The sequence below is a fragment of the Barbus barbus genome (genome assembly GCF_936440315.1).
Source record: "Barbus barbus genome assembly, chromosome: 32".
Classification (NCBI taxonomy): domain Eukaryota; kingdom Metazoa; phylum Chordata; class Actinopteri; order Cypriniformes; family Cyprinidae; genus Barbus; species Barbus barbus.
Window position 1 is genome coordinate 4,571,063 of NC_136760.1, and position 288,358 is coordinate 4,859,420.

At 37.0% G+C, this 288,358-nt stretch overlaps 15 protein-coding genes across 25 annotated transcripts in view; 6 read left to right on the forward strand and 9 right to left on the reverse strand.

The window, feature by feature from the left end:
* LOC306852791 (uncharacterized protein) overlaps positions 1 to 5,942 on the forward strand; it is a 6,359-nt gene extending 417 nt beyond the window's left edge. Inside the window, exons 2-5 of the mRNA XM_079389872.1 lie at positions 1,426 to 1,593; positions 3,433 to 3,627; positions 4,458 to 4,531; positions 4,624 to 5,942. Of these exons, the coding sequence (XP_079245998.1) occupies positions 1,426 to 1,593; positions 3,433 to 3,627; positions 4,458 to 4,531; positions 4,624 to 5,398 (1,212 nt within the window). The 3' untranslated portion in view covers positions 5,399 to 5,942. The remainder of the gene's footprint in view (positions 1 to 1,425; positions 1,594 to 3,432; positions 3,628 to 4,457; positions 4,532 to 4,623) is intronic.
* Positions 5,943 to 6,547: 605 nt separating this feature from the next.
* LOC306852147 (poly [ADP-ribose] polymerase tankyrase-2-like) lies at positions 6,548 to 39,074 on the forward strand. The gene is made up of 26 exons (XM_079388810.1): positions 6,548 to 6,961; positions 7,997 to 8,221; positions 8,359 to 8,454; positions 9,142 to 9,178; positions 9,304 to 9,379; positions 9,587 to 9,681; positions 12,437 to 12,503; positions 12,611 to 12,797; positions 12,880 to 13,001; positions 15,632 to 15,723; positions 15,819 to 15,897; positions 18,225 to 18,396; positions 18,805 to 18,884; positions 19,011 to 19,156; positions 20,037 to 20,202; positions 20,604 to 20,823; positions 21,093 to 21,202; positions 25,784 to 26,030; positions 26,119 to 26,201; positions 30,630 to 30,750; positions 32,063 to 32,160; positions 32,429 to 32,503; positions 35,536 to 35,641; positions 36,837 to 37,023; positions 37,203 to 37,359; positions 38,194 to 39,074. The coding sequence occupies exons 1-26, from the start codon at positions 6,784 to 6,786 to the stop codon at positions 38,251 to 38,253; spliced, it is 3,282 nt and encodes a 1,093-aa protein (XP_079244936.1). The 5' UTR covers positions 6,548 to 6,783; the 3' UTR covers positions 38,254 to 39,074.
* Positions 39,075 to 57,014: 17,940 nt separating this feature from the next.
* LOC306852036 (D(5)-like dopamine receptor) lies at positions 57,015 to 58,322 on the reverse strand (the record flags this gene model as incomplete). Its single annotated transcript, XM_079388629.1, has 1 exon — positions 57,015 to 58,322. One exon carries the CDS (start codon positions 58,320 to 58,322, stop codon positions 57,015 to 57,017), a length of 1,308 nt encoding a protein of 435 aa, XP_079244755.1.
* Positions 58,323 to 60,059: 1,737 nt separating this feature from the next.
* On the forward strand, positions 60,060 to 81,105 carry tbc1d12b (TBC1 domain family, member 12b). Of its 3 annotated transcripts, none has more exons than XM_079388639.1 (15): positions 60,060 to 60,299; positions 62,761 to 63,616; positions 64,961 to 65,072; positions 68,603 to 68,659; positions 70,868 to 70,989; positions 72,580 to 72,662; positions 73,721 to 73,838; positions 74,040 to 74,146; positions 74,524 to 74,604; positions 75,711 to 75,796; positions 75,885 to 75,956; positions 76,777 to 76,905; positions 77,727 to 77,836; positions 78,057 to 78,315; positions 80,411 to 81,105. In XM_079388639.1, the coding sequence occupies exons 1-15, from the start codon at positions 60,296 to 60,298 to the stop codon at positions 80,477 to 80,479; spliced, it is 2,265 nt and encodes a 754-aa protein (XP_079244765.1). In that variant the 5' UTR covers positions 60,060 to 60,295; the 3' UTR covers positions 80,480 to 81,105. The 3 variants fall into 3 exon arrangements, with proteins under 3 accessions (XP_079244765.1, XP_079244766.1, XP_079244767.1); XM_079388640.1 differs by having other exon boundaries at positions 75,714 to 75,796; XM_079388641.1 differs by lacking the exon at positions 68,603 to 68,659.
* Positions 81,106 to 82,097: 992 nt separating this feature from the next.
* On the forward strand, positions 82,098 to 92,871 carry LOC306852124 (nucleolar complex protein 3 homolog). Its single transcript, XM_079388779.1, has 21 exons — positions 82,098 to 82,252; positions 82,974 to 83,184; positions 83,263 to 83,395; positions 83,480 to 83,637; positions 83,711 to 83,767; positions 84,868 to 84,998; positions 85,072 to 85,233; positions 86,467 to 86,560; positions 86,642 to 86,817; positions 86,898 to 87,026; positions 87,844 to 87,975; positions 88,764 to 88,844; positions 88,941 to 89,041; positions 89,160 to 89,232; positions 89,309 to 89,372; positions 89,448 to 89,519; positions 90,233 to 90,414; positions 90,523 to 90,651; positions 91,854 to 91,951; positions 92,024 to 92,108; positions 92,196 to 92,871. The coding sequence occupies exons 1-21, from the start codon at positions 82,244 to 82,246 to the stop codon at positions 92,319 to 92,321; spliced, it is 2,403 nt and encodes an 800-aa protein (XP_079244905.1). The 5' UTR covers positions 82,098 to 82,243; the 3' UTR covers positions 92,322 to 92,871.
* LOC306852123 (1-phosphatidylinositol 4,5-bisphosphate phosphodiesterase epsilon-1-like) lies at positions 92,435 to 164,131 on the reverse strand. The gene is made up of 34 exons (XM_079388778.1): positions 163,927 to 164,131; positions 157,950 to 159,268; positions 134,504 to 134,750; positions 121,611 to 121,927; positions 119,023 to 119,168; positions 118,166 to 118,424; positions 117,613 to 117,821; positions 114,711 to 115,380; positions 113,521 to 113,706; positions 113,321 to 113,438; positions 112,947 to 113,127; positions 112,115 to 112,237; positions 111,370 to 111,506; positions 111,049 to 111,287; positions 110,144 to 110,205; positions 109,821 to 109,986; positions 109,498 to 109,605; positions 109,299 to 109,415; positions 108,673 to 108,831; positions 107,907 to 108,036; positions 107,659 to 107,700; positions 105,676 to 105,785; positions 105,466 to 105,583; positions 104,302 to 104,433; positions 102,471 to 102,764; positions 101,753 to 101,916; positions 101,403 to 101,664; positions 100,536 to 100,654; positions 99,545 to 99,673; positions 99,005 to 99,196; positions 98,217 to 98,378; positions 97,918 to 98,130; positions 96,509 to 96,741; positions 92,435 to 94,126 (listed from the first exon to the last, which is right to left on the reverse strand). Exons 2-33 carry the CDS (start codon positions 159,051 to 159,053, stop codon positions 96,556 to 96,558), a joined length of 6,801 nt encoding a protein of 2,266 aa, XP_079244904.1. The 5' UTR covers positions 159,054 to 159,268; positions 163,927 to 164,131; the 3' UTR covers positions 92,435 to 94,126; positions 96,509 to 96,555.
* Positions 164,132 to 168,404: 4,273 nt separating this feature from the next.
* LOC306851970 (solute carrier family 35 member G1-like) lies at positions 168,405 to 174,649 on the reverse strand. The gene is made up of 3 exons (XM_079388518.1): positions 174,222 to 174,649; positions 171,807 to 171,981; positions 168,405 to 170,620 (listed from the first exon to the last, which is right to left on the reverse strand). The coding sequence occupies exons 1-3, from the start codon at positions 174,517 to 174,519 to the stop codon at positions 169,873 to 169,875; spliced, it is 1,221 nt and encodes a 406-aa protein (XP_079244644.1). The 5' UTR covers positions 174,520 to 174,649; the 3' UTR covers positions 168,405 to 169,872.
* A 327-nt stretch (positions 174,650 to 174,976) lies between these two features.
* Positions 174,977 to 181,297, reverse strand: LOC306852768 (leucine-rich glioma-inactivated protein 1-like). 2 transcript variants are annotated; one of them, XM_079389834.1, is made up of 10 exons: positions 181,184 to 181,297; positions 180,271 to 180,451; positions 179,813 to 180,128; positions 179,643 to 179,714; positions 178,212 to 178,283; positions 178,049 to 178,120; positions 177,678 to 177,749; positions 177,423 to 177,592; positions 176,473 to 176,637; positions 174,977 to 176,324 (listed from the first exon to the last, which is right to left on the reverse strand). In XM_079389834.1, the coding sequence occupies exons 3-10, from the start codon at positions 180,001 to 180,003 to the stop codon at positions 175,507 to 175,509; spliced, it is 1,632 nt and encodes a 543-aa protein (XP_079245960.1). In that variant the 5' UTR covers positions 180,004 to 180,128; positions 180,271 to 180,451; positions 181,184 to 181,297; the 3' UTR covers positions 174,977 to 175,506. The 2 variants fall into 2 exon arrangements, with proteins under 2 accessions (XP_079245960.1, XP_079245961.1); XM_079389835.1 differs by lacking the exon at positions 181,184 to 181,297 and having other exon boundaries at positions 179,813 to 180,359.
* Positions 181,298 to 181,314: 17 nt separating this feature from the next.
* Positions 181,315 to 193,865, forward strand: fra10ac1 (FRA10A associated CGG repeat 1). Its single transcript, XM_079389836.1, has 14 exons — positions 181,315 to 181,393; positions 183,338 to 183,417; positions 184,491 to 184,583; positions 184,676 to 184,721; positions 184,911 to 184,987; positions 185,151 to 185,234; positions 185,334 to 185,418; positions 185,678 to 185,723; positions 191,576 to 191,689; positions 192,608 to 192,650; positions 192,743 to 192,867; positions 193,119 to 193,163; positions 193,420 to 193,507; positions 193,651 to 193,865. The coding sequence occupies exons 1-14, from the start codon at positions 181,364 to 181,366 to the stop codon at positions 193,691 to 193,693; spliced, it is 999 nt and encodes a 332-aa protein (XP_079245962.1). The 5' UTR covers positions 181,315 to 181,363; the 3' UTR covers positions 193,694 to 193,865.
* A 2,112-nt stretch (positions 193,866 to 195,977) lies between these two features.
* On the reverse strand, positions 195,978 to 207,915 carry pde6c (phosphodiesterase 6C, cGMP-specific, cone, alpha prime). 2 transcript variants are annotated; one of them, XM_079388537.1, is made up of 22 exons: positions 207,310 to 207,915; positions 205,431 to 205,583; positions 204,890 to 204,979; positions 204,673 to 204,813; positions 204,515 to 204,589; positions 204,371 to 204,435; positions 202,999 to 203,065; positions 202,698 to 202,745; positions 201,316 to 201,465; positions 201,092 to 201,235; positions 200,950 to 201,015; positions 200,695 to 200,841; positions 199,999 to 200,106; positions 199,810 to 199,919; positions 199,638 to 199,725; positions 199,453 to 199,553; positions 199,255 to 199,362; positions 199,121 to 199,184; positions 198,957 to 199,031; positions 198,776 to 198,859; positions 198,425 to 198,578; positions 195,978 to 198,145 (listed from the first exon to the last, which is right to left on the reverse strand). In XM_079388537.1, exons 1-22 carry the CDS (start codon positions 207,775 to 207,777, stop codon positions 198,090 to 198,092), a joined length of 2,562 nt encoding a protein of 853 aa, XP_079244663.1. In that variant the 5' UTR covers positions 207,778 to 207,915; the 3' UTR covers positions 195,978 to 198,089. The 2 variants fall into 2 exon arrangements, with proteins under 2 accessions (XP_079244663.1, XP_079244662.1); XM_079388536.1 differs by having other exon boundaries at positions 195,978 to 198,148.
* A 3,938-nt stretch (positions 207,916 to 211,853) lies between these two features.
* LOC306852787 (retinol-binding protein 4-A-like) lies at positions 211,854 to 214,000 on the forward strand. The gene is made up of 6 exons (XM_079389866.1): positions 211,854 to 211,978; positions 212,070 to 212,189; positions 212,270 to 212,406; positions 212,503 to 212,609; positions 213,455 to 213,667; positions 213,759 to 214,000. Exons 2-6 carry the CDS (start codon positions 212,088 to 212,090, stop codon positions 213,776 to 213,778), a joined length of 579 nt encoding a protein of 192 aa, XP_079245992.1. The 5' UTR covers positions 211,854 to 211,978; positions 212,070 to 212,087; the 3' UTR covers positions 213,779 to 214,000.
* A 496-nt stretch (positions 214,001 to 214,496) lies between these two features.
* Positions 214,497 to 220,185, reverse strand: LOC306852232 (centrosomal protein of 55 kDa-like). 4 transcript variants are annotated; one of them, XM_079388939.1, is made up of 9 exons: positions 220,080 to 220,175; positions 219,712 to 219,920; positions 219,280 to 219,540; positions 217,721 to 217,765; positions 217,480 to 217,630; positions 217,142 to 217,404; positions 215,961 to 216,032; positions 215,487 to 215,612; positions 214,805 to 215,379 (listed from the first exon to the last, which is right to left on the reverse strand). In XM_079388939.1, the coding sequence occupies exons 2-9, from the start codon at positions 219,916 to 219,918 to the stop codon at positions 215,176 to 215,178; spliced, it is 1,329 nt and encodes a 442-aa protein (XP_079245065.1). In that variant the 5' UTR covers positions 219,919 to 219,920; positions 220,080 to 220,175; the 3' UTR covers positions 214,805 to 215,175. The 4 variants fall into 4 exon arrangements, with proteins under 4 accessions (XP_079245064.1, XP_079245065.1, XP_079245067.1 ...); XM_079388941.1 differs by having other exon boundaries at positions 215,000 to 215,376; XM_079388938.1 differs by having other exon boundaries at positions 214,497 to 215,379; positions 219,712 to 220,185.
* Positions 220,186 to 222,863: 2,678 nt separating this feature from the next.
* On the reverse strand, positions 222,864 to 231,674 carry prrt2 (proline-rich transmembrane protein 2). The gene is made up of 5 exons (XM_079388971.1): positions 231,421 to 231,674; positions 230,139 to 230,431; positions 227,362 to 227,672; positions 225,912 to 226,041; positions 222,864 to 224,687 (listed from the first exon to the last, which is right to left on the reverse strand). Exons 2-5 carry the CDS (start codon positions 230,365 to 230,367, stop codon positions 224,671 to 224,673), a joined length of 687 nt encoding a protein of 228 aa, XP_079245097.1. The 5' UTR covers positions 230,368 to 230,431; positions 231,421 to 231,674; the 3' UTR covers positions 222,864 to 224,670.
* Positions 231,675 to 232,050: 376 nt separating this feature from the next.
* kif22 (kinesin family member 22) lies at positions 232,051 to 245,253 on the reverse strand. 3 transcript variants are annotated; one of them, XM_079388900.1, is made up of 14 exons: positions 245,090 to 245,236; positions 244,770 to 244,950; positions 244,036 to 244,163; positions 243,426 to 243,603; positions 242,871 to 243,025; positions 242,300 to 242,509; positions 240,884 to 241,277; positions 240,666 to 240,786; positions 237,628 to 237,748; positions 236,888 to 237,071; positions 234,850 to 234,938; positions 234,249 to 234,470; positions 234,095 to 234,154; positions 232,051 to 233,972 (listed from the first exon to the last, which is right to left on the reverse strand). In XM_079388900.1, exons 4-14 carry the CDS (start codon positions 243,436 to 243,438, stop codon positions 233,943 to 233,945), a joined length of 1,599 nt encoding a protein of 532 aa, XP_079245026.1. In that variant the 5' UTR covers positions 243,439 to 243,603; positions 244,036 to 244,163; positions 244,770 to 244,950; positions 245,090 to 245,236; the 3' UTR covers positions 232,051 to 233,942. The 3 variants fall into 3 exon arrangements, with proteins under 3 accessions (XP_079245026.1, XP_079245024.1, XP_079245025.1); XM_079388898.1 differs by lacking the exon at positions 243,426 to 243,603 and having other exon boundaries at positions 245,090 to 245,253; XM_079388899.1 differs by lacking the exons at positions 243,426 to 243,603; positions 245,090 to 245,236 and having other exon boundaries at positions 244,770 to 245,039.
* Positions 245,254 to 248,690: 3,437 nt separating this feature from the next.
* Positions 248,691 to 288,358, reverse strand: part of arhgap27 (Rho GTPase activating protein 27) — a 48,803-nt gene continuing 9,135 nt past the window's right edge. For both annotated transcript variants that reach the window (XM_079388901.1, XM_079388902.1), the window contains exons 3-18: positions 267,466 to 267,930; positions 259,170 to 259,379; positions 258,925 to 259,005; positions 257,477 to 257,584; positions 256,650 to 256,721; positions 255,208 to 255,275; positions 254,473 to 254,557; positions 254,290 to 254,391; positions 254,112 to 254,210; positions 253,920 to 254,022; positions 252,450 to 252,575; positions 252,253 to 252,351; positions 251,729 to 251,806; positions 251,191 to 251,319; positions 249,878 to 249,983; positions 248,691 to 249,805 (exon numbers count right to left, since the gene is read on the reverse strand). In XM_079388901.1, coding sequence (XP_079245027.1) covers positions 249,631 to 249,805; positions 249,878 to 249,983; positions 251,191 to 251,319; positions 251,729 to 251,806; positions 252,253 to 252,351; positions 252,450 to 252,575; positions 253,920 to 254,022; positions 254,112 to 254,210; positions 254,290 to 254,391; positions 254,473 to 254,557; positions 255,208 to 255,275; positions 256,650 to 256,721; positions 257,477 to 257,584; positions 258,925 to 259,005; positions 259,170 to 259,379; positions 267,466 to 267,930 — 2,106 coding nt within the window. In that variant the 3' untranslated portion in view covers positions 248,691 to 249,630. The remainder of the gene's footprint in view (positions 249,806 to 249,877; positions 249,984 to 251,190; positions 251,320 to 251,728; positions 251,807 to 252,252; positions 252,352 to 252,449; positions 252,576 to 253,919; positions 254,023 to 254,111; positions 254,211 to 254,289; positions 254,392 to 254,472; positions 254,558 to 255,207; positions 255,276 to 256,649; positions 256,722 to 257,476; positions 257,585 to 258,924; positions 259,006 to 259,169; positions 259,380 to 267,465; positions 267,931 to 288,358) is intronic.

Genomic DNA, 288,358 nt, shown 5'->3' on the forward strand with positions numbered 1-288,358 from the left:
TTATATTATTCACGTGGATTGTTGAAACACCTTTCTTTAGGCTGTACTCTTTTCCAGTCTTTTCAGTCAGCTTTGTGCTGTCTGTACTGACGGCTTACATGCCTAAACAAGGCTGTGGTATGTGTTCCTAGTACTCCATGAAAACCTTTCTTAACATGTTTATCCAGGAATCCATCTCTCTATCCTGGAGATCTGTTATACTGAATGCAGCATGTTAGTTTGTATACCCATATAATATCATCAGTAGGTCTTTATCATTAATGATAATAATCAATAGTATATTTAGCATTATATTTATACACTATCATTTAAAAGTTTGGGGTTAGTCTTTTTTTAAGACAGTAATACTCAGCAACTCACTGTCATAAGTGACAGTAAAGACAAAACAATTCTATTCTACACACAAAAGCTGTTCTTTTGAACTTTCTGTTTATCACAGTATCCTAAAACTCTTTCCTCAAACATATTAAAGAGCACAACTGTTTTAAATAATAATAACAATAAAATGTTTATTGAGCACAATTTATCATATTAGAATGATTTCTGAAGGATCAAATGACACTGAATACTGGAGTTATGATGCTGAAAAAAGCTTTGATCACAGGTACATTTTAAAATACATTTCAGTAGAAAACAGCTATTTTAAAGGGATAGTTCACCCAAAAAAGAAAATTCTGCCATTGATTACTCAACCTCATGTCGTTCTAAACCCGTAAGACCTTCGTTCATCTTCAAAACACAAATTAAGATATTTTTGATGAAATCCGAGAGCTCTCAGGCCCTGCAGCACGGGTCAGCAAGGGTCCTAACACAATCAAGATCCAGAAACGTGGCAAGGACATTGGTAAAATAGTCCATGGGATATCAGTGGTTCAAAAGTGATATTCAACAATTCTTCTCCTCCTCATCCCTTATGCTGTGGCGCACCGCCATTGTGGAGAGAGTATCATGTAAAAAACGCATGTGCGTGGTAACGTAACCAGCAGCACCATGCACATGCATTGTTAAAGTATTTTCGTAGCTTCATAAAATTACGGTTGACATGAGGGTGAGTAACTAATAACAGAATGTTCATTTTTGGGTAAACTAACCCTTTAAATTGTAATAACATTTCACAATATTGCTGTTTTTACCATATTTTTGATCAAATAAATGCAGCCTTGGTGAGCACAAGAGACTTCCTTCAACAGATATTTATATTTTGACATGCCTTGGTACTTTATATCTCCATATGCTGTCTGCAAAGATAGCATTTTTCACACATAACACACTTGTCTGTAATATTCAAACTGCTGACTTGATTAAATGGTTCAGATGTGCTCATTCACTGGCCAGGACTGAGTCCAGAGTTCTTTCAGTCTAAAAACATTTATAGAAGAGTTTGAATATTGAAAATGATTTTTTTTTTTTTTTTTTTACCTTTAGGTGGAGGACACAAGAAGTGTCACTGAAGAGTCCAAAGCTCTCACCATGCAGGCCCTGGCCAGTGTCGCATACCAGATAAACAATCTGGCCACATCTATGCTGAAAATCTTAGATACTCAAACGGTTCAGCTAAAACAGATGGAGTCCTCCGTCAACTTGCTGACTCTGGTGAGCTCCGCTTATCACTAAACGGAAAGCACCAGAATCTCTTGAAATGCAATGCTAGTCATTACTAATGGCAAGTCAGGAAATATTAAACAATAGTTGTTGCTTCTGAATAAAAGAGTAGATCACCCGAAAATGAAAATTTGCTGAACATTTACTCACCCTCATGCCATTCAAGATGTAGATGAGTTTGTTTTTTTCATCAGAACAGATTTGAGAAATGTAACATTACATCACTTGCTCAGCAATGGATCATCTGCAGTGAATGGGTGCCGTCAGAATGAGAGTCCAAACAGCTGATAATAACGTCACAATAATCCACAAGTAATCCAGACCACTCCAGTCCATCAGTTAACATCTTGTGAAGCGGAAAGCTGCGTGTCTTCAAGAAACAAATAAATCATTAAAAAGATCTTTTAAAGATCATTATTTTGTGTATTTGGTGTAACAGAATATGCTAACATGCTTTAAAGTTCAAAAACATTCTTTTTCAAATACTGTACATTATTGTAGTTCCTCTATGCCCCGCCTCTCTCAAACGTGTCGTTTTCTACAAAGCCCCTCCTTCCGACAAGCACAGTCTGCTCTGATTGGCCAACTGACCCAGTGCATTGTGATTGGCTGAACACCACAAGCACATGTTGGAAATGTAACGCTCCTTAACATAATCAGGAGCTTCAGCTTTCAAGTTAGTTTTATAGTCACGTGACAGACACAGTGATGATGCTCGTATGTATTTGCAGTACACAAGCCGCGGTGAAGATGATTTCTGACGGGCTGTAAACTCCACTGTGACCCTGTTCCCCTCACACACGACGCGTTACGCTCAAAACTCCACATTTGAACAGTCAATAGCAAATACTTAAACTAATAACAAAACTTACTTTCAGTTGCTGATTCAGAAGCGCCAAATTTTCATAGCAAAGTCAAAATTTAGAAATAGAAAATAGAAATAGCCTTTGTTCACAGCCAGCCTTGTACTCTCCTAGGTTCACGAAACTGTAGTCCATAAAATGCATTGCACAAATTTGAACATTTGGGTTGTGCTGTTCTGTTGTAAACAAATCTTAACCAACGATTCCTAATGCATCTACTTTCAGAAGGCCAAATAAAGTGCTTTTGCTTTCGCCTAGAAACACAGCGTCTCCCTGACATGGCTGCATCAACACTACTGCGGTTACTGAAACCACGCCATCATTACACAGATATTTCTACATTTCATACATTCTCTTTTAGATAGAATAAATCCTTTCGTGGGAGACTCTGCAGATCGTATACATGCACAAACAGCTGCATAACACACTAAAGAAAAGGAAAACAAGAAATCGCATCATATGACCCCTTTAAGCTGTTTTACCTTCAAACCATTGCTTTCATCTAAAATATGAGTCCTCTATCCATAATATTGCTTTCTCCAGTGAAAAAGTCTTGTCTGAATCAGGAGAGAAATATGCGCAGATCAAGCACCATTTGCAAGCAAAAACAGTGCTAAAGACAGATGGCATATTTTGACCAGAAGCAACACTTTAGTCTTAATGATCTGAAAATCTTGATGATGGATTTGTTTCCTACAAACACGCAGCTTAAGACATTAATTGATGGACCGAAGTATTTATGGATTATTGTGATGTTTTAATCAGCTGTTTGGACTCTCATTCTGACGGCACCCATTCATTGCAGAGGATCCCTTGGTGAGCAAGTGATGGAATGTTCCATTTGTTACATTTTCAGCAAATTTTAATTTTTGGTGAACTATTCCTTTAATAGGCATACTGTATATGAGCATTTTCTCAAAGTTGTAAATGGCCAAAATAACCTCCTAATGTCAGTATTCACGTTCAGACAGTTGGCATGTACAAGGAGAAAATAGCCCGGAAAGAGATCGGAGTGCTGACCAAACAGTCTAAAGTTCCCCGGACTCAGAAGGTGGTTCCCCCAGCGAGTGGCCTGGAGCCGTTTCGAGCGTACAGACGAGTTCCCATATCCTACACCCGCTTGGACAAACTGGGCCACAGCCACTGGGAAGGCAGCAAAACTGTGAGCAAATATATCTGCAAATATATAACACTTTTGACTTATACTGCTGTTTTTTTCACTTGTTGTGGTTAAATGAAAAGTAAATTAGATATATTTTATAAATAATATTAAATAATATTTGATCTAATGTTTGCATTAGCCCTAAAAAATACATAGCATTCTGTATTTTATATCATATTGTATTATATATTATATACAACCATTCAAACATTTGAGATCGGTAAGTTTTGTTTTATGTATTTATTTATTTATTGCAAGAAATTAGCACATTTATTCAGCAAGGATAAAATAAATTGAACAAAAGAGACAATAAAGAATTTTACATGGTTACAAAAATGATCTAAACTAAATACTGTTCTTTTGGACTTTCTATTCATCAAAGAGTCGTGAAAAAATGTTACATGGGTTCCACAAAAATATTAAGCAGCTGTTTTCAAATTTTATGTGTTTTAAATTGTTAGGAAATATTACAGAAAACATACCGATCCCAAACATATGGTATAAAAAGTGTTTATGAATACATATAATTTAAAAAGTATGTTAAGTAAAATATATATCTCACACTAAAAAATTTATTTTTATAACGTGAATTATGTACTTGCATGTACTTATTCCATTTTAAAGAATCATAAATGTATCACAAGCAAAATAAGTTAAAACAAATCTATCTGCCAATGTACTTTTTACTGTTTTTCATCAGTAGCTATTACTCATATTTATAAGATAATGAGTTTAACTTACTTATTTAAATGATTTGCACTATATTTTCGGCATAAAACCCCTACTGATTTCATATATTTATTTGAATTTATTATGTTGTGACACTGAAGGAAGAGCCAAAATCAGACAATGAGGACTCTGTGTCTGTACAGCTTGGCACACAGGAGACCAGCGCCTTCAACTGGTTTGTAATAAAAAGGCTTTTGCTGTTTATATTCAGACAGATTTCTTTGAAAATGTTTTTGATTAACTTGCTTGTTGATGCTGTGGTTTCAGGTCTTTTTTGGGTATCGCAGTTCCTCCTCCATCAGTGCCTGACTTGGTGGGTTCTAGCGCCACTGCTCCACCTGATCTCTCTCCAGCCTCACCGCCTCCTTCACTCATGTCTGACCGTTCCCCATCTCTGCCTGCCTATCCCGACCTGCCCATGCTGCCTCCTCCACCTCTCCCAGATGATGAGATGGGAGACACTCCACCCCCACCTCCTCCTCCCTCTTCTCCTCCACCTAGTTCTGTGTTTGGAGGTTCTTTGGTTCCCCCTCCACCACCTCCACCTGGCCAAAATACGTCATTAACTTCAGCAAACCCTCCACTCCCACCTCCTCCTCCTCCTCCACCTCCTCCAGGCAATGTCTCTGTCCCACCTCCTCCACCTCACATTCAGGTCAAGACGGCTGCTTCTCCTCCACCTCCTCCTCCTCCTCCTCCAGGTAACATGGCCATTCCACCTCCTCCAGGCAATGTCTCTGTCCCACCTCCTCCACCTCACATTCAGGTCAAGACGGCTGCTCCTCCTCCACCTCCTCCTCCTCCTCCTCCAGGTAACATGGCCATTCCACCTCCTCCAGGCAATGTCTCTGTACCACCTCCTCCACCTCACATTCAGGTCAAGACGGCTGCTCCTCCTCCACCTCCTCCTCCTCCTGGCTCTTACAGTGGATCTTCACTACCTCCACCTCCACAAAATGCCTCCATGGTGCCACCGCCACCTCCTCCTCCTCCTCCTCCTCCTAATACTGGAGGAAAATGTATTCCACCTCCCCCATTTTGAATGTTGATTTTCAAATGTTATTTTTATGGAAAAGACTATATGACATTTGATGAGATAAGATTTTTAATGCTTTTTATTAAATAATATGAAAATTTTCTTATAAATGTTTATGGTATGAAACATTAAATAATGTTTTGTATAAAGCGTATTATAATACGTAATATCAGACATGTTTTATTCTTTTTATGCTGTACTCACATAAATTGAAGGAAAATATTTAAATGCTTTATTGTGTGGTTAAATTTTTTTATTATTCTTTAACTTTTCTTATATTTTGTCAGTGTTTTTGAAACTGAAGTGAATTCGGTGTTCAGTGCAGGACCAGGTAGGGCATTAAATTCGTGTCGATAGCATTAATAATGGTGGAAATTATGAACGTATATCATATATTTTAGTATAGTTTTTCCTCGTTCTATATTTGTGCGAGGAGTTCACTGATATCTATAGCATAGTTCTATTATTGCTTAACTAGTGTATTCATTCCTCTAGGGGGCGCGTGGCGGCCCAGACAACCAAAAACACTAATAAATTGTATTAAAATTTCTGAACGTTGTTACAACATATGTTTATGCGCTTAAATACATAATTGATTAAATATATGTTTAAATGCATTAATGACTTGATAGAAATTGACATTCGTTTATATAATCTTAATTTTAGAAAATATTTAATCAAACGCTTAAGCGACAGACAGTACAAAGTCTTGACCAACGCTGAGAAAAGTAACACTTGCCATGTGACAACGCCGTTTCCTTCAGCTACAATATGCACAATCATTTTATATCAGTAATAACTCTGACATTGCTCAAACGCTATATACACAAATACACTGTTAAACTAGCAGAATATAGTGCAACAGTCAGGTTCGAATGTTAAAATTGCATTGGTTTCGCCATATGGTAATTAATTTTATTTCAGTTATTCAATATTTATTTTTAAATAATCGTGTTTATGAGCGAAAACTACATTATCTTAATCTCCAAAAAATCTCCACCAATCAAAGAATGGAAACCAGCCGTTTTTCCCGATTTTTTGCTTCTAATCAAAGTTTGTGATTCACATCGTAGTTGGTGGTTGGTTTATTTTATGGCTTATAATTATTTAATAAAAATCCTTATGTTTAAAAATAATTCTGAAAAAGCTCCGCCCATTCCTCGTTCAGGAGAAATCGACATTCTATGCGTTGTTTTAATTTCTGTGGTTTTGAGGCACCGCTGGACTGACAGCTCTGTATAGGAACAGCCAAATACACTCGAGCCGAATCATTTCTTCTCTTCAGTGGCTGTTATTGAAATGCTTTAACTGTGGAGATCTTCCGGCCTTCATGTCAAGCCTTCGGGATAGTGTGCATTCCGCATTTCCCACTGTCCTCCCATAGCTTGTCCATGCCGGTCCGGCGCTTCTCGGGGGTCATGGAGAGCTCCGGGTCCGCCGAGCCCAGGGAGCTGTTCGAGGCCTGCAGGAGCGGAGATCTGGGGCGGGTGAAGAGGCTCCTGTGTCCGGTGAATGTGAACAGCAGGGACACCGCAGGGAGGAAATCCACCCCACTGCACTTCGCTGCGGGTGAGCGCCACTCTCCTTCCTATTCCGTTCTATTCGTTTTGTTTTCTAAACCAAGATTCTAATTTATTCAAACATGTTCTATATGTCTATTATTTTCTTTTCTGTTCTTTCAATAGATGTTATCTGTATCAACATCAGTATCACTGGCATTGTATAATTTATCCCAAACACAGTTGTATTTGCATATCATTAATAATTAATCAGTTACACAAGACAAAAGCTTTTGTGATCATATATAGGGTTTTTGAGATAAATTAATTGCTAGTGTAATTTCATTATTACTGTAAATATATAATTAAGTAGGCTGCTGGGAACACCATGTGCTTCTATGCGTATATGTATCTTTCTGATACACTTGAAATCACATGTTGTTGTAATTGCTATTAATATATTTATATGTGAAATGCAGCATAGACACCTAGTTATGTTTTTTTATACTAAACTACAAATACTAATATGGTTTATATGTAGTTTACATACAACTTTTATTGTTTAAGTATAGTGAAAACTTGCAAAGGCTAAAATTAATGCATAGTTAAATTACTAATTGTGCAGATTAATGAATAAAATACAAATACAATTATTAATTTTAAAATAATGATTAAAATCAAAATTATAATCAAATTAAGTAATGCAATTATTATTTTAAAAATAAAATCATAAATTGGATTATGGTTTTCTATTATAAAAAAGGTTGTACATGTTATGTTTTCAGTAAAATGATTGATTGTAAAGAAAAAATGTTGAGACACCTGTCATGAAAATAAGTCTTACATCCCATAATGATAATAATTGTAATAGTAATTAGTATTACTCCGTTTGACATATAATAAACACAACTATGTTGTTTTCACTGACACTATTTAAAAAAAAAATTATTAGTGTTTATTAGTGTTTTATTGATTTTTTTGCATGATATTGACGAAATTCCCTAAAAATCTCAGTATCACACAGTGTAATGTTGAAGTTGTGCCTAATGGAAGCGGTCCATCTATTAAGCCCACGGCTGTGTGACGGCCCACTCTTCTGTGGCAGGTTTTGGCCGTAGAGATGTGGTGGACTACCTCCTTCAGCACGGAGCAAATGTGCACGCCCGCGATGATGGTGGCCTCATCTCGCTCCACAACGCCTGCTCGTTTGGTCACGCTGAAGTCGTCAACCTGCTCCTGCGACACGGGGCCGATGCCAACTCCAGAGACAACTGGAATTACACCCCGCTGCACGAGGCTGCCATCAAGGGCAAGACCGACGTCTGCATCGGTAAAGCCTCTTAGTGATAAAGTTTACAGGATGCTTTCAACTTGTTTTGATGAAAAAAGTACATTAAACCTGGATTAAGCCTCGTTTGCATGTTGAATGTATAATGCAGCTGTTTAAATCATATTTGTCATTTGTAGTTTTGCTGCAACATGGTGCTGAGCCAACGATCCGAAACACTGATGGAAGGACAGCGCTTGACCTGGCTGAACCCTCCACCAAAGCTGTACTGACCGGTGAGTGAGCTCTCAAACCTCAGACTTGGGATCAGGATCCAGTTTTATCCAAAACTAGTCTGCAGTCCAATTGAAAATAATGAAAATGAAGACTGTTGTGAAATGATAGAAGGACAGTAAATGAACAAAAACATGCTTCATTTTCATCATGAGTTGCCCACACATGCAGTGTGGTGCGATTCATAAAGAAATGATTCCTTTGAATGGATGTTTTTTTTTTATAAATAGGTCCAAAAGACTTACCAAACCTATTTGTAAGTCTTTTGGAACAACTCATTATATACACTTGACAAGTATCATGTAAAAGTCATCATGTCAAAAAATATCCACCAGTTACATCACATTACAGTAGTGATTTTTTTCACACATTTCCATGTACAAAATGCATCAGAAATATGGTGGAGATCACAAAGTGAGCTATGTGACCCAAGTTGTCCTTAACATGAGAATGTGTCATATTAAGTGCTTCAAACTGAATAGCATATAGTTTAATGCAGCTTGCCCTGTTGGGTGCATTGACAGATGCTATTTCAAGCGATTGAGAGGTTAATTTTGATTCCCATAATTTCCTATGCACTATTTGTTTATAAGGCTAGTAATTGGCAATTTGCTGGTGACTTTCCTTTCATTTAGGCTCAAATGAGATTTCCATTTATGTTAATATACTTCATTCTTTCTTAAATCTAGGTGACTATAGAAAGGATGAACTCCTCGAGAGCGCACGGTAATAACAATTTAAGCTCAAAATTGTTCAGGAGGCCTGAGGAGAGATGAATATTGCTGAGCTAAATTGCTGTCGTGACTAGCATTGTTCCTTTAATTGACTTGGTGCTCAATGCTTTTATACAGAAGTGGAAATGAAGAAAAACTGATGAGCCTCCTCACACCATTAAATGTGAACTGTTCCGCTAGTGATGGAAGGAAGGTGAGTTTTATATATATAGGCTAAATTTATCTCCGTATCTGTTTGACAGTGTGATTGTTAATGTATAACCATATTCAAATGTTCTTAACATTGTTGAGCCACTCACATAAGACACATAATGTAGCCAGGCATTGCATGTGTAATCTCTCCAGGTTTGAATAAATCATTTGCATATGTGTTTGTGAATGGATTGTTTGTTGGTTTCAGTCCACGCCTCTGCATTTGGCTGCGGGTTATAATCGCGTGAAGACAGTGCAGCTGTTGTTGCAGCATGGAGCTGACGTGCACGCAAAAGACAAAGGGTACGATGTCTATCTCCAGTGTGACTTGAAGTGCAGTACAAGTTAAGCTCTATTCTTTCACTTAGCACAGAAATGCAGTTTGTAAAAAATCAAATAAAACTTGTGAAGCACTCACAATGGAAGTCAAGATGCTCCGTAGGCATAACTCCAGTCTTTTTTTAATGCTTGTGCGTGTATTGTGCAATGTTGTGGGCTTTACTACCTTACTACAGATGCACAGTACTATCAGTACCATATTGCTTTATCGGCTGATAAGATCATTAAAAAAAAAAATTATCAGTATTGGTGGATATTGGATTAAAACGGAGTAATTTGTAATTAAAATGAACATTTTTTTGAGTAATAATTTTGAATCCAATTAAATGATTAATCAAATAAATATAAAGACAGATTCATTGATTATCAAAATAATCATTGTCAGTGGTTCCCAAAAAGTGGTTATCAAAAAGCTGCATCCTATTTTCATTTTTCATACAGTACATTATAATGTTAATACTGGCCATGTTGGCCAGAATTTTAAGTCAAGTCAAGTCACCTTTATTTATATAGCGCTTTTAAGAATACAGATTGTGTCAAAGCACTTAACAGTATCAGATTGGAGGATAGAGTGTCAGTAATGTATAAAAATAAGATTAAACACTCAATTTTCAGTTATAGGCATTTCATTATTGAATTCAGTGATGTCATTGTCTAGCTCAGATTAGTTTAAATAGTATCTGTGCAATCAAATTGACGATAATCACTAGAAATCAAGTGTCCCCAACTGAGCAAGCCAGATGCAACAGTGGCAAGGAACCAAAACTCCCTCTGTGACAGAATGGAGAAAAAAACCTTGGGAGAAACCAGGCTCAGTCGGGGGGCCAGTTCTCCTCTGGCCAGGATATTATTGTTTATTTGTTTAAATATTGATTTAATTACAATTTTAAATGTATAAATGTATTATATTTCTATTTTTATATTGTTGCAATTTCTAACAATAATAGTATTATGTAGTTAGGTATTTTATTATATTTTTAGTTATTTTGTTTTATTTTTAGTTTTATTGTATTTTTAGTCAAGGTCTTCACTGGGGATATGTCCCCGGGGCTAATCCAGGTGTCCGGCCTCCGCGGATGATCAAGGCTGCAGACATCATCTCCCGGTGCCGATCCACCATCTGATCCGGACACGGACTGAGAAACAGAATAAGAAAGAAACAGACAAATATTAGCGGAGATGCCATTCTTCTTACGATGTAACGAGTACATCATGTGTTATGAGGAGTGTTCCCAGTTCCGGTTGATCTAATTAATGCAGCCTAACAATCCTTTAACGGATTTGAATAATAGAAGTATAGTAGTGTGTTATGTGTAAGCCAGGTTAAAGAAATGTTTCTTTAATCTAGATTTAAACTGACAGAGTGTGTCTGCCTCCCGAACAGTGTTAGATAGATTGTTCCAGAGTTTGGGTGCTAAATAGGAAAAGGATCTGCCGCCCGCAGTCGATTTTGATATTCTAGGTATTATCAAACGGCCCGAGTTTTGAGAACGCAGCGAACATGGAGGACTATAATGTGATAAGAGCTCGCTCAAGTACTGAGGAGCTAAGCCATTCAGGGCTTTATAAGTAATTAACAAGATTTTAAAATCTATACGATGTTTGATAGGGAGCCAGTGCAGTATTGACAGAACCGGGCTAATATGGTCATACTTCCTTGTTCTAGTAAGGACTCTAGCTGCTGCATTTTGGACCAACTGTAGTTTGTTGATCAAGCGTGCAGAATAACCACCCAGTAAAGCATCTAACCTTGAGGTCATAAACGCATGAATTAGTATTTCTGCATTTGACGTTGAGAGCATAGGTCGCAATTTAGATATGTTTTTGAGATGGAAAAACGCAGTTTTAAAAGAGTATTTCACCCAAAAAATTTAAATTTATTGAAAACGTATTCACCCTCGGGCCAGCCAAGACATAGATGAGTTAGTTTCTTCATCTGATCAGATTTGGAGAAATGTAGCATTACATCACTTGCTAATAAATGGATCCTCTGCAGTGAATGGGTGCCGTCAGAATTAGCTGATAAATGCATCACCATAATCCACAAGCAATCTACACAAATCTAGTCCATCAATTAACGTTTTGTAAAGTGAAAAACTGTGTGTTTGTAAGAAACAAATCCAACATTAAAATATTTTTATCTTCATGTGTATTTTATCCGGAAGCCACAGTTTTTTATTTCATACAAACAAACAAACAGTTTTTCACTTCACAAGATGTTAACTAATGGACTGGAGTTGTGTGGATTTCTTGTAAATTATTGTGATGTTTTATCAACTGTTTGGACTCTCATTCTGACGGCACCCATTCACTGCAGGGGATCCATTTATGAGCAAGTGATGTAATGCCAAATTTCTCCAAATCTGTTCCCATGAGAAAACAAACTCACCTACATCTTGAAAGGCCTGAGTGTGAGTACATTTTCAGCAAATTGTAATTTTTCGAGGAACTATTCCTTTAATAACAGTGCATAAATATTAAATTGATGTAGCTTTGTACAGATGAGGTTAGTATTTAATTTGATTATACTAGTCTCACGTTAACATGTATAATTATGGCAATACTTTCAAAACTATGTGTATTATCCCCTTGACTCAAAATAGTTTACTTAACTTTGAACCCAATCATTCATATAAAGGCAGTGTAGCCAAAAGTCAAAAATCTTTCTTCATTATTGTACTCACAAAATCTTGTGTATTCAATTTGGTCTTGTTTACAGTGATCTTGTGCCTCTTCATAACGCCTGTTCATACGGTCACTATGAGGTAGCTGAGTTGCTTGTGAAGGTAGGTTTATGCTATTCACACTTTTCTTTCTTGTCTGCTATCTTGTTCTGAATTTGTTGGTTTTAGCCAAAGTAATAACAGCACTCCATCTGTTCATTTTTACTCAGCATGGTGCTTGTGTCAATGCTATGGACCTGTGGCAGTTCACACCTTTACATGAGGCAGCCTCAAAAAACAGAGTGGAGGTCTGTTCGCTCCTGCTCAGCTACAGCGCCGACCCCACCTTCCTCAACTGCCACAACAAGAGCGCCATCGATCTGGCCCCGACCGCCTTTCTGAAAGAGCGCCTGGCGTGTAAGCGTGTGACTGCTACAAAGACCAACTCTCATTTTTTCTGGATCGTCATTGACTGACGGGGTGCTGCTCTTTGTTGCAGATGAGTTCAGAGGTCATTCTTTGCTGCAGGCGGCACGTGAGGCGGACATGGCACGCTTTAAAAAACACCTCTCCCTTGAGACCATCAACTTCAAACACCCTCTAACGCAAGAAACAGCTCTAGTAAGGTTATATTTGTATTATTTAACAAATAATATAATTATTTAATAAATACGCTACACATAATGAATAATTATTAGAAATCTCTTATGTTCACTAAATCTGCATTTATTCTATTAAAAATGTAGTAAAACAGTAATGTTGTGAAATATTATTACAATTTAAAATAAGTGTTTTCTGTTTTAATATATTTTAAAATGTAATTTATTCCTGTAATCAAAGATACATTTTCAGCATCATTACTCCAGTCTTCAGTGTCACATGATCCTTCAGAAATCATTCTAATATGCTCATTTGCTGCTCAAAAAACATTTCTTCATATTATTATTAATGCTGGGAACAGTCGTGCTGCTTAATATTTTTGTAGAAACCGTGATACCTTTTAAAAGAACAGCATTTGTTTAAAATTTGTTTTTATTATTATTATAAAAGTGTTTACTCTCAATTTTGAATAACTTAATGCCTTTCTTTCTGAATAAAAGTCTGAGTAAAAATCACACTGAACCTAAACTTTTGACTGGTACATTTTTTCTGGAAATTCGACAAAAAATATTTTCTTATTTAAATCATTATATTTAAAACAGTAGTTCCCAACCAGAGGACCTCTATTTTAATAATCAAAATTTTTAACAACCCCCATTAAAAATGAGCTGTTATGTTTTAATGCAACAACACAAACATTCAAATAATGACATTAACAATGATGGCCGGATTTTAAATGAACAAAAAATGTTGGTTGGTTTACTACAATAAACCATGCTGTTCTGTTAATAATTATCCGATTTTTAAAATGCACACATTAGCCTATTTTTCATCAATAGGTAAAAATTTACAACGGTGCATTTGCATCGTTTTGAACCAAAATGGTAAAAGGCTGAATGAAATTGTAAATCCACTGACTGACAGCAGGTGGCGCTTATGGAAGAGGAGAAATAGAGCTGTTTCCCCGGTAACCGCTGTAAACAAAGCAGTGCTGCAATTATACAGAGAAAAGATGAAAAGAAAATGCCATCAACACTTTTCTCAAGACAGTCAGTTACCTTCAGAGAGACATTCATATAATTCATTCATATTTTATTTCATATAATTTGCTTCCTTAAAACCTTTCACTGCCTTCCACCATATTTTCACACAAAACAAAACGAACGCTGAATGGTGCCCTTGCTTAATGTTCAAGAGTATTTACATGAGTTTTTCAAATTTAGCTAATCAAATACGGTTTTAATGATAATTCAGAATATTAAAATGCAGTACTAACCATCTGAACTTTCATCTTGGTTTATTGTCGTACTGTAATTGTTTCATCCCTATTTGTGTTTGCGAGCTTGGAGACCCCTTTAGCAACAAGCGGGGTTGGAAACCACTGATTTAAAGGGGTCATATGATGTTGCTAAAAAGAACAATATTTTGTGTATTTGGTGTAATGCAATGTGTTTACGTGGTTCGAGGTTCAAAAAACACATTATTTTCCACATACTGTACATTATTGTTGCTCCTCTATGCGCCGCCTTTCTGAAACGCGTCGATTTTTACAAAGCTCATCGCTCTGAGAAGCGAGGTGTGCTCTGATTGGACAGGTATCCAGTGCATTGTGATTGGCCGAATACCTCAAGCGTGAGACGGAAATGTTACGCCCCTTACCATGTTGTGATGCCATGTCCTGGCGCGACGCGACTAAAACAATAAAACCCACTATAAACGAAGTAATTTGTTGCATTAGTGAGGATTGCGCCGCATAAACATAACATCATGTCTGCGTTTGTGATCGGAGAAACACCAAACAAGCACTACTCTACACTGCTCAAAACTCGCTTTGATTAGTCAGTAGCAAATTCTTCAAATATCGAAACGTACTTACAGGCTGTGAGTCAGATGCACCAGACTGTCCTTACAACGTTGGAATTGCCCCACAGCCATTCATAGTGTTCACATTGTAGGCTACACTCTCCAAGGTTCAGGAAACGGTCCTCTGTAAAATGCGCTGCACACACTCTACTATTTGCGTTGCACTGTTCTGGAACAGTGTTGTAAATATAACTTAACCACTGATTTTTAGTTGTGTACTCATTTGGAAGGCCAAACAAAGTACTTTCGCTTTCACGACGAAACACACAGTGTCTCTACGACATGGCGGCGGCAGCAACAATACTACAGTGTGAATGAAAGTTATGCCTTCTTTCATTGCGTATACGTTTGGGCGGTGTTATGCAAATCTTCCCACACCATGGGAACGTAGACGTGGGGGCATGTTTGAACGAGCCGTTTTAGGAAGGCGTGGCAGAGTCTTAACTTTTATTAAGGATAGGTCTATCTCTTTGGGTTTGAGACTTTAATCTTTGCAGCTTTACAGATCTTATATATGCACAAACAGCTTGTAATACTCCAAAAACAAAGGAAAGCATTAAATTGCATCATATGACCCCTTTAAAGGCTCAAAACATTAACTGTAAAAAGCATATTTCCGGCTCTAAAATCCTATTTGATGAGCCACATTTCAAGGCGTTAAAGAATATTTGATATCCGCACACCTGTGAATACTACAATAGAACACAGAGCATCCAAAGAACATTTTTGATTATGGTTTTATAGGAGTTGAAGTGAATAAAAGAGATTTCTGTGATTGTCTTTGATAGCATTGTGTCTCCACGTCGCCCTATCCCAAGAGGAAACAGATCTGTGAATTGCTGCTCAGGAAAGGCTCCAACGTCAATGAAAAGAACAAAGAGTGAGTCAGTCAGTAACGATGTTCAAAGGATTTATTTAACACATGAATTTGTATCATGTGCAGTAATAACTTCTGGATCTCTGTCTTTCACACAGCTTCCTCACACCTCTGCATCTTGCCGCTGAGAAGTCCCACAATGACATCATCGAGGTGTTGGTGAAACACGAGGCGAAGGTAAGTGAGATTTTTCACAGCTGCAGTAAAGAGTACTCAATTATACATAGGCATGATGTTGTCACATTCATTTTGTCTGCCTCTAGTTAGGTCATCAGGAATGAAAATACATAAATCTGGGATTGAACATGCAATTAAAATTGGACCATTTCATTTTTCATATTCCTTTAGTACATAATCCAGTGACTTCCCAAGTCCCATGCTTTATGTTTTGTCTTGTTGAATATCCATTGAATACATTTATTTCATACTAAGTATAGTTCAAAATCTATTAACGCATTTACTGACATATCGCTTGAGACTTACTTACATAAAAATGATAATTAAACTTTATTTGGAGTACTATTTGTGCACAACACACATTTCTAAAATGTGTTTTAATGTCACTATTGATGAGGATTGTATGATTTTTGAATAATATCAGTCTTTAAATGCAAGAAATTTAAAGTGTACCTGAAGTATACTTGCAATAGTTGCATTTTAGCACAATCAAATACACTTCAGTATATATTTATTTGGACTTCAGCACTACTTCCACACAATTAAAGTGCATTAAGTACAAAATAAGTTGTTCCAATTTAGCAGACTTTAAGTATACCAGTTTAGTATACCTATACGAAAGTGTAATTGCAGGGTATTTGTAGTAAGTACATAAATACAGCATGTAAATGTATTTGGCAAATGAATTTGTATTATGAATTAATGAATGAATGATGCATTTATATAGCGCTTTTATTGTGTATTGCCGTACACCCAAAGTGCTTTACAATCATGTGGGGGTCTCTCCTCAACCACCACCAGTGGATGATGCAACGGCAGCCACAGTACAACAGCGCCAGTGCGCTCACCACACACCAGCTACAGGTGGAGAGGAGAGAGTGATAGAGCCAATCAAGTGGATGGGGATTACTAGGAGGCCATGATTGATAAGGGCCAGTGGAGGGAATTTGGCCAGGACACCGGGGTTAAACCCCTACTCTTTATGAGAAGTGCCAGGGGATTTTTAGTGACCACAAAGAGTCAGAACCTTGGGTTAACGTCTCATCTGAAAGACGGTGCTTTTGACAGTATAGTGTCCCCGTCACTATACTGGGGCGTTAGGACCCACACAGACCGCAGGGTGAGCACCCCCTGCTGGCCTCACTAACACCTCTTCCAACAGCAACCTAGTTTTCCCAGGAGGTCTCCCATCCAGGTACTGACCAGGCTCAACCCTGCCTAGCTTCAGTGGGCAACCAGTCTTGGGCTGCAGGGTGATATGGCTGTGCCATTATGTGCATGAAATAAATGTATTTCAAATACATTTTAGTATATTTATTTTTCACTAGGGCAGTGTCTCTCGGAAATACATAAAAAAATATTTTGACTTGTCCCTGAGTTTATAGAAACAAACAAAAATTATGTTGATTGTAATGCACTGGTACTTTGCAAAAAAAAATTTAATAAATTTGTAATTTTAAAAGTAAAAAGCTGTAAAAATGCTACAGTAAAAACCTGTTAATCGATTAACAGTAAGTTCCCTCTATAAGTAATGTCATGTAATGTACAGTAAAATACTGCTAAATGTATGAGTTTTTAAAAGTGAAAAAAAAATAGTAAATTGACATTCCCAGAATTTCCTATGTGACACTACACAGTTGATGTTTTTTCCATTTAAATAACTATGTTTCTTAGTTTTTTTTTCCTTATCAGTTATGTACATTAGGCATTATGTTACATCTTATGTTGATAAATTAATGATTATTGCATGTGGCTTTCTCATTGCTACCTATGTTTTTATGGTGGGTCTCAGCATAAAGGTACAAAACTGATTTTAGTACTTCAGTTGGTTGGTATATTAACATTATCAGTTAATAAAATATACACTGTTTTACAAACAATTAATAGCGATCATTCGCATCCACAATAAAAGTTTTTGTTTACATAAAATATGTTGTGTGTATTGCGTATATTTATTATGTATATATAAATACACACACATGCATGTATACATTTCAGAAAATATGTTATGCTCATATATTAAGTATATTTATATATTAATATAAATATAGACATGTAACTATATACTGTATGTGTGTGTATTTATATATGCATAATAAATATACACAGAACACACACATATATTATGTAAACAAAAACTTTTATTTTGGATGCGATTAATCACAATTAATCGTTTTGACAGCACTACCATAAATGCAAGTTAAATCTATAAAACTATAAATGTTGCTGCTGTATTTTTTGCTGTAAATTTCTGGGAAGCACAGCTGCTGATTTATACTGCAAATATGTTCAGTTATTTTCTGTCAGCGTGTTGTTGTTTTGTGCAGGTGAATGCAGTAGATAACCTGGGTCAGACGGCGCTGCACCGCGCGGCTCGCTGCGGCCATCTGCAGACCTGTCGTATGCTCCTGAGTGCTGGATGTGACCCGCTCATCACCTCTCTACAGGGCTTCTCACCCTTCCAGCTCGCCAATGAAAGCATTCAGGAGATACTGCATGGTGACGTTTACTTCAGATTCACCATTTCCTCACCCTCATGTCCTTCAAAACCTGTATGACTTTCTTCTTAGAAATTTTGAAAAAAGGTGCAATAAAAATGTATCTATAAATAACTTAATTCTATATATATATATATATCTATCTATAATTAATTTCTTAATAAAGGGACACAAGGAGACATTTACAAGAAAAATATTTTATATATATATATATATATATTTTGAATATTCGTTCGGTGGATTGGCATTCGATTTTCAACATAATTCATCAACAGTCGATCATAAGCAATTGTGCCGTTTTAATTTAATTTCAACATGCAGTTTGCACACTATATCTAGTCAAAAATGTGAGTGAAACACTGTAAAGTGCTAATGTTTGCAGTTATAGAAAATATTTTTTGATTCCTAGAGGGAGCATGCACAGGCAACCCAGATACGGACAGGCAGCTGTTAGAGGCCTCAAAATCAGGAGATCTGGAAGTCGTAAAGGTAAGAACTAAAAATACACCAAAAAGTGAGATGTTTTTTCTCCCATATAGTTGTGGAATCATTATGAATTTGATTATACCAGATTCCCATGTTAGAGCGGACATTGTTCTTCACCTTTCCATGTAGAAGCTCTGTACTCTTCAGAACGTGAACTGTAGAGACGTTGAGGGAAGGCAGTCCACACCTCTGCACTTCGCTGCGGGATACAACCGTGTGGCTGTGGTGGAGTATCTGCTGCAGCACGGAGCTGATGTACATGCTAAAGACAAGGGGTGAGATGTCACAAGACCAGAGATCCAAATGTAGAGTCAAAAAGAAAGAGAATTTGTGCACCTCTGCAAAGCCACAGCACATTAAAATTATATTTTTCCAGAATTAGCTAGAGCCTACAGTCTAAACTGAATGAGATACGTGTTTATCCCAAAATAATACAAAAACAATAAATAGATAGCATCTGACTATTTCACTGGCTGCATTGTCATGAACGCATGACTCTTGTATGGAGACCCAAACTTGCAAAAATTGAAAATAAATAAAAGAATGTAATAATAGGAACATAAATAATGGAATATATGCTTTGAGAAAACAAATGCAATATATTTTTAATTCAATTTAGTCCTGAATTTATTTTTGTATGGTTTTCTTTTTTTTGCATTTCTTTTTTTCTTTATTTTATCAAGTCATTTAATCCGTTATTTATTTTCCTGTTATAAAATTTATTCATTAATTTGTTCATTTCTAATGGATTTTGGGCCTTCATACAATGGTGCTACATTAAAATAATAAAAAAAGTACATCATACATAAACAGACATGACTTTTATTGAAATAGACATGTACATGTTCTCTCTCATTAAACAGAGGTTATTCAATGAAATGTAATATATATTTTCATTTTTAGAACATTCTTTTTTTAATAAAACAGTTAATACACAGTTAAATTAAGTATTAAAATAATCTGTAAAATGTATTTTTTAAGTAAAACATAAAATAAAACATAAAATATGTTCCAAAAATAGCATATCCTTATTTAGTTGCTTCTGCAAACTGTATAAGAACTTCTTGAATTCTTTAAGAAACACTGGTGCAACAAATGGCAAAAAGACACACGTTTCCATATTGGTTTTGTGTGTCATGTTTTTGTGTGACATAGTGGTCTGGTTCCCTTGCACAATGCCTGCTCTTATGGGCATTATGAGGTTGCGGAGCTCCTTGTCCTTCATGGTGCTGTGGTTAACGTGGCCGACCTGTGGAAGTTCACCCCACTGCATGAGGCGGCCGCCAAGGGCAAATATGAGATCTGCAAACTGCTGCTTCAGGTATCCAAGAACTCCACTCTTCAGTTTTTAAATTTAATCATTTACATTATCAATGACAGTGATTTTTCTTTAGCGCTATGTTCACTACACTATAACGAAGTACTTCCATGATACAGCATGCAGAGTTGAAGCCCTGATCCCATCGTGATACTGAGAAAATGCCCTTCTTACTTGGAGAAGATGATAACACAGCTGCAATAGCTGCTAAATATGTATTAACCATTCACAATGTCAGATGTTATACATGATTAACTTGAAACTGACTTACTTTATCTTTTCATTTATTTAGATGGATTTTATATATTATTATTTATGTTGTTGTTGTTATATATATGTTAATGCTTTGGCAACATTGTGTTACACAGTCATGGTAATAAAGCTGAATTGAATTGAATTTATAGCATGGTGCTGACCCGACCAAAAAGAACCGTGATGGAAACACCCCTCTGGACTTGGTGAAGGACAGAGATACGGATATTCAGGATCTGCTCAGGGGTGATGCAGCACTGCTGGACGCCGCCAAGAAAGGCTGCTTAGCTCGCGTTAAAAAGCTCTGCACTCCAGACAATGTGAACTGCCGAGACATGCAGGGGCGGCACTCCACACCGCTGCACCTGGCAGGTAGGTGTGGATCAGAGTATGATCCTTTCATTTTCCACTGCCCTGTTGAAAAAACAGCATATGCTGGTTAGGTATTGATGCATGGCTGCTGGTTTGAGCTGGCTTAAGCTGGTCTTTAGCTGGTCATGTGCTGGTCCTAAACTGGTTCTAAGCGACTAGCGACTAGCTCCTGCTAGTCCAGTTTAAACCAGCTCATGAGTAAAATATGAAATATTTCATAAAACTGGATATTTTCATGTTGGTGGTGTTTGTTTTGTGTGTATGCTTAGCTGGCTATAATAATCTGGAGGTGGCTGAATATCTGCTGCAACACGGGGCAGAGGTGAACTCTCAGGATAAAGGTGGTCTCATTCCCCTCCACAATGCTGCATCTTATGGGGTGAGTGATGCTCCAGTACATGGCCATTAACATGCTTGATAAAAGTTACATATGTACATGACTAAAAAAAACTCTTACTCAAAAAACCTTGTAAGGGGAAAAAATGAATTGTTTTCTAAAACAGAGGTGTTTATTTTAAAGTATTCTTTATTTTTGGTTGTGTTTGGTTTGGTTTAATGTCATGACCAAAATGTCAAATGTGATGCAAATGTTGCTTTATATTGGTTTGTGGTGAATTTAATTGTGTCACTTTTCTTTAAAAAAAAAGGGCATAATCTGCATTTTATACAACACTTAGTTCTGGTCTGTTAATTTGATTGGTCAAGCTACATTCCAGTAGTTTAAAATTATACATTAACACGCGCATATACACACACACAGAGTAATTGACAAAATGGTGGTAATGCGGCCACTACACAAAACAAGTTACACTTCTGTAAGGACTTTTGAAATAACTGAAATAATTTGGAGAAAACATAAAGCTGTGGTCGACAGGCCTGGAAATAATTTCACATTTTGTGAAATGTCAAACAATCCTAATCAAGCCTTATGGTATAATGTTGTGTAATGCTTACTACAAACATGCATTTATTATGGATTTATATTGTTATTTTAGTGCTGTCAAAATAAGCATTAACGCAGGTGATACATTTTTTTCAGTTTAACACGTTAAAAATATTTAACGCGGGGGCGGGGCTAGGGTTGGCCACCCCACTCACAACTGCTGCTTCTGTCTGATTTTTCTTGACAAGAACATTCGTTTATTTAAACGCAGAACTTTATGACCACATCAAACGGGATATGTTTTAGATGCACACTCCAACTTCATCTCAGCGCCAAGCGCGAGTCAAACGAGTGCAGAAACGGTACTGTGCTCGTAGCGCATGTTCTTCTATTGCACACACGAAGGCACCGGTGCCACTGTAGCTTGTATCATTTCATATCAAAGCGCAAAAGAAACTACTAGCGGCTAATGTCGTAGTTATGTCGTCAGTTAAGTCATGAAGTTACCAAAATGGCGATATATGTTAATTCACTCAAAAATTTTAATTCTGTCATTAATTACTCACCCTCGTGTCGTTCCAAACCTTAATCGCGATTAATTTCAGGAACAAAAAACTAATTTTTTTTAATTAATTGACAGCACTAGTTATATTATATGATATATTGTATTATAATAATAAAATACAGCTTAATTATTGTTAGGTCATATGTTTTGAGAATTTTATGTGGGCCAATTCTCATGTGTTATTTACTCAGAAATGTAGTCTTATTGCAAGCTTTTGGTCTTTACTGATATGAAGAAAAACTTTTCATTGTTTTGTTCAGTTCGGAAAGCAGATTTGTATGCATGTTATTCCTTTCTCTAAATCACAGAAGTCTGATGGTCTACATCTGTAAAAGTCAACTAAGTCAACATTTTGTTTCTGTAAAAATCAGTTTTCCTTTCTCAACATTTTCCCTTTTCTCTGATATCTGAAATAATCTGAAAAAAAATTATATATATATATATATATATATATATATATATATATATATATGTATGTATGGGGAAAAAATTATTTAGAAAATGAACATAATGTAATTATTTTTTACCTTCATGTCTTTTTAAACCTGCATGACTTTCTTCCATAGAACACAAAAGGAGAAGGGGTCATCGGATGCAAAATTCACTTTACAAGTTGTTTGAACATAAATGTGTGTTGGAAGTGTGTGTACACATACATCCTATAATGATAAAAATCCACCCAGTGTTTTTTTTTAAATTCTCAAATCAGGCTGTTCTGAGAACACTGTCAGAATGACGTAGTTCTGCACAGACCGCTCCCACGATAGTTGATTGACAAGGCTGTCTTATCTTAGACCCGCCCTGAGTGAGCTGAGAGCTGTCCGCCTCCGGTACAGGGGAAGACAAGATGTCTCTGATTAAGCAAATGAAGTGTTTAGTTGTTGGATGTAATAATGAATATAACAGTCGTCATTTACTCCTGACATCTGAGTCGCTGAAGACGCAGAGGATTAACATTACTAGGGAATGCACCGAGCCCCGCTCTACATAAATGCATCTACGTTCACCCGAATCATTCGTTATCCAGCTTTATCTACAGAAGAAGTGAATATAAGGGGTTTTATGAATCTTTGCAAATCGCCTTTTCTAATAATGTGCTAGTTAACTAGTTTTGCGGCTGAAGTTTAGTATGCTCCATAGGTATATATACCTAGATGCCTCATTATGGACTGTTTCTATGGGCCGCGATACGTAAGCCATCCGCCATTTTTGGAACGGTCTGCGAATCTTTGAGCGCATTGACTGTGTGCATCTACAACTGCAAGTTGTAAGTTTGTATATCTTTGAATATTCATTGATTATTATGGTGAATGCGAGATTGCTGATGCGTCAATGTATCTGGAGCGTTCGAAAAGGGGATCTACACATATCTATGGTCAGCTCGTCACTCCATGGAAGAGAGGGGCAGAGTCAGAGAGCTCACTAGGATTTAAAGCAACATGAACTAGAACAGCGTGCTGAAAACAAGAGCTGATTTTGACAGGGTAAAGAATGTGTTTTTTACACTACCATTGAGAAATTTTTACCACAGTATGTTACAGACCTTTCATTAAGACCCTAAAGAATCATATCAACATCCGATGACCCCTTTAAAATAATGTTCACAGTCTTGTTTGGGGTTTTTATCCATACAGTTAACCTGAACAAATGCTGTCCAACACCAAATCTGACAAATAAGCACCATACAATTCATAAGATATGTGCACTGTTATTACAAGTCCTACAAAAGCTACATGTGAGGAACAGGCAGAAATTTAACAGTCTTCACAGCTCTCATTTGTGCTTCAAACATGGCATCACCAAACACTACTGTGAAAGAAGGACATTCTATTCAAAATTGACATTTTATTCAAAATTGTGCAGGTGTCATACCTCATTATATTTCATAATAACCCGCTGGGAAAGGGAAAAGGTCCAGTGCCATTTGGCAGCGACATTCTCCAGAAATTGAAAGAGACACCAACCCAAGAGCACGACCGCTCCATGTGTTTCATTGCAGCATGTGGATGTGGCCGCTTTGCTCATCAAGTACAACGCATGCGTCAATGCCACAGATAAGTGGGCGTTCACTCCTTTGCACGAGGCGGCGCAGAAAGGCAGGACCCAGTTGTGTGCGCTGCTTCTAGCTCACGGGGCTGACCCCACGATCCGCAACCAGGAAGGCCAGTCGCCGCTGGACCTCGTGACGGTATTCACTCTCTGTGTGCTTACTGGACAAGTCACCTCGGGGGAAGAAGATCTTTCTCCTTCTTGTCTTCCGCTTATCTACTGATGCAGTTAAGCCTTCTCAATGCAAACCCCTGTTAATATACCGGGAGAATTATCTCTTACTGTATTATTTCATAAATCTTTATTTGGTTGCTGCTCTTCTTTTCATTTGTTCAGTGCTTGAGGAGGCTTACTGATCATTCCATGCATCATTGCCTGAAAATACTGCACATTTGCACAAGCAGTGGATGTCTGCAGTGGAAACATATGCCTGTTCGATGCCTGGAGAAAGATAAAGGGATAGATCAACCAAAAATGAAAGTCATCATTTATGCACCTTATGGCAATCCAAACCTTTCTTCTCTAGAACATAAAAGGTAAAAAATAACAGTAAAATGCCAAGAATTAAAAGATGCACATGACCATGAGTCAACAATGGCTAGTGATGATTATACTGGGAAATACACTATTTATTTATTCGCTTACTGCAAATATATCCAATTAATTCAAGGAAAAATATTTCTCCCAACTAAAGCTGTTAACTACATTTTGTACTCATTTGGCATTTAGGTTAAAATTAACAACAAAGCCTAAACTATTAAGTTCAATTTCTATACCTAAGATATAATAAAAACTGAGTTGTATACAGAAATTTGCATTGCACATAAGGTCATTTTCATTAAGACGTAATTTAATTAGTAAATAGGATCATTCAAATTAAGACTTTTTTTGTGATGTTTAAAGAATTCATGTGTGACGTGTTACAAGATATATTGAAATATCACAAATATCTCTGTACTAATTGTGTTATACATATTCCAAGGGCTTGTGATAATGGATTGATTTTAGTACTTTAGAAATGTTTATAATTTATATTAAATTTATGTACAGTAAATGTTAAACATTTACATAGAAATAATGTAATAAATATTTAATTTTAGAGCATTATCATATTGCATTATTTTAACAAGTTAGCACATTTCACTTTTTTTCTTATATTGTGCCGCCAAAGCAGAAAGAGTTGGGTCAGTTTTGGAAGATGACAGACTCTTTATTTTTGGTGAACTATCCCTTTAACCGTGGATGCATGCCAACAGCTTGATTGTTTGAAATGTGTTCTCACTGGTTTTGTGTACGAATGTTTTCTTGTTTGCGTTGTTGTTCCTGAACTCATGTTCTATGTGCTTGAGATGTGACTGACACTCACATAAGTGTGTGACTAAATGTGGGCTTGTCTGTCTCAAGAAGATGTTGGTCATCACTTACATCATGACTTTCTGACGTTGCGCTGCCTGTCTCTCCAGGCGGACGATGTCCGAGCTCTCCTCACGGCAGCCATGCCCCCCTCAGCGCTGCCGGCGTGCTATAAACCCCAGGTTATCAGCGTCTCGGCATCTGTGACGGTGGTGCCGTCGACTCTCAACTCGAGTTCAACACCGCTCTCTTCAAACTCTAGTATGGACGGCCAGTCCGGGACCTTCCCTGAGCTGAGCACTCTACTACCGCCTTCTGGAGCTGAAGGAGCCGTAGGCATAGGGATGAAAGAGGAGGGTGGGTTTATTCAAGATTACTGTAGTTTTGCTAGTAGCAAACATTTGATGACTGCTGAAAGTTTTCTTTAACCTGATGCTTTTTTCAGGTCTAGCTCTAGAGTTGAGTATCGGCCAGTTCCTTCACAACCTGGGATTGGAGCATCTGCTGGAGCTCTTTGACAGAGAACAGGTACTTTCTTCTGTTTCAGTGCTTATGACAGTTGAGACCAGCTTGTTTTTAGTCCGAGCCCAGGCTGAGACCCGAGTATGCTGAGTCCGAGACGGAGTTCACGGCAAGATAGAGACCATGAATGTAGGGCCCTATGAAATCAGTTTGATTTTTTTTCCAAATTCCATTTTTCTGGTTGAATTTTTTATCAAATCAAATTTATCAAAAAGCATGTCTACTTAAAATACACAATTTAACATCAGTTTATTAACATTTTGACAAAAAAAAATATTTTAAAGCTCTTTAAAATACTTTTTTTTTTTTTTTTTTATCAAATTCTGTGTTTTCCATTAATCTTCTGGATTCAGTTTGATTGGTTTCATTAAATTTTAATAAACAAAAGTATCTCTAATTAATTAATTATTATTTTATTTATTTATTTTTGTTTATTTACTAATTTTCTGGATAAAACATTCCTTAAAAAATGTTTAAATAATAATTTTATTAGTAGTAGTACTATCAAGTCAAGTCACCTTTATTTATATAGCGCTTTTAACAATACAGATTGTGTCAAAGCACTTAACCGTATCAAATTGGAGGATAGAGTGTCAGTAATGTATAATAATAAGAATAAATACTAAATTTTCAGTTTAAGGCATTTCATTATTGAATTCAGTGATGTCATTGTCTAGCTCAGATTAGTTTAAATAGTATCTGTGCAATCAAATAATCAATAATCGCTAGAAATTAAGTGTCCCCAACTGAGCAAGCCAGACATTACATTAGTAAAGTAAAGTATTTATTTTGACAGGTTGCTGGGAAGACCTTTATGACGATAGTTTTTCTCAAAATAAATGGTCAAATGCTCAAGTGCTATGGTGTTGGACTCAAGCTCAAGACTACAACACTCACACTGGTGTGTTATCCTAAAAACAGATTTGGGAAAGCTGCTTTGAAATTTTTATCTCACAAAGCTGAAAGCGACTCATAGTATAGTAGTACAACTACAGTAATGATACTGATTTGATAAAATGCAGTACAAAAAGTAGCTAACTACATTGAAGTTACATTGGGGGCAATGTGTTTTTATTGTATATATGGAAGAAGAAGATGAAACATTCAGTTATATCGTTTATAATTTAATCAGAGACATATTTTTGCTGGCACAAAACAAAAGAAGAGTTTTGAATTAATAAACAATATCACAGTGTCAAACCTGAACAGGTACATTGCAAGTTGTCAGTATTGGAAAAATTATTTTAATTTGAAGTACTATCTAGGATGGATAGTGAATTGGGATGCAGCAACTCTTCATGATTATGGAGAAAATAATTTTATGGGGGTTGTGTACACACACTTCGAACACATAATTATGTTCAAAAACAATGTAAAAGTGAATTTTGCATAATAGGTCCCATGAAAACTGACAGCAGCCTAGTAAACCTGCTGTTGTCTGTCATTAAAGTCAATCAAACAACAAAGAAAAGGAGAAAATCACTGCTTTTGACTGAATAATTTCAGTAGCTTTAATAAAAAATATTTAATTCACACAATGAAGACTAGTATGCACCATTCAGCAATACTACAAACCTTGAGATATCATTTTAAATGTTTTCATTTTGTTTATTTTATCTGGCCATTTTTTGTCTTGTCTTCTCCGAGACATCCATCAGGCGGTTGATACCATTTTACTTATGTATTTTATTTCTTGTGCACTGAAATACAATTTCTCATATATATATATTTTTTTTATTATTTATTTATTTATTTATTTATTTTTCTATCAACATGTCCCCTTAAGGGCTCCAAAGTCATACGTCAGCATCTTACTGTAATCTTGCTGTAATCACTAAATATGATATTGTACTCTAAATAGCTTCTACATTGCGATAGTCTCATCCATCTCATTTTAGAAGACTTTATGTGTCTTCACACATGCTAATAGTGGGGTACTAATGTACATGTGGGAAAACTCAGAGCTGAGGGAATCAATTAAAGTTTCAAATTGGTGCTCTGATCTGCTTCTTCTGTCACCGCCCTGTTTCTCAATCTGATCGCCTGCACTTGGGTCTGAACTGGATGCCTCTCCATGTGTGGTGCTGGAGGGTGAAAATCATGCTCTAATTTGATCTTTTTCCATTCACTGCTCACAGTCCTGCCATAATTCTCTCTTTTTCTTTTAACACCCTGATCCAGCTTAACTGGGCCAGGCTGTTCACCATCTATGATGCACCCTTTCATTGGTGATCGTCCAGGTCTGACCTCAGTATTGTTGAGTGAGACAGTCCTGGCTGTTCTTCATCATTTCTGGAGCCTTTCACAGGTGATTCTCCAGATGTGACCTCAGTGTCATTGAGGTGAGACAGTCCAGACTGTTCTTCTTCTTTGCTGGACCCTTTCATAGGTGTCTCCCCACATGCTGCTGGTGGGGTACTAATGCACAAGCAGGAAAACGCAGAGGTGAGGGAATCAATCAAAGAATCAGACTGGAGGTCCAGTCTTCTCCTTTTCCGCTCTACACGCTCTGATCTGCCAGATTTCTCATTTCTTCTTTTAACACCCCGTCTCCTCTCAACCTGACTGCCTGAGCTTAGGTCAGAACTGGATGTGTCTCCAAATAGTGCTAGTGAAGAAAAGCCTGAGCTGAGGGAATCCACGGAGTAATCAGAAGCAGGACGATGGCCTGATCTTATCATTTTTCGTTCTCTGCTCTCTGATCTGCCAGAAATTCCTCTTTTTCTTTTAACACTGCATTTCATCTCAATCTGATGACCTGTGTTTCCGTCAGAATTGGACGCGTCTCCAAGTGACACTGGAGAAGAAAAGCCGGAGCTGATTCTGTTCTGAGCAAATCTACTGGTACTGGTAATCTACTGATTAACCGCAAACTGGTAGTTCATCAGAGGAAGTCTATTCTGTCACTACTGCTGCTATAAGCAACTAACCAGGATGCTCTAAAGATTCCGGAATGCTGATTGTGATGTCATAGGTGTGATCGTTTGAATAATCCCAGTTTAAAAAACAACAACACCTCGACAGCTGTGCATGTTCTAATGCTCTTCTGTGAAGGTGTGTGTGTGTATAAGAGTTATAGACAAAATTATCACATTTCCATTCTTTTCATGGAGATTGTGATTTTTATTTGCAATTTTGGTAATTGTTTTCTCTTGTTCACGTTACATTCAAATTTGCATTTCAGTGTGCAAGACCACATTTCAGAATAAAATAAAATAGAATGCTTGATAAGTAAAACTGTAATGTCATGTCTCCAGAACAGACGAGATGATACAGAAAAATACTAAATTCCAAAATAAAGACAAAATAAACTAAATTCCAATAATAAAATATAAAAGTGTCTGTAAAAGTTTGTAGTATTGCTGAAGAATCACATGTAAAAATAAAATGGTACATAGTCTTTATTGTATGAATTAACATACACTCATTTTTATTAAAGCTACTGAAGTTATTAAGTCAAAAACAGTGAGTGATTTTCTCCCTTTCTTTGCTTGTTTGATGAACATTAGGCACACAGACAGCAGCAGCAGATTGATTAGGCTTCTGTCAAGACGTAATCCAACATCTTTACACACATCTGATTTTATCCCAAATGTTTACATTAATTAAAAGCATAATTGAATATGTTTTACTTGAATACTGTCTATGACGGGTATGTTTGATATATTTTGTGTGTATTTGGCCAAGCTTAATTCAGCTCTGACACACAACAGATGGCGTTATGGTCTGTTTATGTTAAATCTTGCTTTACATGTGCTGTAGTTTTTCATGGGCTTTTTTGAAAAATAAACATACCTGTAACATTTTTAGTCTTGGACATCTTCCAAAATTATCAGAGTCCACATGAAACTGAATTTATTTAAAAAAATAATAATAATAAAACATCAACTTTATATTGGTATATTTTGATTGATATAATATCCAGGCCATTTAAATTTTTGATAAATTTAGCATTTTTCAAATTCAAATTTCAAATTCATTAAATTCAGCAATTTAAAAAAGCATTTCACACAACAGGGCAAAAAAAAGAATCATAGCCCATTTTAGGATGAACTGATTCACAAGAATGAATCAGACTTTCCAATGCTACATATCTGAGAAAGAGAACTGTTTATGATGAGCCAATTCACGAGAAGGAAATAGACAGTGCCACGTATGTTAGAGAGAACCATTTGGCATAAACCAGTTCACCAGAATTAATCAGACCTTTCTGTACAACCAGTAGCTATTTAAATATTACAAATGATTACAAATATGAATTAATTTCCCCCAAATATGTCAACTTTACCTCCAGGACAGGGTTTAGCAGGCTGACTGAAATGATGAGATGTGCTGGAGGAACACGCTGTAGAGTAATCACTCATTTGATCAGTGGGAGTAAAACATTAGTCACATGCCTAGAGGTGTGATATTAATACGAGTCTGTGTCATTAGATAACTCTGGATGTCCTGGTGGAAATGGGCCACAAAGAGCTGAAGGAGATCGGCATCAATGCTTACGGTCACAGACACAAGATCATCAAAGGAGCGGAAAGACTTATTAGTGGACCTCAGAGTAAGAGCTGCTTCTCCTTTCATCCATTTGAGAGAATCCTTAATTAGAGACAGGGTTTAAGGATCACTTTGATCTTGTTTCCTCTAAGATCTCTGCGTAACGTTGAATGTTTTTCTCAGTACAAGCTGCTTTTATGGTCATATTATACATTTTTACGTTCATTTATTTATCTCGAGGTCTACTTAGCATGTAAGCCTGTTTCTGCCACTGAATAAAAAATAAAAAAGGTGATTATGACTTTTTATCTCACAATTCTGACTGTTTTCTAAGAATTGCTAGAAATAGACAAAATTGTGACAAATTCATGTTTCAGACTTTTTCTAAGAATTGCGTGATACAAACTCGCATATAAAGTTATGAATAGTTATAGAGTTATAAAGTCAGTTTATAGCTTGCAATTCTGAGTTATAAAGTCCAATTCTGTGGACAATTGCGAGTTCTGACTTTCTACCTTGCAATTGCATGTTATAAAGACAGAATTGTGAGAAATTATGAGAAAAAATTCCGAATTGCTTGTTCATATCTCACAATTTTGACTTTCTTAGTACTGAGAATTTATATCTCACAGTTCTCATATTCTCACAATTCTGAGAAGAAAAGTCAGTATTGCAAAATATATACTTGCAATTGCGAGGGGAAAAAAGTCAGAATTGTGAGATTAAAAAGTTGCAATTACCTTTTTTATTTTTTATTCATTGGTGGAAATGGACTTCCATAACTTATGTAAATAATGTTAAAAAGTTTTTAACACCAAAATTCATTTAATTTAACTTTCCACCCTCTCTCTGAGCATTCAAATTAAATGTGTTTTTTTATTAAAGTTTCTTACTCTACATTCATTTTTCAGCTAATATTAATGTATGTGATTTAATTGCAGTTAGTTCAGTTCATTAATTCACTGCAATAATGGCTTATCTTAGTATTTTTGACTTGTTTCTAGTTAAAAATCTAAAAATTCTTAAATCAAGATACTTTTACTATAAGTTTTACTACATGACTAAAGATTTTTAGTCTTGGTTTCAGGGGAAAAAAACTAAATGAAGTGCATTTTGCTTAAAACAAGTAAAATGATCTGGCAGTGGGGTAAGTAAAATACTCGTTTTAAGAATATTTTACTTACCCCACTGGCAGATAATTGAACTTTTTGCAGCGTTGGCATAATATGTGAATTGATTGACAGCTCTAATACCAACTTACTGTACAATACAGTTTCTTGCTTTTGATTTCTCCTAATATGACCTCTTTAACGATCAAGCTGAAGCTTTTGTTTTGCAGATTAGTTTGCACTTAAATGTTTACATCTCATTCACAGGTTTAAACCCTTACTTGACCCTGAACACGACCAACAGTGGAACAATACTGATAGATCTCTCTCCAGACGACAAGGAGTTTCAGTCAGTTGAGGAGGAGGTAGAGATTATCGTTTTATGAAATGTTGTGCTAATTTTTTCATGTTTATCAATTTCTCCTTGTGCGTCATCTGTCTAAGCCCCTAGAGATTTTGTTTAAAATAATCACAGTCTTGTTATCTATGAGTGTACCAGGAGAATGGATGTACATGTTCAAGTAGCTTATGAAGCCACACAGACTAGTACCACGTACCTAATTATTGGAACACCAAGGATGTACTTTGTTTACTAGGGTTCTCTTGGGTCTTTTGTTTCGTGCCTCTGAACAGATGCAGAGTACGATAAGGGAACACTGGGATGGCGGTCATGCGGGTGGGGTTTTCAACAGATACAACATTGTGAAGGTAAAAGGTTTCATTTTTTCTTTTTTCCCATTAAGCTATTTTTACAATTTAGTAGCTCTGTTTCCACACTGCTCCCCTGCCCCTGCAGGTCTCTTTTCCCATTGAATTACTTCTAGGGTTTCCAACAGATTGAATTTATTAGTAGAGAATGTCACTAGCAATGCCAAGGTCACGGGTTCCGTTCTCAGAGAATTTATGAACTGATGAAAAATGTATGCATTGAATGCAATGCAATTCATGCTAGGCAACCACCAAATCAGCTGTCCTGTCAGACTAATCAAAGGATTATAGCGCGAGCGCTCTAAAATATTGGGTTTTTGCTGTTAAGTAAATTGTCATATTAGCAGAAACCTTAAAAAATACAGCTCCGGGTAACCCGCAACAGACACCAAAAGTTTCTCCTCCATCATTGCAGTCTCCGGACTTTCTAAGCAACGGAAGGCCAGCCTCTCCGTTCATTTGATTGGACATTGTAAAAAAATACGAATGACTTTGGGCGCTTTTCCGCTCAGAGTTGCTTTTTTTTTCAACTTCGGGCGCTCAGAGCGCTCCTCCAAAAGCGCAAGGCGGCTAAAACACGAATGCGCCTGGGCAAAACGCTCACTACCAACAGAAAACAATTCAAAAAAGGCACCTCTCACTGCAAAAAACTGCATTCTACCTGATCGGGGCCTAATTTTGTAGTGAATATAATTGTTTTTAGTCATAAGCTGTTGTAAAATATTGCCTATTATTCTTTTTTTAGTAAAACTATTAATGTTTTAATTTGTGAGCAAATCATACTTTTTTCAATAATTTTACTGAATCCCGTTACTAGCAGTTAACTTCAGGAAACAAAATCAATACCTTTACAGTGTTTCTGCTACATTCATTGAATGAATGAATGAATGAATGAATGATGCATTTATATAGCGCTTTATTGTGTATTGCTGTACACCCAAAGCGCTTTACAATCATGTGGGGGGGGTCTCTCCTCAACCACCACCAGTGTGCAGCATCCACTTGGATGATGCGACGGCAGCCACAGGACAACGGCGCCAGTGCGCTCACCACACACCAGCTAGGTGGAGAGGAGAGAGAGTGATAGAGCCAATCAAGTGTATGGGGATTATTAGGAGGCCATGATAGAGGCCAGTGGAGGGAATTTGGCCAGGACACCGGGGTTACACCCCTACTCTTTACGAGAAGTGCCATGGGATTTTTAATGACCACAGAGAGTCAAGACCTCGGTTTAACGTCTCATCCGAAAGACGGTGCTTTTTGACAGTATAGTGTCCCCGTCACTATACCGGGGCATTAGGACCCACACAGACCACAGGGTGAGCACCCCCTGCTGGCCTCACTAACACCTCTTCCAACAGCAACCTTGTTTTCACCGGAGGTCTCCCATCCAGGTACTGACCAGGCTCAACCCTGCTTAGCTTCAGTGGGCAACCAGTCTTGGGCTGCAGGGTGATATGGCTGTGGCTCTGTGTCATTCTGCCATGCCGGCCACCCACAGCTGCAGCTGGCACGATGCAACATGACGCGTAAAAAAAGACAGTAATTATGTCCCCACTGGATGCAACAAATGTCTCATTTATAATGGATTTTATTGTTTTTGCGTCGTCGCGCCGGGACACGGCATCACAATACGGTAAGGGGCGTAACATTTCCATCACACGCTTGAGGTATTCGGCCAATCACAGCGCACTGGATAGCTGGCCAATCAGAGCACACCTCGCTTCTCAGGACAATGAACTTTGTAAAAATCGACGCGTTTCAGAAAGGCGGGGCATAGAGGAGCAACAATAATGTACAGTATGTGGAAAATAATGTGTTTTTTGAACTTTAAACAAATTGCACCTAAACACCAAATGCACAAAATAATGTTCTTCTTAGCAACGTCATATGACCCCTTTAAACATTCAAGCGACTTTAAGCCATTCAAGAGCAAAAAGCATGAAAGAGCACTTAATACAGTATTCGGTTGCTCTCTCATAGACCGTTTTCTGTGCACACACACCCAAATTGTTTTGCTTATTGTGCATAAACAGCCAAATACATACAGTATTATGTCAAAATGTCCATCTTGGCGAGTATTCACTTAAGCACAGTCGGTTTATATTTAACATAGACTGTATATAGGCTATTAAGTGAATGTAAACCATTGAGAAGCAAAACACAAGTGTGACAGTATATTAGATCCATGCATGAGGTCTTAAAGAGACAGCACCCTAAATAAACATGCTGTCTGTCATCATTACGTCATTATTAGTTCCTGTAGTAATTCTGTAACTTTATTACTGTCAGATACACCTGGAAAACATTAAGTACTGTTAATTTCAGTTGTATCTTTTTATTTGTTTTGTTTGTGTTACTGCTTGTCATTTATTTATCTGTTCTTATTTTATTACTTACTGTTTACTTGTCTTTTTTAGTTCAAATAAATTCAATTGAGTTTAAGTGCTTGGGATTCTTTGGTTTAACCACCTGACAGCACAGCTGGAATAAATCCAGGGGGAAACACTACCTTTATATCCAACTTAAACGAATGATGGCATCAAACAGATTTGGTTCCACTTCCACACCAAAAACTAGTGTTCTTTGAAGATACACATCTTTAGAGAGTTTAGAGAATCAGTGTAGAGAGTAAGGATGCAGTCACATTGGTGAAATTTTATGGACAAAAAAGGTCCATATTGTCAATATTGTAGCAATGCATTGTTCACACAGAAATAACTTTCAACTATTCAGAGCAGCTTTCTTTGGGTTGACATGGTAAATCAGTGAAAAACGTGAAATGGCTGGATTTTGCCCGCAAAGATTCATTGAATAACTGTAAATGTGACCACATCTGAAGACTTGCACAAGAAAATCTTTATTTTATTTATTTTATTATTAGTTAATGCATTGGACATCAGTGACTAACAATGAACAATACTTTTACAGCCTTAATCTAAATTCATGTCAATTTTACTACATATACAAGTTACATAAATTAGCATTAATTGATGTTAAATTTAAAAGTGGTATATTTTCTTTTTGGTCAGATCCAGAAGGTGTGCAACAAGAAGCTGTGGGAGAGATACACCCATCGCAGAAAGGAGGTTTCTGAGGAGAACCATAACCATTCCAATGAACGCATGCTCTTCCACGGTGTGTGGACCAAGGCCTGGTTTCAAACCACTCATTCATTCACTGCTATTCTGATTAGGGCTGCAAAAACGAATAGATCAAATCAGTAATATATTATTTGACAACAAATTTGTTAATTGATGAAATCTTCCCACATTGCACAGAAATCTTCACCCAGTCATGTCACTCTACAGTAGTAAATAACTCATTCAAGTGTACAAAATGCATCTGCAAATGCAGTAAAAGATGCAGAGTGAACTGCTCCAGGAAAAGTGCACAATCCACGTGATCCTAAACGTCATATTAAGCGATTCACACAAGCATATAGTTTAACGCTGCATGCCTTGTTTTTAATGTGCATTGACAAATGCTGTTTAATCCATTTTGCATAAATTACATTTTACAGTTGTATGCATCCTTGTATATAAACATTAGAAAATCACAGTTGTTTCTATTATGCATAAAGGCTGACATATCGAGTCTGACTTCACTGCAATAGACTGAACGCAATAGAATATACAGTGCATGTTCTTGTTAGACATTAATTGTAAGTTAATTCTTCATGTAAGAAATAAATATTTGTATTTTTTATCATTGATAATCAGTTTTTTTTTTTTTTTTTACTTCTACTTTCAAATAGTAAGCATTTGGTTTCAATCTGTACACCTTTTTTGCATAATATTTAACTGCACACAGCCTACATAGATACAGTGATGGCCAAAATGATTAGAACACTAGTATTTTCAGCAGCTAAAAAATGGTTTCAAGTCAGCTATTTCTATCTTTTGCTGTAGTGTGTCAGTAGGAAATATCAGTTTACATTTCCAAACATTGATTTTGCCATTAATGGTAATAATCCAGTGAGATTTTTGTTTTAATTTTGGTTCAAGCTTTAGTAATTATGACGTGTTCTTGTCATTTTTATTAGCTTTTTTTATAAACAAGTCTATATAGTTTTTATTTTGTTAAAACCATTTTTTGCTGGTGAAAATACTAGTGTTGAAATAATTTTGGCCACCACTGTACATTCACTATTTGTTTTCATTGCCGTCAAACTGCACATTGTTTGGGCAGGATGTGAAAAAAATGTAAATAATGCATTGAAATCTATTTTTTTTTAATTAAATGTGTTATTTTGTAATCATTTTTGGATTTTTCATCAAATTAATTGGGGAAAAATATCATTAGATTAATGCTTTGATTCTGCTTCCCCCAGGGTCACCGTTCGTAAACGCCATCATTCACAAGGGCTTCGACGAGAGGCATGCATACATAGGGGGAATGTTTGGGGCTGGGATCTACTTCGCGGAAAACTCTTCCAAAAGCAACCAGTACGTTTATGGAATAGGAGGAGGAACGGGGTGCCCTCTTCACAAGGACAGGTCATGCTACACGTGTCAGAGGTGAGATGAGATCGGAGCAGGCCTCTCATTTAAGTGGCTTCACGTTTCCCAGCACAATGTGTTTTGTCAGCAGAGTGTTGCTTTGTGGTGTTATTTTCCAAAACCTTGAAGAGAAATTGATTTCCTATTTCCTTTCTAAAGCGTTCATGCTCTCTCTTCGCTCTTTCTGCCCCTCCCAGGCATCTTCTGTTCTGTCGTGTGACGTTGGGGAAGTCTTTCCTGCAGTTCAGTGCAATGAAGATGGCCCACTCGCCACCAGGACACCACTCAGTTACTGGCCGGCCCAGTGTGAACGGTCTCGCTCTGGCTGAGTACGTCATCTACAGAGGAGAGCAGGTAGTGCAGCCACAGGGTCTAGGTTTTTCCATTCATAGCCAACATGCATTGATAGAATGGCTGAGATAGAGTGTGTGTGTGTGTGTGTGTCACATGCATGTCTCATTTTAATGTAGTTTAAATTAATATACTAATTTAACTAAAACTGAAATCAAGATAAAAACTATATAGACTTATTTATAAAAAAAAAAAGCTAATAAAAATGACAAAAACACGTCATAATTACTAAAGCGTTAACTAAAATTAAAATGAAAACAAAATATAAAAATAAAAGCTAATTCAACTATTAAAGAAAACTATAATAGCATCTCAATGATACGGAAATAACTCTGTTTGTACACTGTAGTATTGTGAACAATGTTGCAGATATTTATAAAAAATATATATTTATATATATTTTTTTTTTACTTTTTAAAAGAAGATACCTACCAAGGCAACATTTATTTGTTCAAAAAAAAAAAAAACAGTGGAAGAAATTATACTGTGTGATATTATTACAAGAAAAACATATTATTTAAGAGCTGTTTTCTATTTGAATACATATTAAAATGTAATTTATTCCTATGATGCAAAGCTGAATTTTAGCATCATTATTCAAGTCTTCAGTGTCACATCATCCCTCAGAAATCATTCTAATATGCTGATTTGCTTTGCAAGAAACTTCTTATCAATGTTAAAAATAGTTCTGCTGCTTCACATTTTTTTCAGAATTCATTGAGCAGAAAGTAGAGCATTCTTGATTAATAAAAGTGTTAATTTCTTTCAAAAAAAGAAATGCATACATATATATTGTCAAGTGAAACTAACACTGCTTTTGTCATTTTTCCTCCCAAGGCTTATCCTGAATATTTGATCACGTACCAGATCATCAAACCGGACAATTCTTCAGATTAACACACGGGAGCAGAAACACGATGCTCTTTCCATCTCAGAGGACAGAAACTGCTTGTTTATTGCATGCTTTATTTATACAGTGTATAATTCTTTTCTCTTCCTACAGCTGCCTGCTTTTGTCTAATTTAAAGCAACTTGTTAATCAAATTTCAGACGCAACAAGTCTCACGGGTTCAGTCATTTACACTGGTTGCAAAACTTCCATTTCCTTTGCTTTACTCTCACAAAGTTGAACTTATTTATTTTACAAAGACAATTGTATATATATTTTGTACTAATTGATTTATTGATGTTTGTATCATAATAGTTTTATGCCTGAGTTGTAAATGTTTGCCACTATGCTGCAGTTTTCAATGTGAATACAGGGTCTTTTAAAGGTTATTTGGTAGCATCAGACCAGTTGAAAAGCATCCAGTATTCAGGATAAAGAATATTTGGCAGAACAGGATGAGACTTAATCCAAGTATCAAATTATCTTACAATGTCCTCTTGTCTGTTGTTGCCCTCCAAAATAGTAAGGCTTTAACTCGTGCAACGATGATGCAAAACTGGTGTGTGTTACACCGCTGATCGAGAAGACAAACTTAATCTTCGTTTTATTCTCAGTCTGCAATGTATTGGTGCTTGACTGAATAGTTTCTGGGGTTTGATATGAAAATGCTGTTTTTTGTCACAATAGTTCAGGAGTACCTGTACCCTGTTGTGCATGAACATGTCAGGTTTTCCTCTTGTAATGTCATGTCTAACATGTGTTTACTTTGTCGTCAAAACAACAGCGTCGATAACATTATGATCAATTAAAGAGATGCTTTTTATCATTCTCCGTTGTTTCTGTCGTTATCACACAAAGTTAGCCTGTTCCAGCATCTCAATGCGAGCAATTGTGAAACTAACAAATGTCTCACTGCAGAGGATCCCTTGGTGAGCAAGTGATGGTGTCATGCTAAATTTCTTCTAATCCATTGCCAAACTCATCTCCATCTTGAATGGCCTAAGGGTGAGTAAATTTTCAGCAGATTTTCATTTTTGCTTGAACTATTCCTTTTTTCTTTTTTGTATAATTTTACGATCTGACTTGTCCAAAAGTGTAGGCATGCAACTTTGTACATTGCAAGCCCACTCCCTAAATTTTGCAACTAATTCACCAACACTGAGCTTTGAAAAACACACATGAAACCCTGTGAATAAACTCTCTTTGTGATGCTTGTCTGACCTTCTACAGGCAATACCTATGTGACAAAATACACAAAGTTTTTACTTTTGTGCTATAGACATTTTCATAAAAGTAGAATGGCTTTTAAAAGAAGCAGTCTGTCAAAGCGACCACAGAAGCGTCCCGAAGAAGCTTTGTCTGCACTTGAGTCTAAATCACTCGGTGAACTAACGCTATGGCGCAATGGCTGTAGTGCATTTCAGTGAGCCTCTATTCACTGCTCACCCAAACTTCAGGTCACATCTGCAACATTTCTGATAAAAACACAAAGGCTAAGCCACAAATCAAGTGTAGAAATGGTCCAGATGATGTTACTTAATATTATTTCTTATGAAATGGGAAAAGTCATGTGGTAACAGGGTAGGGCAGGTAAATATTTTGGCAAATTGCAATTATTATTATATGTGATATTATCACCTAATAATGTGCCATTTATTGCATTGACCTTTTTATAAAGCTGTTTGTCACATATTATTATGGACTGTAATAACTGGATGTGTGTGCATTGTGTGTAATGGCATGTGTCAGGCTGTTGAAAATATTCTGTCCAAAAGTATTCAGACACTGTCTGACTATGTCCCAATTTATCACGCTGCTCGTGTTAGAGACATAACAGTATAACAGAGCTGCCAAGCTGTCCATCTAACTGTCAGGACGGTCAATAAGCCCGAAATGTGACTGCCACTAAAAAACACATTCTTTGTTGCTCCTAGAAAACTGACATATTTATAGACTAGCAGTCAAAGGTTTTTTATTATTATTATTATTTTTTAAAGTCTCTCAAAGGCGGCATTTATTTTATTAAAAATACAATAAAAAGAGTGATATTGTGAAATATTATTACAATTTAAAATAAGTGTTTTCTATTTGAACATGTCTTAAAATGCAGTTTATTTTTTAAAGTCTTCAGTGTCACATGATCCTTGATCAAATGTTACAAACTTTCTATTCATCAAACATTGCACAGTTTCTACAAAAATATCAAGTAGCAAAAACCGTTCTCAGCATGGATAATAATTATAAATGTTTCTTGAGCAGCAAATCATGTAACTGAAGACTGGAGTAATGTTTCTGAAAATGCAGCTTTGCATCACAGGAATAAATTACATTTGTATAATATATTCAAATAGAAAACAGCTCATTTAAACTGTAATAATATTTCACAAAATGGCTGTTTTTACTGTATTTTTATCAAATAAATGCAGCCTTGTTAAGCATAAAAAACAAAAAAAACAAAAATCTTTATATTCAGCTATGGAATGACAATTTTGTCAAAATGTCAGATAAGACCTCTGTTTTCCAAAGCTGCTAATTTGGATAAATGACTGGTTCTATTGAATGTCTTTCACACAACCAAAATGAACTTTTCTTTTATAAACAGCATGAGAGTCTATTGATTTGCTCGGAAAAAAAGATGAACATGGCACTGAAGATAATGCAATTCTTTTGCTGTCCTTTCCCATCATGCACCACTGAAAGTGATTCGACTGAATGGCAAACCATGAAGCAGAACGTTGCCATTTCATAAGTGACCTCCAGGTGTGTGTTTCTCTCTCTTTCTCTCTCTCTCTCTCTCTGTCTTTGTCATTCCGGTCGAATGCCCTGACAACACACCAGATTCAGACTGTTGATGGATGGATTTGTCCCTACTAATGGAAACTTTCATTCAGTTCACTGAAATAAATGTAATATTGCAAGCTTGATTTATTTCTTTATAGGCATAATCAGCGTATAACTGCACATGCATATGCTAGTCAGACAGTCAGCCCGTGCTTTTGATGTATAGCTATTAGAGTGGAAGTTACACAGACAAATGACATCCTAGTGTCCTCACCTCTTCAGATAGCAATATGAATACAAAGAAGGCTATTGAAGTCACGTCTCTCTCTGTCTCTGTATTTATCTTCTTCTCTCAGTCCAACTTTCTCTTTTGTGTGGTGATCAAAAGACTGCAAGCTTCAATCAAGTTCATTGTTCCTTGCAATTGACTTTTCTTTTTTTTTTTTCTTCATCACAGAATTTACTGTCATCTAGGATTTTGTGTGTGTTTTTTGGATTGGAAACCATTGGTAAAACAAATTAAACGACTTTCTTTGAGTTATATGTTTGTTTATTGGAACAGATTTGGAGAAATTGAGCATTACAAAACTTGCTCTCTAATGGATCCTCTGCAGTGAATGGGTGCCGTCAGAATCAGAGTCCAAAAAGCTGATAAAAACATCATAATAATCTACAAGTAATACACACCACTCCAGTCCATCAGTTAATGTCTAGTGAAAGCATGTTTGTAAAAAAACAAAGTCTCTATCCTCTATGCATAATTTTGCTTTCTACAGTGAAGAAGTTGTCTCATCTGAATAAATATGCACAGATTAAACATAGTTTACAAGCAAAAACAGTTCTAAACAAATATGTTGGTGGATTTTGATGTGAGAGGACAATAGGAGATGGACGTCTTTACTGGAGAAAGCATTAGTATGGATTATGAATGTGTATTTTGGCCAGAAACAATGTTTTATCAGCTGTTTGGACACTCATTCTGACGGCACCCATTCACATAATTTCAGATGATATAGAAAGTAGTCCTGGCTATCACAATGCTAAATAGTATACACAGTGCATCTCAGCAATGATCAAGAGAAATGGGAGGCACCTGAGCTAAATTGTGTCATGTGTTTTAAAAATTGTCAATAAAAGTGTTGTTGCAAAGGGTCTGAATACTTATGTAAATGTGATATTTCAGTTTTTTCTTTTTAATAAATTTACAGACATTTCTAAAATTCTGTTTTCACTTTGTCATTATGAGATAAGGAGTGTAGACTGATGAGAAATAAAAAGAATTTAAACAACTAGTATCAGACTGCAACATAACAAAACTGAAAAACGTGAAGGGGGTCTGAATACTTTCTGAACGCATTGTGTGTGTGTGTGTGTGTGTGTGTGTGTGTGTGTGTGTAGATAGATAGATAGATAGATAGATAGATAGATAGATAGATAGATAGATAGATAGATAGATAGATAGATAGATTACTATTTTGCAGTAGTATGCAATGGCAGAACTAGGTAATTTGCATAGGAGTGGCCTGGCATCAATCAGTCAGGGGTCTGGGCAGAAATTCATTATTCATACCTAAAAATTTTATTTGACTCTAAAGTACTAGTGCTTATAACACAACTGTCTACACAAAAATGATTGCACTGTATTGGAATAGAAGAAGTGATGGCATAGATCAGTGAATTTGACCATCTTTGTCTTCTTCAACCCCCAAACATTAATAGAAATTAAGATCACAGTACAGCAGCTCAAGCTCAATTTGCTCAGCTCAGCTAACGGTTCTCAGCAGATCCATATGTTTGTTCTCCATCAGTTCATCCATAGGGATAGAGAGACAGGCAGATAACTGCATTGTTCAAAGATTAGTCAATCTTCATTGAATTATATAATCATTGAGCTCTTCAAGAAGAACTCTGGGTAACTGGATTAGACGGTAAGGTCTGTTTCAAAAAATAAGCAACTAACAATGAAACATTTTATTTCTGTGCCATTAAAAGTCTTTGCAAGCAAAACTTTAATGCTTCAAAATGTTCACAAAGACATTGTAAAGGTAACATGTATGAATTAATCCAAGTTGATTTCATGCATAGCCTAAACATTGATCAACACATATAAACAGATGAGCCAAAACATACGAGATACTCTGATCCATTTGCCCTGCCATAACAATTTGGCCATTGTTAAATTCGCTCACAAACTCTTTCACATTCTCCTGCATCCAATACGTTGATTACGAGAACAGATTATTTGCTTACCATCTAATCTTCCCAGACATTAATACGTTCCTTGTTAGGAGATGATCAACAATATTCGCTTCACCTGTGACTGGTCATGATATTTTGGCTCATCAGTGTATATAGCACATCAAATATGGTAAACAGAAGCTTAAACATGCTCGCTTGACATGCACTGCAAATGATTCAATGTGTGAGTGAACCGTTCAAATGAATCAAAATGAACTGAATCGCAATCAATTTCAGACATGTTTGACAGATTAGATAAAAAGAGTGATTCAGTCAAGATCTGGCATCGCTAGTTCTGATTCTAAACAGCAGATAAAAAACATGCGGAAATATTATCAGGGAAACTGATTCTCAGGTCTCAGATCTCCATTGTCAGACAAGGATTTAAGTATGGTTTAAGTCAAGTCATTTTATGTAGTGCTTAATACAATATAGATTCTTTTAGAATCTTCACACTAAAAAACAGTAAAGTAACAGAATCAGTGATACCAACTTCATCAAATATAAGACAAATTCAAGTTTAAAGGGGTCATCGGATGCCCATTTTCCACAAGTTGATTTGAATCTTTAGGGTTTTAATGAAAAGTCTATAACGTACTTTGGTGAAAATTTCTCAGTGGTATAGTGTGAAAAACCCTTTTTACCTTGTCAAAATCAGCTCTCTTCACAGCAACCCGTTTTGTTGCATTTCCCTTTAAATGCTAATGAGCTCTGCTCACTCTCTTCTGTGGGGGGGGGGGGGGGGGGGGGTTGGGGGGTACTGTTTACATTAGCTACTGAACTTGCTAACTACCACGTTATTAGGAAAGGCAATTTGCAAAGATTCATTAAAAAAAACCTTATACTCACTTCTCCTGAAGGTGAGGCTGGATCACGAATGAACACCTCAATCGCTTAGGAGACATTATTACTCCTGATCCGGCATCGAAACAATATGGCAGACTGTTGACAGCTCACTCAGGGTGGGTCTAAGGTAAGAGGACAGTGTCAATTAATCGTGGGAGGGGCCTGGGTCTGTGTGACGTCACACAGACAAGAATCTGAGAACAGCTTGATTTGAGAAAGGGGATATTATTTATAGGGATTAAAAAAAATACCACTGGGTGGATTTTTATCATTATAGGGTGGATGTGTACACACACTGCCAACACACATTTATGTTCAAACAACATGTAAAATTTAATTTTGCATCCAATGAACACTTTAAGAAAACTAAGTTATTGGTGAAGTTCTGCATACAGTATGTCACCAGAGATGTGTGATATTTTTCATTTTATGCTGTCTGACTCCGTGGTATAATGAGCAGCCTGGAAAATGGAGCGCAGATGGAGGAAAACAAAACTAGAGGTGTTTGGTATAGCTTGGCGGGAAAGTACCCTATCCTACAGAAAAGCATTAAAAACATCTCTTTTAGAAGAAAACAAACAAAACCCCCGTTATTTAATCAATATAGTCACTAAATTAACGAAAAATAAAGTATCAACTGTTGTTGGCATTTCCCAAGAGCACAGCAGTAATGATTTTATGAATTACTTTACTTCCAAGATCGATACTATCGGAGATAAAAATTGTAGCCTTGCAGCCGTCAGCTACAGTATCGCATCAGATGCACTATAGATTCCCTGAGGAACAATTCCACTCATTCTCTACTATAGGAGAGGAAGATTTGTATAAACTTGTTAAATCATCTAAACCAACAACATGTATGTTAGACCCTATTCCATCTAAACTACTAAAAGAGCTACTTCCAGAAGTCATAGATCCTCTTTTGGCTATTATTAATTCATCATTGTCATTAAACCTTCAAATTGGCTGTTATTAAGCCTCTCAGTAAAAAAACACAACTTGACCCCAAGGATCTAGTTAATTACAGACAGATCTCAAATCTCCCTTTTCTGTCAAATATACTAGAAAAGGTAGTATCCTCACAATTATATTCCTTCTTAGAGAAAAATTGTATCTGTGAGGAATTCCAGTCAGGATTTAGACCGTATCATAGTAGTGAGACTGCTCTCATTAGAGTTACAAATGACCTGCTTCTATCATCTGATCGTGGTTGTATCTCTTTATTAGTTCTACTGGATCTTAGCACTGCGTTCAACACTATTGACCACAACATTCTTTTAAATAGACTAGAACACTTTGTTGGCATTAGTGGAAGTGCCTTATCATGGTTCAAATCAAACTTATCTGACCGCCATCAGTTCGTAGCAGTGAATGAAGAGGTATCATATCGATCACAAGTGCAGTATGGAGTACCTCAAGGTTCAGTACTAGGGCCGTTACTTTTCACGCTTTACATGTTACCCTTGGGAGATATTATCAGGAGACATGGTGTTAGCTTTCACTGTTATGCTGATGATACTCAGCTCTATATTTCTTCACAGCCTGGTGAAACACACCAAATTGGGAAATTAATGGAATGCATAGTCAATATAAAAAACTGGATGACGAGTAACTTCTTACTGCTAAATTCTGAAAAAACAGAGGTGTTAATTATCGGACCTAAAAACCCCACATGTAATAACCTAGAACACTGTCTAACACTTGACGGCTGCTCTGTCAATTCTTCTTCATCAGTTAGGAACCTAGGTGTGCTGTCTGATAGCAATCTTTCATTTGAAAGCCACGTTTCTAGCATCTGTAAAACTGCGTTTTTCCATCTCAAAAACATATCTAAATTGCGACCTATGCTCTCAACGTCAAATGCAGAAATTATAATTCATGCATTTATGACCTCAAGGTTAGCCTATTGTAATGCTTTACTGGGTGGTTGTTCTGCACGCTTGATCAACAAACTACAGTTGGTCCAAAATGCAGCAGCTAGAGTCCTTACTAGAACGAAGAAGTATGACCATATTAGCCCGGTTCTGTCAATACTGCACTGGCTCCCTATCAAACATCGTATAGATTTTAAAATCTTGTTAATTACTTATAAAGCCCTGAATGGCTTAGCTCCTCAGTACTTGAGCGAGCTCTTATCACATTATAGTCCTCCATGTTCGCTGCGTTCTCAAAACTCGGGCCGTTTGATAATACCTAGAATATCAAAATCGACTGCGGGCGGCAGATCCTTTTCCTATTAAGCACCCAAACTCTGGAACAATCTACCTAACACTGTTCGGGAGGCAGACACACTCTGTCAGTTTAAATCTAGATTAAAGAAACATTTCTTTAACCTGGCTTACACATAACACACTACTATACTTCTATTATTCAAATCCGTTAAAGGATTGTTAGGCTGCATTAATTAGATCAACCGGAACTGGGAACACTCCTCATAACACATGATGTACTCGTTACATCGTAAGAAGAATGGCATCTCCGCTAATATTTGTCTGTTTCTTTCTTATTCTGTTTCTCAGTCCGTGTCCGGATCAGATGGTGGATCGGCACCGGGAGATGATTTCTGCAGCCTTGATCATCCGCGGAGGCCAGACACCTGGATTAGCCCCGGGGACATATCCCCAGTGAAGACCTTGACTAAAAATACAATAAAAATAAAACAAAATAACAAAAAATATAATAAAATACCTAACTACATAATACTATTATTGTTAGAAAATGCAACAATATAAAAATAGAAATATAATACATATATACATTTAAAATTTAAATTAAATCAATAATTAAACAATAAATAAACAATAATATCCTGGCCAGAGGAGAACTGGCCCCCCGACTGAGCCTGGTTTCTCCCAAGGTTTTTTCTCCATTCTGTCACAGAGGGAGTTTTGGTTCCTTGCCACTGTTGCCTCTGGCTTGCTCAGTTGGGGACACTTGATTTCTAGCAATTTGATTTCACAGATACTATTTAAACTAAACTGAGCTAGATAATGACATCTCTGAATTCAATTTCCTTTAACTGAAAATGGAGTGTTTAATCTTATTATTATACATTACTGACACTCTATCTTCCAATCTGATACTGTTAAGTGCTTTGACACAATCTGTATTGTTAAAAGCGCTATATACGTAAATAAAGGTAACTTGACTTGACTTGATTGTCTTAAAAATGAGGTACTGAAAACAGTCAAACCACATCCGTCTAATTGCCACTTGTTTTCATTAAAAAAGTGCAAATGGGTGCAAAAACACATTAATTAGCTTTAATTCTAATGCATGTGCAGATGGATCTTTTGGGTGGATGTTTAGCAGTGCTAACATATAAATCACAGACATTTAAGTAAAAGCTCATTTTGATGACTTTTAGAGGACTTTTAATATTGTGAAGTGGATTTCAAAACACTTCTGCTCCAGTTCAGCAACAGGCTAGTTTCCTGTTGATAAGGCAAAAACTGAACATTCCAATACAAAATTGCTCAAAGAGAATGAGATCCTGACATGGCATCACTGAATTTTGCACAAATTTGTCATGCACACAGTAATTTTTGTGCATGTGGACGATGCATGCTGCGAGACATCATCCCATTTCCCAAATCTCCAGCACAGGTCCTGTCAGCTTTTTCAGCTGTGAAATTCCTCCCTTCCACCTCTTGTTTGGTTTTGGTGTTCTGTGCTCTTATATAATCAGAATTATTTCAGAGGATTTTGGATAGGAGAGTGTATCTAATTGGGATGTGGGTTGCCGTGTAGCAAGCATCTGTGAGTGTTGTTTCATTACTGTTATCAGTCTTTCCCAACGGATCCCAAGTCCTCTTCCTGTAAACTGCTTCTTGGTGAGTCCCGTTGACATGCCAATTTAAGAGCGGAATAGAGTTATGAATTCTTTGACTGTTGCTGATGAGGCGAGGGAATGCCGCTGTCCCTTTTGTTATATGCAAGATTCTATCAGGCTAGAGGTTACAAACCACATCTCAACAGTATAGGAATAGAAAATGTTATAATATTATTATTCGCTTGTCCTCATGTTCTTTTTCTCAAAGGGGAATTTTCGAGCAATCTTCATGCAGCTCTTTTCAATGACAGTTCGTAGTGGCTGTCAAGCTCCAAAAAACCTATAAAAGTATGCCATATGACTATGTTCCCTGTCTTCTGAAGCTTCATTGAAACTCTTTTTCTCATAGTAATTTTATCATGTGGAATGAATAAGAGACATTTAAAGAAACAGTTCACCCAGAAATGAAAAATGCTGAAATGCCTACAAACATGTAGCTTTTCTCTTCACATGATATTAATTGATGGTCTGGAGTGGTGTGGATTACTTGTAGATTATTGTGATGTTTTTATCAGGTGTTTCAATTCTGACGGAACCCATTCACTGCAGAGGATGATGTAATGCTACATTTCTCCAATCCCTCATCAATATCTCAGATGGCCATAGGGTGAGTACATTTTCATTTATGGGTGAACTATTCCTTTAAGATTCTGCACCATTTACTATTCAAATTCATGAGTTGGTATTGACTTTAATAACAATAAATTGCTCAAATGCACAAGAACTTATATATTTCAGAAAAACCAATTCACTGCAGCTGTAAGATTAATGTCTGTAGAAAACAATAGATAATTCTACACAGGAATTCATCACAGGATGATGTGATGAAGTCATACTGTGACATTCCCAGCTGCTCCAAGTCTGAAAGAAACTTTTGATATAAACTCCAATAATAAACTAGAATCAAACATTGATTAGAATTCAGGTAGCAACACCTGAGGTTAATTTGCATGAGAATAAATGCAGTGTGTTCGGGAAAAAGAAAGACAGACAGGGTAGAATATAATCCTGCCCTGAACGAAATATGAATAATAATTATTAAATAAAAAGCGATAAAACAAATACTACCATTATGTACAAATGCTTTTTGTTCTATTATTTATATTTGTTGTATTTTTTTCTATATTCTTTATTTATTTATTTGTTTTCTTTTAAATATGTCTTGGACATGTTCTTGAGATTCACCCTGTTTTTCATTATGACAGCTGTGCGTTTTGCACTGTGCATACAGCTCCAGTTCTTCTTGACCTTTGAGAGGAAGAAGTGACATGTTTTTTTTTTTAACAAGAAGCCTTCTGTACAGTGTGGGAATGAATTTTAAGCATATTCTCAATGCTCAGTTTGCTGCATTCATTTCCACTGACTGCTGTAAACATTTGTTCCTTTCTTCAGTGTTAAAATCTTCCATATACAATACACATCATCCATTGACCTGACCTATGGTTTACGCTTTCATTTGCATAACTTGTGACATTTATTCAGGGAGGTGTCATGTTTTGGGTAAATAATTCACATGGCTCACAAAATACATGCACAGGTTTTTAAAACTTTAAAACTACAGCTTACTCTCACAAAACAGTTACAAGAAAAAATAAGCTTTTTTTTCATTATATATCAGTTTAATTATATTTCAAAGCTGGTCATATTTTTATGAAAGGACATATGGAATAAGTACATTGCCCCAATAAATGATTAGGTCTCAAGCGTGGAAACTTTGCATTGCATATTTTACAGTTCATTGGAGAGCGTCTCTATATTCTAGCTGCTAGCTAACAATTTTATTTTGCACATATTTTTAGCATATAACTTGAACAAATTGACCCAGAAACAAAACTGTTTTTAAGTTAATGTATTGTATAATGCCACCTGTTGTTAGTTTTGTAGGTCATTGTTTTATGAGTGACACAATCTGTTGGTTGACAAGCTTTGCTATTGTTAAAGACTTGATTTGAGTCGTGCATGAGGTGTTTTTGTAGTTTTAGTGCATTTTGGATGATACATTTATTGATGCCAAGCTGAGAGTTGGTAAGGAGTTTTGAGAAATGGGTCTGAGCAATTGTAAAAACCTGTACAGTTTTTCTAATCATGCTTTTTACAACGATAGCATGGATTCGATTTTCTCTCTCTTACGCTCTCTTACTTATTCTACTAAAAACATACTTTTTTAAACACTTCCTCCACTTTTTGACAAAATTTCACTAGATCATCTTGAACCATACAAGTTATTAAAAACTTTTGTATACTGAATTATTCTTATGTAATACAGTGGGGAGGGGAATTATTTGATCCCCTGCTGATTTTGTACGTTTGCCCACTGACAAAGAAATTATGAGTTTATAATTTTAATTGTAGGTTTATTTGAACAGTGAGAGACAGAATAACAACAACAACAAAATCCAGAAAAAAATAATTTCAAAAAAGTTATAAATTGATTTGCATTTCAATGAGTGAGAAAGTCAATCAGCAAGATTTCTGGCTCCCAGGTGTCTTTTATACAGGTAAGGAGCTGAGATTAGGAGCACTCTCTTAAAGGGAGAGTTACCTGTATAAAAGACAACCTGTCCACAGAAGCAATCAATCAATCAGATTCCAAAAGACCAAAGAGCTGTCCAAGGATGTCAGGGACAAGATTGTAGACCTACACAAGGCTGGAATGGGCTACAAGACCTTCGCCTTTGATTATTCGCAAATGGAAGAAACACAAAATAACTGTCAAGTGTTGTGGTCAGATGAGACCAAAATCGAGCTCTTTGGCATCAACTCAACTCGCCATGTTTGGAGGAGGAGGAATGCTGCCTATGACCCCAAGAACACCATCCCCACCGTCAAACATGGAGGTGGAAGCATTATGCTTTGGGGGTGTTTTTCTGCTAAGGGGACAGGACAACTGCATCGCATCAAAGGGACGATGGATGGAGCCATGTAGCATCAGGGCCAGGGCATTGAAGCATTGAAGGGTCGTGGATGGGTAGTCCAGCACGACAATGAACCAAAACACACTGCCAAGGCAACAAAGGAGTGTCTCAAGAAGAAGCACATTAAGGTCCTGGAGTGGCCTAGCCAGTCTCCAGACCTTAATCCCATAGAAAATCTGTGGAGAGAGCTGAAGGTTCGAGTTGCTAAATGTCAGCCTCAAAACCTTAATGACTTGGAGAGGATCTGCAAAGAGGAGTGGGACAAAATCCCTCCTGAGATGTGTGCAAACCTGGTGGCCAACTACAAGAAACGTCTGACCTCTGTGATTGCCAACAAGGGTTTTGCCACCAAGTACTAAGTCGTGTTTTGCAAAGGGGTCAAATACATATATCACTCATTAATATGCAAATCAATTTATGCCTTTTTAAATGCTGGACTTTTTTTGTTGTTATTGTCCCACTGTTCAAATAAACCTACCATTCAAATTATAGACTGATCATTTCTTTGTCAATGGGCAAATGTACAAAATCATCAAAGGGTCAAATATTTTTTTTCGCCACTGTACATAAAAAATAGATAACTTTTTGCATCAACTCTTTGCGCTTTGATTTAAATTATCGTCTTAATCAAAATTGTCTCAGGTCACTTATAGACCAAGCCACATAAAAGTACATAAAAGCAGAATGGATTGTTGATGTTTGACACCATTCTCCAGAAAAAAACCTTGACAAACTGTCATTACTGAACTATTTTCATTGCCACATTGTCCTGAGAATGTCACATACATACTGGGAGAAAAAAAAACTACATTTCCTAAATTCACCGCTGGAGATGATGAAACAAATCGACTCAGCTGCTACATTCTGAGCAATTTTTCTCTAAACTGATGTTTCCTTTCGTGTGATTCGTGTCATGTGGTGTTTGAGTCTGGATGGAATAATATGAGTGTGTCTGCTGCTGAGATTCCCTGAGCATTTCTTCATTTGGCGAAGAGCTTCAGTGTTATGAGAGTTTAATAACCTTTTATATTCTGATATATATTGTGTTTACACCATTCATAAGAATAATAACCTTGAGGGTGCTGGGTAAATATTAAGTGCCAGTAGACGGCAGATGCATCAGTTCTCACAAAGGATTTTCACTTCCAATTTTCCCCCTATATTGGGGATCATGATCCACTTCTAAATCCGTTACAGTATAGTGCTGTCTGAAAGATGCTCTCTACACATTCACCTGCCTAAAATTCTGACACAAACAGTGCACTGTATTTAAATGCAGTTTATTGCTTAAAAGAACCTGTTTGTGCATTTTCCAGTAATTCAACCATAAATTCAAACATAAATGATATTGTTGTTATAATGTGAATACTGTAGTCGTTGTACAACAAGGCTAATGCATAAACATTGATTTCAAGGTACTGTAATTGATAGTTGATCTAACATATTTGTAAGATATTAATATAATATTACAATAAGGTGCTATTATAATATTTACCAGATTTTAATTTAAACTAGGCTTGTTTTTTTTATTTTTCCACACAAATTTTTAAAGACTGAAAAGTAAGTCTTTTTTTTTTCAATTACTCTTTTTGCCGTTCACACCATTTAAGCTCAGCAATTTTAGTCAAGCACAGATGCTTTCAAGCAATTGCTTTTCCAGCCCCAAAGAAGCCAACTTCTGCCATATGGACAAATAATAGCTTTCAAAGCTGTGTGTGCTGACACAAAATAAGTTTTGTAGCAGGTTTGCCTTACAGAACATCACTCAAGACAGCTTGAAGTGCACTTCAAAACAGATTTTATATATTGGAGGGTTTTGTGCATGGGTATAATTTTGACAAATTCTTTAAATCTACCATCTGTCATGTTTCTGTTGTGTTTTGCCATGTCTTCCTTTTGACCTAGTTTTCCTTAGTTGCCCTGATTAGTTAATTAGCTCCTCATCTGTTTCTGTTTCCCCATGATTACGTTTAGTATTTAAAGCCTGTGTTCTCCCCTGGTCCTTTGTTTTGATCGATGTGTTTTGCTACCCCTCGCTCCTGGATTATCGCTGGTCCTTGTTTGACTTTTCATTAAAAGACCCTATTTTTGATTATTCTCCTTCGTCGTGCGCTTAACTAGCACTACACGTAACACCATCCTTCAAACCACATGCATGTATTAGTCCTTTAGAAATCATTAACGACTACTTTCTGGGTGTTACATAAATAATGTGGCTTAAAGGAATTATTCATCCAAAATTTGCTAAAAACGTACTCACCCTCAGACCATCCAAGAGGTAGATGAGATTCTTCATTGGAACAGATTTGGAGAAATTAACCATTACATCACTTGCTCACCAACGGATCCTCTGCAGTGAATGGGTGCCGTCAGAATGAGAGTCCAAACAGCTGAATCTAAGTAATCTAAGTAATCAACACCACTCCAGTCCATCAAGTTATGCCTTCTGAAGCAAAAAGTTAAATTTTTGTAAGAAATAAAATTAATCATTAAGGTGTTTTAAAGAAAGAAAAGTTTGTGATCCAGTGAAAAGGTCCACCCCGTTATCCTCTCACATCAAAATCCACCCTCATATTTCTTTAGAACTGTTTTGGACTGTTTTTGCTTGTAACTGTGCTTTATTTCTCTCCCAATTCAGACTAGATGACTTTTTCACTGGAGAAAGCAATATTATTGTTGGAGGTCTTGTATTTTGACTAGAAGCAACAGTTTGAAGTTAAAAACATCTTAATATTGAATTTGTTTCTTACAAATGCACAAATTTTAACTTAACAAGATGTTAACTGATGGACTGGAGTGGTGTGGATTACTTGTGGATTATTGTGATGTTTTAATCAGCTGTTTGGACTCTCATTCTGACGGCACCCATTCACTGTAGAGGAGCCATTGGTGAGCAAGTGATGCAATGCTACATTTCTCCAAATCTGCTCTGATGAGCAAACAAGCTCATCTACTTCATGGAGGGTAAATTTTCAGCAAATTTTCATTTTTGGGTAAACTATTCCTTTCATTTGGAGTGATCACTCCCAGTATATTTTGGGGATTACGGTAATCTGAAGCGCACTCTCAGCAAATAGACAGTTCACTTATACTGTGTGAAGAAACATTTAGCATCGAATTACTTTTGTTCCAGGTCTTTATTTCTCCTTGTTATTGTTCCTAAACCCTTTCTCGTCACAAGCAGTCATTACCTTGAACAAAAAAATGGAACTGCAACATGAATAATTTGTCGAATTAATAGCTTTTCGTCTAAATTCAAGAGTTTACACAGGACACTGCCCTCAAAGTTTCCACGAATATTACTTGGTGTGTGTGTGTGTGTGTGAGTGAGTGAGTGCATGCGTGCACAGGTTTCATTGATTAGGACTCGAAATTTCCTTTATCTTCTTTTTTGCTCCCAAGTGGCACCTATTACAGCATACTTCATCTCTTAATAACTTTGGTAATTAAGTGAGCAATTATCTCTAACAAGCCGCTTCAGATTTGCATCTAAACACAACAAAGACCCACTCCTAGCTTTTTTCCTATTTTGTTTTATCAAGTCTTTTAATATGGCAGAAATATATTTTCTGATAAGAGTTTTATAATGGTATTTATAGCAGTTGTGTGCAGCACACAGCATTATGATGATACAGTATTGGATGTGATCTGCTACAAAAACATGAAAAACAATCATGTGAAAAATTACTTTTAATATCATCTTGTGGTGTTTTGTCTCAAAAATGCACAGACTGACATTTGTTGTTGACAAACAAGGTTAGCATGTAATGATACGGTTCTTGTGTATTTGGGGAAGAACATTTCTTATTATACTTCTAAAGCATATTCCAAATAAACTGTGACACTAGCTGTACAATAATCTCACATCATAACCAGCAGTGTCTTGAAATATAAAGCAACATGTTTATGTCGTCTTCAGTTGGGCTCCAAAATTCTGAGACCACATTAAAAATCTGGCATTCAAAATATAATATAAACCTTAAAAATAAACATATATATATATAAAATTAAGTACATTTATTAAATACAACATTCGATAAGATATACTGTATGATTCAATATACTGAAACATTGGTTATGCTCTATTTCTAGGTCACAAATCAATTAAGCCAATCAAATTTGTGACACTGATCATGTGACTTCGTACAGAAGGCGAGATGTTCTTGCTTCCATTGATGCATGAAATGTTTTTGGATCATTCTCAAACCATGAACCCGTTGAACATGATCATCAGGTTTTCACATTCATTCTTCCATTCAACTTTCATTCAAATTGTTATGATGATAATATTATTTCTTATTAAATTTCACATTTCTTTACAGGTTCTTTACACTTTTTGACACCAGCTTTCAATTTCTTCAGATTTTGAAAATTAGATTACTTTAACAAAATAAAACCTATGTTTCATACTAAATGAAATTTTGGCAGATTTAGGATTATTGATATTGATGAGTAAATACATTTAGGCCAAAATTTAAACCAACTGTATGAAATTTACCATAAAATATCAATTTTAATAATATTGAAATTGTTCTTGTTTTTTTTTTTCCCCCTCAAGCGTCTGTTCTTGGAGTATTTAAATGAAATACAGCGAAAAGGGCAGATTGCTTTTTAGATTAGATTAGATTAGATTCAACTTTATTGTCATTTATGCAGAGTACAAGTACAGAGCTAATGAAATGCAGTTAGCATCTAACCAGAAGTGCAAGAATATAGTGTTTTATATACATATAAGTGCAGAGTAAATGAAGATAAGATTTACAGAATGTACAGTGGAATTGCTATATACAGTATTGAGCAGAGTATATACAGAATATAAAATAGGAATGCAATGTAGGGATTGTATGTACATATGAACAGAGCAATGTAGATTATATAGATTACAGATTATATATACACATTATGAACAGCAGAAACGTGAGAACAGTGGTAATAAATAAATTTTAAATACATGTGTAGAGCTATCCACTTATGGCAGTGATGTTTACGACAGCGAATTCCACGCACTTGTGGGGAGCTCCAAAGTCGCATAAATACACTAAATTAAACTACATACAGTTGCTTTAGGATTTATGTCCTTGAAATGCATCTAATATTTACATTTACATCCATTTAGATTTTACAGTTTTTATGTAAACAAACTAATAATCGTAATGAGATTTTGATGATTAACTGAATCATCAGTATACATAAATACACTGTAAAAAAATGAATGGTAAAAACCTGTTAAATGGTTAACGGTAAGTTCCCCTGGTGAGAAACTGTATTGGACATTACGTGTAATTTTATGGTAAAATACCGTTTTTAGAAGTGGAAAAAGAATGTAATTTACAGTGAATTGACATTCCCTGAATTCCCTGCGTTGCAGTTCAAATGTGATGGGGTTTTTGTAGTTGTTGTTGTTGTTGAAATAACTATGTTTCTTCTTAGTTTTCTTCTTATCAGTTGTGTACATTAGGGTTGTGTGTTACATCTAATGTTGTTAAATGAAAGTTTATTGCATTATTTCAGTTTCATGTTTGTTACCATGATGGTATTTAGTGTTTGTGTGAATGACGTTGTGCACCTTCTAGGCTATATATATTTAAAAGCTGCTTGTGATGGGCTTTGGTTCATTATGTGACTTTCTCATCACAACCTGCTTTTGGTGGTTATCAGTGTTTTACAGAGGTACAAAATAGATTTCAGTACTTCAATAGGTTGGTGTATTAACATTTGATCAGTTAATGAAATTATGGTATTTAAGGTATTTAAAACCTTAAAAACCTAAAATGTTGCTACTGTATTTTTACGGTAAAATTCTGGCAACCGCAGCTGCCCGTTTTTTACCATAAATTTTACGGAATTTTTTTATAGTAGCTATATATAGGCTATATATACTATAAAAAAAATGAATGACTTAATAGGATGCTTCTGAATCAAATGCTATTGATTCAGAAGATATTTCAATACATTAAAATATTCATATGAATATGAATATTTGAATATGAATATGAATATTTAAATGTAATCCAAATGGCTGCAAATTTTATATGCCATTCAAATACATCAATTTTACATTTAGGCCTAAGTATTTTTGGAACGGTATACGAAAATCAAATGAGGTATGCATATTAATTCCGGTGCTATTAATAGGTTCGTATGGAATAAAATGAGGTCAGCACTCCACAATTTGACCTGGAATTCCACAGCAGTCGCTCAGTGTTGCTGAGGTGAAGGGCATCATGTCCAGGGAAATCTCCATCTCTCCCTCCTGCTGCTCTAGGGCGGGCAGCAGCGCGTTCCTCTGGATACGAGACGAATCGGATACGACCGAGACCTTGTAGAAAGGTAAGTCCACGTGTTCCTCGTGATTACCGGGGACCAGAACCAGGCACTGCGGGCTGGAAACGCCCTGCGCGTCCGTGTGGGGCAGAGTGGTGTCGTGATGATAGGACACCAGTTCGTTGGTGAAGTTCACTGTCTCCACCGCAGAAGACGTGCAGAGCCGGTTGCAGCCCAGAATAGTGCTGAAGGCTTTGCGGAAATCCGCGTTGAACGCGTAGATGACGGGGTTGAGCGATGAATTGGCCCATCCGAACCACACGAAGATGTTAAAAGTTGTGCTGCTCACGCACAGAGAGTCTCCAAGAGTGTCCAGGCCACAGAACGGCACGATGCAGTTGAGGACGAAAAAGGGCAGCCAGCAGAACACAAACACCCCCATGATGATGGAAAGCGTTTTTAACACCTTGGTCTCTTTCTTAAACGTGGTTTTCAGCGACTGTTCGCTCGCGCAGTCGTGCATGTGTCCAGCCGCCCTCTCCAAAGTGGAGATCCTGCGGATCTGCGTTTGCGCGATCCGGTAGATCCGCGTATATGTTCCTATCATAATTATAACAGGGATGTAAAAGCTTATTAGTGAAGATGCAATAGCATAAGTCCTGTTTAAAGTCGCCGTGCAGTCCTCCGAGCTGACAGTGAGGTTGAAGGGCGCGCTGTGGTCCTCAGCCCTGTGCCAGTTCAGTCTGACCGGAATGAAAGAGATCAGGACAGAAAGTGTCCACGCCATCCCGATCATTATAAACGCCATCCTTTGGGTCATTTTACGCTCGTAACGGAAGGGGCTTGAGATGGCCCAGTATCTGTCTAAACTGATGATGCACAGGTTGAGGATGGACGCCGTTGAGCACATGATATCAAAAGCTATCCAAATGTCACAAAAGCTCCCGAAGAGCCAGCAGCCGGCCACCTCAGAGACTGCTTTCCACGGCATGACCAGAACAGCCACGAAAAGATCGGAAACTGCGAGGGATATGACGAAGAAATTGGTGACTTTGGATCGGAGGTGTTTGAATTTGATGACGGCGGCGCACACGAGCGTGTTGCCCAGCAGCGTGGAGAGGATGAGTGCGCAGAGAGCGCAACCCGTCAGCGCGCGGACACCCACTCCGGAGCTGGCCCTTTCTGCACCATCGCTCTCCATGGGGCTTCCTCTGGACCCAGAGCAGATAGATCATATTCAAGTGGCTCCTCACGTCACCAGTTCCTCTGTTTTCCAGGGAAGCTCTTTTCCGAAAGGTCTCTTCTTACAAAGTGGCATCGTGCTCCTGCTGAATAAGAGGGAACGGGGCAGAGAGAGAGAGAGAGAGAGAGAGAGAGAGAGATCGGTTCACTAGGGTTCGACTTGAGTGTGAATGCGCTCACTGAAGCGGGATATAAAGCGTTGAGATATTCTTTGAAACGACAGGGCGCGACGAGGAGTAGTTTTCCTCTAAAACCATCGGGAATCACCGGTGAGAAGTCATTTACCGGTACAAGACTTCTCGCGTGATGAATTAGTTGAATTAATAATTTCTTTATGAACTGATTAAAATACTCTTAAGCTTTTGGGTTTATTTCGCATCAAACACAAGACAACTTTAAGCAAATAGCGTCTACATTACTTCTAATTCTATTTTTATACAATAAAAATAAAACGTACTTGAATTAAAAAACCTTGGTCAACCTATGCAAAACAAAAAAAACTAAGGATTGTTTTCCGTCAAAGCGTCAAAAAGCACCTGATGAACTTCACATTAAACTGCTTCTGTTTCACACAGACGTGCATGTTCGGCTAGAATCGCCCAGGACTCGTGCATCTTCGGAAAGTTACAAAAACAGTTTAGAAAACAATGAAACTACACTGATTCTGGAATTGCTCTTACACAACATCATATTGGTGTGACATTCTTGACTTTATTAAATGTTGTGTGAATCCTAATGTTGAGTTTACTTATAGCAATGTCATTTTTGGCTTTCATGGATGTGAAAAAAAGATGATGCTTATTTCATAAACCTTATTTTCTTGATAGCTAAATATCATATTCATAAATGTAAATTTTCTAAATGCACACCTCTTTTTGTAAGATTCACATTTGAATTTAAAATGTATTTTAAATCTATTGAATTATCTACGAACTTGAAAGCAATGAGCAGTGGCTTTGTTGAAGGACTTTGCGCTTCCTCTGAATAACCCTGGACTGTTGTTGTGATTTGACGATGACTATTGTCATTGTTTTTTTTTGTTTGTTTGTTTTTCATGCATTCAAAAAAAAAAAAAATATATATATATATATATATATATATATATAAATATATATTTATATGAGTTACAGAAAACAGAAAAGAAACAGAAATCAAACTAAAATCAGTCATTATATTTTTGCAGTTGTGTGAAATCACATTGGGATACAGTCAGTGAAGGTAGATTTTATAGATGTCTTCTTAAGCAAATTGTCACATTATGTATAGCTCATAATAGTTAATTTATGTATTTTAGCTTTTACAGTTTTGCTTTTTCATGAGTTCTTTTATGTGTACAATAATGCATGTTACAGAGTATTGCATTATCTTCCTGAAATGTTTATTTATTATTTTTGTTCTACTTTCAGCCTGCCGTTAACAGTTAAGTTGTGAAGCACAATTTAACAAATAATTGTGTATCTGTGCAATCATCCTGTGTATGTACAGTACAGTATTTCTCTGTGTGTTGAATATGTCCAGCAGGGCGCGCGTGGTCTCTCCTAGCACAGCGTCGAATGACGTCACTGGAATTTCAAGATGGCGTCGGATCAGGATACGGTCATGTACCGGTCTGAGGCAGGAAAGCTTTGATGTTTTAGCTGGTATGTCTATTAACTCACGGTTTTTGGGCACTATTAGTATTTATCCTGTTAATATGGTGGAGGACAGTGTGAATAGGCGTCATGGTGAAAGAAGAGCGGAGCACAACACTTGAACTTGTGTCAATCCACAAGAGGATTTTGAGTGAGATGGAAAAGACCGAGGATGAACCTGTACAGATATATTTCCTTTATATGAGAGCGAACTGAGATACAAGCATTCCTCACTGGATGGTTTAAAAGAGGAGTACAGTAGAGGTCATTTGTGCTGCTATCAGGAATTGGGCTGCGGCCGATGGGTATGTAGTACAGTCGTTTGCTCTTATATTAGTAGCTTTTTGACAGGATTGGCTGTGTCTCAAACCTTATTCAGCCGTCTACTTAGACAGCATTTATAGGTTGTTACATGCTTTCAGAACGTTCTGAATCAACATTTAATCAGGACTCGCCTGTTATGCCACATAATGCTGAATCGAGCGTTCTGAACTTGATTATGATGCTCATCTTATCGAATGTTCGATTCAAACGCTACAAATGTGCTTTTATTATTATTATTATTAAAGAAAAATATCAATTACGATTATAAACAGAGAGACAAAGCAAAAAAAAAGCAAGAATATTCACAGAAACAGACATAATGCCAGTGTAACAAAAACAACAACAGCATAATAAAATGGCATCTTATTAAATTATAAAGATGCAGTTTTCATTGCTTTTGGATTCATAGATCTTTGGATAATTCCAAATATTTGTCAAGGTCAATTCTGAATAAAGAAAATAAAGGTTTAGAGCCAGTAAACTTTTTTGTTTATTATATACATCCCATATTTTCTTTTGAATGGTCAAACAGCCCAAAGAAAACCTCTTTTTAAAACAAAAGGAGAAGTCACTTTGAATAAACACCAAAAAGTCTGACCAAAATCTCCCTGTGTAAGCACATTGCCAAAACAAATGAATAACGTCTTCCTCAGAACATTGACAACAACTGCAATTCACTTCCGTGCCAGACTTATATCTCTTAAGAAAGGCTTCAGTCGGATAATATTTTTGAATTAATTTAAACGTTATATCCTTTATTTTATTGGTAAGCAGATGCTTATTAGGCAAGGACCACTTTCTCCCATGGAACATTATTCTCTCTCTCTGGAAGAGAGCTCTGATTTTACCGTTGTTTTTCTGTTGGTCTGCAGAAAAGCATACACTTCCGATCATTTTCTCAGTTAAAGTGCATAGCCATGAAAATGTAGCACCTTGTATCAGAAAAGACACCAGAGGGAATGAAAACAATTACATATTCATCAGCAGATACAGGGATATTATATTTCTGTAAAGTAGTTATAAAGTCTGCCTTGTGAGTTACAAAGCTGACCAACTAAAAGAAGGTTGTTTTCGAACCAATTATCAGTAATTGGCTTAAGAATTTTCTTGAAAATCCCTCTTCACTTTGGAATATTATGCCTAATTAGATCTTTTCTAAAGCTGGTGGCCTGATTCTCTAATTTCCCTAAGCAGATGCTCTTGGCCTGGTCACTTTTCTCCGCACAGATATTATTTATGAAATACTAAGAATATTCTCTACAGGAATAAATGCTACAAACGTGATTATGAATCAAATGTTCTAAACGCGAGGTATAAAGACAAAAATACTAAATAGAATATTCTAAAAGTTATGATGTTCAGAAAAAAAAAGCCAGAATGAACATTTGAGTTCAACGATCCCCTAAACTACTGAATCAAATGCGTGGATGTAATAATGTTCTACCGTGCACTAAATTACTAAATAGAGCATTCTAAACGTGATTATAAATTGTTTTTAACAAAGCTGAATTAAAAAAAAAAAAAAAATGGTGTTATGATGTTAAATTAAATCTGAATTGGATGTACCAATTCAATATTGCAAATGGAATATATGCAACAAAATGTTGAATCAGATGTTTGAAACTTGATTCTGATGCTCTGCGAAGCTGCTGAATCCAAAGTTCGAATCAAATGTCACGAACAAGATTATGATTATGATGCTCAAAATGCTAAATATTCCAAGCGATCATAAAATTCAAACTGAGCGTTCGAGTACAAAAATGGCCAAAAGTACCGAATCGCATGTTCCTATTGAATACTGAATCAAACTTTCTGAAAGTAAGCATGTTGTTCAAAACGAGTGAATCAGATGTTCCAAATGGAATTATGATGTAAGAATGTACTGAACTGAACATTCAGAACTTAATTCTAAGCTGAATCGAATATTCAAAATTATGTCCCAACTCCCAAATGTTCAGGCTCCAAAATACTGAACTGAACACTGTAAATGTTATAATGTTCAAATCAAAATGAATTGGATGTTCCAATTTAACATTCCAAATGGAATTAATAATTACTGAATCAAGCATTCCAAACATTATTCTGATGCTCATCTAAGATGCTGAATCAAATGTTCAATTTGAATGTTACAAACGCAATTATGATGCCCAAATACTGAATAAATAATTCCAACGATGCTTAAAAATACTGAATCAGTGCTTGGATGAAATGTTCTGAACTAAAAATACTGGCTCAGATATCCCAAGACATCAATGATCTTTAATGTCTAAAATACTGAATCAAAAATGACAAACGATGACCCAAAACAATGAATGAAGTATTCTGTGAATTCTTATTTAATGAATAAAGTCTTCTTGATAGACTGCTTGGCAGGATTTGAAACATGCAAAATATTTCACTGCATATATTTTTAAATCACCTTTACAAATTGGTTTATTTTAGGTTATCCACTCAGCGGGGTCCAAAAGAGCAGTGTCATCTCTGAGCATTGTGGACATTCTTTAGATTCACCTGTGAAGCTGATGGTGGAGACATCTTCCTCTGGAGGCAGGGGTGCTGAGGAAGGCAGACCACCTCCACGCATCGTAGATGTTATAGACAGGCAAGAGAACATAATGCAAGGCATGTTCTCCCATACTGGAACAACGCAGGGAGAGAAAGGCCAATTGCAGAGCAACCAGGACCACGAGGCGCCAGAGTCATGTGATAAAGTACAGCATCAGACCAGTAACCAGCCATGTGGCACTAAGTTCCCAAATGGACAAGCAGGCCACGGTACGCATGTCACTGAGCAGGACGATCCTAAGTCATCTCATCCTGCAGGAAGCTACTTGAATTCAGAAGATAACTTTGTGATTGCAAACGGAGAACTGTTGGCAGGCTCCAGCGGTGATGCTTTGGATGCTGTTGTGTCTGCGCCTCCACCTCAAGATGCAGCTGAAGACAGAACTACCAGCTCGGAAGACTGTTCACACTCCCAAAATTCAGCGTTTAATGACACCAGAAGTTGTTCTGAAGGTGACCCTTCAACTCCGAAACACTCTCTCAGGACATTTTCCTCCAGCACTTTCCTCAACACTGACTCTGCTCCTCTCAGTCCAGATGATGACGAGACCTTTTCCACATCAGATAGACCTGATGACTTGAGCTTCACGGATGTGAGTCTGAAACCCAGGAACACTTATGAGCTCAGTCGGCGTCAGAGCGCCCCAGACAACATCCCTGGTGTGTTGAGTGTTGCTGTCGCAGATCTGACTCTCAGCCAGAGGAAACACGGCATCTCTGAGATCTTCAGCAGGTATTGTTATGCTATAGAGTTTTGCTTCATATGAAATACTGCTTTAGCTAAATATGAGAACCACAATTCGCAGTTACATATTATATTGAGCCTGTCAGAAAGTTAATTAGATGATGTAGGAATTAATGACAAATAAGAGTGTTCATGATAAAGAAATAGAAAGTTTAAAACATGCACACTCGTGTATTTGTTTTGTTCTATATGTATGTGTGTATATATATATGTGTGTGTGTGTGTGTGTATATATTATATATATATATATATATATATATATATATATATATATATATATATATATATATATACACACACGTGTTTGTGTGTGTGTGGTAAAAACTTTTTTCTACAAATATTTATTTTATTTTGCGACCTCAACTAATCTCAGCTTTTCGTATTCATTATCTCAAATATCCTAAAACGTTTTCAAATATTAATAAAGTAGTGGAAAATGTTTAAACAAAATGTAGTTTATTTATTTATTAAATGGTTTGAACTGTTCATTTAAAGGCATATTTTACGCAAAAATAAAAATTTCATGATATACTAATTCTCGTGTTATTCCAACTCTTTTATTTTCTTTTTCCATGAAATACAAAAGGAGTTTTTAATAAGCTGTTCTTCTTCAAAAATGAACGGTGATTTATATTTAAAAAGATATAAAAAGTGCCATAGAAGTACTAGACTTTTTTATCTCATAAATCAACATCCACTTTACTGCATCGAAAAAGATATTTTTCTAAACATTTTTATTTAGTTTTTCATGGAACAAAGAAAATAAAATGACATGGGCTAAGTAAATAGTGATTAAAATTACATTTCTAGCTGGTATGTCCCTTTAAAATATCAATGTTTTATGATAAAAAAGAATAAACATCTAAAAAGACACTTCAAGAAATTATTTTATATATTTTTTTCAACACATAACACTTGAAAAGTAAACAGGTTTTGACCAAGATTCTGTTTCCTTTCGGTTACTGAGCTGACTGGAAGCTTGAACTATGAATTTCCTCAAATTTTACGAAGCTCGTTACAGCTCAGTCGCAGATCAGATCTCACTCTCAACAGCTGTGTTTCTGGCAACGCCTGCAAAAGAGGAACATTTCTTCAAATTTCATGCTTCACGGTTTTCATAATTCTTAGTGAATCAGCTTGTGCTTTATCTCAGTTCACAGGCTGTGCTGGCGTTCTTCTCAAGTCAGTGACTTACACTATCAGGGTTATCTTCACGCTGTTAAGCCAAAATCAGCATGCAAAACTGGCTTGCGCACTTGCAGCTATTTTTGTGCATTGTCAGTGCAGTGTTTTCAGGTTTTGACAGATGCTCTGTGATGATGTCTTTGGCAGAAATCCGTTCTCCAGAAAGCAGAGGGAGGGCCAGAGTGTACCAGGATGGAAACTCTTTGGAAAGGTCCCGCTGAGAGAGAGTCCTCCCAAAGACTCCAAAACCATTCAGCAGGTCTGTTCACACCTGATTCAGATTGAGAGTCTTCATAGAACTGTTTTATCAATGTTTTAAAAAGCTGTTTATTGTTTTCTTTATTTGCGTGTGCTTTTTTTTAGTGAAGTGAAGTGTCATACTGCCAAGTATGGTGACCCATACTCGGAATTCGTGCTCTGCATTTAACCCATCCAACATGCATACACACAGCAGTGAACACACACACACCGTGAACACACACCCAGAGCAGTGGGTGTTTGATTTCATGTTACTGAGTGAACATGAAATCAAAACTCACCCTCTTAATAAATTTCCTCTAGTCTTATTCTGCACAATTCATCAGTGCACATTATTCTACAGAAAAAAACCCATCATCATGTATATGCTTTCACATCAATAAGTTTTGATGATCCAATCAAATCAATAAATCAAGACAGTCATACCTTGTGAAACAGAAGTAGGCCTACACCAAGGGTCTGCAATCTTCAACGTCAAAAGAGCCATTTTGGCCCTTTTCCCACCGAATAAAATTCACGTGGAGCCACAAAATATTTAATGCCCAAATAAGATAACACACATATAGCTAAAGTTTTATATTCAGTTATGTTACAGGACAGGGGAGTAGCAATCATTTCAGAAGTGAGAGGGACAGAAATGTCAAATGTAGTAATAATAATAGTAATCATAATATTTATGTATGTATAATTGACCAAAAAAATTATCTCTTACTTTTAATTGGCTAAGAAATAAAATACACTGCTACACAATAAACAATAATTTGTCTTCTATAATATTTTTTATAAATATTTTACTAATGGCAATTTTATGTTTATGATTGTACAATCAGTATATATAAACACTACAAACACTTTTTCCATTTTTATCACAGAATAAGGCAGAAAATTATATTTTATGGCTTCTGTACTGTAATTAATGCTGTCAATTACCACTGTATAATTCATATTTATTACCTGGAGAAGACTTGAAAAACACACATAAACCATATCGTCTTCACATTTCATGCGTTTTATGCTTGTTATTCAGCTTAGCTACAGCGATAGAGGGATGCCTATCAAAAGTTATTATTACTTCTCATATGAGTCCGTTTTGGACTTTCTGCGTGAGAGCGGCCTTCGAGGATGAACGAAACATATACAGCGCGTGAGAGTGTTCAGCGCTCCGTGAAGTTCACATCGTGTTGGATACGAATAAAACATATCCAAAACGACATGACTATCTTTTCTCTTTTAATTTAAATCTAGATTTATTCACATTGGCCCTTGAAAACCTCTACTTTAACAACACTTGACCGAGAAAAAGTGCAGGAGAAGAGTTTAGGTTGTATTAAAAGTCAGGGAGACACATCCCCCGTGTATTGTACACCCACACTACAGGGAGCCACCGCAGAGGGATGAAAGAGCCGCGGGTTGCCGACCCTGGCCTACACTTTAACAAATGATTACCTATTATGGAAATAGTTTTTGAACAATTAATTGCATGCTATTTGCAATTAAATGAAATATTAAATATAATTAGCTGATCTTTACAGTGCTTTTTGACCCACATAATAAAGACTAAACTTAATAAAAATTAAGTTTTGATATAGTTACGTTAAGAAATTTACTAAATATATTCATGGAACATTAATATCCTAATTATTTTTTGGCATAAAAGAAAAATGTATAATTTTGACCCATACAATGTATTTTTGGCTATTGCTACAAATATACCCCAGCGACTTAAAACTGCTTTTGTGCTCCAGGATCACATATATAATTTCATAATTCTATTTTCTTTGAAAAATTGTGACTAAAGTGCACTGCTGAATGTACTGACAAGCATTTGTGGTAAACTAAAATATACTTGAATGCCATGGAATTTTGCTTATTTAAATATATTTGTAATTACTGTATGATGATGTTTCAATTTAGTACATTTAAAATATATTATCTGTAAATGTAAGATTTAATAACACACTACAGTTCAAATTCTAGTATGTTAGTCAACACATCAAGACAAAATATTATCAAAACATAAGGATTTAAAAGTAGAACATTCAATTTGACATTATTACAAAGTGCACGTTTTAAAAGTGTGTTCAGAAACACGGTCATGAAAATGTACTGTCTGCAATTACATTTAAGTGGCCTTTTATTTAATTAATATTCTGCTATTTGCAAATTCTGCATTTTTTTTTAAATATACAAGATTTGAAATACACTAAGTGGACATTCAATAGAATTAAGCATGCTACTTTTGCACAAGAGCTGCCATATATTCATGTAAACAATATTTAAAAGGAAATAATGTATCACATTATGGAAGTTGGATGCTTATGAGAGAAGCATGATCCAAAAAGAGTGATTCAACAAATTTTACTTTAGTGGAAAATTGACCATCTGAAGTTTTATCTAGTATATTGTTAGAAGTTTAGCTTTTTTGTCTCCAGAAACTGCATTGGGTGAGATTGTGGAATATTCCTCACTGCTAATCGAACCTATTGAATATTGAATGGATGAATAATTCCATTGTCATTGAGAAATGTATTTTATATAATACATATATGTATTTTTTTAAGAAAAACAATAAAAAAATCAGTTTTAAGGATAAGAAATATACTACTACTAATAGTATGTTTTATTTATAAAGCGCCTTACCCAAGCTCAGCGTCGCTGTACAAAGGAAAAAATGATGTGAAGGCATAAGTTTCAAACAATCATTCATTAATAGGCAAACAGCAGTGGCGAACTACATAATAAAGAAAAAACACCAGACAGAGCTGAGCTGATAAAAACTGTAGTAGGTCTATAGACTAGTAAATCTTCTCAATTCACCCGCCTATGAACGGTTTGGGTAAAAAAAAAATATTTTTGGATTCTGGAAGAAACGGTTTTAAACAGTTCTGCTTTTGGTGCTGTCTAACCAGAAACAATTCAGTTCATCTCACCAGACATCTTTATACAAGTTTCACTTCTGTCGTTTAGGCAAACTCCACTACAGTAAGTCTAAGAGACTGTGTGCTGAGGCCTGGTCTAGCAGTTATAGAGTAGGATCCGGGCTGCAGTGTGTGGAGTACTGCTGGCTTCATTTCCAATCAGGATATTAGAGTGTCTGTGTTTTTAGGACAGAGGAGGGCCGAGAAGTTTGTTTAGAGGCCAGCACGTGTTTTAGGGCGTACAAACGCACATGTCCAGTGTGTGTATGTTGTGTTTTTATTTAATGCACGGCCTCACGGTATCTCTGCCCGGCTTAACTTCTGTCACACACACACACACGGCTCTCTACACGTTCTCTTAGATTACTAACAGCCAAACTGCTCATTTCCTTCTGTTTATTGATTCAAACTACACACAAATAAGAAGAAAAACCGGATCCAGTCGGAATAAAGGCCATTCAGTAAACAGCAGATCTTGCTGTCGCGACTTATCGCTCCACTAAATCATGTCAGCATAAACTCCTCTGAAGCAGTCCAGTCAGCACAGTTTTGAAGGCCAGGCCATTATTTCTGCTACATGTACTGTATTTCTCTCATTTTGCTCTCTCTTCAGGAAGGTAACACAGGCAATCTCACATCTGTATCTACACCCAATCTCTTAAGTTCAGGGGTATGATGTTTGGTTTCTAAACAAGCTCTCCTTCATGTCTTTTCTGTGCATGGGAGCCGTACTCCTTCACTTCCCATCAGTCATTTCAGCCACTTTCACATGACATGCTTGCTTGACTAGTGCTGTAACATTTGCTGCGTTAAAAGGATAGTTCACCCATAAATAAAGTCATTTACTCATCCGTATGTCATATTAAACCTGTATGACTTGTCTTCCTGTCGAATGCAAAATAAGATATTTTGAAGACTGTTCATGCTGCTCTTTTCCATAGTTGGAAGGTTGGTTAGTCCCAGTCCGTATGAACTGTATGCTCTGTTCTGCATCTTTTGAAGTTGTCTGATAGTTTTGTGTAAGGAACAGACTGAAATTTAAGTAGTTATTTACTGAAAATCTTTCATGTAGCTCTGAAATTTCATTTGCGCTTTTGCAAATTTGAAGTTTTGTGATTCGTCTCTAGTTTTATCTGGTCATATCTTGACACGACATATCTTGCTCGTAATGGCGATCAGGTTACTTTTTTGTGAAATGAGACGCATTTAAAAGAAATATTGATTTTTTTTATTTATTTTTTTATGTGAGAATATCAGTACAGCATAATGAGGAAAATAATGCAGTACTTTAAAAAATGGGTTATTGTATGGAAAATAGCTGTGTGAATATCCCTTAAAAATATTTTTTTTTTATTTTGGGTGAAAGTTATTGCAACAGCTAATGTGAACTAACAATGAACAATATATTTACTGCATTTATTAATATAAATGAATAATTTCTACATTTACCAATGTATTTTTAACATTTTAAGTTCTGTTAAATAATGTATTACGGACAAACGTGAATTAACAATTAACAATATTTGGAATATAAAGTTATGACATTCACTGAATATATTGTTTATAAATGTAAATACATTAATAACCATTATAGAAATGCTGTTTATTGTTAGTTCATTATGCTTAATGCACTAACACATATTATTGAACCATAAATGTAAAGTGTGGTCCCTTTAACCTACTGTAAGACATTGTAGTTTCTGCTGGGTTTTTTTTGCTTTTTTTTGTTTTGTTTGTTTTTTTGTAGAAAATGTTATGATCATCAGTAAGAGTTTGCTAGATAAATTAGGTAACTGTTCTTTTTTTAAAGGAAAGCGTGAAAAAATAAAGTAAAATAGTAAAAAATAAATAAAAATAGTAAAGAAAAATGTACCTTTTAATGAGAATTTTTTATTTTCATAAAATATATTTTGTAAATTTTCCTTTTCTAAAAAAGAAATAGTAAGGAAATTTAACATTTAATGAAAATATAATTATTTTGGGTAGGGAACCAATGTATCTTTCTATAAAGAAACAAATCTGTAATTAAAACATTTAATATTATATTATGTTATTATTATTATATAAAATGTAAATCAATTATTATTATATAAAATAAATTGTGTATATTTAAATATATAATATTAAATATATTAATATTAATTTATATATAATATTAAATATATTAATATTATTTAATCATATATGTTGCTAAAAATAAACATAAAAATATATAATTGCTTTTTTAATGGGAACAAATCAACCAATCGAGTGGACCAACAGAAAAAAAAATGACTGTTGATCCCTAAGTCTGGATCTGTAAATGTGCAGCTCTTTAGTATGAGCCCTAAATGTTCTTCTTCTGATATCAAGTAGCTAAACTGTGCATTATAAACACCAGTTGATCCTCTGTTCTCTCTTCTCTGACTAGTTCCTTTCTTCACCCACATTTCTTTGAAAAAGGTCCCCATTCACATATTGTTCATTGACATCTGTATAAGCTTCTCAGACAGATGAGAAAGAGTCTTTGTGCTGCTGTTCAGTCAGTAATGATAACTGGTTTTGAGCTTGTGCTGTAGATGGTACAGGAAGAGGAACCGCACCAGCCAGGCTGACCGTTCTCAGGAAAACACCTCTGCGGCTAGATGTGGTTTTTACACAATTCCTTAAAGCAGCACAAGGGTTTGAAACTTTCAGGTGTCTTCACACTTCCTCATATGAGCAAACACCCAACTTTCACATGGCCAGGCTTTCTCTCTTTGGCTGTAAACATCACACGCAGTGACCCATGCACTTCATCTTCACACGCCTGCCACCTGCCTTCATATTCTCATGTTCAACTCTCACAAATCTGTGATTCTGTCCGCACGCTGAACCTGACCTGTTGCTCTTCTCACAGGAGTACGAGGCCAAGGTGTCTAAACCGGAACAGAGTCCCTCCCTGCCCGCTCAGGGCCGACGGAAGAACCTGGAATTCGAGCCGTTGTCCACCACAGCGCTCATATTAGAGGACCGTCCTGCGTGAGTATCACATAAAACTGTTCACTGACCAGGTACAGCACAAAATAAAAGCTGTTTCTTCCAAGTTAACTAGCTTCAGTTTGGACTAATCTGTTGACAATAAAAACATTTTTTTTTGCGATACCTGTATTTACATTTTATTATTACTGTAAATGACAGATTTCGGCCCAAAAAAAAAAAAAAAACGGGAGTGGGAGGGAATGGGAGTCATTCTTCTGGGAGTGGAACAGGACGGGATTTTCCCCCAGTTTTTTCATGGGATTGGGACGGGACGAGATTTTTTTTTGTGGGAGTGGGACGGGAGAGGTTTGAAAATCCTCTAGCCTGGAGTACTTGTAACACTGATTTACTTGATTCCATTATCTAAACCCAAACAAGAAAACAAGACAGAGCAAAATGTACCTATGCATTGAACCCCAATCGCAATGAAAAGGAATATGTTCATTTTCTGGTTGTCATGCTTTCATTAAGTTACAGTTATCATCTGCTCAGGCAGAACGTTAATGTCATCTTGTGCTTCAGCAAGGCATCTCTGGCTAAAAGTTAGTGAGTCCATGCTAACGTACAAACCTAAATAGCGAATTATTCTCACATCTTGTACAGTGTAGTTCAAAAACACATAAACGAAGGACTACATTTCAGTGCCGCTCCATATTAAACTGGTTAAATGTAAATTTATTTAATCGTACCCTGCGATACATGAGGCTTCTCCCGCTTGCATTGTTATCTGTAAACCCTCGCTTCCAAATTAATCTTGTTACCCACCATATTTATTTTAAAATCTTTTATATATCCCTCCATGGCGTGTTTAAGTCCCACTTTAATAATGGATCTTTCAGTGTCTAAAATTGATCAAAATCATCTTGGGACAAGGTTTTCACAGGGGACAGTTGTTATTGTAAGACAGTTAGCAACTAGTTAGTTTGTCTGAGTAGCTAAGGGGGACAGGGCTTACCAATAGGTCAATTGAAAGTCGTGGAGTAATACTTCCATCTACAGTAACACACTTTATATAGTGCGTAATATATTTAGTCCCCTAGTGGGCAAAGAACGAAAACTTATTTGATGTTGTACTGTATAATGAAAAGAAAAAACCTTGGGAAAAACGAAACAACAGTTCTCTTACAATCTAGTCTAAATATAATGTCAATACTTAAGAAGATATGTTTCTACACTGATTCAGCTGTAAGATTGAGTTGTGGGAGTCTTTGAGGTCCTTCCAGGAGAGTACAGGTACCGTAGATGTCTTGTCACCCTCCGAACTTGTGGCGCAAGTTGCTCATTGACCTGCGATACATATATCCTAGCAAACCTTGAGAGGCTCATCTTTCCCAAACAAAGGCCTATAAATAAGACTGGGTTGTATTTCGCCACGCAAGTCTCTTCAGTTCCCAAGTCCTTATGAAGAATAAATGAGCAGTGAAATGTGAGCGTGCCATCCAAACCATGAGATAAACCAGTGATGAGGCCTTTTCCAGAAACTTCTCAATGAATTTGTCATGTCAGCGCTAACAGGTTTCTAGGCTGTGTATTTGAGACATTTATTTGACCGTTGTTGTAACAACTGAAATCATTGGCTTCCTTCCTCAGGAACCTCCCTGCTAAGTCGGAGGAGGAAGCGCAGCGCCACCGTCAGGAGTATGATGAAATGGTGGCAGAGGCCAAGAAGAGAGGTACATTTATTAAACAAAGATCATTGGAAAGCAGTTTGCAAGAAAATTCTAATTCAGTCTTTCCACTTAAGAATTTCATACGAGGAAGGTCTGCGAGCCAAATGTTTTTTCCTCAGTGTGCAAAATATAATAACAAAAAAAATTCTGAATTTCGAGTATGAATAGCTGAATTTAAGTAATTAAACAGATTTATGCACCAAAACAAGATATTATATGAGACAAGAGAGTGAATAGCCTTGTTGAACTGCATTATATTTCTGTTACTTGCCATTTCTTTGTAATTATTTGACAAATGTATTATTAAATTAATTTCTTAGTGAAAATTATTCTATGCCTATATCTATTTATTTTCAGTGTTCCACGTTTTTATTGTGTTAATTTGGCTTAAATATGGCTAAATCTCATTAAACATGTCAAGAACACACCTGGGTCATATTTCGTCCCAAAATCAGATGGTTTTATGGGAATGAGGAACATCAAGAGTAATTTATCATAGAAAAGTTTTTTATTTTTTTTAAATATTGTGAAGTTTGTCTCATTATTATAATGCAATAAATAAATAAATTTTTTAAAAAGAGAAAAAATTACTGTAATATGAAGAAAATATATTACTATTCAGATAAGCTCATTTGAATTATTAAACATTTTATATATTATGATGGTGGCTCTAGGATTCAAATAAAAAAAATTTACCTATACTGTTTTACAGAAATTAGAGTTGAAAATCACCACTAAATATAATAGGAATTAAAACCTCAAAAAAAAGATTAAAAAAAATAAGAAGAAAAGAAACCATGTTAACAACAATTTTAGCAAAATAATTATCATAAAAAAATAATACAAAATAGCCTTTATTTTTCATTTTATTTGATTTTGGTGAATGTGACCCAGACGTGTTTTCAAGAGACCATACAAAACACACTTATAATAGTAGTTTATCTTTCCCTTGCCAAGACCAAGGTGGTCATTAAATGTGCAGTTTCATTTAGTCAGGAATGCTTTTAGCACACTCTGCCTTGCTAAACTTTAATGTGAGGTAATATGACTGTTGTTCACAGAGCTGAAGGAGGCGCAGAAGAAGAAAAAGCAGATGAAGGAAAGATTTAAACAGGAGGAAAGCATCGCTAATGCCATGGTGGTTTGGAACAATGAAATCCTTCCCAACTGGGAGAGCATGTGAGACAGCCGCACTTCATTATCACAACCTGCAGTGATAATTATGATGAACACATTATCTCTCTTGCTAAAACTAGAGCTTCCTATGTAGGCAGCATAGTGCTTGTTACCAATAGGAAGTTCCAATAAATATTAATACCTATGCATATAGACATTTTATTACACTCTGTTCACTGCTCTCCGCTGTGTGTGTTTCTTCAGGCGTGGCACGCGGCGTGTGAGGGATCTGTGGTGGCAAGGTCTTCCGCCCAACGTGAGGGGGAAAGTCTGGAGTCTGGCCATTGGGAATGAGCTGAACATAACCTCAGGTTTTTTTCTATTTTACTCTCTCTTTCATGTGTCAGTGAAGAGCCACCTTTGAAGATGCTGTTAAGCCCAGCATTAACTAAACCTTTTGGGCAAACATTCTGTCTGAAGTGTGCCATAATGCAGTATTCACATGAATGAATGCAAGACTGCACTGTGCAGGTCCGCCTGAAGAGATTGTTAGTAATGAAATTTGGAGTTTATTTCTGACTCTCCCAAAAAGAAAACGATTTTTGCTTTTAGGATCTTCAGAAGTGAAGGTCTAAGCTAAATCGAACATACAGACCAGATATTTCATCTGCCTTTTTAAGGTTTTATGATTAAAGCTGTGATATGCTGTCTGAGGATTGTAACCCTTTTTCCTTTCTGTTCCTCTCAGATTTGTACGATATCTTTCTCTCGCGGGCCAAGGAGCGCTGGAAGAGCTTCAGAGAGACAGGCAGTGAGATGGAGTCAGATGGTACGTCTGTCATCCCTCGCACAGCCCACTGGAGCAGTTAGACATGCCAATCACTCAAACTAATTCCCAATTCGATCTGAATGATTCATTAACCAATAGACCTGAATTTAAATGGGTTTTAACAGTCCACTATGCTTACCCAAAATCTCAGTTGGTTCAGCAAATCAGTTAAGCCAATTCACAATTCAGTCTGTATGTTTTAGTCTGAGTTTGAATGGGTTTTAACAATCCACTATGTTTATCCAGTAATTGTAAACTGACAGAATCTGAATTGGTTCAGCTAGTCAGTTGAGCCAATTTACAATTTGGTCTGAATGATTCATTAGCGAATCATTCTGAATTCAAATGGGTTTTAACAATCCACTATGCTCATTAGGTGGAAATCCCAGGGGGGTCTGGGGATTTCAATGAGCTAGACAATGACATCTCTGAATTCGATAATGAAATGCCTTTAACTGAAAATTGAGAGTTTAATCTTATCGTTATACATTACTGACACTCTATCCTCCAATTTGATACTGTTAAGTGCTTTGACACAATCTGTATTGTTAAAAGCGCTATATAAATAAAGGTGGCTTGACTTGACTGGTGTGTGTGTGTGTGTGCGAGCATCTGACTTTCAGTCCTCCCCGGTCGCCTTCCTCTTCATTTTATTGAAATGGTTGTTATTTCCTTCCTGTGCTGCAAGCCCAGTCTTGCTAATCACATGCTAATTCTTGTTTTTGTTTTCTACTACGCCTTCCAGCCGTGTACTCTATAAAATGCTGTTTTACTAGCCTCAGCACTTCGTTCTTTGATGTACCTCAATGAATCTGTTAATAAAGCTGGTTTTTCATAAAGTTTGAACACACACACATCCTCCCTTTCACATCTGGCCCTCATCACAGCACTCAGACTGTTTTGGCCGATGTTAGCCTCCAGCAGTACACTTGAGCAGATCCTCGGAGACTAACAAACACCAGATGCGCCTGATTCTCTGCTATAGAGTGTCACAGGACGATTGTGATGTAGATGTTGGAGCAATAGATATGGAACAGAATCTGCAAATACTTCAGATATGACATGATATTTTCGAGTAATACTGAGTAATGTTGTGGTTGTTACAGCAGACAGTGCCGACCGTGAGTCCAGTCTGGATCTGATCAAACTGGACATCTCACGCACATTTCCACCACTCTTCATCTTCCAGAAGGTACTGTCCGCACTGTTCCTGTCACTGTTATGGTATCAGTATAACTGTAAATATTATTAGTGACTACTGTTGCTCTCTCTTGTGTTAGGGTGGGCCGTACCATGATCTCTTGCACAGCATTCTGGGTGCTTACACCTGTTACAGACCTGACGTGGGATATGTGAGTGATCATTTACAAGGGTCAAATAACTAACTATGAACCAGAGAACAATGAGCGAATATTTACAAAGATCTTATGCGTTCCTCTATTGTTTCTCCTTTGCATATAAACACATTTCCTTTGATCAGTGTCGTGTTAGCACAATGTCAAAAATGCTTGAACTATCATAAAACTGGATCGGATAGCTGTATTTAATCAGGTGTTCCATATCTTTTAAGTTTGGGGTTGGTGAGATTTTTTTTGTTATTTTTGAAAGAAGTTTCTTACTAATTAATTTAATACAGTAAAAACTAAAAATGTGAAATATTATTACAACCTAAAATAATAATATATTCTAAAGTGTAATTTATTCCTGTGATCCAAAGCTGAATTTTAGGATCATTACTCCAGTCTTCAGTGTCACATGATCCTTCAGAAAGCATTCTAATATGCTGCTTTGCTGCTCAGGAAACATTTTAGTGTTGCATCATATATTTGTGGAAACAATCATACTGTATTTTTTGTTTTGTTTTTAGGATTCTTTGATTTAATAGACAGTTCAAATGAACAATTCATTTGAAACAGAAATCCTTAGTAACATTATAAATATATTTACTGTCACTTTTCATCAATTTAATGCATCCTTGCTAAATAAAAGCATTAAATTCATACTGCCTCCGAACGTTTGATCGGTAGTGTAAAAAAGCAAAACTGCAAATGTGAGTTACATAAATCACTGATGTTTCAATAAAATTGTGTATATTATTCAAAGGGCCTGTCCTCATTGTAGCCGTTAGACGATGATGAGAGCGGCTCTGAAATGTCTTTATTTTGGCTGCAGGTTCAGGGAATGTCCTTCATAGCTGCGGTGTTGATTCTCAACCTGGAGGAGGCCGACGCTTTCATCGCCTTCGCCAACCTCCTCAACAAACCCTGTCAGATGGCTTTCTTCAGAGTGGACCACGAGCTGGTATTGTCCCTCCACACACAACGTTTTATAGACACTCAGATTATTTCCATCATTTTAAAGGAATGTTTCAGGTTCAAAACAGGTCAAGATCTGACAACAGCATCTTTTTTGCTTTACAGTTAGTTTTTGCTTTACAGATTTTAAACTGAGGGACAAGACATAATGAAATCATCATATTTGACGAATGAAACCCAATGCTCATTTATTACTAAAATGCTGCTTACTGCTTTTATAACCATTTTTTTTCTGATTCCAAAACAATTGCCTGTTTTGCTCTAGCATGTCATACTTTCTCACAAAATATGATGCATTTTAAAGCATTTCCCAGAAAACTGCCACAAAGACACAATTCCTATTTTTCTCTGAGCCGGGTTACAACTGTTTGTTCAATTCTCTGATGATTTTTTAGATGTATGAATGATTCTGAAGACATTTTATGCATAATTTCCCAATTTTTCACTTTGCAGAATGTAAATTAAGTGACACTTTTTAAATACTTTCATTAAAATGCCATTTTGACTTCAAAGTCCATTGAAGCTCACACACACATCTAAAATTCTTATTTTGTGAAAAAAACCTGTACATGATGGAAAGGTTTTATTGATGTTTTGAATATTGATATTTTTGAAGTCATCATCAAATTAAGTAATATTAGACCTTTATTTCAAAACAGCAGAATTGTTTTTTAAATGTTGGACTTTGTAATTATTTCACTTCATATTGATTATAGTTTATTTCTGGGTGAATTGAGTGGAATTTGACACATACAGCTTCTGCATGAATTAGTAAGGTGTTTTCATTTTGTGTCTGTTTCTTGTTAGATGCTGAAGTACTTTGCTGCATTTGAGGTGTTTTTTGAGGAAAACCTTCCGAGACTTTTTAATCACTTCAAGAGTTACAACCTCACGCCTGACCTATATCTCATAGACTGGTGAGCACCTTCTGTTGGAGAAAAACACTTCTTAGATATCTTAAAGATGATTAAAAACTAATTGTGATGTGTAAATCTGAGTAAGCGCTTGACATTTATGTCTAGATCCTGAAGCTACGTTCCATTCAAAGCCAGATTTCTAACCATGAAGACTAAACAAAACCTGGATGCATTACTGTCTTTTTCATTTACTTTTTTATTCCCAAATCTGTGTTTACAGGATCTTCACCCTCTACACTAAGTCCCTGCCGTTGGATGTGGCGTGTCGGGTGTGGGACGTGTTCTGCAGAGACGGGGAGGAGTTCCTGTTCCGCACGGGGCTTGGGATTCTGCGGCTCTACGAGGAAGTGCTCCTGCAGATGGACTTCATCCACATCGCTCAGTTCCTGACCAGACTCCCGGAGGACACGCCTTCCGAACGCCTTTTCAGCTGCATCGCCAACACTCAGATGATCAGCAGCAATAGGAAGTGGACACAGGTCAGTTCCTGTGTGCGCTGTTACAGTGATCAACCTGTGGAGTTTGTTTGTGAGTGAAATGCAGGCTGGAAATTAAATGCAAATATACTTCCTGATATATTTTGTTCTCTTCGAAGATTCTTTTGCATAACTTCTATTATTAGATACCTAGTAAAATGAATTTGTTTGGAGGAAAGGGCAGAATTTTCATATTTTCAGTAAACTAACCCTTTATTTTGAGCATAGTTTGGCATTCACCCATCTTAAAAAGCTGTCACATATTTGTGAAAAACAAATCCATCATTTATGTGTTTTACAACCCGAATTCCGGAAATGTTGGGACGTTTTTTAAATTTGAATAAAATAAAAACTAAAAGAATTTAAAATCACATGAGCCAATATTTGATTCACAGTAGAACATAGATAACATAACAAATTTTTAAACTGAGAGATTTTACAATTTTATGCTCATTTCAAATTTGATGGCTGCTACAGGTCTCAAAATAGCTGGGACGGGCATGTTTACCATGGCGTAGCATCTCCTCCTCTTTTCAAAACAGTTTGAAGACGTCTGGGCATCGAGGTTATGAGTTTCTGGAATTGTGGTATTGGAATTTGGTCCCATTGTTGCCTGAAATAGGTTTTCAGCTGATGAAGAGTTTGTGGTCGTCTTTGACGTATTTTCTGTTTAATGATGTGCCAAATGTTCACTATAGGTGAAAGATCTGGACTGCAGGCAGGCCAATTCAGCACCAGGACTCTTATACTAAAAAGCCATGCTGTTATAATAGCTGCAGTATGTGATTTTGCATTGTCCTGCTGAAATACACGTCGTCTGGAGGGGAGCATATGTTGTTCTAAAACCTTTATATACCTTTCAGCATTCATAGTGCCTTCCAAAACATGCAAGCTGCCCATACTGTTTGCGCTTATGCACCCTCATACCATCAGAGATGCTGGCTTTTGAACTGAACGCTGATGACAAGCTGGAAGGTCTCCCTCCCCTTTAGCCCGGAAGACACGGAATCCGTGATTTCCAACAAGAATGTCAAATTTGGACTCGTCTGACCATAGAACACTTTTCAACTTTGAAACAGTCCATTTTAAATGAGCCTTGGTCCACAGGACACGATGGTGCTTCTGGACCATGTTCACATATGGCTTCCTTTTTGCATGATAGAGCTTTAGTTGGCATCTGCAGATGGCACGGCGGATTGTGTTTACCGACAGTGGTTTCTGGAAGTATTCCTGGGCCCATTTAGTAATGTCAATGACAAAATCATGCCGATGAGTGATGCAGTGGGCCCGAAGACCACAGGCATCCAACAAAGGTCTTCACCATTGTCCCTTACGCACAGATTTCTCCAGTTTCTCTGAACCTTTTGATGGTGTTATGTACTGTAGATGATGAGATTTGCAAAGCCTTTGCAATTTGAAGTTGAGGAACGTTGTTTTTAAAGTATTCCACAATCTTTTTACGCACTCTTTCACAGATTGGAAAGCCTCTGCCCATCTTTACTTCTGAGAGACTCTGCCTCTCTAAGACATCCCTTTTATAGCTAATCATGTTACACAATGATGTCAATTAACTTAGTTAGTTGCTAGATGTTCTCCCAGCTGAATCTTTTCAAAATTTCTTGCTTTTTCAGTGCTGCTTTGCCCCTGTGCCAACTATTTTGAGACGGGCATCAATTTTGAAATGAGCTCTTTTAGTGGATAAAGGTGTAAATTTTCTCAGTTTAAACATTTGTTATGTTCTCTGTTCTACTTTGAATAAAATATTGGCTCATGTGATTTGAAAGTCTTTTAGTTTTCATTTTATTCAAATTTTAAAAATGTCCCAACATTTCCGGAATTCGGGTTGTAACTTAAAACCATTGCTTCTTGCCAAAATACCAGTCTATAATGCACAGAAACGCTTCCTCCTTTGAAAAAGTCCATCCCCTGTTTTCACTTCACAAGATTGGAATTGTGTGGATTACTTGGATTATTGTGATGTTTTTATCAAATGTTTGGACTCTCATTCTGACGGCACCCATTCACTGCAGAGGATCCATTGAGGAATTATTCCTTTAACATTTCTGTTAATTACTTCTCATCTCTTTCTCTTCATCAGGTGTTTAATGCCCTCATAAAGGAGAAAGAAATGGAAAAAAGCAGCAGTCCTACAGTGAAAAACTCTTGAACTCTCACCATTTTTATATTTCCAGTTGGCTTTTTAACTCTCGATTAGAAGAGAGGATTGTATAAAACGGGCTCAATGAAATGAAGAAAAAGCTAAAATTGATTCCTTTGTAACCATGCCAGTATTACTGAAGTTACACATTTGTATGAGTTAAAAATATAAGCTTTTTATGAGAAAATATTCCACCAGCTTAGTCATGTACTGTACCAGATACCAGCATCAGGCTTTTTCTTAATATTCCTCCTTATGGAGAGAACTGGTGCATTTGAAGTGTGCTGACATGCGTTCCATTCACTCTTTTTGTATGCTGAAGCATATTCATTCAGAGCCTGTTTAATGCACTTGAGATTTTAATAATAGAATAGCGAGTTTCTGAGATTTTAAAAAATGTGAATTTTTTTTTTTTTTGCGGTTTTGTTTTGTAGAACAAGACCTTAATGAAGTGCAATAGAATATGTAAGATGCAGTTAATAATGCAGGAATAATGTGTATAGTGTGTTGAAATATTTGAAAGCATTGTACTGCTTCTTGCCGAAGAATTATTGCATTTTTCGTAGTCCTCTTGTGCTACTTTAATTTCTTCTTTTAAAACACTAATATGTAGCCTAGGGCTGCAAAATGATTAATCGCAATTAATCGCATTCAAGTTCGTGTTTACATACTATATGTGTGTTTACTGTGTATATTTATTATGCATATATGAATACACATATGTGTGTGTATATATATTATATATTTATCCTTTTATATATATATATATATATATATATATATATATATATATATATATATATATATATATATATATATATATATAAATAACATATTTGTCCTTAATATATACATGTATGTGTTTATTTATATATACATAATAAATATACACAGTACACACATATATAGTGTGTAAACATGAACTTGAATGTGATTAATTGCGATTATTCATTTTGCATGTAGCTTAATTTTGAATCTAAATGTTATTAATGTTAGTAAGACAGTATGTGAAGAATGCATTCAGAGATTTGTGTACTTAAGGTACATCTTCTAAAATGAACTGACATTTGCCAGTTAAATTATAAGAATGTGGTGTGTAATAATAAAATGTGTAATTGTCTGTTTGATTTCAGCTCATTGGATTTGAACCCAATATGTGTAAATATTGGAGCTCAAAACATTTTTCGATTTGGTAATGTTGTATCTTGATGAAAAATGTAAATTGTGTCATTAATTCTTGGTTTGTTTTCTACACACTCCTGGTTTTATTGTACAGTTTTCATACTTCAGTGAAGATTAATTGTAAATAGGTGACATGTTTGACACCACAAAATTCAAATGTGTAAATAAATCTAAAACTACTATTATAGTTTTCTTTTTTTTAATTCATCGTGACTTGCTTTTTGTTCTTTATATGTAGAGTATACCTATAGAAAAAAAATGTATTATTAATAGTTGTGATTTTTAACTATTTGAACTAATCAACTGAACAGGAATTTGTAATTCACAGAGCTTTAAGGCATAAAATTTTTCAGCTGCTTTATAACAATAAATAAAATAATGACTTCTGCCGCAACTTAAATGTCTTCTCAATGTGTTCGTTCCTCCGGATCACCAGGGGGCGCTCAATGCAACGTAACGTTTGTCTCTCCATTCATGTAGTTTACTTCCTGTCCATGTGGAGCGTGCGTGAAGAGTGGATACTCACACTTGTTTAATTCGGATTTACACATTTGAAACGTCTTCGATAGTTGAATTGGATCACAGATCAATATGGGCCCGGTAAGTTAATATGTAATACGCAAACGAAAGCGCGAGCGAGTTTAATATCTCCAGCTTCTGTTAGCCATATGTTTCTCTGCTTCACTTAAGTTGCATTTAAACGAGTGTCTCGAGACTCAATAACCCTTGTTTTTATGTATTAGCCAAAACTTTAGCGTATCAATGCTAGTCTAACCTTTACTGTATATCATACTGTAATCCCTACAGTATTGTATCAAACTACACTTTTCAACACGTTATTGTTTCATTATGCTAACTAGTTTTATCTCTAATATCATAGTATACTAGCAGAAACCCCCGGTGTGTCATATATAACATGCTAACGTTAGTCATATATCATATCATATGCTAATAGTTAGCCTCTCTTTGTTTGTTAACTTTGTGGTATTTTTAACTTTAAGTATTTTTCTTGTAATATTTTATATGGGATTCCATTGTACTATATTCACCTAACACCGTTATTTCTATATAAAGTAACTCATTTTATACAAATTTTCAGTTATCGCCGTGTTTAAGTTAAAAATAGAGCAAAAGTATTTAAAATCTAATGATTTGATGTAAACTCTCTGGTGGAAAACGGTAATGAAATCACATTTTGGCATATGATGTTATGCAAGCCAGCCTCTGAATTCTGTTTTGCTTCATCTTTCATATAAAGATGTTATGTCTATAATTGTAGCATGCATTATTTAGCTGTGCTTTTATGCGTCTTTCACTCAAGGCTTCCAAAAGGAACAAGAAAAAGAAGCCCAGCTTCAGAAAATTACTGAAAACCAGCAATCTGAAGCTAGAAAACAAGCTGAAGAATCGTCAGTTTAAGCATCAGAGCTCAGTTAAGAAACAACGCAAAGAACAGAGGAAACTTCGGCAAGCCATTGCAGATGTCTCCCATAAGACCCTCAAACCCCTGGAGCGCTATAAGAAGAAACCAGGTGAGAGAAACCGTTTCATATGACTATCTCTCGTGCTGTGTATTAGGATGGTTTTGTAATGTTGATGTATCATAACAGAAGGGGAAGAAGAGGAGGATGAGGAGGAGTTCCTGGAGTCTCTGCCTGTAGACATGATGGATGAGGATGACCTCGAACACATCAAAGCCATGGCAAAGAAAGCTTCCTTTCTGACTCGAGACATCTCATCCTAGTAAGCAGCAGCACACTTGACATTTATCTATACACAGTCATCCGCTGATATTGTGATCGTTTTTCCTCCTCTTTTCTTTTGTAGCGCTCAAGCACATGCCAAAAAGCGCAAGTCCGAGCAGCCGGTGGAGAAGTATGAGAAGATGCCCAGGAAGATGCAGCAGGAGGAAGAGAAAGAACTCATTCATCTGCTGCCCATCAAAGACAAGAGCGGCCTGATCCCTCAGACCATGGAGAAACCCGGTGTGTGTTATCACAGGACTTTCAGTGAATGCTGAGGAGGATTTGGGATTAACTGTCTGATTGTTTCCTCTAGTTGTGCCGAAGGCAGAGGAAGAGGAGGAACCAATCGACCAGGATGAGTTCATAAAAGGTTGGTGTGGGTTTTAATGCAACCTTGAAATTTCTTTCATCTCAAGAGTGTGTTTAAGAAAGTGCTATAGTAGTTTTGTTGCTATGTAATGTTTTAGGAGAGATTTTAAGTTCATATTTTGATAATAAGACATTTACATGGTTCTCTGATCTCGGTTATTGGTTACATGACATGTAGGTAAACTGATTTTAAAATGATTTGTTTTTGTTCTACATTTTTTATGATTTTGCTAATTATTAGCTTTTAATCAACTCATTTTTACCCATAACACTTCTGTTCAGCAAAGTGCATTAAATGGACATTTATAATGTCACAAAAGATTTTGGTTTCAAACAAATGCTCTTCTAATGAAATTTCTATTCACCGAAGAATCCTGAAAAATGTATTATGGTTTCTACCAAAATATCAAGAAGCACAGCTGTTTTCAACATTGATAGTAATAATAAATGTTTCTTGAGCAGCAAATCAGCATATTAGAAGGATTTCTGAAGGATCATGTGACACTGAAGAATAAATTGCATTTTAAAATGTTCAAATAGAAAACCGTTATTTTAAATTGTAATAATATTTCACAATATTACTGTTTTTGGTGAGCAGAAGAGATTGCTTTAATAAACATTTAAAAATTGCGTCCCACTTTATATTAGGTGGCCTTAACTACTATGTACTTAAATCAAAAATAAGTACAATGTACCTATTTTGTTCATATTGTATTGCGTAATGCTTGCTGCTATTGAGGTGGGATACGGGGTAAGGTTAGGGACTGGTTTGGTGGTATGGGTAGGTTTAAGGGTAGGTTAAGGTGTAAGGGATGAGTCAACGGTGCAACTATAAATGTTATTACAGAAATTAATTACAGATGTTACAAGTATTTTTTTAAATATAAGTATAGTGTAAAAACATGTATATACACCGTAAGTGCATTGTATCAAATTATGAATTTAAATGTAAGTACATAGTAGTTAAGGCCTCCTAATATAAAGTGGGACCAAAAATCATAATCTTAAAGTGTTTGAACTATTTTAAATACACTTCTGTAGATATTAAACTTATTTTTTTTAATTATTCTCAGTGCGCTTTTTGATGCTATATTTTATCAGAGGAGGAACCCGAGAGCGTTCCATTGTTAACTCCTCAGGAGCAACTGGAGCTTCGCGCTGAGAGACTGACGGAGAAGAAACTGCGCATCGCAAGTCTGTCGTCTGCAATACTGGCAGATCCACATGTCAATGTAAGACAGATCTTCTGGATTTCATCTGTATTGTCGTCACATGTATGATGACGTTCCTCTTCGTGTGTTTCAGATCAAGAGGCTGAAGGAGCTGAGGGCCATGCTGATGGAGACGGACCCGTGCGTCGCCGTCACGGTCAGAAAGCTAGTCATGGTGTCCCTCCTGGAGGTGTTTAAGGACATTGTGCCGTCATATCGAATCCGACCGCTGACAGAAGAGGAGAAAGCCGCAAAGGTGCAGTGCCCCACTGTTAAATTTGATTTCCCTTCACCTTTGTGCATAAGAGTTCAGTGCACTATGAAAATATGTTGACTTCGTCTTTAATCCAAAACAGCTTTTCTTGAAACTGAGCTGCAAGAACAAGCCAGAAATGCTTGGATTTCAGATGGAAGACACAATAAATAACACACAGTAAATACATTTCACGTTTCTAGCAAAGATTTGTGGCTCCCACATGTCCTTAAAAAGTCATAAAAACAAAAAATATCTCAAATTATGGTTTTGAGAGGTCTTAAATTTGGAGATTTGCAAAAAAAGGAAATTATTAATGATTCAATTGCAGTGATTTAATTAAGTAAATGTGACTGCAGCACTATTGCACATTCCGAGCGGTTCGCAAATCAATGAATATCACAAATTTATAGCAAACTATTGCTTATGAACTACTGCTGATGAATTACGTTTTTTACTTTATGGTGTTTATATTGTAATATATTGTAGTTGGTTGTAAGAATGCATATATCTCTTTCTGAGTGAGCAGCTAGAAATTTTAACGCATAGACATTTCAAAATAAGAGTTCTGGTGTATTTTGGCCTTGTTTATATTCAAATGTCCCACATTGTCCGTCAAATGCTTTTTCTGGTTATTATTGATATTTTGGGTGCACAATAAACTGTATTTAACATTTAGTTCAACGTAAACCCTCGAAGCTTCGTCCTGGCCTGCTATTATTGAACACAATTATTATATAGAAATTATAATAGTTGCTTTAAACAAATTATTATTGTATGGACAAAATCCAATATCAATCAATCTCTAATATACTAGCATCAGTGCTTATGTATATATTAAATTATGAATTTTACATTTGCAGTTACCGTTTTGCAAGAAACTGACAAGTTTAGCTTGTTTGATTTTTTTAGATTGATTGGATTTGTTATACAGTATTACATTTATTTGTGCATGTCTTAAAAGTCTTCAATATGATTGAAAAAACTGCAGATACCCTGAATGATAAAGCAGGATAGGCTCTAATTCTTAGAGTAAAATATGGGTGAATCTGCTAAATTATATGCGGTTTCTTTGTATTAGAATTGGACTGAAGTTTTATTTTACAGACCCGAGAGAAAAATGCTCCTCAGAAGTGAACTCTTTGAATTCGTGGACCCAAAAGAAAATAACAATATTGAAAAGCAAGCAATAAGTGTATCATAAGACCCATTTAAGCATTTTCTGTTCATCTCCAGGTGAAAAAAGAGACGCTGCAGCTGAGGGAGTTTGAGGAGGGTCTCGTCAGCCAATATAAGTTTTACTTGGAAGATCTGGAACAGACAGTCAAAGGTACATCAAGTGCTCTGTGCTCTTGCCTTCCCATCAGCCCATTCGTTCTCATCATGACCATCTGATCTGATGCTGTTTCAGACTGGAAGCAGAAGAAGCAGAAGAGAAGTCAAGCCGTGTCTCTTCAGAGTTATAAAGGTCTTGCTGAAGTGGCCATCAGGTGCATCTGTGATCTCCTGGTAGCTCTGCCACATTTCAATTTCCACAACAACATCATAGTCACGGTGGTGCCTCTGATGAGCGACTCCGTCAGGAAGGTCAGTCTGCTAGCCATATTTGCTGGAAAGACTGAACATTTGGAGATTTGCTCATTTAGATGTTGTGATTTTGCGCTCAGGTGTCTGAAATGTGTTGTGAAGCAATCAGCAAACTGCTGAAGCAGGATAAACTGGGTCAGGCCTCATTAGCGGTGGTGAAGGTCATCTCAGGCATGGTCAAGGGCAGGAGCTACAACGTCAAACCTGAGGTACAACCATCATACTGTGTTGAAGAGCTCTTCACAGCTCAAACAAGTTTTGCTTCCTCTGTCAATGATGAACAGAACAAACAAATATGTACATGCCAGAAACATTCATTACAGAGAATTATTTGATTGAAATGGGCAGTTTGCTTTTTAAAACTTGTAAACAGTTTGGGCTTTTCTTTCAATTAAAGAACATGGTCAGATTTTGACTTGTTCTATTTAATTTATTTATTATTTTTTGGTTAGTGTCATTATTATTATCAGTAGTATTTTTTTATAGTTTTTTATTATATAGTTAAATATAATAAAATATATTTTAATACATATTAAAATTCTATTTTATATAGTTATTTTTAACATTTATTATTAATATTTTTAATATTATTTTTACTGAGTTCATAATAATTTTAGTTAAAAATTCATAATAATTTTTAACTGAGTTCATAATAATTTTAGTCAAATGAAAATGAGATGTTGACTTGGAAACTCGCTAAAACATAAAATAATAGAAATGAATAAAAATACAGATAAATATAAAATATTAAGTATTTATTTCAAGTAATTATATTATGGTTTTAGTTTTTGTTAGCTTTGTTAACGCTGGTCTAGAATTTAGAATTTGCAACACAAATATTAAAAGAAAAAACAGAAAAGTAAAGTTTACTGTAGTGCAGAGAGGTTACACTTCTGATAAATTCTCTGATTTTATTGGCTCTGTGACTTTAGCCATGCATTAAGTTGTGATGATTTATTGCATCTTGATGCAGATGTTTAGACATTTGTTTTTTTTTAACTGGTGTTTTGTGCTGTGAATGCACAGGTGCTGAACTGTCTTCTTTGTCTGAGAATAAAAGAAGTGGAAATGAAGAAAGATACAGAAGATACTGCGCCAAAAAAGAAGTTCATGTCCTTCAAGGAGAAGCGGACAAATTTGTCCAGGATGCAGCGGAAGGTTTGTACTGGGCTGAATTTTATTTCACATAAATGTCACGATTTGAAGTTGTGCAGTGATATTAGTCAGTGTTCACTGGACACATGCTTTGTGTATATATACACTACCTTTCAAAAGTTAGGGGTCAATAAGTAGTCTTTCCTGCTCACCGAGGCTGCATTTATTTGTTGAAAAATACAGTAATATTGTGAAATTTAAAATAACGGTTTTCTATTTGAATATATCTCATTCCTGTGAGGCAAAGCTTCATTTTTAGCATCATTTCTTCATTCATCAGTGTCACGTGATCATTCAGAAATCATTCTAATATGCTGAGTTGCTGCTCAAGAAACATTTTTGTGGAAATCTTGTTTCGTGAATCTTTTGTTGTCCGAATTATTAAATGAATACAAAGTTCAAATGAGCAACCTTTATTTGAAATATAATTTTTTTTGTTAAGTTATGAATGTCTTCATTGTTTCTTTAGTGTAATAGCTAAATAAAAGTATCAATTTCCTTTTCTTACTGACCTCAAACTTTTAAACAGTAGAATATTTTGAAGTATTTTTATGATAAACTTCCAGTGTTTTTATACTTGCATAATTAGCTGTTAATCATTACTTCATCTGTTTCCTCAAAGTAGGAACGTAGGTTTGTTAATGAAATCATCTTTACATGAAGAATTTTCTGAAATGCTTATTTATGAGTAAATTCATGCGAAAAATACACTTCTGCTGGAAAACTGGTGCACTTATACACATAATTATTTCTGTTTTGTGACCTTGATCAAACCTTCTTGTCCTTAACAGTGGAAGAAAGCTGAGGAGAAGCTACAGAAAGAGCTGCTAGAAGCTGAGGCCTCAGACAACAAGGAGAAGAAAATTAAATTGGTGCGCTTTACTACAGTAGATGAGAGCTTGTTCCATTTCATTTATCGCAGAAGCTTATGTAATGTATATTCACTTTCGCCCATCGTTTGATTCCAGCACACAGAGACTCTGAACATCGTGTTCCTCACCTACTTCAGAATACTGAAGAAAGCTCGGAAGTCCATCTTACTGCCCTCCGTTTTAGAAGGTCTTGCAAAGTAAGCTCCACATGATGTGTGTAACTGCTTTATTATTGTGTTATTACACTGTAATAAAGCGTTCTGGTCAGTATTCCTCTGCGTTCTTGATTAACGTGGTTCAAACTGTTTCCTGCAGGTTTGCTCATTTGATAAACTTGGAGTTCTTTGATGATTTGTTGGTGGTGCTGTACGGCCTCATCACATCGGGTGTAAGTGTTTCTACCAGGAGCGCCTGCTTCACGTCACATTTCACGCATTAACATCTCAGAGTTTTCCTTCTCTCAGGATCTGACGTATCGCGAGAGCCTTCACTGCATCCTGACATCCTTCCACATCCTCTCGGGACAAGGTCAGTGCCGCCACAGCTCTGGTTTCGCAAACATCTCGCCCTCGCTGAGCTAAAATACATCTCTGTTTGCAACAGGTGATGTCCTCAACATCGACCCTTTGAAATTCTACAACCACTTATACAAAACGCTGCTGACGCTGCACGCAGGTGAGCTCTCCAGTGTCTTTGTTCTGCACATGCAGTGACACTGGGTTATTTAATATGAGCGAGAATCATCAGTCACTTACACACTGTGGTGTCCCGGACATTTATTTTTAAGCATTAGATGTGCAAATACAACTGCGAGACCCATTTGATAGATTATCAGGGTTTCTGAAAAGGTCTTAAAAAATCTAATTGATAAAAATAAATTGCATTTTGCAACTCTCACAATTCTTCTCACAAATACCTTTATTTCTTTATTCCGTGGTGGAAACAAAAAATGACCACTGAATTCTGAGATTTAAAAAAAAAAAAAAATCAATATTGTAATATAACTGCAGAATTGTGAGAGAAACACTCCGAATTATAAGAACCCATTAGAATTGTGAGGAATAGTCACAATTTTGTCATAATTTTTTTTATATATAAAAATGTCATTTAAAATGATTTGATAATTACTTCCCAGGCTTGTTTTTCATGATCGCATGTGTTGCTGTGTTTCATCTGTTCAAGTAAATATTATGCAGGAAAAAAAGTGTCTCAGGTTTTTCCGATTGCAGCAGCTTTTTATGACCGCTTCTCTGCGTCAGTTTCTCAGGAAGTGAAGGTTTTGTTCTCTTGAACACATCAGATGGGATTTGTAAATGTCTTATGCAATATTCCAATTTTTCACACAATTGTTTTGGATGGAAATGACTGTTGTGTTGGATGGGCTGCAGGAGGAACGAACGAGGACATGGCGATCGTGCTGCAGTGTCTGGACATCATGCTGACCAAACGCAGGAAGCAGGTGACTCTGCAGAGGGCGCAGGGCTTCCTGAAGAGACTAAGCACGCTCAGTCTGCACCTGCTGCCTGACTCCAGTGTGGGCATCCTGGCGGCCAACAGGACGCTGATGCATGTGAGCCAGTGCTGTTGCTGCTCCCTCTTCACATTTATGCTTTCTGAGCTGAATGTATGAGTTATTTGTGTGTGTGTGTGTGTGTGTGTGTGTGTGGCTTTTGTGTAGACATTCCCTAAGTGTGACATCCTGCTGGATAATGAAATGCAGGGCAGTGGTGTGTATCTGCCAGAGCTGGATGTGCCCGAGTACTGCAACCCTCAGAACACGTCACTGTGGGAGCTTCACTTACTCAAGGTATCACTCACTCAATCACTGACAATCAGATTAAAACACATTATTATATTATAATTGCATTGAAAATTTAGTTGCACCTTACTGTGTTAAGTCAAAACTGCGTTGAGAGAAAAAAAATCACATTTTATTATTACATTCAGAAATGATGTAAAATACTGTGTACAGTTCCACATACATAATAATAAAATTAAACATTTATAAACATTAAACATTTATTTTCTCTCATACCTCAACAAATTCTTCAAATTTAATGGTATTCAGAACAGGTATGCTATAAACAAATATAAATTATAGTGGCAAGCCCGAAAGCAGAACTGAATACCAGGCAGTGTGGAAAATGCACTATACCAAAAAAAAACATCTCTCTCATGTTTTGCATGCTTAATGTTAAAAAAACTAAATATGGTGTATGATTGGTAGACGATGTACACAAATCAAAATACAGATACCCTAATGAAATATCATGTCATAAATACTCCTTTTTAGTTTTATATGAGTTCCAAGTACAAAAGTACTACATTTTCCTGGTTATTGTTTTGAGTCAGACGGGAACGTTTAAGTGACTGGAGATCAGTTTTCACCAAATCATTGAATCAGTGAGTTGTTGACTTTGTGAACTAATCATTATTGCATCTGAGCAGGTGTTTTTTTTATAAATGTAGTGGAGTTAAAGGTGCAGTGATGTGCTTTGAAATGTGGTAAAGTATAAGTTTCTCAAAAAAAACAACTCTAAACAGAAACAAAATGCGTTATTGTCCATGATTTGCTACTTGTAGTAGGTGTCAAAGTCATTCAAATTTCTTCTGATTCCCTATTCAGTATACACCTCTGTATGATGCTGTCAAAACCGTTTAACTCAAGTTGAAAGTTACTTTAAAAAAAATTAGCTTCTTTATAATTAAATGAAATTTTAAACATTAATTCAACAATGTGCTCTTAAAATATTAAAGCTCAAATAAACTAATAAAAACCCATTGTCAAACAACAAGTCCGTTGCATTCCTGATTCAAATAGCAGCAACTGTTTTCAAATGATATGGATTTATTTGGTGTAATCAGGGCCATTATTGGTCAAATGAAAACCATGAAAAAATTTAAGTACTAAATTGAAACTAAAACCTACAATTAAAGTGAAAATATTAACTAAACGGTATATCAGTGATACTTGAGTACCACAGGCTGTAATCTGTGCTGTTCTTTCAGAGACACTATCACCCTATGGTGAGGAAGTTTGCAGCTCATCTGATGAAAGGCGCCCCTAGTGAAGGGTCAGGGGCTCTCAGCATGGAGCTCAGCAGAAGGTACAGAGACAACCGCTTCTTTTTCAGTGGTTCATTTTGATGAAGATGATGATTTTTCATTGTGTTTCTCAGGACTCCAGTGCAGCTGTTTGAAGACTACAGTGTTAAAGACATGACCTTCAACCCTCCTGTTGCAGGACCTCCCTCAAAGAAAAAGGTCTTCTTTCCATCAAACTAACAATGCTTTAAATAGTTCTGTCGTGTGGTTTTCTCTTCTAAATATTTATTCCACTTGTGTTTGCAGGAACATTTCACAATCGGCAATGCGTTTTTCAATTCTGAGCTGAAGACGCTGATTGATGCTGCTCTTCAAAACGAGAGCGAGCAGACGCGTCTAGACTTCACATCACAACACACACAGGAAGCATGAATGACTGTAAATTAAGAGCTGAGAAGCTGTTTAAAATAAATGCTCCAAGATACCAGCAGAGTCTTTGAGTGCATCATGGGCACTGATGGAAAAGTAGCCGTTTCACCAAACGTGGATTTTTCAACACTATTTATTGATGAATGCGGTTGATTCAGTGGTTTCAAGTAAACAAATAACCCAATATTGACATCACAATATTGATGATACATTCCTATAAAGCTTTGTGTGTGCTGAAAACTATCACTAGAGAAGTTCAACATGTTTTAAACTCCGAACAGATAGTTCTTAGATGAATTATCAATAACAGCATTGTCTCACACTAAACACTTGCTTGTTCGAAACAAAGCGATGGGAAATATACAAAGATATTAAAGGACATAATGCTGTAGTGGACCACAAATAAAATACACTTCAATGGCGCCTACATTCACTTAAATGTCAAAATATTTTATATCTTTGAAGACAGTGCTAAAAATCTAAATTACAAAAGTTATACATTAATACAAGAGGAACATTCATGCCCTTACAAATAAATTAATGCAGATTTCATAATTATGTACTCTCGTTCATATGTACACATCTGGAAAAGTACAGCCAACCTGAGCTATAACACTTAATAAATTATGAAAGATTTCACTTCAAGAAAGAAAATGGACCACTTAAAGTTGAAAGGAAAGCAGGTCTGCTTTAGGCGACTCAACTGCTATGCAGTGAGTTTAGAAATCACATGAATATATTATAGCAAAATTTAATTTAACACAAAAAGGGAACTGGCTTTCAATAATTACAGAGGTCATATGGGACACAGACCTCTTAATCTATTGATTTTAAACTCAAATATTCCAAAACAAGCACTACAGTGCCAGTGAAGATCTTGAGCTCTTCATAAATGCAAGAAAAAATATTTTGAAATAAATATTTGCACTGCAGCTGCATTAAAACAAAAAGAAAAAACGTAATAAAGAAATAAATCAGTAACATACTTAAAATACAACATTTTAAAAGTGATGTTTCTTCAAATGCTTGTTTTTGTAATAGTGTAAATAGATTCGTGACAGTTTACAGAAAGGTACCGCTCAACATCTTGCATTATTTTGCTGTTGGTCATTAAAATGCAGTGCAATGAAAGCCATCAAATTAGCTGCTAAAATACGCAGAACAAATCTGCCTAGCGTCTTTCTAAACATCTTGTGCGCATTTGCTGTGAACTCAAAACAAATCACGCCATATTTACATTCATAAAAGAAATCGTAAAGTTTGGAAGTCAATCATTTTGTTTCTAACGAAACAAAGAAAAAAGGATAGCGTTACATTAATGTGCTAGGAGCATTATCCTGCTTGATTTCATTTCAGCAAATCCCAAAAAAAAAAAGGGATGTAAAAAAAGTATTAAAAAAAAGCTTTCAAAACAGCTGAACTTCAAGGTAATGTGCAAAACCACAAATAAAAAATAACATGCATACAAGTGCATTCACTTACAGTACTGTTAAAAAAGGAAAAGTAGTGAGGAGAAACTGCCTTCATCTGACATCTGGTAACATGCTGAAGTGACCGAAGCTGTCCTCAACTCACCCAGGCCGCCGTATTCTGCACGGGACGAGCTCAAGCGGCCATCAGGCTGGACTGTATCGCACTCACGTGAGAGCTGTGAACACTACAGGTGCTGCTCTGGGTCTGGACTCATTTATGCAGCTTCCAGTTCCACAGCAGCGGGAGGCTCCAGGGGGACGGGACAGGGGTGCCATCGCTCTGAGAACCCAAGCATTCCTCGGCCAGCCAGGCCTTCAGCCCCATCGACAGAGACCCTGAGAAGAGACACACGACGGGAACATTCACAACAAGCCTGAATTTTATTTCTGAAGGAGAGTGAATGTGTTTGTAGAGCGTTTCATTACTCTTGAATCTTAAAGTAAAAAAATGTTCAATATTTTAATTACATGGTAACTTGAGGTTGGTAAGATTTTTAAATGGTTTTAAACAAATCTCTTATGCTCAGCAAGGCTGCATTTATTTGATCAAAAATACAGTAATGTGAAATATTATTACAATTTAAAATAAGTGTTTTCTGTTTGAATATATTTCAAATGATGCAAAGCTGAATTTTCAGCATCATTACTGCAGATCTCAGTGTCAGTTGATGAATAAAATTGAGGCTGTGAGGAACAGACATGCAGTATTGTCAGATGTTGTACTTAAGCTCTTAAAGTTTCCTCTAATTTTCATAAGCTGCAAGTTCGCAAAAAATTAAAAATACAATTTTCTGACAAACACCAAAGTCTTTAACAGCTCATATTCATTTGCAGCAAACTGTACACGGTGTTGACCCTAATTGAGCTCTATTAAATATTACATGCCATTAATCATTTTTTCACCGATAGTAAAGATGGTGCACTGTTAATTAATAATATTAGTTAATGACAGATAAAGAACAGCAACCATTAAACACCAGTTAGCACTGCTCAGCAAGCAGTCATCTCAGTATCTGGGATACCATACAAAATCTAACCTTGATTAAATCATACAGGAACAGATCACCCAAAAATAATTCCAAACACAGCCACAGCACTGTTTTGCGTCTCTGAGCAACATGACGGTGATTCGTTCCTGAATGAATCAACCGTTTGAAAGATGACTCACTTGCTGTCACCTAGGTTTTAACTTCACATTCAAAGTATCTTTTATTATTTAAATCATTTCAAATCACCAGTATTCAACGTTTTATGTTTAATGTATCAAAGCATTCTTTATGCATTAGTAATTGCAGGTTAAATGGCTTTATAAAAGGTAAAAATGCTTATAAAAATTTCTATCAATGTGAACTGACCACCACACAGAATATGAAGAATATCAGCCATCCACGGCGGTCCTTAAAGTGCCTCTTAATGAAAGGTAATGGGTTATGAAAGATTCATATTTTGGTTTTGGGAGTCCCCAACAACAGGTTGACATGCATGCAAGGGCAAGAAACACTTTCATTGTTTTATAATATGCATTTATTTTTACCTTACTTGCTTAACGACTCCCAAACGATTCGTTCAATGATTCATTTTTCCAAACCCCTCCTTTGCGTGACGCTAATCTTTGATGATTGGTCCGATTGGTCTCGGTTTCATTTCATCATGCCTGTAATGCCTGATAAAGCAGTGTTTGTGAGCACAGTTCTGCTTTGTGTACAGCTTTGCACCTAGTGGCAAAGAATGAATTTGCATTTTCATTCAGACCAACATGTTCATCAAAGACGCCAACATGTGGGCGGCCAGTATGCTAATGTTTCATGTTGACGTCAACGTGAGGCTTGGGATTTGTTTTAAAAACGACTCATTTCAATGATTCAGACTCAACTCTTTCTTTTGACGATAACTTTATACACGGTGCACTTCCAGATGTAAAACTTGCAGGATGTTTTCATTCCCTTAGAGTACACTGCATGAAAGGTCATTTTCAAAAATCTATAATAGGGGCACTTTAAGGTACCTGCACAATAACACACTCAGCAAAATATCATCTAATTGTCGGTATCGATAAAATTTTGTCAATATCACACACCCCTAGGAGAAACATACAATTCCGTCACTTGCTCACCAATGGATCCTCTGCAGTGAATGGGTGCCGTCGGAATGAGAGTCCAAACAGCTGATATAAACATCACGATAATCCACAAGTAATCCACATCACTCCAGACCATAAATTAATGTCTTGTGAAGCAAAAGCTGCATGCTTGTAAGAAACAAATCCATCTTTTTTTAATAACTTTAAACCATCATTTCTGTCCATAATGTTCAGTGCTAAAGTTCATCCCCTGTTGTCTCTTACATTAAGATCAACCCACATATTTTAGAAATGTTTTGGACTGTTTGGGCTTTTCTTGATGGATTTGTTTCTTACAAACACACAGATTTATGAGATGCTAATTGAAGGACTGGAGTGGTGTGGATTACTGCAATGTTTTTATCAGTTGTTTGGACTCTCATTCTGACGGCACCCATTCACTGCAGAAGATCTATTGGTGAGCAAGTGATGTATTTCTCCAAATCTGTTCCAATTCAGAAAATCAAATTGCATGGATGGGTACATTTTCATCAAATTTTAATTTCTGGACAGCAGTTGAATGTGTCCAAGTAAGCAATCTGTTAGACTTCAGACTGACAGTGTAATACTAATGTTTGCTGTGCGTTAGGGTCTAGTACCTCGTGAGAGCTCCATGCACTGCACACACACACTGCAGAGCGTTCCTTCACTCCGAGGCCTCTGGCAGAGGCACCATGCTGGGACATGCAGCCTTCTCTTCCTTACTGTGTGTCGACTCCTGAGCCGCTGACCCGTTCGTGTTTGTGTTCACAGTCAAGCTCCGACTCCGACCCGTCAGCTTCCGGAACTCACTGGCAAAAGACACGCCCTTACGCTTGTCCTCACGAGCGATCTGAGGCAGTTCACAGGGAAAAAATGCCATTAATACAATGAAATCAAACATTAGTTTTTATAGTGTGTATAGATAAAAAATGTCTTCAAATTAAAAAAAAATGTTGTGAAGTTTATGACTTTTCCAGGCCTATAGGAAACATCTTTTTTATATTATATTTTTATCCTCAAATCTAAAATAATTTATAATTAAATATTTTATACAATGTTATTATATTACAATTCATGAATGTCTCTTTTTGAGTGCATTCTACACAAAATAAAAAAAAAAAAAAAAAAAAAAACACTATCTAATAATCACCAACGACAGGAAATTTGAGGAAAAACCTCCCCAGTAAACTATGATTCGAATGTTTTAGACAAAATATTTTTTTTAAATTTTACCCATAATATGAAAAATTAAATATGAATCTACATACCCCTACTATTAAGTTATAAAAAAATATGGTGATATAAATTGGACATGGTTGTTTTTGTCTTTTCTCCTTTATGAGTTAAGGTGCATATTCTGCATGTATTTTTCCCCTTTTTTTCTTTTGATATGTTTTTGTTACTTTTTTGTTGTTTTTATTATTGGCTTTTTTGTCGTGATCCTGATTTGTAATATGTTTTGTGTGCTACCCACTCGTTGCTGATCAATTAATAAATTAAAAAATAAATAAAAAAATAAGCATGCAATAAACTGATCATAAATACATTTATGTTACAAACAATGTATATTTAAAATAAATGTTGGTCTATTCATTCAAAAAAATCACGTCTTGTGGCTAAAAAAAAAAAATTCCACAAAAATATTTATCAGCACAACTGTTTTCAACTTTGATAATCAGAAATGTTTCATATTAGAATGATTTCTGAAGGATCATGTGACACTGAAGACTGGAGTAATCATGCATTGCATCGCAGGAATAAATGACATTTTGCATTTTTTTTTCACAAAGAAAACAGTTCTTTTAAGTTGTAGTAATATTTCACTATTACTATTAATATTTCAATATTACTGTATATTCGATCAAACAAATGCAGCCTTGGCGAGCATAATCATACGGATCCCAAAAGTTTGAATGATAGTGTTACTTCAGTTTGCTAAAAAACAAAAGTAATGCATTATTTTCAGATCTTGCTGTGCATGTTTTGTTGTGAACGGGCCCTCAGTCTCACATGAATAAGCGTTTACCTGCTCCTTGAGTTTGAGGATGAACTTCCCAGCTCCCTTCCAGCGGCTCTGAGCCTGGAACACACTCTCGTGGTCCTGCAGCACACGCTGGCACAGTTTAGCCGAGGAGGATTTCTTTCCAGCCGCGTCTTTAGTGACCTCCTCCATCAGGACGTAGTCACATGGGTTAGGGTTGCTCAGGATGCTCAGAGAGTACTTTGCTTTGCTCAGAGTCTACAACAGACCACAGCGTCTTAGATATTCTGATATTAACGTGACAGGGATGAAATCTTAGAGTGAAGCTGCGGTGATCTTCTGACCTGCTGGATGATGTCCTGGGTGGTGCTGTAACGCGGGGCTTTGATGACAGTGTGAGGCTGCTCAGGAGAAACATCATGAACCTGCACGAGGAACGTGTCTTCCTCTCCGCTGCTCACCTCCTCCAGGCCCTCCAGCACCGTATTCTTCTCACCGATGCTCTGCTATCAGCCAGCAGGGGGAGCAACAGATCAAGAATTAAATGTTGGATGAATAAACAAAAGTAATGGGTGTGGATCTTTTATGAAGCCCGTGTGAGTCACTGTTGTTACAGGTTACGTTTATGTTGTCCAAAGATATTGGAAATCATTCTGGGTTGTTTTTGGGTCTGTTTTAATCCTAGTATTTTGAATAACCTGAATGAATGTTGTTGTTTCGGACATGAGTGCTTCTTACATAAAACTTGGAATATCTCAAATTCTTCAAATTTTCTTTAATCAAAATATTTCCAATAAAAATGTTTTCTTGGGGACACTTTTAATTGGTAACCAGTTAACAGTTTTTAGTTTATTAACGGCCAAGTCGTTTATGCAAAAATCAAATAATAAATGTGTCTTGATCAGCAAATCAGCATATTAGAATTATTTCTGAAGGATCATGTGACACTGAAGACTGGAGAAAAGATGCATTGTATCAGAGGAATAAATTACATTTAAAACATATTAAAATAGATATAGTTTAAATTGTAAAAATAAATCACAAAATGACTGTTTTTACTGCATTTCTATTATCAAATAAGCATAACAGTGCTGACCCTTAGAAATGGAGTTCAATGAAAGCAAGCACAAACCTCTTCCTTGGTTTTCAGGTATATTCTGCCCACGTATCCTTCCTCCGGCTGCCAGCTGTGAGTAACTCTCAGGAGCCGCTCGTCATTCGCTAGGGGACGCTGCTGAGGTGCTTTCTTCGACTCGCTCTTCTCCTTGCACAGAGGCATTTTCTCCTCCATCAGGATGTAGTTGAAGGAGGTAGTCGGAAACAACTGGCAAGAAAGAGACTATTTAAACGCGTGTTTATGTGCTGAGAAATGATGTAAATGTGAAGCAGACCAGTAAACACTGCTTGTTTCTAACGAGAGAACGGATTACAATCATTTTCCACGAGGAGGACTGTTTGGCAACCGGATGAACTTCCAGGGTTAACCCGAAACCTAATTTCAGAACTCATAAAAACAACTTCTCAAGAATTCCAAGAGAACTCTGAATCCCTGATGGCACCACGCACAGAGTGCCTCCACTGCTTCATCTACAGTAGTTGCACCCTGTCCTTTGGTTCATTGCACTTAACAGTGTTCTGGTGTGTGGCTCGGTTCTGTTGCATTGACACTTACAGAGTCCAGGAGCTGCTTGGCCGTGGTGTATTCATCAACGCCCATTACGGTGAAGGGTTCGGGTCCCGGAACTCCATGCACGGTCACTTTGTGCTGCTGGGCGGCGCATCTTTCCTCTGTGCTGAACAGCTGAAAGGAGAACAAAACGACAACAGTTCACTTTTTTTTTTATGCCAAAATATGTGACTAATAAACAAAAGAGTAGATTACTAATAATGTTTAAAAGCTATTAAACAAGTCCTGACAGCTGAACTAAATAAAATGATTCAATCAAATTACAGTCAGGAGTCTCATGCACCTACTGTATTTTTGCAACAACACCAGCAAGAGAAGATACACTTGACACAGTTTAACAGAGTTAAACTACTACTTCCACAGTCATTTAGACAAAAACACTGTTGTTTTTAATCATTTTTATCATGCAAATACACTGAAAAAGTACATTTTAAAAGAAAATATTACTTCAGTCTTTATACTTCAAAACACATTCAGTTGTTACTTGCTGTTTCTTTTCAAGAATTTGTGACATTTACCAGGAATTTCGGCGAGAAAATAGTCTCAAAGCCATTTTTTCCACCTTACAGATGGATACAAACCTTCATTTTCCCCTGGAGCTGTTCTCACTCAATTTTTTTTTTTTTGCAGTATTTTTCCAGTTTGAATGGGCATGGCACTTCTGTATACAGTAGCATGTCTATGTCTTTATGATTTCCTGTTATTAATGAAACTAGGCTGCACTGGGATGATAGGGACCGAGGGAGAGGAATGCAGCACATTCCAGAGTTTTAAAAACATCAGAAATATTCACACAATGTTTTCTCAAACATGCTGGCCACTCCCCTGTTAGACTGTAAGGCACATACAGAGGAATGTGAATGTAAACACTTTCATTTCTGCTGTCTAGTTCCACTAGTACTACATGTAACACAAATATCTGCCTGAGATCCTGACAGCTGTGTAGTTTATGAGCGGGTTATGAATGCGGTCTCACCACAGATGCAGGCAGTGGTCCTCCGATGGGGCTCTCCTCCATCCTGCGGCTAAAGATGAACAGACTAGAGATCTCCAGAGACTCGTTGTGCAGGTTCCTCAGCTGCAGGTGTCTGTAGCCTGGAATAATTCATAGAAACCAAACGAAATGTTTTATTTGTCAATTAAATACAGAAACAGTAAAAAAACAGAATTCAATACAGTAAACGATCAAATGGAGAAATCTGAAGGCACAAATGATCATCCAACAAATGTTGACAGACAATAGACAATAAAAAATGAACAAAAAAAGTTAATATTTTATAATATAATGTATATGTACACTTAAATATTTTTAATGAAGTCTCTTATGCTCACAGTACAGTAAAAACGCTAATACTGTGAAATAGTATTACGGTACAAAATAACTGTTTTTACAGAATAAAATTACTTTTGTAATATATTTTAAAGTTTAATTTCTTCCTGTGATGTAACGCTAAATTTTCAGCATCATTACTCCAGTTTTCAGTGTCACATGATCCCTCAGAAACCATAATATGCTGATTTGCTGCTCGAGAAACGTTTCTTATTATTATCAATGTTGAAAACAGTTGTGCTACTTAATATTTAAGGGGAAAAATTTAGAAAACATTTCTTTTAAATTATAATATTATTTCACAATATTACGGTTTTTATTGCTTCTGATCGAATAATGCAGTCCTCATGAGCATAAGAGACGTCTTTCAAAAAAAAATTTAGGTGACCTCAAACTTTTGAACGGTAGGCTAGTGTACGGTATGTAAAATGTACTTTCTGAAGATCATCTATAAAGCATGCTGCAGTGATTGATTAATAATCTGTACAGCAGTAATCACGCAATGCTCTTCACCTGGTTTGAGGGTTTTGAGGGGCAGTATCCGCTGAGCGGTGACCTGTGAGCTGTTGTTCTCCACGACAGCGATGCGCAGAAACGCCATATCCTCGAAGTGCACGTGGAACTGGAAGTGCTCGTTCCACATGGGATTGAGTGTGTTGCGGTGAATAGGCTTGGTGCGGAAATGGCAGTTGTCTGCCGGCATGCCCAACACCTCCACTTCCACACAGGGACTGCCGTTCGAGTTCCCCGGACACACATTCTGTCCCGACACAATCTGTGCGCACATTAAATAATGAATGTCTGCTAGATTAGCTCAGAGTAGTTTTAACGCTAAACAAATGTGGGTAAAGTGGGATACTTACAGTGAGAGTGTATAGCGTGGGGGTCATGTTCTCCAGGTCTCGATCCAGAGGGTAAAACTGATGATAGAGAGGGCAGCTTCTCTCCCACAGGACCGGAGGCTTCAGCACATAACCACAGTGACCATTAGCCTCGAACAGAGCTGCGTTCAGCTGCATGGGCAGGTCTGGAGGAGAAAATACCAGCCACGTCCAATTAGTTTCTCACAAAATTCTTGAAATAATCCTGTTAGAATAATGCTCATCATCACATTTGAATATATGTATAGATAGTTGACGTACATGGGATTACATATTTCAATTTAAAGGTAGTAAATAAACTAAACTCCACACAAAATAGTATAAGAAATAAATTTAAAATATTATTTAAAATAAAAACTGCTGTTTTCCTGGAATACTACAAAAAAAAAAAAGTTATATTTAATGACAATTTAATCAAAACCTCTCATCAAAGTTGTCCTAAAATCAAAACAATATCCGTTCTTAGGACAACTTTGATTAACTTTTTTAATTGACTTCAAAAGTTGACTAACGTAGATAGTCCAAAAAAATAAACCCTTAAAAGTGTATTTTGGATGTTTTCTGTTCCACTAGTCTGACAACTTCAGGAAAACACACTATAAAAAATGGCCTGACTGATCAGCATGGTCAATATATCAGTCTAGCACTATCATCTACACTGGTTTCATTCCTGTCCTGAGCAGGAGATCATGCTGTTTACCGTCGGTCTGATAGTTGAGGGCGACCAGCTGGATTCCGTGCAGCCAGAAGATGAGAGGATTGGGGTTGGCGGAGTCGATGCGTGTGGCTGCAGGGTACGTGCGGAGCAGCTGGCAGCTAGTGTGCTGGATGAGTTTCTGGGAATAACGACGACACAGACGCTTTGCAGCGTTCTCGTTGACCGAGGAGATGTGGTAGCATTTGGGTGTGCGGATGATGGAGCTGAGAGAGGTGCTCGGGCTCAGCGTTAGTGATGTTTGTTCCTCCCAGTTCATACGAATGCCCTCCAGACTGGCTGCAGAAGAAACAAGAACGCAGATTGGATATGAAGTTGATATTGCAACAAGTAGAAAGGACCTAAAAATGTATTTCAGAGAAACTGTTTAAAAGTGAAACTAAGCAGTATGAGATCGTTAAATAAATATCTCATGTGAGGCTGAGTCACATCTGCAGTTTGTCAAACAGAATCAGCAGAATCAGAGCACGTTTATAGAAGGGGGAAGTCATGTCCTTATCACCACTGAGAACACTACAGCAAGCTTTGGAGTTTTGCATGTGGTTGTTCATTTTAAAAATAAAAACTTATTTTGAAAATGAAGACATTAGGAAATAAAAGCAATATAGATTAGTTTTATAATTTGAGCTATATAAACTTAAAAAAACTGATTACGAAAAATAATTAATCTTACAGCGAAACATTACAGTATTTTTTTTTATATAAATATATATATACATACATTTAAAGTAATAATAATAATCATTAGCATTATTTTATAGCCATATTGATGTAGAATCACAACATTTTGGCACCTCTAAGAACATGCACACCAAAGCTACATTTTTTTTTCCAATCACATTTTTATCAGAAAAATCTAAATTAGATATTTTTTTCCATCACTTCACGCAGTTCTGGGTGCCCCTGTATTTTGATATTTTTTGGATACTGTTAAGGATATATTTTTGTAAATTGGCCTTGCAGTACAAGACATTTATATGCTATATGTCCAATGAAGAGCTGCGTCATCACTAACCATATAAGGCATTAGCAAGTTTTGTTTCTTACAGCAACTGTAGGCAAATATCCACCTCATCCAACTCTTCTCATTTTACATTTTTTAAGCATGTGAGCGAACCGTCCAACCAGCCTGACTGATTTGATCAAAACACTGATTCGTTCTGATTCTATAAAGCTACTGGAAAACACAACAGAGATGATTGGTGAAATATTATCAGGGAAAATAGTTCTCAGGTTGGTCTACGGTATTCTCTACTGTCAGGTAAGGATTTATCAGTAAGATTTTAACACACAGCGGTATTTTGTGCTAAAGTAAAAACGGTCTTTTGACACCTTTTGGGACTGAGGCTTTCAAGCTGCATAAAGCTACATAAAAGAATTATAAACATGACCTATAGAATTGAAAAGCATGGAAAAGAAGAACCAGTGCATTTTTCAAATTTTCTTCTTTCGTGTCATCATAAGGCTGAGTAAATTCTGACAAGATTTTTGATTTAGCGTGAACTGTCCCTTTAATAAAAATAAACTGGTTAAAAAATAGATGCGCTTCTGTTAAGATGGCAGCAAGTCATCAATTTAAGATTCAATTCAAAGAAGCACTTGCCCTTCAAAAGTGCTTCTCCTCAAAAAGCACATGCTTGTTTTCTCATACAGTCAGTCACTGGAAATATTCTGCAGAAAGGCATTTTTATGTGCTTTCGAGGGACTTCAGTATAATGGAAAACTTGAGAGCCCTTTTCCCATGGGTGCTCTAAGTGGGTGTTCTATTTCCTGTGTGCCCTGTGCACAGTTCCGTGTAAAACCGAGGCGGCCATACCTTTCCCTGGAGCTCGGACCAACGTCACGGGCTCCCCGGGGCCTCCGCGAGCAGGAGCACTGCCAAAGATGGATTTCCGGCTTTTTCTGTCTTTTCCCCTTCCAGAGCCTGATGGGGAGAGGGTGGAGAGGCCTAGTTCCCAGGCACACAAACACAAACAAACACATATGTAAGGTCACGGCTGCAGGGTATATGCTCCTCCAGAACTCAAGAGCTTGATACTGTTTGTTTGTTCAAGACTCGCCTCTGGGACTATTATAGTTTCCAGTAGAGCCAAACACCTGAATCTAATTTGCCAACACTTTTTTTTATCAAATTCAGCAAATTCTACAGCAGTTTACATTACCCTTGTAGCACAAATATGCAATAGATGAAGTGTTGCTTATTATAAACTTAAACTGTAGTTGAAATGTGTTGCTACATTTGTAAAGTAGTTTTCCCAACACAGTGTAGTCGTCCATGATTATGAGGTTGCATCTATTGAAGTTTCATTAGTCAGCACATTGGGTCTTTGTCAGTCAGTTGTGGATTGCATGCACAAATCAATCATGTTATAAGAAAACCACACAAAAAATCTTACGTAGTGAGGCAGTGAAGTGAATTTATATGTATATATATATATATATATATATATAGTTAAGTAGTCAGTAATATTCAATAATAAACACTCAAAAACTGACTTGTATAAAACATTTAAAATAAACATGATACAATTTTTATATTCTACTGCGATTCAAAACATTGAAACGATGTCTGTAATAATAGTTTGCTACGGGCATTGGATGGCTTTCCAGATAAATGTAATGTTATGTATATTTACAAGCTCTTTTATTTACATCTTTACAGTTTTTAATAAGACATGATAGATTTCAGCAAGTTGTTGTTTCTTTCAACATGCTGTACCTTCTGATGTTTATATAGAGAAGGTTATTGTGATTATTGGATGGGAAGCATGCTATAAATACAGTTTAGTGACGTTTTGGTCATGCATCAACTAAAAACAGCATATTGTGTGCACTAAATGAACTGAAATTATTTAGCCAAAATCAAATATTAATTTTTCGGCCTAATATTTCAGTGCATCACGATTTGCGTGTCCCAGAGGCGGAGTGAACTACAAACTTTTGTGATTGTGCTTGTGTAATAAGGAAATAAGATGTAAACCTGGGAATTTGATAGCCTGACAGTAGATGACCAGATCAGAGAGCTCTTGAGCGATCTGTCTGCTCTCCTTCTCGTTCTGGGGCAGGTAGAACTCCTCTCCTAGCTCCATGTCAAACATCTGCAAGGGCGCAGAAGTACAAACATCACAGATCAAGTATGTATTCAGGCAGAAAGGAACCCAAACGTTCATCATTATAGTTCTGTTCAGACCTTTCCTTTGTTTCCCGCTTTCTTAAACCGCTTGGGCATCTCATCATTGGACTCATACTGAAGTTTCTCAGTGGATGACTTGCCTTCGGGTTTGTCGTCCAGAATATTGTCTGCAGAAATTAAAAACACTAAGAAACATCTCTACAAAAACCCAAAGAGAAATTTCTTCACCCAAAACACATCTTGTGATTTACAAAAAGAAAACCTTTCCCTCTAAATACAAAATAAAACATTTCGTAAAGCACATAAAAGTGAAGCAGTCATATTTGAGAGCAGAAGCCAATAAAGACTGTGTGACATCAATAGTGGAGTCTGTCACTATGTATTTACTTCTTAAAGGGATAGTTCACCCAAAAATTCTGTCATCATTTACTTACTCTTACGTCAAACCTATATTACCTTCTTTCTTTTTTAGAGCACAAGAAAAGATATTTTGATGAATGTTGGTAACCAAACAGTATTGGTGACCATTGACTTTGTATCATTCTATGGACAAAGAAAAAACACTGAGACATTCATCAATATATGTTCAACAGAAGAAGTCAAGTCACATCGTTTTGGAACTACAGGTAGTAAATGTAAATGATGAAGGAGCTTGCATTTTGAGGTGAACTATCCATCCCTTTAGAATCTGGAAGTAAATGGAAATTGAAATTGTGGAAGTTTTTACTCTCTATTGTGAAGTATATCCAGGTGATGTAGAGCTGTGCTTGATTTTATCCATCGGGAATTTATTTGTTGGACGAGAAGAGATGTCATCGTAGCGGATGTTAATGTTTTGATTAAACATTACATGGGCACATGAATTTAAAAAGTGATGTGCATAGATCAACAATTTATAAATAATGCAATATGCCATAAAAATTTAAATAAGAATGGTCAATTAGGATTTCATGGTAACTTTAAGACTTTAACTTTAACGCCCAGTCAGTTTTGTCAATCATAAGTAATGTTCTGACATCCTCAAAAAGTAACCACATCTAGTGGGCCTTTATTTGATTGTGATCACACACAGTCATTCCCTAGGTGTGCACCCTGCAGACACTGTCAGGACATCACTGGAGATTTAGCAAAAAGGTTTTTAATTGGTCATCTGCTGATGTCACACGAAGCAATCAAAGATTTCCATTTTACCCTGTAACGAAACAAATCTCATACAATTTTTGAAATTTGTCTCGGATGGTAAAATCATGCCAAATGCATACCCGGCTTAAGAAAACCGGTTCCCCTGACTACACAAACTCATAGCGGAGTCTCTGGGGAAAGCCGTATGGGAAAGAACAAAGTCTCTTTTAACAGAGAGCAGTGCAGGGCCTGAGAAACCAGATGGCTTTGTTTTCCCCCACCAATGAGCCAGTGCCGCAAGCAAGGTCGAGCCATTTTCAAAACACCAAGGACGTGGAAGCAAACGTTGAAGCAAGTTTGGGTGGTTTTGTTTATACACCGTACATCGCTGTATTATAAAAACACTGATTTATTCATGGCAGAAGCAGACAGCACACACCTGATGGCTCTCAGACACAAGCACCATTATTCCGCTTTGATTTTCTCTGCTTTGAGTCCAAGCAATCACATCAGAGTCAACACACCAGCAGCGTACAGCAGTAAGAGCGACACATCATCATGGCACGCATTTACATGGGCAGCTGACATGGCATCTACGTCTACTAGACCAATCATTTTTTTTACATAAATTTTCATAATTTGTCTGGACAGCAAAGAATACAAATTTTGGCCACAATCGTACAATTATATGCTAAACTATTAGCAATTAAAATGTAGATACTGCACTATGGTGACCAGTGCATCAGTAAACATGCGTTATCCAACTGGAGTTTCCCAATTTTCACTAATGACAGGTCATGTATTTCATTATCTTACAAATTTGAGAAAAAAAGCCTAAACCAAAAGTTTAAAAAAATATATTTAAACCATGTGCATGTGTCAACTACCCACATACACACACACACACAATACGTTTACCTTCCTGGCCATAAGAGGCTGTGGAAGCATTGAGGACATCAGCTGAGAAAAAGAGGGAAGAAAATGAAAGAAAGGAGGGGAGAGTGGAAAAAGGTCAACATGCCACAAGGTGCCATAGTGAGAACAGTAAAAGATCGTGAGAGGGTTAGTGAACAGAACAGAAAATTCCACTCAATGTTCCAATAATCGCTATCAATTCGAGTTGAAATAAAGGACACGTTGGCTTGAGTAATGCAAAGTATGTTTACCATCAGACAGTGACTCGTAATCATAGTCATACTCGTCTTCCTCCTCTTCTTCTTCATCATTGTTTCCCAGGGATGTTCCGCTGACTGTGCCGTTGTTGGCCTGGGCCTGCATGTGAGCCAGCTGATGTGCCTTTTGAAAGAAGAAAAGTTAGCAAAAAAAACTTTCATTCTTGATTTGTTAAATGGAAGTTTGGACTCAATAAAATGTGTTGATACTAAAAATGTTTAACAGTTTAGTCAAGACCACACTTAAACTGTTTTTGTAAAATTTCCACAGAATTGGAAAGTCTCTCATTCACACAATTCCACACATTCCCTACCCCTTACATGTTTGTTTCTGAAATATTCTGGTTAATTTGATTGTGTAAATGCATTCATATTTTCCTAGAATATCTGTGCAGATCAGTCAAGCTAAATGTATTTTTTATTAGTTTTACAAAAGCTCATACTGTTGTCTATAATGCTTTAATGTTTTAACAATTTTAGCAATTTAAGTTTAAAACTAGCTATATTGTATTTGTTTTGTGTAGCAGATACATCAGTGTCTCAGGCACAGGCCTTTTCTTAGGTGTACGAAGAAAAAAGTTATGAAAAAAAATCAGCAGATTACAACAAGACCTAGCCAAGACATTTAGGCCAAAAAAAATAAATAAAAATAAAAAAGAGTTTGCCTAATTGTGTGGCTGCTACAATTGTGTGTATAAACCAATCAATAATCAGTTCTGCATTGTTCCCATATATCTAGATATTTGTTTCTGTCATCTACCTTTTGTTTGAGAATGTCCACTGGAGCCTGGTGAGCTTTCAGCTTCTTATTTTTCAGTAGGATCTTCCCTCGGAGCTGCAGGGGAGATGGAAGCAAAGGCTCATCCGCAAAATCACTCTCAAACAGGAACTTGGTCACCAGCTTCTCACCAAACATTGTCTGAAGAGCAAAATATATAAACAATGTTCAGTTTCCACAAGAAACTTCCAAACGCTATGACATGGCATGTACGTCTACTGTCCTCAATGCAATAGACCAATCATTTTTTACAGAAATGTTCACAATTTGTCTGGAAAGCAAAGAATACAAATTTTGGGCACAGTCGTACAATTATCTGCTAAAATTGTAACTATTAGCAATTAAAATGTAGAAACTGCACTGTGGTGACCATTGCATCAGTAATTATCTAACCGGAGTCTCCCAATTTTCACACATGACAGGTATTTAATTATCTTACAAATTTGAGAAAAAAAGCCAAATGCAAATGCAGTTTTTAAACTGGTTTAAAGAGTTTAAACCATGTGCATTTGTCAAGTACCCAAATACACTCACAAACAAGCATGCAGGTTGAGAACATCTCATGAATTGTGATTTAGCAAAAAAAAAAAAAAAAATCAGGCAGGTACCTTAAAAATCTCAGCCATCTTGCGTTGCTGTGGTAAAGAGCAGTGGTTTTCGATGGACAGAATCACGGGCATCTCTGAGTTCACAAACGCTGAGCGATTAATGGCTTCGACAACATCCTACAGACCACAAGCGCATTTCAGTCAATGGAAAACATACATAAAATCGACAGAAGTCTCATGTACGGATTTCTAAACAGACCTTGAAGGGAACCTTAGTAGTAAGAGTGTGTCCATGGTATATAACAGGCATGCCGTCGTCCCCGTCCCAGCAGTCCAACTCAACGCTACGACAGCCCTGCAGCAACACCTGCGGCAGAAGCAATAAATCAAACATGAACTCAAACGAAACGCCCGCAGGCATGATTCATGTGCTGTGGTTTCAGCCTCATTCACTTGCAGGTGACTTCTACAGGACGGCATGTGAAGCAGCGATCGTCAAGCATATTTATGGAGTGCATTGTAAACCGTTTTTTGCCCTGGATCGGGTTCAGGATAAACAGAGAAGCTCTGCTGAAGATGTACCTGGCTGTAGAGCTCCACTGAAGACTCTCCCTTCAGCTGATGGCCCGTGAGGTATGTGTTATGAGAGGACTCGATGTAATAGTACGAGAGCGGATACTGGAGCTCATCCAGATTCACTTGAGATTCCTCATTTTTAGAGGCAAAGTTGTCCTTGTCCATAAGAAACCTTTGAGAGGTAGATTAAACTTTCAGTCATGTAGCATCATCAACAATCATGTATGAGATTATAAGAATACAGCAGATTATCTAAATTTGCCAAAGTATTGCGTTTCCGAAACTACTGGTACACATTATTTTGTCAAAAATGTTTAATAAAACCAAACCTGGCAAATCCTTCAAAGGACATCCACCCCATCTGACGCATGTTTGAAGAAGGCTCAAATTTCTACAGAAACAAAAAACTAATTAAATATTATTACATTGGCATGCATATCATTAGATGTCTCAATGTGATTTATGAGCTGGTGAGATGTTAATATCAAACTGTCAGTCAACGACTCTTATTCTTAATAAAGGAAAAATCAACTGTGCATGTTGTTAACGGTAAATGATTACCCACCATTGAGAGCTTTAAATCCATGCCAAGCACTCTAAAAGAAATTTGAAGCAATTTTCTTTTCCGACAATAAGACTTCACATAAATAAAGAATGTCAGTCAAGACAAGGTTTGAATGTTGGCTTGAAAATGTCTTTAAGGTTTAAAACAACTTTAGTTAGACAGACAAGACCGACTGATTGATGGTGCCAAGTTTAGTGGTTATATAGTTCAAAAGGACAGAAAAATAATCTTAATATGTTTTTACTGTAGTCTTCTGTCATTTTTTTTTTAATAACAAAAAGCAGGTCCTTATATGACATCCAGGAAGTTCAAAATAAACAGCAATATAGCAGAATGAATGGTGCCAACTTTAAATGAGACATTCAAATTCTGCTGTCTTTATTATTCTGCTCAAGTCAGTTTTGTGTTCGTTCAGTTCAGTTCAATAAGTGTCAATGTTGTAAAATTTGTCATTTATTAAACAAATTTGATTTGGCAATAAACCAGCTTTGCAGAAAACAACAGTTTCATTATCTAAAGATGAGTCTGTAAATTAAAACACAAGCATATTCATCTGCTTCATAACAGGAATGACCTTTGTCATATTCAAAGTAACATTTATAGGTCTGATAAATAAATTCTATAAAACTTTCTGGCTGAGATCAGCTTTCAGAGGATTCTTCCACACACCTGTATGATGCTGAGGATCTCATCATAGCTCAGATGTTCTCCTTGACAGTTGACCAGGAAGTCATTGAGCTGAGAGATGGCCAGTCCCAGCACACCCAGCGATGAATTCTCCACTCCAGTGCCATTGGTCACGATGCTAGCAGCTGCGATGGCGTCTGAAATCTGCTTCTGGTTGTCAGACATTTGCTGACGTGTGTGGATAAAAAGGCCCAGGTCAGAACCGTTGCGAGTCAGGAGATCTGTGAAGAGATCAGCTTTGTAAAACCACCCTACTTTTTAATCGCTAAAAAAAAAAAAAAAATCTTATTCACACATGCCCACCGAGATCCGGCTGCAATCCTGTGAGTCTGTCATCAATCCTCAGTGTGGTGTAGAGTGGGACAGAGTCAGGACCCGAGCGACTACAAGGCACGGCATAAGTGTCGAACAGTTCCTTCAGATCCTTACGACTGCGAATGCTGCACACACAACAGGAATTTTTTTTTTTTTTCCCGCCTGTCAGTAACACAGATAACACATGACAGTACGTATGTGTAGCTATGCTATCATCATTCACAGCCTTTTTTTTTTTTTTTTTTTTTATATATTTTTTTTTATACATTTATTTATTTATTTATTTATTTTTTCAATTAATTAATTAATTAAATTTTATATACCCTTTTATTTAACCATACTATGACCGACAAGACCAGGGGACAGAGAAAACAAGAGAGAGAAAGAAAAAAAAAGAAAAAAAAAAAGAAAAAAATAATAAATAAAAAAAAATTATAATAATAATTATAATGATAATAATAAAAATAATAATAATAATAATAAAAAAAAAGGAATTAGAAAACAAAATAAACAAAAAAAAAAAATTGTGGATAAAGTCAACAGAGAAGGGGGAGAGAGAGAGAAAAAAAAGAGAATGGGGGATAGAGAGAGAGAGAGAAAAAAAAAATAATAATAATTGCTTCGATATTTTGCTTCGCACAATTTGCTTCGATACCTGCTGACAAAAAGACCATTTTAAGGTATCATCCAAATTCAAAACACAAGTATTTTGGGAAGGAAAGGTGTGCTCTACCTAAAAGACTTGAAGAGCTCCACAAATTCAACAAAGCTCATGATGCTGTCGGAGATCATGAGGTCCTGAAAGCCCCTGAAGCAGCCTTTCCCTCGACCATGCCAGCTCCGACTGCTCCAGGCCCTAAAAACACCAAACATAGGCATCTCTTAAAGCAAAACGGCTTTTTAAAGCTTTAAGATAAGTAATACAATTTATTTTTCATTATGCAAGAAACTATTGAGATTTGTTCTTGGCACCTCACATGTTTGAGCTTAAACATTAACCATATTTGATGTGCATTGAATAAACACCTGAATCTGTATGGTCTGTTCACCATATACAGTGATTGTATCTTTTCAGAAGACTTGGATTAAACAGCAGGATTCACATGGATTACTTTAATAACACCTTTATGTGCATGAAAATGTTGATTGCACAGACTTTCATTGGATGGAAAATGAGAGAATATTACAAAATATCTTAATTTGTGACAAAAATAAACAAAAAGCTTTATGTCTTTGGAACAACATGATTATAACAAATTCCATTTTAGAACGAACTCTTTAAATCCTTCAAGCACCTGGATAAAAAAAATCAAGTAAAAAAAAAAAACTCGTTATCCTATTTTACCAAACAATTAGTCAGATTATGGAAGTAAATTACAGGTTTAATGTTAATTTACAGTATTTGCATATTTTATGTTGCATCCATCTTGAATATAAAAATCTGAAAATATCTTTAAAAGAACAGGATCAAAAACATGCTAAACCCATCAAACACATTGAATAGAAGCCTGTGTGCTTTCTGGGAATGCAATGAATTTGTATTTCTAAAGAGGGAGTGACCTTACCCTGGTTGACTTTTGGAGTTGCCGGGGAGAATGGGGGAGGAATGGGGGTGGACAGGGGTGGAGGCGTTTGTGCTAAAGGAGCCGGAGGACGATGAGGAGGAGGATAAGGAGGATCCAGGAGACTGGCCTTTGCTGTTGGATAAGGAAAGGGATCCAGGGTGGCCAAAGGTACTGCAGTCCTCTGTGGAAACATTCAAACATGTCACTATGACCCTGATCTCTTAAGACATTTGCATCACAAAACGAGTATCTTCAGTGTATAAATGAAAAAAGTATTGGTAAAGCAGCTGAAATGAATACCATCCTCAACATTCTTCAACAATTACGTCTAACCAAAGTCAGATTAGCTGTCAACAAATTAATCAGTAACTCACCAGCGTTTTCCTGCTCAACACTTTCCAAAGGGTCTGACTCTCTCCTCCCTAAAGTCTCTTTACAGCTCCTGGTCTTGCGTGAAATCATCTCATCATCTGTTCCATCACCACTGTCCCCCTGTGAACAGAAAAGTGCATTAGTCAAATCATATAGCCAAGCCAGGACAGCCTGTGTTGGCTCACGGTGTTCTACTCCTTACCCTGACTAAGGCTTTCTTCTTTTTCTTGATGTTGGAGTTAATGCCCAGCGGACTGTTTTTCTGGGCTGAGTTCTTCTCCGCACTCTTGCTGGCGGATCCAGGGCCGCTAGCACTCATATTCCAGCGTCTCCCACCGAACAGCTCGATAGCATGGGCCAGTGTGGGCCCCTCAAATCTACCGTCCTCCTAGAACAGAGAGTTTTACAGCAATATAAAACCCACTGATAATAAAAATGGACAATAACAATGAATGGAATTTAGAAAAAAGAAAGCTGTGCTTTAGCTTTAGCTTAAGTTTGACCTTAAGTTAGCAGAGTTATGCTAAAGGGAAACAGTGCAGGGCATTCAAAAGTCAAAACTGGAATGTGATCAGTTGCATGATAACTTCAATACCACCAAAGTTCTTCAATGTGAACTTCTATAATTCAACATTGAGAACAACACATGTGCAAAACTCTTTATTTAGGCTAAATGCCGACTAAGCTGGTTTGCCAGGTCAACCAGCCTGGCCAACTAGTGGTCAGCTAGTTTAGCTGGTCAGCCAGTTGACCTAACAGCTAACAAGTGCACAAAACCCTTCTAAAACTATCAAACCAGACCAGCATGACCAGTGGCAAGACCTGCAAAACTTGCTTTATAGCAAGGTGGTTGTAATAGTAACTGTTGCAATCTTTGCCATGTATTCGGGATAAATGAGCTTAATATGAAATATGCAATTCGTAGGGTGGCCATATGTGCCATTTATATGGGACACGTCCTGGCCAAGATTTTTAATATTGCCTAAAACATCAAAATCAAAGCAATGCAAATATGCGCACGTGTTTGTTCGTTCGCTCGACCTGAAGCTGCGCACTGATCATTGTATGACACCAAAGTACCGCGAGAACGATTTGAAAGCATAAGGAGCCGTCTGCTCTGCTCTCTATAGCTCTCGTGAAATAATGTCATACAACGATCGATCTGCGCAGTGCAAACAGTCACAACCTGAATATTTTAGGCAATATAGAAATCCTGACAAGGGTGCATCCCGTAAAAATGGCCCATATGGTCACCCTAAATTCACTATTTTAAAAACATTAGCAAAAAAAAATAAATCTTCCATACCTAAATAGAAACTTGGTATCGCAGGTCTACTGGTACTGTGTTCTCAAATATATTGAATAAATCCACTTGAGTAAATGTAAATGTACCTGGTATAAACTAACATACTGCTTTCGCAGCCATTGTAGTCTCTGGTCAGGAAACTTCCTGATCTTCCTGATGGCACTTAGCAGCTCCTGAATGCCCTCGTGCAGCATTTGTGCCGTGTGCTTGGGGGCCACAAAGTGCAGGAGCCTGTTGTCTGTGGTGTGAAGTCCATATAGCAGCGTGACACCATTTTCACCAAGGTTCATGTTACACAATTTGTGCTGCAGGCACACATAGTTAACATCCACGCCAGGGTGACCCATAAACACAGCCTTCACCACGTTAAGGTCTAGGAGTCCATCGGTCAGTCCACAGTGCACAGGATGGCCCAGGTGTAAGTGATCTGGGGATGGTGGATGTCCCATGAAGCCTTTGGCTCCTCTACCTGGGCCACAGCTGCTGTGAGGCTTGGACCAAGTAAGGAAGCAGTTATCGGGCTGAAGACGGAGGAGGCAGCGGGCGGTGAGGTGGGTCTCATGGTCGTAGTGGATAACAGTTGCTCCCTGGAGCAGGAACTGGTGGATATCTGGTTGAAGAGAGAGCACGTACCAGGGGGTGAGCTCTGTTCCGTGGCTAAATGGTCCACGCACCTCTTCTGTGGTCTGGAGGTCTACGTCCTTAGCCAGCTCAAGCGGGTCCACTTCAGAGTCCGAGAGGTCCCCTACTAAAAACCTACAAAAAAAAGACAAGAAGCGCGTGAAGCAAAAGTGAATAAACAGAACTCTGCCTGCGAAACTTAATGTCTTGGAAAAGGTAATGCCATATTAGTTTTGCAAAAGAAGTTGACATGAGCTTGTACAGAAAGAGCACTGTCTACCTATAAGACACAAATTTAGGCGCCGTTATGGAACATAATACAATGCTATGCATTAAATGACTTTAAATCGTGTACTGTGGCAGAGTTGGCACCTTGAGATTAAATGTGGTTGTGCATCTCATTTACTCTGTGTCTTGGTCTGGATAAGGGTCTAGGTTTGTGGTCTCAGACAAGACTGGAGCCTGTTTCCAGAGAGTAATGAGGGTAATAATTACCTCAACCACAGGTTTGCACTGTATCTGCACCATTATAGAGGATCCCATGGCTCTTAATGACTACTTAGCCTTAGTGTCTGAAATGAATGGTGGAATAAACTCTGCATTATCTCCATTTAACTAAAATGGACAGTCTGGTGCATGGAGCAACAGTTTTTACATGGGTTCTGAGATAAGGTCTTGATCTGGATCTGGACTTGAGCGGAGCATTGATCTGCGTAATAGGGGTGTGGTATTGTTCTGGTACTGGTCTGGGTTTTAGGGAATTTTGTATTGGTATGGGTGTTGATCTTTTGCTGATTATTGAGGGGTCTAGTCTTGGTTTGGTATTAGGGTTTTGATACTGGTCAGTGTCAAAGAATTGGGGACTCGTCTGAGCTTTGGAGAGTCTGGTCTCGACTTCAACTCTGCACTGTGGATTGAGAGGAAGGAAAACCACACATTTCTAAGTGCAATCAAACGAAACCTATACAAATTAAACACTGCATGTCACTTAGAAACCAATGCCATTAGTGTAACCATTAAAACACAATCTGGCAACTTACAGAACATGCTCTGAACCAGGTCCTTTCCTTGAGAGTGGACAGTAAGGGTGGAGGATTGAATTGAATGGAAGAGAAAGACAGAAGGTAGTGGTTTGAGAAATGAAAGTGAGGTGGATCTGTACCCAAACACAGTATGCTCATTTGATACATTTGTGGTGTAAAGTCAGCCTTGCAACTGGAAGAGTTACTAGGAGAGAAGTTAAGATAAATAAAGAAGTACATCAAAGCCAAGCTGCTCAAGATTCAGTCTTTTGAAAGATGAAAATGCTTGGGAAGGAGTCTACAATGGCGATGAGTTTCTCCAGACAGACAGTATTAACAACCGATATGAGCACCTTCCTGCAGACAACAAAACTGCCTGTACGTTGAGGACAAACAGAACTAAAAACTTACTGCTTTCTGTCTAAGGAAACATGGGGTTTGTCAACATGTATAGTGAAGTGAAGTGACATGTGGCCAAGTATGGTAACCCATACTCGGAATGGGGTTACGAGTCCAACTCTCTAACCATTAGGCCACGACTTCCCCATAAACAATCTCGTGACAACAACATCTTCCACTGAGAAACATTTCAGTCCAGTGGAAGGTCTTTGGAAATCTTTTTATAACTTGATAAGACGTTTAAAGGTTCAAAATAAACTCACATGCTACAGTAATTCTTTCGCTCTCTTTTAAATGATCTCAAGGTTATCATCAATGGAAAATTAGTAGTTCCATATACACAGAGTGAGTTGTTTGTGATGAATAGAATTTCAAAGCAACCCAACCATAACCTTCCTTAAAAAAACAAAACAAAACATACGTAACCTTCATAAAAAAACATACTGTATCAAGAATTATTCAAGTACCACAAAAAGTAATGGAGAGACTTTTTGTCAGATATGATTTAGTTAAGCTGAAGTTGGGGTTATAAAAACCTTGAAAAGCAGTTATTTTTTCTGATGCTTTTTTGGGTTTAGGATTTTGAGTGTTCTTGTGGTGACCAAAATAACAGTAAAATAGGGTTGCTATGATGTAATTTCCTTAAAGTTTCAATTTACAGTTAGGTGATTGACTCAAATAAACCTTTAAATGTGTCCATGAGCAACAAATGGCAGATGTCAAATCACATACATCTAGTGGTTCCTCCTCCAGTCGAGCAACTCCCATTGAGATTCATGGGAATGCTAGGTATCATAGATCTTCTTAGTTAACACAGGTAAGTGCAAAGAAATAAGCCAAAGCTCTATGCAGAGAGACAGTGGTAAACAAACTGAGAATGCCTCAACATATATGAATTAGACTAAACGCATCATATATTTGCAAACAGTGTCCAAAATTAACTCACTGGTTTCTGCTCTTGTCTTTGAAGGAATTTTTGGGGCAAACTGTGATCTCTTGCGCCTTCTCCTCAGGCTCATCGGCCTCCAGGCTTCGGTTGCAGCTGCGAATCGTCTGCAGAATGTTACTGACGGTCGTCTCCTTGTCTGAGCTGTGGAGCCCATCGCTCCCAACCCTCTGCAGGAAGTGCTGCTGGCCGTTGTAGTCTGTGACAAACTGTGTAAGGTAAAGAGAACTTCACCACAGAGATTCCACTCAAAAGAATATAACCACAATTATAGACCATTTGTGGGCTGTAAAAGCTTTCATGGGTGATTTATTAGTCACCAGCGTGACAAAATGACTTTTTCCTGGTTGAAAAATCGCTCTAATGTGTTTTTTGTAAAGCCAGGAAGCAATTCAGCAGGCATATTAAATGTTTGATGAAAAGGTAATTGCTCCAGCTAGCCAAAATGGACTCAAGATTATTATTGTAACTGTAAAAGGCAATTAAATTAGACAGAGGTGATACAATTTCCTGTGTTAGCCATCATGACTCTTTAAAAGCACCTAATCCTCACCTCAACAGGATCTTCTTGAGAATCAAATGATGGATGCAGTCCAATAATGCTGGCTGCGCCGTCCAAAGCCTCGCTAAGTTCCTTAAGGAACACACCACAAAAGGGCACCACTTTGCATCCTGGGATGTTGAGGGCACGGTTGACCACTTTCTTGTACTCAGAGGATGATTCATGCTGGGCCATGGCATCCTTTAGACCACGCATGGTCTCAATATCCGTCTGGTCCATGAACTGCCACATTTTCAGCACTTTGCGAGACCTGGGGAAGAATAAGACAGGCCGTCTATATGTATATTGTACATGTATATCTATATGTATATATTTTTGTTTTTAAAATGCAATTTAAAACATAATTTAGGGATGAAGTCTGATGAATCGCTCCGATTAAGTCTGATTATGTACAACCAGTTAGAGTTAGATTTGTCTTAAAAGTCATAAAATATTTTTGTATAATAACCAGCAAACTGTATTTTTCTCTCTCTTAACAACACAAGTGGAATAAAATTCAAACTGACTCCACTGCAAACTCAGAGAGACTGCTACATCTGACTGAAGTGAAAAAATGGCCTTGGAGGACTAGTATTAATTTTGATCTTCATGGCGAGTATAAAACCTTTTGATAGATGACTAAAATTGTAGATAACTAGTCCATAGAGAAAGTAACTCGGGTTGCAGATTAGTATTGAGACTCATATCTCACGTAACAAATGTGCTGCCAAAATAAATAAATAAATAAACCAATGACTCAAGAATGTCCCTCACTTTGTTAAGCAACACACAATACAAACAGAGAGGGACATTTATTCTCAAAGGATTATTTATTTTCTAACCAAGCCATTCAAGGCATCATGCCATACCTGAGACCTGCCAAGAATTCCATGACCGCATTGTAGTTGCCCATGTTCCAGGAGCACTTTGCCACATGGACAAGGTATGAGAAGACTTCTCTCTTCTCCTCCATGGACCCAGCAGTCAGGATAAGACAGGTCACCCATGAGCTCACCTAAATACACAACACACACTTTAGCTTGAGGCCCAAACCTGAGAAAATACTGATCTCCATTCCTTTCTCTCTCACTTCATTGGTGTATAATCACACATATTTGGAAGAAACACTGCTGATTGTATAACATAAATATCTTGCTTTAAACTCAGGAATTCAAACGTGATTTCATTTACATTTCCAAGAAAAATTAAGATTTGAGTGCACTGGACCCCATAACACTAACACCGATAACAAGAGTGTGATCCATACAACTACTGTATATCCCAGGTTTTCTGAAATCATACAATGGGTTTGTGTGAGACACATTTGAAATTTAACACAGGACACTCGGTTCAAAATTTGTGCTAAACTTTTGTGTATAACCTTGGTGTAACCTTTGGTTTAGAACAACCATGAGGGCAAGAAAACTTTTGCTTTAAAACAGAAAGTAAGAAAAAAAATAACACCTCCAATGTTACCTTCTCATGTCACTTTAATATGCAGAGAATTAATCATGTGGGGGTTGTTTCCCTTTGAAAAGTATAATACTGTGTGGTGCTGTCAAAACATTGTTCTATTTGAATATCCTGACCAATTACATGCTAGCAATTGCATTGCAACATACTAAAAACCATTCAGAATACCTTAGCAACTGCACAGCAATGCAGCGTCAACCATGCAGGACATCCCAGTTACCGCATAGCAGCATGCTAACGATAATTTAGAATACCTTAGCAATTGCACAGCGGCATGCTAAAAACAGTAAATGCATAGCAATACACTGGCACCCACCCAGGACATCCTACCAACAGCATACCTCTCAAAACACTGTACACACTAAAAAAAAAAGTTTTTTATTAATAGAAAGGAATTTTCCGTATAGATTTATATTTACAGGTGTTTTACCTGTTTTTGGAATTTAGCACTGCATTTACAGAAACTGACATTTTCCATTTTTTTTTACAGTGTATCAACTGCATAGCAACACCCTGGCAACCACCCAGAACACCCCAGTATTGTGGCGTCGAGCCTTTGTACGGTCAATCACCACTCACATTTTCTTTAAACACCAAGTCACAGAATTCGACCGTCTCTAGTCCTGAGCGCTCATAACAGCAATCAGTTTGAGCACAAATATTTATGCGATGGCGTGTTGTAGCTAAAAACACCTCACAGAAAGTCAGTCAGTTACATAAACAGTTCTGCCGGGGCCCGGATGGTCAGGGACGTTTAATACGAGGGGACCGGTAGACTGGAGCTCATGTCATTCTGCCAGGATTCCAGCGGTCAGACTGCTGCTCGAGTTACTGCACAGGCCGGCCGGCCAGCAGATTTGACACATTAAAAACTTATGTAAGAGTTGCCAGAGACACTGCACCTTCGACGGGGCTTCAAAGCCAACTGCCGGTCAGCTGTCTGAATAAGACCACAAACAACTGACCGCAACAAAGTCAACAGACCACAAACCCTAGGCTATGCATGGACACCCAGTGGGAGCACTTCAGGGATGTATTATGTGGGTTACAGCATAACCAAAATAACACGACACATTGATGGGGCACGAATGAGTCCACAGGAAGCATTAGGGTAAAAGAGTGAACTAAATCCATCTAAAGGAGGAATCTGTGACTTGTTGACCTAGGACACTAGGATTAATGCTGGGATGGGTGCTATGTGATCCATTCCCTTTGAGCTGTTAGTGTTACATTACATCGAAGCCTATGATCTAGAAACCTCCCTTCAACCCGGAAACCTTCAATGTTTCTTCTAACAGACTAGGCGATGGAAAGTTAAGCGGGAACTTTCAAGGAACTGCATTCAACGATGAAAGATGATTCCTTAGAGCATTACGTTACTTGACAAGATATAAGACTGATTTCCACAACGTGAAGGTCACCCTTCTGAGTTGTGAGTGTTACATAACTAGCACTGACTGTCTGGGCTGTAAGCATCTGCAAATCTTTATTTCATGTTATTCTCAGTCCTAACCTGTCTAGATTCTTGCTTTTACATGAAACATAACCAGCTTTGATGATTCATTATTTGAAGTTTTCATGTTTTAAGTCTAATAGAGTTCAGCCAACAATGGCAAGTATGCATTTAATCTCCATTTAGTTTCTTAAAATCAAAACCAGCTGATCTAAAGGCAAGCGTGCACCTTAAAGATGACATCATTCCACTTTCTTTAAGGTCCATTCAAAAGGAGAAACACAATTTTCACCTGGCACTCTTCGTATCAAATATTTAAGACAACTGCAATAAACTCACATCTGTTTGGATAAGTAGGTGCACGCTGTGAATGTGAAAAGATCCAAGTAAACAGGCAATAGAGCAGACACCTTTGACAGCCTTTGCTGCAACGATGAAAAATGTCCTTCTGTGTCCAACTCTATTTTTCTTCCCGAGCTACAGCCCTTCCATTCACTTTGTTATGAATCTGCACTATTAATGAATGCTCACCTCATTGAATCTTGTGACGAGGTCTTCTACTGTGTTGTGGTGGTCATTCTGAGTGGGCATAATGGGGGCGGACAGGGAGGCTTTCAGGTGCGGGTGGCGTTTGTGGCACTCTGGGCTTCCCAGGTCTCGGGTGAGAAAGTTGAGGTAGTCGAGGGGGAAGACACGGCGGTACAGCTGCTGCTCCTGTTCTGTCAGGATGGTGGCGATCTCCTCTGGGAACTGGATGAGGTGCCGCAGGTCGGCTAGTTCCTTACTGATGCCCGTCACAGTGGACGGGAGGATGCTGGAGTTGGCCATGGAGCTGCACAGCTGCCGTTCTGAGAGAGACAAAGACACTGGAGTTTACTGAATAACATCTGTATGGCCCTCTCCAACCACCATAATTTCTGCCATTTTCTTATCTTAACATGAGAGAGATTGCAAGTCTTAATGTTAGTGGTTGATAGCAAAAAATAACCAGATGTGCATCAACGATGTAACTGACAAAAGAGCATACAGAAACTCGAGTGACTTTCTTTTATAAGCAAACAGTGTATGAACAGAACCATACTGAGTACAGCATAGACAGGACAGACAACTGGATTTGGGTTGCACTTTATTTTGCAGTGTGTGTACTTACAATGCACTTACCAGAGAAAGTAATGGTAATATAAAGTTTAGGGGTTATTACCCAGTTATTGTAATCACTATAATACATACCTAGTATGTACAAGTGGAACAGAACTGTAAAATACAAAATTTGACACTGGTTACTTATGAGGGTCCACTGCATTTATGATGCTGCCTTAAAAGGCAGTTGCCTATATAGCTAGTAGGCAGCAAGTCGATTCACTAGGTTTTAGAACAGAGCCATTATACAGGACATTACACACCCCTAAAATGGTATTTATGAATTCAATCAACCATTTTCGCGTCAACATATGAATCAAGATTCTTTATTGCTGCGAGACAGGGCTGGTGATAATTGTGTTCAGTACAGTGCAGGAGGAAGATAAACAGATATAGATAAACCACTCATAATACAATAAAGTACAGTATTTACATGGTAATTAAAAAGAAGCGGAGAGTACCTCAAAAGACAAAACAAATAACTTTGATAATGTACACTGTGTGACACTGCGGTCTCATCAGTGCAGTCTAGTAAAAGTGGAAGGCGCCATCAGGCCAAGAGTTGTAAACATTCCCAATAACCCATATACTGTGACACTGATGGATCATTTCTTCAACATCATTTCAGCATTTTTCATTTAGTCTCGGTATATTTACATATCTCCACTGTTTACTCCATTCTCGCCTGAAATTACGATCAGAAAACAGTTATGCCGGTATAACGCTCAAGGGCAGGTCAAGCAAAAATAATATAAATTCTGTGAATCATGCTTGTCTGGATAGCATCAGCTGTCAAAAGCAGTGTTTGCAGACTCCTTCGGCTCAACGCGCCGCCATGGTGACCACCGGAACAGGAGGGGCAGAGTGAGAGTGCCGTTTGATTTGTGTATTCAGTCTAGTCTTCTGGTAGAACTTGAGAGTGTGCTTCTAGCACACAAACAATAGATCCAGTACAATATATACAGCACAATTTTATGAATAGGCAATATAAGTTTCAAGACTGTATGCAGTCTAGGTAAGCAGCTAACTTGCATATGAACAAATTATTTGCAGTTAAGCTTGAAAATGCAATTACAAAGGAATCAAACTACTTTAAAAAAAATCTAAACTAAGTTTTAATAAACCTGAGCAGTGCTGTCTTTGTATTGCTTCAACCTGAACCAATGGCCAGTAATACTGAGAGTTTTTCTGAGGTGAGTTTTAGGCACATCATCTTTGCAACATGCGGCCTCATATCCAATCGCATTTCATTAGCCATCACATGCATCTGCCTTGTGTCCTTTTCTCTTTGCACATGGCATCTTTTGAAGAAAAATGGAGGGAAATGAATGCACTGCATTAGGCTGTGAATGAGCTGTCCTGATCTTTATGCATGGGCCACTCGTGGTGCAGGTCTAAAGCAGACAGGAAGCAGCGCTCGTTTTGTGAACGACGGCAGAGATCCTGCTAGCGGGATGCACAGAGCAGCTGAGGTGCACCTCCTGCACATGTGTGTATGCTAGAAGAGCACAACAAATTTAAAAAAATATATAATTGTTGGAATAAACAAATAGTGAAAAGTGCTGATTAAAGCACTGCTTGTAGGTGCAATCCCATTTTTGTCATAGTCAAACAGCCTTAATACAAGTTTATGTTTCCAGGCATATGCAAACACACTGTGTAATATACAATTAACAGGAAAAGAAGATATCCAAGGATTTATTTATTTATTTAGACATGACGCTAACACATTAGCCAGTTTAATAATCAGTCAGGAGCTTTAGGAGTAGAGAGCCTTCATCTTCGGACAGAAATAGTCTGGCTTATGTTATTTACAATAACATCCCTAGTATCCCATCTCCTATGGAGAATAAATCATTAATATAAAGTGCTTCTGCAAAATAACTAACCTGTAACCATCTAGGATGACAGAAGTCCTATATAAACCATAAAAACATTACATTGACTGTCTTGAACATGTAGGGAAGACTGAGGGCAACTGTAACACAAAATTTATTTAAATCACAAAAAAAGTGATGACACTCCCTTAAATGCTCAGTAAAGTTTCCTCTCTTGTGATTTAGTAATTATACATTAATAATACATGAACATACAGTATACTGTAAATTCTTCATGTACTAAACATTAGCAGATAGATTTGCAGTTATGAAGGTAAATGCCCTCAGACTCTTCAGACTCAAGAAAAAATTCATTCAGAATAACCTTGAGCAGCATGTTTCATTTTGTGTAACAAACGAGTGAAAGTCTACAGAACGTCACAACCTAGCAAAATAGAAATCTCTGTGAATACAACGTGTGCATATACCATTAAACTACACACACATTATAATTAATCCATTGCTCAGTTTCGTATTAAGCTTGATTTAGTATTTCAATTTAGGTTCAAGGCAGTTTAAAAGGACCCAATCTATCTAACCTAATGGATCTATGAAGAAAGTGCTGAATTGTGAAGAAAGCATAAAATAAAATAAAAATAAAAATCATGTACTTATTCTTTACAGACCTTTTTTTCTAAATACAACTAATGTCTATATAAACACTGAATCCGTTCCATCCTTTAAAGGGACAATCACTAATTCTTGTTGTCATTCCAAACATATGACTTTTTGACTACAGCTGCCAGCTCTCAACACAAACAAATTATGCAATCTGAAATCAAACATTAAGGCATACTCCCTGTTGATTATTACATACCTGACATAAAATTTAAATTAAACTGTTGTTTTTCTAGTCTCATACAACAAAAACCTTGGGCTGCCAAAGTACAGTATATGATTAACTCTCTATACAGCAAAAAAAAAAAAAAAAAAAAAAGCACTTCAGTCCTTGACACCAAGCTCTAGCCACCAGAACAGCACCATATATACTATATTGAAAATAACTCCACAAGTGACAGCACTGCCTGTTGCTGTGTGTATGGTAAAGTTGAAGAGTGACTTACTGAGCAGCCTGTAGTCCATCCTCTGTGAGTGGGAGTGTTTCATGATTGTGGCCGTAGCGGCAGTCGGCTCGCTGACTCCCTGCTTCACGCCGCAGCGGCGAGAGGCGCTTAGCCACATTTAAACTCAGCCTGACTGCAGCTGCCAGCTCTCTATTACCACACATCTAACTCACTGCATATCTCACTCGTTCACACTCACACACACACACACACACACATAACTGTTTGGCCACTCGTACTCCCCTCCCTCCCTCTCTTGCTCTCTCTCTCTCTCTCTCTCTCACTCACACACACACACACACACACACATTTACTCTCTCCATTGGCTGCTCCTTCCTGGCCAGTCATGTTACTCACAGATGAAAGCAACACATAGTGTTAAATGCAGGGCGAGGAAATCGAGCACCCAAACATGCTCTGATCACCAGTAAAGACTTTGCTGATTGACTTGGGTAAGAGTCCAGTTAGAATTTGATAGGAAAACAATGACTTTATAGTCTAAACTTGGGCATGAGACTCTGGGGATGTGCTTGAGTGTGCTTGTTTCCATCATTAACTGTCCCAGTGGATCCTGAGAAAGACTGATCGAAGAAAATAACTCATCCAACGGCTTTATGGTCCATATGACAGCTCCATTAAGCACATAGAATAGCTGTCTGGTAGATCCAGGAATTGCATTTATAAAGCCATTAACAACTGAAATCAAATGTATCCCTTAAGACATTTTAAAGTCAGAGTTGCTGAATATAGGAAAGACCTTTAACACAACTTCAATATCTGATAACCTGGGCTGTGCGTAATGCCTCACCTCGAGTGGTAAAGGTCTCAGAGTCTGCATTTTTCCTGCGAGCACAGAGCCGCTTCTCATTCAGCACATATGTGAGCGAGTGTGTTCTCCTGACCTGACCTGACCCAGCACACTATTCCTGTCCACCTCCATTTATCACCACTGAAATTCTGTTTGTGTGCTACTGTATTTTTTTGAGTAACCCAATTATAATTGTTATTTTACAATTATCCTAAAATGAGTGTCTCACTATAATCAAAATGTGTTCAGTGGAGAACTGTTTGCTCCCATAATAAAAAAAGCTTTCCTGAGTGAACCTGACCCCCTGTGGATGTGGTTAATAAAAACCTTTGCTGCTGTAAAGATGAGGGATGAATCTTAGAAATTGATCTTTTGCAATGACTCTAAAGCCCTAGACTTCAAACAGAGCAAACTCAATGACCACATGACACAAAGGCAGCCACTGCTGGAGCACCATTTCATTGGAAAGGGTGTGTGTGCGGGGCCGTAATCACTAAATAATTCTTTTTTTTTTTTTTTGACTGGCTAATATGTTAGCGTCATGTCTAAATAAATAAATACATCCTTGGATATCTTTTTTTCCGGTTAATTGTATATTACACAGTGTGTTTGCATATGCCTGGAAACATAAAGTGCTGTTATTTGCAATACATTACAAGAGAAAACATTCCTTCTAAATTGTAATAATATTTCACAGTATTACTGTTTTTACTGTATTTAGGATCAAATAAATGCAGAGTTGATGAGCAGAAGAAACTTCTTTCAAAAACACAACCCCAGGCTATGATAGAGTATATACATTTTCCTTTTTTTAATTATCATTTTACCTTTACAAAAGACAATATGCAAACAAGCCTGTAAATTATACAGCTACAGTGTAAATAATGTAAAAGTCCATATTGCTATTTTGACATAACCTAAAATCTATATTAGCCAGTTAGGCCTAAATATTATCTTGGTGACAAATCAGTAGAATTTACAACAACGTTGAATACATCACAGAAAACCAGTTAGGTCATTCCGTGTCAACTCAACCAGAAGTCCCTGGCTCAAATTTTTTGATATTGTTGATATTTTTTTCTGAAGAAAGATAAACACGTATGGTGATAAGAGCCAAAATATTAAATGTCACTAATGTATATTTACTGAGTAATCCACTATTTTGTAGAGGAGGGTTAAAATTACAATTTAAAACAAGATTAATTTGTAGTTTCTACATTATTCAGACATTCCTCTTTAAAGGGGTCATTGGATGCTAAATTCACGTTACAAGTTGTTTGAATAAAAATGTGTGTTGGAAGTGTGTACAATCCATCCTATAATGATACAAATCCTCCCAGTGTTATTTTTTTTTAAATCCCTGTTTTAAAATCCCCTTTCTTAAATCAGGCTGTTCTGAGAACACTATCAGAATGACGTAGTTCTGCACAGACCGCTCCCACGATAGTTGATTGACAAAGCCATCTTACCTTAGACCCGCCCTGAGTGAGCTGAGAGCTGTCCGCCTCCGGTGCAGGGGAAGACAATATGTCTCAGATTAAATGATTGAAGTGCTTTGTTGTTGGATGTAATAATGAATATACCAGTCGTCATTTACTCCTGACATCTGAGTCGCTGAAGACGCAGAAGATTAATGTTATTTTCGCTTTGAAGTGAATGGCCAATCCCCGATCTACATAAATGCTTCTATGTTTGCGCAAATAATTTGTGATCCAGCTTTATTTACAGAAGAAGTGAGTATAAGGGTTTATATGAATCTTTGCAAATTGCCTTTCCTAATAATGTGCTAGTTAGCCAGTTTCGCGGCTGAAGTTTAGTATGCTCCATAGATATATATACCTAGATGCCTCATTATGGACTGTTTCTATGGGACGCGATACGTAAGCCATCCGCCATTTTTTGAACGGTCTGCGAATCTTTGAGCGCACTGACTGTGCGTCTACAACTGCAAGTTATAAGCTTGTATATCTTTGAATATTCATTGATTATTATGGTGAATGCGTCAATCTGGAGCGGTCGAATAGGGAATCTACACTTATCTATGGTCTGCTTGTCACTCCACGGAAGAGAGGGGCGGAGTCAGCAGAGCTCACTAGGATTTAAAGCAACATGAACTAGAACAGCGTGCTGAAAACAAGAGCTGATTTTGACAGGGTAAAGAAGGTGTTTTTTACACTAACTTGGAGAAATTTTAAACACAGTATGTTACAGAGCTTTCATTAAGACCCTAAAGAATCATATCAACTTGTGTAAAATGGCCCCTTTAAAAGAAAATAATTATCTATATGCAAAGTAAGCAATGTTTGGTTTTTGACCACTGAAAATGTGTACAATTTAAAAATTTACTCGAGGCCACAAATCAATTCCAATATTGCTAGAAACTTGCATGCTGTAACATGTCAGTTTTGGTTTTGTTCTGTTTCTACCTTATTTGGTTCTTCCTGTTTTAGTTCCTGTCCTAGTTCTGTTAATTAATGATCCCCATCACCTGTGTTTGATTAATCATCTTGTTTCCTCGTTTGTTCCTCTCCCTTTATAAGTCCTCAGTTCTGCCTTTATGTTTGTCGGATCTTAAGTTCATAATGGTTTATAGTGGGTTGATGCTAATAAAAGTACCTTTTGTTATTTCTGTTGTGAGCGCTGTGTCTACAACCACCTACCGTGACAGAAGATCTGACCACGACAGAAAGCCAGACGAACGCCGGAGACCACGAACATCATGTCTCCAGCGGAAGTCGCGCTGTACGGGCTGCGGCAGGGCGGCCTGAGGTTGACGTGATATGTGGAGGTTTTCCTCGAGCTTGCCAACCGGGTGAGCTGGCACGACGCAGCTCTGGGTCCACGTTTCCTGCTGGGGTTGAATGACGAGGTTATTCGCTGTGAACTTCCCACAGGTGATTTTCCCTTGGTCGAACTTATTAACCTAGTCTTCTTCCTCAATGGACTCGACGAAGAAGTCGAGGAGATTCCCCAAACTCGTCATTCCGCTCCAGCAGGAACGCACAGCGTCTCCCCAGCTCATTCCTCGCCGGGATCCTCCACATACCTCGCCAACGGCTCCTCCCGCCTGCCCAACCCTATAGTTTCGCCATCCGTGGTGAAGAGAAGACCGCCGCAGAAGGCGAGGAACGGTCCGCCGTCCCCGGTGATAATTGTGCTTCCGCCCGCGGCGAGGAGGATGCCGCCGAAAAGGGCGATGAACGTTGCGCCAGCTGCGGTGAAAAGGGTTCCGCCGACCACGCCTCAGATTCAGGACAGGGGGCTATTGGATGAGGCTCTTCCCCCGGAATTCTCGGCTCCCATGCTCACGCCAGTGACTGCTCCTCGCCAGTGCCATCCAGTGCCTGCTCCTCGTCTGTGTCCTCCTATCCCTGCACCTCGCAAGAGGGTCCCGTCCAGCCCGCCTGAGTTCCCGCTGGTCCCGTCCAGCCCACCTGAGTTCCCGCTGATCCCGTGCGCCCTCTAATGTCCGCGCTGCAAGAGCGCCCTCTAATGTCCGCGCTGCAAGAGCGCCCTCTAATGTCCACACTGCAAGAGCGCCCTCAGGTGTCCGCGCTGCAAGAGCGCCCTCCTGCGTCTCCGCTGGTTCTATCCAGCTCCGTGCCTCCAGAGCGCCCTCAAGTGCCCGCTCCTCCAGAGCGCCCTCAAGTGCCCGCTCCTCCAGAGCGCCCTCATGTGCCCGCTCCTCCAGAGCGCCCCCAAGAGCCCTCTCCTCCAATATGGCCGCCTGAGGGGAACGTTCCCAAAGAAATTTTGGGGGGGGGCCATATAGCCTCAGTTTGTGTGGCCAGGCCAAAGGCCGATGCCACAAAGGATCCCGATCCGCCAAGGCCGCCCGAGGACCCCGATCCGCCAAGGCCGCCCGAGGACCCCGATCCACCACGGCCACCCGAGGACCCCGATCCGCCACGGCCTCCCGAGGCCCCTGATCCACCATGGCCTCCCGAGTCTCCAGATCCGCCATGGCCTCCCGAATCTCCAGTCCTGCCATGGCCTCCTAAGGCTCTGGATCCACCACGGACTCCTGAGTCTCCAGATCCGCCATGGCCTCCCGAATCTCCAGTCCTGCCATGGCCTCCCGAATCTCCAGTCCTGCCATGGCCTCCCAAGGCTCCGGATCCACCATGGACTCCCGAGTCTCCAGTCCTGCCATGGTCTCCCAAGGCTCCTGATCCGTCCTGGAGGCTTCCCTGTCCTATTCTGGTCCTGCTCCAGCCTCCAGGACGCCCGCCCCCCCCCTCCCCGATGTTACTGTTACGGTGCGGGACGCACCTTCCGGGGGGGGGGGGGGGGGGGGGGATACTGTAACATGTCAGTTTTGGTTTTGTTCTGTTTCTACCTTATTTGGTTCTTCCTGTTTTAGTTCCTGTCCTAGTTCTGTTAATTAATGATCCCTATCACCTGTGTTTGATTAATCATCTTGTTTCCTCGTTTGTTCCTCTCCCTTTATAAGTCCTCAGTTCTGCCTTTATGTTTGTCGTATCTTAAGTTCATAATGGTTTATAGTGGGTTGATGCTAATAAAAGTACATTTTGTTATTTCTGTTGTGAGCGCTGTGTCTACAACCACCTACCGTGACACATGCAAACTTTGGAGAAGATTTTTCCCCATTACATGTCACCATTGGCATGTAATGCGACAAAATTTGCTAAAGTCAACAGATTTTACTAATAGACCTAATAGATCTTTCTGAAGTCACTTTTCCCCAAGTTCTCCCCATTTTTACCCCCTCTACAAAACAGTGGATTACTCTGTATATACACCTGTGACATTATATTTTGGCTTTCATCACCATACAGGTTTAAAGGGGTCATCTGATGCAATTTCAAGTTTTGCTTTCTCTTTGGAGTGTTACAAGCTGATTATGCATAGATAAGATGCAAAGACTAAAGTCTCAAAACCAAAGAGATATTCTTTATCAAAGTTAAGACTCTGCCACGCCCCCCTAAAACGGCTTGTTCAAACACGCCTCCACATCTTGACGTCAAGATGTGGAAATATTTGCGTAAGCCTGGTTTCAGTAACCGCAGCAGTGTTGATGCAGCAATGTCAGGGAGACGCTGTGTGTTTCTGCGCGAAAGCAAAAGCACTTTATTTGGACATCCGAAAGTAGATGCATTTAAGAATCATTAAGATTACTTATAACAGAACAGCAACGCATTTTATGAACGACCGTTTCGTGAACCTAGGAGAGGAGGTAATTCTGACTTTGCCATGACAATCTGGCGCTTCTGAATCAGCAACTGTATGCATGTTTTGTTATTAGTTTAAGTATTTACTGTTCAAATGCAATGTTTTGCACGAGAGAGAGAGAGAGAGATACAGAGTCGCATCAAAGCATGTCAACATATGTTACACCAAATACACAAAATAGTGATCTTTAAAAATCATATGACCCCTTTAAATATTGACAAAATCAAAACTTTTAACCAGGGGAGTTTCTGAGATTTGGTTGATTTGACACGGAATGACCCAATTGTGTAATTGTGCTAAGAATAAACAATAGATGTCCAAGATCAATAAATGTAAAATGATCACCCCGAAAATGCAAGTGACAGTTCTGGCTGGCCTGAAATACCCCGGTTTTGTTCAACCCTGATGCTAATTTGTTTCATTCATACCTAAAATCAAAAACAGTGCAGGATGTTGAATGTAGAAACTCTACAGTCAGCTACATCGAAATGTAAGCTGTTTTTGAAGGGGGTTAGTTGCCATTTAAGTGCAAAAGCTCCTCATGACTTTTAATGCTAAGCAGGATTTAAATATCTTTTTCATCATCGAGTTCAATCTTTACAAGCTGTTTGCATTTGAATGGCGAAAAAACCCATTTCAAAAGGAAAACATGTTAAACAGATTTCATAACATAAACTGCAAGGGGTACAAAAATTAACCACCTACACCATGGCCTCCTAGGTTCACAAAAACAAAAACATTTCTCACCAACCTAACAAAACGGTCTAAACTATGGATTATAACCAAGTTTACTGCCCAAAACAGCTAATAAACCTCAGCACGCAATGAGACTTTTGGTGTCACTTCATTTGCAGAACATCTTTACCTCTGACTATGTTTGAAAAGCCCAAAAATGGTGAGAATGTCCATTGAGAGGGGCCAGATTGCATTTTGGCCCAGATGCCTGAACTTCCCACAGCTCGCGAGAGAAAAATAATGCTTATGTATTTAATTATGAGGCTGCGAATACCAGGGTCACTGACTCATGGTCCCACACAGACGTCATGTCACCTGGAATTAGTCCAGAGTGCCGTGCGTTCGAATCACTGAGGATCGTTTTACACTGACATGCCTCACGAAGGGCTTGAAGGTTACACTCCAAATGGATGAGCGCCATGTGATAAGCTAATGCGGCCAGAATCAAATTAAAGGCAGAACAAATCAAAGCAGGCGTTTGAAGTGCGCTGTTTGAATTGGTTGGCGAGCCAGAGCGAAAGAGCCGAGGGTTGAGGAAGTCAGAGACTGACACCCTTCTCCCCCGCATCGGTCATGTTACACAGCCCTCGACGGAGGAGAGAGATGATTTTCATTAGTTCATAACCTGCTTCAGCGGCGCCTGTAAGAGGCCTCCCCATAAATCATCTTTCAGCCAGCAGAACTGCAATGTTCTCTTCAGAATGAACGAAAAAAAACACACAAGCAAAAAGCAAAGTCATTATTATGCACAAAAGAGGATTGTGTTAACAAAAGAAAACAATTATTCTCATGCAGAAGATATTATCTCGCTATTCTTGTATTATCTATTGCTCTGTAATTGTAGTGCTTGTGACAAAGTTTGCAACAAAGACTAGCTTGTGGAAAATCATTCTGGAACATTTAAAAGTATGAATGCCACAATCCATTACTTTGAATGCAGAACATCTCTTTGAAAAGATGAAGTAGCATCTGATTGATAAGAAAATGCATGCTGTCAATTGAACCTTTCTTTAAAAGATGCTGGAGCATCTGAATTATACTATCTATCAGAGTGTGCTGATGAAGAATCAACTTCTTCCAGTGTCCCAAGCCAAAACTAGTGGGCTTGATGTGGAAAAACATAAGTTAGTGATCTCTAGGAAATCATCTGCACATTCCAATCAACCAAATCCTGAGTAATTCTGTCCACAGTATCCACGAAGACAATCAAGACACATAGAAAAAAACAACAACCTTTAAGCGATAGGAAAAAAAACATCCACATGTGAGCACAAAGACCCTTAAAGTTGTGTCTTTTTTATCTGTTCAACCTGAACAGAAAATATTGTTCCGTATTGGCTGCGGTTGTGTAGCATGCAGCAATTAGTGTCAGCCTCAGACAGATGCCACAATGAGCTCTTCTGAAGAAAAGCTGGCTGCTGGAATTGTCAGGTTTGTGCCTTAAAAAAAATTTTGTTTTTCGTATACAAATACAATACCCTTGAGCAACTGTTCTATAAATGTACTAACCATATTCCTTGTAGCTAGTATGCCCATAAAGTTATCTGTACACATTGGGAAGGACAAATTCTGTGTCTTCTAGACACATTTCATGCTGCTTTATGTGGTTGTGTCTTTGATTTTTCACTATTGTGCCATTTTCTCAATGTGCTGCCACTTTGTTGTGTGTGAATCTATTATTATGGCTATGCAAGTTTTAAATTAGCATCCATTAAAAAAAATCTCCAATCGTTTAATTGATTCTCATTGAAGTTTCATTACACGTTTATAACTGTATCGAAGAGTCAAAGCAGTGGAATTACTACAAAACTACAACTACAAAACTTTAAAGGATAATTTTGCCAATTTTTGACCAGATTTCTATTGTTACAATATCAGTAGTATGTGTAAACAAACTATTTTTAAACTTTCTCTGCATTACCTGCAACAAGATGTTCATTTGTTAGCAAAAGTCAGCTAAATACAAAAAAGCAAAGTTCCATCTGTAGTCTTAACAAAAGCCCTGGAGTTACCAAAAGGCAAAACTTTTGACAGCTTTTGTTAAAACTACAAATTGATCTTCCACATTTTTGTATTCCTGCTGACAGTCAGATCAACAGAATGGTATTGTCCAAATCAAAAATGCATTGTGGGTGTTGAAGTTTGTCAAAAATAAACATTTTCATTTTTTTCTTAAAGGGTTACTCCACCCCAAAATGAACATTTTGTCATTAAATCACTTACCCACATGTCGTTCCAAACCCGTAAAAGCTTCATTCGTCTTCAGAGCACAATTTAAGATACTTTGGATGAAACCCGGGAGGCTTGTGACTGTCTGATGACGATGTCTTTCATACTTTTCTGGGCCTTGAGAGTGTTATTTACTTGGCAGTCAATGGGACAGTCGCAAACCTCCCGGTTTTCATCCAAAATATCTTAAATTGTGTTCCAAAGATGAACCAAGCTTTTACGGGTTTGGAATGACATAGGGGGAAGTGATTAATGACAAAATTTTCATTTTGGGGTGGAGTAACCCTTTAAAAGCCTCATCAGTTGTGAATTACCCCTTTTATCATAAAACATCCGCCTGAAGCATCAACAAAGCTGAAATTGGTGGTTTTTTTTTACCTTTCAACATCGCTCGACCTGTGGAGCCAACAATGAAGCCGGGCAAAGAACTTCGGGCCCCGAGAGAAGCTGTGGCCTCCAGCAGGGCCCCGCTCAGATGAGCTGCAATGCTGGTTCTTGGAGGACAGGCCCTGAATCTAATCTGCAACGAGGAGACCGGCGGCCATGACACAGCCTGGGCAAGCAGCTTTCTGGACGGATGCAGGAGATAGACCTCAGGACTCAGGGTAGGATCAACATGGTCAATCTGTAAAAAAGAGAGGCGATGGCAATTCTGTTGAGGTTTTTGTCTTGATAAACAGTTGTCGAAACCAGGATTATCTCAACTTTTTTCACAAGACAACATATGAATTATGTTCTTCCTGTCTTTGAAAATGGTGAATAGAATACGTTATTCAATAAAATAGTACAATTACAAACTTATATTAAACTTAGAACTTTTATTAACAAAAGTCAGTCAAGTGTTGTGCGAAGCCATGTACATGACATGCAGACAAAAATATATTAATTGTAGCCATGAATTAAGAATTTGTTCCTATGACTTAATTCATTCCCTTGCTTTATTAAATCATAGCAATGTTGCACTAATTCATTCCCTCATTTTGATTTAACTGCAACGAGGAAGCAAATTAATACAGTGTGGCCATGCATGATTTAAAAAAAAAAAAAAGGCTAAGTCAAGTTTAAATCAAATAACAAATTAAGCAATTATTTTTTTACTTAAGTATTTATTTTTTAAGAATTTTAATTAAGACATGAGGACATACTGGGGTCCCTGGAAGTTTGATTGAGAAACACTGGTCTAACTAAATAAGCCCAACTAGTGGCAGAACTAATCAACTGGCTGACTAGTCCATGCAACACCTAATAGACATGGAGGTTCCCATCTTCGCTTCTCTATTAATCTCTGACTCGGTGCCCCGCAGTGATTTAATCGCTTTCAATGTGAGCAATCCAAGGCACCAACAGCCGGTTCCTTAATAATGATAAGAACAGGAAGCCATAAGAGTCAAAGACTAAACAAGTAACTGCTTAATAATCAGCCCAGTAAGAGCAGAACTGGAGAACAATCCCAGGTCTTGCGATTAAACTTATCCTTGTTGAAAAAGAGCACCGGTTCGGTGATTTTACTCCTAGCTTTGAGGCAGTGAGCAGCCATTATTTCACCATTACTGATCCCAGACTGCACTTCTGCCAGTTGATTCCAGGAAAGTCATTACAGCTGTTGTCTGTGCCCTTCCTCTGAAACCATTGACCCAGCTTCTTTGCCACCTTTCTCCCCAAACGGCGCTGGCTCTGATGACATTTAAACCACTCTCATTGGATAAACGGATTCAGCGGCGATGCAACGTGACACAGGCGGATAGCAGGTGCTCTGAACTGAAGCAAAGCGAAGCACAGGACCTTGAAGACCTTTCACTTAGGTTATTTATAATGCATGAACAAAACCAGTGCAAGTAAGGTGGTGTTTACAGTAGTTTCAGATTTTTACTTGCTCTGACAACATTTTGACTGTATATTCCACATTCACAAGTTTGGGGTTAGTCAAATTTTGAATATTTTTGAAAGCTTTTTATGCAGAAATCTCTTTTTCCTCGCAAAGATAATTTATTTGACCTAAAATGCAGTAAACGGTAATACTGAATGCATTATTACAATTTAAACGAAACTTTTCTATTTGAATATTGTTTTAAATGTAATCTAAAGTTGAATTTTCAGCATCATTACTCCAGTTTGCACATTCACATTCAGACAGAAATCATACTGATTTGCTGCTCAAGAAACATTTCTTATTATTAAACAGTTAAGCGGTTTATTATTTTTGTGGAAAACACATCACAGCTATTTTGTTTCAGGATTCTTTGATGAACAGAAAGTTCAAAAGAACAGCATTTAATATAATAGAAAGCTTTTGTAACATTATAAATGTTGTCAAAAAGCTGTCACTTTTTCACATAAAAATGTAGTGAAGAAAAAAAATAGCATGCAGTTTGCATAAAAAAGGCAATAATAAATACATTATTTTTTTTTAATTTTTTTAATCAAGTTTTATATTTTTAGTTTTACATTTATGCATTTATCCAAAGCGACTTACATTGCATTCAAGTTACAGTTTTTTTTTTTTTTTTTATCAGCTCTTGCTTTCCCTGGGAATCAAACCCATGACCTTGGCGTTTGCTAGCACCATGCTCTACTATTTGAGCTACAGGAAAGCTAATAAATACATTAATAAACATATTTTTCTTCCTCACATAAACATTGTATATACATCAGCAAAAAAAATTATAATGCCATTTTTCCTGAGCCCTAGAAAATCATACAGCAGATGCAATATTTCAAGGAGGAGATGAGAAACGTCTCTAATTGGACACAGAGAGTGTTGCGCTCGCTACCGAGGATAAAGAAGCTTATTGCCACAGCAACCAGGATGAAAGATTCTTGATAGTGCTTAGCAAGTCAATTGCCCTGTTTCTCATTTTTCTCACTTCAAACAAAGAGAACGCAACAAAAAACTCAAGATGAGGACTTATGTAATGACGCAACTCTCCTTTGAAACTGTCAGGACCCGTGTTTATGAGGTTTTAATCAAGAAAAGAAAGCCTGCTCTAGTATACTAGAACATGTCATCACAGTATGCTTAAAAGGCAAAGGCAAACATTTTTGTGGTTTGCTGCCGACCAACTACAACACTTGATCTCTAAATATTTCATGTCACTTTTATTGGTCAATTCATGAGTCAACATTATTTAGAGCCGAGCCCAGCTCAGATAACCAATGGACTTACATAGTCATTGCACATTATCATAAATTATACCACCGTGACGTTTATTCTCACTGGTTGACAGACTTTCGCTTCTTTAACTGTATGCCTATGAAGTGCTTTGTTGAATGCATCAACTCAACAACACAACATTATGTTTACAAACTAACTTATGGTGCATCTCTATAGACGCAAGGTTTGTATTAATTTTCCATACTTCAATGATGTGCCATAGTTTATTCTTTACGTATTAATTGCATTACAAGCTGGATAAAACACCTATAATGGGCATGAAATAATACAGTACTAAGGCTGTTATCCACCACTGATTGATGTAGAAACACGCAGGACTTCAATACTGCACCTGTAAAATGGGCCTCATTGTTTCCGAAACGTTAAACTACAGCACTAAGCAAACCGTCTCCTTATCTGAAAAATGATTTTGCCGAATTGGCAGTCCTCAGAAGCCCCTCCCTGAGCTGTAGAGCCATGGTCCTTTATAATTACTATTTAATGGGATGGGTTTCCTGCTCTGCTCGCGATAAAAGCGAAGTCTGCTTTTGTCAGATCTTAAACTGGACCTTAGGGACTAAAATCTGCACGTTCACCAGCTGCCTGAAGTCTAACACTCATTCTCAACGCAAAAGCTGCTGCCACACTCTTAAAAATAAAGGTTTCAAAAGAGGGTTTTCGCAGTGATGCCACAGAACCACCATGTTTGGTTCCTTAAAGAACCTGTCAGTGAAAGGTTCATAAAAGAACCATTTTTTTATGAAGGTAAATTTAAGACTTTTTAAGACCAAGTAAAGAAACTGTAAGGAATAAATTAAAGGGAGTACATGTTCTCTAAATGTCTAGGGAGCACACTTTAAGTTGTATAAGTGGTTCATAACAAATTCCCATTACTTTTTTATTCATTTCACTAAAAAGAAAAATAGCTTATGGGTTGAATAGCTCTGACCCTAAACACTAAAATATGGTAATAACTTTTACTGTACCTTCTAATCTCACTGCAAAAAAGTTAAGTTCTTCCCAAGTAACTTTGACTTGTTTCCAGTGCAAATGTCTTAAAGATTCTTAAATCAAGATACATTTACTTGAGAAGCAACATGACATAAGAAGTTTTGTTTTCTGAGAAACGTATCTAAATTAATGAGTTCATGATTAAAACAAGAACACATATCTTCTAATGGACTCAGAAATCAAATTAATTCAAAGGGAAATCAGGTTTTCACAGCCCAGATATGTGTTCTTGTTTTAAGCATAATCTCAGTGTTATTCAGTTCAGTTTCAAACTTCATATCTTCATTTTTCCTCCCAAGTAATTGTATCCTCCTGGCTTAAGGATGGTTAGATATTTGAATTGGAAAACAAGACAAAAATACTGGAGGAAGATTTATTTTTTCAAAGTGCTTACATCAATTATGCCATGACCTTATGAATTTAAGACCTTAATAATACCCAAAGAAACCCTGCACTTAGTGCGGAGAGTCCTTTTTTCACTATAAAAAACCTTTTGTCCAATGAAAATGTTCTTCATGGAACCACAGATACCAATAAAGAATCAATCTTTTTAAGTGTGATGGTTGTTGCTACAGATCTTTTTCACTATTTTGCTATATATTGTATATATTGGGGGTGATCTGAGTGGTTACTAGAGCATTTCTAGATGGTTTCAAGCTGGTTCATGTTAAAACTGTCAGCTTAGGAAAGTAATAACCTGGCATGCTTCAGTGCTGCAGAACATGTGTGGCTCTAGACATACTGACATTAATGCTCAAGCGTTGACTCTCTCTCACTGGCATGTCCCCATCTAACCACAGCGCTAGCAGGTGTGTGAGTCTCCTCTAACTTCCCTGTGAAGATGGAGGTGGTGACAGTCTCTGGGCAGAACTTCGCTTTTGTTATTTGGTAACATTTTCGTAACATGTAATCTAACACTGGTTTCAAACAAACCATCAATGTGTCAAATTCAGCTGCATTATTATCATCATGTTAACCAGGACCTAAATGAAATCACTTCAGTGTCTGATGTCATTATGTCATGATTATCTAAATCAGATTTCACTGGGGGAAAAAAAACAAAAAAAACATTCATTACGCAGGCCATGAGAATCCCGTTGGCTCAGTTTGGGCCTCTTGGTTCTCAGTCTGTCAAAGCTTCATCGTTGACCCTGTGCTGTTCTGGGCTCTCTATAGCCACTAATCCAGCAGGTGCTTTGTAGAGAGAGTCACTGCTTGATGGTCCAGCACAAGGGCTGAAACTCTAGCTGGGAGGGTCAGTGTGTCTCAGACATGCAGGAACGGCCGGAATCCCTTGAGAATGACTGACACGCAGCAGCTGAGTACAGTACTCCGCACGTCCAGTCCCTACTGGCTTCAAACGCATGCCAAACTGAAGGGTGCACAACAACTATGCAAAATATAATTACATAACACTCACTTTAAATCAATTTAGTATGGAAGCCCGTTTTAAAAGAAATATTATGACTTTATACCTCATTTCTATTGTGGCTGGAATAATAGCTGTAAAAATAGTTGCCTGCTGACATTGAAATATATATATATATATATATATATATATATATATATATATATATACACATCTTCATGACTAGATAGACACCGTGAGTTTGGGTCCGTTAAAGTTAACCTTTTCAAATAACAATCGCGGTCTGGGACAGTGAGCTACCTTACATATGCAGGAATTACTCCAGTTATTGTTAAAAAAAAAAAAAGCTAACAAACTGGAATCTTTCTGCCTCCAGCTAAGCTCCGCCCACAGAAAAACGTCACAATGTTTACTAACAGAAAAAGGGTCTATACACATTTGATAGTTGTAAAACCATCGGAATTATTTCACAAACAAGCACTTCATTTTCGATAAAAAAAATTTTGTTTTCATCTTTGTCATATTTGAAGTACGTATAACTTGCTCAGCTGGGAAAACATCAAGTTTAAAACTGTTTTAGTTCATAAGATTATGCATGTTTATCTCCTCCTAGAGGTGTAGCTAAAGCTGACTGCATAATTCCACAGAAAAACTTTGTTTGGTTTAGAGAATGTATATCATTTAACTCATTTAAGCATCATTTTAAGAAATGACTTCTTCATTATCAACAACGTGAACATTAATATTGTTTATCAATCTTGATAAGCTGCTTTTTAGATTGACCTTTTTTATTATTTATTTATTGTCATTTTTTATAATCTGTAGTTTAATTGTATTTTAGAGAGTTTTTTGGTTGTATTTTGATGGTATTGTTCTTCTAATTTGTTTCTTTTCTTTCTCTAGTTTTTAGGCCTAATAACATCTGGGAAAGGGACTACCAATGAAAACTAGCCTTCGGGCTAATTTGGGTACATTTACATGCATGAATGTTTATTAATGTACACTGTCCCTTAAAATAAATAAATGGAATGTAAAACAAAATACCACAACACAACAAAACGCAAAATGACAACAAAACACCACAAAAACAGAAAATGAAAACAAAAACAAGAAAACAAGTCAACACAAAAAAAACAAGACAACAAAACATCTCAAAACAACAAAGACATCAAAACACAAAATGACAACACAACAAAAAGTACAATTAAATACCACAATAACAACAAAATAGAAAAACAAAACTACATAGAGATACATGTAAATAATGGCAGAATTTTAATGTTCAGATGAGCTATCCCCTTTAAGCAATGTATTGAATAAAGGGCTACAAACATTTAAGCACAAGATGCTGTCTGCTTTCACCTCATCTAAAATCTAATTCAGCTGACTGAACATTTCATTTGCATGATAAAGCAGAATTTGCACATTAATCAAGTCCTCTTTTCATTTGTTCTGTTCCCACTCTGTAAAAAGCCCCCGACAACAGTGACACAGCCCACCTGACACGAAACTAATCAGTGTATTTACTTCACAGCCCGTCATATCCCGTATCTTGCCTTAACTGTAACGCTGCGCATTAAGCTACCACTAATGAAGCGCAAACTGTCAGTGTTGCTACTGACTGGAAGTGGGCTTGATTCATTCACGCAGAGCAGCCCTTGGGCATAATGACTCAGCACGGATCCTCACAGTCGATACGGGGTGACCCGAGGTTCCTTCTAGCACACTGAGAGCAAGGTCTCATGTGACCCAATCGCTGCAGCTGTTACAGACGGGCTAGATGAAGAGGTTCAGCTGGAATGAGTGTAGCGTTTTGCTACAACAGAGTGGTCTAGGGTTACAGTGAAGAGGAGCCAAATCGGGACCAGTGTGTATATGAGATATGTATGTATCTGTTGGGAGTTATGGATTTTTTAATTGCCGATGTTGATGCAGGATTTTCCATTTACAATATTTTAATTAAAACACAACTGTATCCAAAAAAAATCTAAAACAAATTTATTTCATGCCACAGGAAAATTATAGCTAATTATAATAGGGGAAAAAAGGGAAAGTGATTTTTTTTACTGATAAGTTAAAGAAATCCATGAGATGGCAATCCATCTCATGAACACACAACTATAATACACTATCCATTCACCACACTCACTAATTTTCTCATTTCTAATTTGCACATACTTGACCTGTACATACATAGTTGTCTATATTATATATTGTGTTTTTGCTGCTTTGTACATTGCCTATTTGGATATTTGTATATTATTCTTTTATCATCTGTGTCCTGTCCTGTTACTGTCTTTCTGTTGCACTGTGGAGCTTCTGTCACTACAACAAATTCCTTGTATGTGTAACATACTTGGCCAATAATGCTCATTCTGATTCTGAAGAATAATTCTTTCTAACAAAGAAAGAAAGAAAAAGGAAGAAATATGAAAAAAAAAAAAACCTACTTTAAGCAAACTATACTTTATCTTTTACCATCTTATGACATCTAAGACAACTTTTTTTCTCTTAATTTGGTTGACCTCTATAGGATTTTCCAATTTCAATTAACGTTTTAATTAAAAACATAACAGTATCTTTTCTCTCCGCTGAAATGTTTGTTGTGTTTATTTTGTTATTGAGACAACATGCAACACATATTCACATATTCATCTAAAAGCTGCTCTCGGCAGTGTGGATGGCGCTGGGATGTTTGCTAACAGTTTTCTGAACATTTTCCTACCCTTGAGCGAAGGAGGAGTATATCAGGGCCTTTGCCTCTGCAGTGAAAGCCTACTAAACTAATGTGACATTGTTTGAAAGGTGAACTTGTGAACTTGCCAATAAATCCCAGTTATTGTGTTAAAGCTAAAACCTCACAGTCGCCCCCACTTTCACGGTGTTAAAAGCAGACTATACAGCAGCCATATTCCTGAGGGACGTACAAATAACTTCCTCAATGCATTAATCAAACGTGACACACATTCTGCCAAGAACAATCATATGTTGAGGTTAGAGTCGTGCCAGCTACTCTTTGATAAGGTTTCCACAAGAACAAGCCACAATATGGAGAACTTCACAGAACTTATAATCATTACTTTCCAAAAGAATGAACTCTCAGACCGGAGACATTCAGGTCTGTTAAACAACTTATCTTGCAACTGGACTAAATATTTTGCGTGAGTGTTGTCCTCTTTTCCAGACAATGCTGGCTTCGGCCAATTACACATCAAATAATTCTGTTTGGATAGCCTGAAACACAAATATCTTTGGTTCTCTCACGATAAGAAAATCTGTATCAGCAATGTTACGTAAAGTAGTTCCTGCATAAGGACCACGCCACTTATCAAGCACTCTACAGTGGAACAATTATTCCTGCTATCCAGTATCCTATCCTAACCCAGCCTCAGAAAGCATGAAGAGAAGTGTATGCATGGAATATTGTTTTGTTTTGTTTTTTTCCTGAGAAAAATCACTTATGGAAACATGACCGGAGCGATACGAGCTCGAGAGCTTGTGGCAGAGTTCCAGTTTTAGCGTTCTCTGCTGCTGTAAACGTGACTGTTTATGGTTCAGTCTCATTTACGAGATTCCAGCTGTCAAACGTAAAAATACTGTCCGTGCGGTACGCACCTGGCAGGAGCAACTACGTGCAACATGCGAGGAACCTATTTTGTCAGAACAGCAGGTGTTTGTTATGTTTGGTAGCAAATATTGGCTTTTGGTTTTGTTATTTAGGTGAGTTTTTTAGTCTCTTGACCCTGAGGACTTTACATAAAAATGTTAAAATGCTATTTTAAAGCCTTTTACAACAATTGGTCAATGAAGGTGCTTAACCTTCAGAACATGTTGGTTCTTCGACTTCAGTAGATCAAATTAAACAATATATGAGGCATTTTATATTTAATTTATTTTATAACTTTTTGAAACCTTATTTTATCTAAACCGTTTATACTTTTTGTAGTTCTCTTAACAAATAAGCCTTTTTTAATAATATTTTTAAAATATTAAAAAATAATATTAAAAAATGAAAACAAAATTACAACTCAAATGTTTAGCCATAAACCTGCTTCATTTGACTGACATATGCATCACATTAAGTTAATGTTAAATCTGTATAATCCAATTGGATGGAAATTTTATATGCAATTCAAATACATAAATATTACATTTAGACAAGTAAATGTGAGGCTAGTTTGGGATAAACTTATATTTTTATAGCCTTTTTTAACTGTAATTTAAAGGAATAGTTCACCCAAAAATGAAAATTACCCCATGATTTACTCTTCCTCAAGCCATCCTAGGTGTATAGGACTTTCTTCTTTCAGATGAATACAATCAGAGTTGATATTAAAAAATGTGCTGGCTCTTCCAAACTTTATATAATGGCAGTGAATGAGGTTTAAGATTTTGAAGCCCAAAAAACTGCATCCATACATCATAAAAAGTGCTCCACATGGCTCCAGGGAGTTAATATAGGCCTCCTGAAGCAAACTGATGCATTTTTGGAAGAAAAATATCCATATGAAGAGTTCATTTGCAAAAAACGATAATTATTTTTTCTCAGAAATCACTTTTTTTTTTTATTGCACATTCACAAGTAATATCAATCAATCAGTTGGGTTGTTTTGATTAAGTAATAATACCTTAAACAAATACGGGTAATTTACTAAATTAAAGTTCATTGAAAGTATGGTTTTTGCAAATTAACTCTTCATCTTTAAAACTTTATAAACTGTAATATCTAGCTTACGTTAACTGTCGAATGATAGATATTTTTCTTACACAAATGCATTGATTTGCTTCAAAAGGCCTTTATTAACATCCAGAGCAGCGTGGAACACTTTTTATGATGGACGGATCCAGTTTTTTGGGCTTCAAAATCTTAAACCCCATTCACGTCCATTATAAAGCTTGGAAGAACTCTGATTCTCCCGATTGTACTGAATGGGATTTTCAGTTCTTAACCTCCGATAAGGAATGCTGGGAATAGACCGTCCATCACTTCACCGCTGTTGCCATACTGAGAAACAAAGCCCATCATGCTAGAGCTGCTTACGTCTGACACCCATAAGACCCCGAAAAAAATGCTTTGTTATTGTCAGACACATACAGAGACAGTAAACGGCTCCACCACTGAGTGACAATAGAGAGGCCAGTTCCCACAATTCAACTGAACCACAGGGGGATCCTAAATCCGTTCAGCAAACTGCACACTTAACAATGATTGCTGATAGTCTCCCTCACTCAGAGCTCAGCGGGAACCTATTCAAATCTCAAGACTCAACTAAATAGAGATTACGTCTAAATTGAAAATCTTGCAAATTTGTTAACTGATTCATATTCAGCCTACGGTTAATAATAAACTCTGGCTGACAGAAATAAACAGACATTAGAAGTTACATTCTCCAACTAAATATGCAAAGTTTATTTAGTATCAAGCAGAAATGGCTAGAAAACCTTTAGGTTACTCACTGAACTCCTTGCAAATCCACCTCAGAACCTTCGATTGATCCCAGGGCCCCTAAAAACTAAGTCCACCGCAGCTTTTCTTGTGTAAGAGTCACATGCGAGATTTAGAGTGGATGTGGCCACTGGGGCTGCTGGGACTTGGTGCTGTTCTGGCAAACGGCAGAGAGAGATTGAGCCCGAACACTTCATAATCTCCTGTTGAATTTCACATAGGGACGTCTCAACAAACCCCAGGATGCCCTCTCCGATCGCTTATCTCAATTCCCTGGCTTGTGAATGTGTGTGTTTGGCTGTGCGCTTGCAGCACGTGTACGCAAAGTCTGCGCGTGAGGCAAACGCTAGAAGAGAGAGCCAGAGATCAGACACTATTTGTACTGTATGTTTATACTCCAGCTGAAAAGGCAGTGCAAAAGTCCATTTTAACTCTCGGGTTTTGAGACTGACTTTCAAGGGATAGTTAACCCTAAAATGACAATTCTGCTTTCATTTACAAACCCTATTCGAAATGTGTATGCCATGTAACATACTCTGCATTTTGTACTCCATATTCTTGCACATTTCTGTACATTTGGCAACTGAAATGACTTTTTTGTCATTGATTATTTTTATTAGTTTTACTATTTCTACCAACTATTATATATTTAATCCACAATCCAAGCAGCTGACCAGGTTTACATTCCTATGCAAGTTGTATCCTGCACATAACTGGGAACATAACACTGGGAACCCAACAAATTTGGAGCTCAATCACTTGACAATGGAGAGTAAATGATGACAGAACTTTCATTTTTGGACGAACTACCCCTTTGAGATTAATAATAGAAGTAAATGAGATGAACCTCTAATTTTAAGTTCTACTAGTATGATCCTCTGACCTATTTAAAACCTTTTAGACCGATAGCATTACAGTTTTATGCCTCTGGTTTAGCACAAATTAGTCACGCACATGCACGTGGACTGATATGCAATGCATAAATCAAATTAAATAACTTTTAGGAGTGGATGGCTACAGTCTCCAAAAATATTTTGTAGAAAAAATCATTATAATGTTTTATAGCTGGGATTGCTGAGACACCAAGTAGATGTGTGATTAATGTTAATCGCAGATGGGTGATTAATGTTATCAACTTGACATTTTGCTATAAGCCGTTCTTGTAAGATTAGGAAAAGTCACGCCGCATCATCCCGATGCTTCAAATGTTAAGTATGCTTTTTGCGATTTTAAAGAGGCATCTGGGTAAAAACAGAAGGGTTAAGAGCAGCGAACAGCAGAATTTCCTCCAGAAATATAAAGCTACAAGCGCACAGTGACAGTGTGAAGCTGGAACTTATTAGGGAGAAATGAGGTTCTCTGCAGGATGCGGTTATCTCATCCCGTTTCTCATGATGTCACTCTGAAACCTGCACTCCAAACCCTGTTCTGCATCCTCACGACAGAAAGATCAAGTTACTAACTTGAATTATAACAAAGCACAAGCAGAGGTGCGGTGCCTCGTGCGATCATCCAAAAGCCATCTATCCAAGGCATATTCAATATAATACTTATAAAAATTTGGAAATATTGCAGTTTTGAAATGTTTTTAATGAAGTATCTTATGTTCACCAGTGCTGCATGTATGTGCTCAGCAAAAACACTAATATTGCAAAATAGTATTACAATTGTGTTTTTTATTGCAATATGTTTTAAAATGTAATTTATTCCTGTGCTGCAAAGTTGAATTGTCATCATCATTAGTATTCAGTGTCACATGAGCTGATTTGCTGCTTACGAAACATCTTATGTTGAAATGAACTAATATTTATGCAAAAACCATATCGATCAAAATAGTGACAGTAAAAACTTACAATGTTACAAAAGATACCATTTCAAACTAATTCTTTCAAAGAATCCTGAAAAACCACAATAGTACAATAGCAGCACATGATAATAATAACATTGGAAATAAGAACCATTATTAAAAATACTATTAAGCATCAATAATAATTGAGCAACAAATCAGCATATTAGAATGTTTTCTGAAGGATCGTGTGACACTGAAAACTGCAGTAAATATGCGTTGCATCACATATTCAAATAGAAAACAGTTATTTTAAATTGTAATAATGTCCTGCATATTTGATCAAATAAATGCAGCGTTGGTGAGCATAAGAGGCTTCATCAAAAACCATCGTTTCCAAACTTTTGAAAAATACAGTATATTTAAGGAAAAAAAAAAAACCTTGAACAACTTACTGTTTCCAAAAATTCCCATTCGGGCCAGATGATGCATCGTCAAACACGTTCCCTATTAATGAGTAGGGTCTTTTCATTCTTCCTGATAGAATACAGATGCCAAAGGAAGAGCGAGAGAGAGAGAGTGGGACAGAGAGCGAGCTAGCAGTTTAAGTAAGACCGAGGGGACCATGTCTGGGTACGTGTTCGATTCCCCTTATTTGGATATGAGGCAAATGGGCCGTGGTAATGGAGGTAATGAAGCAGTTACAATCTTACACAGGAGAAACGTCTTCAAGCAGACTATCCCGATGACAAACGACAACTGCAGTGACTTCATATTTACATTCCTATTTATTTGCTTGGCAGGCAACTCTTGCTGAAGTGATTTCTAATCCTGCTTTCATTCTTCAGGCATTTGCAGCATATAATCAGATCGTGCCTGTAAACGCATGAATGCAGATCCCAAATGAGAACACGCGAAACATAATGCACTTACGCTTCAAGTAAGAGCAATACAATGCAGCCAAGTGTCACGGGCCAACACGAAAGGATCAAATATATTCAAAAGCCATGCAAATTAGCAGCTGCCCACATAAATTCACTAGTGCTCGTACAACTAAAGATGTGAAAGGTACATGTCGACTGAAAAATAAAGTAAAAAGGAATGAAAGCAGTGTTTCAAGCTGTTCCAGCTCTGACAAAACAGGTTTAAATGAAATTGATTTGTGTATGAAAATACAGTTATATAATATAATAAATATTAATTATAACAAGAGCACAAATGCAGTGCTTTCTGATTGCTTTTCAGTTGGTCAAGCTAATCTAAATGCTGTAAACAAGTCATTCTCTATGATTTGCTTTGTCACAAATGCTTTAATTAGCAGCATTAAACCAATTAGAGTTTGAGCAATGACAGAAATGGACAAAAAATATTTAATTCATAATTTTATTACACAATATACCATTTATTTTTTTATTAATCATTAACTATATTTATTATTTTATTTCTATAATTATTTCATTATATTTGAAATTCAATCTGGCAATATTTAATTAATATTTAACTTTTAAACCATATTTACCTTATTAAATAAACGATAAGTGCACTAGTCACATGACAACATATCTCTTATATGCATGCAATTGCTCTGCCACTCAACCCTTCATTTGACAGACCACAACTCTTGTTTGTGTAATTATCAAATAAGGCTATTTCATCCAGGGATTGCTGCATGATCCCTGTCATTAATGAACGCTGCCTGGCGTTGCCATATCAACCTTATAAGCAGAGACCTCAAGTGAATTTCCCTGCAAGACAGCAGGTTACAAACACAATGTGAGCAAAAAATAACGAGAGACAGAAATGACATACAGTAGCCTTACATTTTAGCTGAATCCATGCCATTAATGCAGATGATGCTGGTGAATTTTAAAGCAAGAATCGGCCTACATGACCTCTAAAACGATGCTCTTAATGAACGTGTGATTAGGTAACATGGCAACTCATCAGCAAAAGGACGTAAAGTAGCACTCTGAACTCCTTCAGGGGGACAACAATTAAACGAATGGCAAACTAGCAACCTGAGCCTTTGGTGACAATTGTTCATTTCACAAGCTGTAGCGCTCTCACAATGCATGAACAAAGCAGAAAGACCTGGAATATTCTCTCTAGGTTCAGAGCACTGCCAGTTACTGGAGTTGTGTAACACTGCCTCCAAGTGGCACAGCTCACTTTGAGCCGAATCGCATGGAGATCAATGATCGGTACCTACTGTATAGTTTAGATCTGGCATATCCAGACACAGTGGACTGAATTAATGTGAGGATTCTAGTGATTCGTTATTTCCAAAACAACAAGAATAAAGGTTGTTTAATGGCAAAGTTGGAGCAGTTATTGAAGTGCTCAGCATATATGTGAACTTCAGTACAGTACAGAAAACATCCCAGAATTCACCTGAAACCAAGTTATCATATTAGCACTTTCACTTCCATTGTCCTGAAGTCAATGGGGGTGTTTGAATGGGTTTTTATATTTAAAAATAATTTAATTATTTTTAAAAGTCATCACACTAAACATGCAAACTCATCTAGTTGCTTTCACAGCTTCATCGTTCATAATTATACTCTTGCAAACTCAAACTTTCAGGGAAAATGTCTATAGGACTGAAAGAGAGTTGTCAGAAACTTAATGGTGAGGACATTGAAGTCATGTGACTGTGGTTTGGTTCGTTTAAACTTTAAAGCCTATATTTACTTCTGTCGACTGCATTTAGGCTTCAATATTCATAAATGTTGTGTTCATTTGTGAAGGTCATCATGATGAACAAAACTTGTAAGAATCATAAACTTCTGTTGGTCACAGAGCTTATGATTTGCAATAATCCAAATAAAATCCTATTGGGTTGTTGTCGAGAGAACCGGGGTGATGCAACACTCCGGGTTGGCCTATAAAAGTACAACATCACTACAGCACTCTATTACTGTGAAATATAGAAATTATAAAGAATGAGGACATGTTTCCAGACTGTTTGCTTGTAGTAAATTAATGGTATGGAGAACATGAACAAGTACAAACTTTTGTTAGCGGAAATGTACGATGGCGTGTTGACTTTGGATGATTTGTGTGACTGTTCTGTGTCACTTATACATGACAGGAATGCTGAGAAACAACACTGGTGTGACACTCTACCGGATACATCCGAGTACAAAGATTAGATGTTGCAACTATTTTTTTCCCCAAATACCACGCATAAATGAGTTTTTAGGAATTATGTTATCAAAGGTCCACACTAGGGGGCAGAAATCAGCAACCGCATCATAAAGGTTCAGTCAGATGAATGCTGAGATCAGAGGTTGACATTATTACAAGTTATGAATACGGTATTTATTTATAGAAAAATAAAACATTACCTGGTCCTAAATAAGTACTCAGATTTAAACCAAAAAAAATTATTATAAAAAAAGAATAGAACTAAAAATAAAATTAAAAAAACAAATAGGCTATAGGATTTTTTTTTCATTACAATTAAATACATTTTCACCAAAATTATCACTTATTTTATCTTGGCATTTAGATTCTCAATACTGTAAAACAATACATTTTACTACATTACATTGCATAAATTCCAATGACAATTTAAATTTGATATAAAATTGTATATATTTTTTATATAATTTACATTGAATTAATTAAAATATATTATATGATTATTTATATTTACAATTCAGATCTGACGACAATGATAACTTATTTTTTAATTATGTAAACATGCAATTCTTAAATAGAAAATATAATTATTTCATACACTATTTTACTGCTGTGGCAATATACTATATGCAATATATAGCAAGTTACTTTACAAAGACAGAATGAGATGAAATACTAGCTCACATACAGTAATGTTTGGTGAAGGAGAATGTACTCTCCCTGCAGTGGAAAGCATGCACCTTTGGCCTCTCTGGGTGTCTGTTTTTCATGACACACACACACACACACACACACACACACACAGAGTTCACCACTGGGATTGCTTACCCTCCAGAGAACATGACAACAAACTTGATTTCCATCTATTTTCCCAGCCTGTTGGAGGAATTCATGAATCCTAGACGTCAGCTATTACACACAATATATTGGTTCTACTATAATCTATTATGTATCATTTGACAGTGTTTGACACATTCATCTGACCTTTGAGAAAAACAAAACGGATCGGACAGCACGTTGCATACCAAAAGCTAGAAAAGTCACACTATTGTCTTTCAGTGGAGCAATAGTCTGTATCAGCAGACTATATACAGCAGACTGTATCAGTTGGTCCAGCCGGGACTGAAAGCAGCCTGCCATGCACATTCCTGGCATCTCTGAATCACAGACAACGGCAAACCACACCTTCCCAGAGTAACACCCTAAACTGCTGGCAAACCTCTGAGGACAATACAAACAACAGGTTAAGACAAAACACTCAGGAGGGTAGGATGGGATAACAACCATCAATCAAGATTAGAGCATTTCAGTCTGAATAACATCAATAGGGAAACTTGGTTACTTGCAGTTTAGAGTGAATCAGCTGTGCCGTAAGATGAGTCACTCATTTGCCTTCAGGTATTTCAATGAAATCCAAGTTACTCGATTTAATAATTAGAACATGAATAATGGACGTCACTATAAATTATCTGCCACCTCCTTTGTTTTTGCTGGTAGAAGGATGCCACTGAATACGTTGCCTTGCATTTGACCTAAGAGTTAGGTATATGTCATGCTCGATTGCTTTCCCTTGCATTTGTGGATGTATATGACCATATTTAAGTATTTTCAAATATGTAAGATTCACTGTAAAAAATACATTTTTAAAGAAGGAGAAAAAAAAGATTATGACTCATGACTGAGTGGTATCAGATCTGATTGCTTAGTGTTAATATAACATGCTGTATAATTTTGATAATAAAAATACAGTTAAGTGCAAGACGTCTAGTGTCAATCTGTTATTTAACACTACTGTAATAGAAGACCCTTTTGGGGGAGGGGCGTGTTTGTATTGGTGATTTCAAATATCAACATTGGCTTCCAGAAATCACTTACCCCACCTTTAATTAATCTGCAAGCATATTGATTCAGTTTACTGGTGTTTATTGACTCAAGTGCCAAAGCCTAACATTATTGACTATTGGGCCATTTGAAACAATCATACTCCTTTTTTAATTTTTTATTTTTCAAAAAACTGTTGATGCATTATTAACTGCATTACTTTGTAACTGCTTCATGCATTACTTTGTGTCATATTACTTTGGCACTAAAATTAAAAATGGAATTCAAAATCATAGAAACAATACTGTGAATTTTTTTTTTGGGGGGGGGGGGGGGGGGGTGGAAATGCAAAAATAAGCTATTTGTTGTATAGAAGTTCTCAACTATGTTAATAAAGCTATTAATAGAGAGATTAAGAAAGAGATTAATGAAGCTGCCACTATCCGCTAACAAAAAATGATGTGATTTGAACAACTAATAATGGAAAAGATTCAATGAGGCATCAGAAAGTGATTTTAAGACTTCTGCAGCTTTTCAGCTACACATTTGTACAGACAGTATAATTCAGTCCATGGCCAGGTGTGTTTTGTACACAGAATCCATTCCACTTCTACTAGAGCCAATCAAACATTGAGTTTGAGCAGAGCCCACTAAAATGATATTCCTGAGAGCTCTTCTCATAAGCATCTGCTTCCCTGTTGACTCTTCTGTCCATTTCTGTTTCAACAGACTAGATCTGTTTAGCAAAGTTATTTGAATTAGGACCTTTAGCCTACTTAACACAAAACCGCTTTGAACTCTTGGTTGTTTCATTGACACAGTTCAAGGTTCAAAGTAGCAATACAGCAATACATTTGCCTGACAGATTATCCATAATAAAGCTGATTATCTGCATTGGCCGATAGCGGTTTTACAACTGAGTGATTGAGGTTCCTAAGAATTTTGAGTAAATATTGATCTGTATTAAATAGTGCAGTTGATATGAACGTGCAGCTTTGATATGGTCGCTGTGTGGGAAGTCCATGGGACCCTATAGTTTCAGAAGAGTGTTCACGAAGACCTGCTTTACAGACCTTGATTTTATGAGAATGAAGTGTAGAAGAAACTCCTCTAAATGGCTCATTGTGTGTGTCCTGAGTTCTCAGAAACACAAGGCACTTTATGTGCGGTATCATGGCTACCGTGTCCCTCCCCCCAGCCTCGTCCTGTGTTTTGTTTGGCGTGTAGATGGGCGCTCTGCTCACTGAGACCAGTGTACTAGTGAGAGTTAGACAGGTCTTATCACTACCTGCCAGTCTCTCCAAGGTCTGAGTCAGGATATGATGTGGTTTGGGCTGTTGATTGCGAGACTCTCTAGGTGGTCTCTGTCTATGAGAGAAATAACTATGGGCTGGTTTGCTTTGTCAAGAATGAGAGGAATGTGTTGAGGTGTATCATTTCGTCACTTGTTTGTTAACCATATCATCGTGGGTTTTTTTATATCTGGGGGGAAATAGTAGCAATGCTTACTACACAATGATAGCTCCATTGTTTTGATAGAGTCCTTTTACCAGTAATAAGCTATTTTTTTCTTGCTCTGGGAAATCTGATTTTAGTGTTCTTTTAGACAAACGAACTGGTCAAAACTATCAACAGATGATGATAATAATAATAATAATAAGTTATATTGTTAAAATTTTTATTAATAATCTTACCAGTAGACTGTATTTTAATTTGTGAAACTACAGCTTCAGAACTACCTCAACACTGTTCATTTTTCCGTTTATGCTCTTTAAAATCAAAGCTAAATATCCAAGGAAACTCTAGTCCACACTGTTACCTTCTTGCATGTTTTTCATCTTTATTCTTTTTGGGTCATTGACAGAACTTTTAGCCATTGCCTGTTTGGAGATGTCTGGCCCTGCCGTTCATTCCATCAGGTGCTAATCAGCCAATCACAAGGCAGTGTTTATCTTCCTGTGGCGGGGCAGGCAACTGCTATGTGGCTCATTTCCTTTAATACCACAGAGGGCTGTAGTAAATTCCATTTTTCAACATATTCTCTCTTTTCACACCAACCCAAACAACGTTTTTAATGAATAGTCATTGCAAAGTGAAAATCTGTCATTAAAAAACATGAACAACTTTTACTGGTCATTCCAAACATGTACATCTTTCTTTCTTTTGTAGGAACCATTGATATGATAGACAAGCACAAGCCATGTATAATCTCGTTGTATAAACCACAAACAAAACTGTGGTTACTGTCCCCTACTTGCAATCTCATAAGCTCGCCTGACTCCTCTGTGGTGTCCATCGTGACCAGGGATCAAGGCCGGGGGAGGTCAGAGTTTCAACTCTGCACTTCCTCCCTACTGCTGCTATAATCACAAACGGAGACGATTAGCAGATGCCTCTTGAATGCCATGTATAGGCTTGCCTTAAAAACACACTCCAGAGTGGGAAGCTCTTTGCTCTGAGTGTCAACATCTGAGGCCGTGTGCAAGCACCAGTAAAAGCTTAAGAACACATTAAAAGAACAAGCTCAGCTTAATTAGAAGGAGCAGTCTGTCATTTCATTTAAAGTCCAGATGGACAGGCAAATATCCCATGGGAAACTTTCTGAATTACATGCTCGCCGGTTGACCCCAGCAGTCTCGCATCTGAAGATGAAGAGTTACAGGTTTTTTAAAACTTTCAGTCCTGGCTTTGTAAGTTGTCATAATTACATGTTCATTGTGGTGGTACATTTTGTTTGTATATATTTTGTGTACTGTTGATAAAGAAGAGCTATAAAGCTTTCCAGTAAAACACTGCTCCTTTAACCCATTTATGAGGCGACAGGCTTGCGCAACAAAAGTATATTTCCCATCATTCCCTGTGGCAGCCAGAAAATGAGAAAATCTGCAGATAAAGCAATTACACACCTAACATCAAGAAATAAAAAAAATATATATACACAACTGCACAAACAAGCCCTCATTTAATCCCTCAAAAAAAGTATAGTGTATATAGCTACGTAAAAAAATTACTTACGCCAGAATGCAAAACACAAAGTTCCAAAGTACTTCAAATGCCAATTCATATTCAGATCTCTGGACAATAAAATGACCTCACTAACACTAAAGACAGTGTTATTATAAGAGTGGCCTAATAAAGCAATCCATAAATTATGGCATAATGAAACCACAGGATGTGCTTCATGTCACCACTAGCATAAGTCCTCAGGGATGCATATGCGCTTTCTATATTAGACTTCAATACTATTGAACCACCAAAAGTGAATCAGTCTGTATTTCTCTATCCACTTTTCCTCTTTTTTGCCCTTCCTTTTTCTAATATCAGACAATGCTGGGCCACTCTCCACTGTGGTTCAGTCTAAAACCACATTGTCATTGAGACTGATATTGTGGATCCAAAACAAAACACCAATAACAGATCAGTGGAAGACAAAACGGTTTGGTCTCTAGAGTAGCAATGACTACAGGGCATGTATTTCTACATGCTTAGACTCAGTGAACTCATTTTTCACCTATATGGAATGAATAAAAAGTTAAAGGAGGCAGGGGTTTAGTGCCTCAAATGGGCAATAAAGTCTTAATGTCTTAAGCCAGTGTAGCGAGAACCACTGCACTCTCTGAAACAGAGGGTTCCACTGTCCCAGCCAGCCCTTAACACAACAAGCAGTGCTTTGTACAAGTCTATTAGTAAAACGTCTGCCTAAGCACAGACATAATATGCTGCATAATAGATCTGAAGTTCTGCTTAAACAGACAGCAGTCGCCCACTAAATCATCTGTCAGAAAAACCTCAAGCTGAAATGTTTTGACTGGAACCATTTCAATTACCACGAAAAATGACAAAATTGTCATGAAATAGTGTATCACTGCGGTTTACTCTTGCAATTTGGTATTGCAGCACTGCTAACATCATTACCCTGTACAATAAATTGATTGTGCTATTTCTCATTTGTAATTTATTGTGGATAAAAGCATCTGCTAAACGAATAAAAAAAATGACACATCGTATTAAATATTTCATGGCCTAGTTGAATTCACTGAAAAAAGTCTGAATCGGCTGATCTGATCTCATTACTCAATTCACGCTTGTAGAAATTAAAGTTTGAAGGTTTAGTAACTTGCTGTTTTGCGACATCTGGACATTCTGTAGACATATCTTAGAAAGTGTAACTAGCCGTCTACTACCTTAAGTGAACCATGTGTTTTAATAGCATGGCTTTTTCAGTGCTTCACTGTTTGAGTAAGGTTTACAAAAAAGATTTAGTAAAATGAACTTGAGTATTTCAGAGTAAACTTCAAATGATTAAGTTGAAATTACTCAAACTATAAATGGCCAAGTTAAATGGTCTTATTCTCTTTGTTAATTTTACATAATTTAGTTAAGTGGCTTTGACAATTTCATTCTTAAATTTAAGATTGTTTCTTTCAGTACGTAGCAAATGTTGTCTCATATCGGAAATGATAGATGTAGGTCATTTATAAAACAATGCCAGGTTTTGAAATGCATTTTTTTTAAGGATTTGTTTGAAGGGCAGCTGTAACCATGGGTCGCGGAAACAGGGGGGCTGCCCGGGCCTGGGCAAAATGGACAAATATGACATGGGCTACAAAAAAACATAGGCTCATATGTATGCACGTTTATTCATTAAAGGATTGCAATCTCAATTCAAACACACGCGAACTAATTCCTAAATGATGATTCCGCTATATGTCAATTAAACCTTTGAAATCACAATTGCATCGGAAAATTTAAACCTGCTTTCACGCAGCAGCTGATCCAGAGAGAGCAGCGCTCGCTCATCATATGCTTTGTTTGAAACAGCTTCACAAACAGTCTACTTACACAGTAGGCTACATTTCTGTGTTGCAAACATTAAATAATAAAGAAAGTATTGGGATGAAAGTTTTTAATCCAGATATAGACTCTGATGTTGTGGGAGCAGCGATCAAAACGAGTAGCCTATTTAAACTTTGCAACTAATGATACGCTTCAAAAAAAAAAAGATTGTTACATTATGCCAGTAGGTGGCAAACAGTGACTGTTAAATGTATTGGATGCCTGAATCATTCAAGAGATTCGTTCAAAAACTCTGGAGGAAACAAGTCTTCATATATTTTTTTCAAATTATTTTTTTGCATAGGCTAGCCTAATTAATAATATAATTTAATAAATATTTTAAATAGATTCATTTATAACATTTATACATAGACTCATTTATAACATTAAATAAAACATTTAGGCAGAAACTCAAGTAAATTACATTGTTTGGTTGTCTAATGTTTGTTTTCAGAATCATAGGAGAATCATGCCATAAAAATACATATAGCCTACTAACATATGATCTAACTAATACCACTAGTACTGTTTATAGCCTATTATGTTATATGTTATTATGCATGTATATGAACTATGTATGTATTATGTATTTCTGCAACCCACCCCCAGGCGCCCCCTTCTTTTGGTTCGTTCCGCGATCCATGGCTGTAACGCTTTATGTGGTATTGCAGCAAAGCCCTAAAACCACATAGAACACTTCAATATCACATACTTAGAGTGTTCTGGGTAGTGTCTACGGCATTGGCTGAGTGTTCATGTTGTTTACTAGATGGTTGAATAGATATGCACCTAGCAAACAACCCAAACACTTTACAAGTGTCTCTTCTTTAGTCTAGGGTACTTTTTTATCCAGTTAAGTCAGCCAGGAAAAAACACAATCCTCATCTCTTGGTAATAGCAATATCATAACTCTCCTCAACACGCCACATGATTTGAGGTATTATTCATGCCTGTAGCACAAATGGTTTAATAGTTAGGGGTTTTGAAAATGCAGAAAGATTGCAGAATTTTACATACAGTATGAGCAATTGCAATATCAAGAACCACAAATTATGGACCCAATAATCAAGCTAAGAATGCAGGGTTAATTCTTATTTCAAAACATGAGATACAACACAAACATTCAGTGCTGGAACTGTGGCACCAGCTGTGAGAGAGGCACATTCATACAGCTTTAACTTATCACCTGAATAACCAGCAGTTCATAAAGGCAGCATTCATACCACGTAGCGCTTTAGTGAGGAGAGAAATTGACCTTACCTCGGCAAACCTGACCCCTGGGTATGTGAGAAGGGCCCTGGAAACCTGCAGCTGGATGGCCTGAAGAGCTCTGCGGTATCCTCTCGTCTCATCACCAAGGTGGCATGTTTTCCCACAAACAGACTCCCAGACATTGTCAGAGATGCAGCCGGTGGGTAGAGTCCTCACTATAGCTCTGGTGCCGGTGCACACTGTCTTTTTGATCTTCTGGTTGTTCTTGAGGTACCTTCTGACCAGAACAGTAGAGCGCTCTTTCTTGTTGCGCACAAACTCGCTATCGGACACAGAGCCCTCGCTGTCACTACAGTCAGGTACAGACAACCTGAACGGCGTGGACCTCTTAAGGCATCTGCCCTGAGAGCACATGGGTTTGCTTTTCCTATTGAGCCTTTCCAAACTAGAGAAGCCATTTTTATGGCACACGGCACACACAAAGTCCGTTCTGTCACGCATTTTGTTATTCACGGCAGTTCCGCAGCCATTGGTGCATTGAGGCCCTTGTGGTGAGGATACTGGCACACTGTTTCGCCTCAAATCCTGCCCGCAGAATGGCAGGCTCTCCGTGTTTTGGCCGATTACGAGTTCCATCTGGCACAGTTCACCATCTGAGCCACTCAACGCTGGCAGTTCTCCAGCAAGGCAAGTAATATCAGAAGAAAACCCTTCTGCTTTCCTCTGCTGGGGCACCGTTCCCCGGCTTCTAGGAGGAAAGCTATTCTCTGGGCAGCCTTCTTCACTTTCCACTGGATTCCAAAACCCACACATCTGGCACACGTACAACCCTTCTTGCCCATGCCTTGCAGTCACACAGCTGCAGATTTTGGACCTGTAGGTCTCGTCTAAGCAATCCAAACTTCTGGACCTAGTGTCCAAAGACTTCCGTATTCTGGACTCTGTGCCTGGTGAGTCCTCCACTGAAGTCTCGAATGAAAACCGAGGGGATTCGTTCTCAGGCAAGCTGTAGTTCACGGATATGAGAGCATCTCCATTACTTGCCGAAGTCTCCTTACCAAGGCTCTTCACCCCCAGCACAGCGGATGCCCTGTCAGAGGCCATGGAGTTCATGAGGCCAATATGCGCCTGTCTCTCCACACGAACCCTCATATCACTAGGCACCTGATGACAGATCCTCCTTGCTCAACCGAGGAAAAGCTTCTGGCAAACTACTAAGATGATGGCCTTGGGATCAGAGAGAGTATCTCTGTCTGTCTGAAGTGGAAGCTGTAGGATGACTGCCGTAGAAAGTGACGCCTGCGTCTTCTCAGTTTTTTCGCCCCTCCCGAATTTAACTTCTCCCAAGACCTCAGGGCCTCGGAAAACTAGATGAGAGAGGAAGCAACAACAAAAAAAACTAATTTCAGTAAACAACATATTTTGCCACGCAGTATTTTAAGTGACCTGAAAATGTTCTCTGAATGAATGAAGAAATATGACAATGCAAGAGCAAGAACATAAACATACTGTAACTCAACACACTGGTTTTACTTGGCCTGGGCAGGGCTAGAAAATTTCTCAATCCTTATCAGAGCCAAGCTGTTTTGTGTCTTACTAGGTGCTATCTGGGGAAGTTGCACTTCACCCACAACCAAATGTTTAAACACTGAAGAAATATTTCAAGGACAGGATGTACATTTTGACAACACAAAATGAAAATTCACGTCCACTCAATAATATCTCCCTCTCAGGAAATCACACAGCTGTCCAAAATCTCTCTACAGGCTTCAGCCCCCCAGTCCTATACAAATGCATGGGTCTCTGGAATGTAAAGCCTCCCTTGGAGGAGGTCGGACGAATGAGATTAAAGGGGGGAATTCACTGCATTGATTCAGGGTGAATTCAGTCAGTCAGTCTTCAAACATGGCTCAGTTCCCACACCCACACAGTCAGCGTTAAATCACTGTGCTAACACTGTGAGGAGTTCCTCTTTCATAACTCAGCACTTGAGCGATTGTAATCAGACATGGGCTTGGTGAAAGGGAAGAGTGTCAAAGACACTACAACACTGCTAATATTGTGTAGGGACAATGTATTTATGAATAAAACAATCAACGCTGACTTTCTACAAACACTACATTTTTTATATCTTCTTTTTTTTTTAAACCTGGTGGTGGAAAAAAGTGGTGCAAAACTGAGCAACTATTACTTTGGCCACTGCTTAAAATAAGGGATGTTATTGGTGGATCCAAGGGAATTGCTAAGGTGTTTTAAGCAGTTATTGGATAAAATGTTCTGGGTGGTTGCTAGGGTGTTTCTAGAGTGTTCTGGCTCTGGCACCTCTTTCGACACAATTTTATAGAATTTCTGTTCCTATTTTATCAACTGCCGAAGAACTCCAAAGAAATAGCACACCCACTGCAAGAAGATTCATGATTTCTGGTATCATTCATGTCCACAGTCTTATACACTTAAAATTAAGGAACAGTTCAAATAAACAGAAAATTCTGTCATTATTTACTCATGAGACATGCAAGTGGCATTTGCCAATGACAGACGTCATCAAACCATTTTTAAATGCATTTTCATTAGAGCTGCACAATTAATCGTTAAAAGATCGCAATCTTGATTGAAACACCCAAGTGATCTAATTTCTAAATGTCCATTAAACCTATGAAAAAATCATACTGGAACATTCGAATCAGCTTGACATGAGGGTGAATAATTAACACAATTTTCATTTTGAGGTGAACTAACCCTTTAATTAAACACTTTTAAATAGACTGCAGCAATTAATATTTTGTCATACATTATTTTGTTTAGTTAATTAATCGTGGGGGAATCGTAATTCTCAATTTAGCCAGAATCATGCAGCTCTAATTTTCATAGCATTAGCCGAAAGAAATTATGCATGTGAATAATGTTATCCCTTTTTTTTTGTTTTCAATTCAGAACTATCGTATGATTTGGAATAAGGTAAACAATACCTGTGTGTGGGACAGAAGATGAGTACTGCTATTGTAGACTATCAGAAGCCACTTAACATGTTTTGTCTTTATACATTGACTTTATACATGGAAAATACACTCTGAAACATTACTAAAGCACATTACATATGCATTCCTGTGGTGGAATGAGATCACAGAACAGATAAACCAGAAACACCCTTGTCTCTATGACTGTCATATGTTCACATGACTTCATGAGGTAGCCTGACTATGAAGTGATGGGAAAAAAATATTGTTTTTTCATTTCACTCTCTGGCCTGTTGTTAGCCTGTTGTTCATGGGTGTTCTGGAGGGTACTTTAACAAGTAACGGTGATAGTGATGCTTCTCTTAGCAAACACAACTAATTATAGTTCTTCTAAAAGCCTAGAAGTAGGCTACTGCAACTTCTGCAAGTCTTTATATGTATGTTACATTATGAGAGATTGCATCCAATCTGTCATGGTCATGTCCTGCAATCTTTATTTATGTCATGGTCATGTGCCAACGACCAACATATCTGATTGTCAGCCTGCCTGCAGTGGGTGTAACATGCATTTGTGCCCTAAAAACCTGAACTTGTCAAAGACACCTCTTACTTATCTAAACTATGAACTGTAGCAATAAAGAGACTGCATATCGTGCCTCCAGAAAGGAGGGTGGGGATGAGTGTCTGTTGAGGCATGAGGCCATTGTAACGCTTGGAAATTACGGGAATTCCCACCTCCCCAAATCCACCTCCGCACCCCCTCCTTCTCCCCTTGTTTTCTGAAGCCAGCACAAACTAATTATCTGTGCTAGCTTGATTCTATTCACGTGCAATAGGCAGCTACTGGAGCAAAGCCTCATCCAGCCTCATCTTAATAAAAATCAGTTTATGTGCTGGTGAACAATGCCATCAATGACAACACACATGCCGGGTCAATTCAGATTAAAGTAATCTAAGCTATAAAAGCCCATCATAAATTGAACTAGGTCAACTGTTGTTGAACTGACCAATGTTACAGCATTTAAGGCTGTAATACCCTACACAACTTTACAAAAAGTCAGCAAGTGTATGACACCTAATTTTTTCAAATCTGTTCATATTTTAAAACATTAGGTGACTTTGTAAATGGTTACAGAGAAAAACTGGACATCGTACACTATCGCCAGGAACAGGGTTGGGCACCCCTGGTCTATCGACTGTCCTGCACAGTTTAGCTCCAACTCCTAATCAAACACACCTGAAGCAACTAAGGTCTTCTGGATCGCGTGAAAATTAAAGGCAGGTGTGTTTGATTAGAGTTGGAGCCAAACTTTGCAGGACAGTTGATCGCCAGGAACGGTGCTATAGACTGAGGATCACACACTATCAGACTTCCAAGTCATTCTGAACACAAATAAACTCGCACAGAACATGTGATTTTGTGTGAATTCGGTCAACTCTGACTTCCAAAAATCTGTAGACTGGTCATGAATTTTGGCAACTAGCACTGCCTCATCCAGACAGTAAATCGGGGAAGTGATTTGGGCTGAAGTCATGTAGTGTATTCCAGCCTTTATCTTTAGATGTGCAAATTGAACTTAAAAACTGTAAAAATGCTGCCTTGCAAACAACTGAAATAAGTTAATGCAGAAAAATTACTGAAAATAAAATAAATGTAAATAAAATTTAAAAAATATAATAAATACTATAATAGTTTGTAAATAATACTAAAATAACAATCTCTGACTGTGCTTTCCTTGAGGCCTCAATGAAAAGATGACACACTAAAAAAATGATACGAGCCGTAAAACAAGCAGTGGAAAAACAGACACAAGCGAATACAGATTCAAGCTGACAATTTGTAAAAAATAAAAAAAATCCACAAATCACTGCAGGTATGTCTAAACGCTTGGAAAGACACTTGTTGACACTAAATCAGTATTTAATATCATAAATGTACAGTCTACTGCCCAAGATACACTGCACAATTTTCGGCTGTCCCAGACCAAAGACTGGCATCGTGAAACTATAGTGGCAAATCAGAAATCGCTGCGATTGCTTCACGATGCCAGTGTTTCGTCTGGGACAGTGTATCTCAGGCTTTATGATCTTGCTCATTTGTGGGTGTGTAATGTCTTTTGACAGACATTCTTGTTTAGCAACACAAAGGTGTGTCAACCCAGATTCAGTTTCACAACACATGAAACAGTCAGTTCTGATTACTCACACCGATAGCATATTATCCAAAATAATCTAATTCTTAGAATTGTGTCTTATACTGAGTATCAAAGGTGTTTGATTATAGGCTTGTTTACAGCCAAGCAAAAGTTCCCTTCTGATCCCAGAACAGTAACCGAGTACTATTCGTCTCAAAGTCTTTCTCCATCGAGTTCTCATAAAAACAATGTGGCAAGTGAAGTGAAGCAGACGAGTTTTCCATCTATTCACATTTTCCAGGCTGGTAAATGAAAATGGATTGGATGAGTTTGAGCCTAAAGAGCCCAAACCCCAGGATCACTCGTGCAAGCTCAGGTTACAGAGCTGGTCAGCTCAGTCACAGCACTTTACTAGAGCAACATAAGATTTCCATTAGAAGCGGATTTCACCAAACTAGACTTGGGGGAGCCTGTACAGGCAGAAAAGGGGGGGACAGAAAAATGTCTCATTGGGCTTTTGGGAGAACGTGCCTTTTGCTGAAATATTTCCACACATACATGCAATTTTAAACACTGATCATCATTGGGATATTTAAAAACATCACCACATGTCTTTGTCTCTGTCCCAGTCAACACCTGCCTAAACACAAGATTTTACTAGCAAAAAAGTTACAAAGTATCATGATAGTACCATCTATAAAGTAAATATTACACCACAGTATAGGCTACACGAAATAAAAACAACTGAGGTGAATGAATGCACGCGAGCAGCAAGACAAACTGTATTGCTTTCATTCATTTCCGACTGTAGTAATCCGACAACGCATTTATCAACTAACAAGTTACATCAAACTGTGGTTAAATCAGATAAACACAAGATTTACACTACAAACGTAACATAAACATGTGCCAATGGCAGGAGAAACAACTCACCGTTGCAGCAAGTCACACCAGAAATCCGCCTCACACCCGAAACAGAGTGAAACTTTCAGAAACTGACTGTTAAGTTTGCAGAGTCCCGCAGCAACCGCAATAAATGAACCAAAGTTGCGTTTGAGTCGGTGGAGGGAAACCCATTCAGTCCGCAGCAGAGCCAGCACAATAGCTGCTGTAGAGGTGTCACTGCATAGGAATGTCTGAGGAGGACTTTAACTCAAGAGACTGATACACTTCATTACTGTCACAGACACATGCTTGCCTGTCTTCATAAATACCAAATATTCCACTTTCAGAAGATACAGAGGGACTTGATCCGATGCCATGTTTTTAGATGCACCGTGGAATAAATTGAAATACCTGGGAGTACCAGCTAAATACTACACGTTACCTGATATGGTAGCCAAGCTCCTTATATCATATAAAATAGAAATATAACAGAAATATAACTCTTTATGCTGTTTTCCAAGAGTTGTGATTGGTGGGGACTGACTAAGCCAGTAGGTGGCGACAAGCGACTGTATTTATCATTGAATCATTGAATCAATTTATTAATATAATACTATTTTGTTCATGCAGTGGTTGATCCTGTTTCAACTTTTGGGACTATTTTCATGGGTGGAGCAAAAACTGACAAAATACTAAGCCTATAATATGACAGTCGTGTGTATCAGATATCACATAAAATATGAATATTTACTCAGCACATAGTTTCATCCTCAAATTTGATTAGCTAAGCAGTCTTCCAAGAGTTCTGATATGTGGTAGAGATTGTGAGTGATTCATTCAAAACGCTGATTCATTCAGTCACGCTAATATTTTGTTTGGAGACGGGCAACTTGTTGATTGAACAAACTTTCAGATTTCGGGACTATTGACAAATTCCTACACGATATGGTAGTCATGTGCATTAGATATCACTTAAAATATTAATATTTATTTACACAGTGCTTCATTTCGTCCTCAAATTCTGTTGTTTTCCAAAAGTTCTAATATTCTGATAATATTACGCCAGTAGGTGGCGACAAGTGATTGTATTTATGAGTCATTGAATCATTCATTCAACTCATCTATGTAAAACAGTTGATCCTGAGTTTGATCCTGTTTGGACTTCTGGGACTATTTTTATTGGTGGAGGAAAAACAGACAAAATGCACCAGCAGGTGGTGAAAAGTGTGTAACTGAATCATTCAATCAATTTATTTAAAACATATAGTTTTGCCTCTATTGTGTGTATATATTCTAATTAGAATTAGTTTCATTGGTGTTCAAAAACAACTGGCAACGTTGAGTCTAATTTGTAACTTACTCAAGACTAAGACATATGCGACACAATATCATGTTAATAGCACATTGTTTGACAACTGAAATAGAAAAATCAATATTATTTCTATTTTTATTTTTTTTATAGTGCCATACATGGTATACCACTCTTTAAAGCACTGTAAACTACAGTTAGTGAAGTACCATTGCGCTCGTGGGAATGCTGCATGGAGGGTATCTGGTTTTGGCTACATCTGAAGCTGATAACATTGATTTCCAAACTAGATTAATTATGCCATTGCTTTATTGGATGAATAAGATCACAGAGTGATGCCAGATGTTGTTATGTAGTAAGCACATGTTCATGATTTTGTATTGTGCTAGTTGATTCTTTTTTCTGCATGTTTGTTATGCTTTGTTTATGCATGCAGTGGTAATCCACACCTAACACAGACCAAACAGAGGGGTTTGTATCCAGTTCCTTCCACCATGCACTACTCAATCTTTAAATATAAAATGGGCTATTAGGCAAATGATCATTTAGAAATATGCCAATGCATATTTACTTTAACCATGTGTTTGTATTCTTGGCAGAATAGCAATGAGTTTTCCAATTCTTAGTCCACAAGGAGGGAACTCTTATGCCATCCAAAAAGAATGCGCAATTCTTCCACTCCCAGTCAATCTGTCAAATATAATCCTACAGCATGTGGATCTGTTGCTGTCCAGTTGCAATTCATTTACAAAACCACACAAGTAAGCCTTTGTATGTTGCAGTTCACTATGACAGTCTTTTATGATTCCGTTTTTGGCTTTCATGCAATAATTTCGGAACATTCATGTTTGCAAGACTTGCGCTTGTTGCACAACTATGCATACATAATTGTGTGTTTTTAGCTCAGGTTTTTGATCATATTTTAGGATGAGACTACTAAACAAGGCATTATGCAATTGTAAAGATTCAAATAAAACAGGTTTGTACAAAAGTGTTTGCTATTCTGGTGGAACTTCATAATCTGTCACTCTGTGGGCTTTTTGTTTGTTAAACACCTGCAAGTGAAGGTTTCCATGAAGTGAAGTCTCAACAATTAAAGATGGTGTTGATGTAAACCTCTTGATCTGTGTTACACTGCCTCCATCTACTGGATAATAACGTCAACTGATGACTTCAATAATCAAAGGATGCTGACAAAACTGTTTTGAATATGCTCATTCAGAGTGATTAAGCACTTCTATGCAATTAAATTTAAACAATAAGCATGTTTGTTTATCCGCTTTCTAATTATTTGTTTATATCTGTAACATCCGTTATATTTTTTGGTGAAAATGCTATGGTGTAGTCTATCATCCGTTATATAATTTCTCTGATTTGCATACATTCATTAAACATCAAGGTTGGAAAAAATTCAAACCAAACCAAAATTATAACCAAAATAATTAGACAAAATATAAACAATATTCTGATACATTCTAATATATTTTCTCAAATAAGTTAAACTGTTGACAAAAAATGTTGACCATCATTTAAATCTATTATTTAATATACTGAGCTATAACCATACAAATAATAAACATTCGAAAATGTCCAAATTCCTTCATTCTGTTTTTTTAATACACTGCAAAAATTAATAAATAAAAAACAATATTATTGGGAGTACATTTTAATACTATATTAATTTCACTTGTGTTACTTGCCATTCTTTGTAAAAAAAAAATTATTTACTATCAAGTTCTGAGTACATTTTTATAAATGATTTTTTTCAGTGTACTGATGAGTTACTATGATTATGAAAATGGACAAAATGAACATGTACAATATATATTATAATGAACAACATGCTGTGGGGACAATATATGTTTTTAACATAATTGGCAAGAATCTAAACTGTTAGATTTGTGAACATCTGGCATATTTTGGCCAAACCCTATAAAATACCTATTTGTTGTGCATATTTGCTTTTATATTTTAATTCATCTATAGCAGACAATTTTATCCAAAGCGAGTTTTTCATAGTGGATTTACACTGGCATTGTTACCCAAAGTAAATTATTATTAAAAAAAACAATAAAAGTCTGAATGAATAATACATTTTAGGCAAGGTAATCTATATATAAAGGCGTGTAAAGTTGTATAAAAAAACGCAATCTTCTGTCAACGGTTGTATATTTAAAAAAAAAAGGAGTTGAGTACGACTGATGTTTCTGAAAATGTTTGTTTGAGGAGATTAAAGGATGTAAGTGAAACAGCCAAAGCCTTAATTAGAAGGAGGTGTTCCATGTGTGTTTATTGAATCTGTGTTGATCTATCATTAAAACCTGCTGCTGTTATCTGTTGACAATGTAAATGTACTGCATTGGAACAGGCTGTTCATGTCTAGTGTTACTTACTAAACAGTCTAGGGCCATTCATTTGAGGACAGAGGGCAAAACAACTTGTTCTTGTTAGAAGGCAGAAGGCAAGCAGCCCTGGATGATGGATAGAAAACCTAAATCTTAAAGGAATAGTTCACCCAAAATTTCAATAAATTTAACAATCTCAACATTTACTCACCCTCAGGCCGCCCAAGAAGTAAAGTTGTAAGTTTCTTTCTTTATCAGAACAGATTTGGAGACATTTATCATTAAATCCCTTGCTCACCAGTGAATGGGTGCCATCATAATGAGAGTACAAACAGCAGATAATATTACAATCGATTAAAGTTACAATGCCTTGATGGATTTGTTTCTCATAAACACAGCTTTTTACTTCACAATACTGGAGTCGTGTGGATTATTGTGATGTTTTTATAAGCTGTTTGGACGGCACCCATTCACTGCAGAGGATCTGTGATTAGTGAGCTAGTGATGTAATGCTTAATTGGATTGTTATGAAAAACGAATCTATATCTTGGATGGCCCGAGTAAATCTTAAGCAAATTTTCATTTTTAGGTGAAATATTCCTTTAAATGGTGCTGTCTGCTGTGTATAGCATTTAACAGAGCATATTTAAATGTATACACAAAACATGAAGTATGTGATTAAAATGATCCCGTCTAATGTGTAAAATCACAGTATAATGAGAGAAAGAACAGAAAATCCACAAGAATGCAGCTATAATCCTTCTTAACCACTTGGCAGAGGTGAGAATCACATGATTCATTCACTGTAGCCTACAAATTTTAATTCTTGCTTAGTACTTCCAGAAAAAAAAGACACTGCTACTCAGCGAGGTAAGAATCTTTCATTTATTTTCATTTCTTTCAGAGTGATATAAATATGCGAGGTCAAATCTACAGCAGGCATTATTCAAATTGACAACCTTATTCAATAAATAATATGGAGGGATCTGCTCTTACATTAATGGATTATTAACAGAAATGTCATCAGATTAAAAAAAAAAAAAAACCTTAAGGCAGCATGTCCATAAATTGCTGGTGAAGTGTCAGTAAACCGTTAATAGTGCTTTTAATAAAGATAAACTGACACAAGTCAGTGTAAAGTGCTTTTAGGTCAGTTTACACAAATAGGTTTAAATAAAATGATCAGATTAAATAAATGTAAAGGGAAAACAAACTGAAGAGACCCATTTCAGGGTGAATGAACTTCAGAAGAACAGCCATTACTGATAGTCACGGCCTCTTGTAACAACTCACAATAACTTTGTGCCAAGACACATGTCCGATAAATAAATAAGTGTGACTCATTCTATATCAGGCAAAAATTTGTAAAGCAAACCTGTGCGTATGTCTAAGGTACATAAGAACAGAGTTCAAGTGGTTCATCAAGGTTCAGAACATATTACAGTTTGCATATTTAAGCACATATAATTCAACACTTAACAGAACGAACCTTAATATGAGCACAAAAAAATATTGAGACACACTGTTGACTCAAAAGTATTACAGTACATTGTCAACAACAAAGTGCAAAAGGTTTTAAAGGGATAGTCGGCCCCCAAAAATAAAATCCTGTCATCATTTATTTATCCTTGTGTTGTTCCAAAAAACATAGATATTTGGCAGAATGTTCACCCTGCTCTTTTCCATACAATGAAAGTGAATAGGATGCAACAACAAATGGGATTCGGCATCATTCACGTCAAGTGGATGATGACGAATGGAGCTAAAGATTTTCAGGAAATAACTACTTCAATTTCAGCGTTGTCCTCATAAAAATCTACCATGTGACTTGAAATATAGTATTAATGCCATATGTAATCATTTTATGGCGTTTCTTTCCCCATTTTTTCATTGCAGTCATTTAGCATGGATTTCAAAAGATTATACATCATGGACTACGAATGGAATGTATGGAAAAGAGTGAGTTTTGAGAATGGAAAAAATCATACTGCTTTGCAATGGCAAGGGGGTTAGTAAATGATGGAATTGACATTTTTGGTGATTTTTACACACATCAAACTCAGGTTCTGACCAGCAGTTTATTACTATGTTGTCTATTATACTATCTATATGATAAAACAGTACTGTCTCAACAGTAGTATCTTGATTAAAAAATATCTGTTGTCTTTACTATAGAATATTGTCTTTAAGAAACTACAAAACCGCTAAAAAACCCGTCATACTGCATACAGTAAGGTCCTAAAAAGACTTTCGATACATATTATTACAGTAATACAGCTTCTTTGGTATCTAATGCAGCAATTGTTTGTAGCAAACATATAAAATCACTATAATATGCAATCAGCTCTTATTTTTTGTGCTGTTATACCACTTCCTTACAGCCACCCCACTAGTGCTGCTAATCACACACAGCGCTCCTCCCAGACTCCACCATGTCGGTTTGCGGTTCAGGAAAAGGAACTGCAGAATGAATGCCAGGACCACATCCATCGTCCTCATCAGTGCAACAGGTCCAGCTTTCTCAATCTGCAGGGCTTTGGTGAGGAACGTCTGACCGGCAATACCGAGCAGCCCGATGGCCATGAGCATCCACCTGTCCCAGCCGCAGAACGGAATGGTCCATTCGTCCAAGATGAACAAAACAATGACACACTCGATGAGTCCCAGGACTGCATAGTACCACACGGAGAGGTAATAATGAACACTTTTCCCTATTTTTCTCAGAATGACCATAGTGCAAGCCGCTCCGATCGCCCCTGTGAAGGCAGCCACTGTGCCTTTGATGTGATTGGTGTAGTCTCCTTCGATCCCAGACAGCTCTCCACCAAAGAGGAAGGGAGGTCTGGCTATCAGTATGACGCCGGTGAGCGTAAACACAGTAAAAACGACGTCCCATATGGTGCACTTCTCCTTGAGGAAAATCCAAGCCAGCAAGGATGTGAAGACTGGATTACTGAACATTATAACTGTGGCATCCGCAAGGGGCATTTGTAGAACTGCATAATACAACAAGATCATTGCGTTTGAGCCCAGGAACCCTCTGAAGAACAGGTAGATTCGCATATCTCTTGGTCCCAAAAAGCCAGTACTGAAAAAATAAAGGTTGTAGGTTATTCCCACATTGTGGAGTCAAACTAATATTGAATCCAACTACAGGGTGAAGAGATTGATACTTGTAATATATTACATATTCAAAAGTAGTATTAGAGATTGATACTTACTTGACAAATTTATACTTGTTTTATGGATTATTTTAATGTATCAGATTCATACTTGTATTATAAAGCCTTACCTGTAAGATATCAGATTCATACTTGTATTATAAAATATTACTTGTATCATATAAAATAGATATAGATTTTTGTAATATATCAGATTCATATCTGTATTTTAAATTCAAACTTGTAACATCAGATTGATACTTGGATTGAAGATTCCTCCTTGTAATATATCAGATTCTTATATATTCTTACTCGTAATATGTCAGATTTGAACTTGTATTATACATTCATACTTGTTATATATCAGATTCATACTTGTTTTACAAATTCATACTTGTATTATATATTTTTACTTGTAATACATTATTTATATTTGTTATACACTATCATACTTGTATATATTCTTGTAATATATCAGATTCATAATTGTATTATACATTCATACTTGTACTATAGATTCTTACTTGTAATATAACAGATTCATACTTGTATTATACATTCAATCTTGTAATATATCAGATTAACACTTGTATTGTAAATTCATACTTGTATATTCTTACTTGTAATACATCAGATTTATATTTGGCTTACTTGCATTTTAGATTCTTACTTGTAATATATCAGATTCATAATTGTATTATACATTCATACTTGTACTATAGATTCTTACTTGTAATATAACAGATTCATACTTGTATTATACATTCAATCTTGTAATATATCAGATTAACACTTGTATTGTAAATTCATACTTGTATATTCTTACTTGTAATACATCAGATTTATATTTGGCTTACTTGCATTTTAGATTCTTACTTGTAATTTACCAGATTCATACTTGTATTATACATTCAAACTTCTATTATAGATACTTAATTGTAATATATCAGATTCTTACTTGTATTATAGATTCATACTTGTACTATAGATTCTTGTAATATATCAGATTTATACTTGTATTATAGATTCATACTTGTTTCATAGATTCTTGTAATATATCAGAATTATATATGTAATATCTCATAGGTTTATACTCATATGATAGATTCATACTTGTAATATATCATAGCTGGCATGACAAACAGCATCTGGAAGAAGCACCGAATTGCACTGATTTCGATGGCGTGCAACCCCTTAATTTTCTTCACAAGAAGAGCTGCAGCAGAGAAGAAGACGGATGCTAACAAGCTGTACAGGAGGCCCAGCCCTGGACATGCTGGTTTCTTTTCTGTGGATGAATATAACAAAACAGCTTAACATCACACCTGTTATTCAATTACACATAAATCAGACGGTATGCTGAATAATGATTAATTTTGACAGCATAAATAAATATTTGCTGAGAAAAGCCACTAAATGCCGACAATTCAAGTAAATTATCCTTGTGACCAAGGCTGAGCAAAATTCAGATTTGAAGGACTTGTTCCTTTTCAATTCCTGAGTGTGAATTTAAATTTGGCCACCAACCACAGAAGGGATTAAGGGAAAATTAGAATGACAAGAAAAGAAATTTACTGAATTGCAAAACTGGAATTTGAAGTTCTTTCAAATCCTTTGCATTTAGGTACTTCGAGCTTAAATTGCTCCAATGGTGGGTAAATTCTTTATTACGAATTTACATTAAGTTCAAGAGACATTTTTGTTTTAAAAAAAAATGCTTTTTATATAAAACTGTACAAAATTACATGTTAAATTGATTTTTCCACAACTCTTAAAATGAACCATGGTTACTATTGATAAACCATTGTAACCACAAATTAACCATGGTTTTACTACACTAACCATAGTTTAACCATGGTATTGGTAGTAAAACTGTGGTTATACAAATGGTAATCAACATGCCAAAAAAAAACATGGTTACTACACTTTTACAATAATAAAACCATGGTCAGTTTTCGTGAGGTAATGTTTATTCACTGGAGCACCTTACACAAACCATTTGCACAAATGATGGAAATGAGACATGAGAAGTACACAGCATGATTTGGCTTTGTGGGGTGTGATCTGAATTTTGATCTTGGTGTGGAATGAGATGGAGGGAGCAAAACAGCATGAATCTCAACACAGTCTTGGTGATTCTATGTAACTTTGACACTGAAGTGATATCAAATGCGACGGCAAGGATAATGCAACTTTACTACCTGTTGGTGAGCTGGGCTCATGCTCAATCAGGTTGTGTGGCTGCCAACATTGGACAAATTGTATCAAATGTCTCTTGAGGACCTGGCCTCACACATAGATCATGGGCCCTGGAACATAACACATACCCAACAATATGGGTTTGAGTTAAAACAAACAACTCCACCTGACTGTTTAGAGAGAACATTGCGGAAAGAAAAAACATACTGTTTCCTGGTGTGATTCACACTTAGCAATTCCCACAAAGCCAGTACTGTTCATTATGAAATTCTGGTTAGCCTCTCCCTGTGAAAATATGTAATCTGCTATTTCCTTTTTGTAAGAGACAAGATGACAATTTCTTTAAGAAATACAATGGAAACACTAAGTACATGATGCTGGAATGTGGCAATCATTTAATTTAAAAGTGGAAACAATAGTTACTGTGTGTAAGGAACTTGATACAATGTAACTGTTCTGTCAGCTTTTATAAAAAGCAGATACCATTGTAACTCTGCCATTTATCCCACAGTTACTACAGTTAATATTTAGTTACCGTAAAATAGCGATAAGCGATCACATTCAAAGAGTTTTAAAAAACGATCTGAAATACGTTGTGTTGGTCAATTCTGATTTACTTATGTTTCATTTTTGATGGCATACGGCTAATACAAAGTTACCACAGATTTACTGTAGTATCTATGGTACTCTTAAAATAAAAGATACAAGGGTTACTAGGTTGAATGTGTGTTAGGGGTTGATACAAATCTGCAAAGTCATGTCAAATCATTAATGGTAGGTTGTTAATACCAATTCCCACAGCTTTATTGTAGTAAATGGTGTAATTAAAAGAGGAAACCATGGTAACTGTATGTAAGGGGCTTGATACAATGTTACTGTTCTTGTTAGCTTTTATCAAAACATTACCATGGTAACCCTGCCATGTATTCCACATTTACTACAGGTAATAATAGATTTACAGTAGTATTAATGGAATTTTAAAGAAGACACAATTACCACGGTATGTAACAGGTTTGATACAATGAAGCCTAACTGTTCTCGTCAGCTTTTATAGAATAAACTCTTAATGGCCACCCTGTCATCCCTTACAAAATGTAACCATGATTTTACTAAAAAAAAACATGGTTTCTATAGTTAAACCATTGTAAACCATATCAACAGTATATTTAAAGTGCATTACCCATGGTTACTAATGGTGAACGTAACTGAAACTGTTATAGAGGTCACACGTGGTGTAGAAATACAAACAGAAATAGATCAATTTCGGCATCCATTGGTCTTTAATATCTTCCGATCGCGTAAGAGAGTTCAGAGTTAAGCTCAGTTTACCTTTTTGAACTGTGTTTGTCCCCGTGTCCTCCTCCTCCTCATCATCATCCTCATCATCATTATCGCGGTCAGGTTCGTTTCTCTTACAGCAAACCGGCAAACAAACCCGGTAAAACACCGGAGCATCCGTATCCACTGGCACTTCTGATCGAGTATGCAACTCAATTTCCTCCCCAACCTCCCCATCGTCAACTTTATGACAAAGCACCCTGATGTCGTCCGCTCTATAAGAAGGGACAACAGATAAATCTGTGTCATTATTACTCACAGAGCCATTGCGCTGTCTAATATCACCCATGACAGCTTGGCATACCTTGACCACGCGTCTTGACGCACGGCTGCCTTCGGGTAGAAATGGTACCGAGCAACAAGTTAAATAATTAACCTTGTACAAAGAAAGAGGTGGTTGTGTTCCTCTGCCGCTAGAGGAAGACAAAATGCGTTTGAACAGAGGTTGGACGACAACGACGTTTCACAGCGTTTCAATCCAGACTCACACTTTAGTTCATATTTCACTAAATAACATTTGGCTAAATGAAAACGAAGCATTTAGGAACTTTTTTGGTTTCTTTCTTTTGATTTGAACATAAAATCAAATTATGTCCATATTTCTACACTAGAAGCTCCCAGATTCCGTATGTGTGTAAACATACTAAAGCTCTTTCTGACTTCTGATAAGAGGGTTTTTTTGACAGCATTAGATTCACACTTTCACGTCAAATTCATGCACCACGACAAAGCAGGCTCATATTTTTAAAGGTTTTATTAGTTCTAACAAAAACAAGTACCAGTAAACAACTAACCTTCGTTCCCACATTTACTTTACCTCAATAACTGAAGTCTAAGTTTATTGCAATCTGATTATTAAAAGAAGCTGAGTCAAAACAAGCTTCAAATCTATCACACCCAATGTGGTTAAACTGGTCGATTTAGTTTAAAAAAGTTAAAAATGGCTTTTTACATCGCCGTAAAAATGTAAACAGTTTATTTGGCAGATTGTTATTACGTCAACAGTTAACTGATTTGACCTTTGTTGTTTTCTTATTATACCTCTTTAGTGACTACATGGCAAGCATGAGAATATGTTAAAAACAGCTTTTGTTGAACGGGACAAAAACCCAGGAAAACTGAAAAGTGCAGAACAGATGGTGACAACAGAGAAAAAGACACAAAGGGCGTTTCTAGAGAGGCATTCATCTGGAATTATTATTATTAGCGCTAGACTAGATCATGCATGTAGTTTCACAATAGGCTCGTCTGTGTTAGGGTCTGCTTCTCTGCATTTCTAACTGCTTAGGTCGATCATCAAGTGCTCGTAGATCTGCGTCTTCCCTTTAAAGCTGGACGCCAGCAGGAACTCTCGGTTGTCAATGGACACCAGCGAGAATGCTCTGGGCGCCTGGACGTTGAGCTCCTGGAAGTGCACAAACTGGCCCTTCTTGGTGTCCCACTGATAGACCTGGGTTAGCGAGTAGTCGCTGCCTAGGATGGCGTACTGCCAGTTGCCGATGGAGACGGGCTGGAAGACCATGGATCCCCGCGAGGGCATTGTCTGTATCTCTGTGAACATGGAGCCGTCCCACTTCATCACCTTGGAGTCGCCGATGAAGCGCATCAGACAGACAAACAGCTCCCCCTTCACCTTGAAGTGCTTGACGGCGTAGACGTCCTCCATCTCTGGAATGTCCGTCCGTCTGTCGAACTGCTTCTGGCTTCTGCTCCACTGGTAGATAACGGGCCGCTGCGAGCTGCTAGACAAAATAAGGTGGGGTTTGCCCGCAATATCCAGATACTCCACGTCAGTGTCACGGTACCATGGATGGAGAGACTGGTGAGAGTAGAAACCGTTGCCGTTCCACTTGTACACCGTGGTGGAGCCGGCCTTCGAGCTGTCCGCTATCACGAAGTAAACCTCGCCGTCCACGCTGAACGTCTCAATGTCGTTGGGTTTTCTGATTTTCAGGATGTCGATGTCCTGGATTTTGATGAATTTGTTGGCAGAGGTGTCCATTTTGTAGATGTGAGAGCCACCGAAAAGTTGGGCGACTACGATGAAGAGGTGGTTATCGATGACCATTGGCTTGCACACTACCGTGGAAGTGCCTGTAATGACAACCGCAGAAATGTTATTAAAAATCAACTCAGTCATTAAAATGGACCTTTTTAACCAGTTTTTGTGGCTCTGCAATTGGGGGATTCGGACCAGAGCAGCATTGCTCTCTGGGTAGGAGGTGTGATATGTGATGCTCACTCTCTATGGTGTCATAAGCTCTGAACTCCATGTCGACGTGGTCCCATTCCATAAAGCTGCATTTTCCAGAGAAAGGCTGGGCGTATACGACATACTGATCATTCCCAAACGTAAAGGCCTCCACAGATATGGACTCAAATGCAAGGGTTTTCTTTAAAGCAAACTCTGCAACAAACAAACAAAGATTCATTTTTTATAAGATTTGATGGCCAAGTCATGTTTCAAACCTTTCTTACAGATTTCCATAAATCCATAAATATATTCCAGCGCTATCCACATTCAATCAGCGCACTCACATATATATTATACAGCAAATCTCAACAATTTGATTGTTTATATTGTCACCATGCAAACAATCCTGTCACCCAGTTCTAAACTGCTAAATGTGGACCGTTGTGAAATAAGTTATTATAAATATTAACATCGTTATTTTTTGTGTGTGTATTGTGAAAGGCTATACAAATACAATTGACTTTTCTTGACATTTGTGTTAGCTTTGAGGCTAATGGACAATATATTAGCCTGGCCAATTTATCATTTATATTTAGCCATTTTGGGATTATTGGACTATAAATGCATCAACTGTTATTAAATGTCACCAAAAGTTTAAGTTTGTAATATTTTATTTTATTTCAAATAACAAACATTTTGGTTAAGCTAAAGTTGGTTTAGTTCCAAAATGTACCAAAGGGCTATTAAAAAAACAAACACTTTGGCCATTATTTTGACATTATTTTGATATCTACATACTTTTGTACACATTGAAATTTACATTTACAAATGACCGTAAACGATGAATGTTGTGTAATGTAAACTAATTTTTAAGGCTTTGTTTCTGAATTGCTTTAATTCATAAATAATATATTTCTAAGCATTTCCGCAGGCATGTAGGATCAGCTTATTTCAAAGCCAGAATCTGTTGTGCTCAGGAGAGTCTAGTGCACAATTACCTGCTGTAATGCAGTCAAAGGACTGAGGCACCAGGTCATTTATCTTCTTCCCTTGATAGGCTGGAGGCCCACTGCAGTATAACTGATCCACTGTTGCATTAGTGCTGTACATCCATTCCACCAGCCACTTCAACTTACAGTCACAACTGAACATGTTTCCTCTGAGATCCCTGCTCAGTGGATTTACAGATTATATTTAAACCTCTTTTTCTTGTATATAACAAGAAAGTTGGACATGCACTGTAAAATACATACACTTTTGTTAAGGCATCCATTCCTTTGAAAATATCTTTGGGCAGCGTCTCAAGATTATTGTAGGCAAGACTCCTAACAAACAAAAAACAATTTCAGGTAACACTTTACAATAAGATTTTTTATTATTAACATTAGTTGGCTACATTCGTTGACATGAACTAATAAAGAACAATACTTAGAACAATCTTAGTTAATGTCAATCTCAACATTTACTACTAGGCCTACAGAATTTGTATGTTAACAGTTAAGAATGAGCATGAGCATAAACATTTTCATCTACTATCATTAACAAGAAATTACATACTAATATATATAAATTAAAACTTAATTGAAATATTATAAAAATGTATTTGTATTTTATATATACTCACAGGTGAATGAGAGATTTCAAACCTCTAAAGGCATGGGGTGAAATCGACTCAATTTTGTTGTTTTCAATAAATCTGAAATAGAGTGTTGCATTTATGTTTAAACTGAGTGGTAATCTAAAAAGACTGAATGATGATGGTTTCAAACATAGAAAATCAAACTCACAGATATTCCAGATGTGGCAGGCCTTGGAAAGCATCTCCGTCTATGGAGTCGAAAGAGTTGGCTGTAAACAATCTAAGTCATGGAAAAAACAAAACATAGTTCCAGTGGTTACAAAGTTTGTTTCTCTAAATATTAAAGGAACAGTTCACCCAAAAACAATTTTTATGGAAATGCACTCACCCTCAGGTCATCCAAAATGGAGATGAGTTTTTTCATCGGAACAGATTTAGAGAAATTTAGCATTACATCACTTGCTCACCAATGCAGTGAATGGGTGCCGTCAGAATGAGAGTTCAAACAGCTGATAAAAACATCTCAATAATCCACACCACTCCAGTCCATCAACTGCATGTTTGTAAGAAACGAATCCATCATTAAGACATCATAGGAGTTCTATATGCATGATAGTGCTTTCTCCAGTGAAAATGTCATCTCGTCCGAGTCAGGAGAGAAATATAAACGAATCCAGAACTGTTTACAAGTAAAAACAGTCTAAACAAAAAACAGTTCTAAACAAATATGTATGTGGGTTTTGATGTGCGAGGATAACAGGGGATGGACTTTTTCACCGGAGGAAATGTTGTTATGGATTATGGACTCTTATTTTGGCCATTAGTGATAGTTTAAAGTTAAAGCATCTTGATTGTGGATTTGTTTCTTACAAACATGCAGCTTTTCCCTTTGCAAGACATCAGCTGATGGACTGGAGTGGTGTGAATTACTGTGATGTTTTTATCACGGCACCCATTCACTGCAGAGGATCCATTGGTGAGCAAGTGATGTAATGCTACATTTCTCCAAATCTGTTCCAAAGCAAATTAAAATTTTGGGGTGAACTCTTCCTTTAAGCAATGTTTCATTTGTTAACACAAAATATTTGTGACCACTTCAGACATCAGCATTCTTTCTGTTTTTAATTATATTGCTGAAAGACCCCAATTATTCTAGTCTAGCATGTACCCAGCCACACTGGTATTTTCACGTAATCTTCTTATAAATTCTTTCCATGTGTGCCGATGACAAGTTATTGCACAATCAGACCAAACGCCGGGTAGAAAAGATAAAAGACTGGTCATATTTAGCATAATACTGCCAGCCATTACTTACTGTCTTACAGCACATTTCTAAGGATTTGAGTTTTATAAATTGGGAGCAAGTTGGTGTGACATTATAAAACTGCAGAGATTTGCTTATTTGTTTATCACGAGGACAGGGCCATGTCCCTCACAGGGCAGCTGCATTGCATAATATTCACACCAATTGAAAGGCTTTGAGAAATTAGACACACTGAAGAATGTCCCCAAACTGGCCGTTTTAAAGGGGGACGGGCTGTAATTGCTTAGAACAAACATTGGACCACTTAACATGGTGATCACCCCATCCTGATAAAGAAAAAGAAAAAACCCACACATAACACTAACAGAAACTCACAGAAGCTGAAGGGATGGCGTGTGGAGAAAGCTTCCCCCTGCAATCTCAGTGAACCCAGACTTCACAAATGACCTGTTAGGAAAGCAATCAGTGTAATTTAGATGGAAACAGAGCATGCAGAACATATACAACACATGCATATTCACGTGAAGTGTAAACAGGACACTTACAGTGAGACGACATCGGGAGGGAAGCTGTGTGGCACAGGTCTCACGTTTTCACACAAGGCGTTATCTTTGGTGCATGTGCATCCAGCGGGGCATCTGGGCTGTTTGCCTCTTCTGCTCTCCACTAACAGCAGTAGCGTGGCGAGCCAGAGCAGAAAAGTGTATCCTCTTCTGCTCCTGTTTGCATATCCCATTCTGAGTACCGCGTGTTTTCGCTGGTGATAAGTGCTGGTCTGCTGCTCGCCTCCCTTCAGTTGTGTCCGTTTGATGAATGTCTATGTCTCAGTGTGTCAGGCGCGCATCCAAACGATTCCTTCTGCTACAATGAAAATAGATTTCCTTAGTTGCACGCAAATTTTGATAATAAACCAATTTATTTTTGTCTAAACAACCGAGAAAAAAAAAATATAAACTGTGAAAATGAAAGTGAACAAAACAACAACAACAACAAATTATCGAACCAAAATATTTTCCTTGGCGACGCGTTAAACAATTCCTTCAGATCCTGGGAGAATCCTTCTTTTGCATCATGATGTACCAGCTGCTGTCCAATGGGGTTATTACCATGAATGCGCATGAACCAACCCATGAATAAGTGATAGGGAGAATATTCATGAGGCTTTGGAGAGATGCACCTGCGCCCTTCAAGCAATCAGAAAGAAAAAAATGCTACTATGATGCTCTATGCTTTTTCTATGTTATTATTCTTTTATGCACATTATAAAGGGAAATATATTCTGTATTATTATGGCCTATTACATATCGTTTATATAACACATTAGTTAATCCTTTACAATAAGGTCTACATTAGTTAATAAAAACACCTCTGAAGCATCTTAATATTATATTTGAACTAACATTGAACTGTTGTATTGGTATTAACTAACATTAACTAACAAAGATTAATTTAATTCATAAATACTGTAACAAATGCATTGCTTATGCATTGCCCGTCATATAGCCTAAGCAATACCACAACAATAATAATAATTATTATTATTCACTATAGTTTTACGTGATGATTTTCCTTTCAGGTCTTTGTCAGAAGCACATAAGGATGTTTCTTTGTATGCATTTATCACATAGACATCTGAGAACAGTAAAGTCCCTGTCCTGATCACTGCATCTCTTTCAGTGCTTTCATTTTTAGCATTTTTTCCGAATAAAAGACCAGTTGTTCTATTTTTGAGAAATGGCACTTCGCCCCCTAGCCCCCTATAATTTCCTGTCACTGAGTCTTTATCAATTTCCGATGAAAACAATGATGCGAACAATAAAGTCTGTTTGAAACAAAGAACACTGGCAACTAAAGTGCTGGCTATTTAGTTTATCTGTAACACATCTATTTGTAAATATGTAAATAAGAGTTCTTACGAATGCGCTGTAACATGACATTCACACAAACTGAGCCAATAGAATTAATAATTGCTCCCATTAAATGTAGACATTATGTAAATGAGGGGACGGTACTGCCTTTGTTTTTGCCACGTGGTCTTTACGTCATCACTCCGCGTCCGTCTGAGACTCTGCGGCGCGTAAACACAGACGAGCGGCATGGATCAAACTGCTCTAGATCTTGTTAAGGTAGTTATGAATCACAGGTTATGCACAAGAATGATTTAATCGTTTGCACTGTAACACTGCGACTGCTTGTCATGCAAAACTTGAACAGTATATTTGTCTCCTGTCGCACATCATGATTTTTCACTGTATTAATTTTGGAGCAGATTTGCTCCTACTTCAAAATGTTGATTGTATAATATAACAATAATAAGTGTTGAACTTAACTTGTACCTTCATTAAAAACATATTTCTTCATTTGAGCTGTAAAGCCTGATATATGAAATAATAGATTTTACAATACGATGCATTGAATCGGGTTTTTATGACTCATATAGTATGATGTAGTGAGAATATGTTGCTCAAACGGAGCAAAAACTATGCTATTTGATGTTTAATATGGCCAAAAAGTAAGGTGTAATTCGGCTAGCTTGTAATGTAAATCAGAGAGGTCTTTATAATAATAAAACAGGCATATTAATATCAGTTTCCCAATATTATGTCTTAACTAAAGATGATATTTAATTTTGCTTATTGATGAAGGCTTTGTTGGTTTTATTGTTGGAGCAAAACATATAATGCAATGCCGTATAAAGAAGACGATTAAGAGATGACCAAACAAACATTTCTCAAAAGCCTGATGGATTATATTTGATACTCATATTTCAGCATGATTTTTCTAAATGTATACAGTCAAACCAAAAATTATTTAGACACCAGCTATAATTTTTGATATTGAGGGTGCAGGACACTAGTTTATGTAAGTGAGTGTAGCAATATAAGGTGATAAACTGTGATATATTATACCCCAAAATTATTCAGACACTTTGACCTGACCATGTTTTTCTTTAATTGCTAATGCCACCTTTTTACACCTTACACCACTTTTTTTTTTTTACTTTATTTAATTATTTGAACGTTCTATGCTGTCGGTATCTGTTATGTGAAGTTATGCTTTCACTGTACAGCACTTTGGTCAGCAGTCGCTGTTTGAAATGTGCTTTAGAATAGATTTGCCTTGCCTTAAATTTAACAGCTGACAGCTATTCAAACTAATCCATTACATACTTTTCTATCAAAGTTATCTGACATTACTTACTTACTTACTTTTGTCATTTAGCAGACGCTTTTGTCCAAAGCGACTTACAAATAAGAAAAAGTAACTAAAACTAAAAAGTTACAACTCTATAAATACTATCTACCCACATATTTAAGAAAATAAAGAAATTAAATAAAATTAACACATGCATATAACAACAACATTTCAATAATAAACATATCAATGATATGACATTATAAAGATGAATTTGTCCTGACACAGTTTAACTCTGAGTTCTTGTCATATTTTATTACCATTTTCTAAACAATAGCAAGGAAAATGTGAGAGGTCTTGAAGGTGTCTGATAATTTTTGGTTTGACTGTATATCATTTGATAATATATATCATGTTGATAATTTAGAGGCCTTAAAATTCACATATGAAACATGGCACTTTATAGGGTTACTGCATTATATCATGTACTTATCTAACTATGTGTAATAATTGTTATAATATTATTGACATTTTAGTGTAATTTAAGTTGACCAAGATGACATGTTTATTTGATGGGTCTAGTTGCTGTTGTCTTTAAAGTCTGAAGCTCAGTAGTCCGTGTGAGAACTGACCTTCACATGACGTGGCCTCCAGCCTTTGACGCTGGGTGTTGTATTTCCTGTGCTGACTCAGTATATCACCCATAAAGATGACAAAGTACTTTCCGTCTTTGCTGTGGTCAGCTGCTCACCTTCCCTTCACTTTTTTTTGGTCCTGTTTATTATATCACCTGCCAGGAAATAATAGAGTTGATATTTGTGCTTAAATACCAAAATATACAGTGACCTGCACACTGTTGATGGTGATTCTATGCATTTCCTGTTACCTGTGTCCTGATGTTGCACTATGTTAATGCTGGGTTGTGTTCTGTTTAGGTCCATGGAGGTGGAGGGTATGACTCAGATTTCAGTGATGATGATGGTGGTGGAGGGCAGTCCAAAAATGGTGAGAATAGGTGAGAGTTTGTTTTACATCACTAACAAAATTGGTATCATATTTTTGGGGATAGCACCATGGTAATACAATATTTTCTGGCATGTAGTCAACTCAGTACCAGTTGCCACATTAAAGTGGCACCTAAAAATGAAAATTTGCTGCTCGGGCTATTTACGTTTGGTCGACACTGATAGCCGTGTGGTTAGTGCGTAGACTGATTTGGAGAAATTCAGCATTGCATTACTTGCTCACCAATGGATCCTCTGCAGTGAATGGGTGCCGCCAGAATGAGAGTCCAAACAGCTGATAAAAACATCACAGTAATCCACAAGCAATCCACACCACTCCAAACCATGAGTTAACATATTGTGAGGTGAATAGCTGCATGTTTGTAAGAAACAAATCCATCATTAAAAAATGTTTAACTTCATACGAGTCCTCTATCCATTTTCGGCATAAAAGTCACTTCGTCTGAATCGGGAGAGAAATCTGCACTGATCATGCACCGTATACAAGCAAAAACAGTTCTAAACAAATATGTTGATGGATTTTGCTGTGAGAGAACAACAGAGGATGGAGGTTTTTTATTTGTGTTTTTTAACAGTCTGTTTATTGAGATGTAACAATATATAACAGTAATACAACAATATTGAAGTTACATCTTTTAACATGAAATCAAGGGGAAAAAACACAACAAAAAAAAGAAGAAAACTGGAAGAAGTGTTATTATGAATTATGGTCTCATATTTTAGCTAGAAGTGACAGTTTAAGTTCAAACACTTTAATGGTGAATTTGTTTATTATAAACATGCTAATTTGCTTCACGAGATGTTAATTGATGGACTGGAGTGGTGTGGATTACTTGTGGATTATTGTGATGTTTTTATCAGCTGTTTGGGCTTGTATTCTGACGGCACCCATTCACTGCAGAGGATGGAATACTAAATTCATCTACATTTTGGATGGCCTGAGGGTGAATAACAATCGATGAAATGGAAGGATTTTTGAATATCTGTTAAAGAAATGAATTTTAAAGCAAAAATAAATTATTACACTTTAAGTACTGGTCCTCTTGTATGTATTTGGTTTTAGGGCAGCTAAAGACGAGCTGTTACAGAAGCCATTCCAGAAAGGAAAACACACCAAGGTGGCCCATAAAAATGTTGCTGCCCATGAATGGGACAGGTACAGGTCACATCCAGCAAAAATAGCAAAGTCCATGCAGTCCAGTATGTATGTGTACTAAAATAAAATGTTGTTGTTTTTTTTCCTGAAAGAGAGGAAGCCAGAAACCGACGGCAACACCTGATATCAATGAACGCTGTATCCTGTCAATGGGAATGTTTCAACAACTATTGTGACAGTGGCAGTTTTTAGTTTTTATACATATACTATGTGTGTGATAGTGTATTTTTAGGGAATTTTGACCATTGTAAATGAATTATAAATAATTTTTCATCATCAAAGCATTTCTTTTGAGTGGGAAAAAAATCCTTAATGGCATTTTGTAAGTTTGAACGTCACAAGAAGTTTGTCAGCGACTACGTTCTGTACTATGGAGGAAAGATTGAGGAGTTCAGACGATCCATGTGAGTTGTTTACTTTGTCTGTATTCTATAGAAACACTGTTAATAATGTCACACAGTTGTTCTGATATTAAACCTTTGATGTATAAAGTTAACTGGTGCAGAAATGACACCGTTTAGGTTGCTTTGATAGATGCTGATTGGGACTGTGTGCTTCCACCCGCAGGTCTAAAGACAAGACAGATCTGGATGTGGTGAGAGAGAACCACCGTTTCCTGTGGAGAGAGGAGGATGAGGAGGATATGACATGGTAATGTCTGCTTTTCTCTGTTTGGGGTTCATTTTAATCTTGAATATGGTTTGTGAGCTCTGCACAGTCACCCTAAAATAAAGCTTCTGGAATGTTTAGGGAGAAAGAGCTTGCGAAGAAATACTACGATAAGCTTTTCAAAGAGTACTGTATTGCGGACCTCAGCAGATACAAAGAAAATAAGGTTTGTCTTTTATTTACTTAGACACAAACTTTTGCATTTGTATTGTATTGTATTTAATCCAACACTCTTTAATTGCTTGGATTGTATAGTTTTGATCATGCTGATAATTTAGAAGCCTTAGAAATTCACACATTAAATATGATACAGTAGGCTTTTCTAAGATTACTTTTCTTGTGCTAAAATACTTTTTTGGACATGTTAGTTTTTTAGTATCTTAAATGATTTCTGATTTACTGAATTAGAACTTTTCTGTTACTAGTTTGGATTTCGGTGGCGCATCGAAAATGAAGTAATATCTGGAAAAGGTAATTCAAGAACATTTCTACTCTTCTGTACTTGTATATATATATATATATAAAAAAATATGTTCACACTTTAGTTTGGGGACCAGTTCTCACAATTAACTAACAATTAACTGTGACTTTTGCCTCAGTAAACTCCTAATTTCTGCTTATTAACAGTCAGTAAGGTAGTTGTTAATTTAGGTATGGGGTCAGATTAAGGCATCTAAAATATGCTCATGCAAAAAATGTAAATTTTACTAATAAACAGCCAATATGCTAGTAATATGCATGCTAAAATGCAACTAGTTAATAGTGAGAACTGGTCCCTAAACTAAAGTGTCACTAAAAATATTAAGTATTCTGGTTGCATAACTTACAAAACAGAAGTGTAAAATTCAGAGCAAAAACAAAACAATAGCCACTAGGTGGTGATACTGTTTTACCTTGGGTAAAGTAACACTGTCATCTGACCAAACCAGGGATGGACTAGGACTGAAAACAGCTTTAGACGCCCATCTCAGACAGAAATAGCTGCGGAAGAGATGCTTTTGGATTGTAAAAACAGCAGTTAATTTGCATAACAACTAATCTGCTATACTAACTAAAGCTGATGTTGAATATTTGCAGCTGGATTTTCTTTTTAGAGTTACGCAGTAGCAGATTATTACTGTTTAGCGTATAGATTGTATTATGATAGTGACCCAGTTGTAAGGTGGTGAGTTTGCCTATGTAATAACGAAAATCAATGATTCGAATACTGTTGTCTCTGGGTCGTGGTTCACGGTTAAGCTATCTTGGTTGGTAAACAAGGGTGAAGTACGTGTAAGAATCAGTGAAATTTCACAAACAAATAGGCAAATCAATGAAGAGGCCCTTAAATGAGTGAGGAAATGATCGGATGCTGTCACACTTGTCATGCTTTTTTCTGACTCGGACCATCTGCCATCAGGCTTCGCTCACACCCTGAGCCGCAGATTAACCACCGCAAGCTGCTGGCGTGATGCAAAGAAATCAGTGTTTTGATTTCCTCTTTATTATAGCGGCATTTTCACTTTTTTTCATTTTAGTTTAATTGTTAGTAATTTATATTATCACGTACAATAGAATGTGTCCCGGTTAATTTTATTAATTTTTTTTTTCAGAGCAAAAACATAATGACTGACACACAATTTTATTAGACTTAAAGAAGACACCCACTAAAATATCATTCACTGTAACTATAGTTCATATCCCAAAAAGTCTTGTCAGGCATATTTAGAACAAGAATCATTAGATGACATTCAAAGACTCTATTTCAGTCCCCAGTTAAATGAATTAATTGGCATTTTAAATTTTTAATAATCTTTGCCACTATCTTTCAAACCACTCACCTGTTTGTCAGCTAGAAGTTTTTAATCATTTAAAATATAATAAAATGTAGCATGGTCACGTCTTCTTTTATGAATTTTAAGAGTAATGGTCAGAATAAGTATGTTTCAAGTTTCTTTTTTGAATAAATAAAGGTGTTATCTATTAAAATGTGTAAAAGAATAAGTGATCATACTAAATTTTATAATATTTTAAATACTGCTATTTGTGAGAAAAAAGTAATAATAATAAGCAGGGGTTCGAGACCCATTAGGGGGCCTCAGCACAATTTCACAGGGCCCACAATATCCATTAAAATTATTTGAACAAGTTATAATTATTTTTAAAATAAGTTGCAAAACAGCGAAAATATTTATTTTTCTATATTTAGTATTTTCTATTTTAATTTGTTACCTCACCATTTAAATGGGGTCATATGACATTGCTAAAAAGAACATTATTTTGTGTATTTGGTGTAATGCAATGTGTTTATGTGATTTAAGGTTCAAAAAACACATTATTTTCCACATACTGTACATTATTGTTGCTCCTCTATGCTCCACCTTTCTGAAACGCGTCAATTTTTACATTTTACATTTACAATTTTTTACGTTGCATCGCGCCGCGTAAACATTACCATGTCTGCATTTGTGATCAGAGAAACGACAAACAACAAGCACTACTCTACACTGCGCAAAACTTGCGTTTGAATCGTCAGTGGCAAATTCTTTAAATAAGAAAATGTACTTACAGGCTGTGAGTCAGAAGCGTCAGACTGTCCTTGCAAAGTTGGAATTGCCCCACTGCCTTTTAGAAACAGCCTTTGTGCAAGCCAGCATTGTAGGCTAACGTTACTCTTCCAGGTTCAGGAAATAGTCCGCCGTAAATTGCGCTACACACACTCTAATATTTGGGTTGAACTGTTCTGGAACAGTGTTGTAAATACAACTTAACCACTGATTTCTAGTTGTGTCCTCTTTTGGAAGGCCAACGAAACACGTGTCTCCACGACATGGCGCCAGCGGCAACAACAATACAACAGCGAGAATAAAAGTTCCTCCTCCTTTCTTTGCGTATACATTTGGGTGGTGTTCTGCAAATCTTCCCACACAGTGATGTAGAAATGTGGGGGCGTGTTTGAATGAGCTGCTTTAGGTGGGTGTGGTCGAGTCTTAACTTTTATAAAGAATATCTCTTTGGTTTTTAGACTTTAGTCTTTGCAACTTCAGGGATCTTATCTTATTTTAAAACCTGCAAGTGCCACTGAAATTATTGAAATAATGCATTTTTCTAATTATGTGAAGCTTTAAAATATTTTATCAGATGAGAAATTGGTACTTGCGAATAAAAAAATAAATTTCAGAAATAACGTAATCATGAACTACTGGAAAGTTCCGTTTCTGAAATTTATTTATAAGTTTTTAACATCTATTTTCTGTAAATAAAAAACGGGTCTAAAAAAACAACAACAAGCGGCTTTGTCGGCAGAAGTACTAGAAATATGGGGGCCCTTGGAGTCAAAAACGTTGAGAACCACTTAACTATAAATATCACTATTGCTGTTGTAACAAATTTAATATTAAACTTTGAAACTTTCACCTGAGCACCATTATGAGCACATAAGCACTTAATGAGAGTTGAAAATTTCATCTTGGCAACCGTCCACAACATCCTTGCACATACTGGCATGTGTTGCATTAGTAAACACCACTCACTTTCTCAAGTGAATTTGAAAATAATTCATGTGACCAGCACTTTCTATTTCTGCTGCTGAAGGACATTTTAACAAGTCCCTTTAGGAGTTTGTCATGAGGAGTTCCCATCTGCTGGTCATTTTTCGCAGTTCAGCATAATGAGGGCATCCCTGGGACTCCTAATGAGGGTTAACCCTGATGCGTTTTGTCTTTTCTCCAAAGATGCTCTTTGTCAGCTTCACTGGCTTTAACAGCTTCAGTGCTGCTCACGCGAGCTTAATCGGCGAGGTTGAAGTCGTATGTACGTCATCAGAGAGACGGGGTAGTTGGGCGTCTCTGTAATCCGCATGTGCAATGTGATGCCTCAGTCACTCTGTCTGCTGTGAGATCATCTACCAGCCACGTCAAAGCTCAAGCCTTTCCCCAAGCTGCAACATGACATAATCCTTCACAGCGCAGTCACTTTGTTTTTTCACAGTGCAACGTGGACACATTTTATCAAAGGTCAGGAATAGCAAAAACATGCATGTTCCCTTTACCAAACCCACTGTTTTTCCTAACAAGCTACTACAAAAACCATTTCTGAGAAGCTCATATACAGGCTTTTTACATTAAGAATATTCCTGGAAGACCTAATAAAATCTCAGAAATTAAAGTTTTGTAAACTTTAATCGGAAGCTTATTTTCACCACAGAATTAAAAAATACATCTATTTGCGACTTCTCATTTTGCAGTTTTGGACAGAAGTGCGAGTTTATATCTCGTAATTGCAAGCTATAATTGAGAGTTTACATCTTGTAATTCTGACTTTTTCCCTCTCAATTTCATGGAATTAAAAAAAGGTATCTTGCAATTCAGATCTTTTTCTCAGAACTGTGAGTTTATATCTTCCAATTCTGAGTTTACACTTCATTTTTTTCTGTCACAGAAAAGTAAGGGTAATTGTTGTTTTTTTTGTTTTTTTTTTTACTCTGCTCTTATCTTCCAATTCTGAGTTTTTATCTCGTAGTTGAGTTCCTGTTGTTTTGTTTGTTAGTTTGCTTTGTCTGCCATGGTATAAAAAAAGTAATTACATTATCATTTTATCTTGCAATCTGAGTTTAGATCTCACTCTTTCTGTCACAGATTTTATTATAATTTTTTTAACTTTTTAACTCGCAACTGATGTTTTGAGTTTATTTCTCACAATTCTGACTTTATATCTCACAGTTGAGTTTATATCTCGCAACTGAGACTTTTTTCTCAGAATTGTGAGAAAATAAGTCAGGATTGTGAGACATAAACCTAGAATTGTGAGGAAAAAAGTTTCAATTGTGAAATAAAACGTGACAATTACCGTAATTTTTTTCTTCCGTATAGAGGAAATAAGCTTCCATACTTTAAGCAGAAGTGTGCTTGCGCTCAGATGATTAGGTACAGGCCAAAGCCGATCCAGACGGCACACTGTTAGAGGTGTGGGAAGCCTGGCAGAAAAACTCCCTGATGACGCAATTTTCTCTCGGCTCCAATCTGGAGGATCCCCTTGTAAGCCTGCTGAAGCTAACGTCAGTCCGCTGATGTCTCAGGTGAAATGTTTGCCAGGCCAAGGTCACGGGAGGAGAGTGACTTTCACTCTGTCTGTCTCTCACACCGTTTCCTGTCAGTAATCACGTGCAGCAGTTACAGCCTGTTCGCCGTTTGGCTTTTCACTGGTTATGTTGTGTGTATATTTCTATCAGGCAGAATCAGTTTAATCCAGGGCCTGGATTCACAAAACATTCTAAAGAAAAAAATTCTTCATAACTGCTGTTTTTTTTTTTATCTTCATAACATCAGAGTAAACTTAAGACTATTTTGAATCCCCCAACAAAGTTTCAATAAGGCTACAGATCAGAGACCACATAAATTAATAAATATGCTTAAGTGAGTGTGCAGTTGTTCTCGTCTTAACTGATTTATATTTTTTCCTTCAACTTGCACCTCATAAAGTGTGCGTTTACTTTGCCTCGCTCGTTCGTTATTAGTGCTTTTTCTGCATGACCATAATTTACATCCCTTAACCCTACCGTAATTAGGAGTTTATTGAGGGAAAAACTTAATTTGAATATTTTCCCCAATCTAAAGTGTTATCAATTATTCTTCTGTGTATTTTGTTGACAACATTGCTATGCAAAAACAAAATTCCTACACCTACCCCTAAACATAACCCCAACCGTAACCACAACTTACCCCTAAAATCAGAGTGAAATTATAGGTAATGTTGTGTGCTTAAATCAAATTAGCCAAATTATGTCATACAAATATGCAGAACTCTGTATATGATATAAGTGTTTGAGAGTTAATGGTGCTGGTTCTGTTTGGGCCTGATCATCAAATGTGACCCTGGACCACAAAACCTGTCATAAGGGTCAATTTTTCAAAATTGAGATGTATACATCATCTGAAAGCTGAATAAATAAGCTTTCCATCGATGTATGGTTTGTTAGGATAGGATAATATTTGGCAGAGATATTTGAAAATCTGGAATCTGAGGGTGCAAAAAAATCTAAATATTGAGAAAATCGCCTTTAAAGTTGTCCAAATGAAGTTCTTAGCAATGCATATTACATAGCAAAAATGAAGTTTTATTATATTTACAGTAGGAAATGTACAAAATATCTTCATGGAACATGATCTTTACTTTTGTCATAAAAGAAAAATGTATAATTTTGACCCATACAATGTATTTTTGACTATTGCTACAAATATACCCCAGCTACTTAAAACTGGTTTTGTGGTCCAGGGTCACATATCTGCCATGTATGTTCAATGCAACTCTGTGTATTTCACACGTGGATGTCCTGAATTACACAGGCCAGTTCCTTTGTGGAAACAAGCGCTGTGAGAATAAGGAGGGTCTGAAGAGCTGGGAGGTGAATTTTGCCTACGTGGAGCAGGGGGAGAAGAGGAACGCCCTGGTGAAACTGCGTAAGTGCTGGAATCGCACCAACCACTCGGCCGTCTAAAGCAGGGGTCACCACTCTCAGTCCTGGAGGGCCAGTGCCCTGCAGAGTTTAGCTCCAACTTACCTCAACACACCTGCCTCGAAGTTTCAAGTATACCAAGCAAGCCCTTGATCAGCTGATTCAGGTGTGTTTGATTACGCTTGTAGCTAAACTCTGCAGGACACCGGCCCTCCAGGAACAAGTTTGGTGACCCCTGGTCTAAAGCTTGCATGCTGTAATCTCCTCCGCTCACAGGACACAGGGGTGGAGCTAATCAAATTAGTGCTGACTTAGGGAAGCCCATGTCTGTTTTTGTTTTTAGTGCTTATAAAGCATGATTACTGTTGATGAAGAAAGAGCGCTACTTTACCTGAACGTTCTGCAGTGCATTAAAATGTCTTTTAAGTATAGATTTCTATACTTAGTATATACCAAATATAGTTTATTAAAGTAGGGCCAAAAAAATCTGAGACAACATAGAAATCTGAGGTTCAAAATTAAGCTTTAACCTGGAAAAACATGTTTTAATCAGACACATTATGACATAAAAGGAAATATTAAGAAATAGAATAGAAGTCAATAGAAGTGTTAATTCCACATTATTTAAGACACTAATTAAATTTGAACTCTGAAGCTAAATATATATATACACACATTTGATGATTTTTTATATATACATATATATCATTAAATGTTTGGAATACTTAAGATGTTCCAGTATTTTTGAAAGATGTCTCTTATCAAAAAAAAAAAAAAAAAAAAAAAATCAGGAAGGGGGCCAACACTTTTTCACACCACTGTGTGTGTGTGTGTGTATATATATATATATATATATATATATATATATATATATATATAATATAATTTTTAAATATTGATCTATCATCACATTATTTTCAAGGTCTGTGTCCAGAGTGTTCCTTCAAACTGAACTATCATCACAAGTAAGAGGATTCAAGCATTACAAACACAGTTACACGTTCAGATACTCTTAGACCTGGAGACCTTGACTCTTAATCTGTGCAACCTTTTCCAGGAGAAAGGAAGTAACAGTGAAGAAGAGACGGCGATCGAAAGAGAACGTGGACAAGTCACTCTCAAAGAAATCCAAATCATCCAGAAAGCACAAGCACAAAGACAAACACAAAAAGAGGCGCAAAGGCAAGTACATTTTCTTTGCAAATCAAGCTTCCACACATTTCCAAGACGTGGAAGTTTAGGAAAAGCATTTCAATGCATGTATTCACTTAACTTTGATGTATTTTTGCGGTGTTGTTTTGTACTCTAGTTAAAAGTCTTTAAAAGAGAACAAGCCCATTTGTTAAAAAAAAAATCATAAAGGAGCTGAATAACAACTTGGTTCATGTTAACCAAAGTTGCTTGTTAAATGAAACCATTTTTTTTCTGTACAGAATACTCATCTTCAAGTTCAGAGGAGTCCCAGGGTTCAGATAAAGGTATGCATACCCCCTTTTCCACCAAAAATGACTATTGGCCGTCATCTAGCTCCCTCAGGCAGAGAATGTACTCAGTATATTCAGACTTCTGAAACAACTCCAGCATCTCCTGTATTCAGTTAAGCCCATGTTATAGCAGATGTTAGATGGGTCATTTAAATCCCTCACCTATACCTTTATCAGGCATAAATTGGCATAAAAACTGCTATAGCAGTGTGCTTAGAGACATGTGAGTCTGATTCGGTGTGTTCTCCAGATGCAGAGAGTGGAGAAGAAGAGGAAGAGGGTCCTTCAGAGTCGGACCACTGGAGGGGTCCAGCACCTACTGTGGAGGAGAAGTCACGGTGAGTCCCGTTTATGAATCATTATGATATATTTAACTATATGCACACAAATGTAAGAAATGTGCTTCTAAAGCTCTTGAATGCTGGGAATGTTTTTCTTGAACAGTGCACTGACAAACCTGATTTGTCTGGTTCTCTTTCAGGGAGGAAGAGTTTGACGAGTATTTTGAAGACATGTTTCTCTGAGTCGAGGAAAGGAAGATCCTAAAGAATCTAATGCCTACTCTTTTCTTTTTATAACGGTTAGCTTTGTTTTTGAGAAATATAATTTGATTACAGTTTGTTGATTAGCATTTACATTTTTTGTAATTTCCACTGGGTCTCATTCAAGCATAAAAATTTGCATGTGAAGAATTGTATACGTTTGTTTGTTTGTTTGTTTGTAGGCCTATATATATATATATATATATATATATATATAAAATAATACAAAAAATAATTGTGTATATATACAGTGCCCTCCATAAGTATTGGAACAGTAAAGACAAAATTGCTCTGTTGGCTGTGGAGTCAAGACATCTGCAAATATGATTAAAAGATGAAAATGAGACAAAACTACAGAATGTCACATTTTATTATTAGCCGTTTCAACACATACATGTTTTACCAAATAAAAAGAACAGCACTTTTAGAGTTCATCCCACTCATTGATGTGAGCATAAGTATTGGGACAGTTGAACATAAGGCATATAGAAAAGATTAAAAGCTATTATTTAATTACAGATCCCTTGCGGATGCAGCCAATTCCAATTGTTGCTTGTTTTGGGGAGTTTCTGCCTTTACTCTCCTCTTCAGCTGGTGAAATTCATGTTCAATCGGATTTAAATCTGGAGATTGACTTGGGCAATCTAAGACTTTCCATTTCTTTGCCCTTATAAATTCCTTGACTGAACTGGCAGGGTGTTTTGGGTCATTGTCCTGATGCAATATGAAGCACTTCCCGATGAATCTGGTGGCATTTTCTTGAATATTGGTAGGCAAGATGGTTTTGTACCCTTCCAAATTCATTCTGCTACTGTCATCATACATTAAGTCATCAGTAAAGTTAAGAGGGCCTGTTCCAGAGGCAGCCATGCATGCCCATGCCATGACACCACCTCCACTATGCTTTACAGATGAGGCTGTATGCTTGGGATCATTTGTGTTCCCTTTTTTCTCCACATTTTTGTTTTCCTATCACTTAGATAAAGGTTCATCTTTGTCTCATCGGTCCATAAACACAGTTCCAAAACTCTTCTGGCTCACCTTTGTGATTTTTTGCAAACTCTAATCTTGCCTTTCTATGTTTGGTGCTGGTCAGAGGTTTGCATCTTGCTGTGTAGCATCTGTAATTCTGTGTCAAAGTCTCCTGAGGACAGGAAGTTGTTGGTAAATTTACAGACACGTCTTTTAGGGTTCATTTTCACAGCTTTTATGATTTGTCTGTCATCAACTACTGTTGTTTTCTCAGCCGATCAGGTAGTTGTTGGTTGCTGGTGGTTTCCAAACTCTTGATTTCTCCATGCCCTTTGTTTTTGCTAGAGCTCTAATTGACTTCCTCTTTTCTTTTAGCATCCAAATTGCTTGTCAGCGCCCTCATTTTCATCCTGGCTTGTGTGTCATCATCGCATGCAAGATTCAGAAAGCCGTGTTCGAAGCTGTTGTAAATTACTCTACAAACCTACACCTTTGTTTATGTCTGTGTGTTGCCTGGCAACCACAACCGTTTCTGAGGAACTACATTGTTTGGTGGAAGAATAATGTTTTTATTAATGTCATCACATTTTATTTGCTTAGTTTTATTTTGTGAAACCTTGCTACATATATGGAATAACCATTTATAAAAGCAATAAGCCCCGTGAAGCCGTGATTTACAGTGAATAAACCGCTTTGCGTTGTGCCTAACAACGCCGCTTAGCTGTTATAAATTCACTGTAAACTATATGGCTTAATGCTTTATTTTATACCCCTCACGCAGCCTCTCAGGGCAAACAGATCACGGGATCTCAGTTTGAGATCAAAATGTGGTCACAGTAGACTGTCAAAATGTCCCAGGCCTCGGCTTATCTATCGGTGGCTGCCAGCCAATCAATGTGAAGAATCAGTCCGATGGGTTCAGAAAGCCTTTTGTTCACTTTGATCCGTTACTCAGCATGTCTAATATGAGGAACTTCCCATGTGATTTCATTTAGGATGCAATTCTCATAAAATGACAGTTGAGGTGGAGTCTAGAGTTATAGAAGTTCAACATGAAGCCTTTTGCTCTATATTGAAAGACCCACAGATAGAGAAGTCGTTTGTCTCGGCTGTCAGCCAATTACCTGAGCCTCTTTACCTGGGGATGATCCAGCTTTATTAGGTAATCCGCTGCATGATAGAAAAGTCAGGAGAGGTTCCTATTGACATGCCCTCTAAACAACCTAACAGAACTGTGCGGTCACCGAGACCTTAAGCTAATAGCAGATATGGTCAAAACTACTAGAGACTCGGGAAAGTTCAGAATAATGTGTTTATTTGTTCACATGACATAATTTACAGTATATGTGCGGTAGTATTCAGTAAATAAGATGATCGGATATCAGTCCCACACTCACTCCAAATGACATAATAGATATTATTATACACAATCCTAACAAAATGCATTAACCTGAGATGAGATTTGCTCACTTTGGCCTCTTCAGTCTGATCCGGACTTACAGGGTTTGACATTTAAGTGTAGTCACTAGTTCCAATTAACTTATTTGGACTGCAATTGCTCCGTTATTGGATTAAAGGCCTTAGCTGATGTTTCCAACAAGCTGATATTGCATAAGATTTTATTTTTTCAATTCATTTACTACATCTCTCCATAGGTTACATTTTTTGTTGGTACCTGTTTTTTCTTAAGCAGAATTACCTATTTTTGATATCGTTCGATATCATTCGCTAGTTCAAATGTTACCACTGTCATCAAATCCAAAAGACTTTGACCTTAAGAATTGGGTTTGTGCTTTCTGCCAGAGGAGATATCTAGAGGCTTCAGTAGTCTGCTTTAAATAAGCATGGTATTTAAAGATTAAAACAGAGTGAATCTCAGGAACTGCTCCCCTATCAAACTCACTTCAAATCTCCTTATAGGTTTACGTGTTCAAGTACTGACCATTCCCTCTGGCCTTGTCATAGCATACAATGCACTTTCTTTAAATATTCCCTGATTTTTATTTATTTTTATTTTTTTTGCATGCCTTGTTCATGTCTCCATAGAACACCACTTAAAAATCATTTAAATGTTTGGTATAAACAAATATCTCTATGTAATCAATTGATATTCTATGTAATGCGCTCAATGTTACACTTTCAATAATACATTATGGTTGAAATCTATGTGTGATGCTTAGGTATCATTAAATTATTAAAGAACAAACATCAAAGTTCTGGTCATAAATGTTCTCCACAGCTCCGCATATTCACAGAATTAGCCATGTTGCATCCTCAGCTTCATCTTCTTTAGAGAACAAAAAAGTAGAAAAGACATCCGGTATCGTATCCATCCAAACACAACTGTGACAAGCAGATGCAAATGCAAGTTACAAGCTCTTTAGCCTTCAGTGCCATCTTTCCTTTGAACAACTCTTAGTCAGTGTGCAAGACTTGTAGCATGAGATCTTTGTACGTTTCACAAAGCACTTGCTAATAAGCAGTCAGCTTCTAAAAGCTTATTTAAATGAGTTGGTCCTTCAACCCTAAACAAAGCAAGTGATATGTATTAAAATATTTAATTTTTATTTAATTTATTTAACTACTTTTCAGTAGTTTAAAAGTGAAGTGTGTAATTTAATGTGATTTGTAAACTGATTTCACAAAAAAAAAATGTAATGCTTGGTCTTTATTAAAACATTAAGCAGCCCGACAACAACACCATTGGTGTTTGTTTTGGGGCGGGGCTATCTGTTTGTTTGGCCAATTACAGATGAGGGATGTTTTAAAGAAACTTGTTCGAAAACAGTCAGAATTTTTACAATTCACGCTTGGTGGAAAAATTACACACTTCACCCTAACGTGTGATTCAGTGAATTCATCAAAAGAATAAATATCAACTTCTATGAAATCGAAGTATGCTATTTAGGAAATTAGCAACTGGTAAGAAAGTTGTTCGTACATATTGCTCTAATTCTTAATGTTGTGCTGTTTAAATGACATACAACATTCTTGAGAACTGTTATGGACTCAAAAGCCGTACTTCAAGTAAGCTTTCTCTCAACTACGGCACAATAAACATTTGTAGAGTTGTGTTTCAGCCACCACTGTGTGGCAAGTTGCATATGCAGTCTTTCCTCCAGCGTAGTTAGTTGTTAAAAGGTACAGTCGAGGTGAAATCGGTGATTAGGAACAAGCTTGAAGTTGTCTATATGGTGCTCTAGGCTGGCACCTCATCAGAAAGAACATCTGACAGGTTCAGTTCTTCCGTTTCTGGTGAAAGCCTACGTGTTCACTTGGAGAAGGTACTTCCGAGGAAATTAGACAGAAAGCTGGTGAAAATGTAGTGATCCTAGGAGCACGTTTCACCTCCCTCTACATGCTGGTCCAGACTTCTCTGTGGCTCTGAATTTCTGTCAGATGATGTTTAAAATATGGTGCAGGTTTTGGACTTTCCTCCCTCTCCACCTCCTTCCTCACCAGCTGCTTCAGTGAAGAAAAAAAAGAGAAAAGAGAAAATCAAAGGCTACAAGGTCAGATGAGCACAGGATATGCCATAAAAAAGGTTCAAATATGTAGAATTTGGGTACCACTATTATGCATCCTTTAGGGGTAAGGTACAAAAGTGTACCTTTGGAAAGGGTCTTTTTTTCTGCTTCCCTTGCCATTTTCTGATCCATTTTTCTCATCAATTTTTCTACTTAATCTACTATCCCTGTCCACAAACAGACAAAACGATGTCAGCTAATGGATCCAACATACCTTTTTTAGCCTGCTCCTCTTCTAGTCGTTTTCTTTCGTTCTCTATAGCGTCTACTTTTGCTTGGTGAATATCAGCCAGTTCCTTCCAATGGACCCTGTTGTTGTTCAGCCCATCAAACATGGGAGTGATCTCTTTGTGGAACCTTGAAAATTCCTGTGTACGGTCAAAGAGGCCTGTTACTGCAAGCATTCACAAGCCCGCCAGTAACTGCCGATCCATCATTCCCTTTCAGAACACTTAAGCAATGTTGTGCTGACATGCCAGGAGAGGCCATTATGGACAGATGCCCCATTTACACGAATGTCTGGATTGTGCAAAAACAAACTTGATTGACAGTTAGGTGTATTTACCTTGTACACAAACGAGCACACAAAGTCAATGAAACCACACTGCATCTTTGGAAGTTCATCTGCCTTGTTCCTGTCCATCATGGGCTGAGAAAATATTCAAAGGATACGTATTCTCATTCAGACACTAGTTTTATCACAATGCAGCCAACTGAATGCTTTCTAAAAGCAAAACTGATCTTACAATGGGTTGTTGGTCTAGCACAGTCCTCTCCAGGTCTCCCTGCTCCCAGAATTCAGCTGCCACCATGAGAGCCACCTTCAGAAAATAGCGTGTTTAGGTTAAAAGAACGCCTTTTAATCCAATGATGGAAAATCCTAGACATGATTAACCAAAGTTGCACCTACTTTGCTCTGGACCTCCCATGGCTTGGTAATGGCAGACAAGTCACATCCAGTCATCATCATTGCCCTGTTTGGAATCAAACACTCAATTCAGTATGTTCTGAAGTAGCTGGGTTCTAGTGAGAAGTGATGCTTACATAATGATTTCCTTCCTAATGGGATTGTTGGACACATAGGCAATCGCTTCCTTCTCATCAGCCATTGGTTCGGTGGCATCAACGATCTTCTGGAACATGGTCCTTTTTCTGGATTGGGGAAGAAAATGGGACGATCGTCACCAACATACAATATGTTTAAGACTGTCTCTAGATGAAGGCATGCTCTTGAGCGCTTACTTGAAATACAAGGCCAGGTCAGTCGCAATGATGCAGACATCGTGCAAATGCTGGACTGTCTCAAACTGGCGTTTCTGCAAACTTTGGAAAATGTTAACGCTCTGTAAAAAAGTAGCCAGAAAATAAAGTTGACCTGGTTGTCACATTAAACTCTGGAACACTTTGTGCTTTATGACATAGCAAACCTCTTCTGCCATCAGCGTCTTGCTGTAATCAAGATGGTGCCTTTCCAAGATGGAGGAGCCATGGAGCTTGGCCAGTGGTGATGCGCTCCTGCATTGGAAATGGATCGTGAGTAAAATGCCTTCTGTGCCTTTTTGAAAATATTAGAAGTAAAAAATATGTATGCTAAATTACTTTGTCTGGTAGAGATTGTTGGTACCCCTGTGGTCAATGTCGTGACAGAATGCAGCCGCTACCATCGCAAAGGCGTCAAGGTCTGAGTAGTATTTTCTCAGCCTTCCAGTCTTTTAGGAAAGCAAACAATATTCAGTATTACAGCCTCTTTGGTGGTAAATAACATGATATGTGGATTGAAAAACTCACTTGCAGAAGACAGAACATGGTCTGGCCCACATTAAACCCGTGCCTCCAGTTATGGTAGGTGATATCTCTGTAGCCTTTTCGTACGGTGTACATCCATCTTGTCAGGACCTGGAGCAAGTGTAGACCCCAAAAACTTTTATCCCAAAACTGAAGGAACATGTCACACTACGTGAAAGTCCAATAACAGTTGACATGTAATTCTTTATCTACAAATTTGTTTCCAAACAGTTGCTTTCATAGGTCCAGGATTGTTTTCTATAAAAAAATGGACGTTTGTGAATGGTAGACTGTGGACATCTGCTGAGCTTTCTGTGTGAGTCTGGTTATCGTTAATCACCTGCCAAAAATAAACACAGGCTCTAGTAATAAGGTGAGTGCTGCTTGGAAAATTAGCCTTAAGCAGTTGTTGCACTACACTTGCATTTATATGTATGAGAATGCTGAAGATCGGCAACACAGACCTCTTCTGAAATAAAAGAGCACAAACTTTAAGTCTGCAAATGTGCAATCTTGCAGGAAATCGGTGTAGACTGTATATTTTTATAGTTTGATTTATTATTATTTGTTAAATTGATGTGTTTAAATAATATACCAAAGAGCATGACATCACATAACGGCGTTTGCACTGTTCAAACAAACAGTAGTTTGACCGCCCCAATATATTATTGTGAAAATGGTCGTAAAGTCCAATCTCACCTCTGCTGGCACTTTGAACTTCTCTACCACTCCAAGTTCAAAGAAACAGCGAATGCCAAACTTGATCAGGTCAAGCTCAGTGACCGGTAAGTCACTAAAACTAAATAATAGCAGATCGACATCTTTGGCTTCTGGAATGTTGGCTCTCTGTGTATTAAAATACAAGATAATGAATTGAAAAAGTCATCCTTCACGTTCAACACTTAAGATCAATATGTTTACTATGAATATATTGCTTCAGAGTTAAAGTCATACCAAGAGTTTGTACATTTCCTTCTGATCGCAGTCCTCTGGGTTCATGTCAAACTTCTCCTTCGTGTTCTAACAAGACAAACAATGTTTAGTTAACGTAATAAAACTGCAGTTTCTTAAAGCATAAGCTTGTGTGATGCCTCACCAGAATCTGCTGGATTTCAGTTGGGGTGGCTTTGGTCTGGTATATGACCATTTCTGCTGCAATCTCTCTTCTCCACTCTGTGCGATTCAGTTTGTCATATGTGTCACAATTCAGTACTGACCATCCTAGGAACTGTGTTAGGGCCTGAAACAAAGAAAAACACATTAGTGTTGCAGCACGAGATTAAAAGGAGCCAAAAGGATGGTGACCATTTAACGACTCACTTCAGTAATTTGTTCATCCTGCTCATCAAATGGCTTTCCATCTTTCCGATTGAAGAAAGTGGCAACACCCACAATTTCTTCTTTCTTGTTGACGATGGGAAGGGACAAGACGTTTTTGATGAAGAAACCTGACTCATCCACAGCTTCTTTCTGTAGATTAAAACAGTATTTTTTTATAGTGCTCTCCACTAAGAAAGGCACCCTTGGTAAATATGAGCAAAGGCGGCTGTAAAAATAAATCTGCATCGCTGATCTTTTTGATCTTTCATTCAAAAACTTTCTAACCTTTCATTGAAGTAAAATAATTGAAGGTGGGGAGAAAATCTCAAAATGAAATAAACGTTTTTTTTCCAGTGCATGTTGACCACAATTATTGCCACCCCTAGAAATTCTTATGAGGGAAATATCTCTGAAGTATCTTCACAATTCATATTTACATTTTTTAGCACACCAGGACTAGGAGCATGAAATTGTCCGGCCATTACTTCCTATTCCACAGGATTATAAATATGAGGATCACAAAGGCCAAATAAGCTTAATCATCCAGCAGAAGGAGTAAAAACAAAGAATATAGTTTTGATGTCCAGAACAAGATTGTTGAGCTTCACAAAATAAAAAGTGGCTGCAAGAAAATAGCTAAACCATTAAAAATCCCCATTTCCACCATCAGGGCAATAATTAGGAGGTTCCAATCAACTAAAGATGTTACAAATCTACCTGGAAGAGAATGTGAGTCTATATCGTCCTAATGCACAGTGGAGGAAAGTTTGAGTGGTCAAAGACTCTCCAAGGATCACAGCTGGAGAATTGCAGAGATTAGTTGAGTCTCGGGGTCAGAAAGTCTACTGCTGGATCTTTAATGTCGTGGGCCTGTTTTTCTGCCGGAGATCCTGGACATCTTGTTCAGATGTTGTTCATGGATTCTATCAAATACCAACAAATAAAAAATCTAAACCCGACTGTTTCTGTTAGAAATCTCATAGCGGGTCGTGGTTGGATCTTCCATCAGGACAATAATCCAAAACAAACATCAAAATCAACACAAAAATGGGTCACTGAAGCTTCTGCCATGGCCATCCCAGTCCTCTGACTTGACCTGAGCTGGTATTCTGAAGCATCTGGAGAGATTCTGTATGAAGGAATGGTCAAAAGGATAAATAAAAAATGCAGATTTATTTTCACAGCCACCTCATATCTACCAAAGGTGCCAATATTAGTGGAGGGCACTGTACATTCACCTTGTCAATAAACTACGCAAAATTATGACTAAAATAAAGTGTTTTCTGTCTCAGTTTGAAGGTCACAGGTTTGTGTCTATTTCAGGTGTGGCTCAGGAACAGTATGAGCTCTGAGAGGGTTTATCCTGGAATGGATTACAGTACCTGGAATGTAAAGTATTCATCAGCAGCAACATTCATCATGTTACAAATCTGCAGGGAAAAAAAAGATTTTTTCCAGTCAAGATAAACAACAATACAGCGAGTTGTTGTTTAACCCATTAAGTAGTTAATTTAACTTGGATTAAGTAGTTATATGACCTGGGACAACTTTAGGATAAATATTTGCTCAAGGGCACTGGTGAAACCAGACAATTTTGTTACACTAACATTCTTAAACATAATTTTTGAATTCTATACATTCAATGCATTGTGGATTTTGTTTAAGAAAATACTTTGGACTTACAAAGCCATTTTCAGCTACAAAGGTGGGAAGGCCGCTAACAAGTGCCCAGTGATCGACAGGAGGATTTCTGGAAGCAGAAACATTCAAATGAGACAGGCTGGCATATTAGCATGCTATATGGCCAAAAGTTTGTGGACACCCAAACACTATACCCAGCTACTCTATTTCATCTGTTGAACTGTTTGATAATGCAGATATCTAATCACATGGCAGCAACTCAATGCATTTAGGGATGTGATCTGCTGAAGTTCAAGCCGAGCATCAGAACGGCGAAGAAAGGTAATTTAAGTTATGGTTGTTAGTACCAGATGGGCTGGCCTGGGTATTTCAGAAACTGCTGATCTACTGGGATTTTGCACACACAGCCATCTCTAGGGTATACAGAGAATGGTCCAAAAGAGAGAAAATTTCCAGTGAACCGCAGTTCTGTGGGCAAGAATGTTGCCTGGTCTGGAAAGTTTCAATTTCTGCTGTGACATTTAGATGGTAGGGTCAGAATTTAGCATAAACGACATGAAAGTATGGATGAAAGTAATGGGTCAGGCTGCTGTTGGTGTAATGGTGCGGGAGATATTTTCTTGGCAAATTTTGGGTCCCTTAGTACCAACTGAAAATCATTTAAACACCACAGCCTACCTGAGTATTGTTGCTGACTACGTCCCTCCCTTTATGACCACAGTGTACCCATCTTCTGGTGGCTACTTCCAACAGGATAACGTGCCATGTCATGAAGCTCAAATCATCTCAAACTGGTTTCTTGAACATGACAATGAGTTCACTTTACTCCAAATGGCTTCCACAGCCAGCAGATCTCAATCCAGTAGAGTATGTTTGGGATTAGGTAGAATGGGAGATTCACATCATGGATGTGCAGCTAACAAATCTGCAGCAGCTGTGTAATGCTGCCATGTCAATATGGACCAAAATCTCAGGAATGTTTATAGCACCTTGTTAAATCTATGCCATGAAGAATTAAGCCAGTTCTGAAGGCAAAATTTCCAATAGATCAGCTTTTTGGGTTCCCCAAAGAACCTTAGAATGAACAGTAGTGTGAAGAAGAAGAAGAATCTAAAGAACCTTTTGTGCAGTTGAAAAGGTTCCATGGATGTTGAAGGTTCTTTGTGGATCCATAGATGCCAATAAAGAACCTTAATTTTTAAGATTGAAGGGTGTTAATTTGGGTTCAGGCCTTGTGTACAGTTCTGTTGATTTGTCTTCACAGACATTACTGGAATAGCCCAACCTATTAGAAAATGGTGTCCAGATAGTTTATCCCATGTAGTGTACTCTATGTGGTAGAATACGACTTGTGACGTGAGTTTTTACGATATGAACAAAGAAAGGGTTTTTATGCATTAAAAAAAATGCTTACGGTATGACTTTGATCTCTTCTTTGGCCTCTAAGAGATAATCAATGATCTTGTAGAAGATGATTTCCTGTTAGAAGATAGAAGAAGTTTTAATAGTACTAGACAGCAATACTGACTTCTTTACCGAAGAGAAACAAATCTGTTACCCTGCCGTCAGGTGTCTTTGGGCCTTTGTACGGCTCCACGTCTCCCAATTTAACCGGCCACTCATCGTAAAACTCCTAAACAATCAAAGCAAGGTTGAGTATTTTCATGAACCGCTGATCAATGACCAAATGAAGGATGATCACCATATGTCACAAACCTTTTCTTTGGTCATGTCCAGAAGGCCGACAGAGTACCTCTCGCACTGGAGGTAGGTCCTGACGGTGTAAAGCGACTTGTGAAACTGTCGCTCAATGTCCGTCAACTCTTCAAACACTTTGCTCGCACACCATTGAAGAACCTGTGGCAGCAGTTTACAGTCAGAGTCAAGATTCAAATCACAGTCAAATATTAAGGTTTGTAGTCCGTAGCATTACCTGGCTTCTTCTAGATTCCACATTATACATGTATGAGGTGTAATGCTGTAGGGCAATGACTGTGGCAAAGGTCATGTACTTGGAGAAGAGCTGAAAAACATTTGTAAAACGTTTACTTGATAATAAAAAATATAGGCTAAATAGTGTTATGGCTATGCTTATACTGACAAAGTGAAATTGTAGTCTTAAAAAGGTCCGTTCACACCAGAATATATATAAAGATAACTGTGACTTTATATTAGCATCCACACCAATGCAACACAACGTTGTTTATTATAAGCGCATGCTGCAGTTTTATCGTCTGTTTGTGAGTTGGGTGAATTCTAATTGGCTGTCAACGTTTTAATCGTTCAGTTGGAAAAAAGCTCCGAAAGCAATTCCAACGATATCGTTCCTCTGTCTTGTTAGCGTTATAGTAGTCGTGTGAAGTGTGAACCTCACAGAATAGGGCCAGTAATCTGATCAATCTGAGTCAGCACAAATTTGAGGTCAGTATCACATGATTTCTGCTTTGCAGCTGTGATGTTTTTCAGATACTCACGTCTTCATCTGCTTTGGAGAATTCATTTGCTCCCACTTTGTTTATTGCCATGACCACACCAAGTGGATCTTTCCCGTTCATGAGAGGGGCAGCCATCATGTTTTTAGTGGTGTATCCTGTTTGCTTGTCCACAAAATCACTGAATTTGGTATTCTAAGGAACAAATACATTGGTTAATATTCAATACAGTTGTTTCATAGAAATGGGTTAAAACTGCTTAATACAAAACATCCATTAATTCCACTACCACTTTAGCCAGGAGGCTGCAGCATGTTTGCTTATATAACAAAATTATAACATTTCTGTCCATAGGCATTCATGAATAAAAAATGTTAAACATATTCTCATATTATTAATAGGCCTATATATATTTTAAAACTCAAAAACTTAAGAACTGTTACTAAATTAGACGTTTTAATCAGTCATAGTAAGGGCTGCATCTATTAATTAAAATGATCTCTTTCGATAAGGCATTTGGATTTGGAGTTTAATTCTACCTACTTCTGTGTTATGTAATAAGGGGTTAATAGATTTAACCCTGTCCCGGCCACTTAAGCTGAGGTTGCACTGGTGTGCCATGATTAAACACCATGCTGGTATTTATAGCATACGTATGCATCCTTAATTATGTTTTTTTCAGTTATCATACTACACATATAATGCATCGAAGACTGTATGGATATGCTGGATGATATCAAATGTGTATCACGTTCTTTAGTAAAATACATTTAGAGTTTTTCCAGCAGTTTAATCAAGTCAAGTTAATTAAGTGTAAGCAAAACTTTGGTATTTGACATTTTATTGTAGATTTAATGTATAAAACTTTGCAATATATATAAATATGTTACATTTAGCTTATTTCGAGAGCATATAAAGAGTGATTCTCACTTTCACATTTTATTTTCATAAGTAATTATTCTTAATTATGAGTTAACAAGTGCTGATGCTTTGGTTGTTGAACATCTGACTTAAAAAAAAAAAACTTGGCAGGATAGTCATTTTTTGCTAAATAATATCAAGATGCAGCAGGCTATCAGGAGCAAAGAAAATAAGCTGCTTTTCTGCAGGGGGTGACTGATCTCCATGACCTCGGGACAGAACAAGTTTAATCCTTTGTCAAACTAATAGTCGAATAAACCTAAGAAGATGTGTTGCTTACAGCATGTCTTTTTATAAATGAACGTGTGCAAAACATATTAGAGCACTATAAAAAGTGAAAACACAGCTCTTGCTCTATGACCTAAAAAGGCTTTCACCTCTGTAAGGTAATGTAATTTGGTTAATTCAGTCATATTAACATAATATTTTTGACTATAATATACCACTTATCTTAGCGGGTACCATGTTAACAACATATTTTGAGATGCTGACAAAACATGTTTGTTTAATGTGGGTGATCTGCATAGGCTGTCATCTATTAAGAATATATAAACAGTTGAATGGTCTTTTTAAAAATGTTTTTCTGCAGTTCTACACACAATTTACAGATACACAAGATACATGCTATTTCAAAAAATGGAGGAGGATTTCCATGAAGTTAAAGTTGTATAACTTCATGTTTGTATGCAAAATAAGAATACATTGATTAAAGATAAGTTTTATTTACCCTGTCTATTTCTTTGCTCCAAGTATTGTGGCATTTAAAAAATTGAAAATTTGATCTCAGTCCATAAAAGCGGCTGAATGCCTTAAAACTCATTGAAATTAATTTGTTATAATTTGCTTTGATATATTTTGGTATTACTTATTTGTAAATTATTTTGTTTTTAACTTTTTTTTAAACATTAATTTTTTTTTTGCCGAGCTTTAATAAAGTAAAAAAAAAAAAAAAAGATTAACTAGGGGAGCTATAAAAGATAGCTTTACTTCTTTTACTCACCTGTTTGACATCGGGAACATTAACTGGTTTTTTGGTGGTCACTATTTGGCCAACTATGCCAATGTCAGTTGGGAAGACAATTTCAGATTGAGGGTTGACCACGTTTGCCTCGTATTTCGAGGTAGGGGTGACATCGAAAAGACACGTAGCGAGCTCAGGGATGCCGTTTCTGGCTCGGTATATGAAATAGCTGCAGCGGTCGGCGTTCACCAGCATACATATCCTCTGCAGGACCTTGTGCATGGCCTTTTCCATAATGGGCTGCGAATGCATTTCTTTGATCATGTCAAAGAGGATGGTGGCCTCCTGGATTTGGCTGACATCCTTGAACGAGGCCGGATCTTTGATGTCAAGGTTCTCGGCAAAAGCGGCGGCGATGACCTCGCATCGGACGTTCTTGTCGAAATACTCTTTGGCAAACTGAGGGTTATTCTCCAAGTATTTTTCCACACTGTCCTTGTCTGCCATTTTGAAATGTGCTTCTCTGCTTGTCCTCTCACAGATTCATTACTTGTGGGGTGTCAGGATGAAAAGTGAAGCTTCTCAGAGATACCCTCCTTCAGATAGGTGCATCCTGCAGAGCAGAGATCAGTGCTGGTCTCCTCCGACAGGCTGCCAGAGAATAGTTGCTTACAGGCTGAAGGGATCAAAGTGGCCACTAATGAAAGTGACGTCATGACATTAAACCCGTAAGCTTTCTTAACCTCCAAATCCCCAACCCTGATCATTTCATGTTAGACAATCCAGTTGGAGTCAAACGCCTCTGTTTTCTCCTGAGGAGAAAGTGTCAGCACTCAACATAATATTTGTCACATCGGTTTGTCAATTAGACTGATGTTGTTTCTGATCTAATACATCAGTGCTTATGGGTCCATTGGGCCCAGTATGCACACAGGGACAGCATTCTGCATGGTTTGGACACAAAAGACTGGAAATGAATTCAAGTAAAAACAATTTGTTGAAAAATGTTTCACCAGAATTCAACAGGTCATGCAAAAACTTTTTAAATGATTCAAATAGCTAATATAAACTTCATTTAAAACATTGTATTCAAAGCAGTTTACCTTAGTTTTTATTTTTGTGTTATTATATAAAATGTTTGCGGAAAAATCAACAGGGTAAAAAATCTGATCTTGCAAAAAAAAAAAAAAAAGGACTTTGTGCATGGCAAAATTATGATTAAAAAAAGTGATAAGTCACAGGACTGTCTCTTATATATGCTTATAGCACTTGCTTAAAATCATAATATTTACTACATGTAAAGTTGATGGACAAGTGATATGTCAGTCACCTGAATGCAAATATCTTGTAAGCATTGTACTTAATAAACCTAGCTCTCAAGCTCTCCAAGTAAGAAAACAAATACTCTGAATTGGGCTATTATTAGCATTTTTGCACCTTCTGTACCCAGAAAAGATGCTGAACACCCAGGATCTATTTCCAGTGATAGGGCTAGACCTGATCTATATGTCTGCCAGATGTATAAAAGGATGTGTCTCCTTTTTCTCTGATGTCGTGGAAGTGTCAGGCATACAGAATGTAAAAAAGAAAAAGCCTTGCATCATATGTACCTGGCGTTGTATATCCAGGATTAAGTAAAAGTGATTATCAGGATATCCTCTCTTGAAGGGACAGAGCCTGGCTCGGCATTTCAGAGCACTCACACTCTTAAGTTCACAGCAAGGAGCCGATAGACAGAGCAATGCTAAATTTACCACACTCACCATTAATTTAATTGGATGTTGATTGATAAAATATCACACATGCAATGTGTTAAATAGCCAACTGTGTATGTAGAGCCTGATATGCCTGTGAACAAAAACAAACAAGTGCATTATGTATTTATTGATGGACTTCGAGCAGACAAGTGCATGGAGAAAGCTATTTTGACATCTCTTAACCTCAGTCTTGCAGTAAAGTTGTTGTTGACACATATCTATGTTGATACATGCAATACAATATCAGCAGTCCATTAGCATCACCCAGTTTTCTGATATTTACCCGCTCATTCCCAGACCAAAAAGGATCACCATTGGTATGTCAAGTATTGTCTGCTGCACTTCAGCCTAAAAGCAAGATCTAATGAGCTGAGATTAGGCTTAGTCAGCTTGATATCAAGATCTGGTTTACTTAACTTGTATTAGTAATGTAACCCATAAAATTCGTAGTTACAAGACCAATTATAATTACAGATAATGTCAGCCGGTCATTATCATAAAATAAACGTTGTGTACCAGCTGACCACTACTTTATCCTGCTGTTTTACATATGCTTAGTAAATGAATAAATAAATGCAGTGGTGATTTGAGTGATGTAACAGAATCCAGTATTCCATTGAGCAGTGTCATAATACGATTTTACCATATATATAAGCCATATATTAGCTACCGTATTTTTGTGGTGGCAAAGCTGAATTTTCAGAAGCGATTACTCCAGTCTTCAGTGTTACAAGATCTTTCAGAATCTTTCAAAGTTTTTTTTTCAATATTTTTATCAAAAGAACAGAATTTATTTCAAAACAAACAAACAAAAAAAAACTTTTGTAATATAAACACCTTCACTGTCACTTTTGATCAATTTAATGCATCCTAGCTAATTAAAAGTATTGATTTCTTTCAGAAAAAAAAAAATCTTACTGACCTTAAACTTTTGAACGGTAGTGTAGGTCAAATAATGTTTTGCTGCTTTATGGGCCATTTTGTCACAAGTTACATAACTTAGTCTCTTTTTTTTCAGAGCAGGGGAATTTAGGTCACCTGGAGTTGTCTCTCAACTGCATAACTTACGTCAGTGCAGCTGTTGGCTCCAAATAAGTGCTGAAAAACTCTATTAAGAGGTTATTTAAGAGACAGCAAATTTAAGTTTCCTGTACTTAACTGCTGATTGAACAAATAGAACATAGAATGAGAACTGGACTTTGATTTGCACTTAGTTCTCTGTTATCAACAAAAAAGACCAACAATTCTTTCATTTTCATTTGTCTCTTTCAAGTAAATGAAAACCAGACTTGAACAGCGACAGAGTGAATTAATGCAAGTTGGCAAAAGACAGACAATTTGATACTATTACAAACCTGAATACACTTTTAAATGCAATTTTTACAAATGCTAGAGCTGTGGCTTCCAAATGACAGACTGCTATCAAATAGCACACCAAGATTCCTACCTGAAGATAAAGATTTGACAGAGCAGCCATCAAGTATTAGAGAATATTCATTGCGTTTGGACTATGCATTCAATTAGTTTTGTAAATTGGTATATTTTGTTAGTTTTGTTAGGTCCTAGTACTGAGCCATGTGGTACTCCATACTGAATCTGTGATTGATATGATACCTCTTCATTTACTGCTACAAACTGATAACAGTTAAATAAGTACAATTTGAGCCAAGCCAATGCAGTTCCGAGTGTCAACATAATTTTTGCATCTATTCAAAAGACATTGTGGTCAGTAGTGTCAAATGCAGCAATAAAGGGGTGGTGATGGCGCAGTGGATAAGACACATGCCTTTGGTGTGAGAGACCCGGGTTCAAATCCACTGTGAGACACCAGTGTGTCCCTGAGCAAGACACTTAACCCCTAGTTGCTCCAGAGGCGTGCGACCTCTGACATATATAGCAATTGTAAGTCGCTTTGGATAAAAGCGTCAGCTAAATGAATAAATGTAAATGTAAATGTAAAGTCTAGTAACACTAATAGAGAGATACATCCATAATTGGGTAAGTGCAAGTCATTTGTAACTCTAATGAGAGCAGTCTCGGTGCTGATTGGGTCTAAATCCTGCCTGGAAATCCTTGCAGATACCTAGATGTGATACTGTAGCTGATGGCTGCATGGTTATAATATTCTCTCTGATGGTATTAATCATGCAAGTAAAGAAATTCATATAGACATTGCTGATATGCTGTTCGTAAATGTCTTTTGAAGATCTATTTATTGTAGGTGCTGTATCAAATAAACACCTCGGGTTATGTTGTTTTCTTCTGAAAGAGTTGAAAAGTAAAGCAGTTTTTAGGGCCTTTCTTTAGGCAACAAACACTATACTTCCATGCAATTTGAAATACCTCTTGTTTTCTTTTCTGCCTGCTGTGCTCTTTAGGGTGCAAGTGTGATATAGTACCATCAGACTGTTCAATAGTTTTTCTAAGCTATCTTTAACATCCGTGGAACCTTTTCATTGCACAAAAGTTTCTTTATAGTACAAAAAAATTCTTTAGATTATTTAAATGTTTTTCACACTAAGAATATAAAAAAAATCACTGAAACTTTCTTTGGGGAGCCAAAAATGGTTTTCTATTGCATTGTTGTGAAAAGCCCCTTTTAAAAGCGTTGTATTTAAGAGTGTAAAAAGGTTCTATGTTCAACAAACAGAAATGTTCCCTCTTGAAGAGGCTTCAGGGACTGTAACACTCAAGCTGTTGTGCAATCCAGCTGCAACCTAGAGAAAAACACTTTAGGTGAAGAGCAAAGGTCAATGCTGCCATGTTGCCTGTGAATACCTGAATCACAGCTGTTATGTAAAAATTTTGTCCAATGACAGGGATGGTGGTGACTGAATTTGGGGTCTTTGTGTGGGATTATGAAATACCCCCAGAAGCACGTCCCTGTATAAAAGCACCTCGCAGGAATCCAGCTGCAGCACCAGAGATACACTTCAGATACTGTGATCAAGGTACGCACCTTGAGCATTAGGATTTGTTTAAAGGACAACAAAGTAATGCATTCGTTGGTCTTTTTATAACCATTGTACTCATCTTTCACAGCTCAAGCACAGAAGCAGCATGCTCAGGCTCTGCATAGCTCTCTGTGTCCTGGCGACATGCTGGGCACAGGACTGTCTGGTGAGCAACATCACCGTCAAACAGGACTTTGACAGGATGAGAGTAAGTTAACCAGTGTTTTTCTTCTATCCATACGTTGATTTTGAGCTTTCAGTCCTCATATTTGTCCACTGACCATGCAGTATCAAGGAACATGGTATGCCGTGGCCAAGAAAGACCCCGTTGGGCTTTTCCTTCTTGATAATATTGTTGCCAATTTCAAAGTGGAGGAGGATGGAACCATGACAGCCACCGCCATTGGTAGAGTCATCATTCTCAAGTGAGTTTAAATGGCATTTTATGCTGTTGTCGTGCAAAAATGTACCACTTAGGCAATGGAAAGGATTCTATTTTCACATGCTGTTTTAAACTTCAGCAATTGGGAGATGTGCGCCAACATGTTTGGCACTTTTGAAGATACAGAAGACCCTGCTAGGTTCAAGATGAAATACTGGGGAGCCGCAGCATATCTCCAGACTGGATGTAAGTGTAAATTTATCATATATTATTATATATGTGGTTATATAAAAAGTTCAACAGGTAAAACTCAACAGGTTAAAACTGATCTTGCAAAAAACTATGCAAATGGTTAGCTGATTTTTTTTTTGCATATGTAGTTTTATTATATACATTAAAATATGTAACATATGTATATATTTTCAATGTATATATTATGTAATTTAATTATTTAATAATCCTTAATAACATTTTTCTTTATTTTTAATTATTTATCACTTATATTACATTTTATATATTAACATATTATTATATATCATAAAATGTATTTTATAATTTTTTTTTTTTTTTTTGATGACTCAAACGCAGATGGTTCTTATTAAACCTGTGAAATGTGACCCTGGACCACAAACCCAGTCACAAGGGTCAATTTGAAATTTTCATTTATTGAGATTTATATTCATTATCTGAAAGCTAAATAAGTTTTCCATTAATGTATGCTTTGTTAAGATCGGACAATATGCAAATAAAAAATAAAAAAAATATTGAGAAAATCACCTTTAAAGTTGTCCAAATGAAGTTCTTAGCAATGCATATTTCTAATCAAAAATTAAGTTTTTATATATTTACGGTAAGAAATTTACTAAATATCTTCATGGATCATGATCTTTACTTAATATCTTAATGATTTTTGGCATAAAAGAAAAATAGATAATTTTGACCCATACAGTGCGTTTTTGGCTATTGCTACAAATATACCCCAGCGACTTAAGACTGCTTTTGTGGTCCAGGGTCACAAATATAATTAAATCATATGTTATGTAAAACCTGACAGCTCATCTGCTCATGACCTGTCTCTGACCGTTCCACAGATGATGACCACTGGATCATTGACACCGATTATGATAACTACGCCATCCACTACTCCTGCAGAGAGCTTGATATGGATGGAACCTGCTTGGACGGGTATTCCTTCATCTTCTCTCGATATCCTGACGGCCTCAGACCTGAAGACCAGAAGAATGTGACAGAGAAGAAACAGGAGATCTGCTTCCTGGGCAAATACAGACGCGTTGCACACACTGGTAAGATGGCTGAGCCTCATAAATGATTATTGTTTAGATTCACTCATAAGTTCTAATGTGCTGATGTGTTTTTACTTGTTTAATTATGCAGGTTTCTGTGACGCTGCCTAAAGGAACACTACTCAAGAGCTTCTGAGGATGGAATCTGACATGTTTTATATTTTTAACAAATATGTAAATACAGACAATAAGCATGCTACTTAATAAAAGAGAATGCATAATAATTTTGAACGAAGCAAAAGGGAAAATGTTTAATAACAGTAAGTTGCAGGTGCAGGTTGTAGGATGTAACGCTCTTCTTTTTTTCAAATAAACTTGGGGAAAAAAGTATAATTACTGAATTCAGTGATTGATGCTAGTAAACTCGAAGGTCAAACTGTCACGAAGGTTTTTATCAGAGGTTTGTTTGAACTGGTATGTAAATAAATGCTTTTTGTTGACAGATCTACTAACAAAACTGTTGAGCAACTTGGACCATGATAGAGTATCTGCAGTCAGCACAGATTATATATCAGTATGAGGAAATAATCACATTCAGCTGTTCAGCCACTGCAATTATTAACCTTCCTTCAAAATGTAATAAATACTTTATAATATATACAGGTAATACATTTATAAACTTCTGTTGATTTGCATTCTAATTAGAAACTTCATGAAAAAAAGATTCATTTTTAATATATAAATGTAGGAATTATACTTACATTTATATCACTATAAAATCAGACTATAAGATTAAATAGTCTAGATAAAAATTATGTATACAATATAGAAAATAATGCATATTTCATATTTTAGAGAAATCATAAAAATTGTTATATATTATTGATATGAAGTTTCAAGAATAAATTGCTTTTATTTTTAGTGCATATGTTATGTAAATGTCAACTGAAAGTGTAAATATCCTCAGTAGGACATTAGGAAGGATTCTACCAATTTATTTGACTTCTTGCCCAGTTTTTCCTCACTCTTATTGTTTACCTGGTGGTGAGATTAAGCAAATTATGGAAAAATGATGTATATAATATAGAAAATAATGCATATTTCATATTTTAGAGAAATCATAAAAAATTTGATATTATTGATATGATAACCTTTTTTTTTTTTTTTTTTTGGTACAATGATTGAAAAAGAAAAAAAAAAAAAAAAAAAAAAAAAAACAACTGAATATGCTAAATATTGCATCTAAGAAAACCGCATATAAAAGATCAACCTTGTCACCAAAAGAGAACTAAAGAAAAAAAAAAAAAAAAAAAGTGTCACATTTGAATTAATAAATTTTAAATATGCCCCATGTAAACTGATACTTTTATGAATATTCTAGGAAAGTTCCTTCAAACTTAAAAATTTTTTTTTTTTTAATTTGACATTTGTTCTTCAAAATAATAATAAAATACACTTGTCAATATAAAAATACTGAAACATTTCTTTGGAATGGTGGCTACAATAAGAAGTCATAAAGCGCCCTAAACAATGAAGTTTATCCACAAAGTGTTTCAGAAGCGTGTGATTTAGCTGAAGCAGTAGTCGAGGTGGGCTAGCAGCTCTCTGTGCTGGCTGGTGGGATATGAAGCGCCACAGTTCGGACACTCCAGGATACTCTCGTCTAGTATGTTATGGACTTTAGATGGAGATGTGGTTTTATCTTGAATAGCCAATCTTTCGAAATCCATCCTGTTATAGGAGCTGGGCTCAGAGAAGCAAGAGTCTCTCTGCTGTTTTTGAGGCACAAGGTCAAAACAGGCACATTATTACACAGAGTGACTGATACTGTATGTCAATGATCATGTCAGGACACGTCACAGAATATCTCAGAACTCACGGTAGACTCCAGGCGTGTAATCTGGTCTCTGGCCTTACGAAGCTCTTTCAAAACTTTCTGCAGCTGGTGCTGTAGAGTTTGACGGTCCAGTTTATCACTTTCAGTTTCTTTGGCCGACAACTGGATCTATAAGATGGTCAATAACAAATAAGGGTGAGAACACAAAAATAATCTTTAACAATTTGCTTCTTTTTTTTTTTTAACTTATTTTATACATTTTCAGCAAAACTTTAAATTTAATCCGGTGTCCTACACATGAGTGTTAAAAAAAAAAAAAAAAACATTATATTTAAAATTATAAAAAAATCTTTTTATATAAACCAAATGAGGAAAAAATTATAAAAAAGTAGAAATTATATTAAATAAATGATTCATAAAATAATTATTTGATAAATGATTGTATAGTATTTTTGAAATGGAGGTTTCATTCACAGCTCTACTATTAACGCTAGTGTTACAGAATGATCCAAATACCTGTTGTTCCAAAATAGCGAGTCTTTTCTTCTCCTCCTGCTGATTCATCAGGGATTTCTGCAGTAGGTTCACCTTTCAAAACAGAAAACATCTCACTTTTATTCAGCTTTTATTTTCTAGCAGATATACAGTGGGGAAAAAAATAATTTGATCCCACTGACAAAGAAATGATCAGTCTATAATTTGAATGGTAGGTTTATTTGAACAGTGAGAGAATAACAACAACAAAAAATCCAGAAAGTGCATTTCAAAAAAGTTATAAATTGATTTGCATTTTAATGAGTGAAATAAGTATTTGACCCCTTCGTGACCATGACTTAGTACTTTGTGGCAAAACCCTTGTTGGCAATCACAGAGGTCAGACGTTTCTTGTAGTTGGCCACCAGGTTTGCACACATCATCTCAGGAGGGATTTTTATTATTGGAGGGATCACTTATTATTATTATTATTATAATTCAAAATGTATGTACATCACTAAATTGCACTTGCCAAATTAAAATGCATTATGTATATTGGCATTAGATGAGCCGTTGCCCACCCTGCTCTCTAGATACTGACCATTTAAAAAAAGGCTGTTACTATTTATTTATTTATGATTTAATGCCATGTTAGCAGCAATAACTATATTCATGGCAAAAACAATTCAACTGCATCATTTCAACAATTCAATCAATATTCTTTCAATACAATGTTTACTACAATTTAAAAAACAATTTTGTCTCAAAGTCAACATACAAAAAAAAAGTAAATTAAAAAAAATTAAAACATACACTAAAATACTATGACAAAATTTGTTAAATTATTTTAGAAACCTTTTTTTTTTTTTTTAAGTCCTAATAGTAAATAGTCCTAAAAGTACTAATATATTCTCCGAATAAAAACATTTTCTAGTATGACTGTTTCAATCTACCACCCAAAATTAGGTTTACTCAAGAAAAGAAGGATTTTTTATTTTTTTTTCAGCAGATTAAGAAAAATATTAGCTAATTTGAAAGGGACAAAAAAAAAAAAAAGTCTTAATTTTTTTTTAAATTTAACAATTAGATTTTTTCAAAAATGCATTTTTCAAAATAAATGCATCTTTATTTTCAAAAATGTTAGATTTTGTAACTGAAAATAGGACAAAAATACCAAGTATTTTTGCATTGAAGAGCTCATGCAGAATGATTCCCATCTGTACCCGTGTCAGTAGTTCGGCCACCCTCTTCCTCTCCTCCTCCAGCTCTCCCTGCAGTCGAGCGGTTCGCTCTGATGAACGCCTCCTCTCCTCCTGCAGAGCCTCGCGCTCGTGCTTCCTCTCCTCCAGGATCTGCTCCCGGGCCTGAGCCGCTTCCCTGCACTTCTCCTCATACCTTCCTCTCAGATCCTCCAGTTCTGTCTGGATTCGGCTGACTCGGGCACGTTCTGCCTCCAACTCACGCTGAGCCGCCTGTCCGGACTGGCCTGTGTGGTGAGAAGAGAGAGTGAATGATGCTACTGCATTATACAGACCCTATATGACCATTTATAGCTTTGTACCATCTGAATTGGCTTCTTTGTGCTGTTGTTGGAGTGCTTGATTTGCTTCATTTAACTGCGTCTCTAACTCTTTGGTCCTGGCCAAAACGCCCTGAACGTAGGCCTCCCGCTGTTGGTCATAAATGAGCCAGTTATGGTTCTTCTCCAGAGCCTGTACTCAAAGACAGAGAGAGGAACAACACATGAGTCTGGAAGAAAACACCAGGAAGCTATGTTCTGAACTCTTGAGATGTGAACTCACGTCTCGCAACTGCTCCTGAACCACCGCAAACTCACCAGACGAAACCTGTCAGGAGACCAATGACACAAAAACATCAAAATAAACACTGGCTGCAAAGAAGCATAATGCATCTCATAGATGATAACAAGGAAAGATAAAACCTTTGCATCTTATATTTAGCAATTTTCAGCTATTCTGAAGTTTGAACCTCCAATATCTAGCTTCCAAGATCCTTAGCTGTTAAGCTACTAAGGGTATGATGGTGCATCAATATGGATCATTTGAATGACTTCTGATGTAATGCATTGATACATGCTGTAATAATAAGAGTTGTTTGAGTGCTTTAAAAAAGTCAAATTGTCACCGAGATGTTATTATCAGACATTTATTAGTATTTATCAGACAGTTATCAGTATTTATATTTATTTCACCTGATTTTGTTGTGCATGCCCTAATGGGGATATTAGATGTACACACTTTAGAGGGAACAGATTTTGTTGACATTTTCTCATTGCACAGCACAAAGAGGAGTCATCAAAATATCAATCTTATGTGAGATTTTATTTTTTTATTATTTATTTTTTGTTCATGTTATAGTTTGCTTGCATTTGTGAGGAAATGTAACTGGTTGTAAATAAAAAGAAACACATAATATTGTAATATTGATATATTAGTCACAGGCCCATGAACCTAAAGAAATCATATCAGGGCATGTTTTGGGATTTCAGCAAACAGTGTACGACTGGAAATTAATGTTAGACCGCATCGTAATGAAATGTCCTGTTTCCAAACCGATGCCCTGCTGAGAGCTGTCAAACTGATCAGGAACTTCATCCAACATGCCATTTATCAAATGAAGCATCAATAAATCGTAGTATAAATACTATATTCTTAATTATATATGAAGAGGAATTAGTCATCACTCCCTCTGCACTAGCTAGGCAACATCTCTGAGCAAGAAACTAGTTATTTAATGAAATACTGCCATCTAGTGTGTGAATCTGACCATGCTTTCATTTTCTTGGAAATATCCTTAAGTGACAGGAAATGACAGATGAGCTCATTTTAATACTGTGCTTAACAAGAGAGTCGTTCCTGTTTTGTAATTGCCTGTATTTCTGTGATGACACAGCTGATTTGGTGCCCAATTATTAACAATGCTTCTTGTGTGCCCTTTTTTACATTAAACCTTTGGTAGTACATCACTGTTTCAATAAACATATGAATAAACATTGATGATAATAAGAAATGTTTCTTGAGCAGCAAATCAGTATATTAGAATGATTTCTGAATAAAAATTCAGCATTGCATCACAGGAATAAACTACATTTTAAAATACATTCAAATAGAAAACAGCTCTTTTAAATTGTAATAATTTACAATATTACCGTTTTACTGCATTTCTGAACAAATGAATGCAGCCTTGGTATGCAAAAGAGATTTGTTTTCCAAAAATATTTAAAAATCATAAAGTTATCCTGATAGAAACTGCACAAGCTCAATTCTTAACAGGACCTTTGTAAAAAAAACGAATGAAAATCTACATCGCCATACGAAGGGTCTAAAGTCACCTCCCCTACCTTTTGCTTCTCGAGTGTGTCACACTTCTCAGAAACAGCACAATACTTGTTTTTCAGGTCTTCGGTCTCCTGTGAGAGAGCCTGAAACCGTTTCTCTCTCTGTTGGGCCTCGTGTTGTTTCTGCTCCAGCTGGCTCTGCAGTGAAGACACCACGTCTCCGTGAGCGGCTCGCAGCTGCTGTCTGAGGCTGGAGATCTCCTGCTCCTTCCCCAGCAGCTGCTGCGAGTTCCTCTCCCTCAGCGTCTCCAGGGCCAAGATCCTCTGCCAGGTAAAAAAGGGAAAATACCTTCATAATAATACTTGTTTTTGTAGATATGTAATGAATCACAGAAAAATGTTCTCTACATACACACATTTACATTCATAGACATCTTTCTTTTCATTGTAAACAAGGTTTATCATCAGAGTTCGGGTGTGAAGACATGAATTCACCTCCAGGAGTTTGGCTTTGTCAGAGTCTGGATGTGTGTTTTGAGGTCTTCCAGCTCTCTTCGTGTCCTCCAGGCTTTTCTTCAGCTGCTGATTCTCTTTCTTCAGTTTCTCGATCTCCATCTCCATCTCCACTGATTTGGAGCTGCTGCTGCTGCTTTTAAAGCCCAGTTTATTCACGATAGTCTCCTTGGCCCCCTTCGCCGCCATGTCTGGACATAAAACTAACTTACTTTTTACATTAACTATAACAAACGAATCGAGCTACTGATCTCTCTCAGTAACGTTACAGTTATAGCGAACAGCGAAAGTCCGGTTTAAGAGCGTTATACAATTATATCTAAATAAATTCTAAAATAATATTGACTTACGACAAGAATGAGCGCCTAAGTGTGGAACTATATCAACATCAGCCTGTGAAAACGGTCCTGTTTCACTTCCGTGATAATGAAAACAAGTTTAAATACGGCGCGTCCTGCGTCATATCCGGAACACGCAGTCCGGTGAAGACAGATCCTGTAACGTGCGTCAACAAATATCTCGCATTTTTTAATGCGCAAACACTTCTTCACGCAGGCTGCTGATGTCCTTTAATATCTACCAAAAAAATAAATAAAAAAAATGTAGTACTATACAAAAAGCTGTAATTCGTAATGTATAAAAACATTTGAAATAATCATATGCAACTAGGCTAAATAAGGAAGAATATGTTTCTTAAAGGAATAGTTCAACCCAAAATGAAAATTCTGTCATTATTTTAAATTTCATTTTCACCTGTATGAATTTCTTTGTTCTGCCGAACACAAAGGAAGATATTTTGAAGAAAGTTTGTAACCAGGCTGTTTTGGGGCACCATTGACTTCCATAGTAGGAAAAAAATACTGTAGAAGTCAATGGTGCCCCAGTTTTCTGTGGTAATATAACCTAGTTTAATATGCTGATTTGCTGCTCAAAAAAAAAAAATCATAGTATTTTCAAAACAATTTTGCTAAATTAATATTTTTGTGGAAACGGTGATCTTTTTTCAGGATTCTTTGATGAATAGAAAGTTCAAAACAACAGCTTTTATTTAAAATAGAAATCTTTTGTAACACTATAATTGTCTTTAGTATCATTTTTGATGATTGTAATGCATACTTTTGAAAGGTAGTACTCCTTAAATTTTGAAAGAGTCAACCATAACAAGCACATGGCTCATTCAAATTGAGCTAAAACTGTGACAATGTGACTTTCTGAAAATAAATAGATAAAAAAAAGAGGCCTTTTTAAAAATTATTTTAGAATGCATTTTGAAAATATAAAATTAGTTGCAAAATTCATGCATTTAATTATTCAATCAATTTGAGGACATTGGCAGCTTTCTACAGTGTTGAAATACCTTCTCATCTCTGACTGATATCCTATCTCAGTCAGTCAGTGTCACGCCGGCTAATGAGAAGAGTGTGAAAGTTTGTGTAGTGTTGGTTCTGGCAAGGTCAGTGGTGCTGCTGTGCGGGGGATGATGTTTGGGTTTTAGTGCTGCATCTGCACTCAACTGCAATAATCTGCACTAATGACACTGCAGGCTGATGCAGCTGTTTATCACTCACTCGAGCACACACACACACACACACCTCGGCCTACAGAAGTAGAGCATGGGGCTCATATTTGGTGTCGTACAGTTTGGCTCAGGAATCCTCCACACTCTTGCAGCAGTATTCATTTGTGCTTAGTAATGCAACATCCATTTTAGAAATCCAGCTAATCCAGGATTCTGCAAGAGAGGAGAGAAAGAGCTTGCGAAAAGCTTTTTTTCCCCCCATGAGTCTGTGAGGATTTCCAGTTGAATGATGGGAGTTGTGTTCAGCACAAACAGAGCTGTGATCTCTGCATCTTAGTTGATGAAGTGAAACTGCAGTTCACACACTGATCTCATTCCTATACGGTCAGTCATCATTCATTTCAGTGTGCAAATCATTCCGGCAGCGTTAGATATTTGTCGCATGCAGCAGATTTAGAGGGTAGAATGAGGTTCCTCATTAAATATCTATTCCCTCCTGTCTGCCTACTACTCCTCATCCCTCGAGACTTTCTCATTCCACCCCTTCACTGTTCGCTTCACTGCAGAATGGTGGCCATCTTTTATTTCTTTCACTCACTCTCACATACTGACCTTCTATTTGTTCTTTCATAAAACATAAATATAAAACATCTATCAGTGTTGGGTGAGAGTCTACCTTGTCATCTATGTTTGTCGGTTAGTCTATCTATCTAAATGGAAAGGAAAGGATGTGACGTGAGGTCAAATATGGTGTCCCTGTCCCATACTCATAATTTGTGCTCTGCACACACACACACACACACACACACACACACACACGTTGTGCTTCCATGTTTTATGGGTGGTTTTTATACTGTACAAACTGTATATTGCCCTACTACACCAACCCTATACCTAAAGCTACCCCTCACAGGAAGCTTTCTGCATTTTTAGATTTTCAAGAAACTGTATGATTTGTAAGCTTGTTTTCTCATGGGGACATAAAAATGGGCAGCCATTTAGCCATTTTTGCCAGTACCGAGACTCAAAACCACAACCTTTGGGTTACAAGTCCAACTCTCTAAGCATTCTATCTATCTATCTGTCCGTCCATCTGTCCGTCTTCTATCTATATATCTATCTGCCTTTTATCTATCTGTCTGTCTGTCCATCTTCTACCTATATATCTATCTGCCTTCTATCTGTCTGTCTTCTATCCGTCCGTCCATCCGTCCGTCCGTCCATCCATCCATCCATCCATCCATCCATCCGTGTCTGTCTGTCATTTTTGTAGTTGGTTCCTTGTGGATTTCAAATGCAGCAATTCTGAGCAAGGATTTGAATCATTAGTAAATAAAAGTGACCTTTAAAAGTCAAAGTTTCTGTGCTCTTCTTCTCTCGTCTCTTTCCACTGTGACCAAGTAATGGAATAAATTGACAGCCCTATATATAACTCAGTTTTTACACTGTTTTCTCCATGCTGTCTTCAGTATGTCCAGTCTAATTCTCACGTCTCACACACCTGAAGAGAGGCAGATGGCATCCCTGCAACAGAAGATTCAAACTTAGTCCCGCTAATAACTGAGGAAAAAGAGCAACCCAGCAGTCAGACAACAGAGAGAATTCACAGCTGTTTCACATCCTTTTAATGCTTTATTCAGTTTCCCTGCAGAGGATACATAGAGGGAAAGAGTGCTTCTTGCAAGACTATCAAAATATTTGAGAAAGAAGGGTGCATGCAAAAATAAGTACACAATGTTTGTAATAGCTAAATATTTCATACGTTTCAGCTCTTTATCATTCTATCAGGGTGGATTGAAACAAGAACGTTTATGTATTCCCGTGTGCCAAAAGGGTATTAGGAAAAATAAAGGGATGTATTATAAACTGTTTTTAAAAAAAAATATTAATTAGGATTAAACCAACTGGACCTACCATAAATATAATCACGTATCACAAGTTTTCTAATATAGCATATGCAGTACCATTTGAATCTAAACAGAAGTGAAATGTACAAAAGCTACATCCATTCACAACCAGAGAATGATGACATGACTGGCCCTCGTAACAAACCCAAAGTCCCACGTCAAACTCTTACATTCCTCTTTATATACAATTCAAAACCTACAGCAGTAAATGACCTCCAGATCCCCACGAGCTCGTAGACTCATCAGTATCACTAGTCAAATGTCCCATTTGGATCTACAGGACGGGTTCATTAACACAACGTCTAATTAATACAGTATTGCAAGATTCAGTTGTGATTCGGCTACATTTAGCTACAGATATTTCAAATTACACAGTGTATATAAATAACCCAACAACACAGATCAATACAAAGGTTTTCAGCTGACACAGTGTGTTCTTATAAAGATTATCATTTCCAGAAACACTTTTACTATGTGATGAAAATCCATTTAGCCTGTGAGTGCTTGCATATTGCTTCATCAAAAAGGGTGTGGATTATTTTCAGTTGTAATATTTTGGTTGTCCAAAACACAGTTTGAGGGTTGTTAGCTACATTTGGTGTAAGCACGACTACACGTGTGTTACGTTCAAGAACAGTCAAAATTTTCTGGAGAAAAAGACCAGTGAAAAGAAAGAGAGAAAGAATGAAAGAAAAAAAGAGAAAGGTTTGATTGTCATTTGAAAAAGTTAAATGCAAAATAAAGAATAATTACAAACAGAATCATGATATAAAACTCCAAATGTCTGATGGCAGAAAATAAATCTATTTTTTCCCCTTTTTTTAAATGAAGAGTATATAAGGACATGAAGAAAAAAAAAGATAACTCTTGTTACTAAGATATCTCTCCTCTTTACTCACAGATGATCTTCTCATAAATGGTTCTCTGAGGTTTTAAAGCTGAACAAATGTTGTCAACATGGTAAATCAAGTGTGTCTCGGATATAAGGACATGATCACGACTCCAGTTTTCATGAGCTTTCTCACGACTGAGGAGATTCACTTCATAACATGTGAGCCATTTGACAATCTTCAGAGCAACTGATGTGTGATTCTCATCGGGAGGAATAATCTGACAAACCCACATCTGTATAACGGTTTGGCTTGTTTTCTGCTTCTGAAAAATACTTTTGCTTTAGCAGCAATTCTCATCAACGAGAGCGTGAGCTATAGTTTAGGTGTGAGAGACTCCAACAGCCTCGGAGTAAGTGTCAAGGAAACAAATGCAAGAGTAAAACTCTTTCTCTTTTGTCATTGATGTGAGAGACTTCAGTGAAATATCTTGCTCCATCTGTTTGAAGGATGGCATGTTGGTGCAGATTACCAAGGGTTCTCTCAGAGAGCAAAGTCATCCGGTTATCGATTGGTCTCTACGTTGCGATTGCCGTCACAGCAGCAGTGGGGCAAAACAAATGGGCCGTGGTGTTCGGGTCAGTGGTCTGATGTGAAGCTGGATTCTGTGGCACGCTCACCGCTCTCAGGATTTGACATTAACTGCAAATCACAGACAAATCATGTTATTGGTTTAAAAAAAAAAAACTCACAAAACAGTACACTGCACTCTCATTATTGTCTTACATTTGAGCTCCTTCTTGGTCTAGATTCCAGTTCTGCTCACTTTTATAAATTGCATTCTGGGATACTTTTTAACCGTATTAAAGGACTAAAAGCACTTGTTGATGCTTTTCCTGCACTAACTGCTCCATTAAAAATTTACAATTCCATTCAAATGTTTGGGGGTTGGAAAGATTTTTTGATATTTTTGAAATATGTCTCTTATGATCACCAAGGCCGCATTTATTTGATTAAAAAAACAGTAAAACCTGCTAATATTGTGAAATATTTTTGCAATTTAAAATGACGGTTTTATATTTACATATATTTTAAAATGTAATTTATACCTGTGATGCACTGCTGAATTTTCAGCATCATTACTTCAGTGTCACATGATACTTCAGAAAAATCTAATATGCTGATTTGCTGAAACATTTCTTATTATTATCACTGTTTAAACCAGTTGTGCTGCCTAATAGTTTTTAGGGATACTTTTTTTTTCAGGATTTGTTTGATGAATAGAAAATTCAACAGAATTTGATCAATTGATTTTCCATAATCTAATCAATTCCCAATTAATTAAATCCAGTCCTGTCCTTCTTTTTTTTTTTACTAAATGTGCTATTCACTCTGAAACATTTCACATAATGCCAGTAAATGTGTTTGCGAGAGCCGTTTCATTGATGTTAAATCAGGGGAGAGATTAGATTCCGTTAGTTACCATCAATGTTTGCGGTCCATTAATGTTTCATGTAATAGTGTAAAACATTGGTCTGTCACTAGATCGATCTGTTGTGTCGTTTGTAATTCATGTATAATTTATAATTCAACTAATTAAATGCAATCTGTGTAAACGTCTACTAATCACCCACAGCTTTGTAGAACATTTTTCCCAACCGTAGAAAAGGCTGAATGTCCATTGGGAAAAAGTAGCAGTATTTAAAGACTTCAAAAGAACAGCAAAAGAAAGAAAATCTCCAGCCACAAAGGATTCTCTGCTTCCTGACCTACTTAGATGTCCTATGTATAGCGTTATGATTCAGATAATCCGTTCTGCATAAATATCCAGCATTGAAAAGCATATTTCAGGTTGAGTGAGTGCATGTGACTGCGAAGAGGAAAAAGTCCCATGAGGCTCGGGTGAAGAGGTTAGAGATGACTTACTTGACAGATTCACTGCGCATGCTACGATGATGATGGCTCCTCCCACCAGCGAGACCACAGAGAGCAGCTTGGCAACGCGACCCAGTCGTCTCGCTCCGTCTATGTTCCCCTGCTCTAGACTGTTCCGCGACTAACAGAACATGACAGTGAGATCTGCGGTTCCATTACAGTCAGAAGCATTTTACATATTCAACACTGTAACACGACGAAAAATTCAGTCTGCTACGCTGAGGGAAAAAATTATTTTTTGAGATTTTGAGAACATTTTAAACATTCTATTAGATATATAATGCTTTTAAATGTCAGTCAAAAGACAAATTATTAATTTATTAAAGATTAAATTATTAAAAATTAAAAAAAAAAATTACAATATAATTGTTCCTCCAGAAAAGTAACAGGGTGGATGATAACTGGGTAGACATGGTAAGAAAAAAATTACATATATTATATTATTATAAATCATATATCAGATATTTATACAGTATATAATTATATTTCAGTAAATATCCAATAATAATAATAATGCAATAATATTCCAACTCTAATTTGTTTACTGTACAAAATCATGGCAACACTGACATTTTAAGATTGCTCCTTACTGACAAATATATACATATATATATATATATATATATATATATATATATATATAGCTAATTTTATAAATTTTGAAATTTTGAACACAAAAAGTTACGGACTGCGGCTTTAACTAAAATGAAAACATTTTCATTGATTTAACTAAAATAAATAATTTAAATAAAATTCATTGGGTTTATCTTGCTGTACTTAACTAACTAAAACAAAAAAGAAATAAAACAAAAACAAGAAAATTACTAAAACTTTACCTAAAATTAAAATTAAATGCATAATTTATCATTCATAATTATTATTTATAATTCATAATGACGCAAAAAAAATGAATGATACTAAAATGTGATAAAATGCAAGCTCTTATGACCATATTTTCTATCCGTATGTTTTATTATTATTATTAAAATGTGTATATTTGCTAAATGGCTGGGAAGTGGGAACAGACCAAAAATAGAAATAAAAACAAACAAACAAAAAAATAAAAGAAATGATTTTAAAATGTTATCTATATTTTTTATATCATTATTTTATCAATGATATATTATATCATTTTTTATATCATTATATATCATCAATATATAATATATACTATTATTATATTTTTATAAATATTTACAAAATGTAAAATATATATATATATATATATTAACAAAGTGTTTGCTATTCATCGTTAAATTTATATACATTAAAAGTATATTAGGGACACAAATGACATCCTGCACTCTCCGAAAAAAGGTACAAAAGCTGTCACTGGGGTGGTACCTTTTCAAAAGACATTGGTACCTTAAAGGTACATCTAAAGTAGTCTGTGGGTCTTTTCTGTGTGTAGAATAACTCAAAGGGTCCAAGCTCCACATACCATGATGGAGTAAACAAATCCCACAATGTTGATTGGCCAGACAGGGCAGAAGCAGGCGATGATGGCGAGGATGAGGTAGTCTTTGGGTTTGGAGCGGTCCATCGGGGGGTTGGTGGCGATGCTGGAGTGGCGTGAAATGGAGGGCCGCGGGGAGAACGCTGTGTAGGCGATGGAGCTGGAGCGGCTGCCCATCCGGGTGCGGCCCACATGTGGATGGTGCGAATGAGGGAGAGAATGATGCCGGCGAGGAGGAGACGAGAGAATGGGTTTGGAGGAAGCACCATCATTCGGGGATGAACAAATCCTATCGGCTGCCAAAAGAAAGAGAGGATGTGAGCAAACAAAATACTCATTTAATTAGTCACTTGGCAAGGTCTTACAGAATTCATATAGTACTAGTCAGACGTTTGGAATTTTAAAAGAAGTCTCTTATTCTCACCAAGGCTGCATTTATTTGATTAAAAATACAGTAACGTGTGAAATATTAAATAATATTTACTATTTAAAACAACTTTTTACTATTTGAAAGTAAATTTTATAACGTAATATCATTCCTGTGATGCAAAGCTGAATTTTCAGCATCATTACACCAGTTTTCAGTGCCACATGATCCTTCAGAAATCATCCTGATATGCTGATTTGCAACTCAAGAAATATTTCTGATCATTATCAATGTTAAAAAACGGAAGAAAAGGGAAAAATACTTTTATTTAGCAAGGATGCATTAAATTGATCAAAAGTGAAAGTAAAGACATTTATAAAGTTACAAAAGATTATATTTTAAATAAATGCTGTTCTTCTGAAAAAAAGGTCAACTAAATATTTACTCAACGTTACTAATAAGAACAATTATTGATAATTGAACATCAATAATTATTTAGCATCAGCACATGGGACACTGAAAACTGGAGAAATGATACTGAAAATTATTTGATCACTAGAATAAATTAGTCTTTTCCACTAAAATATTAAGAAATATTACTAAAAAATTATAATGTTTCCAAATGTTTGGCCAGCAGTATATAATAGAACAATTATATTCTAAAATGTGCGCATTTATTCAAATAATCCCTGAGAGAGAATTTTATCTTTTTTCTAGCCGTCTGTTATCATTATCGCTTGTCTCACCATGTTTTCCTCCAAATGTGATGCTGACAGAAACGCCGGATGGCATGCTCTTGAAACCAACTTTAATTAAATAGCCACCAATGCAATTAGTTCACTAAGCTCTGTCATGCCTTTCAGCCCCTCCTGCCAGGAACCCCCTATGGCAAATTTAATTAGGATGCACAACTTTAATTTAATTAAGAGTCTTTACAATACACTCAGCGACTGTAAAATAAGGGAAATAAAATATCTTGCTCTTAACCTCAAACAAACTCATCAGAGCATCATCGAGCCACAATAAACAACAAAGCGGTCATGGGTTCTTGAGCTCATCCACTGCCAGCTCTCAATCATTCAGTGGTTAGTAACAAAGAAATGCACCTCAGAAAAGCCTGTGCATTATTTACAATGATCGGATTTGCTCTGCTGCTTGGAAGTGCTTTCTGAATTAATCATTTTCACTTTTAGCTTTTTTTTTTTTTTTTAAGCTATTTACTTATAGAATCCTGAAAGTATATATATATATATATATATGAAGAGTTTATTTTCAAAAATCATGTTTTTTATTGTTATCGTGTTTTTAATGTTTTATTGTGTTACTAAGCTGTATTTTTAGTTATTTTGTACTTCATCAGTCTAATTGGGTTTAATGCAACTCTTCATATATTTATACATACATATATGTATACACACACACACAAATTTATATAAATATGTCCCAGATATTTAAAATGTGGGGACAGAATGTACCTCTGTAGTGATTTGCTATTTTTTTTTTTTATCCAGTGTTTGATATATTCAATCATATGCTATTCTAGGACTGTCTATTTCTGGTTTTAGTGGCTCTGTAGTGACCTGTAACTGTCAGATATCTGTATTTATTTTTGAATATGTGGCTAATAAAGCAGTTTTTGGTTAAAAAAAAGAACTAGTAAGTTCTAAAAACACTGAAAGTGAAGAAAGCTCACCATAACAACTCCTAGACCTGAAACAGGGATGGTTTGTCATGAATTTACAGCTGCTTTTGTATTTGATATCAATTTGGTTCAGTGTTGTTGTTAATCAATATTATTAAAAATAATTTAAAGAAAATACAAAAATAAAAATATCGATGAAAGATGTAAACTTTCATAAAATTAGTATTTGATACCGATTTGGTCCAGTGTTGTTATTGTTAAATAACTGCAACTAAGCTAAAACAAAATAAAAAATATATAAAATTGATAAAAGTAAAGTGAAATGTTGCACTGGCAACTAAGTACTTAAATACATGTCTTAAAACTTAAATAAATAAACAAATGCTTATTAACAAATGCTATAAAAAAGAAATAATACTAAAATAACACCAATTTGGTTTATATACTTGGTTTTACAGTCATTTAGGTCTATTTTTATTTATTTTGTTTTTTTCTTTGTCTTTTTGTAGCTGCAGTTTTTGAGCTCTCACTTCATCTCCATTGTTTGCCTGTTTAATTACATGCCATTTTTAAAGTCAATATCCTGACTGCTGTATGTAAATGACTGTAGTGTGATTGGCATAGCAGGACCTGAAAGTCCCCAACATTTCCTTCCTGGAGACAAAGCAGATGCTTTCATATTAATTATTCTTTTCTCTCCTCCCTCACAAAGTCCTCCCAGAATGACAGATTTTTGATGAAATGATGAACTACCACTCTCGGCTCTCTCCTTGACCATAACGGTGACCTCTCCCGAGCGCCGCGTCTCCTCATTGGACTGCTGGGGGAAAGCGAGGGGGCGCAGACAAGGGAAAGAGTCCGATCCGACCTCGGTGGTCCCTGGCTGGTATGTCACAGGGCCCGGGGTCTGGCAGCTCATCGGCTCTACATCTTGGGTACAAACCAGAGAGCCCAATGATGCCTGATGGTACTCTGTTTCCATAGAGACGGCGGAGGGTGCGAATGTGGCCAGCGTTGCGTTGATGTTCAGACGGCGTCTCGTGAGGCTAAAAACAGGAGATAAATAGTGAGATTTATGTGCACAGGGGATGAATCTCATTACCATCGGCGGTGAGCGCACAGAAATGCATGATGAGATGCAAACTTACACTCCAGCACATGGTGTCATCAACACACACATCACATCCCTCACAATTCAGCATCCCAGAGATATTATCTCATCTGCTTTGTTAGAATATGAGTTTATCACAGCAATGGTTTGTTCATTAACACGCAAGCTTGTTTATCCCATTCTTAACCTAGATACATCGGTCATGCAACTGACCTCGATTACAGACATAGATGTTATAACATTCATTTTTTCAGCAGAATTAATAGATTCTATTAATCGACTATATTTAACATCATATTTATTCAACTATTGATTCAAGTCTGTAAAAAAAAAAACCCGGCCCAATGTAGCTACCGAGATAAAACGAAGGAATTTCCAGACTTTTCTTTTCTTTTCTTCACAGGTGTATTGCCCTATTTTGTTTTAGGGTTGAAGGAAACGGCGTTAAACTTGACGGAAAATCAGGTAATTTTCTGCTAGGACATTACTCGTTTTTCTTTATTCTCGTTTTACTAATAAAAGGGTTAAATTTGATCATTAAACACGAAAAAACGTGTAAATACTGTATTAGTGTCAGTCAAAAATAAGCACTGGCTTCTCATGAACATGAGGGCAAATAGACAAAGCCGTGAGGAAAATAAGAGACATATGGAGGGATAGAGAGAGAGTACAAACATAATTTAGTCCGTACTTCATATATAAGATACGCTATAATGACGAATTTAGAGATTAATTAATAACGATGCACAGCGTAAAGCTGTTATTTGTCCTCATGCATCCAATAACACAGCTACAATTCACCTTTCCAGGTCGGAAAGCCCTTTGTTTCCTAATAAAACAAAGGACTGTGTCTCCCATAGACATTAACAATCATTCAGACCTTTATTAGTACATATATCATACATATATAACATAAACAGCTACCTTTCACCGCGTGATTCCAGCCAGTGTGTGCTATTAGTCCATTTGCACAAACAGTCGCTCAGACGATTCTAATGAACATCCGATAATCCGGCATTTAAATGTGCATTAAAAGAAAAACAGCGCTGTGGTGTGGTCGAGGGATGCTGGGATCATCACTGGCTGCAGGTCTCTGGACAGGAGAGGAAACTACATCAACTGCGCGCTCTGGAGAAGCCTGTGATGAAAAAACAAAAACAACACACGAGTAGATGAGTGTCAGCCTCGCTGGCTCATCCACAATCATAGCTTATATTAGTGTGCACGATACAATTGACAAGCTTTTTCACTAAAAGTAAGCTATGCATTATTACTCAGTAAAATACTGAAAAAAGTAGTAATTTTGTATGGTAAAAGTATTAATTACATTTTAGCTATGGTATATCATAAATTATGAGCAAATGTCAGTTTGTGTGTGTTATATATAAAACCCTAAAAAAATGTTACCCTGTACTGTAAAAAAAAAAAAAAAATGATATTTGTAGCCTACTGCTAAAAAATTGCACCTTTGGAACTAAAAATAGCAAATAAAAATAGCATGTACATTTACTAATTTGCAGTAAAAACAATCTCTCAAATGTGACTTTTTTTTTTAAAACTGTACTTTATTTTATTTCAGTTTACAGTGAATGACATAAGGGGGAAAAAAATCAATTTCCATGAATTATTAAAGCAGTCGTTATCTCTGATAGTCAAATTTCTTTTCTGGCTACTGACAATGTCCCAAACACTTTAAGGAACAACAATGAAAACGTGCTTGTGAATGCAGCTCTGGTCTTATTTATGCCCTGCAATCCAGTGTGGCTGCTGTGGTCTGCCGCAAGGATGCAGGACTGCGTTTGAGTAATGAAGTGGTGTTGACTGCAGGCCTTCAGCCACTGCTGCAGACACATACACTCACCAACAACACATTTACATTCTCCTTCAGTCCAAAATGCAAATACTGAATGACAAGTCAAGGATATACTGCATCCTCAAAGAACATGCGCACATTTAATCCTGTGCTAAAAATGCATGACTACTGCAGTGGATTAAAAACCAAACCAAGACTCCATTTGACAGCCACTTTTTGTAGAAATGTTTTAAAGTTTTTAGGTTGTAAAACAAAATACATAGTAGATAAGATTGATATAAAGATTATTTTTTCACTGGAGAAACCGATATTGATAGAGAACTTGCAGTTTAGCCAAAGGTTTGAAGCTAAAAACTATTTAATGGATTTGTTTCTTATAAATATGCAGGGTTTTGCTTCCCAAGACATTAATTGATGGACTGGTGTGAATTATGTTCTTAAATCACCCGTTTGGATTCTGACGGCACCCATGAACTGCAGAGGATCCATTACTTAAGTGGTGTAATGCTAACTTTCTCCAAATCCATTGCCATGAAGAAACAATTCATTTATATCTTGGATGGCCTGAGGGTGAGACCATTTTCAGCAAATCAAAACTGGACACTGAAGGCTAAACTGCACTTTTTGTGAATAAGAGGTTTCTCTCTGTAGTCCTTCAGAGAAACATGATGCACCTGCGACTCGGATTCCCTAGTGTGCACAGGGTTAAGTCAACAGGCAAGCAATCATCACAAAAAAACTGTCATTTAAAGGATATGATGATATTAAATGCTAAAATGTTTTGTCGACTAACATTTTGTAAAATTTGGACCGATTTCTTCAACCAACTGCTCGCAACACTATTCTGAAGTCATTCTGGCTGAAATGGACAAATTTCCTTAAAGGCAATTATTTTGGGGCACTTAATTATTCACCAATACAGTAATCTTTGAGCATAATTATAAAAAGGTAATATTTTTGTCTTTTGGAAATTATTTCAAAATAGTTCACATGCAGGTGGTTGAAGAAATCCTTCCAAATTTGTTAACCTAACACACATTTGGCTTCAAAATGGTCTTGGTCTGAATGGATGCTTCTGAATGCTAAAATAGCCCGATTTACTAGCAGCATGCGCCAGCGCAAACCCTAATTTGGCATCAAGAAATTGTCAGGGTTTACTAAAGACACGCAATGAAAAATTTGCGATGAAAAGGCATATACATATTTTTGCCTTACTGCATATGCATACATAGTTCAGACAGATAATTATAGGAGAGTAACAGACAGCATCAGGCAGATATCAAAACTGGACTTCTGTAAAAGGATGCGTTTGAGAACAAATTATTTAGTTGTTCACATAAAAGTAACCATTTCAAGTATTACACCCAATTAATCATCTGCAAAAAAAAGAAAAAAAAGAACCCAGAGAGCTTCGTTATGTGATGGCGGCATTTATTTGGTGCCACGATAAATGATCAGTTCATTTAAAAATAAAAAAAAACATGGAAAAAGCAGTCAAGTATGCAAAGAAACTCGTACACAATAAAACAACTCTGTACAAAATGTTACACTCATAAAATGTGTAAAAACATTTTAAAAACACAAAATCACAAGTGTTCAAATACTCCTCTTCAGACACAGCGGCTCATACGCTTCACTTTCCCATACTGCTGAGAATATTGGCCTGTGAAAGGAAAGAAAGCGTGTGACTCAAGGGAAATCTTCTAAATCACATTCTAGTGTGCTTCTCTCCAGACACATAATTAAAGATCCATAGCAGACAGACATTACTGACAAACCACAAACCTTTATGAAAGAGGAGAAACGTTTAGCTGTAATGCCTTCGATTTTCTTCAGGTCTTCCAACTACAAACAAGGAAAATAAAGAGAAAATTAAATATTAATCGAGGCTCTCCATGTCAGAGTTTTACACATCACAGGTGAAGAGCCAAACTTGTACCTGTGTGAAGTCCCCATGAATCTCCCTCCAGCCCATGATCAGTTTGGCTTTCTTGTCTCCGATCAGCTGCAGGCTCTTGAGATCTTTCAGAGAGCCTGAGTTCAGCGTCTGCAGGATCTTCTTCCTGGACTGCTCTAGTAATGCTGAATCCAGACGGGACTCCCAGTTGATATCATCAGCGGGGGACGGATCCACACCTCCGTTCTCCTTCCCCTCACACACCTTACCAGCACAAAACCTCATTTAATCTTCATGTCAAATGCCAAAGTAATATCTCAGTTACTGTCAACAAGTGCAAAATACACCATTGCTTGACAGCTTTTAAAAGAAATGAGAAATTTTTCTCCCTCCATTAAGTTAATTCACCCACAACTTGACTCAAAACTCCCAAAATCATGCTTCACAAAGTTCATAAAGACATCCTTAAAAAAATGCATATGTAGTCATTAAGCTGGATCCACAGAAAACTTCAGCCATCTACTGACCATTACAATCATATCATTCATGTCAGTTTAAAATCATGTTATTTCCCAAATTGTTCCCACAATGTTAATTGTTGTACATTGTAACACATGTAAAGAAGAACCGCCAGCACACCAACCTCGGTTTGGATACGTTTCTTCTTTTTATCCAAGAATTGTGAGGGTTTACACACCACAGCGCACTGCTGCAAGGGCTGCACCTGAGAAACTGAGATGTGTTTGGACAGGAAAAAAAACAACATCTCCTTATTTACCAAATGTAGTCTGAAATGTTGTGCTTAAAGAAACTGCTCACCCAAAAATGAAAATTTGCTTAACATGTACTCAACCTCAGGCCATCCAAGATTGTTTTTTTTCTTTATCAGAACAGATTTGGAGAAATTAGAATCTCTTGCTCACCAATGGATCCTCTGCAGTGAATGGGTGCCGTCAGAATGAGAGTAAAATACATCACAATCCACACCACTCCAGTTCATCGATTAACATCTTGAAATGAAAAGCTGCACCTTTTAAAGAAACAAATCCATCATTAAGGTGTTTTAACTTTATACTGTTGTTTATGGACAAAATATGGAGTCCATAATATTGCTTTTCCCAGTGAAAGTGCATCCGCTGTTGTCTTCTCACATCAAAAACCACTAACATACTGGTTTAGAACCGTTTTTGCTAGTAGACTGTGCTTTATCTACGCATAGTTCTCTCCTGATTCAACAATTTTTTCCACTGCATTTTAGCTGTAAGCAACAATTTGATGTTAAAAACATTGTGGTGGATTTGTTTCTTACAAACATGCAGCTTTTCAGATTTTAATTGATGGACTGGAGTGGTGTGGATTACTGTGATGTTATCAGCTGTTTGGACTCTCATTCTGACGGCACCCATTCACTGCAGAGGATCCATTGGTGAGCAAGTGATGTCGTGCTAAATTTCTCCAAATCTGTTCTAAAGAACAAACAAACTCACATCTTGAATGGCCTGAGGGCAAATTAATTTTCAGAAAATTCCAGACTTAAGTATAGATTTTCAAGAAAATGCACTCTTAAAGGGCAAGTTCATCCAAAAATGAAAATTAGCCCATGTTTTACTCGCCCTCAAGGCATCCTAGGTGCATATGACTTTCTTTTTTCAGACAAATCCAATCAGAATTATATTAAAAATTGTCCTATAAATTCTTCCAAGCTTCATAATGGCACTAGGCGGGTGTTTGTTTTTTAACAGTCCAAAAGTAGTCAAAGAAAGTGCATCCATGCATAATAAAGCGTGCCTCACACAGCTCCGGGGGGTGAATAAAGGTCTCCCGTAGGGAATGGATGCGCTTTTGTAAGAAAAATATCCATATTTAAAACACTTTTCTCTCACTTACGCTGTCATTCTGGCGGATGATATAGGACATAGGTGTAGCGCATGCGCCAGTGATTGACGAACGCAGAAGCGCAGAGGGGAGACAGCAAAACAAAACACTGGTCATGAACTAGCAGCACAAAACAAGGATTTGTAAAGAAACATGTTGGAGGAGTTCAATATAAGCCAAGGCGGCACTGGTTTCCTTTGCTAAAGTAAGGAAATTTTGCTTCCTTTGCTCCTAGCATATCTCACAGGCTCATGTGCTACACCCGTGTCATCTGCCGGAACGGCTTGCACATACGACAGGAAGCTGAGGTGAGAGAAAAGCATTTATAATGTTTTAAATATGGATCATTTTCAGGCCTTTATTCAACCCCTGAGCCGTGTAAAACATTTTAGTATGCATGGATGCACTTTATTTGACTTCTTTTGGAATATTTATAAAAAAAAAAAAAAACACCCGGTACCATTCTAAAGCTTGGAAGAGCAAGGACAATTTTTAAATATAACTTCGATTCGATTTGTCTGAAAGAAGAAAGTCATACACCTGGGATGCTTTGAGGGCGAGTAAAACACAGGCTAATTTTTATTTTTGGGTGAACAAACCCTTTAAACGCTTTGAGCCCTGACGAGCACAGCACCTGCAGCACCACAGAAACATACAGCATACTAACAGCATAACTAAACAGGCAAAGAAAGAAGGAAAAATCTTCAAAGGGTCACGAAACACTAAAGCACTTAAATCAATACTGGGTTCTCATGCATAAAGAGTGTCCCAGGGGGACTGGAAGGATGAAATTAACCACATCCTACCCTGTAACGGTGTGACAACCGCCTGCTGTTTGCGTGGTTTGGCGGTTGTAGATTGTTTTCTGTGCAGTGGGGGCAGATCTGTTTTAAAGAGGAGTGCATCTTTGGACTCTCTCTCAATGGCTTCATTCTGCTTGTTATAAATGTTTGCTTTGTCCTCCAGCTCTTTCTGTTTCTCCTTCAACATCTATGGGAAGACAGCAGAACATATTTGAAATCACCCATTGGTTGATGTGGAAGTGGTTTTCCCAAACGGAGCACTCGTGCCCATTTGAAAACTAGGTTAATGTGGACTCCAGTACAGTTTGCAACTGGTACAGTTTTTTCACCTGTGCAATGCACAGACATTAGGGCTGTCAAATCAATTAGTCACGGTTAATAGCCGAAATATCCAAAAATAAACGTTTATCCAAAATAAACATTTGTTTACATAATGCGTGCTTACTGTGCATGTATATAAAATGCACATATATCTATATTTTTAAGAAATTTAATGTATATTTGCATATAAATATGGAAAAATATATTTACACATTGGTATTTGTGTGCATGTATATATATATATATATATATATATATATACACACACTGTATACACAGTACACACTTGTTATGTAAACAAACTTTTGTTTTTAATGTGATTAATTACATTAAACCCATTTGACAGTCCTAATTGAAATAGAGATAGAAATGTTGTTCTGACCAAGCAATAGAACCAAATGCTGAAAGAGTGTGTACGATACCTGTATTTCCTTACGGGACTGTACTACAGTTTTGAGCAAGTTGAGTCTCTCCCTTTCAGCTGAGCCCATCATCATCTTCTCCAGGGCCAGAAGTCTGTCCAGAACTGATGAATCTGGTGAACTGAGACATTTAAACTTTTAGCACATGTACACCTGTCAGACATCATATATTTATATATACACATGAATATGGAGAGAGGCAGAGACAGGTAGACTTATAATTTCCTGTGCAGAAATAAGCAAAACTTTTTTAATTTTGGTTAGTTTTTAACAAGAACTTATTAGAATTAAAAAAAGAAGGTTTTATTAACAATACACTGAATCTTTGAAAATAACTATAAATAAACTATCAATCGCTGCATTTTCCCCCCAGAAAGATGCGATGTTCATTTCGGTTATTTTTCCTAACCGATGCTCGTTAACCGATTATTAACCGTTAAAAGCCAATTAGAACTTAAATTAGAAAGAATAAGTGTCTGTGACCTGTTAAAAATACTAACATTTGTTTTCCGGGGATTAAGTTTACATGCACAAAAACAGAACATGAGGATTCACATGGACATCATAGCTATCACATCACACACAGCGCTTCTGCGAGCGGAGAAAAACACAAAGCTAGGCATGCTATATATAGGAGAAATATTTTCACTTAAATAATTTAAGAAAATGAAAGATAACTGTGCAACAAGTAGACTATGCAGAGTTTCAGTTCATTTTTGTGCTGCGCGAAAGGAAACCAGATGGCAGAAAGCGGCATTCGATTTTATTTTGGCTTATTTTACAAAAGCGCAAAGATTTGTTTGTGAATTTTTGTATTGTGAATGTTCACAAATAAAAGCAAATCTTTTACAATTCTGATTATCTTCATGACTAAAAGGAGCAGTTGCTTTCACTGTTAGAAGGGAAAAAACAAACAAAAAAATAGAGATGCACCAATTGACCAGTGAAATGAACCGGCCGATTTTTCGCTTGAGTCAGTCTCACGTCTTGCCGATCCTTATATTGCCAGCGGCGCAGGCAATGACGTAACAGCCACGCGCACACTCACAGTCGCATGCAAACACAGTTTCGCACGAGAATGATTCAAAATTTGAATTTCATTCAGAGTAAACGGCGAATGATAATGTATTTATGGCGTCCCAGATGAGGCTTGCACAACCTGAGTGAGTGTGTGAGAGAGACAGCACACAAAGTAACTCACAGAAATTTATGCACACTGCGATAGAAAATGAAAAAAAAAAAAAAAAAAAAAAAAAGATTTACAAAATATTATTTAGATAAGCAACATTATACGCCCATGCTTCCCCGAATATCAATACGATGTGACACTGATTTTATACAATAGTATTTCAATAAACAATAAGTTAAAATTAAGTGACTTAGATCTTAGACAAAATATTGACTGTTTTTGCTCAATTTCGCTGACAAAAATAGTTCCGATCAAAGCCACATCAGAACTGTTGTTTGTCTCCGAGCAACACACAGCGGTGTTTCATTACTGAATGAATCCACGTTTTTGAACGAATCGAGTGAGTCAATGATTCAGTGGCCCATTCATAATGACAGTCACTTGCCTCATTTCTGAACGAATCAGCCATTTGAATGAATGAATAAATGATTCATCAAAACAGACATAATTGACATTCAGACGAAACTTTGCTTCAAGAATGAGCCACACTGCTGACGGGATTTAAGCACTAGCACACCCTGAGCACATGCGAGTTAACATATTCCTCTTATCGGCAAGACATATCGGCATAATTTTTCATATCAGGCTGATACCGATATTTACATTTAAAGTCATTATTGGGCAATCCCGATATCAGTCCGATAATATTGTGCATCCCTAAAAATTAAGCAATGCTGTGAAGGAAAAATCATTTAGCTAAAATCCCACCATTTATTATTGTTCAAGAAATATTTTTAATCAATGTTGAAAGAAAAAAAAGTTGCTGTTTAATATTTTTGTGGAAGTATATTTTAAGTTCCAAAGAGTAGCATTTATTTGAAATAGGAACCTTTTTCTAACATTATAAGATGTCTTTACTGTCACTTTTGGCTAATGTAATGTGTATGTGCTGAATAAAAGTATTAATAAAAAAAATACTCTTACTGACCTTCAAATATTTGAACGATTGAGTGTGTGTGGTGTATGAATTCCGAAAAAATATTTCATTAACACCACATTCACATGTTGACAGTTTTCTGATGTTGCTTAACGGTCACATGACAAACAGATAAATAAATTAAACAAATTACTGTTAAATAAGCATTTTTAAAATAAGCAGCTTTAAAGGGATGGCTCACCCAAAATGTAAACAACGCATGAGCCTGCTGAAGCTTTTGCATGTTAAGCAACCAGCAGCACCATGTTTATATGAAGCAGAAGCAAGAGCATGTGTCATGAGAAGAATTGTTGAATAAAGTCCTTATTTTTGTTTTCTTTGTGCACAAAAAGTATTCTCGTAACTTCGTAAAATTACAGTTGAACCCCTGATGTCACATGGACTATTTTACTGATGTCCTTGCTACGTTTCTGGCTCTGGGAACATTGCAGTTGTTTTGCTTTCTATGGAGGGCCTGAGAGCTCTCGGATTTCATCAAAAATATCTTAATTTATGTTCTGAAGATGAAAAAGTCTTACGGGTTTGGAACCACTTGAGGGCGAGTAATTAATGACAGTTTTCATTTTTGGGTGAACTACCCCTTTAAGGTTGATTAGCTTTACTATGAGGGTTAACTCACAAACCCCAGTGCAAAATGAAATTCATTTGAAAGCCATTCAAAGCAAATAAAGAGATAAAATACTTAAATATCTTCAAAAGGCTGAGAATTCACCATTTTAGCTTGATCACCCAGCACTACAGCAAGTCCTCCCTTTTCATGTCCAGTGAGGCACATTTAGTCTATGGTTTTTGCAGTAGGGAGTTTTCCTTTGAGCACCAGCTATCAAATCATGACCTACTGCACAAAGCCAAGACCTGTTAGAGTGCTCATACAATAAATTAGTTCATCTGTTGTAACACATGCAGTCTTACCTGTGTGGATGTACGGGTGGTGGCGAGGACCGCTCAGCTTTCTTCCCCTCTTTAGACTTTTTGTTCTGGGGCTCACCAGAACCTCCAGCCTCCGGTTCCTCTCTAGCTCTCTTTCCAGGAGCTAAGAGTGAAGGGATAAAATGATTATTACATACCCCATTATTAACATATAGAAAAAAATGAATAAATAATAATAATGATAATACGGCACTGCTTACCAATCATAGGAGCCAAAACGGTTTCCCTGACAAAGGGCCGATTGACAATCTGCTTAGACTTGGCGGCGAAGTTGAGGGCTGAGAAGGTGTCAAAGTAGTATCTGTACTCCGGTGCGATGTTTGTGATCATGACGGAATGGGCCGATCCACCCAGAGAGTCCTGCAGCAGACGGGTCAGTTTACTGTCTCTGTAGGGCACGCGGCCCCCGGCCCCTGCGTTCAGAGCGTCCACCACTTTACTGAGGGTAAATAGGGACAGGTTGATGGCTCCGCTCTCTTTCAGACGGATGCCCTGGTTTCCTGTGCGCCGGTTGTCTTCTGAACCTGCCAGGTCAACTAAATACAGCTTGCCTGTTTGTTGTCTGTGAGGCGGCCCACGCAGAGACTTCACTACCTGAGATCAAACACATGCATTTATGTGATTATTAGTCCTTTGCAGAGAGCCGGTAACTTTATAGGATCCAATGAAATCAGTTTTATTTTTTCACAAATCCGTTCTGAATATTTCTGTATTGTTTTAATGCACATTACCATTTTTTATAAAAGTAACCAATAAAATGTGCGTTTCCCCCCATAAATTCTCTGATTAACTTTTTCTGGATTCTTATAATTTAATACTATTATTTACTACTGTCATTTCTTTGAGAAGTATATTTTATTGTACAACAGCAACATCTGCTTAAATCTTAATATCTTGTTTTAATCAAAAAGGGTGTAAGATTAAATTTAATCTAATCATAATCAAACTGATTAATTTAATAAACCGTTATAAATATTACTTAAATACACTGCATTGTACAACGGCACTATATTTCTTCATAAAACTGAACAATTTACTGGACTTTTCGGTGTTCTTTAAAACGCTTTACAGAAATTCTGAATTGTCTGTTTGAATTTCAGGATTCTGAATTATTATTAAAAACAGTGGTAATCGAATTAATGCATTAAACTAGCAATTTAACTCATCTTAAATCAAATTACATTAGAACATTTCCCTTTTTTGGAAAAAAGAGCTGCTTTTTAAAAAGTTTAAATTAAAGCGTGGTAAACAAATCATTGTAAAAAATAATAATATTACTTCCATGTACTATAATGTACAGTACAGATTAAGTGTACTGCCCTACTTCAGATTTATTCGCCCAAATTGAGAAAATCAGCAACATGCTGCATTACTGTACAATCCATTTTTATAACTGGACTCCACATTGCAGAAATCATAAGGCCCAACATATACAATGTTACCATGAGTATTGTGTTCTCTCCCACATTCAACCAGCAGACACTGTAAGTGGTATGTGTTTGATGAGAGATTTAATTTCAGCACCAGCTACCAAATCATGGTCTACCACACAGAGACCAGGACCTGCAAAAGTGCTAATGGAGAACTAGAATGAAGAGAAGTGCGCATGTTCAAACCTTTATGAGGAGGATGGCGTGACTGCGGCTGGAGCGCTGGTTGAGTTTAGTAGAGGCCGTGGTGCGGTTTAGACTCGCGGGGATAAAATGAGTGTCAAAATCAGTAAAGGATGAAAGCGGTGTGCGTGTTAGCCCAGGAATGAGGATGTTTCTGTCCTTGTCTTCACGGATGGACAGGTCCTGGGAACCTGGGGACAACAGGTCCAGCACCTACAGATACAAAGTGCATCAATATTCCAGAACAGCTGCTCACATTTATGTGTTAAAAAAAGGATACTTACACTACCATTCAAAGGATTTTTAATTAATACTTTTGTCACAAGAATGCGAAAGTAAAAAAAATGAATGCTAAAATATTTCAAATAAATGCTGTTCTTTTGAGCTTTCCCGTTTAAAGAATCCTGAAAAAAAGGATTGGGTTTTACAAAAAAATAAAAATAACCAGTAAAAACTTTCAACAATTCATAAGATGTTACTAAAGCAGCAAATCAGCATGTTAGCGTGATTTCTGAAGGATCATGTGACATGAAGATAAAATAAATAAAATAAATGATTCTTCAAAACATATTACCTTTTCATTGTAGATCTCAAGGTAAGACATCCCAACTGAGTATTCCCAACCATCCTGCTCCTTTTCCTGATCTTCAACCAGCTTGAAGACCTCCTTGACAGCTCTGGGAATAATGCCCGGCTGCTCTTGACTGCCGAGCATGGTGTGGGTCTTTCCTGAAGGAAGGAATAAGAAAAATGTTTAGACTGTGAAGGGAGTATATTATATTTTTATGGCACTTCATAATCTAAAAAAAAACCACACAAGTTACACAATCAGGCAGTTAAAGATTTCTAAAGGTACATTTACATGAAAATTAAGCACATTAAGTGTTTTGCAGACAATTGACAATACTGTAAAAATTATCCCCAGTCACAAAGGTCCATGAAAACAACAAATCACTGCATTATTACGCATACCAGGCCAGTAGCTGGTGCTGTCACTTTGTAAAGAAACATTATGAGTCTGCACACAAAACATGTGATATGCATGCACATGACATCACAGTTTAAACAAGAGATAACGATATTGCCTTCAAAAACTAGCACTTTGAAATCCGCTTGCAAAGGCCCAAACCTATTTCTTCCATGTGAAGGGGTAGGGGTGTCTCGAAGCTCTTTTGGTTGGAGGCGTAGGGGTAAGGGGAAGTAGCCCTTCAAATTAAGATTTTTCGGCACCACACTTCAAATGAAGAGGTAAGACAATTATCTCAGCATAAACCGTCTACAGCCACACAATGGCAGCCCAAGTGAACCTAAATGCAAGACCCATAAATGTTTTTGACATTAACAAAGTAATCATTTGTTTTGTTACATTCAATCATATTTAAGGTCTTAGTGTAAACAATAGTCGTGGGTTCCACATCAGGGCGATAACCACCATAGACATTGATTAGAAAGTCCTAAATTTTTTTTCTCAAATATGGCCAATTTGAGAGAGAGAAAGTTTCGTGTACGAGCGCCTGTGCATCTCTCTTTACAATGAGCGAGTTTACTTCAAAAACAGCTATTTTATTCCTCTTGTTGCTGGAAAATATAATGTAGCGATTCAGTATTTAAACTGTGTGATCAATAAAAGTTTTCAGGCCCCCAAAATACAGTTTTTAGTAGAAACCTGATGCGTGAACACCCCCTAAATAGGAATATCACCTACAAAGTAAAAGACAACACAGAGAAATGAGTCAAACCTGCTCCGGTGGGTCCATAGGCAAAGACACTGGCGTTCTGACCATTAAGGATGTGGGGGAGGATGGGCTTGACAGAGGTCAGAAACACCTCCTGCTGCGTGGTCTGTTCACCATGAAACACGTCGAACCTACAATCAAATACACAAAGCTTGCACAAATTCATGCACAAAAAATATATATATATATAGTACAATTCATGCAGTTCCAAGACTATAATAAAAAATAAATTATGCTACAAATTGTTATAAATTTACGTTTTGTCCTTAAAGAAGAAATTATTTTAAAAACCTTGCAGAAAAACAGCATTTCAATAAATAAAGCTTAATGTGATTGACAAATTGAGGGTGAAAAAAAACAAAAAAGGACTTGTAAATTCAAATTTGTGCTAGTTTTTATAAAATTAGAAAAATACGCCCTCATAAATAAATACACTCTTCAAAATCAATTCCACAGGGTAACTTAATGAAGACAGACACTTATAAATATTGTTGCATTACCTAAACCTAAATCATCTCCTAAAGATATCAGAAACAGTAAAAGCCTCCTTCAACAAGTATTTCTCTCCCTGATAATCCATCTGTGCATTTTAGTCAAAGAGAAGTCAGCACCAGCTACCAAATCATGAGCTACTGCACTGAGAAAGTGCTTAATACTGAAGGAGAGGGATGAACAAGAAGAAAAGGAGGCACTAGAAACACTAAAAGCGCAAACTTGAAGAATTATGACTGACTGACTGGTATTGCAGGGTCTCAGTGGCGTTCCTCCAGTTGATGATCTCCAGATTTTGTGGCCCCAGACCCCTGACACAGGGTCCCTCTCCCTTCTCATCCTGCTGGTCCATGTAGGGTCTGAGGCGAACCGCTACACGAACCCGAGAGACCCGCCTGGATCCAGCAGCACCACGCTGCGCCATTTCTGCGAAGGATGATAAATAAAAACAGCGATGTATATATTCTGGACAAAAGCATTCGAGTTTCCTGAATGTGTTTATTAAAGCCCTGACGTGTTCCCCTTTTTAAAAGCAAACCACACGCAAATTCGACATTAAACTTACCTGTTGTGTTGTACAAGTATTTACCCACGTCTCGGTTTATGCAGTCTGCTCTCTGGCACAATATAAAGTGTTTTGATAAACTAACTTTATTCAATACATCACCGCATCTCAGTAAACTCTTCAACAAACAATGGCGCCTGTCGCTCCAAGCACGGTTATTTTCAAAAGATGAAGACCACGCCCCCTTTGCTAGATTTAACCAATCAACACACCCGAATCCAGGAGCCCTTCTTCTTCTTTGAAATTGAAACTGAAGAAACAGACGCGTTGTATTGCCATCATTCGGAAGTATAGTGGAATAACACAGTGTATATTTTAAAAAAAACAGAAATACAAAAATTTCCGTCATGCAAGACACAACAACACACACACACATTATTCTACTCTAAGTTTTTCTTATGCCCCATGTTCAGTACATGATTGCAACCAATTAAAATGTTTGAAAACTATCAAAGAACAGTCTAATGAGGTGTGCGAGTCACTATCAAGCACCATTTGAAGGTGGGACGTCCTGTTCTGACACATGGTCACAGGAGAATATGGTGTGAGAAGGCGGCAAGATTATTTGCTTTAGTAATCTTATTTAAAATGACAATCAGAACTGTACATTAAAAAAAAAATGTGTTTGTGAAGGTGTAGAGAAGACATTTGTCAGGTTTTATGAATTAGTTTTTTATTTTGCATGTTCAGAAAGTGAGTTTTTATTAAGTGAGTTATTAAAAGGTCTTTTAATCATGTTTTCGTTAGTGCAATGTGCTCTTAACATTTATGCCAGCAAGTGGAGTTTTTGGCAAAAATATAATAAAATAGTCAATTCTGTTACCGTCAAACTCTGTTACCAACATAGAATAACAATGCTGACAATAGTGTAACAGAATTGACAGTCCACTGGATAATACTCTCAATTCTGTTACTTAAAGGGTCAACTCTGTTTATGAACTATTTTCACAAAAAATAAAAATAAAATCTCATAAACATTATTGTGATATTGTTGCACCTTTATAATATTTCAACAACATTTTGTATATAATACATTTTCAGTTGCTCCAAGTGGACAGTTCTTTTAAGACATAGGTATTTTTTTTTAATTTTTAAGGTATACATAGGTGAAATATTATCTCAGTTTCGATTGCTGGAATGTAAGGACTGTTTGTCTAATGAAACAAGAAGGATTTTTCCGGTTATGATTTATTGTTATTCCTGCACATTGCCTAATTTGCACGTAACAAAGTTGACAAACAATACCATAAAGACATTTAATTTTTTTCATTAAAAGTAAAAAAAACGAAGTAATTTGTATTTGGCAAGCACTAAATTATTAAAATTGAATATGTTTTCAATAAGACACTGGAAAGAATTTCTGTTAGTGAACAGTTTATTTTCCTTAACTTTCTGAAATGCCAAATGTATCTCCAATTATAGAATCACCCACATACACATGCTGCTTGAAAGTTTGCGAACCCTTTAGAATTCTCTATATTTCTGAATAAATATGACCCAAAACATCATCAGATTTTCATATAAGTCCTGAAAGTAGACAAAGAGAACCCAATCAATGTTCTCAGTGTTCTCCTGATGGTGGGCTCGTGAACATTAACATCAGCCAATGTGAGAAATTGCTTAGAAGTTGCCCTGGGAACTTTTGCAACCTTGCAGACTATTACACGCTGTGCTTTGGAGTGATCTTTGTTGGTCACCACTTCTCGGGAAGGTAAAAGTGGTCTTGAATTTGTCAGACAGTGGATTTGTGGAGTCCAAACTCTTTAGAGATGGTTTTGTAACCTTTTCTAGTCTGATGAGCAACATCAACTCATTTTCCGAGGTCCTCAGTAATCTCCTTTGTTCGTGACATGATTCACTTCCACAAACATGATCAGACTTTATTTTACTGCCAGATGTCGCTCTCCGTGCTCTTGCTAGATATGAATTATTTTCACACCTGGATTAAACGTCAAAAGTTATCAGATTTTTCTACAACTGACCCGATGTGAAGAGGGAACTGATCCTGGAATTTCTCTACAATTTAATAATATTTAGTCATATTAATCATATGCATATTAGAAATGGCTAGGAATCGGGTGCTTGGATGATTTAAAAAAAAAAAAAATGAATAAAAAACCTAGTTTGTCTAATCGTTTGGTCAGACCACTCTGATTTATCTAAACAAACAAACAAACAAAAAATGTATATGATTCTTAAAGTTCACGTGGCCATACAATACATACAATCTACTTTCGCGCAACAAAAATGGTAAGATATAGTAAGCTATAATTTATAGTTTCAATTTAAAGTGGCTCGCGCTCGCCCCCTCAGATGCTGCTGACAGAGATGCTTCTCGCGCTGTTTAATGAAGTGAAGTGAAGTGAAGTGACATACTGCCAAGTATGGTGACCCATACTCGGAATTCGTGCTCTGCATTTAACCCATCCAACGTGCACACACACACACAGCAGTGAACACACACACACCGTGAACACACACCCGGAGCAGTGGGCAGCCATTTATGCTGCGGCGCCCGGGGAGCAGTTGGGGGTTCGGTGCCTTGCTCAAGGGCACCTCAGTCGTGGTATTGAGGGTGGAGAGAGCGCTGGACATTCACTCCCCCCACCTACAATCCCTGCCGGCCCGAGACTCGAACCCGCAACGCAACCTTTGAATTACGAGACCGACTCTCTAACCATTAGGCAACGAATGTGTTTGAGATGTGCCATTTTCCTTAATGCATAACTTACATTTCACAAGTATATTCTCCATCTGTAAATGTTAGAAAGCCATGGAAATATTTCAATTGTTGCTGTCAGAAGCGCATGAGCCTTTAGCCTCTCTGCTAAACTTCACAGACTTCATTTAGAGCCAGCGCCGCCGCGCGCCAAACAGACAGAGCGCAATAATTCTGACTAAAATATACATTTTGCTTAAATATTTGTAGTTGGACAAAAAACGTGACGTAGAATTTTTAAACATAAGTGTATTTGTATGATAGCACTAACTGTAACGGGGTAATCAAAATAGTATTTTTACTCAATTAGGCTTTTTTATTATTTATTAGTTTAGTAAATTTAACTTCTGCTTTAAAAGCATTATTTTCGTTTTTAGATGGCAATGTTACAATGTTATGTAATGTGATTGTAACTCCTTTTTGCACATAACATATGCCTACATGGTTGCATTCACTTTATTTGTTTAATCCAAATACAAAAGCGTAGAAAATACCGAGATATATACCGTATACCGCAAATCAGCAAAAAAATACAGAGATATGAATTTTTGCTCATATCGCCCAGCCCTGGGTCATATTTATGCAGAAATATAGAAAATTCTAAAGGGTTCACAAACTTTCCAGCAGCACTGTGTATATATATATATATATATATATATATATATATATATATATATATATATATAGGCTCATCAATTCAAAATCCATATCTATTTGCTAAAGATAATATTTTTTATTGGTTTAATTTAAGTTAAACCTAAATTTGCACAATATGATTTGAGTATGCCAATTAAGCTGAAACCTTTTAACAGCTATCAGTATACCAAATCAATTTGTCAATATTAATACAAATCAACAAAAAAGTGAGTAACAATGAAGCATTAATTTATAAAAGAGTTACTTTATTAAAAGCTTGCTTACTTCGGGTAATGTACAGCATAAATATGCCTTTTACACACACACACACACACACACACACACACACACACACACACACACACTTACAGTGATTACTATATGAGTGTGCCAATTTTCATAAAATAGTAATGCTTAATCTATGTGCAAATTCAGATTCTATATTTTGGTACCAAAAAATCTAAAATATTGTGCCTTTAATGACAATGTACAAGTCTTACAACTTAGCATTTCCAATTTACATAACAGGCCTGCAGTATTTTCTTTGTAAAGTTCTATGTTACAGAAGCAAGTATTAAAGAATAATAATAATAATGATATAAAAAAAACTAAAATTGACACCTAAACATAAAAATGTTGTAATTTAATATTATTCACCTATTATCACATTGCAAATCCAAACAAATAGGGTACAAACTTCCAGTGTTTTGCAGGACTCTACAGAAAGACAAAAGAGCACAGGAAAGCAAAGTTAAACTAAAACATTATTTAACTGACCTGCTCTTTCTGTAGCAAGAAAAACCAGGAGTAGCTGAAAACTATTGAAAAAGAAAGCTCACTGGTATTCTTCCATAACTTCCTGTGATTCAGCTCTCTTTAAAGTCTAAAAGGAAACACAGCTCATTATTTTAAACTACATTTTAGCTATACAGTTTTAAAATGTGTATTGGCCAACATTTAAACTGCTCATGTAAAACGTTTCAGTGATATTAATATATTAATCCTAGATGCTACTGTTCTAGATTTCAGTAGCATCTCTATACATAACCAGCTGCAAAATGTGCCATTTGGAGGCTTTCCTTCACAGATCTGTCACATACTGTCCCTCTCACTGGACTGAGATCAGTTTTGCTCCGTCATCTCCAGCATTTGAGTGGGTTTTGTATTCAGTGCAAGTTCATGTCAATCACATGTGGAAGATGGACTCATATTCATTGAGTAAGAATTCTACAATCTGGTTCTGGAAGACCATGTAAGTGGCGATGTTTGCCGTCTCCATCTCCGGTTTGAGTAATGTTGGGCCGAAAACGATAGCCACGTTCTGCACAGTCATTCTGTTCTCATCACCATGTTGAATAACCCTGAAAGAAAGAGACATGCTGTAATATTTATTAAAAATATGTAAATACATGCATGTAAAATAAAAAACATACTTGCGTAAATGGCTGAAGAGGGCCTCCATTGTGTCACGGTTGGGTGGTGGCAAAGACCGTACCAGATTTCTCATGTGTGCGATTTTACTGTAATAATCAGGGATTTCTGTATCAAAACACACACACACACACAAAAAATTAAGTACAATTAATGTCTCCCTACAGACTGATTAATAGATAGATAGATAGAAAAAAGTTTTATAATGAATGAAAATTTATGAAAATGTTTGTAGTTTAATGCATTTCTGTAGTATAATATAACACAAATAATTTTATCAGCATAATAATCACATAAAAAAATCTGTTTTTTTGAAGTAAGAAAATAGGAGAATAAATTATGGAAATATTTCTATTTTGCATTTTTAGAGTTGAATAATTTATTTATTTTTTAACTACAAATTATATCGGCATAATAATTATATTAATATTGTACAGTCAAAAAGTCAGAGAAAAAAACAAAAAAATATTATATTTTGCATTTTTGTAGTATATTATCAGTATAATGACATTAAATAAAAAAATAAAATAAAAATATCAATATTGTGAATTCAAAAAAGAGGACAGAAAATCATTAAAAAAATTATATTTTGCATTTTTAGAGTTGAATAATTTATTTATTTTTTAACTACAAATGATATCGGCATAATACTTATATTAATATTGTACAGTCAAAAAGTCAGAGAAAAGAACAAAAAAATATTATATTTTGCATTTTTGTAGTATATTATCAGTATAATGACATTAAATAAAAAATAAAATAAAAATATCAATATTGTGGATTCAAAAAAGAGGACAAAAAAATCATTAAAAAAATTATATTTTGCATTTTTTAGTATTTTGTATTTTCACAACTAATATTATCAGCATAATAATTATATTGAATAAAAATATCAATATTGAACAGTCAAAAAAAATAAAAAAATGTAGTTTAATACAACAATACAATATTACACTGTTAAACTATTTATACACTATTTTCACTACAAATCTGTATTATCAGCATAATTTGAGTGAAGAATCGAAAACATATTTCAGAACGTCTTTTTTTTTTTTTTAGAAAGTATTTAGCTTGTCCTCCTCTTGCTTTTGTAAGCAGCACTTGAGCTGCATAAACTCCACAAGTCTGTGTAAAATCTGAAGATCATGTTATCTAGTTCAATTTAAGAATCAAAGTAAGGACATCTGACAAAAGAGTTCACAAATACCAGTGTCGGAAATGTGCTTCTGTTTAGCCACTGAAAAACCCACACTGGAACCCCGCTAGAGTCCCACTCTCATGTTTCTATGTATAATCCATTCAATCAGGATCTTACTGATGCCACTGATGAAATCATTGAAGAGATTGTAAGGGAAGAGAGGCTCCTGCAGCTCTCTGAAGAAGAGCTTCAGCGCTCCTGTGATCACATGGATGTCCCAGTTCCCCTCCTCCAGGTCCAGATCCTCTGGAGAGACACACGAGTCAGTCAAACGGTCAAGTGAAAACGCTTAGGTCATTGAAAATCATTACTAACCAAATATGAGGAAAAAAAGGAATGTGACAATTAATAAGTGGTGCTTCCCCTCTAAAGAATTATATTTCTAGTGTTAGCATTAAATATCAAAAGTACTGTCTCTTAGAAAATGAATAGCTCAATTTCTCCCAAATGATTTGAGGTGTCACTTATCCATAGTTTAAACTGTCCAGGACAAATTGTGCACCAGTAATTGTGATAATTAAATTTGCAGCTCTTATTATGAGCAAATGTACTAGTGAAGAAACTAACAAGCTATAATAGAGAGTATGAAATCTTGGAGCAGACATGAAGTAAAGACGAGCTGATGAAGCGTAAAATGCATGCTGATGAATTTTACCGTGATCTGCTTTGAAACGCAGTTTCTGGATGACTGCCAAATTCCCACTAACTCTGTAGAGTCCATCGATCTCCAAACCTGATGGAAAACAACAATAAAAATCAGTTCAGGCAGATTTATTCAAAAGTTGTATTTTTATGTTATTTTGCCTCAGCAGTCTAACAGCGCTCGCCAATGTCTAAATGACCGAGATGGCCAATCAAATCATAGTAGGCAGGCTTTAGACAGAAAACAAACATGACACTTCAGTTTTTAATCATTAGAAGACTGTGAGGTCAGAAATAAGTAACTAAATATTTAATACTTGACAACTACCATGGTAAACAATGCACGGCAATACCAGTGATGAAAACTAAAAATTAAATCCTTTAATTATTCACTTCCTTTAAATAAATAGACCATCAATGGACCTTCCAATGTTCATGACATGGTTCTGGTCTTGATATTTAATTATATCAGTTATTTAAATTATCGATCCAAAGTCAGTTTCAATAATCAACATGTTTGGCAATGGTGTAACACACCTCTTTTCTCTACTGTCCGGATGCATTTCTCCACAAAGCTGGGCACTCTCGTCTTTTCTTGGCTGCAAAGATTGTGCAAGTGACATCCGAATACATTTTCTGTGGGAGAAGGATCAAAGGCTCACATTAGAATCATTTTTCATCCAAAATGTTCAGTAAAAGTAGCAGGAAATGGATGCGGGAAAGCGGTGGGCGACCTCTGATATATCCTTTGTCTTTGACTGACTGCAGGGTGGGCCGCTTGAGGAGAAACTTCTTCAGTTTGGTACGGACCTTCTTCTGATCTGCTTCAGGTGTCGAAGTGGATGAAGGATGACGAGATGCTAATATACAAAAAGAGGCATTTTTACACACATTTTCTATATCCTCTACTATGCTTTCAGCATTTTCTGTTCAAAACATTTTTAGTATCTTTAGTTTTTTATTAATGGATAAAATTTACTGTAATCATTTTCACATTTATTTGGTTGTGGGTAAAACAGACATTTCATGTTGGACAAAAAAAATAAATCTTTCAGGTTTGGAATAACATGAGGATGAGTGAATGATGACTGAATTTTCATTTTTGGGTGAACTATTCTTTTAACCCTCTGGTGGTCTTTGATCATTTTTAAACTGAAAAGCTGACTTTTCGAATTTTTTAAATGCTTTGATTATTGCAATAGTACAAAACTTATAAACACACACACACACATACAGACACACACACCCGTTGGTGTTTGTGGTTTATGGGGACTCTCCATAGGCGTAATGGTTTTTATACTGAACAAACTGTGTGCTATTGCCCTACACCAACCCTACACCTAAACTTAGCCCTCACAGGAGACTTTGTGCATTTTTAGATTTTCAAAAAAACACAATTTAGTATGTTTTTAAAGCCTTTTGAATTACGGGGACATAGGCAGTGTCCTCATAAACCACCTTCATATTGTAATACCTCTGTTATACCCATGTCATTATACAAATTTGTGTCCTCATAAACCACATAAACATGCACACATACACACACAAATAGAAAAGTTTAAATAGTTTAAAAAAGTTACACTGATCAAAATCTACCACCATATAAAATGGAAATTGAAAATGGGAATTATATGAAACTATAAACATAACCATGGACCACAAACCCACTCATAAGGCTCAATTTTGCGAAATTGAGATTTATACATCATCTGAAAGCTGAATAAATAAGCTTTCCATTGATGTATGGTTTGTTATGATAGGATAATATTTGGCTAAGCTAAAACTATTTGAAAATCTGTAATCTGAGGGTGCAAAAAAATCGCCTTTAAATTTGTCCAAATGAAGTTCTTAATGCATATTACTAATCAAAAATGAAGTTTTGATATATTTACAGTAGGACATTTACAAAATATCTTCATGGAACAAGATCTTTACTTAATATCCTAATGATTTTTGGCATAAAAGAAAAATCAATAATTTTGACCCATGTATTTTTGGCTATTGCTGCAAATATACCCCAGCGACTTAAAACTGGTTTTGTGATCCAGGGTCAAGTTGAATATTATCTAGCACCATGAAATCCCCTCAAAATACTAAATATTAAAGAATACTGAAACAAAAACTGATCCATTACTTTGATTCAAAATAAAAAGTTACACTTATTATGCGTATACCAGAGGGTTAAGAATCATTTGAAGCACTACCATTGCTCATAGTTCTTTTGTCGAAGGGTCTGTCCTCTCTGTCTAAGCTTGAGGACTTCTCGACGACTTCCTCCTCTTCTTCAGAGTGGTGCTGTTCCAGATCCTGGCCCAGAGCAACGCAGAAACACACAATTGTAGATTATGCAGAGGAAAACATAACCAGGTTTTGTCAATGTTAATTTTTGGACTCACCAGCTGGCGTATGGTGTCTGTGATGATTTTATACCAGTCAGTGATGATGCTCTCGGTGTCGTACTGGATCAGGTACTCCACGCCAGTACGACTCTTCAGCTGAATGAACAAACACACATGGAATGTCAAGAAAGTAAAGTACACAGCACTATCGTAGGTAGTGATGTAACAGCCATACTTCCAAAACATTTTTCTTGCTTGATTTGTCCTTGGTTGCCCAGTTAATTGTTGCCCCTTTCAGCTCCACTGTGAATTCTGGGACTATCTGATTTGATTTACCCTATGTAAAATAAAATACATTTAGTGTTGTGAAACAAAAATGAAAGAATGCAAATTCCACATTTGGGAGTTTATTTCTCACCGATGCTCCAGCTGGTGACTTTGGATCCTTATGGAATGTCAGTGTTCCTCCATGGAGAACAGTCCAGGAATTACTCCAGTTCTTCCTGTGGGACGATTGGTAAAACACTACATACTGACATAACAGTTTTCATGGTAACACTTTACAATAGGGTCCCATTGTTGAATGTTAGCTAATGAGTTAACTAACATTAAAAAAAATAACAATGAGCAATACATTTGACATTGTTATTAATGTTAGTTAATAAAAATACAACTGTTCATTGTTACAGTATAAGTCCATTAAATAATATTAACAGATATTTTATTTTAATGCATTAATACGTGTTGAAATTTCTACTAACTGAAATGAGTTAATGCTTTGGAAGTATTTTTCATGTTAATGTTATATAAAGTACACACTGTAAGAAAAAAAGTTGAGCAAACTTTAAAGCTGGTTGCCTTAAACGTTTAAGTTCTCTCAATTTTTGATTTTTTTACAGCGCTGTAAAAAAATCAAAAATTGAGAGAACTTAAACGTTTAAGGCAACCAGCTTTAGCAGATTTTTGAGTTTTCTCAACTTGTTGTTTTAAGTTTATGAAACTTGAAAGTACTCAAACATCTCCAAAAAGAAGTCGAGAAAACTCAAATATCTGCTGAAGCTGGTTGCCTTAAATTTTTAGAGCTATATCCAATATAGTTATAGCTAGCAAACCACTATAACCACTGATTTGAGTTCATGATGACTAACTTTACCTAATTTTCTTCCCGTTTTCAGACACCTTAGTTTTGTTCAGGATTCCAGCCTTTTCCAAATTTGAAACCTAAATCAAAAATAATTAATGAGTTAATACAGCCTCTCTGTAGGAAAAAAATGTACAGAATAATATCTGACATCATGAAAGTAAAGTAAATTATAGCCTTTAATGTTCACCTTAAAATGCCAAGCAGAAAATGTAGATTACTGCTTAGCTGTTTTACCATTTTAAGTGTATTAATGGTTTTAAATTTAGGAGCAAATCATTTAACAATACATTTTACTCTTTAAAATGCACATATAATAAAATCACAAGTATCCACAGATAAGACGTGTTTTTCAGCACAATGTCAAGAATAGTTTGAGCTAAAACGCCTTAACCACAGTAAAACCATAATATTACTATTCAAACTATCTGAACATGCTTTATAGGAACATTTAGCAGTTCATACTTATATATCCAACATTATATAAAGAGCTGTGCAACAATATAGCAATACTTTGTGACGATATAAACGACAGACAATATATCACATAGCTGAGATTTGCTAGTATAGTATATGCTTATATACACTGTAAAAGAAAACAAAGATTACTGGAGTACATTCACATTCAATTCAATGTATTATTTGCTGTTTCCTTGTAATTATTTGTGAAATTTAATAGGAGTTTGAACAGTAATGGTAATACTACTGTACTTTGATATTTGCCATGGTTCTGAATAATTAATTTTATGTAACTCTAAGATATTTCAAAGAATATTACAGTACTACCCTAGTAAATGTCAAAAAACAAACAAAGCACTGCCATGATATTATGTCAAAACCCATGGTATCAAGTATCATGACACATTTGGTATTTGCATATTTGAGTAGAAGGCAGCAATCAGGCAGCAAGTCTCACTAGTAACCGCCAGGGGACAGAGTGGTAAAATAATATTGCATGCATGTGGATATTGATATCAGATGTTTTGTAATCTTAGATCTTTCTTCATGTGTTTACAGTGAGTATTGGTGATCTGTTTGCTGTGTACAGACTGTTTTAAATGAATTAAATAGGTCATTCTTCTAGTCATAATCAAAAACTTTCGATTAGACATGGCTCCACTAGTTCTAACCTGCATAAATACTTTTACTCGGCATGTATTGTGTAACTGTATAATTATATTCTCCAGTCCAATTTATGGAACACATCTATACTGGCATTACCAAACCCAACACTTACCATAGAAGAGAGAGAAAAACATTTCAATAATGATTTGGCATGTCTACTCATCAGCTCACATGATTTTAGCTATAATTCATGCCAGTGAGCACATTATGAGCATAAAATGATCACATGAATAATGCTTAAATATGATGCCTTCATTCATGTATTTTACTGTCAAATTGAAATCAAATTTATATTTAAAAAGGCATAAATGTTTGATGCGGAGTCTTACATTAGGTGGCATCTCAGGATAGCTGTAGGTGTCGCTGTCTGGTGTATGCTGAGGATATGATGAGTGACTTTTCTGTTAAGAGAAAATAACACATAAATCAGTACAGTAATATACTAGATACTGAAAAAAGAGCAGCAGTTTTCATTTTTTTACACCACAATTTTTCAATGCATTAGTAAATACAGTAAGCCAAACCAACTAAAAAAAACTGATGAAAACTTACATTTTAAAAGTTTTAAATTTTAAAAGTGTGATTTCTAAACCTTGAAAAGTCATGTAAATTAATGAAATTGTAAATCTCTATAGGCATTGTTATAATGGACATGTTGAATGACTCCTCTGTTAAGACAAAATCATGTGTGTATGAATGTACAATAATGCCCTAGAAACTCAAAATACAGAGAAGATCATTTAACTTTGGTCAAAATATAAAATTTTCAGTGCACAGCTACATTTTTCCATTACACACCAAGGTAAACACCATTAGTAATACAGTACAGTATGCTAGTGTGTTCATAACTGAAGTAATCTCCATGGATCAGTTCAGTGAAAATAGGATAAATGAGTTTATATTTGCATATTGAAATGATAGGATCTAACATACTGGGTGGGTAGGAGGGATGTAAATAGAGCAGCTCTATAACCAAGTCTCAGGTGCATTCTGGAACCTATTTAGGAAACACGGTCACTAAGGACACGCGAGAAGGATCAGGTGTGCATCACATGCATCAGGACATCACTCTTTGTTTTTGAGTGTGGGTGAGCTGCTGGATCAACTAAACACATGCGGTGGTAGAAATTCATAGAAAATGTGTGTGAGTACATACATCTTCCTGGTATCCTGCACTGTGCCTCCAGTTCTGCTTGGATCCCATTGTATCCTGCTCTACTGAGGCGCCATTTCCCACTCCATACGGTCCTGGACTTCCAGAGTACTACAAGTGTCAGAGAGAATTTGTATTCAGAAATGGTACTTTTATGACATTCTTTTTTTTTTACTTTTTTGAGCATGTTCGTACACTAAAAATGATTTTTCAAAGTTGTTATTGGAATACATGTTTAGTCTTTCTAATTCAAAATTTCAAGTTTAATTAAATTTGTTACTTGCCTTTTCTTTGTGAAATCTACAAGCAATTTCTGGGTGAAAATCCTACACCCCCCCAGTTTATTAATTAAGATCCAATTTTACAAAAGGAAAACAGAAACATGGACATTCTTCCACATATATAATTTTGTGTTATCACTTTATATATAAAATCATTTGGGGTCAGACCAACATGAAAGTAAGCCCCAGTATCACTCATTTTCAGGTGAACTATCCCTTTAGGACAGTGCTTCTCAGCAATCTTTCAATGGATCCTTAAGAAGAATGATTAAGATATGATAAAACAGCAAAAAATCAAGATACATCACAGTTTAATTTACTTCTTGACAGCCAGGAGAAAAGTCTTATTCTAAAAGTATGATTTATAGACTTGGATAAGTTATCAAAATGAAAGCCTTGCCCATTTTTAGTCATTTTATGAACATACATTTTTCTAGTTATACCAGCTCTAAAAAAAACTTTACTGATAGGAATAAGTAAGCAAAAATTAAAAAATAAAAATCTTATCCCTCATGTCATTCCAATCCTGTATAGCTTGCTTTCTTTTACTGAACACAAAAGAAGATATTTAGAAGAATGTTGTCAACCAAACTACTTCTTCCATAGTATGGACAAAAAATACTGTAGAAATCAATGGGAACTGAAACGATTAGTTACCAGCATTTTTCAAAATATTGAATTTTGTGTTTTAGAGAAGATAGAAAGTCATACAGGTTTGAAACAACACATGGGTTATTAAATGATAACAGACTTTGAATTTTAGGATGAACTATCCATTTAGTCCCTAACCAGCATATCACAAACAGCTAATCACAAAAAGTCATGGGGCCTTTAAATAATGTTATGGATGATGGAGGGCTTTGGACACAAAACGCTGAGAACCACTGCTTTAAGGCCTGTTCACACCAAAGATGATAACTATAACAATAACTCTAAAGTTTTAATAATCACAATAATCAAACGATATCACTGAAATCAGACTTATTTCTTCCAGCTGATGAACATCAACAGCCAATCAGAATCCACCCAACTTTAAAGACCTCAAGCTTTTAAAGAAGAAGACAGCATAACTGCATAAAATTATAATAAACACAACATATAACCTGTATAGTTATCATTCTTGGTGTGTACAGGCCTTTAGGTGGGCGCTCCAAAATGTTCTCACTGTACCTCAGGTAAGTTCCACTGGGACTTGCTGCCGTCTCGAAGGTAGTAGTACGTCCGTCCTCGATCGTCTAGCGACTTGATCCACTGTCAACAAGACGCTTCATTAAGTTCACCAAATTACAAAACTAGCCTACAGCCATACTATCATACACCTCACTAATAATAGCAAGCTAATCAGCCCAAATAATAAGTAAGCCAGTCCAAAACAAGGACACGCTGAGGTCAGTGTCGAGTGTCCTGTACTGTACCTGTTCCTGCGTGTAGTCGCTCGTGAAGACCCAAGCCCCTTCAGGGTCGATGCTGAGGGTCCAGCCTGGTGGGACGCTGTGATCCAGACCGGCCCTGGGGATTGAGACCTTCTTCACATGAATCAAACAATAGTCTGCTGGCACTGAGAGAGGAGATGCTTCCTCCTCCAGATCTGGAGATGCTGGGTAGTCTTCCTCAGGAAACGGAGGCTACGTTTTGGGGAGTAAAGAAGATAATACAAATTTTTTTACAGTTTCAATTTAAACATAAATGTTATATTTTTAATTTAATTTTTCATGTAGTTTGTAAATTTTGTTTTTTTCATGATGGAAACAGAACTTATTATTAACCTTTTTTTGGCAGAAAAAGGCAGTGCTTGAGAAACAGTTTTGAAATTTATTCATTGCATTATTTTTGCATTTTCATTTGTCACATACATTACAAATTTTAATTTTAATTATACTATTTTTAATGCAAGTGTAACCCGTGACACCCGAATATCTTGCAAGTTTTTTTAAAAAATGGACCAGTAAGTTCAGCAGTCTAGGTTCGTCCGAGGAGAGAGATGGTGCGACAGCAGTGAACAACTCAGATACGGGGTTGAGGTAAGAATAAGAAAAGATTATATTTTAACAGTGACCACAGAAATATAATAAAAATTAAAAAAACAATTTGGTATCTCACACTCAGTGTACAATGACCTCAGTTTAGTTTACATTCAATAGTAAGGATTTGTACCGTTTTTTTCCCTCACAGACTTTATGGCAATATCACTCATCAGAGTAAGTTGATGTTTCCCTTCTGTTTTTTTTATTTGTTGATAGCTAATTCACCAAGTAAAATTTTAAGGCTGTTTATCATTAAGCATGTAATCAACCTTTTCCCTTCTTTAACCGTTTTGTCTTAAATTTGATCTTAGTTTAGTTATTTAACACTTTGAACATTTACCCAACAAATTTCTGAAAGAAACACCCATTAAAATAAAATTACATTGTCTGAACACTTCAAAATAAATCAAGAGTCCAATGCTTGTCATGAACACTCAGAATGATTCTTTGAAAAAAAAAAAAAACATTCAGTTCATATATTTAGTCCAAGAATCCAGGAATTGATGAAATCCGCAGTCTCTAAAGTCTATGCCAAAATAGGAAGTGTGATATGAAATTCCACTCCTACCGTTTGAAGATGAATAAGTTCGATTTCTGTGCTCTTCCAAAACAGAATTGTTCACAAGCTCCAGTTAACGGGTGGCTCGCCAATCCAACTCCACCGTTATGCACACAGAAGAGAGTTGAGACAGTTCACAATCCAGGAAAGGTTCTCACTTCATTCGATTCGCATACAGAGCAGACTACATTCAGCAGATGAACATCAACAGAACATCGCATGGAACCAAAACAAGGAGAAAACAAAAAACAAAACAAAAAAAAACAAGGAAACTCATTCAAATGTACATATGAAGAAACAGGAAAACTCCCGATGGTACACGTTTGAAGATATCACTCTCAGACACACTCTGCTTTTCTCTCAATCGTCGTTTATATTCAGTTCTGAAGCACTGAATCTCCTGGAGCAGCGACGGACATCTGCTCTCATCTCAAGTTCACGGAGGTGTATTGTAGGTGGACAGACTTGACAACCAGTGATAACTGGTAGCATCCAGCTTTGCAGACATCAGAATGTAAGTCAAAGGGTTGCTATCGGTTACAACCACAAATTCTGCTGCGTACAGGTAATCACTGAACTTGGAGGTAACTGCCCATTTAAGAGATAGAAATTCTAGCTTGTGAGCTGGATACCTGGTTTCACTTCTCGTCAACCCTCTGCTAGCAAATGCGATCACCCACATTTGTCCTCCTTGTTTCTGATATAAGGCTGCCCCGAGCCCAGTAGTACTGGCATCGGTATGCAGAATGTAAGGAAGCTTTGGATCTGCAAATCCCAAGACAGGTGCAGAGGTGAGTTTCTCAATGATCATGTCAAAGGCTTGTTGACAGAACTGATCCCATCTGTCCCCAAACTCTTTTTTTGGGTTGAAATACTGTTTGCTCTCATTCCCTTGTCTCTGACCTTTTTGAAGAGGTGGATATCCTACTGTGAGGTCATTAAGGGGTTTGATTATCTTAGAATAATCCTGAATGAACCTTCTATAGTATCCAGAAAACTCCAGGAAGGATCTTAATTCCTTGAGGTTTCTATGTCTTGGCCAGGTTTTAAGGGCCTCGATTTTCACTGGATCTGTCTCCACTACACTCTCAGATACAATATGACCAAGGTATCGAACAGAAGTCTGGAAAAACTTGCACTTTTCAGGTGACAGATTTAGTCCATACTCCTTGAGCCGTTTTAAAACGTGCAACAGCCTTGCAACTCATGCTCTTCCAAACTTTCAGAGAAAATTATCAGATCGTCGATAAAAACCAACACCTCCTTCTTATTCAAATCACCCATACATCGCTCCATCAGCCTTTGAAACGTACTTGGGGCATTGGTGATCCCCTGGGGAATCCTGGGACACACAAAGACAGTCTTACTCTTGTCAGCTTCCTCCATCTCAATCTGATAATATCCCGATTTTAAATCAAGGACAGAGAACCATTTTGAACCTGTGAACACCGAAAAGACTTCCTCCAGATTCGGCAGGGCATATGCATCTTTGATGGTTTGTGAACTGAGCTTTCTGAAATCAATACACAGACGTACAGAATTGTCTTTCTTCTTTACAACCACTATGGGGGAAGCAAAAGGAGATTCGGACTCTCAGATGATTCCAGCAGCTAACAAGTCCTGCAAATGTTTCCATACAGCATCAATGTCCTGAGGATGGATGGGTCGAGGCCTGTGTTTAAAAGGGGTTTCGTCATTAAGCTTTATACGGTGAGTGACTTTGTCTGTATGACCATAATCTAAATCATGCAAAGCAAAGACTTCAGGCATGTTATTCAGTTGATCTGTAATCCGTTTTTTCCATTCAGGCGTCAAGGGAGAATCTCCAAAGTCGAATTTGAGATTGGAACGAGCAGGTAGTTTTTCATTCACAGCGCTGGAATTTGTTTGTTCACTCTCCATCACCTCTTGGACTGCCCGCATTTCAGCGATTATAGTTCTGGGATGGATTGTAATGTCGGTCTGGGTTTTGTTCCTTAATATAACGGGTAACTGGTGTTGCCTCTTGGGGGGTAAGGTATGCAAACAGCTGGCAACCAGCAAACCACCAGGTAAGGTGGGTGAAGTTGGTGACTCTAAAGCTACCCATTTCTCAAAAGTAGGGCAGTTAACCAGAACATGTCCATCAAGGACTATTGTACATCCCGCGGGTACCAACTCTGGAACTTGTCCCTTGAATTTCACCCAGCCTACTACATCAGCACTTGCTTGTCTGTGTCTTGCTTCCAGAACTTTTTGCACTGCAGGGTAACCATGGAAGTTAGATTGAGGAAAGGATGCGGGTTGCTGGACATAGTTACAGTAAAGGGCATCTAATGAATTTGTGCCAATCAGAACTTGAGGCGTGTTCATCAAATCTGGAACTACCAGGGCTAGAGTAGGTACTTCCGTCTCTGTTCCAAGGAACTCTCAGGGGAATTTTAGAGTCAGTTCCACATATCCGAGATAAGGCACTGTTTGTCCATTCGCCCCTTCCACTTGCAGCAAGTTATCCAACGATTTAAGAGGACAATCTGACAAATTTTCTTCATAAAATGACCAGGGAACCGTGGTTACCTGGGACCCTGTGTCCAGAAGGCAGGAAACCTTTCTCTCACCAACAGTAATTTGGGCAGTGCACTTCACTCCTGCTAATCCTCTTGGTAAATTCCTTAATGGGAATGTGTCATATGCAATCGGTTGGACGGGTGTCTAGATTCCTTAGGGCAATTCTTTTCTTGTCCAGTCTCTGTATGCCCCTCTACAGAGACCATCATCAGTTTAAATGTCTCATAGCTGCAACGTGGTAAAAAAAAGATCTGGAACGCACTGCGTTGTAAAATTGCTGCGATAGCAGAAGACGTAATGACTTCATTCAAAACGCGATTTCATTGGATGCGATTATAATCCTCATTATTTTACATTTATAAATATTTATGTTCATAAATATTTTATTAATCACAGGTACACATTTATTCTCGCTGCACCTTTCATCCTTTTGATGTTATTATTTGCTCTATTATTCTATCTCTGCTACTACCCACTAGTAACCTGGGTTACACAAGTCAATATAATACTTTAGTCTACTAGTAGGAAACAACTGATCAAATATAAGGAGAAAAATAATGATAAAACTAGCAATAAAATAAGCCAAACCAACGAAAAATCGGAATACAGTATTTTTTCTATTAATGATGAAAATAATGCAATCAATAAATTGCTTAAGAACTGTCTTGAAAGGCTTGTATATATGCATATTTAGATGAGGCAATCTAATTTTACATGCTGAATATTAAAAAACACAAATACACACACACACACACACACACACACACACACACACATATATATATATATATATATATATATATTCACCTTATTTTGCAACGCGGAAGTAAATACGATGACGTACTTCCTTATAATGTGTTAGACTTCCGTTTCGCTACCTTGTAGGTAAGGAGCGATGTGGGGAGAACACAGTTAAACGCCGTGATGGTAAATATTTACCACACCCGCGGTGTATAACACAGTGGGAGGATGAAATGAAAAAGTGGCCTGCCATAACTTATGAGGACATTTTAAATTTTGTTGTGTTGTCGCTCGGAGTAGACGAGTCTTCGATGCGGAATTATAAAAGCACGGAGGCATATCAGTAGCTACGTTACCTGCACAGCGGAAAAGTCGGTCGAGTGCTGGTACATGAAATAGACAGCGATTTCGTGTTTTTAAAAGCAGACGTGAATGCAAGTCAAAGTGGCGCAAATGTGCATTCAGAATGTTAGCTTCATTCACCATTCATTTCATGGACAAAATATGCAGTGAAATATGCAATGAAAGTGAATGGTGACTGTGGCTAACATATGTCTCCTTTTTTGTTCCACTGAGGAAAGTATTCAAAGTATTGGAATGATGTGAATAAATGATGACATGTTTTATCTCTTTCATCTGTGAAAGCACTTGTTGATAGTTTTAAATTAGTAATGCAATTTTTTGGTCCTTATCCTTAAACTGATTACTGTGCAGCATTAGGTCGGATTAATAGCATCCAAAATAAGTTATAAAATAACTTAAATATGTGTTTCCTTTTGTTCCATGAGTTTTGAAAAAGTGACGAATTGGTGTTTATTTACCTAGCACTGCTAAACTGTATCATTTTCAGTGTATGTTGGGGGGGAATCAAAATAAATTGCATCTTGACATTATGATTTGTGTTTGTGTGTGTGCATATACAGGGAGAAAAAAGTAATATAAGGTCTTGAAATTAGCTTCTTCGCCCTTCGGAGGTGCGTGCAAATCATAGGGTGCCCCACATCCACATTCAGCTCTTGTGCGTGTATTATGATCAAAACAAATGTCTTGCAGGTATTTTTTACCTTTGAACCAGCTATTATGACACCCTCTAACTGCGCAAAGTACGCCAGTCTTTCTGTAGTCCATATTAAAAGTTAACTAGCCTGTAAAATCTACACAGTCGACGCAAAACTACGTAATCACAATACAACTAATATTAGCGGAAGTGCTTTACCGGAAATCTGACACATTATAGTTCGAAAATGGCGGCGTCCGCGTTTACATGAAAAATAAGGTGAATATATACAGTCCCCTCCATAAGTATTGGAACAGTAAAGACAAAATTGCTCTGTTGGCTGTGGAGTCAAGACATTTGCAAATATGATTAAAAGATGAATATGAGACAAAACTACAGAATGTCACATTTTATTATTAGCCGTTTCAACACATACATGTTTTACCAAATAAAAAGAACAGCACTTTTAGAGTTCATCCCACTCATTGATGTGAGCATAAATATTGGGACAGTTGAACATAAGGCATATAGAAAAGATTAAAAGCTATTATTTAGTTGCAGATCCCTTGCATACAATCACAGCAGTGAGTCTGTGACCCATAGACATCACCAGACTCTTGGTCTCATTCTTTGAAATACTCTTCCCAGCCTTTAATGCAGCCAATTCCAATTGTTGTTTGTTTTGGTGAATTTCTGCCTTTACTCTCCTCTTCAGCTGGTGAAATTCATGTTCAATCAGATTTTATTGACTTGGGCAATCTAAGACTTTCCATTTCTTTGCCCTTATAAATTCTTTGACTGAACTGGCAGGGTCTTTTGGGTCATTGTCCTGATGCAATATGAAGCACTTCCCAATGAATCTGGTGGCATTTTCTTGAATATTGGTAGGCAAGATGGTTTTGTACCCTTCCAAATTCATTCTGCTACTGTCATCATACATTAAGTCATCAGTAAAGCTGAGAGGACCTGTTCCAGAGGCAGCCATGCATGCCCATGCCATGACACCACCTCCACCATGCTTTACAGATGAGGCTGTATGCTTGGGATCATTTGTGTTCCCTTTTTTTCTCCACATTTTTGATAAAGGTTAGATAAAGGTTAATCTTTGTCTCATCGGTCCATAAACACAGTTCCAAAACTCTTCTGGCTCACCTTTATGCTTTTTTGCAAACTCTAATCTTGCCTTTCTATTTTTGGTGCTAGTCAGAGGTTTGCATCTTGCTGTGTAGCATCTGTAATTCTGTGTCAAAGTCTCCTGAGGACAGTAGATTGTCAGAGCATCACCCCAGCTTTCTGGAAGTTGTTGGTGATTTTACAGACACGTCTTTTGGGGTTCATTTTCACAGCTTTTATGATTTGTCTGTCATCAACTACTGTTGTTTTCTCAGCCGATCAGGTAGTTGTTGGTTGCTGGTGTCGCTGGTGGTTTCCAAACTCTTGATTTCTCCATGCCCTTTGTTTTTGCTATAGCTCTAATTGACTTCCTCTTTTCTTTTAGCATCCAAATTGCTTGCTTTTCTCTCAAAGTCAGCTCCCTCATCTTCATCCTGGTTTGTGTGTGTCATCATTGAAAGCAAGATTCAGAATACAGAAGTAATGGATATAACTGATACGACACATTCCCTGCTTTTAATATCTGAAGAATTAATGCAACAGGACACAGCTGATCACTTAGAAAGACCTGTGAGGCAACTGTTCCAATACTTATGCTCACATCAGATAGAGGGATGAAACTATAAAAGTGCTGAACTTCTTAGCTGGTAAAACATCTATGTGTTGAATCACCCAATAATAAAATGTGACATTCTGTAGTTTTGTCTCATATTCATATTTTAATCATATTTGTAAATGTCTGGACCAATTTTGTCTTTACCATTCCAATACTTTTGGAGGACACTGTATATATATATATTTTTTTTTTTTTAAACCATGGGGTCTTTGAACATTTCTGTGGACAATGGGGGATCATGGAGACAAAATGGCTGAAAACCACTGGTTTAATACCCACTGATACCTAGAATGACAACTATAACCATAACTATAAAATCATTTACATGATATTTATACTAAATATAATTTACAGGTTGATAGTGTGAGGTCTGATCCAAAGATGACTTGAACTAAAATGGTTATAAATAAGACAAAGCAAGCAATAAAATATGCCAAGCAAACTAAAATCCCAAAACCAACAAATATCCCCTCAAAAACTGCCAAGGCTATGTATGCTGTATTAAGAAGGATACATTTTTAAAGTTTGATTTCTAAACTTTGAAAAGTAATGTACATTAATGAAATCAAAAAACATCTATTCTATTCTAAAATACAAATTGTAAAAAATATATTCAACTGCAAAAGTCAAAGGGCCTTCGAATATTGTTGTGGGCAATAGGGGCCGTGGAGTCAAAATTGTTGAGAACCAGTGTAATAATAATAATTTACTGTAATAGTAAAAATAATAATTAAAAAAAGCTAAAGATTTTGAAAGCGAAAGGGCTGGGGCGCAGTTGGGGGTTCGGTGCCTTGCTCAAGGGCACCTCAGTCATGTATTGAAGGTAGAGAGAGTCCTTTACATTCACTCCCCCCACCTACAATTCCTGCCGGACCTGAGACTTGAACTCGCAACCTTTGGGTTACGAGTACGACTCTCTAACCATTAGGCCACAACATCCCATTTTAGTCAGGGTAGCACCACATTTCATTTTTGACAGCCTGTAAAGTTGTGTAACGACTGTCAAACCCTCACAGCCTCGTTTTCATCTATGTAAAATCCAATATGGCGTCTAACCTGACTAAGGTCTATATGCACACAAATACCATAATATGGAAACATAAAACCTCCATACCGGGCAATCTTCCAGAAACTGCCCTGGTGGGGTGATGTCCTCCGGGGGATCCCAGGAACTCTGACCTGACACGGGGTTAAAGAAGTAATGCCTGCCAGTATTCTCATCCAGCACCTTCTCCCAGTCCGAGCTCCACCTCCGAGGAGAAGGGACTAGGGGTGAGCTGATGGGAGACTGGGGGAACGAGGGAGGAGAACGGGCCTCCTCCGTCCCCACTGACGACTCCATGGAGTAGCTGAGCGGATACTCCCAGGTGCTGCGGCCCGTAGAGGGTTGGTAGTAGTAATCTTGCCCGCTCTGGTCGTCAGTATGGATCTCCCATCCTGCAGAGTCTAACAGAAGGGTATCGGGAGGGTCTGGGAATTCCTGTAATGGAGTAGCGACGATACTGGAGGGGTCAGGGGTAATCCGACGCACCCGGGGGATATTTACGTACACCGCCGTGAGAGCGCTCTCATCCTCTACCTGATGGACCAAAATGACACCAATGAATGCATACACTTAAACAAGGCAGGAGCTTTCAAACTTGATACCAAAGACACTCAAATATGACACTCTCTTTGCAAGGAACCCATTTTTAAAACGGAGTGTCTATTTACACTAAGTGCAAATAGCCCATCTTGTTGGCAAAGGCAATTTACACTAACTTCGCCCACTAACGTGTGATTGGGTTAGTCAACAATAAAAAAGAAGTTAGTTTAACATCAGTTTCAGTGCCGTAGATGGTAATGTGCATGCTTTTTGACGCGATAGACCCGAGTTCGAGCCCACCTTTTGCCAAACATTTTTTTCTCCCTTTTCAAATCTCATATCGCATCAGAAAGGCATTTATTTTCAATAAAAATGAAGGAAATAATCAAAAAGTTGAAAATAAAGTATCGGGTAGGGTTAGGGTAGGTGTAGGGAGGGCTTTATTGTCCCAATAAGGTGGCATCCATTTAATAAATTTGAATTAAAATGATCATTTACACTCAATACGTTATTATTGCGTACTGTTTTATAATGTACTACAATACTGAGGTGCAGATAATTGCCACTATTTGCAATAAGTAGTATACATAGCAGAAAATCTTGCTATTTTAACATAGTGTAAATAGAATCTATAGCTATTTGCACTTAGAGTAAATAGCATCTGTTACTAAAAAAATATGCTATTTGCACTTGGTGTAAATAGCATCTAATTTCTATTTACACTGAGTGTAAATAGCATCTATTGCTATTTGCACTTAGTGTAAATAGAATCCATCGCTATTTACACAGTGCAAATAGCCGCTGCCTTTTTAAAATACTAAAGGAAGCTATATTTTCATATATGAAGAGCCATTTAGTGTAAGTGTAAGACATTTTTTGTGTGCAATATCACAAAGACAGCGTTGTTTAAAGAGTTAAATAAATAATGTTAATGAAATTAAATAAAAATAAAAAATAAAAAAATAAATAGTTTTGTTTCAGCTAGTTACCAAAGCAAAAATTCTCACTTTCATTTAGGTAAGTGCTTAGAATAATAAATAAAATAAAAATAAAACTTTATAAAAGCTATATAGCTATATTAAGTAAAAGCTAATAAAAAAACAACAACTTTAACTACAGTAAAACAATAACAGAAAATATTCAAATAAAATCTAATTCAAAACATTAACAAAATCTATAATACAGTACTAAATGAATGATACAAAAATAATACTGAAAATTAAAATAACAACAATAATAATAATTGACCTTACACTGTCGTTGTACCAAGCTAAAACAAAATGATTAAAATACATTTTTTAATGAAAATATTTACTTTCAGTTTGACAGCACAGATGATTTAATAAAGCAAAATTCAGTAAATGCATTATTACAATTGAATTAAAAATATAAATTAAAAATACTGGTATCTTTATACATATTAACCTGCAAGTTCTAAAAATACATGCTATAAAATATCTATTTTTGACACCCATGTTCAGATGCAATAACTGTTTTTCAAGACGATTTCTAGATTTTATTTAAAATATGTGATATTTTGTAAATACATGCACGCATGCACACACACACACACACACACATATATATATATATATATATAAACATTACGTTTATAGAATATCATATTTTTTCTTAAGGATAGTAAAAATTAAATGTCAACTGGTCAGAAGCTAAGGATGAAGATATATCAAATCATATCATATGAACATGAAATTATATAAATGGTGTGCTTTTGACTGAAGACACATGTAACTTCAGATGAGCTTTCATAGTGATACTGACCTTATGTAAACAGGTGATTGTGTAATGTCACAAACGTTAATACAAAGAGCAAAACAAACAGTAGATGGAGCATCTGCTTTCACACCCTCCTCCCACAATCCTCCCCTATGCAAAATGAAGCATGCTCGGAAGGACTCTCCACATCACCAGCAAGAAAAACAAAAGCAAACGCTCCCTAACCTGAGGAACATTCAACACCAACAGCACTGTCGACTGCACTCTGGAAACACACTTACGCTCAAACTAACAAGGTGATTTTGACTAGGCCTGAAGCCTCATGTGCCCGTTACAGAAAGAGAGCACTTCCTGTGTGCGCTGATCACAGGAAACAGACCAAGAGTCGACAGTCGTAAAGAAGAAAACCATAAAGAGGTTTTCATCGTTTTTTGTGTCCTGTTTACAGATGGCCAAAACCACAGCAGATAAAGCTCACATGGTCCTGATTAGAGAATGAAGCACGTCTCATCCCACAAATGGACAGTGAATCAGTGATAGTTTTTGACTGTCAGTGTTTGTGATAGTGTATGTAATGCTACTGCTGTGATGGAACTAGACCAGTGGTTTTGGGACTGATCCCGAAACAAGGCAATCTGTCAACTTGAGGGTTACTGCATGAACTTTCTTCCAGCACAGACATGTTCATATTGTTATAGTTGTTTGAGGGCTCTGCTATTTTCAAACTAAGTTGTGCTCTTCTGAAGAAAATATGAGTGGTGTTTGCCTGCCCTTCTGAAAAAAAAGTATAGGCTACTATTAAAACAAGCAGTTATTACAGAAATAAAATACTTTCAAAGAATATACTTAAGGCTGAACTAACTATAACGTATTCAGATATTTAACTGGATGTTATTTGCAATTAAATGAAAATTCATATTAAATGCAACTAGTTAAACTCAATACTGCTTTTTTGACCCACTTAAAGAGATGAAAATTGAACTCAAAAATGAAAATTGTCTTAATTTACTCAACTTTAAGTTGTTCCAAACCTCTATGTATTTATTTCAGCTGAACACATAAGAAGATGTTTTGATGAATGTTGGTAACCAGACAGTTGAAGGTAGTGTTTTTTCCCATACTATGGAAGTCAATGGCTACCGTCAACTTTTTTGGTTACCGATTTTGGTTACCGATTTAAGTAGGATTTAAGTACATCTTTATATGTTTTTCATAATTCTATCGTCTTTGAAATGTGGTTCAAGTGTACTGCTGAATGTTCTAACAAGCATTTATGGAAAACGAATGTATTTTTTAAAACTTGTATGTCATGTATTTAAATATATTTTTCATTACACATTTGTGATGATGAAGATGCAATTTAGTGAATTTAAAATACATTTACTTTAAATCAAATATCAAATAACACATTACAGTTAAAATTATAATATAATTTTAAAATATAATAAAATACTTTACATGTGTATTAGTATGTAAGCAACCACCAAACAACCACATAATAATGCGCAAAAAACCATTCTGAACACCTTAAGAACCACATAGCAACACCTTGGCATGGTCAGTACCACTGCACAACCTCATGAAAAAAAGCACACTTAATCATTTTGAATATGCACGTGTAGTGTACTTAGTGTACGACTGTATTTTTAAGAAACGGTTCTCGCAGATAATGCAGTGTTAATGAAATAAAAGGCCACTTAAATGATCTTAAAGAGAGTATTTCTTAACACACTTAACTGCACTTTTAAAAAGTGCACTTTGTAATAATGTACATTTTTCATTTTCATTTGTAAATCATGTTTTAATAATCTTTTTGTCGCAATTTAAAGAAGTACACTTATTTTGATGTTGGCTAACTGGCTTAAGTCTCTATGATATTCTGGTCTTTAAGGCTGGAATACACTACACATTTTCTTCCCAGATTTTTCCCTGATTTACAGTGTGGAGAAGTTGACACTAGTTGCCGAAAATCATGGCCAATTTGCAGGTTTGAGTTGGCAGATTTCATAGAAAATTTTGTAGTGTATGATGGGCACAGATTTTTAGCTTCAGACTTTGATTCCATCCCTTCATCCATATCAAACATGTTTGATATTTTGAGCTGATTTTAGAACACATTGTTTTCATTTGTCATGCAACAACTGTGAGTTTGTTGTGATCAGAACAACTTAAAGTCTGCTAGTGTGTGATCCTCAGTCATTTCGTGTATAAAGGGCAGTTTTTCCTCTGTTGCTATTACAAAGTCAGTAAGTGTATGATGTCCAGTGTTTTAAAATCTGTGTAGTGTATTCCAGCCTTAAGAGAAGCCTATGAGATTTTATCCCATTTTATCATCTGCCAGGGAAAAATCATAAGCTTTGCTCTCTTAGAAAAGTAACAACAAAACAAATAGGACTATCTATGGTGCACTGAAAAAAAAAAGTTTGAGCCAACCAGCTTCAGCAGATTTTTGAGTTCTCTCAACTTTTAAGTTGAATAAACTTAAAACAACAAGTTGAACAAAACTCAAAAAACTGCTGAAGCTGGTTGCCTTAAAATATTAAGTTTGCTCAACTTTTAATGTTTTATTTTGTTTTACAGTGCTGTAAAAAATCAAAAGTTGAGCAAACTTAATATTTTAAGGCAACCAGCTTCAGCAGTTTTTTGAGTTTTGTTCAAAACTTAAAAGTTGAGAGAACTTTTTTTTTTTTCTTTTTTTGTCATTCATATGCTTGTGCATGTTGCAAAAGCAGGGCACAGACATTTACTACTTTGGGTTAGGGGTTTGTTCACATGCTTAACTGAAAATATGAGAAAATTAGTAATAGTATTAAAAAACAAAGGTATATAGTGAAAACTGTAAAATAATTAAAAACGAGTAATAGGCTTTAGTTTGCTCTTAAGGTTCCTTTAGTGCTCAACAGGGATTGCAAAATATTTTTTTACCACACAGTACATGATACGGAAGAACCCACGATGTTCCCTGCACATGCATGTAGAGTGAAGATGGCTGTGGAATAGATGTTTATGTGATTACTGCGGTACTGAGCTCACCTTTAGCCTCGAGAGAGGCCTGTACAAGGACATACCTCTCCTGAGAAACGTCTGTGTGAGAGAGAGACAGACACAAAGACAGAAAAAGATACAGAAGAGCAAGCGTGACAATCGAAGCACAACAACGGAAATAAAAGCTAGCATGTCGGTACGTCACATCCTGGGTCTATATTTACCAGCCTTTGGTGCAGACCAAGCCTGACTCTCAGCCACAAGTGCTGAAGTGCATCAACTGACAGGAAACAGCTTCATTACTATAATCATCACAAACAATAGCCGCACAAATACACCTACCATATTAAGCACTGAAGAAGAACTGAGTGATCAAGATAGGGATGTGTCACCTAAAAATGAAAATTCAGTCAAAATGCTATTTACTCTCCTAACATAAACCATACCTGTGCAAACCCATATGACTTTCTTTTTCTGTGGAATATGAAAGGAGAAGTGTTTAAATACTGGCCACTATTTTCCATGTTATGAAAGTGAATGGGGATCTGGGCTGTCAAGGTCAAAAATGAAATATTGTACTCAATATGACCTATATTCTAAGTTTCAACAGCTTTGTGTGATGACCAGACAGACATTTAAGTCTTCATTATTAGTGATGTTTAAAGGTGCAGTTGTCTTTTGTTCTATTCTCTGTTGTGACACACTACTTGTCAAAAGTTTAGAATAATTAAGATTTTAATGAAAACATTTTTAAATAAATCTCTTATGCTCACCAAGGCTGCATTTATTTGATTAAAAATACAGTAAAAACAGTAGTTTTCTGAACTATTATCAAAATTTATTAGAATACATTGTAAAATGTAATTTATTCTTGCGATGCAAAGCTGAATTTTCAGCATCATTACTCCAGTCTTAAGTGTCACGTGATCCTCCAGAAATCATTTTAATATGCTGATTTGCTGCTCAAGAAACATTTCTCAACATTATCAATGTTGAAGTTTTTGCTGCGTACTAGTTTTGTGGAAACTGTGATAGTGTGAAACTCTAAATGATTGATTGACCTTGATAGCCTGGATCCCCATTCACTTTCATCCTATGAAAAAAAGCGTCCAGCACATTCTTCTAACATTTAACCTTTCGTGTGCACAGAAGTCATGCAGGTTTCTAACAACATGAGGGTATGTAAATGATGACAGAACTTTCATTTTTGGCTGAACTATCCCTTTAAATCCGTTTAAAGCAAAGGGAGTGATGAAATCCCCAGCCTTAAATGTATGCCATCGCTTTGTGAGATAAATTTAGATGATCTGAATGCGCTGGCCAACAGAGACAGCCACACAACCTGTATAAGTCATTGTACAAGTAGGCTAACTGAGAGGAAAAAAGAGAAAGAAGCAGTGGATGTATAGGGAGAAGTCTATAAAGCAGGAACTATACACAGTATGCAGTTCATCACATTATGGAAGCTTGGAACCTTGCAGACTGAGCAATTCAACAAAACTTCCTTTTTCTGATCAGAACTGCAGAGATGCTAAAGGTCAACTGTCTCGCAGCTGCTCTGTTTTAGAGAGTTTTACAAAACTGGGCAGCTTTACTGTGACAAACACTTGACCCTGATGATGTTTAACCAGTGCATTTGAGATATCTACGCCGGGGAGTGTCTCAACAGGAAGAAACCACATCCTAACCGAGAACACAACACAACACAACAGAAGCACACTTACATGCTAAATCCAACTAATGCGCCACACTGAAACACCACCTAGTGATTTTAATGCACATCACTCATATATAGACACTACGTGTTACATATTGAACCGTCAAGCCAATTCATTGCTTTTTACACATCAAAGTTACAACAAAGAGCATTTCCGTGCCCAGAAACCCAGTTTTAATGGGTTGTGGACGTACCTGCGTGTTCAGAGAGAGAGGCATCGCACTTCTGGGTCGGTGGTTGGTCCGAATCTTAGCGTAGAAATCCACCATGTCTTTGTTTAGATCAGTCAGTACAGCTGATCAGAAACAGTCAAACTCTAAGTTATCCAACAGTGAGCATCATGGTGAACAAGCTGACCCTGAGTCGCACACACACACTCATGCAAACATATACACCCTCTGCATCCGTAGCCGATGTTGCCACTGAGGAACATCTGTCTTGAAGCGCTACTCTGCTAGAGTGAAAGGGGGAGGGGGCAAATAAAGAGAACAGATGGATGGAGAGAGACGGAGGCAGGTATGACCGACCGTATGAATGTATGATGAAGATATGAAAAGAGTCAATGGGTCAAAAAAGAAGTGGTGTGTAATTGCTTGATTTCAGGTAACTTTGCAAACATAAAAATCTTGTCAAGTATTGTCAAGTCTGAATTACATAACTTACTCTTTTTCCTCATCAAAACAGAACCTATTCTAGTCACTGAATTGAGTACATTTCCTCAACGTCCCTAAAATTACACATTTTGACCGTCACAACCAAAAAAAGAAGCATGCTTGCATTTCACAATAAACTTACAGGATTGCTCAGAGGTTGTTCTTTTATAACTCAGTTTAAAGTGAAGATGAAGAAAATCTATGACTTTAGTTATTTTCCTAAAACATATTCCTGGTCACAAATCACTGGTCCATGTTATTCTAAAGAAATCTTTATCTTTCTTCAAAATGTATTAACTTGAAACAACTTTCCTTTCCCTATGATTTTCTAAGAATTTCACGTAGGCTGCACGTGGCTATTTTGTTTCCAAATATCCATTCAAAAAAACAAATTTAAAAGTTTAAGGCAACCAGCTTCAGCAGATTTTTGAGTTATTTTACTTATTTTTTAGGAGATTTTTCAGTTTTCTCAACTTTTTGTTGAATAAACTTAAAACAACAAGTTGAAAAAAACCTCAAAAAACTGCTGAAGATGGTTGCTTTAAAATTTTAAGTTTGCTCAACTTTTAATGCTTTTTTTTTTTTTTTTTTTACAGTGCTGTAAAAAAATCAAAAGGTGACAGAACTTAAACATTAATAACATAGTATTAAAAAAGTGAGTGAAGTGAAGTGACATACTGCCAAGTATGGTGACCCATACTCGGAATTCGTGCTCTGCATTTAACCCATCCAACGTGCACACACACACACAGCAGTGAGCACACACACACACACACACTGTGAACACACACCCAGAGCAGTGGGCAGCCATTTATGCTGCGGCGCCCGGGGAGCAGTTGGGGGTTCGGTGCCTTGCTCAATGGCACCTCAGTCGTGGTATTGAGGGTGGAGAGAGCGCTGGACATTCACTCCCCCCACCTACAATCCCTGACGGCCCGAGACTCGAACCCACAACCTTTGGATTACGAGTCCGACTCTCTAACTATTAGGCCACGACTTCCCACTTCCCACTGTATAAACAAGTTATATAGTGAAAACTGTAAAATAATTAAAAACGAGTAATAGGCTTTAGTTTGCTCTTAAGGTTCCTTTAGTGCTCAACAGGGATTGCAAAATATTTTTTTACCACACAGTACATGATACGGAAGAACCCACGATGTTCCCTGCACATGCATGTAGAGTGAAGATGGCTGTGGAATAGATGTTTATGTGATTACTGCGGTACTGAGCTCACCTTTAGCCTCGAGAGAGGCCTGTACGAGGACATACCTCTCCTATTTTGTTTCCAAATAGCCATTCAGTCATTATTTTAGCAAACTGGCTCCATTCTGATATGCAACACCCACTTTTCATATTACAATTCCCAATTCAAGTCTCACCATGCTATTTTTCTATATCACTTGTATTCAATGTGAATGTGAAACTATGTCATATTATGAAGTAAAATTGGAAAATAACATCAAATCCTGACAAACTAATCAGCTCTTGGGATATTTAAATAGACATGGTTCTTGATAAGTAGCAAGAGTTTAATAGCGTATATGAGAAACACTAAGTTCATATTAGGATCTCTAACTTTTTATAGACTTGAGAGTAGACTTGTAGGTATCTTGAGATACTATTACACTGTAGTTTTTATAAATATTTTGAATTAGCTTTCATTTTTATATTTTTGGTTTCACTTTAATTTAGTTTTCGCAATTTTGTTGTGCATCTTTTTATTATTTTTATATATTTTTTAATGCCTATATAGGTTTTATTTATGTTTTTATTAGGTTTAGTTTTTTCTTAGCACATAAATTGAAAACAAAAGGAAAAAAATCTTGCATTGTCAACTAGCTAAAATAATTTTACGTTATTAATTTTTATTTCAATAAATTTGACGATTATATTAACACGTTTTATGGTTTTAGTTTTCTAAAATAACCCTGACTTGAGCACATTTTGAGACAATGTTGAGATCTCTTCTGACATATGTGTGAAATTACTGGAGAATTTTACTCAGGATAAAAATAAGAGAAGCAGGGGACTTTTCCAGGCATTTCCATTAACTTCTTATTTCTAAGAGAATTACAATAGATACTTTAGAATTCAAGATGTTTCTTTTCTATGCATTTTATTCTATACAATTTAATGTGTTGTAGAGTAAACGCTGCAATGAAACTGAAATAGCAACAGATCTTATCTACCATATTGTAATGTACATCTGAGTGTAATTATAGCTCTATAACATGTATAGATAGATAAGGTGACTTTCCAATTCATGCCGACTTTAACTATATTTTTAGATTCAAGTGTAAATCAACATAGGTATACAAGCCTCAACAAGCTGATGGACAGGTAAAACAATGTGTATTTAAAATGCCATGATGTGGTGCCACGATATAGAGCAGAGGACAACTGTGAATGTTTAGCGATGTTTGAAACAGGAAATATGTTTAGGATACGCAGGGGGAATTACTCAACTACTGTACATCCAAGCAGTCAGACAAGCAGGAAAACAGCTTCCTCATCTGAAATCCAATCTTTGCTAATTTTAAATAACACTGTTTTCCCTGACTGTGGTTGAGAAGACACAGAGATCCTACAGTTTGGATATCACACCTATGATCAAACCCTTTTTCCTCCTTCTAATGATGGATGTGGGTAAGTGACAAAGGCCAGGCATATACAGTTCCTGGAACAAGCCTAAAGTAAAAATGCCCCAGCCTGTTTCACGGATTACTATTCACAAGTAGCTTTGTTATTCAAATCTTTAACATGGCAGCCTACAGCTATATGACTTGGATATTACCAAGTCGAGCTAAATACAAACACAGAAAACTTAGATGATCAAGCTCCTCTAGAACTTTCATTTAGAACTCATCTAGAAACATTAGCAAGGTGCCCAGATTAGACATCAAAAATGAGCAGGAATGACATGAGTTAATGTGTAACGCAATGTCCCGTACTATTTATAACACTCTGCAATTTCATTTTTTACCCTGAGGGAATCCTTGCTTTTGACTGACAGCAGCTAAGAGTTTCTCTCCGTAAGCATCAATGGTATGAAATCCACTGTGCAGACAGAAGAATGTGAACAACAGTCCGGTCCTTTCTAAACACAAACACTTTCTCAGGTGCTGTACCGCCCATGAGATTACCACAGATACTATACGCTGTTAAAATCAGGGTGTAGACAAAACTAGGAGCAATAGCTAACATTTTCCGGGTTTAAGTCAGAGTCTGCATGACTTGTTGCACTTCTTGTCACATGATTTATCCAAAAAACAAAATGAAAAGAAAAATTTAGAAGGTTTGTATAACTATCCTTTGTGCATTTTTATGCAGTTCATTATTTACTGCAAGCCGATAATGCCACGTGTGTCATATTTTATAAATTCGATGGTGCTGTGAAAACCTGACATCCAACCAGCAGATACAGCCAATCATTTAACCAATTTGGGGGCGGGACTATCTGTTTGGAGGAGTGGTCAGGAAAACCTGTTTGGACACAATCATTACAGCAATTACTGCAGATAGAATTAGGAGATGCAAAGATGTAATACTCTGTGTAATTATGAACATTTATGTCTAATGGTTTGTGACTCTTTTTGCATGGCTGTAAAGGAAGCAATTTGCATTCCTGAGTCAGCCTGACCTTAATGCTGCCTCGCGTACATCAGAATAATCATAAATAGGAGTTTTCTTTGGACATGAACGACTTCTCAAGATGTATTTACAGCTGATAAACTCAAATTTCTGTTACTGACGTAAACAATTACGTTACTGACTGTTAATTTTTAATCGTTTTCCCACAACATCACAACATTTACATATATAAATAACAATTTGATGCATACTGTATGTATTTTACACTCTGTGAATAGCATTTATTTGACCAAGATTACCAGAATTGTCAACAAGCTTACTATCTAGATATGTGAATGTATACAAAAAGTGCCTGTAATGTTTATATGGGACGCTATATTTTATAAATCTGTTGAATAGTCACAAAATCTGTCAATGGGGGGGGCATGCTTTCTTAGGTACTAATTTAGGTACTAACATGTATTCTTTAAAGTATTAATATGTAACATTAAGGTACATATATGAATTTTTTAGGGGTAAATAAGGTACAAAAGTATACCGTTTCGCCCCAGTGTCAACGTTTGCACCTTTTATCTGAGAATGTTTGACTAAACATCTTTAATAAGATTTCCCCAAGAATTAGGCAAGAATTAATTGTTATTCCTATTCTGTCTGACAACAAACCACTTGAATACAACAAACTCGTAATTATGACTTCAGAAGTGGAAAGTAGGAAATTTCCAAAAGCATGATAAGGCAGCATAATTCCATACAAATAATGTGACTATAGCCATAATGTGGAAAATAATTTACTGTTCACATTTGCATATTTTACCACTATATATTTGGAAATACGAAAGTCCTTTAGACACATTTCATCAGATTGTACATCAAACACCATATTACTCTAAATGACACTGCTTTCAGTGGCTGAAGTGCAACAGCATGTTACACAGAAACATCACTTCTGTCTAACCTGTTGATAGTCAAGGAATTTACAGCTATAATGAATTCAGAAAGAAGTGATTGTATGGTGCACAGAGGGGACGGCATGCTGCTGATTACTTAACCAAATTACTTATCAACCAATTAAATAGAGGCTGCAAAATCAGCAGCTTGAACTCCATCCTCTCTTTTCATACACACACATTTTTACAGAGGGGCCATTCGGGGGACCCAGCAGCTCCCCCTTCGTGTTACATCACCAATCATGGCCTGGAATCCTGGATTACCTCATTGAAAACTACAAGTCTAAGAGCTTATAGCACACTGCAGCCCTTTATCTGCCCATCATCACTCAGGCACCTTTTCTTCCCCGTCTCTCAAACATATGTGCACATTAACATTCTGTGGCAAATGCAACAACATTAAAATAGACTACTGTAGCAGTCAAACTCAACAAGAATAATGAACGTGTTTTTGCTAATTAAAAACTCATCACCACAATTCTAGATTGTTTTGGTGATTAACTATGCCACTTTGATCTGGGTGGTTTCTATTGGGGTTACTGGTCGGCCTTTATGATATTTTGGTCCCTCAGTCAAAGTTTTTTAGTCAGCTTTTTTTTGTCGACCAGACGAGAATCTTAAGCGCAAACAGCAGCATGGCCACACTAAAAATGTGTTACCATGATCTTGTTGAAATTTCACATCCTGTTCTAAGAAGAGTGGAAAACACTCACACTATCATTGAGGTGACTGGAAGTTAACCATGTAGTGGGTACCATTCTGTTATGATAAGGATTAAAAAATATTCTATATAATTCACAAGTAACAATTTCTAGCCAACTGACCCTTCGCAAATTCCTGCCCTCCTTAGTTACTGTTGCTATGTCCGACAAGCCATGCTGCTTTGTCACTACACATCATGTTCTCACGCAGTGAAAAATACATCGCGACATACAAGACAGAGCAGGTTACTTCTGGTATGAAGTACAAAGTCTCAGCTTTCAAATTTTGCCATAATAAATTCAAACAATAAATAGCGTTTTGTGGCTCTTTAATGTTTTGTGACAGATCGCTGTAGCACCTCAGTTCAAGCGGCGCGTGTGAACCGATCATCTTTTCATATTACTTAAAACATGAAATAAACATGAATAAACATCAGAAGGTACTTTATTTCAACCACGGAAAGACGTCAATACACACAATTTTTCATGTTTAAGTCCACCGAAGGTAATCTACTCTCCTGTCTGATTTGTTTGTCGGACAAGATCGGACAAGATTTGCTCAGATTGCTTGTCAATCGAAGGGTCAATTAAACATTGCTGTGCATGACTATAGTTTTTTTCTAAAGACTTTTTAAATTACCTGATATTCCCAGACAATCAAGGTTTTCAAACCTCACTGGTTCTTGTGTGATGATATTATGACATTTAATCATATGCCACACAAGAGCCAATGAAGTTTCACATTTATATTTGATTTGGGCTCTGTCGATATTTTCAATTTGATTTGAAAATTAACTTTGTATTACTTTTACGCGTCCTTCCTGAAACTTTTATGCTTCCTAAAATCCCACTGACTATTATTGTATAGAAAAAAAACATCTGATTCTTCCCTTTTGGATTTCACTTTTGGATTTGATTTAATTCTCCAATAGCAAAAACCGAAACTTCCCCTATTCACACCTGGAATCCCACAGAATGTAAAAATATGCCCAGTGCAAAAGAGAACCGAGAAACCTTCAGTGCTGCTCTCAATCTACCGGTTGAGGAAGTTTATGTGTGTCTTTTACCCTTTTGAAACTACTTTCCATAAGCAGTGAAACTGATATATACAGTCATGGCCAAAAATATTGGCAGTTGGTAAATATGATCAAAGAAGGCTGTGAAAATGAATCTGCATTGTTAATCCTTTTGATCTTTTATTTAAAAAATTCACAAAAATCTAACCTTTCATTGGATAATAAGAATTTAAAATGGGGGGAAATATCATTATGAAATAAATGTTTTTCTCTAATACACATTGGCCACAATTAACGGCACCCTTTAATTCAATACTTTTTGAAACCTCCATTTGCCAGTTTAACAGCTCTACATTTTCTCCAATAATACCTTATGAGGTTAGAGAACACCTGACAAGAGATCAGAGACTATTCCTTCATCCAGAATCACTCCAGATCCTTCAGATTCCCAGTTTCATGTTGGTAATATAATAATATAATATAATATAAAATAATAATCCATCTGTCTTGAGCCTTTTTCTGCCTTCGACCCAAACAGACACCAACATCTTGTGACCCTAAATGTGATTTGGAAAATAGATAGATGGATAATATGACATTATATAAGTGTTTCACCATGTTTAATAAACTTTTTGGCATATAAACAGATCTGTGGCGTGACAAATTCATTAGTATAAATATGTATTCTCTCAAAGAGAAACTATAATAATCTAACAATAATTAGATAAAAAAAGTATCATATCATCATGGAGTATACCATGTATCAAGTATCATGTCATCATGGAGTATACCATGATGACACACTGCAAAACAGTGCTGACATTGCTTGCATTTTCATGGCAGCTGACCAAATATAGCATGCAGACGCTCCAACAAGCAAGTTATTTTTCCGTGACTTCAAAACAAACTGGTGGAACTTCCCATATTTTGTTGAATGGAGAAAGGCAGAATAGTTAAGATCAGCCATGCTGAAAAGAGCTGAAAAAGCAACAAGTGGTTCATAACTCCACTATTTGTCTCCAATAAATCTGCTCAAGAACTAACCAATATTGATCCAAAGTCTGTATAGTGGTGAGTTACTGGGGGAGGGGAATAGCTGAACATTTGTTTCGAACAAACGTTCACAGTAGTACATGTTGTGGAAATTTGCATCAGTGTATTACTGTGCTAAAATTAATCTCCCCACCTATAAAGCGCCGTCCTAATTACTAAACGAAGTGCAAAGACATTAATGAGCACATCAGCACAGAGCAACAGCCACACAGATATAAACACTACAGGCAGACACAACTCAGCAACAACACAATAATTAATCGGTGACATTTTATACTGCAGAATTTGTGTTTGTATATTTAAATGTTATTTTATAACACATTAAAAATGTTGTAATTGAACAAGAATTACAGATGCAATGTGCTGACAAAAATTTTGTATGCACACTGTTTTAAGATTGCAATTGCTTTGCTGAGTGGAGCTTTTGCAATGTTTTAATGATTAAGTGGAGAGACAGGCAGTATGGGACTCCAATGGGGATATACCTGCCAAATATTTGCACTTGGATTAATTTACAAAATTAGCATCACTCAAAATTTTCAGGACCCCATTGGGCACAAACTTGCATCTCTCGTAATCCTAAACTACTCCACCTATGCTGCTCACACTCACGCGTGACGCTCCAGTCGTGCACATGCACTAGGATCTGAGGTCTTCCAGTGCACAGCGCTGTGTGAGATGCATTAGCATAAGCTGACCTACATATCCAGGACCGCACACCAGCGCTACGCATTGTGCCCGCCGAACTGAATGGCACCTCAGCCATGCCACTGCTGAAGCCACCATCGCTATGGAAACCAGAACTTCAGTTTTTCGTGCTATCCCACCAAACTAAAACCCATAGAGAAGACAGCACAGACTAACAAATCTGCTGAAATGGACACTTCGAGGAAAGATGCAAAGAAAATGACTTTTTATGCATAACTATCTTAGGAGCAGCATGGATGGCTCTTGGCTCTATGATGACATTTGTGACCCTGGACCACAAAACCAGTCTTAAGTGTCAATTTTTAAAAATTGAGATTTATACATAATCTGAAGAAATAAGCTTTCCATTGATGTACGGTATGTTAGGATCAGACAATATTTGGCTGAGATACAACTATTTGAAAATTGGGGTGCAAAAAAAAAGAAGAAAAAATAGAGAGAAAAATCGCCTTTAAAGTTGTCCAAATTAAGTTCTTAGCAATGCATATTACTAATCAAAAATTAAGTTTTGATATATTTAAGGTAGAAAATTTACAAAATATGTTCATGGAACATGATCTTTACTTCTGTCAGGACCACTATCGTCAAAGATGATTGACAATTAGTATATAGTTTGGATTGGCAGAATGGTTCTGTTCTGGGCAAGAACTCCCTGCACATCCATGCAGCCTAGCAGAGAGCAGGGAGAGCAGCAATAACCCCCCAGGGTAAACAGAACAGAAACAACAAAAGTATTGCAGATTTGTTAAAAAGTTCAGTAATTTTATGTACACATTTTTTAATTTGTCTGATTCAAAAGAGAATCAGAAGGCTGGATCCTGACTGACAGAGGAGTTGGAGATGGAGGAAGGTAATTTGCTATTGAGCAATGCAAACTCTGCTAAGAATACTGACAACCTTATATATGTATGGCTATTGCTACAAATATACCCCAGCGACTTAAGGCTGGTTTTGTGGTCGAGGGTCACATTTGTGTGTGTAAATCACACGTTGACTGACCACTAATTTCAGAGAGTGATGTTAATACCAAGCAAAAAGTCCCATGGCGGTACAATGTCACAGCGATATATTAGATGGTAATAATAGATAAAAAAGAGAACACTCTCAAAAACATTCTTACAAAATGCCAAAATTCTTAGAAATTATAATCTGTTTTCAAATTATTAGTATTAATTAAGTGGTGTAACCACCGTGCTGCAACCAAATAAATACAGAAAAAAAAAATTCTAATAATTTACCTAATAATATTTTTTTTTATAAAATTAAAACGTTTTCAAACACATAGGCCACACACACACACACAAATATCAAGAATTATTTATTAAAAAATACCAAGTTCAAATCTTAATTTGACTGGCCATACATTGATTTGGGAAATTTTATTTTGAATCAAATGATATATAATTATTATTAACTTATTTTTATATAGTCAGAAAACATATGTTTTTATATTATTCTGCCAAATTATTATTATTATTTTTTTTAATTCTGCCATTTATTTATTTATCTGTTAATTGACTTCTTATACAATCTCAGGAAAGTTACATCACCCAGATGAACCTTCTGTCTTTAAGCCCCAAAATATTTAGAAATGAATAGCCTACATAATACATAATAAAAGCAGTGCATTTAAATTGGATGCATTTAATTTTTAAGCAGGATTTATATCCCCAAATCGAGTCAGATTGCCCCCCGCATCCCTCCTCTGTCTTACCTTACAGCAGGTGTTTGCACAAGCGAAAGCATTCCGTCTCCAAACGCTTAGATTACAAAAAACTGCCAACGATATCCCAACCGGTATAATCCATCTTTTTAATGCTGCCTTGCTTTAATCGTCCCTCGGCAGGGAAACAGGTGTTTGTGGGAGTGGTTCTGTAGCTCCCTACAGTGCCACTCACACTCACTAGGGCACTCGGCAGAGACTCACCTAACCTGTTGTGCTCTTCATTTGACTTGAAAACCCCTTCCCCCATACACAGTCAAATTAGCAGGCTTATATTTAGATACGTGCAGCATGTTTTGGTTCTCTCAAAAAATAGCGAGGTACTAACTCTAGTCTACTAATCAAAGTGTTCCATACGCACCGTATAGAGCGTCTTGAGTCGGCGCTGGATTAAACGGGTGGAGAAGCCGGTTCTGTGCCGGTGAGGGGCAGCAAACCATAGACATGCAGATCACTTGGCAGGGAGCTCCAGAAATGGGCGTCTGATTAGGGTCGAAACGTCGCTAATAACTAAACATTCTCTTCAAACGTAGAAATATAACAGCTAGTTTTTGCCCGCATTAGAAAGCGATTAGGGCTTGGGGCTGTTTGACCTTTCGCCGTCCGACTCTTCATTTTATACCTGGCCAGTAAGAACAGCTAATTTTGATTATTAAATGAGGAAAGTTTCAAACGTCGTTATCAGTTACCACACAAAACTAGTGATGCTGTAACCATAGCAACAGTAGTTCGCTCGCGGTACGGAAAGAGTAAGATACTATTTTTATTAATTATTTACATATGTTTACATATCACAAAACGTACGTTTAGTTGCTTTAAAATCGTATGAGACGCCAAAAAAGGCTGCGAATTCCTTTAAATTCTTCAAAACGTTGATAATTTCTTTAAAAACACAATTAAATTACAACAAAACGAGCATAGCCTATAACATGTGACCCTGGACCACAAAACCAGTCATAAGGGTTCATTTTTTAAAAAATTGAGATTTATACATAATCTGAAAGGTGAATAAATAAGCTTTCCATTGATGTATGGTTTGTTATGATAGGATAATATTTGGCTGAGACACGACTATTTGAAAATCTGGAATCTGAGGGTGCATAAAAAAATCAAAATATTGAGAAAATCACCTTTAAAGTTGTCCAAATGAAGTTCTTAGCAATGCATATTACTAATTAAAAAGTTGATATATTTAAGGTAGGAAATTTACTAAATATCTTCATGGAACATGATCTTTACTTAATTTCCTATATTTTTGGCATAAAAGAAAAATCAATAATTTTGACCTATACAGTGTATTTTTGGCTATTGCTACTTATGACTGGTTTTGTGCTCCAGGGTTGCAAATGTTCATTAGTAGGTTTGGCAAGGTTCTCTCAAAGTTTTCCCGGTAACGGTCTTTTAAAGTTTTCTGGTCTTGTCTGGTCTGGGACCAGTTGTATAAAAGGTTTAGACAAGTTTCTTTGTTATATATGCTGCAGGACACAGAGGTAGGTGTTAACACAGTGACTTTTATTGACAGCTTTGGTGCAGAGGATTCGTGTAGCTGGGTGCATGAGGTGAGGATTATCAAGTAGTCGTGCGTTGTATCTCGTGTTGTGATTCTGATTGTGGTTTTGTGTTTTCCAGGAGCGAGGAGCAGAGCCGACGATAAGGACAGGAACACAGGAGACACTGACCACAGCGGAGAAAGATGATCTGAGCACAGGAGAGACAACGGGGTGGAGAACAGGAGGTAAGTACAAAAGGTAAGTATCCAGAGGTTATACTCATCGAGCGAAGTCCGTAGGAGTTGAGTCCACACAGGATTAATGAGATCGGACAATCCTAGTGGCTGTGGTGTGTGCTTTTATATGGTCCTGATGACGGTGGTGATAAGGAGCAGGTGCGCATGATTAGTAAAAAGGTGCAGGTGAAAGTGATTATGATGACGCTGGAGACAGGCCATACTGTGACATTATCTCCCCCTCCCGGAAGGCGCGTCCCGCGCCGTAACAAAATACCGGGGAGGGGGGTGGGCGCCCTGGATGTCGGTGGAGGAGAAGGACACTGGGGAGGCATCCAGGGCGGAACCAGAGACTTCAGGAGACCATGGCGGATCCGGGGACACGGGAGACCTTGGCAAGACTGGCGATTCGGGACGCCATGGCGGGACAGGAGGTTCTGGAGTCCATGGCGGGTCTGGATGCTCAGGCGGCCATGGTGGGACAGGAGATTCGGGAGATCCTGGCGAAACTGGCGATTCTGGACGCCATGGCGGGACAGGAGGTTCGGGAGACCCTGGCGAGATTGGCGATTCGGGACGCCACGGCGGGACAGGATGTTCAGGAGGCCATGGTGGGACAGGAGGTTCGGGAAGTCCTGGTGGGACTGGATACTCGGGAGGCCATGGTGAGACAAGGAACTCGGGTGGCCATGTCAGGACTGGAGACTCGAGAGACCATGGCGGATCAAGAGACTCGGGAGGTCTTGGCGGGACTGGAGACCCGGATGATCATGGCGGATCAGGAGATTTGGGAGGCCATGGCGGGACGTGAGACTCGGGAGACCATGGCGGATTAAGAGACTCGGGAGGTCTTGGCAGGACTGGAGACCCGGATGACCATGGCGGATCAGTTGATTTGGGAAGCCATGGCGGGACTGGAGACTTGGGAGACCATGGCGGATTAGGGAGCCCAGATGGCCATGGTGGGCCAGGGAGCTTGGATGACCGTGGTGAATCTGAGAGCTTGGATGGCCATGGCGGATCAGGGAGCTTGGATGACCGTGGTGAATCTGAGAGCTTGGATGGCCATGGCGGATCAGGGAGCTTGGATGACCATGGAGAATCTGAGAGCTTCGATGGCCCTGGCGGATCAGAGGGCTTGGATGACCATGGAGAATCAGGGAGCTTGGATGGCCCTGGAGGATCAGGGAGCTCTGTGGCCTTGATCTTAGGTCTGGCTACACAGGCTGCGGTTATGTGGTCCCTCTCCAAACTTATCCCGGGGAGGTCTCCCTTAAGGGACCATACTGGGGAAGTGGATCTTATGTGGCGTTCAGGAGGAGAGGACACAGGAGTAACGGGCTCTGTGGGGCGCTCTGGTCGAGCGGGCACTTGAGGGCGCTCTGGAGGAGCGGACTCTGGGGGGCGCTCTGGAGGAGCGGACTCTTGGGGGCGCTCTTGCAGCGCAGACATTTGGGGGCGCACGGGAGGCGCGGAGCTGGACTGAACCAGCGGAGACGAAGGAGAGCTGGACGGGACCAGCGGAACGCAGGAGGGCGCTCTTGCAGCGCGGACACTTGAGGGTGCTCTTGCAGCGCGGACACTTGAGGGCGCTCTTGCAGCGCGGACACTTGGCGGAGCTCCAAGAGCGCAGATCCCCGAGGATCAGGAACGGCACCCCTGGCCGTGGTTTGAGAACTGGATTCTCGGGGTTCGGGATCGGCACTCCTGGCCGTGGTTTGAGAACTAGATTCTCGGGGTTCGGGATTGGCACTCCTGGCCGTGATTTGAGAACTGGATTTTCGGGATTCGGGATCGGCACTCCTGGCTGTGACTTGAGAATAGGATTCTCGGGGTTCGGGATCGGCACTCCTGCCCGTGACTTG

Excerpts from the sequence above, each read along its gene's own strand:
- LOC306852147 (XM_079388810.1), top strand. The coding sequence starts at position 6,784 with ATGCCGGTCCGGCGCTTCTCGGGGGTCATGGAGAGCTCCGGGTCCGCC. Across the intron at positions 8,455-9,141 it reads CACCAAAGCTGTACTGACCG|GTGACTATAGAAAGGATGAA; the intron begins GTGAGTGAGCTC and ends TCTTAAATCTAG. Across the intron at positions 9,179-9,303 it reads GAACTCCTCGAGAGCGCACG|AAGTGGAAATGAAGAAAAAC; the intron begins GTAATAACAATT and ends GCTTTTATACAG.
- tbc1d12b (XM_079388639.1), top strand. Across the intron at positions 70,990-72,579 it reads ATATTAGAGGACCGTCCTGC|GAACCTCCCTGCTAAGTCGG; the intron begins GTGAGTATCACA and ends TTCCTTCCTCAG. Across the intron at positions 78,316-80,410 it reads GCAATAGGAAGTGGACACAG|GTGTTTAATGCCCTCATAAA; the intron begins GTCAGTTCCTGT and ends TCTCTTCATCAG.
- LOC306852124 (XM_079388779.1), top strand. Across the intron at positions 87,027-87,843 it reads GCTACAACGTCAAACCTGAG|GTGCTGAACTGTCTTCTTTG; the intron begins GTACAACCATCA and ends GTGAATGCACAG. Across the intron at positions 90,415-90,522 it reads CCAACAGGACGCTGATGCAT|ACATTCCCTAAGTGTGACAT; the intron begins GTGAGCCAGTGC and ends GCTTTTGTGTAG.
- LOC306852123 (XM_079388778.1), bottom strand. The coding sequence starts at position 159,053 with ATGAGGGTTCGTGTGGAGAGACAGGCGCATATTGGCCTCATGAACTCC. Across the intron at positions 105,786-107,658 it reads AGCCTCTTATGGCCAGGAAG|ACAATATTCTGGACGACAAA; the intron begins GTAAACGTATTG and ends TAATTTCTGCAG. Across the intron at positions 102,765-104,301 it reads GGTCCGAGCTCCAGGGAAAG|CCAGTCTGGAGGGCATTCGT; the intron begins GTATGGCCGCCT and ends TTTCTTCTGCAG.
- LOC306851970 (XM_079388518.1), bottom strand. The coding sequence starts at position 174,519 with ATGGGTGATATTAGACAGCGCAATGGCTCTGTGAGTAATAATGACACA. Across the intron at positions 171,982-174,221 it reads GACAAACACAGTTCAAAAAG|AAAAGAAACCAGCATGTCCA; the intron begins GTAAACTGAGCT and ends ATTCATCCACAG. Across the intron at positions 170,621-171,806 it reads CCAGCTATGATATATTACAA|TACTGGCTTTTTGGGACCAA; the intron begins GTATGAATCTAT and ends TTATTTTTTCAG.
- LOC306852768 (XM_079389834.1), bottom strand. The coding sequence starts at position 180,003 with ATGGGATATGCAAACAGGAGCAGAAGAGGATACACTTTTCTGCTCTGG. Across the intron at positions 177,750-178,048 it reads TTGAAATCTCTCATTCACCT|GAGTCTTGCCTACAATAATC; the intron begins GTGAGTATATAT and ends TTTGTTTGTTAG. Across the intron at positions 177,593-177,677 it reads ATGGATGCCTTAACAAAAGT|GGATCTCAGAGGAAACATGT; the intron begins GTATGTATTTTA and ends TCCACTGAGCAG.
- fra10ac1 (XM_079389836.1), top strand. The coding sequence starts at position 181,364 with ATGGATCAAACTGCTCTAGATCTTGTTAAG. Across the intron at positions 184,722-184,910 it reads ACCTGATATCAATGAACGCT|TTTGAACGTCACAAGAAGTT; the intron begins GTATCCTGTCAA and ends GCATTTTGTAAG. Across the intron at positions 184,988-185,150 it reads GAGGAGTTCAGACGATCCAT|GTCTAAAGACAAGACAGATC; the intron begins GTGAGTTGTTTA and ends TTCCACCCGCAG.
- pde6c (XM_079388536.1), bottom strand. The coding sequence starts at position 207,777 with ATGGCAGACAAGGACAGTGTGGAAAAATACTTGGAGAATAACCCTCAG. Across the intron at positions 203,066-204,370 it reads GAAGAGATCAAAGTCATACC|AAATCCTCCTGTCGATCACT; the intron begins GTAAGCATTTTT and ends TTCTGCTTCCAG. Across the intron at positions 199,554-199,637 it reads AGACGCTGATGGCAGAAGAG|AGCGTTAACATTTTCCAAAG; the intron begins GTTTGCTATGTC and ends ACTTTTTTACAG.
- LOC306852787 (XM_079389866.1), top strand. The coding sequence starts at position 212,088 with ATGCTCAGGCTCTGCATAGCTCTCTGTGTCCTGGCGACATGCTGGGCA. Across the intron at positions 212,407-212,502 it reads GGTAGAGTCATCATTCTCAA|CAATTGGGAGATGTGCGCCA; the intron begins GTGAGTTTAAAT and ends TTTAAACTTCAG. Across the intron at positions 213,668-213,758 it reads CAGACGCGTTGCACACACTG|GTTTCTGTGACGCTGCCTAA; the intron begins GTAAGATGGCTG and ends TTAATTATGCAG.
- LOC306852232 (XM_079388938.1), bottom strand. The coding sequence starts at position 219,918 with ATGGCGGCGAAGGGGGCCAAGGAGACTATCGTGAATAAACTGGGCTTT. Across the intron at positions 217,631-217,720 it reads TTCAGGAGCAGTTGCGAGAC|GCTCTGGAGAAGAACCATAA; the intron begins GTGAGTTCACAT and ends CTTTGAGTACAG. Across the intron at positions 216,033-217,141 it reads TGGCCGAACTACTGACACGG|GTGAACCTACTGCAGAAATC; the intron begins GTACAGATGGGA and ends CTGTTTTGAAAG.
- prrt2 (XM_079388971.1), bottom strand. The coding sequence starts at position 230,367 with ATGGAAACAGAGTACCATCAGGCATCATTGGGCTCTCTGGTTTGTACC. Across the intron at positions 227,673-230,138 it reads CAAGGAGAGAGCCGAGAGTG|CCGATAGGATTTGTTCATCC; the intron begins GTAGTTCATCAT and ends TTCTTTTGGCAG. Across the intron at positions 226,042-227,361 it reads GATTTGTTTACTCCATCATG|TCGCGGAACAGTCTAGAGCA; the intron begins GTATGTGGAGCT and ends ATGTTCTGTTAG.
- kif22 (XM_079388898.1), bottom strand. The coding sequence starts at position 244,948 with ATGGCGCAGCGTGGTGCTGCTGGATCCAGGCGGGTCTCTCGGGTTCGT. Across the intron at positions 237,749-240,665 it reads CCACCCGTACATCCACACAG|TTCACCAGATTCATCAGTTC; the intron begins GTAAGACTGCAT and ends TAAATGTCTCAG. Across the intron at positions 234,471-234,849 it reads AGAAACGTATCCAAACCGAG|GTGTGTGAGGGGAAGGAGAA; the intron begins GTTGGTGTGCTG and ends TGTGCTGGTAAG.